Source organism: Mustelus asterias, chromosome 2, assembly GCF_964213995.1.
Source record: "Mustelus asterias chromosome 2, sMusAst1.hap1.1, whole genome shotgun sequence".
Classification (NCBI taxonomy): domain Eukaryota; kingdom Metazoa; phylum Chordata; class Chondrichthyes; order Carcharhiniformes; family Triakidae; genus Mustelus; species Mustelus asterias.
Genome location: NC_135802.1, coordinates 7,895,045 through 8,183,402, shown reverse-complemented (window position 1 = coordinate 8,183,402; position 288,358 = coordinate 7,895,045). Strand labels below are relative to the sequence as shown.

Below are 288,358 nucleotides of genomic sequence, written 5' to 3'. Positions count from 1 at the left end.
GATAGCACTGCACACTGTTTGGTTTTTCTTGGGTATCGGGATGATGGTCATCTTGATATAGATAGGGGCCTCAGATTGTAAAGGGAGGTTGAAGATGTCTGTGCATAACCCTGCCAGCTGATCCACGCAGGATCCGAGTGCTTGTCCGAGACCCCATTCAGGCCAGTCACTTTCTGTGGGTTGACCTTCAAGAAAGCTGCTCTGACATCTGTAATGGTGACCCCAGATACAGGTTCATCCAGGGCGTCCAGGTGGAGGGCATGCTCTCGCTGACCTCTTGCTCAAAATGGGCGTAGAATGTGTTGAGCTCATCAGGAAGGGGTGCATGAACATAGAACATAGAACAGTACAGCACAGAACAGGCCCTTTGGCCCACAATGTTGTGCTGAGCTTTATCTGAAACCAAGATCAAACTATCCCACTCCCTTTCATCCTGGTGTGCTCCATGTGCCTATCCAATAACCGCTTAAATGTTCCTAAAGTGTCTGACTCCACTATCACTGCAGGCAGTCCATTCCACACCCCAACCACTCTCTGCGTAAAGAACCTACCTCTGATATCCTTCCTATATCTCCCACCACGAACCCTATAGTTATGCCCCCTTGTAATAGCTCCATCCACCAGAGGAAATAGTCTTTGAACGTTCACTCTATCTATCCCCTTCATCACTTTATAAACCTCTATTAAGTCTCCCCTCAGCCTCCTCCGCTCCAGAGAGAACAGCCCTAGCTCCCGCAACCTTTCCTCATAAGACCTACCCTCCAAACCAGGCAGCATCCTGGTAAATCTCCTGCATTCTTTCCAGTGCTTCCACATCCTTCTTATAGTGAGGTGACCCAGAACTGCACACAATATTCCAAATGCAGTCTCACCAAGGTCCTGTACAGTTGCAGCATAACCCCACGGCTCTTAAACTCCAACCCCCTGTTAATAAAAGCTAACACACTATAGGCCTTCTTCACAGCTCTCTCCACTTGACTGGCAACCTTTAGAGATCTGTGGATATGGACCCCAAGATCTCTCTGTTCCTCCACAGTCTTTAGAACCCTACCTTTGACCCTGTAATCCACATTTAAAGTAGTCCTACCAAAATGAATCACCTCACATTTATCAGGGTTAAACTCCATTTGCCATTTTTCAGCCCAGCTTTGCATCCTATCTATGTCTCTTTGCAGCCAACAACAGCCCTCCACCTCATCCACTACTCCACCAATCTTGGTGTCATCAGCAAATTTACTGATCCACCCTTCAGCCCCCTCCTCTAAGTCATTAATAAAAATCACAGAGCAGAGGACCAAGCACTGATCCCTGTGGCACTCTGCTCGCAAGTTCCGTGCAAGCATTAAGTTCATCTGTCTTGCCTGTGATGCTCCTTGCATTGAAGTAGATGCACTCCAGACCTCCAGGCCCACTGAGTTCGTCCTCCCCCAGATTGCTCTTCCTCTTAAGTAGCCTTGTCTTGGCCCCATGCTCGTCCTTTGTCTCTGTTTGCTGACCTATTGTTCTGATTTCCCCCCCCCCCCGCCACATTAGTTTAAACCCACCCGAACCACACTAGCAAACCTCCCAGCCAGGATATTGGTGCCCCTCCACAGTTCAGATGTAACCTGTCCTCCTTGTTACCGGTCCCATCCTCCCTGGAAGACTTCCCAGTGAATCTGAAACCCTACCTCCTGCACCAGTTCTTTAGCCACATGTTCAGCTGCACAATCTCCCTGTTCTTAGCCTCACTAGTACGTGGCACGGGGAGTAGTCCAGAGATCGCTACCCTCGAGGTCCTGTTTTTTAGCCTTCTACCTAGCTCCCTAAATTGCTCTGACAGGACCTCCCTGCTCTTTCTGCCTACGTCATTTGTACCAATGTGGACAATGGTGTCTATCTGATTACCCTCCCCTTTCAGGATGCTTTCTACCCGCTCAGACATCCAGGACCTGGCACCAGGGAGGCAGACTACCATTCTGGAGTCTTGTTCATGCCCACAGACCTGCCTGTCTGTGCCTCTAACTATTGAGTCCCCCACTACTATTGCTCTCCTATTCTCCCCCTTTCCCTTCTGAACCACAGAGCCTGACTCTGTGCCAGAGACCTGGTCGCTGTGGCTTACCCCGGAAAGTAATCTCCCTCCCCCCCCCCCCCCCCCCCCCCCGCCCCCTCCCCACAGTATCCAAAATGGTATACTTATTTTGGAGGGGAACAACCACAGGGGATCCCTGCACTGACTGCTTCCTCCCCTCCCCTCTCCTGACTGTCAGCCAGCGAGCTTCATTTTTAGGTGTTACCACTTCCCGATAACTGCTATCTATCACCCCCTCTGCCTTCCGAATGATCCGAAGTTCATCCAGTTGCAGCTCCAATTCCCTAAGGCAGTCTGTGAGGAGCTGGAGCTGGGTGCACCTCCCACAGGTGAAGTCAGCAGGGTTACTAATGGTGTCCCTTACCTCCCACATCCTGCAAGAGGAGCATTGAACTGCCATAACTGCCATCCTCTCCAAACTCACGAGTTAGAAAAAGGAAAAAAAAGCTTACCCGTTCTCAGTCCTTTTTTTTAGGTTAGAGGAGGGAGGGTGGGAGACATTACACGTGCAGTGTCTCGGGTTTCCTTGCCGTTCAAATTTATTGGGTAAAACAAAATTACCCAGGTCTCCCCACGGCCGACTTCCTGTTTTCTGCTGCTCTGAAACAAAAGCTCCGAAAAAGTAAGTTAATCAAAAACTCAGCTTATCTTCCAGCTCTCATCTCCAAAATCGCTCCCCTCTCTGCCTGCTCTGCTGGAAGAATATCTCCCATAGGAGATCATCCACCAACATTGCACAAGTCTCTTTGATGGATTCTCCTGCTTCCGTTTTTGCTTGTAAACTGGGAGCAGGAGCTCAACCTTGTGGTCTGATTTGCCAAAGTTTGGGTGGGTGATAGAGCGGTAATCATGTTTGATATTTGTGTAGCAGTGGTCTTGGATGTTTTGGCCTCCGACAGGAGACATGTTGGTGATAAATTGGTAAGACACTTGAGCTTGGCAGGAAGGCCTTGGGATGTTCATCCCGAGGCTCATTGCAGTGGTATATATTTCAACCAGTGCAGTTTTCACATCCTATAATACAGTTGAACTGAAACCTCAACAGTAAATATACTGTTCCAAATCAAAAACCCCAACAAACATGCACCTCTTTGTAGGCTTGGCACAGAAAGCAAGTATGCTCATGTGATGCTGGACCCTGCAGCCTTCCAACACTTGCTGTGGATTGCTGCTTCGGAAGTTGTTCCACAAATGCTGAGGCCTTCCCTGTCCTGGAACTTCCAGCACAGCTGGAGAAACAGATACTGCTCGTCTCTAGCAGGACCTCACAGCAGCATTTTCACTCGAGGGACACAACACTGCTTTCCGTCTGCAGTCCCAACAGTGTCTAACAAACTAAAACCTGTCAATTTTCCCTGTTTAAAACAAACTGTCCCAAGGGACCAGCTGACCTGTTTGCAAATCGGGCAGCAATCCCAAATGGGTCAGAACTCCAGGACACCGCATTCGGTCCAAATTAAAAACAAACATTGCTTCAACCTAAAAGATACTGGTACAGACAGTACGGCAACAATAACAAAAGGCCAGGCCTACTTAAACTACACTATGCAATTACAATGCACTTCATAAACATAAGAACATAAGAAATAGGAACATAAGAACATAAGAAATAGGAGCAGGAGTAGGCCATCCGGCCCTTCGAGCCTGCCCCGCCATTCAACAAGATCATGGCTGATCTGAAGCAAATCAGTTCCACTTACCCGCCTGCTCCCCATATCCCCTAATACCCTTATCGATCAGAAAACTATCTACCCGTGATTTAAACATATTCAACGAGGAAGCCTCCACCACTTCAATGGGCAGAGAATTCCAGAGATTCACTACCCTCTGAGAGAAGAAGTTCCCCCTCAACTCTGTTCTGAACCGGCCCCCCCCTTATTTTGAGGCTGTGCCCTCTAGTTCTGGTTTCCCTTCTAAGTGGAAAGAATCTCTCCACCTCTACCCTATCCAGCCCCTTCATTATCTTATATGTCTCTATAAGATCACCCCTCATCCTTCTAAACTCCAACGAGTACAGACCCAATCTGTTTAATCTCTCCTCATAAGCTACACCCCTCATCTCCGGTATCAACCTGGTGAACCTTCTCTGCACTCCCTCCAAGGCCAATATATCCTTTCGCAAATAAGGGGACCAAAACTGCACACAGTACTCCAGTTGCGGTCTCACCAGTGCCTTGTACAGTTGCAGCAAGACCTCCCTGCTTTTATATTCTATCCCCCTCGCGATAAAGGCCAACATTCCATTCGCCTTCTTGATCACCTGCTGCACCTGCAGACTGAGTTTTTGCGATTCGTGCACAAGGACCCCCAGGTCCCTCTGCACAGTCGCATGATGTAATTTTTCTCCATTTAAATAATATTCCAATTTACTATTTCTTCCAAAGTGGATAACCTCACATTTGCTAACGTTATTGTTAGCGCGAGTGAACAGATACCACACCACTCGCACCCAGAGCCAAGATCGATAACAGCACAGTTTATTATAGTTTTTTACGTCGACGGAGGTACAATCAGGACACAGACAAGACAGTCCCGCAAAGTACTCTGCCTGCCTGCCAAAACGGAGTATAGTTATAGTAACGATCTGTTTTGATATGTAAATGGTTTGTGAGTGGTTTCCTGATATAATCATCCTGTTTCAATAGGTTTGTGGGTGTGGAGTTTGATGTGAAAATGGTTTTCTTTTATAGTTATCCCGTTAATGGGTTTTCTGGTCTAGAGTTTTAATATGTAAAGTTTGGTTTAAGAGTGTGATAATTGCTTTATGTCTCTGAATTCCTTTGGACAATGGGTGTTTGATGGGATGTCAGGAAGTTTTCCAGGTCTCAAGATATTTTCTGAATAGCATATTGATGCGAGTTCCTGAGTCTTTGTCAACCTGGTTTCTGTGTTTAAAAGATGCCTGCTTGCCTTACTCACACCTTTCTGGCTGAATGCTGTCCTGTTTTGCTTCATTTATCGAGTTATAGTTTAAGAAATATTCTAATCCTAATGCCCACAAAATTTATGCCCGCCTACAGTCCCCCTGTCGGTCAAAAGTGAATTTTTGTTGTTTATTTCCTTTTCACTTTTCTAACTGATCTTTCTCCCCTTTATTATATTTTGTGTCCGGTGCTTCCTGCCTCCGTACGCTGCAGTCGTACAGTTTAGGGGAGTCCCAGAGTTTGTCAAATCATGTGTAGGCGGGAGTAATCATCCCGCTTGGCTACCTACCCCATCATACCAATTGTTCTAACTAAGTTATGTGCTTTCATTCTCTTCCGCTGGCGGTAGGTATAACATGTAGCCAATCCCCAGGAAAGGGCTAAGATGAGTTGGATGACCACCAGTGTGTGCGATGTAATTCGGACCCAGGGGTGGATCTTTACATTTAGACCCCAGTCCCACACCTTCTGTACCCATGTTTGACTTCGTAACGCCGTCTCGGTATCTTGTTCCAAGGTTTTGATGTGTGACTGTAACCGGTGGTATAATCGGACGGAGTGTCCTACTTTAAGTCGGAGCTCCCTTAGGACTTCGGTCAGGTGTGGGATGGGGGCTTGCTCGGGTTCTTGGTAGTCTCTTAGGTTGTCTTTTAGGGGGTCTGTGGCATTAAAGGCTATGGTCTGCCTATTTCGAATATTGGTGATGTGAGCTTGACCTATAGTGACTGGCTTGCGAGGGGTAAAACAGAAGTTGGGGTCGGGGATTGGGCATGTTAATCCGTTATATGTGAATGATGTACGTGTGGTGGCTACACAGTATCTACCCCGCCCCCCGTATCCTGCCCGGGCGAAATGTGGGTCTACGGGTATAATCTCTAAGGTGCAGTCCTGTGTTCGGTTAAACCCACATTCTGCTGCCTCTCCTTGTCTCAGTGGGTGAGGACAGATGGTGACCTCTCCCCTCTGCTTGCACCCTGCGAGAGAAACACTGGACATTATGCCATGTTTGGAGATGGCCATGTTTTCGGTTATGTGGTAGCGGAGGGAAGCATTGCCCCTAACAACACCAATATTTTCAATTCGGAAGATGGGGAATGGTCCAGCGTCCTGTGTGACCGTTGGAATTAGCAGAACCATTCCTATCCCGGTGCCCTCACTAACCTCGCAGTCGGGGATTACTGGATATACTCGTGTCATCCCCTTCAGGGTCCGGTCATCCAGCACCCCCTTCTGATCTGCGAGTTGCGCTAGTTGGGCGCTGTCGATCCAATCAGGCACTTCCCCCCTGTGTACCTGGTCCAAATTGTGTCGTATTTGTGCCACCATCCACTGACCATATGCATGGCATAACTGTCCCTGTTGTACCCGGGCAGTGTCTTCCCTTTCCCTGTCTATGAGGCGATTGATAGTTCGGGCATGTGCTTCTAACACTGCAATCCCATCTAGTTGGATATGGGCGCCCGCTTCCCCTAAGAATGCTTGTTCCGCCTGCTGGTCTAATGACCGCTGTAATATGTTTTTCATTACCCCTTTCAGCTGTTCAATTTTACTGTTGAGGCCCTGGATGTCAATGGAGTTAATCATTGTGTCTCCTGTATTCAGCCCTGTGAGCATATCATTGATAATACCCCGTTTGCTTCGGTATGTGTTGGTGTTTATGTTTCCCCTGTAGTGTGTGGCCCCCATTGCGTCAATGGCCCGTTTTATGGTCTCTCTCTCTAACATCTGATACAAGTTCTGTACCTGTTCTGAGCAATGCCTGGGTACCTGGATTCCTGAAATGTCGATCAGGACAGGTACCACCTCATGTTTTACGTTGTCGTACACAATTTCCCCCTCGTTCCACAACACCAGTCCTCCCTCCGGTCCCCTGCTTTGCAAGGGACAGGGTAAGATTTCGGGCCTTGTGGTCGTGGGGGCCCGCGTTGGAAGCGGTGCAAAACATACATACAATGAGACTGCGGGAGCCTCAACAAGTCCGTAATAGCCGCAAATGTCCATGTTTGAATTCAAAGTGTCCTGTGGTCGGGCCTCTTGTGGGTTGTCAGGGAGGGCGCAGAGAGTCCCAAAAACGCACTGGTCTCTGTTCTGGAGGTCCCGCTGTTGAATGCATGTTCGGAGTCCTTCTAAAGTGCAAGTGAAGCAGATCTCGTTGATACCCGGGTAAACTTGTAGCCATGCGTTAAGATAAGTTCTACTGTTCATAGGGTCCGGTCCAGCTGGCACACATAGTGCCTCGGATGTGTTGAAGGCTATCCCGTGGAATCGCGGGTAGATGGGGTGTTCTTCGGGTGCCACACTCGTCAGGAAGGTCGCCGTGAGGATCATCCTCCAAGTGGTCCACATGGTTCTGGAGAGGGGTTGGGGGAGGATATATAAAACCTGGTGGCCGCCAGTCGTTAGGTTCATATTAGGTGATGAACTTGTCTTACTTATCTTATTCTTATTTCTATCTACATATATACATTCATGCCTCGGTTGGCATATAGTTCCTTTAGTGTTGGAAAATAAAGGTTGTTATTTCGATTTCCGCTGTAAGGACAAAGATGGTTAAGGGCCAATACGTGGAGTGGACGGAGCATCCTCTGTCCTTTCAGTCAGTCTGCTCTGTCCTCTTTCCCCGTGGTGATAGGATTTTAATTGCGACCAATGTTTCCATCGGCCTTTTCCTTTCACATCGACACACGCACATGTATCGCTGGTAAGGATAACCTCGTGGGGTCCCATCCATTTCGGTGCAAACCCGGGTCGGTCTGGGGCAATCCGAATCAAAACCCTATCCCCTACTCGAGGGAGGGTGGGGGTATGACTGACATTTTCCTTTTTAGCCTGGTCTCTAATGGCTTGCTGGTCCCTGGCTGTGTGGTGCAGGTCTCGGAGTTGTGAATCTAAGTGTTGCACATATCGTTTGAGCTTGTCCCGGAGGGGTGTCATTTCTTCCCCTCCCACGGCGATGTTTTCGGGGAGTCGCATTGCTCTCCCGGTCATTAGTTCGAACGGGGTGAGCCCTATGGTTCGACCTATGGTTCGACCTGGGGTGGCCCGTAGGCGCATCAGGATACAGGGAAGGACATCTACCCACCCCTGACCTGTTTCTGCGATAGTTTTTGCTATCGTGTTCTTGAGGGTGCGATTCATTCTCTACCATTCCAGCACTCTGGGGGTGGTATGGTATATGGAACCGCTGTCGGATCCCTAAGGTTTTACATGCGTGTTTCATTACCTTGCCTGTGAAGTGTGTCCCCTGGTCGGAGTCCAGTTGTAACGGGACTCCCCATCTGGGTATTATCTCATATGCTAAGATGTGGGCTACAGTGGTTGCCCCGCAATCCCGGGTTGGGAAGGCTTCTACCCATCGGGTGAACTGGTCAATGAGGACCAGGCAGTACTTCTTCCCACGACTGGTGGGTAGAGGGCCGATGAAGTCAATTTGGAGGTTTTCCCAAGGTCCCTTTGGCCTGGGTTGGTTTGCTAGTTTAACCTTCAGGGGCCGGCCAGGGTTATGCTGTGCGCATATGATGCATCTTTGGCAGTGCTTAGCTACATCCCGCCCCATCCCTGGCCACCACCAATCTCCTGATAAACGAGCTAGGGTCCCATCCCGTCCGGAGTGGTTTGGTTCGTGGTGGAGTCGAAGTAGTTCCGCCTGTATGAATGAGGGGGCGACTACTTGATGTCCTTTCCTCCATATACCATCTTCGTCTAAGGACGCCCCGGTCTGTTTCCACCGCGCCACCTCGTCTGGGTCAGCGCTACCCTGTAGTTTATGAACATCCATCTCTTCCATGGGGGAAGAGGTGATGGCAGCTATCTGTGGGAGGGCTTCCCCTGCTGCAGCTTTAGCAGCGGCATCTGCTAGTTGGTTCCCCTTCTGCTCTACAGTCCTTGTCTTTTGATGGGCTTTTATTTTAATTACGGCTGCTTCTGAGGGTAGTCTGGATGCTGTGGCCAGGTCTCGAATTATATTTTCATGTTTTATGTGTCCCCCCGCTGCGGTAATGAATCCGCGCCTATTCCATGCTATCATATAGTCGTGAACCACCCCGAACGCATATTGACTGTCCGTGTATATGTTTACCCTTTTGTCCCTTCCTGCGCTAAGGGCCTTTGTTAATGCTATAAGCTCGGCCACTTGAGCAGAGGTCTCCCCCCCCCCCCCCCCCCCATGGTGCCCTTTGCTATTAGTGTTCCTTCCTGATCTACCACTGCCCATCCTGTGCGGTACTGTCCCTCCACCTGCCTTCGGGACCCGTCTACGTATAGTATTATATCGGGGTTCTCCAGTGGCTGATCACTAATCCCATCCTCTGTATCCATGTCTGGGTTAATCGGACAGTGATGTGGACTGCCGTCTGGAAGGAACCCCTCTGCTGGGTTTCTTCCGGTATCTCGTACGATTTTAATAGATTGGTCCTGAGGAAGGAGCACTGCCTCCCAAGTTGCCCTTCGAGCATCTGAAACAGTTCGGAGTCGACCTGTTGTTTAATAATTCTACTATTGTATGTTTTGTGTGCAGGATGATCTGTCCTAACATAGTAATGGGTTCGCACACCCTGACTGCCCATGCGGCACAGTCCAGGGCTGCCACACATTTGTGTAGTCCTTTGGCTATCGGGGACTGCCGCACCGAATAATATGCTACAGGTCTCATGGTGCCCCCACTTTCTTGAGTCACAACGGAGCTATAGAATCCGTCCTCCGCATTATAAAAAAGATGGAACGGTTTCGCTATGTTGGGCAGGCATAAGGCTGGGGCCGCTAATAATTCTGATTTCAGGTGGGAGTATGCTGTTTCTTGTTCGGGTCCCCATTCAATGATTTCTGCCCCCGGCCTCCCCCCTTTTACCAATCGCTGGATAGGTTCTGCTATGGATGCAAACTGATCGATGAAATTCCGACAGTAATTAAAGAGTCCCATTACCCTACGCACCCCCCTAACTGTGTTCGGACGGGTCATGTTGGCAATTGCTGTTTTTCGGTCCGTGGGAAGGGTTTTCTTTCCCTGACTTATGTAATGCCCCAGATATCGGACCTCTGGTTTTGCGAGTTGTGCTTTGGTTGGGTTAACCTTAAATCCTGCTGTTTGTAAGCCCCGCAGGATTACTGACAGGGCTCCCAAATGCCCCGTCGGGTTAGTGGAGGCGATCAAGATGTCATCCACATATTGGAGAAAAGCGCTCTCGTAGGGGGATAAGTTACAATTTTCGAGGGCTTTGCTCATAACCCGGTGGAATATGTTGGGGCTATTGTGGAATCCCTGGGGGAGACGGGTCCAGGTGTACTGTCTACCTCCACAGGTGAAGGCAAACTTCTCCTGGGAGTCTGGGTGGAGTGGAATTGACCAGAATCCGTTTGCTATGTCTAGCACGGAGAAGATACAATATTCAGGTCGCAGTCCGTTAAATATAGTGGCCGGGCTCGCAACGATAGGGTGTTGCTTTGGGGTGACCTTATTCAGGGCGGTATAGTCGATGGTTAGTCGGTAGTTCCCGTCTGCCTTACGGACGGGCCACATCGGGGAATTTGTGTGGGACACGGTGGGTCTCAGGATGCCCCGTTTAACCAAAGCCTGGACGATTGTTTCGGTTGCCTGTAACGCCTCGGGTTTTATGGGATATTGTTTATGAGGGGCATGGGCTGGTCCTTGTATTTGTAAAGGAAGGATTGTGACGAGACCGCAGTCTTGCTTGCCTGTAGCCCAGACCCGGGGTAGTGCTTGACATAAGAGTCCCACTAGTCCCTCCTTCTTCCAGTCTCGGGCCGTCGGAGCCGGAGCCCCCATGCCTATGGCTGCTACGTTCTTATTAGGGACCCAGTATCCTTGGATCCCGCTCTTGTGTTCTTTCCTTGCCGTCCACAGCAGGCACTTATTGAAAGCGTCCACCACTGCTCCTAACTCTCCCAGGAGGTCTATTCCCAAAATTGTCCCTTCTTCATTTGGGCCCACCCAGAAGTGTACGGGGAGTATGATCCCCTCTACCTCAAGTAACACTGCTTCGCTCTGATATGCTATAGTCCTATCCCCCCCCCCTATTCCTACTACTACTATGGAACGGTGGGTGGTGGGTAGTGCCATGTTGGTGAGGGATATCGAAGCCCCCGTATCTATTAATATTTTGCATCGCCGGCCCCCTAACGATGCATTCACCCAGATACGGGGGTCCGTTCCCGGGGCGGGGGCCGATGCCACTCATGCAGATTTTTGTGCCGCCAAGGTTTGTATAATGTCCAGCAGCTGCTGGTGGCTGAGGTGCGCTGGGTCCGAAACCACCTCATTCTCCCTTATATCTGGGGCGCTTGCCGGGGTTTTCTCCAGTCTCTTCGGGGGCGCTCCCTTTCTCCTTGGGATCCTTCTGTCTTTGCAGGTAGATTCGGTGTGTCCGATTCTGCCGCACTTATTACATGTATTAGGAGGGTGCGGGATTATAGCTCGGCATTCCCTTTTGAAATGGCCTAATTCCCCGCACCTGTAGCAATTTCCTCCTTCAGTTCCTACCGCTGATATCCCTGCTCTGGCGCCCTGTGTTTTCCTTTGCTGGTTGTCTACAGTGACAGCCCAGTTTTCTAATTCATCGAAGGTGTTAAAGTTTACCAATCCTGTCTTTAGGATAGCTTGGTGTGCTGGGCTCAGCCCATCCCTATATAACTGGAGGAATTCCGGGTTCTGTCTATCTGCATCTGGCATTCCTCCGTGGGCTACAAAGGCATCGAATTTTCGTCGCCCGTATTCCTGAGCCCCTTCCTCCTTTTTCTGCGTTACTCCTACTATTACACTCCAACTCACGGGGACCTCCCCCATGGTCAGGATGATATCGTTTTTAAAGCCTGTCAGAGCCTGTTCCTGCTCCCGGCGGCTCCCGTCTAGGTCTGCACACCAAGTCCCATTCTGGTGTTCTGCCCGGAGCCGAGCCCAGTGATTCTCGGGCATCTTGGCTCTTACTAACCCTGCTATATCTCGGTTGTGTAAGTTGTGGCACAGTTGCATCTCTCATCTTTTGCCAAAAAATTGCGTTACTGTGCCTGGGCTGCAGGGTTGGGAGCTTTTCTAGTAATTTCATAGTGTCCCCTGGCGAGAGTGACACAAGTCATTTTAATTTGGGCCTGCCTTCCTCGCCCGTCTCTCCCTTGTCCCCCTGGGATACATTCGATCTTAAGAGGTGCTGCTTTGGCGTTTGGGGGATCGGTGGTTACCGGGGGACTCCCCCCTGTTGGGCACCGAGGACTTGTCTCGTCTATTAAGCACTCCCAATCGGGACATTCCTCGTATGGGGCTTCACGGGAGAAGTCGGTCAGTGCCGGCAACACGGGGTTAATAGCCATCACAGCAGCATGCTTTTTCTGTTCAGCCTTTTCTTGTTTATCCTGAACGTATTTATGGACTCGCCCTGCTAGGGTGAGGTGTGCCTTCAGTATGAGGATCCAAGCCTTATCATCCTTGTTCCTCTTTTCCGTTGCCCACCATTCCCGTTGGCTCTCAAGGGGGTCTTGGGGTTTCCACCCTGTTTTAATCATGCTTTTAATTAGGTTCTTGTTTTTATCTGCTAGATAGCGGGTGAGGGACCCTTCCGGCCCCCATTCAAAAATGGTCTCAATGCTATCCATGTCGAATCTCTTAGCTAAGATCAGTGGTGTACTAATCCTGGTTTGGTGCTTCCCACAGATACTTGTGTAGGTATCCCTGGGGTTCCTGGTTTGGTGTTTCCACTGTCAGTACCTTTAAACCTTCAGCAGTAACACGCAGAGCCCGTCCTGCATGTAACGGGGAGATCACCGCTCACAGAGACAGGGGGGGGGGGCTCTGACCACGACTACAGGGGCCGGGGGCCACTCTTTCCTGACTAAATCCTACCGCTAAATCAATCCACAGAGGCTCGCCGTTTCCCTATCTCCCCGGGAATCACCCTGACCTGGGTGCGGACAAGCGTGGGATTGACCGCAGGTAGGAGTTCCCCCGGCGTGTAGCCGTTCTTTCGTGCTACCAGAGGTCTCCTGCTTGTAGTGCCCGAAGCACTCACAGAGGCTCCAGACTTAGTAGCGCCCGGACATGTAGCAGACTCCTCGCGGATCTGTTTCCAGTGGCCCAGACTTTCGCGCCTGCAGAGGTCCTACCCGACTTGCAGCGCCCGGACTTAAACCGAACTTCGTGAGTCCGCGTTCATTGGCCCTAACCCTGGACGTCCTCCCGGCCTCCCGGCCACTTAACCCTTGTCTTCCTTAGGTACCTTTTGGGTCAGCTAATGTCTGGTCGGGTCCGCTGTCAGGGATACACGGAATGCAACAGTACACAATCAATTACAATTCGCGACCCCGCTCACCCGCCCAAAGAAGAACCTACCCCGCTGTGCAGCTCTCGATCGGGCTCTGTTCACAAGTTCAGATCGCGGCAGCCGTGGAACACCGCTGGCACTGGGAATTCCCGCGGACTTTAAATGAGTAAAGATACTCACCCAGTGTTTGAGAGGCGATGTTCCAGCGGCGGTCACTATCCCGGACGAGCCCCCAATTGTTAGCGCGAGTGAACAGATACCACACCACTCACACCCAGAGCCAAGATCGATAACAGCACAGTTTATTATAGTTTTTTACGTCGACGGAGGTACAATCAGGACACAGACAAGACAGTCCCGCAAAGTACTCTGCCTGCCTGCCAAAACGGAGTATAGTTATAGTAACGATCTGTTTTGATATGTAAATGGTTTGTGAGTGGTTTCCTGATATAATCATCCTGTTTCAATAGGTTTGTGGGTGTGGAGTTTGATGTGTAAATGGTTTTCTTTTATAGTTATCCTGTTAATGGGTTTTCTGGTCTAGAGTTTTAATATGTAAAGTTTGGTTTAAGAGTGTGATAATTGCTTTATGTCTCTGAATTCCTTTGGACAATGGGTGTTTGATGGGATGTCAGGAAGTTTTCCAGGTCTCGAGATATTTTCTGAATAGCATATTGATGCGAGTTCCTGAGTCTTTGTCAACCTGGTTTCTGTGTTTAAAAGATGCCTGCTTGCCTTACTCACACCTTTCTGGCTGAATGCTGTCCTGTTTTGCTTCATTTATCGAGTTATAGTTTAAGAAATATTCTAATCCTAATACCCACAAAATTTATGCCCGCCTACAGTTATATTCCATCTGCCAGATCCTCGCCCACTCGTTCAGCCTATCCAAATCTCTCTGCAGACTTTCCACGTCCTCCACGCAATTCGCTTTCCCACTCACCTTCGTGTCATCAGCAAACTTGAATACCCTACATTCAGTCCCCTCCTCCAGATCATCTATGTAAATGGTAAACAATTGAGGCCCCAGCACCGATCCCTGCGGCACGCCACTGGTCACCAACTGCCAACCAGAAAAGCACCCATCTATCCCAACTCTCTGCTTCCTGTTAGATAGCCAATCCCCAATCCACGCCAACACCTTACCCCTAACTCCGTGTACCCCAATCTTCTGCAGCAACCTTTTGTGAGGCACCTTATCGAATGCCTTCTAGAAATCTAAAAACACCACATCGACCGGTTCCCCTCTGTCAACCGCACTAGTGACATCTTCATAAAAGTCCAGTAGATTCGTCAAACACTACTTTCCCTTCATGAATCCATGCTGCGTCTGCTTGATCGAACCATTCTTATTCAGGTGCTCTGTTATTTCCTCTTTAATAATGGACTCTAGCATCTTCCCAACTACGGATGTTAAGCTAACCGGCCTGTAGTTACCTGCCTTTTGTCTACTTCCTTTTTTAAACAGCAGCATAACAGTAGCTGTTTTCCAGTCAGCCGGCACTACCCCAGAGTCCAGCGAATTTTGATAAATTACTACTAACGCATCTGCTATTACCTCAGCCATTTCTTTCAGTACCCTGGGATGCATTCCATCCGGGCCCGGGGACTTGTCTACCTTCAGTCCTATTAGTCTACCAAGCACCACCTCCTTAGTAACAGTAATTGTATTAAGGACCTCCCCTCCCACCAACTCTCGATCTCTAATATTCGGCAAACTATTTGTGTCTTCCACCGTGAAGACCGACACAAAGAACTTATTTAAAGTCTCAGCCATTTCCTCGTTTTCCACTATTAAATCCCCCCCTCATCTTCCAAGGGTCCAACATTCACTCTAGCCATTCTATTCCTTTTTATATACTTGTAAAAACTTTTACTATCATTTTTTATATTTTGAGCTAGTTTAGTTTCATAATCTATCTTTCCTTTCTTAATCGCTTTCTTAGTCGTTCTTTGTTTTTCTTTAAAGCTTTCCCAATCCACTAATTCTCCACTATTTTTGGCCAGTCTGTACGCATCTGATTTTATTTTAATACTCTCCTTTATTTCCTTCGTTATCCACGTCCGGTTATCCTTTTTCTTACAGTCCTTCTTTATCACCGGAATATATTTTTGCTGAGTACTTAAAGAAATCTCCTTAAAAATCCTCCACTGTTCCTCAGCTGTCCTACCTACCAGTCTGCTCGCCCAGTCTACATTAGCCAATTCCACCCTCATCCTATCGTACTCCCCTCTGTTCAAGCAGAGGACACTGGTTTGGGACCCTACTTTCTCACCCTCCATCTGTATCAGAAATTCCACCATATTATGATCACTCATCCCAAGAGGATCCTTCACAAGAAGATCCTTAATCCTACCTGTCTCATTGCACAGAACCAGATCCAAGATAGCTCGCTCTCTCGTAGGTTCTCTAACATACTGTTCAATGAAACAATCCCGACAGCATTCCAAGAACTCTTCCTCAAGCCCTCCACGTCCAATTTGAGTCGACCAATCAATATGTAGGTTAAAATCCCCCATTATTATTGCCGTTCCACTTTTGCACGCATCCATTATTTGTTTGTTTATAGCCCTCCCCACCTCTAAGTTATTATTTGGGGGCCTATAGACCACGCCTACCAGTGTCTTTCTCCCCCTACTATTCCTTATCTCCACCCACAACGATTCCACGTTTTGCTCCTTAGAGCCTATGTCGTCTCTCACTACCGTCCTGATATTATCCTTTATTAACAAAGCTACCCCACCTCCTTTTTCTACCTGTCTATCCTTCCTAAATGCCTGATAACCCTGTATATTCAGTTCCCAGTCCCGGTCACCCTGAAACCATGTTTCTGTGATGGACACTAGATCATATCCATTTGTATGGATTTGTGCCATCAACTCATTTACTTTGTTGCGAATGCTTCGTGCATTCAGGCAGTGTGTCTTTATGCCAGCCTTTATCTGGACCTGGTTTGTTGAAGCGCTACTAACATCTCCCAAGCCCCCTCCTCCTTTAGCTAGATGTTTATTCGCTATACTCCTGGCATTAGAGTAGACACCTCTCAATCCTATGGTCTGACCTCTCCCCTTCTCTGTTCCCAGTCCACCTGCCCTCTTGCACTGCCGATAACCCTTCTCTGTTTGCGAGCTACCTTCCTCACTCTGTCACGTCGCTTTGATCCCCTCCCCCCAACCTATCTAGTTTAAACTCTCCCCAGTAGCCTTAGCCAACCTTCCTGCCAGGATATCGGTCCCCCTGGGATTCAAGTGCCACCTGTTTTTAGTATACAGGTCACAACTGCCCCTAAAGAGGTCCCAATGGTCCAGGAACCTGAATCCCTGCCCCCTGCACCATTCCCTCACCCAAACATTCATCCTCCACCTCACTCCATTCCTTTCCTCACCTTGCCGTGGCACAGGCAGCAATCCCGAGATTACTACCTTTGCTTTCCTCCCTTCTCAGCTGTCTCCCTAATTCCCTATACTCTTTTTTTCATGTTCCCTTGCCCCTTCCTACCCACATCAGCGGTACCAATATGTACCGCTACCTCCGGCTCCTCTCCCTCCCACCTCAGGATTTCTGGGACTCGCCCAGTGACATCCTGGATCCCAGCCCCAGGGAGGCAGACCACCATGCGAGACTCCTGCCTGCCTCCGCAAAATCGCCTGTCCGTCCCCCTGACTGTCGAGTCCCCGATTAATACCGCCTTCCTCCTCCTTTCCTTAGCCCTCCGAGTTACAGGGCCGGACTCCACCCCGGAGACACGGCCACTGTCCCCCGCAACAGTACTCAGACGGGAGTACTTGTTATGAAGGGGCACTTCCACTGGGTGCTCTCAATCACCTGTGTTTTACCCTTCCTGGCTGTCACCCACTTGGCCTCCTCCCGTGGCCCTGGTGTGACCACCTGATGATGGCTCTTGTCTATCACCTCCTCATTCTCCCTCACCTGCCTAAGATCATCACGCTGCAGTTCCAGCTCCCTAACACGGTCCCTCGGGAACCGCAGCTCGACACACCCCTCACAGATGTGGATGTCCGGGAGGCCAGGTGCCTCCAGGACCTCCCACATACTGCACTGCGAGCAACACACTGGCTTAACACTCATATTTCACCCTTCCAAGGTACACAGAGAAAAGTAAATTATAAATAAAAAAATAAGAAACTCACCCCTGCTCGCCCTTTCTGCCTAAGCCCGATGAGCCAATGCCTCTCAGTTCTCACTCAGCTCCCTCTCACTCCGCTGCCCGCTCCTAACGCTGCCTGTTAGATAGTGGGGACTGCCTTTTAAACCTCCCATGCACTAAAAAAAACTGAAAAGACCCTTCCCCGCGGCCACTGCTGGTTTCGTGCCAAAATTTAAAAATAATTAAATAAATAACACTCGCGAAAAAGTCCTTTAAATTAAATCTTACCCCAAAAATCCTGTCACCAGTCACACCTCTGCCTTTCTCCAAAGCAACAAAGGCACTATTGTCACACCAAGAAAAAATGAGGGATCAATATTTGGGGGAGGTGATGGCCTTGTGGTAATCCAGAAATTGGATGAGTTTCTGGATTAATAATCCAATGTTCTGGGAACCCGGGTTTGAATCCCACCGTGGTGGAATTTGAATTCAATTTTAAAAAATCAAATTAAAACTGTCAATTATTGGAAAAACCCATTTGGTTCACAAATATCCTTTAGGGAAGGAAATCTGCCGCCCTTATCTGATCTGGCCTACATGTGACTCCAGAGCCACACAGCAATGCGGTTGACTCTCAACTGCCCTCACTAAGGGCAACTAGGGATGGGCAATAAACATTGGCCAGCCAGCGATATTCGGGTCCCATGAATGGATAAATTCAAAGATGCCATTATTCAAAGCTTTATTAGTTTCACTAGTACTCTCAACAGATACATGTTCATAAAATAACAGTAATATAGTTCATTTCAGCCCTTGCCTTGTACCGTCGAACATTACTTCTCCTTTCACCAAATGCATGACAAAGCATCAGCAATCATTCTCTCCATCACAACTTTCAAATGTCTGCAATAATAGACTGCATGGAAACGGTCTTTTTATTAAATTTCTCAACATCAATAGATTGTGATTAGTGCACGGTGGTGTTAGATGAATTTACTGGCAATACAACTGTTGCAACGCCAGCATGAGACGCAAGGTCTCTTTCTCAATAGATGAATATTTCTTATCATTTAGCTTTCTGGAAAAATACCCAAAAGGCTATCCTAATCTCTCAACATGGTCTTGTTGTAATAAATCACCAACAACATCACTTGCATCAATGGCCACCTGGGCAATGGTTAATAAAGCTCTCCGGCTGTCAAATGCCTGCTGGCACTCTGAGACTTGTGCCAGCCACTCAAATTTGCTGCACTGCAAGTCGGGTCAGTGGAGAAACCACACTGCTAAAATCTGGCACAAATATCCTTTTTATAAACAATCTGATCCCTACAATTATTGGGAACTCCCCAATCTTTTCTTACTCTGGCCATCTGTCCATGCCCAATTGTATGGCTGAGGAACATGACTTGTCCTTTTCCAAACTCAGTCTTGACCAAGCCTGCCCCCTGAATTTAATGGAACAATTCCCCTCAGTGCTATAGAACATAGAACAGTACAGCACAGAACAGGCCCTTCGGCCCACGATGTTGTGCCGAGCTTTATCTGAAACCAAGATCAAGCTATCCCACTCCCTATCATCCTGGTGTGCTCCACGTGCCTATCCAATAACCGCTTAAATGTTCCTAAAGTGTCTGACTCCACTATCACTGCAGGCAGTCCATTCCACACCCCAATCACTCTCTGCGTAAAGAACCTACCTCTGATATCCATCCTGTATCTCCCACCATGAACCCTATAGTTATGCCCCCTTGTAATAGCTCCATCCACCCGAGGAAATAGTCTTTGAACGTTCACTCTATCTATCCCCTTCATCATTTTATACACCTCTATTAAGTCTCCCCTCAGCCTCCTCCGCTCCAGAGAGAACAGTCCTAGCTCCCTCAACCTTTCCTCATATGACCTACCCTCCAAACCAGGCAGCATCCTGGTAAATCTCCTCTGCACTCTTTCCAGTGCTTCCACATCCTTCTTATAGTGAGGTGACCAGAACTGCACACAATATTCCAAATGTGGTCTCACCAAGGTCCTGTACAGTTGCAGCATAACCCCACGGCTCTTAAACTCCAACCCCCTGTTAATAAAAGCTAACACACTATAGACCTTCTTCACAGCTCTATCCACTTGACTGGCAACCTTTAGAGATCTGTGGATATGGACCCCAAGATCTCTGTTCCTCCACAGTCTTCAGAACCCTACCTTTGACCCTGTAATCCACATTTAAATTTGTCCTACCAAAATGAATCACCTCACATTTATCAGGGTTAAACTCCATTTGCCATTTTTCAGCCCAGCTTTGCATCCTATCTATGTCTCTTTGCAGCCTACAACAGCCCTCCACCTCATCCACTACTCCACCAATCTTGGTGTCATCAGCAAATTTACTGATCCACCCTTCAGCCCCCTCCTCTAAGTCATTAATAAAAATCACAAAGAGCAGAGGACCAAGCACTGATCCCTGCGGCACACCGCTAGCAACCTGCCTCCAATCCGAAAATTTTCCATCGACCACCACCCTCTGTCTTCGGTCAGACAGCCAGTTACCTATCCAATCGGCCAACTTTCCCTCTATCCCACACCTCCTCACTTTCATCATAAGCCGACCATTGGGGACCTTATCAAACGCCTTACTAAAATCCATGTATATGACATCAACTGCCCTACCTTCATCAACACACTTAGTTACCTCCTCAAAAAATTCTATCAAATTTGTGAGGCACGACTTGCCCTTCACGAATCCGTGCTGACTATCCCGGATTAATCCGCATCTTTCTAAATGGTCGTAAATCCCATCCCTAAGGACCCTTTCCATCAATTTACCAACCGCCGAAGTAAGACTAACCGGTCTATAATTACCAGGGTCATTTCTATTCCCTTTCTTAAACAGAGGAACAACATTCGCCATTCTCCAGTCCTCTGGCACCATCCCCGTGGACAGCGAGGACCCAAAGATCAAAGCCAAAGGCTCTGCAATCTCATCCCTTGCCTCCCACAGAATCCTAGGATACATTTCATCAGGCCCAGGGGACTTATCGACCTTCAGTTTATTCAAAACTGCCAAGACATCCTCCCTCCGAACATCTATTTCCTCCAGCCTATTAGCCTGTAACACCTTCTCTTCCTCAAAAACATGGCCCCTCTCCTTGGTGAACACTGAAGAAAAGTATTCATTCATCACCTCGCCTATCTCTACTGACTCCATACACAAGTTCCCACTACTGTCCTTGACCGGTCCTAACCTCACCCTGGTCATTCTTTTATTCCTCACATAAGAGTAAAAAGCTTTGGGGTTTTCCTTGATCCGACCCGCCAAGGACTTCTCATGTCCCCTCCTAGCTCTCCTAAGCCCCTTTTTCAGCTCATTCATTGCTAACTTGTAACCCTCAATCGAGCCATCTGAACCTTGTTTCCTCATCCCTACATAAGCTTCCCTCTTCCTTTTCACAAGACATTCCACCTCTTTCGTGAACCATGGTTCCCTCACTCGGCCATTTCCTCCCTGCCTGACAGGAACATACCTATCAAGGACATCCAGTATTTGTTCCTTGAAAAAGTTCCACTTTTCATTAGTTCCTTTCTCTGACAGTTTCTGTTCCCAACTTATGCCCCCTAATTCTTGCCTAATCGCATCATAATTACCCCTCCCCCAATTGTAAACCTTGCCCTGCCGTACGGCCCTATCCCTCTCCATTGCAATAACAAAAGACACCGAATTGTGGTCACTATCTCCAAAGTGCTCTCCCACAACCAAATCTAACACTTGGCCCGGTTCATTTCCCAGTACCAAATCCAATGTGGCCTCACCTCTAGTCGGCCCATCCACATATTGTGTCAGGAAACCCTCCCGCACACACTGCACAAAAACTGCCCCATCCAAACTATTTGACCTACAAAGGTTCATATGTTCCATATGTTCTTCCCACATCAGACTAACAATCATAACTGTGCATCCCACAATCAGATAATCCTGAAATGACCTTTGTTGGTAAGTGATCAGGGCATTTTTCATTCCAAATGGTGTAACTTTGAGCTGGTACAAATCACTTAGTACCTCAAGCTGAAATTTCCTTTTCCCTTTTGGGGAAAAGGCACCTCCCATTATCCTGTTTTGACCAAGTCAAATTGGGAGATAAAGGTCGTTTTTTCTAGCTTTTTTTAATGCAATCCTCCAACTGAGGAATAGGATAAGAAGCCAAGTTTCCTCGGTCCCACACGAGTGTTGGCGACTATCACTGGGTGAGTTCCACTCGGTGTAATTCACATCAATTGTCATTTTTAAGCATGCTTGCAATCTCCTCAACTTTACGGTTAAGCCTATAAGGTGTTTGATTGGAACATCATTTTCTACAAATAACTAGTTCCCAGCTTATTCCCACATCTGTCTGGTTTTAACTCTTCAGGTTTTGATTTCCCTCAAAGTAACACAAATTTATCCCAATTTCCTCACTTATCCAATTTAATTTGAATGTCAAATTCCGGAATCTGGATTCGGCTCTTCAATGAGTCGTAACCACTAAGATCCATCTTCTGCTTTTATCAAAATACCTTGTAAGCATATTCACATAACTGTTCTATCTGGCACAAATAATTCACCAGTTTTGGGCCTGATTTTCCCATGACTTGCTAATTTTTTGGCCGGTTGGGAGATGCACAAGCTAGTTATTTCGCAGGATCCCTGCAACTGTTCATGGCCCATGCACATCTCCCAACTGAAACAGGTGCTGCTGGGACCATGCTGAAAACTGACCTACTGCTGATTTGCATACTTTGGCATGCCATTATCAGGATTGAGACAGCAATCTCCACCCAAATTAGTGTCCCACCTCTTTGTGATGTCACTGGCACGAATCTGGTTTAAAAAGGTCTTAACCTGGCATGGCAGCATTGAACTGGCATGAGGAGCTAAGTGCTTCGAGCAGAGTGCAGTGGATGTTGCAGGCAAGCCCTGGAGATGCTTGGTTGGCTTCCTCCTGGCTGTCATTGGGTGCTGGCCCATGGAGCAGTATCTGGGGTGGGGTGTATTTTCTCAGTTCTGGGTGAGGGGCCCTGAGGGTAGCATTGTGGCTCTGCAGGGGAGGCTCCCTGAAGGAGTCCTGCTCAGCCTACCCCTTCAAGGCACTGAAGGGGCATTGTCTTGCCATGGGGGTGTGGTCAGGCATTGCACTGTGCTGGGTTTCTGGGGGGTGCAGCAGGTCAGATGCCCTGTATGCCCAGGCAGAACAATACGTAAACTTCGATGTGGGCTGTGCACAGCAGGAGGCCCAGGCTTTAGCTTCACTGCCACTACTGGGATTCCCAATGTCCAGGGAGAAGTGGATGGGACATGCAAAGAACAAAGAACAAAAAACAGTACACAGGAAACAGGCCCTTTGGCTGCTCCAAGCCTGTGCCGCTCCTTGGTCCAACTAGACCATTCGTTTGTATCCCTCCATTCCCAGGCTGCTCATGTGACTATCCAGGTGAGTCTTAAACGATGACAGCGTGCCTGCCTCCACCACCCTACTTGGCAGCGCATTCCAGGCCCCCACCACCCTCTGTAAAAAAATGTTCCTCTGATGTCTGAGTTATACCTTGCCCCTCTCAGCTTGAGCCCATGACCCCTCGTGATCGTCACCTCCGACCTGGGAAAAAGCTTCCCACTGTTCACCCTATCTATACCCTTCATAATCTTGTACACCTCTATTAGATCTCCCCTCATTCTCCGTCTTTCCAGGGAGAACAACCCCAGTCTACCCAATCTCTCCTCATAGCTAAGACCCTCCATACCAGGCAACATCCTGGTAAACCTTCTCTGCACCCTCTCTCACGCCTCCACGTCCTTCTGGTAGTGCGGTGACCAGAACTGGACGCAGTACTCCAAATGTGGCCTAACCAGCGTTCTATACAGCTGCATCATCAGACTCCAGCTTTTATACTCTATACCTTGTCCTATAAAGGCAAGCATACCATATGCCTTCTTCACCACCACCTCCACCTGTGTTGCCACCTTCAAGGATTTGTGGACTTGCACATCTAGGTCCCTCTGTGTTTCTATACTCCTGATGACTCTGCCATTTATTGTATAACTCCTCCCTACATTATTTCTTCCAAAATGCATCACTTCGCATTTATCCGGATTAAACTCCATCTGCCACCTCTCCGCCCAATTTTCCAGCCTATCTATATCCTGCTGTATTGCCCGACAATGCTCTTCGCTATCCGCAATTCCAGCCATCTTCGTGTCATCCGCAAACTTGCTGATTTACACCAGTTACACCTTCTTCCAAATATATCACAAATAGCAGAGGTCCCAGTACAAAGCCCTGCGGAACACCACTGGTCACAGACCTCCAGCCGGAAAAAGACCCTGCGACCACTACCCTCTGTCTCCTATGGCCAAGCCAGTTCTCCACCCATCTAGCCACTTCTCCTTGTATCCCATGAGCCTTAACCTCCTTAACCAACCTGCCATGTGGGACTTTGTCAAATGCCTTACTGAAATCCATATAGACGACATCCACGGCCCTTCCTTCATTAACCGTTTTTGTCACTTCCTCAAAAAACTCCTCCCAATTTGTAAGGCACGACCTCCCTCTTACAAAACCATGCTGTCTGTCACTAATGAGATTGTTCTGTTCTAAATGCACATACATCCTGTCTCGAAGAATCCTCTCCAACTTCCCTACCACGGACGTCAAGCTCACCGGCCTATAATTTCCTGGGTTATCCCTGCTACCCTTAAACAACGGGACCACATTCGCTATCCTCCAATCCTCAGGGACCTCACCCGTGTCCAAAGAAGCGACAAAGATTTCCGTCAGAGGCCCAGCAATTTCATCTCTCGTCTCCCTGAGCAGTCGAGGATAGATGCCATCAGGCCCTGGGGCTTTGTCAGTTTTAATGTTCCCTAAAAAACCTAACCCTTCCTCTCTTGTAATGGAGATTTTCTCTAACGGGTCAACACCTCCCTCCGAGACACTCCCGGTTAACACGCCCCTCTCCTTCATGAATACCGATGCAAAGTATCCATTTAGGATCTCCCCTATTCCCTTGGGTTCTAAGCATAATTTCCCTCCTTTGTCCCTGAGAGGTTCGATTTTCTCCCTGACAACTCTTTTGTTCCTAACGTATGAATAGAATGCCTTGGGATTCTCCTTAATCCTGCCTGCCAAGAACATCTCATGACCTCTTTTTGCCCTTCTAACTCTCCGTTTGAGCTCTTTCCTACTCTCTCTGTATTCCTCCAGAGCTCCATCTGTTTTCAGTTGCCTGGACTTAACGTACGCCTCCCTTTTCATTTTAATCAGATCCTCAATTTCCCTGGTTATCCACAGCTCTCGAATCCTACCTTTCCTATCTTTCCTTTTTACAGGCACATGCCTATCCTGCAGCCTTATCAATAGTTCCTTAAAAGACTCCCACATGCCAGACGCGGACTTACCCTCGAACATCCTCTCCCAATCAACATCCACCAATTCCTGCCTAATCCGGCTATAGTTGGCCTTCCCCCAATTTAGCACCCTGCCCGTAGGACAGCACTCATCCTTGTCCATTACTATCCTAAAGTTCAGAGTTGTGGTCACTATTTGCCACATGTTCCCCTACTGAAACTTTGACGACCTGACCGGGCTCATTTCCCAGAACTAGGTCCAGTATAGCCCCCTCTCTAGTCGGGCTATCTACATACTGTTCCAAAGAACCTTCCAGTACGCATTTTACAAATTCCTCTCCGTCCGGACCCCCAGCTCTAAGCACTTTGCAGTCTGTGCCAGGGAAATTAAAGTCCCCCACTACAACAACCCTATTTTTTCTGCACCTATCCAGAATCTCCTGACATATCCTTTCCTCCACTTCCTGTGGGCTGTTGGGTGGTCTGTAGTACACCCCCAGCATAGTGACTGCACCCTTCCTGCTTCTGAGTTCCACCCACAGCGACTCAGTACATGACCCCTCTAAGTTGTCTACCCTCTGCACCGCGGTAATATGCTCCTTAACTAATATCGCTACTCCCCCACCTTTTTTAGCCCCTCCTCTGTCTCGCCTAAAACACTTATACCCCGGAATATTCAGCTGCCAGTCCTGTCCTTCTGTTAACCAAGATTCCGTCACCGCAACCACATCCAAATTCCGCATAAGCATTCAGGCCCTAAGTTCGTCTGTTTTACCCGTTACGCTCCTCGCATTGAAGCAGATGCACTCCAGACCTCCAGGCCCACTCAGGTCATCCTCCTCCAGAATGCTCCTCTTCTTAGCTAGCCTTGCCCTGACCCCCAGCTCAACCCCAGCCTCAGTATTTACTGACCGACTGTTTTGTTCCCCACCCCCCTGCCACACTAGTTTAAATCCTGCCGAAACACTCTAGCAAAACTCCCAGCCAGGATATTTGCTCCCTTCCAGTTGAGGTGTAACCCATCCTTTCTGTACAGTTGCCATCCTGACTTGAAGATTTCCCAGTTATCTATGAATTTAAAACCCTCCCTCTTGCACCAGTCCTTTAGCCACGCGTTCAACTGTAGAATCTCCCTGTTCCGAGCCTCACTTGCACTAGACACTGGGAGCAGTCTACCCTGGAGACCTTACTTTTTAGCATAGCACCCAACTCCCTAAATTTCTCTCGTATGACCCCCCTGCTCTTCCTACCTAGATCATTTTCACCAATGTGTATAACCACATCCGTTTGACTACCTTTTTTAAATATGCTTCCTACCCTCTCGGAGACATCCAGTACCCCGGCACCAGGGAGGCAGACTACCATCCTGGATTCTCGTTCACTCCCACAGAACCGCCTGTCCGTGCCTCTAACCATTGCGTCCCCCACAACTATCGCTCTCCTAAACCCCTTCTTTCCCTTCCGGACCCCTGAGCCTGTCTCCGTGGAGGCGATCTGGTCCTCGTGGCTTACCCCTGGAGGGTCATCCCCCTCCACAGAATCCAAAACAATATACCTATTTTGGAGGGGGACAACCACAGGGATCCCTCCACAGACTGCTCACTCCCTTCCCTTCTCCCATCTGTTGCCCATCCCTTTGTTTTATGGGAGACTGCCACTGGGGTACTTTCTGGCACATCACCCTTCTGACTATCACCCCCTCCTAACTGTGACCCACGTGTCTTCCTTCCGAGACCCTGGTGTCACTACCTGACTATAACTTTTATCTATTAATCTCTCATTTTCCCTAACTAAACTGAGTTCATCAAGCTTCAGCTCCAGCTCCCTTACACGACCCTTCAGGAGTTGCAGTTCCACACATCTGGCACAGATATGGACTTCCGGGAGGCAAGTTGTCTCCAGGAACTCCCACATCCCACACTGAATGCAGTATACTGGCCTCCCACTCATACCAGCCATGTCCTTTTTAGTTTTTGGGAGATAAAACATAAAACGGGGTGTAACAGAAGAAAAACAAACAACCTTCCTCGCCTTCGCCGAAGCCCTGTGAGCCAAAGCCCTTACCGCTCACACTCTGCTCCCTGATCACTCCACTGCCCGCTCCAGACGCTGCCCACTCAAAAGCGGCCTGCTTTTAAACCCTCCAAAAAACCTCCCCAGGCTGCTCCTGGGCCTACTTCGTGTTTTGAAAATAACCTCCGATTTTTAAGCCAAATTTAACTGAAAAACAAATAAATAAAATGCAGACACAATCTCTCTTGCCCTCAGCCTGCTCCTGTGGAACAATGAGGCTGAAACCTCCAAGGTAAGCCCTTTTTAAACCTTCCCCAGGCTGCTCCTGGGCCTACTTCCTGTTTTGCCTTGCCTTGTGGGCCCACAGAACACTGCCTAATGGGCCTTGTGGGCCCACAGAACACTGCAGGAGTCCTTTTGGACTCAAAGGTGCATAAAATGATGAACTGGGATTGTGCCCCTGGTGCCACAAATCTGACTCCTACCTGAATGCATGCTGCCACCCTGGCCCACAGAGCAGTAAGCGTTGGGGACAACTTTGTGGCAATAAGTGGGGGTACCAGGGAAGGGGCACTTGCACAAAGGGTCTGGTGGATGTTGGGGAAGGTAGGGCAGGCACTCTAACATATGGCTGAATCTCAAGGCACAACAGTCCTTTGGACTCTAAATAGCTTTGCAGTCACAGCATGGTTGCTGACAACCCTTCCACAACTCCTTGGGTTTGCTGATGCCTCTCCACCAGCCTTGGGATGAATGAACCCCGAGGCTCGGCATCTGGCTTGGGGAAAGCTGAATCCTGGCCTCTGGCAGACCTAGTGTCTGAGCTCTGGGATGTGCCTGCCTCCACCTGATGTGCACCACTGTCTGACGTGCGCAAGAGTTTGTGACCCAGAAGCCTCAACACTAAAGGTATCCTTGGTGGTGGGTTGTGTGGTACATGCCAGTGCTGCTCCTTGGAGGATTTTTCAGAGCCTCCCTCTGAGGTTTTGGGAGATAAAACAAAAAAGGGGGTGTAACAGAAGAAAAACAAACAACCTTCCTCGCCTTCGCCGAAGCCCTGTGAGCCGAAGCCCTTCAGCTCTCGCTCTCTGTCCCCTGCTCACTCCGCTGCCCGCTCAAAGGTGCGGCCTACTTTTAAACCCTCCAAAACCTTCCCAGGCTGCTGCTGGGCCTATTTCCTGTTTTGAGAAGAAAACCTCCGATTTTTTTTCACAAATTTAACTGAAAAATAATTAAATAAGTGCACAAACAAGCTCCCTTACACTCAGCCTGCTCCTGTGGAACAATGACTAAATAGACTTCTACCCGCTGCAGCACCCCAATCACTTTTTTGTAAGCAGAGTCAGCATCTGCATTACTCCAACTGGTGTAAGGTGTCAATCCCATTTTTTAACATTTTGTCATAGGATTCATCATGAATTTGTGCGCACAAATTTGTGACAAGTAGGAAATAAATCCTTATTCGGTGAGAATGGACCCAAAAAATTATACTGTCCTATTGTCAATAGTCTCCAATCCAACCACCATGGGCCTTGTCTCATTAGTTCATTTTGTTCACTTTCATGTGGTTTACTTGTTACGAATTTATCGATTAAGATCTGTCAAAATTTGGAATGTATTGTATAGCATCATCCCAAGCATGATATATTATTGACTTGGCCATCATTTCGTTCCAATTTGAGGCCCACCGCCTTATGATTTTGGTACAAAGCCCAAGAATTCAAATCACCTACTGTCCATGTTTTTGGATGTTTATTAATCAAATCCCACATTATATAATGGACTTGCTTGTTAGTTTCTGCAGAATTAATGGCACCTTTTACAGAGGAGTAATGAACATGTGCTTTATTTTTTGTTTTGGCAGTTACATGTCCAGGCAAATGTGAAATTGAAACGGGTTTCTCAGCATCATTAGTTTTCTTCTCAATGTGTTTAATTAATGAATGCAAATTACTTTCAGCTTCTTCGGATTGTCGTCCAGTGACTTTAGGCAATTTAGTTAGCAAATCAGTGTTAAGCTCCTTTGGAGCCTCGGGTTTAAGGCCTGGTTGAAAGTACGGATAGTCATCCTCACATTGCATCCAGTGCCCTGGATAAGGCGGGTCTTGTTTCCAAGTTGTACAAGTTCTGCCCAAGTGTTGCTTTGCAACAGTTGGTACGTTATTTTTGACATCTTTATAAATGACTGGAAATGGCAATTTTCTGGAATGAACATCAAAATCTCTTAATTCATGCCATTTCCGTGCTTCCTCCGTAACATCGCTATGTTGTGTATCTTGATTAGGTTTAAATTTTGGTGGGATTTGAGGATCTAGTAGTGAACCTGGCTTATTGTCATCAGGACCTCCTGCACATGGGTCAACATTCTCATCCCCCAAACCAGCTAGAATAGATGTCCAACTGTTGTCCTCATCACACATTTTTAATTTGGGGGAGTATCAGGTATGAATGAAGCTTCAGAGACAGTAGCGCTTTCAACTGCATCAATGACACAGGATTCCTCAATATCTGAAACATCTGAATATTGAGAACAGAGAATCAATGTCTGATCTTCAAAATCAAGTTCTTTTTTCACCTTTTTAGATGTTGATGGCTTTTCTGAAGATGAAGACTATCCTTTAATACTTAATGTCCTTTTCCTCTTCAGTGCTAATTTGTCTGTTGATGAAGTGGAGTCTGTCAATGTTTCATAAGTGGTTAGTGATGCAATTGTTGCAACACCGCATTCAGCACAATGAACAGACTTGGTGAGGACCTGCGGGACAGAATTGTCATTTGTATTTTTGCATGAAAGCACAAAATGTTGACAATTTTGACATTTCCATATATCCAAGGATTTGTTAAATGAATAATTGTACATCTAGCTTTTAATTCAGCAGTATGCTTGGTACTATTACCTTGTGGGTATTGTACAGTGTAGGGATGTGTATTTTGAGGTAGAGATAATTGGTGTTGGACTGATTAGTATCAAGTCGTTACATTTTTTTGTCACATCTGAATGGAACACCTGATAGTGTTTTAAATTGTTCAATCCATTTGTGTTAGAACTAACTCCATTGTTATAATATCACATATTTAATGGAGTTACCCAAGAGTCTTTCCCTTTAATATTGTACTCCTTCATCCCATTTGACCTGCCAAAATGGACCACTACACATTTATCTGGGTTGAAGTCCATCTGCCACTTCTCCGCCCAGTGTTGCATCCTATCTATGTCCCTCTGTAACTTCTGACATCCCTCCAGACTAAACACAACCCCACCAACCTTCGTGTCGTCGGCAAACTTACCAACCCATCCCTCCACTTCCTCATCCAGGTCATTTATGAAAATGACAAACAGCAAGGGTCCCAGAACAGATCCCTGGGGCACACCACTGGTGACTGACCTCCATTTAGAAAAAGACCCATCTATGCCCACTCTCTGCCTCCTTTGGGCAAGCCAGTTCTGGATCCACAGGGCAGCAGCCCCTTGGATCCCATGCCCTCACTTTTTCTAGAAGCCTTGCATGGGGGCCCTTATCGAACGCCTTGCTAAAATCCATATAAACCACATCTACCGCTTTCCCTTCGTCAATGCGTTTAGTCACATTTTCGAAGAACTCCACCAGGCTCGTAAGGCACAATCTGCCTTTGACAAAGCCATGCTGAGAGTTCTTGAGCATACTAAACCTCTCTAAATGCTCATAAATCTTGTCACTCAGGATCTTCTCCATCAGCTTAGCAACCACTGAGGTTAGACTCACTGGTCGGTAATTTCCTGGGCTATCCCTATTTTCCCGAAAATAGGAACCACATCCGCAATCCTCCAATTCTCCGGCACCTCTCCCGTCTCCATTGACGACGCAAAGATCATCGCCAGAGGCTCTGCAATCTCTTCCCTCGCCTCCCACAGTAACCTGGGGTACATCCTGTCCGGACCCAGCGACTTATCTATCTTGATGCCATTCAAAGATTCCACCACAACCTCTTGTTGTTAAAGTCCACATACTCAATCTTTTCAGTCCACTGCAAGCCCACAGTACATCCACCCAAGTCCTTCTCCTCTGAAAACCGAGGCAAAATACTCATTCAGCACCTCTGCCATTTCTACTGGTTCCATACAGATTTTCCCGCCTTCACCTTTTATAGGCCCTATTCCTTCACGTCTCATCCTTTTACTCTTCACATATTTATAGAACGCCTTAGGGTTTTGCTTAATCCTAGATAATGAAGTGATGGTCTCTGGTGAATAATTAAAAAATGATCAGCCCTCATTGGTTGTGTTCTTCTGCGGTTGACTGCCATTGTCCTGTGCTGCCCCCTCATTCCAAATCAGTCAACTGCATCTGTTCCATTTATACCCGTCACTCATTTTCTCTGCTGTTTCCCCTCCTACATTTGGTGCCAATAGCTCTGTCTTTTTAAACACTTCAAGATGAGTGTCATTGGCTAGGACAGCATTTATTTCCCATCCTGAATTGCCTTTGAGAAGGTGGTGGTGAGCTGCCTTCCTGAACCGCTCCAGTCCATGTGATGTAGGTACACCCAGAGTGCTGTTAGGGAGGGAGTTCCAGGATTCTGACCCAGTGACAGTGAAAGAACGATAGTGTTTCCAAGTCGGGATGCTGAGTGCCTTGCAGGGAAACCTTCGGGTGGTCCCAGGTACCTGCTGCCCTTGTGCCTCTAGGTGATAGAGCTCATGGGTTTGGAAGTTGCTGTTGAAGCCTTGATCCATTGGTTGTGGGATTGCTTAGCTCCTTTGCAATGCTGCTTTCGCTGTTTGACATGCTCTGTTTAAAAGGCATGATCTTTATCTTTTGAACTGGTGCTTGGTGTTAAGAAATCTAAATTAATGAAACGCCTTTTAATACAACGAAACCTTACAGGGTGCTTCACAGGAGCATAAAACAAAGTGAACCAAACCACATTCAGATATTAGGCCAGATGATCAAGGGTTTGGTCAATAGGTGGGTTTTAAGGAGTGTCTTAAATGAGGAAAATGAGGTAGTGTCAGGTGTAAGGAGGGGATTCCTGGCCTTCGGGCCTTGGTAACTGAAGGCACAGACACCAATGGTGAAGCAATTAAAATCCAAGATGCTCAGGCCAGAATTAGAGGAGCTCCGATATCGGAGGCTGGTATTGGAAGAGGATTAGTGATTGGAAAGACCGATGCTATTGAGGGATTTGAAAACAAGGATGAGAATTTTCATGTTTAGTCCAGGATGCAAGTCAGTAAGCACCGGGCTGATAGGAACACAATTGTCAGTGTGAATGAGTTCAGGAGAATCACTGCATGCTTGGGTTTGTTCCAACTGTCAAACAGTTTCTTGAGTGCTCTCGCCAGTGGGGAGAAGTCACAACACAAGCCCAAATGCAACTGAAGCAAAGAAAATCAACTTTTATACAGTTACTTGCCCATTTCAACCAGACAATCCAATCCTAAGGGTTATTGATTACATACATTATCCCTTGATCCAATTGAAGTGGCTATTGGTCACAGTGGGGGTGTCTGAATCAGTGGTTATCTCTGGCATCTTGATCTTACTATCTACACATCCTTCCCCAGACTTATCATCCAAGTCCTTCTCTTTGAATACTGACACACAATAATCACTTAATACCTTGCCAATTTCCCCTGGCTCCATGCATAGAAGCTCTCTCCTGTCCTTGAGTGGGCCAACCCTCTCCCTGGCTACCCCCTTGCTCTTCATGTATGTATAAAAAGCCTTGATTTTCCTTAATCCTGTTGGCCAATGACTTGACTGCTTTGAGCCCTCCTTACTCCTTGCTTAAGTTTTTCTACTTTCCTTGTATTGCACACTTGCTTCGTGTGTTCCCAGCCTTGACAAATGCTTCCTTTTTTATTTTTAACTTGGATATCTCCTTATCCAAGGTTCCTGAAACTTGCCATACTTATCCTTCATCCTTACAGGAATGTGCTGGTCCTGAATTCCTATCAAATTACACTTGAAAGCCTCCTACATGCCAGACGTGGATTTGCCCTCAACCATCTGCCCCCAATCTAAATTCTTCAGTTCCTCCCTAATATTGTTGGAATTAGTTTTTCCCCCAATTTAGCATTTTTCCCTGAGGACTACACTTGTCTTTATCCATCAGTAAGGTAATGAATTGTGGTCACTGTTCCTGAACTATTTCCCCCTACTGAAACATCAACTGCCTGGCCAGGCTCATTCCCTAAATACCAGGTCCAGTATGGCCCCTTCCCTAGTTGGACTATTGAGTCCCCTATAACTATTGCTCCTCATGCCCACATCCCACCATAGCCTCCCCGCTTCCTTCTCCAGCTGGCCCAGAAACGAGTCCAGGATGCGCTTGTTCTCCAGCAGCAGGTTGTTAAAAGTGCCAGTTTGCAGACCCCCACCCCCAAAATGGAACAGATTCCGCCCACACCAGGTGGTCAGACCATGGCACCTGCTGCATGGGAGCCGACGGGATGCTGGACACATATGCCCTCAATGTAAAAGCGGTTGAGTCTGGACACTACGCCTCCAGGCATGACAAAGAACAGTACAGCACAGGAACAGGCCCTTCGGCCCTCCAAGCCTGCGCTGCTCGTGCCCAACTAGACCATTCGTTTGTATCCCTCTATTCCCAGTCTGTTCATGTGGCTATGCAGATAAGTCTTAAACGATCCCAGCGTGTCCACCTCAATCACCTTGCCTGGCAGTGCATTCCAGGCCCCCACCACCCTCTGTGTAAAATACGTCCCCCTGACATCGGTGTTGAACCTTGCCCCCCTCACCTTGAACCCGTGACCCCTTGTGTTTGTCACCTCCGACCTGGGAAAAAGCTTCCCACTGTTCACTCTATCTAAGCCCTTCATAATTTTATACACCTCTATTAGGTCACCCCTCATCCTCTGCCTTTCCAGGGAGAACAACCCCAGTTTACCCAATCTCTCCTCATAGCTAAGACCCTCCATACCAGGCAACATCCTGGTAAACCTTTTCTGTACTCTCTCCAAAGCCTCCATATCTTTCTGGTAGTGTGGCGACCAGAACTGGACGCAGTATTCCAAATGTGGCCTAACCAACGTTCTATACAGCTGCAACATCATATGCCAAGTTTCATATTCTCTGTCCTGTCCAATAAAGGCAAGCATGCCATATGCTACCTTCACCACCCTCTCCACCTGTGCTGCCACCTTTAAGGATCTGTGGACTTGTACACCCAGGTCCCTCTGTGTGTCTATACTCCTGATGGTTCTGCCATTTATTGTATAGCTCCCCTTACATTAGAGCTACCGAAATGCATCACTTTGCATTTATCTGGATTAAATTCCATCTGCCATTTCTCTGCATGACCTCCCTCGTACAAAACCATGCTGTCTATCGCTAATGAGATTATTCAGTTCTAAATGCGCATATATCCTATCTCTAAGAATCTTCTCCAACAATTTCCCTATCACGTACGTCAAGCTCACTGGCCTATAATTACCCGGGCTATCCTTGCTACCCTTCTTAAATAACGGGACCACATTTGCTGTCGTCCAATCCTCTGGGACCTCACCTGTGTCCAGTGAAGAGACAAAGATTTATTTATGTTAGATGCCCAGCAATTTCATCTCTTGCCTCCGAGGAGTCTAGGATAGATGCCATCTGGCCCTGGGGATTTGTCTGTCTTAATGTTTCCTAAAAAACTTAACACTTCTTCCCTTGTAATTGAGGTTTTTTCTAACGGGTCAACACGTCTCTCTGAGACACTACCAGTCAACATGTCCCTCTCCTTTGTGAATACTGATGCAAAGTATTCGTTTAGGATCATAAGAACATAAGAAATAGGAGCAGGAGTAGGCCATCTAGCCCCTCGAGCCTGCCCCGCCATTCAATAAGATCATGGCTGATCTGACGTGGATCAGTACCACTTACCCGCCTGATCCCCATAACCCTTAATTCCCTTACCGATCAGGAATCCATCCATCCGTGCTTTAAACATATTCAGTGAGGTAGCCTCCACCACCTCAGTGGGCAGAGAATTCCAGAGATTCACCACCCTCTGGGAGAAGAAGTTCCTCCTCAACTCTGTCTTAAACCGACCACCCTTTTTTGAGGCTGTGTCCTCTAGTTTTAACTTCCTTTCTAAGTGGAAAGAATCTCTCCGCCTCCACCCTATCCAGCCCCCGCATTATCTTATAAGTCTCCATAAGATCCCCCCTCATCCTTCTAAACTCCAACGAGTACAAACCCAATCTCCTCAGCCTCTCCTCATAATCCAAACCCCTCATCTCCGGTATCAACCTGGTGAACCTTCTCTGCACTCCCTCCAATGCCAATATATCCTTCCTCATATAAGGGGACCAATACTGCACACAGTATTCCAGCTGCGGCCTCACCAATGCCCTGTACAGGTGCATCAAGACATCCCTGCTTTTATATTCTATCCCCCTCGCGATATAGGCCAACATCCCATTTGCCTTCTTGATCACCTGTTGTACCTGCAGACTGGGCTTTTGCGTCTCATGCACAAGGACCCCCAGGTCCCTTTGCACGGTAGCATGTTTTAATTTGTTTCCATTGAGATAGTAATCCCATTTGTTATTTCCTCCAGTGTATAACCTCGCATTTCTCAACGTTATACTCCATTTGCCATATCCTCGCCCACTCACTCAGCCTGTCCAAATCTCTCTGCAGATCTTCTCCGTCCTCCACACGATTCACTTTTCCACTTATCTTTGTGTCGTCTGCAAACTTCGTTACCCTACACTCCGTCCCCTCCTCCAGATCATCTATATAAATGGTAAATAGTTGCGGCCCGAGTATCGATCCCTGCGGCACGCCACTAGTTACCTTCCTCCAACTGGAAAAACACCCATTTATTCCGACTCTTTGCTTCCTGTCGGATAGCCAGTCCCCAATCCACTTTAACACACTACCCCCAACTCCGTGTGCCCGAATCTTCTTCAGCAGCCTTTTATGGGGCACCTTATCAAACGCCTTTTGGAAATCCAAAAACACCGCATCCACCGGTTCTCCATCAACCGCCCTAGTCACATCTTCATAAAAATCCAACATGTTCGTCAAGCACGACTTTCCCCTCATGAATCCATGCTGCGTCTGATTGATCGAACCATTTCTATCCAGATGCCCTGCTATCTTCTCTTTAATAATGGATTCCAGCATTTTCCCTACTACAGACGTTAAGCTGACCGGCCTATAGTTACCCGCCTTTTGTCTCCTTCCTTTTTTAAACAGCGGCGTAACATTAGCTGTTTTCCAATCAACCGGCACTACCCCAGAATGCAACGAGTTTTGATAAATAATCACTAACGCATCCACTATTACCTCTGACATTTCTTTCAATACCCTGGGATGCATTCCATCCGGACCCGGGGACTTGTCCACCTTCAGTCCCATTAGTCTACCCAGCACTGCCTCTCTGGTAACATTAATTGTATTAAGTATTTCTCCTGCTGCCAACCCTCTATCGTTAATATTTGGCAAACTATTTGTGTCCTCCACCGTGAAGACCGACACAAAAAACTTAAAGACTCAGCCATATCCTCATTTCCCACTTAACTCCCCCCTCTCGTCCTCCAAGGGTCCAACATTCACTCTAGCCACTCTATTCCTTTTTATATATTTATAAAAACTTTTACTATCATTTTTTATATTAATTGCTAGCCTAGCTTCATAGTCTATCCTTCCTTTCTTTATCGCTTTCTTAGTCTCTCTTTGTTGTTTCTTAAATTTTTCCCAATCACTTGTTTCTCCACTATTTTTGGCCACTCTGTACGCAGCTGTTTTTATTTTAATACTCTCCTTTATTTCCTTCGTTATCCACGGCTGGTTCTCCCTTTTCTTACAATCCTTGTTTTTTGCTGGAATATATTTTTGCTGAGAACTGAAAAGGATCTCCTTAAAAATCCTCCACTGTTCCTCAGCTATCCTACCTGCCAGCCTGCTCTCCCAGTCGACCTTAGCCAATTCATCCCTCATCCTATCATATTTCCCTCTGTTCAAACAGAGGACACTGGTTTGGGACCAAACTTTCTCCTCTTCCATCTGAATCAGAAATTCGACCATATTGTGGTCACTAGACCCAAGAGGGTCCTTCACAATAAGATCCCTAATTCTACCTACCTCGTTACACAATACCAGATCCAAAATAGCTCGTTCCCTCGTCGGTTCCGTAACATGCTGTTCAAGGAAACTATCCCGACAGCATTCTAAGAACTCTTCCTCCATTCCACCCTTACCGACTTGAGTCTGCCAGTCAATGTGCATGTTGAAGTCCCCCATGATTATTGCCGTTCCGTTTTTACACGCATCCCTTATCTGCTTGTTTACAGCCCTCCCTACCTCAACATTATTATTTGGGGGCCTATATACCACACCTACTAGTGTCTTTCTCCCTCTACTATTCCTCATCTCTACCCATAATGATTCCACGTTTTGTTCCTCAGAGCCTATGTCATCCCTCAGTACTACCCTGATATTATCTCTTATTAATAGCGCGACCCCACCACCTTTTCCTTCCTGTCTATTCTTCCTAAACGCCTGATACCCCTGGATATTCATCTCCCAGTCCTGGTCACCTTTCAGCCACGTTTCTGTAATGGCCACTAGATCGTACCCACTTGTGCTGATTTGCACCATCAACTCATTTACCTTGTTCCGAATGCTTCGTGCATTCAGGCAAAGTGTCCTTATTCCAGCTTTTATCTGGACCCGCTTTGATGAGTCGCGAACACCCTCTCCCTCTACTCCCTTATCTAAATTACCGCCTTCATTCACTTGCACCCTCTCCTCTACCATTAATTTTGTAATTCCCCTTACCCCTGCATCCCCCCCCCCCCATCAATTAGTTCCTTGATCCTAGTCAACTCTTCTAGCTCCCCTCCCCCCAACCTATCTAGTTTAAATTCTCCCCAGTAGCCTTAGCCAACCTACCGGCCAGGATATTGGTCCCCCTGTGATTCAAGTTCCACCCGTTTTTTGTATACAGATCACCCCTGCCCCTAAAGAGGTCCCAATGGTCCAGGAACCTGAATCCCTGCCCCCTGCACCAGTCCCTCAGCCACACATTCATCTTCCACCTCACTCCATTCCTGCCCTCACCTTCCCGTGGCACAGGCAGTAATCCTGAGATTACTACCTTTGCTTTTCTCTTTCTCAGCTGTCTCCCTAATTCCCTGTACTCCCTTTTCATGACCCCTTCTCCCTTCCTACCCACATCAGCGGTACCAATATGTACCGCTACCTCGGGCTCCTCTCCCTCCCACCTCAGGATTTCCGGGACGCGACTAGCAACATCCTGGATCCTGGCCCCAGGGAGGCAGACCACCATGCGAGACTCCCGCCTACCTCCGCAGAAACGCTTGTCTGTCCCCTTCACCATCGAGTCCCCGATTAATACCGCCTTCCTCCTCTTTTCCTTAGCCCTCTGAGTTACAGGGCTGGACTCCACTCCGGAGACACGGCCACTGCTGCTTCCCCCAGGCGGGCTGTCCCCCCCCCCCCAGCAGTACTCAAGCAGGAGTACTTGTTGTGCAGGGGCAAATCCACCGGGGTGCTCTCAACCACCCTAGCCTTGCCCTTCCTGGCCGTCACCCACTTGGCCTCCTCCCGTGGCCCTGGTGTGACCACCTGATAGCTCTTGCCTATCACCTCATTCTCCCTCATCAGCCTAAGATCCTCGAGCTGCAGTTCCAGCTCCCTAACACGGTCCCTCAGGAACCGCAGCTCGACACACCCCTCACAGATGTGGATGTCCGGGAGGCCAGATGCCTCCAGGACCTCCCACATCCTACACTGGGAACAACACACTGGTTTCACACTCATACTGGACACTTTATGTCAAGTAAGACAGTGAAAAGTTAATAAGAATGTAAGGAAACAAAAACTCACCCCTGCTCGTCCAAGCCCTGTGAGCCCAAAGCCCTGACAGCTCACTCAACTTCCCACTCACTCTGCTGCCCGCTGTATACTTTGGTGCGCTTTTAAACCCTCCAAAAACTTCCCCAGGCCTCTCCTGGGCCGACTTCCGGTTTTGAAAAAAACCTCCGATTTTAAACCCAAAATTAACTGAAAAAATAAATAAATTAAAATCAGAAAACCAACTCTCTTGCCCTCAGCCTGCTCCTGGGAACAATGGTGTTGGGGATCCCAGTAATATTAAAAGATAAGGTTGGGTTGAGACGTTTTGAAGCCGAAAATATAGGGATCATTAAAGGGGGGATGTGGATGGGATACCGGGGGACTCTACCGTATGTGGTTGAGAAAGGAGGGAAGCTCATCGGCACCAGTCTGGAGAAATGTGAACAGAGACAAAATGGTTGTGTGTCCATATCCGGTGTATGAAAATGAACATTCCCTGTGTGGATTCAGAACAACCACTAACCTAAATTGTACACTGGAAATTTGAAATTTGGAAAGGGATGTCACCCGGGTGGCTCTCAGGGGGGAGGGAGAATATTGTATTACAACCTCGCTAGAAAACTACCAGTATGGGGCAGCCATTTGTAACATCCACAACACCTACCTTTTGCATTAAACCACAGATTCCCGCTAGGATAGGATTAATTGAGATGGTCGACATACACAGAAGAGAGAAAACACTAAAACGCCAGCGAGAAATTGAGACAAAGTTTGAGAGAGTATTTTGAAAATTTGATACTGGGATAACACTTCTCCCCGACAAACCTCCAATTCGGACACAATTGATCACAGCACACAAGACCTTTGTCAAAGTGGTGCAACGAACAGGGGACATAGAAAAGAACATCAGTGAGAACATCAGTGAAATTAGAGTCTCTGCATGGTGGGAGGACCTCTGGGATTGAGGTTCAAATGTCCAAACCCACCAATGGGTCCGCATTCTGTCACACCTGGCCGTAATAGGAATCCTACTTATGGCAGTGTACCTAACCATCCTCACATTGAAATTCGCCCGATGGAAGAAGGAATTTGTGCAAAACTTGGACTCGGCAAGGGCCATCAGACATCGGGAAAGGCTCTACAATCAAGAGCCTTGATGCACTCCCATCTATATTTAATATGTATTGTCACTTGTCATTTTGTACTGTTTATTGCTTTGTTTTGTATATACCCGATTTGTATTGTATTGTTAAAATTATTTTACTTCATTTAAATTTGTTGGTACTATTGTGGGTTAGGGATGATACACTCAACCCCAGATTCTGGGTACTTGCTTGTTGAGATGGTTTGGTAAGAATTGAGTGGTCCGGTTTGCTGATGCTTATTGGATCAAGAGGAGGGAATGTGGTGATATAAACAGGGCCTAGTTTTAAGGCTGATAAAATTGGATACCATAAATTGAAGAATTGGGCACATTAAAGTCAAACAGTCAAACCTCGGGCAGGCCAATTGTACAAATACAAACATGTCTGGGCCTGACCCATCAAAGGTCGTTGCACTCTACTGATACTTAGCAGGAGATCATTGCACCTCATTGAAATGCACCGGCCTATTGTTAGAAGCCCAGATTGGGCCAGACTTTAGAACATAGAACAGTACAGCACAGAACAGGCCCTTCGGCCCACCATGTTGTGCCGAGCTTTATCTGAAACCAAGATCAAGCCATCGCACTCCCTATCATCCTGGTGTGCTCCATGTGCCTATCCAAAAGCCGCTTAAATGTTCCTAAAGTGTCTGACTCCACTCTCACTGCAGGCAGTCCATTCCACACCCCAACCACTCTCTGCGTAAAGAACCTACCTCTGATATCCTTCCTATATCTCCCACCATGAACCCTATAGTTATGCCCCCTTGTAATAGCTCCATCCACCCGAGGAAATAGTCTTTGTGCGCAATCATGTGCATATGAATCTAAACAAGCTGCCCTGGTCCATACAGTCTATAGCCAGTAGCAAGTGGTTTTTGTGCTCTCCAAAGTGACAGGAAAGCCTGGCAAATGTTTTCCATATTCTCCAATTAGTAACATCAGAATATAGAGCTCGGTGTTAAAGGTGGGGTACACCAGTTCAGGCCCGGTAGTGAACAAAAACACAGATTTTAATTTGAGACAGACTCAGTTGATCAACTCTCCTAGACAATAGACACAGGGAAAGGACTGGGAGGCAAAAAAAACCAAACAGGGATAGGCACATTGTTGAAACCGCCACCGTGCAAGGATTTTGAGATGGCGCACAGATCAACTGACTGTTTATTTTTTAATTAATGAGTTAATGAGCAAACGTTGCAGAGTTTAGGGCAATACAGAATATTCTTTTCTCCCCAAGTGGAACCATTTAGTTTCCAGTGAGTGAACTGAGATTACAAGTTGCTGGGAATGCTTAACTCACATGTGCCCTGCTAACGGAAGAAGTTCCCTCTGAGATCTTCATTTGCCCATTGTGTTAAATTCGTTCACACATTCAGTCAATTGCCTGGCGGCAACAAGGCCTGCCAAGGTGTATCCGGGCGAGGATGCGGTAGTGAAAGGTGTGCAACAGCAGCCCGTACAGGAAACGCCTCCGCATGGTGGAAAAGGGCACGGAGGGCATTTCCGCGAGGTGGCACACGCAGTGGGGCACCTGACCCGGGGGGGGGGTCTAGGCTTCGGGCCAATGTGGAATTCCGTCCGAGCAGGGGAACGCTCGGGCAGGATCCCACCGCACGCCTGCGCCGCCTCTAGACCGTGTGCGCATTCGGGGCCGAGCACGACCGTCCTAAGGTCTTGGATGGCTTTGGCCGCGTGCCGGACGGTCACCCCCGTGCGCTCAGCCAGCACGTGGGGGCTCATCCAGCCCGCTCCTCCGCCATCCAGCACGTCCCCGATCCTGGTCACCCCGGCGTCCATGGCCCTCCTCTCCGCCAGCCACCTGAAGTTGTAAGGCTGGAGGTGCGGATTCCTGAGCAGCGGCTCTCGCACGAGAGCCGCTACTCCTGACGGGGGAGAGCTGCGTCGCGAGGTGACCGTGTTCCAGACCGTGAGCAGGTCCTGGTAAGAGACGGGCAATGTCTGCAAGGACGTTGGGATATGCAGGAGCTGCACGTCATAATTCTGACTGCAACTTGGGGAAGAAATACGTCGCCATTGCACACCATTGTGGAGGAGGCTTGACGTAAAGGTATCGCTGCAGGGTCTGGAGGCGGAAGGTCGCTAGCTGTGTGCGGAGACACACCAGACCTTGTCTGCCCTCCTCAATCGGGAGATGCAGAACCTCGGCAGCGACCCAGTGCAGTCGGTTATCCCAGAAAAACCGCACGAGGGCTTTCTGCATATCGGTGACAAAGCCAGGGGGAGGGGTCAAAGTGACCAGCCGTTACATGATGAGAACTCACGCCCTGTAGGACAGCACTCGGAGCAGTCCTGTCCAGTGACCCAGGTGGGCGGAGACTTTGGCCTCGAGCTCCTGCCGGTTCGCCGGCCAGGATTCCTCGGTTGGGCGGAGATGGACCCCCAGGTAGAGGAGGTTGGTCCTGCTCCAGGTGAAAGGCCTGAGCTCCTCCGGAAGGGGGTCCGTCTCCCATAGACCGACCAGGAGTCCGGAGGACGTGGCGGAGTACACCGCCTGGCATTCTCGCATCCTCCGCAGGTCAGCCGGGTCCGAGAACAGGAGCACGTCGTCGGCATAAGCCGACAGGACCACCCCTATGTCCGGGCCGCGCAGAGTCAAACCCGACAACCTCCTCCACAAGAGGCGCAGGAATGGCTCCACGCATATAGAAGAAAGTTGGCCGGACAAGGGGCAGCCCTGCCGTACTCCTCTCCCAAAGCGAAGGGGTGCCGTCAGGGACCCGTTAACCTTAATCAGACACTCTGCGGCAGAGTACAGTAATCGGATCCGGGCGACAAACTGCGTCCCGAACCCGAATGCCCGCAGAGTCCCGAGCAAATACTCGTGCTCCACCCTGTTGAACGCCTTCTTCTGATCTAAGGACAAGAAGGCGCTCGACAGACCAGCCCTCTGGGAATGGTGGATCAGGTCCCGGACCAGATGGAGGTTATCGTGAATCGATCGGCCCGGGACCGTGTAGGACTGGTCGGGGTGGATCATGTGGTCCAGCACGGACCCAAGGCGTGAAGCCAATGCCCTGGCAAAGATTTTATAATCCGTGCTGAGGGAGACCGGGCACCAGTTTAAGGCACCGGAGATCCCCCTTCTTTGGCAGCAGGGCAATGACGGCCCTGCGCCACAAAAGGGGCATCTCCCCAGTGGCATTGCTCTCCTCCAGGACCCCCGCGTAGTCGCCCCCCAGGACGTCCCAGAACGCCCTGAAGAACTCTACCGTCAGCCCGTCCAGCCCCGGGGCCTTGCCCCGACCGAGGCCATTGAGGGCGCCGGTCAGCTCGGCCACGGTGATGGGGGCCTCGAGCTTGCCGACGCCCTCCAGGCTGACTTGCGGAAGGTCCTCCCACAGAAGTCTGCGGGCATCCTCGCTGGACGGATCCGGAGAGAAGAGGGAGGTGTAATAATCCCGGGCGATGGCCCGGATGCCCTCCGGATCCGAGACGGGGGAACCGTCGTCGGCCAGCAGCGTAAGGAGCTGCTGACGGTTAGCCCGCCCTCTTTCCAGCGAGTAGAAGAAGGGGGAGCCGCGGTCCAGGTCCACCTGGAACTGGAGCCACGACCTCACGTACGCGCCGCGGGACCCGACCAGTTGCAGGTCCCGCAGCGCGCCCTTCTTCTCCCTGTACTCTAGCCGCAGGGCCGGGTCCGCGTCGGGCTGACTGAGACGTGTCTCCAGGTCGAAGAGCTCCTTCTCCAACTCCTCGAGCCTGGATTTCCGCCTCCTCGTCGACCCCCTCGCGTACTCCTGACAGAAGGTCCGGACGTGAGTCTTGCCCACGTCCCACCATAGCCTCAAGGAGGGGAAGCCTCCCCGCTTCCTTCTCCAGCCGGCCCAGAATCGACGGAACGAGTCCAGGAAGCGCTCGTCCTCCAGCAGCGTGTTGTTGAAGTGCCAGTACGCGGACCCCCCCCGGACGCGAGACGGAGCAAACTCCGCCCACACCAGGTGGTGGTCCGTGCACGGCACCTGCCGTATGGAGGCCGACGGCACGCTGGACACGTGCGCCCTCGAAATGTAAAGGCGGTCGATTCTGGACGCTCCGCCTCCAGGCTTCACAAAACTGAAAGCTCTGGAGCCAGGATGGAGATGTCTCCAGGCGTCCAAGTCGTGGGTCCCGAGCAGGTCCCGCAACTTCACCATCGCCGGGGTGCGCTGCCAGAAGCCGGCGCGGTCCCGTGCCTCGAGGGTGCAGTTGAAATCCCCCCCGAGGATGATGCATTCGCCCCCAGCGATGGTGTCGAGGTGAGCGGACACTTTCTCGTAGAAAGTCGTTTGCTGCGGTCCGGCGCCCGGGGCGTAGACGTTCAGCAAGTGAATGACCACGCCCCCCACACGGACCGTCAAGTGCAGCAACCGGCCTGGCACCGGCTCCTTGACCCCCAAGATCTCCGGCTGAAAAGTCGGGGCCAACAAGATAGCCACCCCGCTAGAAGCGAGAGTGAGGTGGCTCATGTAGACCACCCCTCGCCACTCCAGGAGCCATCGGGCTTCGTCTCCCGGAATGGTACGGGTTTCTTGCAGGAAGCACACCGCATACTTCCCGTCGCGGAGGACCGAGAAGTTCTGGAACCTGCGGAGTGGCTCGCTGCTGCCGTTGACGTTGAGGCTGGCTATAATTACCTTCATGTCAGTAGCATTGTGCCACCGTCACCACTTATCTAAGTGCGTGGGGGGCGCTGGCGCAAGACGCGCCAGTCCGCTCCCCCTCGAGCCCGTCGAGGAACCCCCGCACCCGACGCCGCTCTCTTTCAGTCAGGTCCGACGCGGCCTGGGAGCAGGCCCGCGTGGACCGGACGAGCAGCGCCAGGTCCGACCAACGGTCGAGGGCCAGTCGGACGCTGTCAGGGCGACCAGAATGGTCTTTGATAAAGGCCCTGAGTTCCCCAAGGGGGATGAGGGGCGACTCGGTGTGGGGCACGAGGGAGTCCCCCGCCTCGCTACAGGTGGACCCTGAAACGATCCCCGTGCCCACCACCGAGCAGCTTACCTCCTCGGGGCCGTTGCCCTTCGACTCCGAGTCCCCCGCCGCAGGGCGTGCGGCAGGCGGCACGGAGCCACCGACTAGTCCTGACTCCCCCCCGATCCCACCCCCAGGATCGGCGGAGGAGGGGTTCCCCTCGGGCTCTCGACCCTGGGTTTGTGGGTCCGTGGGCGGCGGCGTCTCCGTCCCCCCCCCCGCCCCGAACGCCTGGACACCCCCCAAGCCCGGAGAACCCTCCGGATTCATGTTGGGGGTGCCCAGCATCAAAGGCTGGGACAGAGAGGGGGAGATAAATTCCTCGCCACCGCCGCCCAGGGACCCGAAAATTGGGGTGCTGCTCCAGTCCCCCGGCAAGCTGTAAAAGAAGGACGGGTCGAATTCGACCGGGCTGAACGGAGCCGCGAGGGCCCCGCTCACACCCGGCCTCGGGGAGACCCGTCCGGGGGACTGCAGCAGCACGTGTTTTAATTTAAGTTTCTTCTTGTCCCCGGTCTGGGGACAAGGTGTGAAATCAGGTGGGGGCGTGGCCGGCGATGACATGAACGGGGGGCGGGGCCCACAAACTTCGAAACCCACGACTCCCGAGGGGCAGCGCCTCTTCTTGTTGTTGCGCCCGTGGGTGGGAGACGCTGCCCGCACCCCGCCCCTCTTAACCTTGCCACGCCCCTTTATTCTCCCCATTACGTCCCCTGATGGTGTCTGTGCCGGCTCGGGGTCGCGTACCCCCCCACACCCGGACCCGGGAGCGCGCGCACCCGCGACGCCGGGCCCAGCACAGGACGCTGAGGCGCCCACGGGCCCGGGAGATGGTTTGGGAGGGGGGCCGGAGGTGGATGTGTTCCCCGAGCCGGCAGCCGGTGTGACTGGGGTGGAGGGGGTCGGGGTCACATTCCCCCCCTTTTTCTTTCCTTTCCTCGGGGTCTTCTGGCCTCGCGGAGGCTCCACTCCCCCCCCCGCCGGCAGCCAAGGTGGCGGCTGCTGCCGGCGTGGTCTCCCCTTGCGGGGGGCCAGGTGGTGCTTGCTTGGGGGGAGAGGGGGCTGCGGCGCCAGCTGCGGCCGCCTTGGATTGGGGGTCGGCGGCCGCCTTGGAGACGGGGCAGTTCTTTTTAATATGCCCCGCCTCCTTGCAGGCATGGCACCGCACGCCGTCCGCGGACCAGAAGACCCGGTAAGTAGCCCCATCGAAGGGGACATTAAAGCCCCCTTCCAGGCACTCCTCCCGGGCCAGACGGACATAAACCTGGCGCCGGAAGGAGTACACGTGCCGGAGGGCCTGGTCACGAAGACCGAGCGGGACTGGCGCCACCTCGGACCTGACCTCCCCCAGTAGATGGAGGTGGGGGAGGAGGAGCTCCACGGGGATGAAGGGCGGGACGTTCGAGATGACCACTCGATGGGCGGTGGCCTCCAGGGGGTCCACCGCCAAGAACGTCCCGCCCACCGTGAGCCCCTTTTCCAGGGCGAGGTGGACCGCCCGCTCGGCCTTCAGAAAGAATACGGCCTTGCCGTACATCTTTGAGGCTGCGACAATGGCTGAGGGGCCGACAACCCCAGCCATTGCCCGAACGCACGCCTCGATGGTCATGTCGGGGTGGGCGTAGCACTTTACCCCGAGTTGTTTCGTGATTAATTTGAATGGTGGCAGGGCCTTGGGAGCAGCGGGGGCTCTGGCCGCCGTCACACCCGCATAGGTGGGCCTGGAGGGCCCTGCCACCGGCGACGGTGTCGTGGTCGCCATGATGTTAATGGTGCTACGCCCACCCCGAGACTGCTGAGATGCACGGCAGGGCGTATTGAGACTTAAAATGTCCGTTGGGTGGGGGGGTGCAGTGAGGGTTGGGTGAGGGGCCTCCCTGTCCTTTACGTGAGGCACAGAGAGGGGGGGGGGGTAGAGAGGGAAGGGAGTATGGATGTGGGGGCGGGGGGGGGTGTCTCTGCCCTGGTAGTGGGGGACAGAGAGGGAACGAGGGGTGGGTGAGGGTTCAGGCACTCTCTCCTCAGATATCAGAGGGGGAGAGAGAGGGGGACAGAGGGGCAGGTGGGAGGACGAAGGACAGGGCACCGAGGAGGGCTGGTGCCCCAGTCAGGAGGAAGGAGGGGGGGGGGGGGTGCCGGTGTTGGGGCAGCAGCAGAGGGTGGGCGGGGGGGACTTCTCCTCTTCAGCCCTGTTGGGCCAGCAATAAAGTCCAAGTTGTTTTCACCCCTCACCTCTGTAAAACGATGTTCCTGTATTCTTTCCCCCCCCTCCCTTTGAGGCACAGACCTCGGATGAATGGGGACACCAGCCCCACAACTCAGTCCTTTGATGTAATTTCCTCCCCTTTGGGTGTTGTCCTTCCTCCTGTAGATGAAGGCTGGAACCTGAGCCTCCAGGCACAAGGCCTCTGGTCTTCTTTGGGCCTTTCTTTCTCTTTCTCTCCCTCTCCTCTCCCAAGAAGAGAGCACGTGCCAGTGGCTGGAGGTTTTGGGGCAATGGCTCTTCCTTCCTCCTTCAGGTTGAACACTCCACAAAAGCAAAAGTCCCGTCACCAAGTCACTTTCTTTCTTTCTTCACACGATCCATCTGTACACAGCCAGCTCTCCAGTTGCTCCCTGCTGAATGCAGGCTGGGAGTCTGACACACCTGCTTTAAATAGGGAGCGTGAGGCTCCCTGATTTAACCATCAATTAGGACCCATCGGGTATTTCTTTTTGGGTTCCAACCAAATAAACAAAATCAAGTTAATTCAGGGACAACTCAAAGGGGCAGCTCCCCAAAAGGAGGGGGAACTGCCCGAAATAAAAGACAAAGCACAAAGGAAACTTAAAACATCAAATCAAAATGTGATTATCGGGGTTTATCGTACACCCCAGCCCCTGTGGTGCCCAGCAGGCATGGAAGAGGACTCATCATCCCAACAAAATAAACAAACTCAAATTAAATGAGGGAGGACTCATCAGGTATTTCTTTCGATACCAATCAAGTAAACGAACTCAAATTAACTTAGGGACAAAGTAAAAGGGGCGGCTCCCCAAAAGGAAGGGGGGAACAGCCCGAACCAAAATCAAAGTCGAAAGGAAACTTAAAACGTCAAACCAAAAGGTGATTATCGGGGTCGATAATACACCCCAGCCCCTGCGGCGCCCAGCGGTCGCGGAAGGCGTCAACCGCGCCCGTGGACACCGCATGCTCCCTCTCCAGAGACACCTGGCCGCGAATGTAGCCGCGGTAGAGGGGCAGACAGTCGGGATGGACGGCCCCGTCGATCGCCCGCTGCCTGAACCTATTGATGGCGCGTCTCGCCAGGCCCAGGAGCAGGTTCACGAGGAGGTCGGCATCCCGACCCGCCCCTCTCCGCACCAGGTGCCCGTAGATCAGGAGCGTGGGACTGAAGTGCAAACAAAACATCAGTAAAAGGTGTTTGAGGAAACCAAAAAGGGTGTGCAGCCTAAAACACAGAACGTAGACATGGTCCACGGACTCCACGAGGCCACAGAAAGGGCAGTCTCGGGAGACCGTGTACCGGAAAAACCTACGGTTGCACGGCACTGCTGCGTGCAGCACCCTCCACCCCAGGTCCCCGAGATAATTGGGGGAGATCCCTCCGTAGAGGGACCTCCACTGGGGACCTCCGCCGCCCGGCGGCAACAAGGCCCGCCAAGGTGTATCCGGGCGACGGGCGAGGACGCGGTAGTGAAAGGTGTGCAGCAGCAGCCCGTACAGGAAACGCCTCCGCGCGGTGGAAAAGGGCACGGAGGGCATTTCCGCGAGGCGGCACACGCAGTGGGGCACCTGACCCGGGGGGGGAGGTCTAGGCTTTGGGCCAATGTGAAATTCCGTCCGAGCAGGGGAACGCTCGGGCGGGATCCCACCGCACGCCTGCGCCGCCTCTAGACCGCGTACGCACTCGGGGCTGAGCACGACCGTCCTAAGGTCTTGGATGGCTTTGGCCGCGCGCCGGATGGTCACCCCCGCGCGCTCAGCCAGCACGTCGGGGCTCATCCAGCCCGCTCCTCCGCCATCCAGCACGTCCCCGATCCTGGTCACCCCGGCGTGCACGGCCCTCCTCTCCGCCAGCCACCTGAAGTCGTAAGGCTGGAGGTGCGGATTCCTGAGCAGCGGCTCTCGCACGAGAGCCGCTACTCCTGACGGGGGAGAGCTGCGTCGCGAGGCGACCGTGTTCCAGACCGTGAGCAGGTCCTGGTAAAAGACGGGCAACTCCCGCAGAGAGGTGGGAACACGCCCCAGGTTGATGTGCAGGAGCTGCACGTCGTAATTGAGGCCGTGCAAGTGGCGGAAAAAATACGTCGCCATCGTGGAGGAGGCTCGACGTAAAGGTATCGCTGCAGGGTCTGGAGGCGGAAGGTCGCTAGCTGCGTGCGGAGGCACACCAGACCTTGTCCGCCCTCCTCAATCGGGAGATGCAGCACCTCGACAGCGACCCAATGCAGTCGGTTGTCCCAGAAAAACCGCACGAGGGCTTTCTGCATATCGGTGACAAAGCCAGGGGGAGGGGTCAAAGTGACCAGCCGGTACCACAGCATGGAGGCGACCAGCTGGTTTATGACGAGAACTCGCGCCCTGTAGGACAGCACTCGGAGCAGTCCTGTCCAGCGACCCAGGTGGGCGGAGACTTTGGCCTCCAACTCCCGCCAGTTCACCGGCCAGGATTCCTCGGCTGGGCAGAGATGGACCCCCAGGTAGAGGAGGTTGGTCCTGCTCCAGGTGAAAGGCCTGAGCTCCTCCGGAAGGGGGTCCGTCTCCCACGGACCGACCAGGAGTCCGGAGCACTTGGCCCAGTTGATCCTGGCATTCCCGCATCCTCCGCAGGTCAGCCGGGTCCGTGAACACGAGGAGCACGTCGTCGGCGTAAGCAGACAGGACCACCCCTACGTCCGGGCCGCGCAGAGTCAAACCTGACAACCTCCTCCGCAAGAGGCGCAGGAACGGCTCCACGCATACAGAATAAAGTTGGCCGGACAAGGGGCAGCCCTGCCGTACTCCTCTCCCAAAGCGAAGGGGTGCCGTCAGGGACCCGTTAACCTTAATCAGACACTCTGCGGCAGAGTAGAGTAATCGGATCCGGGCGACAAACTGCGTCCCGAACCCGAATGCCCGCAGAGTCCCGAGCAAATACTCGTGCTCCACCCTGTCGAACGCCTTCTCCTGATCTAAGGACAAGAAGGCGCTCGACAGACCAGCCCTCTGGGAATGGTGGATCAGGTCCCGGACCAGATGGAGGTTATCGTGAATCGATCAGCCCGGGACCGTGTAGGACTGGTCGGGGTGGATCATGTGGTCCAGCACGGACCCAAGGCGTGAAGCCAAAGCCCTGGCAAAGATTTTATAATCCGTGCTGAGGAGGGAGACCGGGCGCCAGTTTTTAAGGCACCGGAGATCCCCCTTCTTTGGCAGCAGGGCAATGACGGCCCTGCGCCACGAAAGGGGCATCTCCCCGGTGGCGTCGCTCTCCTCCAGGACCCCCGCGTAGTCGCCCCCCAGGACGTCCCAGAACGCGCTGAAGAACTCTACCGTCAGCCCGTCTTGCCCCGACCGAGGCCATTGAGGGCGCCGGTCAGCTCGGCCACGGCGATGGGGGCCTCGAGCCTGCCGACGCCCTCCGGGCTGACTTGCGGAAGGTCCTCCCACAGAAGTCTGCGGGCATCCTCGCTGGACGGATCCGGAGAGAAGAGGGAGGTGTAATAATCCCGGGCGATGGCCCGGATGCCCTCCGGATCCGAGACGGGGGAACCGTCGTCGGCCAGCAGCGTAAGGAGCTGCTGACGGTTAGCCCGCCCTTTTTCCAGCGAGTAGAAGAAGGGGGAGCCGCGGTCCAGGTCCACCTGGAACTGGAGCCACGACCTCACGTACGCGCCGCGGGACCCGACCAGTTGCAGGTCCCGCAGCGCGCCCTTCTTCTCCCTGTACTCTAGCCGCAGGGCCGGGTCCGCGTCGGGCTGACTGAGACGTGCCTCCAGGTCGAAAAGCTCCTTCTCCAACTCCTCGAGCCTGGATTTCCGCCTCCTCGTCGACCCCCTCGCGTACTCCTGACAGAAGGTCCGGACGTGAGACTTGCCCACGTCCCACCATAGCCTCAAGGAGGGGAAGCCTCCCCGCTTCCTTCTCCAGCCGGCCCAGAATCGACGGAACGAGTCCAGGAAGCGCTCGTCCTCCAGCAGCGTGTTGTTGAAGTGCCAGTACGCGGACGTGAGACGGAGCAAACTCCGCCCACACCAGGTGGTGGTCCGTGCACGGCACCTGCCGTATGGAGGCCGACGGCACGCCGGACACGTGCGCCCTCGAAATGTAAAGGCGGTCGATTCTGGACGCTCCGCCTCCAGGCTTCACGAAACTGAAAGCTCTGGAGCCAGGATGGAGATGTCTCCAGGCGTCCACCAAGTCGTGGGTCCCGAGCAGGTCCTGCAACTTCATCATCGCCGGGGTGCGCTGCCAGAAGCCGGCGCGGTCCCGTGCCTCGAGGGTGCAGTTGAAATCCCCCCCGAGGATGATGCATTCGCCCCCAGCGATGGTGTCGAGGTGAGCGGACACTTTCTCGTAGAAAGTCGTTTGCTGCGGTCCGGCGCCCGGGGCGTAGACGTTCAGCAAGTGAATGACCACGCCCCCCACACGGACCGTCAAGTGCAGCAACCGGCCTGGCACCGGCTCCTTGACCCCCAAGATCTCCGGCTGAAAAGTCGGGGCCAACAAGATAGCCACCCCGCTAGAAGCGAGAGTGAGGTGGCTCATGTAGACCCCCCCTCGCCACTCCAGGAGCCATCGGGCTTCGTCTCCCGGAATGGTACGGGTTTCTTGCAGGAAGCACACCGCATACTTCCCGTCGCGGAGGACCGAGAAGTTCTGGAACCTGCGGAGTGGCTCGCTGCTGCCGTTGACGTTGAGGCTGGCTATAATTACCTTCATGTCAGTAGCATTGTGCCACCGTCACCACTTATCTAAGTGCGTGGGGGGGCGCTGGCGCAAGACGCGCCAGTCCGCTCCCCCTCGAGCCCGTCGAGGAACTCCCGTACCCGACGCCGCTCTCTTTCAGTCAGGTCTGACGTGGCCTGGGAGCAGGCCCGCGTGGACCGGACGAGCAGCGCCAGGTCCGACCAACGGTCGAGGGCCAGTCGGACGCTGTCAGGGCGACCAGAATGGTCCTCGATGAAAGCCCTGAGTTCCCCAGAGGGGATGAGGGGCGACTCGGTGTGGGGCACGAGGGAGTCCCCCGCCTCGCTACAGGTGGACCCTGAAACGATCCCCGTGCCCACCACCGAGCAGCTTACCTCCTCGGGGCCGTCGCCCTTCGACTCCGAGTCCCCCGCCGCAGGGCGTGCGGCGGGCGGCACGGAGCCGCCGACTAGTCCTGACTCCCCCCCGATCCCACCCCCAGGATCGGCGGAGGAGGGGTTCCCCTCGGGCTCTCGACCCTGGGTTTGTGGGTCCGTGGGCGGCGGTGGCTCCGTCCCCCTCCCTGCCCCGAACGCCTGGACACCCCCCAAGCCCGGAGAGCCCTCCGGATTCATGTTGGGGGTGCCCAGCATCAAAGGCTGGGACAGAGAGGGGGAGATAAATTCCTCGCCACCGCCGCCCAGGGACCCGAAAATTGGGGTGCTGCTCCAGTCCCCCGGCAAGCTGTAAAAGAAGGACGGGTCGAATTCGACCGGGCTGAACGGAGCCGCGAGGGCCCCGCTCACACCCGGCCTCGGGGAGACCCGTCCGGGGGACTGCAGCAGCACGTGTTTTATTTTAAGTTTCTTCTTGCCCCCGGTCTGGGGACAAGGTGTAAAATCAGGTGGGGGCGTGGCCGGCGATGACATGAACGGGGGGCGGGGCCCACAAACTTCAAACCCCACGACTCCCGAGGGGCAGCGCCTCTTCTTGTTGTTGTGCCCGTGGGTGGGAGACGCTGCCCGCACCCCGCCCCTCTTAACCTTGCCACGCCCCTTTATCCTCCCCATCACGTCCCCCGATGGTGTCTGTGCCGGCTCGGGGTCGCGTACCCCCCCACACCCGGACCCGGGAGCACGCGCACCCGCGATGCCGGGCCCAGCACAGGACGCTGAGGCGCCCACGGGCCCGGGAGATGGTTTGGGAGGGGGGCCAGAGGTGGATGTGTTCCCCGAGCCGGCAGCCGGTGTGACTGGGGTGGAGGGGGTCGGGGTCACGTTCCCCCCCCCTTTTTCTTCCCTTTCCTTGGGGTCTTCTGGCCTCGCGGAGGCTCCACTCCCTCCCTGCCGGCAGCCAAGGTGGCGGCTGCTGCCGGCGTGGTCTCCCCTTGCGGGGGGCCAGGTGGTGCTTGCTTGGGGGGAGAGGGGGCTGCGGCGCCAGCTGCGGCCGCCTTGGATTGGGGGTCGGCGGCCGCCTTGGAGACGGGGCAGTTCTTTTTAATATGCCCCGCCTCCTTGCAGGCATGGCACCGCACGCCGTCCGCGGACCAGAAGACCCGGTAAGTAGCCCCATCGAAGGGGACATTAAAGCCCCCTTCCAGGCACTCCTCCCGGGCCAGGCGGACATATACCTGGCGCCGGAAGGAGTACACGTGCCGGAGGGCCTGGTCACGAAGACCGAGCGGGACTGGCGCCACCTCGGACCTGACCTCCCCCAGTAGATGGAGGTGGGGGAGGAGGAGCTCCACGGGGATGAAGGGCGGGACGTTCGAGATGACCACTCGATGGGCGGTGGCCTCCAGGGGGTCCACCGCCAAGAACATCCCGCCCACCGTGAGCCCCTTTTCCAGGGCGAGGTGGACCGCCCGCTCGGCCTTCAGAAAGAATACGGCCTTGCCGTACATCTTAGAGGCTGCGACAATGGCTGAGGGGCCGACAACCCCAGCCATTGCCCGAACGCACGCCTCGATGGTCATGTCGGGGTGGGCGTAGCACTTTACCCCGAGTTGTTTCGTGATTAATTTGAATGGTGGCAGGGCCTTGGGAGCAGCGGGGGCTCTGGCCGCCGTCACACCCGCATAGGTGGGCCTGGAGGGCCCTGCCACCGGCGACGGTGTCGTGGTCGCCATGATGTTAATGGTGCTACGCCCACCCCGAGACTGGCCAGATGCACGGCAGGGCGTATTTGTTTTGATTTGTCCGTGGGGTGAGGGGTGCAGGGAGGGTTGAGTAAGGGGCCTCCCTGTCCTTCACGTGAGGCACAGAGAGGGGGGGTAGAGAGGGAAGGGTGTATGGGGGGTGGGTGTCTCTGCCCTAGGATTGGGGGACAGAGAGGGAACGAGGGAGGGAGGGAGGGGTGGGGTGAGGGTTCAGGCACTCTCTCCCCGGATATCAGAGGGGGAGAGAGAGGGGGATGGAGGAGCAGGAGGGAGGATGAGAGACAGGGCACTAAGGTGGGCTAGTGCCCCAGGTGAGGAGTGGAGGAGGGGGAGGGTGCCGGTGTTGGGGGCAGCAGCAGTGGGTGGGGGGGACTTTTAATCTTCAGCCCTATTGGGCCTGACAATGAAAAGTCCAGGAGTGTCTTCACCCCCCACCCCTGTAAAAGATGTTCCTGTGTTCTTCCCCCTCCTCCTTTTCAGGCACAGACCTTCGATGGTTAGGGGCACCAGCCCAACAACTCAGTCCTTTGATGTTGATCTATTTTTCTTTTTGTTGAGTGTTGTCCTCCCTCCTGCAGATGGAAGTCTTTGTCTCTCCCTTTCTCCCTCTCCTCAAGGAGAGAGCACCTTCAGTGGCTGGGTGGGCAGGCGGGGCGATGGCTGTTCCCTCCTTCCCCCTTCTGGTGAATCCGCCACAAAAGCAAAAAGACCCTTCCACCCAGCTTCTCTTTTCCTTCCTTCCTGTCAGCAGCAAGAACCTCTTCTGGACACAGCCAGCTCTCCAGTTGCTCCCTGCTGAATGCAGGCTGGGAGTCTGACACACCTGCTTTAAATAGGGAGCGTGAGGCTCCCTGATTTAACCATCAATTAGGACCCATCGGGTATTTCTTTTTGGGTTCCAACCAAATAAACAAAATCAAGTTAATTCAGGGACAACTCAAAGGGGCAGCTCCCCAAAAGGAGGGGGAACTGCCCGAAATAAAAGACAAAGCACAAAGGAAACTGAAAACATCAAATCAAAATGTGATTATCTGGGTTTATCGTACACCCCAGCCCCTGTGGTGCCCAGCAGGCATGGAAGAGGACTCATCATCCCAACAAAATAAACAAACTCAAATTAAATGAGGGAGGACTCATCAGGTATTTCTTTCGATACCAATCAAGTAAACGAACTCAAATTAACTTAGGGACAAAGTAAAAGGGGCGGCTCCCCAAAAGGAAGGGGGGAACAGCCCGAACCAAAATCAAAGTCGAAAGGAAACTTAAAACGTCAAACCAAAAGGTGATTATCGGGGTCGATAATACACCCCAGCCCCTGCGGCGCCCAGCGGTCGCGGAAGGCGTCAACCGCGCCCGTGGACACCGCATGCTCCCTCTCCAGAGACACCTGGCCGCGAATGTAGCCGCGGTAGAGGGGCAGACAGTCGGGATGGACGGCCCCGTCGATCGCCCGCTGCCTGGACCTATTGATGGCGCGTCTCGCCAGGCCCAGGAGCAGGTTCACGAGGAGGTCGGCATCCCGACCCGCCCCTCTCCGCACCAGGTGCCCGTAGATCAGGAGCGTGGGACTGAAGTGCAAACAAAACATCAGTAAAAGGTGTTTGAGGAAACCAAAAAGGGTGTGCAGCCTAAAACACAGAACGTAGACATGGTCCACGGACTCCACGAGGCCACAAAGGGCAGTCTCGGGAGCCCGTGTACCGGAAAAACCTACGGTTGCACGGCACTGCTGCGTGCAGCACCCTCCACCCCAGGTCCCCGAGATAATTGGGGGAGATCCCTCCGTAGAGGGACCTCCACTGGGGACCTCCGCCGCCCGGCGGCAACAAGGCCCGCCAAGGTGTATCCGGGCGACGGGCGAGGACGCGGTAGTGAAAGGTGTGCAGCAGCAGCCCGTACAGGAAACGCCTCCGCGCGGTGAAAAAGGGCACGGAGGGCATTTCCGCGAGGCGGCACACGCAGTGGGGCACCTGACCCGGGGGGGGGGGAGGTCTAGGCTTCGGGCCAATGTGAAATTCCGTCCGAGCAGGGGAACGCTCGGGCGGGATCCCACCGCACGCCTGCGCCGCCTCTAGACCGCGTGCGCACTCGGGGCCGAGCATGACCGTCCTAAGGTCTTGGATGGCTTTGGCCGCGCGCCGGACGGTCACCCCCGCGCGCTCAGCCAGCACGTCGGGGCTCATCCAGCCCGCTCCTCCGCCATCCAGCACGTCCCCGATCCTGGTCACCCCGGCGTCCACGGCCCTCCTCTCCGCCAGCCACCTGAAGTCGTAAGGCTGGAGGTGCGGATTCCTGAACAGCGGCTCTCGCACGAGAGCCGCTACTCCTGACGGGGGAGAGCTGCGTCGCGAGGCGACAGTGTTCCAGACCGTGAGCAGGTCCTGGTAAAAGACGGGCAACTCCTGCAGAGAGGTGGGAACACGCCCCAGGTTGATGTGCAGGAGCTGCACGTCGTAATTGAGGCCGTGCAAGTGGCGGAAAAAATACGTCGCCATCGTGGAGGAGGCTCAACGTAAAGGTATCGCTGCAGGGTCTGGAGGCGGAAGGTCGCTAGCTGCGTGCGGAGGCACACCAGACCTTGTCCGCCCTCCTCAATCGGGAGATGCAGAACCTCGGCAGCGACCCAGTGCAGTCGGTTGTCCCAGAAAAACCGCACGAGGGCTTTCTGCATATCGGTGACAAAGCCAGGGGGAGGGGTCAAAGTGACCAGCCGGTACCACAGCATGGAGGCGACCAGCTGGTTTATGACGAGAACTCGCGCCCTGTAGGACAGCACTCGGAGCAGTCCTGTCCAGCGCCCCAGGCGGGTGGAGACTTTGGCCTCCAACTCCCACCAGTTCGCCGGCCAGGATTCCTCGGCTGGGCAGAGATGGACCCCCAGGTAGAGGAGGTTGGTCCTGCTCCAGGTGAAAGGCCTGAGCTCCTCCGGAAGGGGGTCCGTCTCCCACGGACCGACCAGGAGTCCGGAGCACTTCGCCCAGTTGATCCTGGCGGAGGACGCGGCGGAGTACACCGCCTGGCATTCTCGCATTCTCCGCAGGTCAGCCGGGTCCGTGAACACGAGGAGCACGTCGTCGGCGTAAGCAGACAGGACCACCTCTAAGTCTGGGCCGCGCAGAGTCAAACCCGACAACCTCCTCCGCAAGAGGCGCAGGAATGGCTCCACGCACACGGAATAAAGTTGGCCGGACAAGGGGCAGCCCTGCCGTACTCCTCTCCCAAAGCGAAGGGGTGCCGTCAGGGACCCGTTAACCTTAATCAGACACTCTGCGGCAGAGTAGAGTAATCGGATCCGGGCGACAAACTGCGTCCCGAACCCGAATGCCCGCAGAGTCCCGAGCAAATACTCGTGCTCCACCCTGTCGAACGCCTTCTCCTGATCTAAGGACAAGAAGGCGCTCGACAGACCAGCCCTCTGGGAATGGTGGATCAGGTCCCGGACCAGATGGAGGTTATCGTGAATCGATCGGCCCAGGACCGTGTAGGACTGGTCGGGGTGGATCATGTGGTCCAGCACGGACCCAAGGCGTGAAGCCGTAGCCCTGGCAAAGATTTTATAATCCGTGCTGAGGGAGGGAGACCGGGCGCCAGTTTTTAAGGCACCGGAGATCCCCCTTCTTTGGCAGCAGGGCAATAACGGCCCTGCGCCACGAAAGGGGCATCTCCCCGGTGGCGTTGCTCTCCTCCAGGACCCCCGCGTAGTCGCCCCCCAGGACGTCCCAGAACGCCCTGAAGAACTCTACCGTCAGCCCGTCCAGCCCCGGGGCCTTGCCCCGACCGAGGCCATTGAGGGCGCCGGTCAGCTCGGCCACGGTGATGGGGGCCTCGAGCCTGCCGACGCCCTCCGGGCTGACTTGCGGAACGTCCTCCCACAGAAGTCTGCGGGCATCCTCGCTGGACGGATCCGGAGAGAAGAGGGAGGTGTAATAATCCCGGGCGATGGCCCGGATGCCCTCCGGATCCGAGACGGGGAACCGTCGTCGGCCAGCAGCGTAAGGAGCTGCTGACGGTTAGCCCGCCCTCTTTCCAGCGAGTAGAAGAAGGGGGAGCCGCGGTCCAGGTCCACCTGGAACTGGAGCCGCGACCTCACGTACGCGCCGCGGGTCCCGACCAGTTGCAGGTCCCGCAGCGCGCCCTTCTTCTCCCTGTACTCTAGCCGCAGGGCCGGGTCCGCGTCGGGCTGACTGAGACGTGCCTCCAGGTCGAAAAGCTCCTTCTCCAACTCCTCGAGCCTGGATTTCCGCCTCCTCGTCGACCCCCTCGCGTACCCCTGACAGAAGGTCCGGACGTGAGTCTTGCCCACGTCCCACCATAGCCTCAAGGAGGGGAAGCCTCCCCGCTTCCTTCTCCAGCCGGCCCAGAATCGACGGAACGAGTCCAGGAAGCGCTCGTCCTCCAGCAGCGTGTTGTTGAAGTGCCAGTACGCGGACCCCCCCCCCCCCGGACGTGAGACAGAGCAAACTCCGCCCACACCAGGTGGTGGTCCGTGCACGGCACCTGCCGTATGGAGGCCGACGGCACGCCGGACACGTGCGCCCTCGAAATGTAAAGGCGGTCGATTCTGGACGCTCCGCCTCCAGGCTTCACAAAACTGAAAGCTCTGGAGCCAGGATGGAGATGTCTCCAGGCGTCCACCAAGTCGTGGGTCCCAAGCAGGTCCCGCAACTTCATCATCGCCGGGGTGTGCTGCCAGAAGCCGGCGCGGTCCCGTGCCTCGAGGGTGCAGTTGAAATCCCCCCCGAGGATGATGCATTCGCCCCCAGCGATGGTGTCGAGGTGAGCGGACACTTTCTCGTAGAAAGTCGTTTGCTGCGGTCCGGCGCCCGGGGCGTAGACGTTCAGCAAGTGAATGACCACGCCCCCCACACGGACCGTCAAGTGCAGCAACCGGCCTGGCACCGGCTCCTTGACCCCCAAGATCTCCGGCTGAAAAGTCGGGGCCAACAAGATAGCCACCCCGCTAGAAGCGAGACCCCCCCTCGCCACTCCAGGAGCCATCGGGCTTCGTCTCCCGGAATGGTACGGGTTTCTTGCAGGAAGCACACCGCATACTTCCCGTCGCGGAGGACCGAGAAGTTCTGGAACCTGCGGAGTGGCTCGCTGCTGCCGTTGACGTTGAGGCTGGCTATAATTACCTTCATGTCAGTAGCATTGTGCCACCGTCACCACTTATCTAAGTGCGTGGGGGGCGCTGGCGCAAGACGCGCCAGTCCGCTCCCCCTCGAGCCCGTCGAGGAACTCCCATACCCGACGCCGCTCTCTTTCAGTCAGGTCCGACGCGGCCTGGGAGCAGGCCCGCGTGGACCGGACGAGCAGCGCCAGGTCCGACCATCGGTCGAGGGCCAGTCGGACGCTGTCAGGGCGACCAGAATGGTCCTCGATGAAAGCCCTGAGTTCCCCAAAGGGGATGAGGGGCGACTCGGTGTGGGGCACGAGGGAGTCCCCCGCCTCGCTACAGGTGGACCCTGAAACGATCCCCGTGCCCACCACCGAGCAGCTTACCTCCTCGGGGCCGTCGCCCTTCGACTCCGAGTCCCCCGCCGCAGGGCGTGCGGCAGGCGGCACGGAGCCGCCGACTAGTCCTGACTCCCCCCCGATCCCACCCCCAGGATCGGCGGAGGAGGGGTTCCCCTCGGGCTCTCGACCCTGGGTTTGTGGGTCCGTGGGCGGCGGCGTCTCCGTCCCCCCCCCCGCCCCGAACGCCTGGACACCCCCCAAGCCCGGAGAGCCCTCCAGATTCATGTTGGGGGTGTCCAGCATCAAAGGCTGGGACAGAGAGGGGGAGATAAATTCCTCGCCACCGCCGCCCAGGGACCCGAAAATTGGGGTGCTGCTCCAGTCCCCCGGCAAGCTGTAAAAGAAGGACGGGTCGAATTCGACCGGGCTGAACGGAGCCGCGAGGGCCCCGCTCACACCCGGCCTCGGGGAGACCCGTCCGGGGGACTGCAGCAGCACGTGTTTTATTTTCTGTTTCTTCTTCTTGCCCCCGGTCTGGGGACAAGGTGTAAAATCAGGCGGGGGCGTGGCCGGCGATGACATGAACGGGGGGCGGGGCCCACAAACTTCAAACCCCACGACTCCCGAGGGGCAGCGCCTCTTCTTGTTGTTGTGCCCGTGGGTGGGAGACGCTGCCCGCACCCCGCCCCTCTTAACCTTGCCACGCCCCTTTATCCTCCCCATTACGTCCCCCGATGGTGTCTGTGCCGGCTCGGGGTCGCGTACCCCCCCACACCCGGACCCGGGAGCACGCGCACCCGCGACGCCGGGCCCAGCACAGGACGCTGAGGCGCCCACGGGCCCGGGAGATGGTTTGGGAGGGGGGCTGGAGGTGGATGTGTTCCCCGAGCCGGCAGCCGGTGTGACGGGGGTGGAGGGGGTCGGGGTCACATTCCCCCCCTTTTTCTTCCCTTTCCCCTGGGTCTTCTGGCCTCGCGGAGGCTCCACTCCCTCCCTGCCGGCAGCCAAGGTGGCGGCTGCTGCCGGCGTGGCCTCCCCTTGCGGGGGGCCAGGTGGTGCTTGCTTGGGGGGAGAGGGGGCTGCGGCGCCAGCTGCGGCCGCCTTGGATTGGGGGTCGGCGGCCGCCTTGGAGACGGGGCAGTTTTTAATATGCCCCGCCTCCTTGCAGGCATGGCACCGCACGCCGTCCGCGGACCAGAAGACCCGGTAAGTAGTCCCATCGAAGGGGACATTAAAGCCCCCTTCCAGGCACTCCTCCCGGGCCAGGCGGACATATACCTGGCGCCGGAAGGAGTACACGTGCCGGAGGGCCTGGTCCCGAAGACCGAGCGGGACCGGCGCCACCTCGGACCTGACCTCCCCCAGTAGATGGAGGTGGGGGAGGAGGAGCTCCACGGGGATGAAGGGCGGGACGTTCGAGATGACCACTCGATGGGCGGTGGCCTCCAGGGGGTCCACCGCCAAGAACGTCCCGCCCACCGTGAGCCCCTTTTCCAGGGCGAGGTGGACCGCCCGCTCGGCCTTCAGAAAGAATACGGCCTTGCCGTACATCTTAGAGGCTGCGACAGTGGCTGAGGGGCCGACAACCCCAGCCATTGCCCGAACGCACGCCTCGATGGTCATGTCGGGGTGGGCGTAGCACTTTACCCCAAGCTGTTTTGTTATCAGTCTGAACGGTGGCAGGGCCTTGGGTGCCGTGGGGGCCCTGGCCGCCGTCACGCCCGCATAGGTGGGCCTAGACGGCCCTGCCACCGGCGACGGTGTTGTGGTCGCCATGATTTAATAACGGGTGCTACGCCCACCCCGAGACTGGCCAGATGTACGGCAGGGCGTATTTAGACTTAAAATGTCCGTGGGGTGAGGGGGTGGAGGGAGGGATGGGTGAGGGGCCTCTCTGGCCTATGTGGGGCACAGAGAGGGGGGGGGGGTAGAGAGGGAAGGGAGTATGGGTGTGGGGGCGGGGGGGGGGGGTGTCTCTGCCCTGGTAGTGGGGGACAGAGAGGGAACAAGGGGCGGGTACGGGGCCTCTCTTGGCCTTTTCAGTTTAGGTGCAGAGAGGGAAGGGAGGGGGAGGGTGTCTCTGCCCAAGGACTGGGGGACAGAGAGGGAATGAGGGAGGGAGGGGTGGGTGGGTGAGGGTCCAGGCACTCTCTCCCCGGTTATCAGAGAGGGAGAGAGAGGGGGACGAAGGAGCAGGAGGGAGGACGAGGGACAGGGCACCGAGGAGGGCTGGTGCCCCAGTCAGGAGGAGGCGTTCCGGTGTTGGGGGGGGGGGGGCCTTCTCTTCTTCAGCCCTCCTGGGCCAAACAGTAAAACGTCCGGGGTGACTTCACCCCCCACCCTTGTAGATGGGAACGATCTGTATCTTTTCTTCCCCCCTCCTTTTCAGGAGCAGACCTTTTGATGCTCGAGGGCACCAGCCCCGCAACTCAGTCCTTTGGTGTGATATTCTGTCCTGTTGTTCTGTGTTGTCCTCCCTCCTGCAGATGGAAAAAGAAACACCTCGCTTTCTCTCTCTCTCTCCTCTCCCAGGGAGGGAGCACCTTTCAGTGGCTGGCTGGCTGGGTGGGCAGGCAGGTTGATGATTCTTCCTTCTGGTACAATCCCTCTCACAAGGTGAAGGGACCCTTCACCCAGCTTCTTTCTCTCCTTCACAGCAGTAATCCTCTTCTGGACACAGCCAGCTCTCCAGTTGCTCCCTGCTGAATGCAGGCTGGGAGTCTGACACACCTGCTTTAAATAGGGAGCGTGAGGCTCCCTGATTTAACCATCAATTAGGACCCATCGGGTATTTCTTTTTGGGTTCCAACCAAATAAACAAAATCAAGTTAATTCAGGGACAACTCAAAGGGGCAGCTCCCCAAAAGGAGGGGGAACTGCCCGAAATAAAAGACAAAGCACAAAGGAAACTGAAAACATCAAATCAAAATGTGATTATCGGGGTTTATCGTACACCCCAGCCCCTGTGGTGCCCAGCAGGCATGGAAGAGGACTCATCATCCCAACAAAATAAACAAACTCAAATTAAATGAGGGAGGACTCATCAGGTATTTCTTTCGATACCAATCAAGTAAACGAACTCAAATTAACTTAGGGACAAAGTAAAAGGGGCAGCTCCCCAAAAGGAAGGGGGGAACAGCCCGAATCAAAGTTGAAAGGAAACTTAATGTAGGACTCATCAGGTAGTTCATACTCTGGCAAGCCAACCTCATTAGCCTGGCTGAAGTCATCACACCAGGGCACACCATTGGCCATTAAGGGGAAAATGAAACTAGCTGCTTATTTAATTGATTTCCAGCACCTGCTATGTAGCCTTGCAGGCTACAACCCTTCAGTGAATTCCCGATGCCCTCTGGGTGAAATGGTTTTCCTCACGTCACTCTATGACCTCTAACCATTCTCATAACAATCACCTTAAATCTGTGCTTCTTGATAATTGACCCCTCAGCGAGGGGAAACCAGTATTTCCTGTCTGTTTTGTCTCAGCTCCTCCGTTTTATACACCTGAATTAGGTCATCCCTCTGCCTCCTCTGTTCCAAGCTAAACAACCATAGTCTGCCCAATCTTTACTGATAGCTGCAAGTTTCAAACCCTGGCAACATTCTTGTAAATCTCCTCTGCACTCTCTCCAGAGCAACTGTCTTTTCCATAATGCTGTGGCCTAACCAGCATTTTATACAGTTCAAGCATGGATATCCAATACCTCATCTCTGGCATCCTATATGCTTTCTTGACTAGCTTGTCCAAATGTCGTGCCCCTGGATGTGCACTCCCAAGGTGTCTCACTTCCTCAGCGCCTCTCAATATCTTCCCCGCTTGAATATTTCTTTATATTCTTTGTCCTCCTCTAATGCATTAACTCACACTTTTCCAGATGGAATTCCATTTGTCCCACTCTGTCCAACCAAACCATTATCATTCTGGAATTGACAGCTATCCTTTTCACTATCAAGTACAGTGCTAATTTTTGTGTCATATGCAAACTTCCCAATCATGTCACCCATATTTAATTCTAAATTCATTAATATACACAAGAGGCAAGGGCCTCAAACACTGAGCCCTGTGGAACACCATTGGAAACCGTCTTCCATTCGCTGAAACTTCTGTCACTGAACCAGCCTGCCACCTTTCCCTGGTGTATCCCCTTAGGTCTCTCTTCTGATCAATCTACCATGTGGGACTTGGTCAAACGCCTCACTGAAATCCATGTACACAACATCCACTCCATAAGCCTCATCAATTCTTCTTGTTGCTTCCTCAATATTAAATTAAGACACTATCTTCCTTGATTTGATTAATTATTGTCACATAATATAGTGAAAAGTATTGTTTCTTGTGCGCTATACAGACAAAACATACCATTCATGGAGTGCAGAATGTAGTCTTAGTCATAGCTAGGGTGTAGAGAAAGATCAACTTAATGCGAGGTAAGTCCATTCAAAAGTCTGACAGCAGCAGGGAAGAAGCTGTTCTTGAGTCGGTTGGTACGTGACCTCAGACTTTTATACCTTTTTCCCAAAGGAAGAAGGTGGAAGAGAGAATGTCCAGGGTGCATGGGGTCTTTAATTATGCTGGCTGCTTTGCCGAGGCAGCGGGTAGTGTAGACAGATTCAATGGATGGGAGGCTGGTCTGCGTGATGGACTGGGTTACGTTCATGACCTTTTGTCATGGGGCGGCACGGTAGCACAGTGGTTAGCACTGCGGCTTCATAGCTCCAGGGACCTGGGTTCGATTCCTGGCTCGGGTCACTGTCTGTGTGGAGTTTGCACATTCTCCTTGTGTGTGCGTGGGTTTCCTCCCACAGTCCAAAGATGTGCGATTAAGTTGATTGGCCATACTAAAATTCCCCCTTAGTGTCCTGAGATACGTAGGTTAGAGGGATTAGCGGGTAAAATATGTAGTGATGTGGGGGTAGGGCCTGGGTGGGATTGTGGTCGGTGCAGACTCGATGGGCCGAATGGCCTCTTTCTGCACTGTAGGGTTTCTATGATTTTATAGTTCCTTGCGGTCTTGGGCAGAGCAGGACCCATACCAAGCTGTGATACAACCAGAAAGAATGCTTTTTATGGTGCATCTGTAAAAGTTGGTGAGAGTTGTAGCTGACATGCCAAATTTCCTTAGTCTACTGAGAAAGTAGAGGCATTGGTGGGCTTTCTTAACTATAGTGTCAGCATGGGGGGACCAGGACAAGTTGTCGGAGATCTGGACACCTAAAAACTGAAGCTCTCAACCCTTTCTACTTCATCCGATTGATGTAGACAGGGGCATGTTCTCCTTTACGCTTCCTGAAGTCGATGACAATCTCCTTCATTTTGTTGACATTGAGGGAGAGATTATTGTTGCTGCACCAGCTCACCACATTCTCTATCTCATTCCTGTATTCTGTTTCGTCATTGTTTGAGATCCGACTCACTACGGTGTTGTCAGCAAACTTGAAAATTGAATTGGAGGGGAATTTGGCCGCACATGTTGCCTATCCTTACTGATTGTCACCTGAGAGTTAGGAAGTTCAAGATCCAGTCGCAGAAGGGGGGTGCCGAGACCCAGGCCACAGAGTTTGGAGATGGGTTTTGTTGGAATAATGGTGTTGAAGGCTGAGCTGTAGTCAATAAATAGGAGTCTGACATAGGTGTGCTTGTTATTCCCATGCCTGTGACAGCCTCTCAGAATTGTTTCCAATAATATTCCCACCACTAAAGTCAGACTGACCAGCCTAGTTTTCTAGCCTATCCCATGCACCCTTTTAAAAATAATGGTACAATGCATGCAGACCTCCAATCCTCTGGTGCCTCACCTGTATCTAGTCAGGATTGGAAAATGATCCTCACAGCATCTGCCATTTCCTCCCTGGCTTCTTTCAACAGCCTGGGCTACAATCCATCTGGTCCTGGTGATTTATCCACCTTCAAGCATTGTAGTCCCTCCAGTACCTCTCACTATGCTTATTGTATCTAATATTGCTTCTTTAACAATGTTTTGAATCATCATCCCTCCCCTTGATGAAGACAGAGTACTCATCGAGAACCCTGCCACATCTTCTGAATTATCCACAAGTTACCATGTACGTCTAATAGGCCGTACCTTTTCCTGTAGTTATTGTTGTGTTATTCATGTATTGAAATTGTATTCTTTGATTTTACCTGACGAGCCTTTTTGTATCCTCTTTCATTTCACCCAGTGTGTGTTTGAGCTTCTGTGTCTATGTGATAAACTCGGAGAGGGACTGAACTGGTACCACAGCACTGTGGCAATAAGTTGCTTCATGACAAAATCCCAGCCCCCCTGTAGGACACTGCACAGAGCAGTCCTGTCCAGTGCCCAAGATCAGTGGTGACTTTGGCCTCCAGCTCTTATCAATTTGCTGGGGTCCCCAAGCTGAACTAGGATAGACTCTCAAGTAGATGAGATTGGTGGCATTGAGCTTGGGTAGATGAAGCAAATCAAGGGGTAAACATAGAAGATAGGAGCAGGAGGAGGCCATTTGGCCCTTCGAGCTTGCTCCGCTATTCATTACTATGATGGCTGATTATCCAACTCACTAGCCTAATCCTGCTTTTTTCCCCATAACCTTTGATCCCATTTGCCCCAACTGCTATATCCAGCTGCCTCTTGAATACATTCAATGTTTTGGCATCAACTACTTCCGGTGGTAATGAATTCCACAGGCTCACCACACTTTGGCTGCAGAAATGTCTCTCCTCCGTCCTAAATGGTCTACCCCGAATCCTCAGACCATGACCCCTGGTTCTGGACACTCGCACCATCGGGAATATCCTCCCTGCATCTACCCTGTCTAGTCCTGTTAGAATTTTATAAGTCTCTGAGATCCCCCCTCATTCGTCTGAACTCCAGCAAAAACAATCCTAACCTAGTCAATCACTCTTTGAAAAAAAAAAGCTGTAACGAATTTAGTCAAGAAGAAAAGCCTACAAAAGGTTCAGGGAGCTAGGTAATGTTAGAAATCTAGAAGAGTATACGACTAGTAGGAAGGAACTAAAGAAGGAAATTAGAAGAGCCAGGAGGGGTCATGAGAAGGCCTTGGCAGACAGGATAAAGGAAAACCCCAAGGCATTCTACAAGTATGTTAAGAGCAAGAAGATAAGATGTGAAGGAGCAGGACCTATCAAATGTGATGGAGGGAAAGTCAGTATAGAACCGGTAGAAATAGGAGAGGTACTCAATGAATACTTTGCTTCAGTATTCACAGTGGAAAAGGATCTTGGTAGTTGCAGTGCAGACTTGCAGTGGACTGAGAAGATTGAGCATGTGGACATTAGGAAAGAGGATGTGTTAGAGCTTTTGAAAAGCATCAAGTTAGATAAATCGCCGGGACTGGATGGGATGTACCCCAGGCTACTGTGGGAAGTGAGGGAAGAGATTGCTGAGCCTCTGGCGATGATCTTTGCATCATCAATGGAGACGGGAGAGATTTCGGGGGATTGTGGATGTGGTTCCGTTATTCAAGAAAGGGAGAAGAGAGAGCCCAGGAAATTATAGACCAGTGAGTCTAACCTCAGTGGTTGGTAAGTTGATGAAGATCCTGAGAGGCAGGATTTATGAACATCTGGAGGGGAATAGTATGATCAGAAATAGCCAGCATGGCTTTGTCCAAGGCAGATCATGCCTTACGAGCCTAATTGAATTTTTTGAAGATGTAACTAGACACATAGACGAGGGAAGAGCAGTAGATGTAGTTTATATAGATTTCAGCAAGGCGTTTGATGATGCAAGGCTCATTGAGAAAGTGAAGGGGCATGGGATACAAGGGGACATTGCTTTGTGGATTCAGAACTGGCTTGCCCACAGAAGGCAAAGACTGGGTCTTTTTCAGCATGGAGGTCGGTCACCAGTGGAGTGCCCCAGGGATCTGTTCTGGGACCCTTGCTCTTTGATTTTTATAAATGACCTGGATGAGAATATAAAGACTGACAAATCCCCAGGGCCTGAGAGAATATAAAGACTGACAAATCCCCAGGGCCTGATGGAATCTATCCAAGGCTGCTCAGGGAGACGAGAGGTGAAATAGTTGGGCCTCTGACGCAAATCTTTGTCTCGTCACTGGACACAGGTGAGGTCCCAGAGGATTGGAGGATAGCCAATGTGGTCCCGTTATTTAAGAAGGGTAGGAAGGATAACCCGGGTAATTATAGGCCGGTGAGCTTGACGTCCGTGGTGGGGAAGTTGTTGGAGAAGATTCTTAAAGATAGGATGTATGCGCATTTAGAAAGGAATAAACTCATTAACGATAGTCAACATGGTTTTGTGAGAGGGAGGTCATGCCTCACGAACCTGGTGGTGTTTTTTGAAGAAGTGACCAAAATGGTTGACGAAGGAAGGGCCGTGGATGTTGTCTATATGGACTTTAGTAAAGCGTTTGACAAAGTCCCTCATGGTAGGCTAGTGAAAAAGGTTGGATCCCATGGGATAAAGGGGGAGGGGCTAGATGGGTGGAGAATTGGCTTGGTCATAGAAGACAGAGGGTGGTAGTGGAAGGGTCTTTTTCCGGCTGGAGGCCTGTGACTAGTGGTGTACCGCAGGGCTCTGTATTGGGACCTCTGCTGTTTGTGATTTATATAAATGATCTGGAAGAAGGAGTAACTGGGGTGATCAGTAAGTTTGCGGACGACACAAAACTGGCAGGACTTGCAGATAGTGAGGAACATTGTCAGAGGCTACAGAAGGATATAGATAGGCTGGAAATTTGGGCAAGGAAATGGCAGATGGAGTTCAATCCTGATAAATGCGAAGTGATGCATTTTGGTGGGAATAATGTAGGGAGGAGCTACACGATAAATGGAAGAACCATAAAGGGTGTAGAGACGCAGAGGGACCTGGGTGTGCAAGTCCACAGATCTTTGAAGGTGACGTCACAGGTGGAGAAGGTGGTGAAGAAGGCATATGGCATGCTTGCCTTTATAGGACGGGGCATAGAGTATAAAAGTTGGGGTCTGATGTTGCAGATGTATAGAACGTTGGTTCGGCCGCATTTGGAATACTGCGTCCAGTTCTGGTCGCCACACTACCAGAAGGACGTGGAGGCTTTGGAGAGAGTACAGAGGAGGTTTACCAGGATGTTGCCTGGTATGGAGGGGCTTGGTTATGAGGAGAGATTGGGGAAACTGGGGTTGTTCTCCTTGGAAAGACGGAGGATGAGGGGAGACTTAATAGAGGTGTATAAAATTATGAAAGGCATAGATAGGGTGAACGGTGGGAAGCTTTTCCCCGGGTCGGTGGTGACGTTCACGAGGGGTCATAGGTTCAAGGTGAAGGGGGGGAGGTTTAACACAGATATCAGAAGGACATATTTCACACAGAGGGTCGTGGGGGCCTGGAATGTGTTGCCGGGCAAGGTGGTGGAGGCGGACACACTGGGAACGTTTAAGACTTATCTAGACAGCTATATGAACGGAGTGGGAATGGAGGGATACAAAAGAGTGATCTAGTTTGGACCAGGGAGCGGCGCGGGCTAATTGTTCCTGGTTTCTCGTTTCAAGGCTTCATTCTACGATCATCTTGCTGGTGCCAGTACAGAGTGATACTGCGGATAGTTGGGAACCTGTCTCGGGGGCAGGGGATTCATATGGTGTTCGTGGAAGTGGAAATGACTAGGGTTGGGAAGCATTTTCCGATCGGGGCCATTGTGATCTCCTGGACTCGTTTCGATCGCCTCAGGGGGTCGGAGAGGAATTTCCCAGATTTTTTTTTCCCCATATTGGCCCTGGGGTTTTTCACTCTGGGTTTTCGCCTCTCCCTGGAGATCACATGGTCTGGAATGGGGGGGTGGGGGTAAGTTAATAGGTTGTAATGAACAAAGCATCGTAGCTGTGAGGGACAGCTCGGTGGATAGGATATTGGTATGTAGATAGGCTGGAAAATTGGGTGGGGATCCTGGATTCAGGATTCAATCCTGGACTGGGGAGCGGCGCGGGCTTGGAGGGCCGAAGGGCCTGTTCCTGTGCTGTATTGTTCTTTGTTCTTTGTTCTTTGTTCTTTGATGAGGAAGTGGAAGGATGGGTCGGCAAGTTTGCTGATGACACAAAGGTTAGTGGTGTTGTGGATAATGTAGAGGGATGTCAGCAGTTGCAACGAGACATAGATAAGATGCAAGACTGGGCGGAGAAGTGGCAGATGGACTTCAACCCAGATAAGTGTGTGGTGGTTCATTTTGGCAGGTCGAATAGGATGAAAGAATAATATTAAGGGTAAGACGCTTGGCAGTGTGGAAGATCAGAAGGATCTTGGGGTCCAGGTTCATAGGACACTCAAAGCAGCGTCACAGGTAGAGGCTGTAATTAAGAGGGCGTATGGAATACTGGCCTCCTTTAATAGAGGAATTGAGTTTAGAAATCGGGAGATAATGCTGCAGCTGTATAGGACCCTGGTCAGACCCCACCTGGAGTACTGTGCCCAGTTCTGGTCACCTCATTACAGAAAGGATGTGGAAGCCATAGAAAGGGTGCAGAGGAGATTTACAAGGATGTTGCCTGGATTAGGTGGCATGCCTTATGAGGATAGGTTGAGGGAGCTTGGTCTTTTCTCCTTGGGGAGGTGAAGGATGAGGGGTGACCTGATAGAGGTGTATAAGATGTTGAGAGGTATTGATAGAGTGGATTCTCAGAGGCTTTTACCCAGGGCTGGAATGGTTGCCACAAGAGGTCACAGGTTTAGGGTGCTGGGGAGTAGGTACAGAGGAGATGTTAGGGGTAAGTTTTTCACTTAGAGGGTGGTGGGTGCGTGGAATCGGCTGCCAGTAGTGGTGATGGAGGCAGATTCGATAGGGTCTTTTAAGAGACTTTTGGATAAGTTCATGGAAGTTAGTAAGATAGAGGGTTATCGGTAAGCCTAGTAGGTCGGGACATGTTCGGCGCAACTTGTGGGCCGAAGGGCCTGTTTGTGCTGTAGCTTTTCTATGTCCTAATCACTGCTCAATCAGTCCTACATTCCCTGGAATCAGCCAGCTAAACCTTCGTTGCAGTCCCTCGAGAGCAAGAACATCCTATTCTAGATGTGGCCTCACCAAGGCCCTGTATAATTGCAACAACACATCCCTGTTCTTGTACTCAACCTCTCGCAATGAAGGCCAACATGGCTTTGTGAGGGGGAGGTCGTGTCTAACTTGATCGGGTTTTTCGAGGGAGTGACAAAGATGATTGAGGATGTTGTCTACATGGACTTCAGTAAGGCCCCTCATGGCAGACTGGTGCAGAAGGTGAAGTCGCATGGGATCAGAGGTGAGCTGGCAAGGTCATAGAAGACGGGGTAGCAGTGGAAGGGTGCGTTTCTGAATGGAGAGCTGTGACAAGTGGCGTTCCTCAGAGATCAGTGCTGGGACCATTGCTGTTTATAATATATATAAATAAATGATTTAGAGGAAAATGTAACTGTTGTTCACAAACTTACTCCTCAAACCAAAGGTTGGTGGATTTGCAGATAGCGATGAGGACCATCAGAGGATGCAGCAAGATATAGATCAGTTGGAGATTTGGGCGGAGAGGTGGCAGATGGAGTTTAATCCGGACAAATGTGAGGTAATGCATTTTGGAAGGTCTAATACAGATAGGAAATATACAGTCAATGGTAGAACCCTTTAGAGTATTGATAGGCAGAGGGATCTAGGTACACAGGTCACAGTGGCAACGCAGGTGGAGAAGGTAGTCAAGAAGGCATACGGCATGCTTGCCTTCATCGCCCGGAGATTGAGTTTAAAAATTGGCAAGTCATATTGCAGCTTTATAGAACCTTAGTGAGGCCGCACTTGGAATATAGTGTTCAATTGTGGTCGCCACACTACCAGAAGGATGTGGAGGCTTTGGAGAGCGGACAGAAAAGATTTACCAGGACATTGCCTGGTATGGAGGGCATTAGCTATGAGGAGAGGTTGGAGAAACTTGGTTCGTTCTCACTGGAACAACGGAGGTTGAGGGGCATGGACAGAGTGGATAGTCAGAAGCTTTTTCCCAGGGTAGAAAAGTCAATTACTCGGGGGCACAGGTTTAAGGTGCGAGGGGCAAGGTTTAAAGGAGATGTACGAGACATGTTTTACACAGAGGGTGGTGAGTGCCTGGAACTTGTTGCCGGGGGAGGTAGTGGAAGCAGATACGATGGTGACTTTTAAGGGGCGTCTTGACAAATACATGAATAGGATGGGAATAGAGGGATATGGTTCCTGGAAGGGTAGGGGGTTTAGTTCAGTCGGGCAGCATGGTCGGTGCAAGCTTGGAGGGCCGAAGGGCCTGTTTCTGTGCTGTAATTTTCTTTGTTCATACCATTTGCTGCCTTTACCGCCTGCTGCACCTGCATGCTTACCTTCAGCGACTGGTGCACAAGGACACCCAGGTCCCGCTGCACACTCCCCTCTCCCAATTTACAACATTCCGGTCATAATCTGCCACCTTGTTTTTGCTTCCAAAGTGAATGACCTTACACTTATCCAAATTATTCTGCATCTGTCATTGATTTGCCCACTCCAGATCATTCTGAAGGATCTTTGCATCTTAAGTCCTTGTTAATGGATTCGAGAATTTTCCCCACTATCGATGTTAGGCTTACTGGTCTATAATTCCGTTTTTTCCCTCCAATCTGCAGGGACGATTCCAGAGTCTCTAGAATTCTGGAAGATGACCACCAATGCATCCTCTATTTCTAGAGCCATATCCTTGAGTACTCTGGGATGTCGATTATTAGGTCCTGGGGATTTATCTGCCTTCAATCCCATCAATTTTCCCAGCACCATTTCTTTACTAATATTGATCTCCCTCAGTTCTTCCCTCTCACTAAATCTTCCATTCTCCAATATTTCTAGTATCTCATTTATGTCTCTTTTGTGAAGACAGAACCAAAGTATATATTCGGCTGTTCAGCCATTTCTTTGTTCCCTATTATACATTCCCCCGTTTGTCTGTAGGGGACCTACATTTGTCTTCAACCTCTTTCTCTTCGCGTATCTATACAAACTCTTGAAGACTGATACTATGTTCCCTGCAAGCTTACTTTCATAATGTATTTTCCCCTTAATCAATTCCTTGGTCCTTTGGTGAATTCGAAACTGTTCCCAATCCTCAGACCTATTATTTTCCTTGGCCAATCTGTATGCTTCTTCCTTGAATTGGATATTATCTCTAATTTCTGTTGTAAACCATGGATTGGCCCTCTTACCCAATGAACAATTGCTGCAGTTCCCCCATGCGTTCCTTGAATGTCTGCCATTGTCTATCCACTGTCATCCCTTTAAGTAACTCTCCCCAATCTATCAAGGCCAACTGATGCCTCATGTCTTCATAGTTTCCTTTATTAAGATTCAGCACCCTAGTCTCCGAATCAACTACTTCACACTCCATCTTGCTAAAAAATCCTATCATGTTATGGTCGCTCATCCCCAAGGGGGTCTTGTGCAGCTACATTGGCAATGATTCCCTTCTCATTACACAGTACTCAGTCTAAGTTGGCCTGCTCTCTAGTTGGTTCCTCCACATATTGGTCAAGAAAACCATCTCATATACACTCCAGGAATTCCTCCTCTACGGCATTGTGGCTAATTTGATTTGCCCAACAGATTAAAATCACCCATGATCAACAATATTCCCTGATTACATGCCTCGTGTTTAATGCCATTCCCAACTTCACCACTGCAGTTTGGGGGTCTGTATATGACATCCACTATCAGTTATTGCCCCTTGCTATTTCTCAACTCTACCCATAGACTCCACGTTGTCAGAGCCAATATCCTTTCTCACTATTGTGTTAATTTCCTCTTTAACCAGCAGTGCCACTCCACCTTTTCCTTTATGCCATTCCTTCCTAAATATTGAATACCCTGGGACATTCAATTCCCACCCCTGGTCACCCTGCAGCCACGTCTCCGTAATCCCAATTATATCATACCTGTTTACATCTATCTGCGTGATTAGTTCCTTTACTTTATTGCAAATGCTCTGCACATTCAGGTACAGAACCTTTCAACTTGTCTTAACATTGTTTGTCTCGCTCCCAGTATTTTTCTCTATAGCACTGTTTGAATTTTGTCCTTGGTTTCTCTGCCTATCTCTTTTCTTATTCCCCTTTCTACCTTTTGTCTTTGCTCCCTCCTTTTCTGACTCCTTACATTGGTTCCCATCCCCCTGGCAAATTAGTTTAAACCCTCCCAACCGCTCTAGCAAACACTTCCCCCTAGGACATCAGTCCCAGTCCTGCCCAGGTGTAACCTGTCCAATTTATACAAGTCCCACCTCCCCCAGAACCGGTTCCAATGCCCCAGGAATCTGAAACCCTCCCCCTGACACCATCTCTTCAGCCACATATTTATCCGATATATCCTGTCATTTCTACTCTGACTAGCACATGGCACCGGTAGTAATCCTGAGATCACTACCTTTGAGGTCCGATTTCTTACCTTTCTTCCTAGCTCCCTGTATTCTGGGAGGACCTCATCCCTTTTTTACCTATGTCATTTGTACCGATGTGTACCATGACCACTGGCTGTTCACCCTCCCTCTCCAGAATGTCCTGTACCCGCTCCGAGACATCCTTGACCCTGGCACCAGGGAGGCAACATACCATCCTGGAGTCTCGTTTGTGGCCACAGAAATAAGAACGTAAGAACTTATCTATCCTCCACTTAAAAACATTCAATGAGGTAGCCTCAACTGCTTCACTGGGCAGGGAATTCCACAGATTCACAACTCTTTGGGTGAAGAAATTACTCCTCAACTCGGTCCTAAATCTGCTCCTCTTTATTTTGAGGCTATGCCCCCGAGTTCTAGTTTCACCCACCAGTGGAAACAACTTCCCTGCTTCTATCTTGTCTATTCCCTTCATAATATGTTTCTATAAGATCCCCCCCTCATTCCTCTGAATTCCAATGAGTATAGCCCCAGTCTCTCCTCACAAGCCAAATCCCTCAAATGCCTGTTTATTCTTGCAATTGAATCCCCTATAACTATTGCACTGGCACACTTTTTACCCTCCCCTCTGCAGCAGAACCAACCGTGGTGCAATGAGTTTGGCTGTTGCTGCTTTCCCTAGAGAGGTCATTCCCCTCAACAGTATCCAAAACCGTATACCTGTTTTGCAGGGGAATGGCCAGAGGAGATTCCTGCACTACCTGCCTATCTCTCTCACTCTGTCTGGTGGTCACCCATTCCCTTCCTGCCTGTGGAGTCTGAGCCTGCGGTGTGACCACCTCTCTATGTGCTATCCACGATGCTCTCTGACTCGCAGATACTCCACAGCGTCTCCAGCCACCGCTCCAGCTCTGAAACTCGAGCTTCCAGGAGCTGTAGCTGGAGACACCCTGCACACATGCTGACCCAGGGGACTGGAACTGTCCCCAGCCTCCCACATGGCGCAAGAGGAGCAAACGACAGCTCGTAGCTCTCCTGTCAAAACTTTAATTTAAAGGAGTAAGACATGACAGATGTTTTTTTTCAGATTTTATCCAATTTTCTAGGACTCTTTCCTGCTCCTTGTCACTACCGGATATAACCTTTTCAAACTATAAACCACAGAAATTACAAGGAAACACTATTGTAGTGTACAACAACAACTACAATGCCAAGAATAAAAAGAAAAGAAAAAAAACTACTTGCCAGTCACTTACCTGCTGGCTGTGACTGCACGGTTCGATTTCCTTCTACCTCTCTCTTGCCCTCGACTCTCCCTCACAAGTCCGCATCTCTCTTTCTCCCAAAGATGTGCACCTCCCCAGCACCGCATTCCCACTCAGCTCCAAATTCCCGATGCCCTCACTCGGGCTGAAACTCACTCCGGCTGCAGTCTCTCTCCTACTGGTGTGCGCAGGCTCACCGGTCGTGCGCAGGCTCACCGGTCGTGCACTTGCTAAAACCACTGCCTTGTATACAGCTGAGGCGAGCTGGGATGACTCTCTCTCACCAGTTTAAAATTCCTAAGTGTTCACACCTATTGCAGCCCTAATCAGGCTTCAATTGATTGACAGATGACTGCCACTTAGCTAACTGGGCCAGTTGCTTATTGCACTTTAAACTACTGTATTTTAAAGAGAAAAAAAGAGAAGCACTTTCCAATAGTTACCCACTCAGCTCCAAATTCCTGATACCTTCACTCTGGCTGGTAGAGTCAAGGTAGGAGAGCAGAATGACAGAGGAAACGAGGATCAGAGAACGGCAGGAAAGGACAGGGGGGGGAAAACAGAACCTACAAATAACCCAACAGTCAAGATTAGATGTTACAAAGATTAAAAATATAAAACTCATGGATGTTGGGCCATATATTTATTTTGAATGCTACACACACACACAGCCTTCACAGAGAGATGTAACCAAAAGAGAAAATGCTGGAAAATCTCAGTCGGTCTGGCAGCATCTGTAAGGAGAGAAAAGAGCTGACGTTTTGAGTCCAGGGACTTTGTCAAAGGGTCGACACAGTAATTTGCTTTTATGAGGATGAGACAGATTTGGATCCTGAGCGGTCTATTACATTGAAGAAAAGTGAAGGAATAAAAAACTGCCCCCCCCCCAAAGCAGGAGACTCAGACCCTCAGCAGCAAGATGATGCAGTTTTTTGTCCCAGGAGAACTGTAGGAGCATTCTCTGGATTCTTGTGACAAACTCGGGAAGAGGGATCAAAGTGATCAGCTGGTACCACAACATGGAAGTTTATGATCAGAACTCAACCCCTGTACAAAATCAAACAAGACTGTAGTCAATCTTGTTACAAACAGGTATTTTTTATACTTTCATGGGATGTGGGTGTCACTGGCAGGGCCAGCATTTATTATCCATCCTTGAGGACATGTGGCTCTGGAGTCACATATACGACCACTCTTGCACCAAACAGGAATAAATAACTTCTGGAGTTCACCCATTCGTCCTTTAAATGCCTGCCATTGGCTGTCCACTGTCTTTCCTTTCAGTAATGTTTCCCAGTCCATCATGGCCAATTCATGCCTCATACCATCATAGTTACCTTTACTGAGATTCAGGACCCTGGTCTCAGAATCAACTATGTCACTATCCACCTTGATAAAGAATTCTATCATATTATGGTCACTTGTTCTCTCTTTCTCCCCCACCCCCCCAAACTAGATTGCCAACTAATCCACCCAGTCAAGATGGCCTGTTTCCTTGTTGATCCCTCAACATATTGGCTTGATGCAGGGTCCAAACTTGAAGCAGGAGTAGGCCATTCAGCCCTTCAAGCTTACTCTGTCATTCATTTTGATCATGGTTGATCACTGAATTCAATATCCCTTAATCCCAAGAGCTATATTTAATTTATTCTTGAAATTGGACATTTTGGCCTCAACTACATTCTGTGGTAGTGAATTCCACACATTAACCATCCTCTGGAGAAATTTCTCCTCACCTTAGTTCTAAAAGGTTTGCCCCTTCTCAAACTATGACCCCTAGTGCTGGACTCCCCCATCATTGGGAACATTCTTTCTGAATCTACCCTGTCTAACCCTGTTAGAATTTTATTAGTTTCTATGAGATCCCCTCTCACTCTTCTAAACTCCAGTGAATATGAATATAATCCTAACTGATTTAATCTCTCCTCATATGACAGACCTGCCACCCCAGGAATCAGCCTGGTAAACCTTCGCTGCATTCCCTCTATAGCAAGGACACTAAAACTGCACTCAATACTCCAGGTGTGGCCCCTATACCCTATACAATTGCAGCAAAACATCCCTATTCCTATATTCAAATCCTCTTGCTATGAATTTTGCCGCCTTTACTGCCTGCTGTACCGGGGACACCAAGGGATGGAGCAGCAGTATAAAATGAAGGGTACCATTCTTAGCAGTGTAGAGGATCAGAAGGACCTTGGGGTCCGGGTCCATAGGACTCTTAAATCGGCCTCGCAGGTGGAGGATGCGGTCAAGAAGGCGTATGGCGTACTAGCCTTCATTAATCGAGGGATTGAGTTTAGGAGTCGGGAGATAATGCTGCAGCTTTATAGGACCCTGGTTAGACCCCACTTGGAGTACTGCGCGCAGTTCTGGTCACCTCATTACAGGAAAGATGTTGAAGCCATTGAAAGGGTGCAGAGGAGATTTACAAGGATGTTGCCTGGATTGGGGGGCATGCCTTATGAGGATAGGTTGAGGGAGCTTGGTCTCTTCTCCCTGGAGAGACGAAGGATGAGAGGTGACCTGATAGAGGTTTACAAGATGTTGAGGGGTCTGGATAGGGTGGACTCTCAGAGGCTATTTCCAAGGGCTGAAATGGTTGCTACGAGAGGACACAGGTTTAAGGTGCTGGGGGGTAGGTACAGGGGGGATGTCAGGGGTAAGTTTTTCACTCAGAGGGTGGTGGGTGAGTGGAATCGGCTGACGTCGGTGGTGGTGGAGGCAAACTCGTTGGGGTCTTTTAAGAGACTTCTGGATGAGTACATGGGATTTAATGGGATTGAGGGCTATAGATAGGCCTAGAGGTGGGGATGTGATCGGCGCAACTTGTGGGCCGAAGGGCCTGTTTGTGCTGTGACTTTCTATGAAAAAAAGGTCTTGCTGAGTATCCACCTCTCTAAATTTACACCCATTCAAGTAATAATCTGTCTCCCTATTATTGCTACCCAAGTGGATAACCTCGCATTGATGCACATTATACTGCATCTACCCAATATCTGCCCCTGGGGCAGATCCTGCCTGCAGTTTCCCTGCCTGTCTGCAGCGGGCGCTCTTTCCGCCTGGTCTGGAAGAGACGGGTTGCGCGCGCAGCCAGCTGAGCACAGGGCGGGAGATTCGGGTCCTGGAAGCGTCGCTCCGCTCCTGCTTTCCTCCCGGGGAAGAACAAGCCGCCGACCAACCATCATGTCTCCCCCCGCCGGCGAGGATGTGCCTTCCGAGAGAGTTGATGAACAGAAATATCAGCGACTGTTCTGATCGGCCTCCACAATAGCTCGCCTTTGGAACCCGCGCAGCGGCTCCTCCACCGACCGGGACCGCGCAGCCGCACTGAGGCTTCTCCAGTCCGGGGCCGCATTGAAGCTCGTACCGCAGCCGCACTGAGGCTCCTCAGTGCCGAGCAGCCGCAGTTCCCGGGCCCGGCTGGTTACCATGGAGACGGAGTGACAGCTGCTTCCCATTGAACTCAGTGAGTTTTCCTTCATTTTCTAAATACTTACAATTCCATGGAGCACATCTCCACCTGGATTCTCATTTTATATCTAATTTCGAGCCTTTAATCAATTTCCTGTTTTTAAGTCTTATTTATTAGTCACAAGTAGGCTTACATTAACACTGCAATGAAGTTACTGTGAAAATCCCCTAGTCACCACACTCCACCGCCTGTTCGGATACACGGAAGGAGAATTTAGCATGGCCAATGCACCTAACCAGCACGTCTTTGGACTGTGGGAGGAAACCGGAGCACCCGGAGGAAACCCACGCAGACACGGGGAGAACGTGCAGACAGTGACCCAAGCCGGGAATCGAACCCTGGTCTCTGGCGCTGTGAGGCAGCAGTGTTAACCATTGTGCCACCAAGTCTAGCCTCACTTGTTTTAAATAGGACCAGTGTTTCTTATTCTAATATTCAAAAACAAGTTCACCTTTTTAAAGAAATATTGCAATGTATTTTAAAATGATGCCAAGTGGTTTAAGACCGTGTCTATTTTGTGATGTTGTATCCCTGGCTGAGGCGGTGGCACAGTGGTTAGTGCTGCTGCCTCACAGCACCAGGGACCTAGGTTCGATTCCGGCCTCAGGTCACTGTCAGTGTGAAGTTTGCACATTCTCCCTATGTCTGTGTGGGATTCCTCCGGGTGCTCCAGTTTCTTCCTGTTATGGTTCAGGTCAGAAACTCGAGTGTTTTATGGAGCTCACCTGAATCTTAAGTTTTGCCTCTTGAATTTGGCTAGGATAAACATGATATGTTTCACTTCGGGTATGATTCAAATGACCCACGAAGGATCTCTGATCAAACAAAGTTTATTTAAGAATACAGTTCACATGTATGGAAAGAAAATTAGCAATACCTTTTATCAATTACAAACAAAACAACCACAATAATATATAACCCTCAACAAATATATCTAAAATGTTCCAATCATACAAAACCCTTAGTCTTGCAAGTTCGAGTAGTCCTCTTGACACACCCAAAACAATGAGGTCAGAACAACTTCCCAGAACCCCAGGCAGACTCTGGTCAAGCCACCAGCAGCAGATTTCCCCCCTTCAAAAAGGCAAGACCCTGCTTTCAGATGACCAGCACAACTTCCAAAAACTGGGGAGAGAGACTTTCTTTCAGCTTGCTGTCCCTTCTAAAACTAAAATCTGCCACTCCAAACTGAAAATGAAAGTGCTTCTGTCACCTGAGCTGCAATCATCCTCCTGACAATGCAGAGTCATAAACATCCCAGTAAAAATAAACAACCCCCCATATAAGCAGCAATAAAAGGACAGCCGGTGCTAATGACATCAGCTAAGGCTGTGAGCTGAGAAAACATTGAAGCTGTGAGAGCTGCAGAGATCATGATTTAAATAAAAATTTCTTAAAGGTACACTAATGTCACTAACTCAATCTGAAAGACGTGATGGTTAGGTGAATTGGCCATGCTAAATTCTCCCTCAGTGTACCCGAACAGGCACCGGAGTGTGGAGACTAGGGGATTTTCACAGTAACTTCATTGCAGTGTTAATGTAAGCCTACTTCTGACACAAACTTAAATTGCCCATACCTAATTGCCCTTCAGAAGGTGGTGAAGAGCTTCTTTCTTGAACTGCTGCGGTCTGTGTGGTGTAGGTACATCCACAGTGCTGTTAGTGAGGGTGTTCCATGACCGATCCAGCGACAGTGAAGGAAAGGCAGATATATTTCCAAGTCAGGTTGGTGGAGTGACTTGAAGGGGAACCTCCAGGTGGTGGTGTTCTGCTGCCCTTGTCCTCCTTGCTGGTTGGTAGAGGTTACGAGTTTGGAAAGTGCTGTGGAAGGAGCCTGGGTGAGGTTCTGCAGTGCATCTTGTAGATGGTTCATATGGCTGCCACTGTGTCAGTGATGGGTACCCACTCGCTCATTGTGGCTGAGTTGTAAAATAATTATTTTAATTAGCTTCTGATAAATGCCGTTTAATCTTCTGAATTTCCCAATAATTTCATATTCAATTGGTTCTTTGTTTTCTCTTCCCCCATAGAAACAAACAGAAGATTGAGAGAAGCCAGTGCAGACAGCTGCTGGGAAATGGATCGATATAATGAGTTAAAACTTGTGCTGAAGGAGTGGGAGACTTCGTTCTTTCAGGAACACAGACGGAAGCCAACTAAGGTAGGCACCTGAGCTCAAACTCCAGCATCCTTGCTTTGAAAACCTACCAGAAATTGATTGAACTGGCAGCTCCTATACAAAGAACAAAGAAAATTACAGCACAGGAACAGGCCCTTCGGCCCTCTAAGCCTGCACTGACCGTGCTGCCTGACTGAACTAAAACCCCCTACCCTCCTGGGGACCATATCATAGAACATAGAAAGCCACAGCACAAACAGGCCCTTCGGCCCACAAGTTGCGCCGATCACATCCCCACCTCTAGGCCTATCTATAGCCCTCAATCCCATTAAATCCCATGTACTCATCCAGAAGTCTCTTAAAAGACCCCAACGAGTTTGCCTCCACCACCACCGACGTCAGCCGATTCCACTCACCCACCACCCTCTGAGTGAAAAACTTACCCCTGACATCTCCTCTGTACCTACCCCCCAGCACCTTAAACCTGTGTCCTCTCGTAGCAACCATTTCAGCCCTTGGAAATAGCCTCTGAGAGTCTACCCTATCCAGACCTCTCAACATCTTGTAAACCTCTATCAGGTCACCTCTCATCCTTCGTCTCTCCAGGGAGAAGAGACCAAGCTCCCTCAACCTATCCTCATAAGGCATGCCCCCCAATCCAGGCAACATCCTTGTAAATCTCCTCTGCACCCTTTCAATGGCTTCAACATCTTTCCTGTAATGAGGTGACCAGAACTGCGCGCAGTACTCCAAGTGGGGTCTAACCAGGGTCCTATAAAGCTGCAGCATTATCTCCCGACTCCTAAACTCAATCCCTCGATTAATGAAGGCCAGTACGCCGTACGCCTTCTTGACCGCATCCTCCACCTGCGAGGCCGATTTAAGAGTCCTATGGACCCGGACCCCAAGGTCCTTCTGATCCTCTACACTGCTAAGAATGGTACCCTTCATATTATACTGCTGCTTCATCCCATTGGATCTGCCAAAATGGATCACCACACACTTATCCGGGTTGAAGTCCATCTGCCACTTCTCCGCCCAGTCTTGCATTCTATTCCCATATCCTATTTGTGTATTTGTCACGACGCCCCTTAAAAGTCACTACCATATCCGCTTCCACTACCTCACCCGGCAACGAGTTCCAGGCACCCACTACTCTCTGTGTAAAACATCTGCCTCGTACATCTCCTTTAAACCTTGCCCCTCGCACCTTAAACCTGTGCCCCCTAGTAATTGACTCTTCCATCCTGGGAAAAAGCTTCTGACTATCCACTCTGTCCATGCCTCTCATAATCTTGGAGACTTCTATCAGGTCGCCCCTCAACCTCCATCGTTCCAGTGAGAAAAAACCAAGCTTCCCCAACCTCTCCTCATAGCTAATGCCCTCCATACCAGGCAACATCCTGGTAAATCTTTTCTGTACCCTCTCCAAAGCCTCCACATCCTTCTGGTAGTGTGGTGACCACAATTGAACACTATATTCCAAGTGCGGCCTAACTAAGCTTCTATAAAGCTGCAGCATGACTTGCCAATTTTTAAACTCAATGCCCCGGCCGATGAAGGCAAGCATGCCGTATGCCTTCTTGACTACCTTCACCACCTGCATTGCCACTTTCAGTGACCTGTGTACCTGTACACCCAGATCCCTCTGCCTATCAATACTCTTAAGGGCTCTGCCATTTACTGTATATTTCCTATCTGTAATAGACCTTCCAAAATGCATTACCTCACATTTGTCCGGATTAAACTCCATCTGCCATCTCTCTGCCCAAGTCTCCAACTGATCTATATCCTGCTGTATCCTCTGATGGTCCTCATCACTATCCGCAAATCCACTAACCTTTGTCGTCCGTAAACTTACTAATCAAACCAGTTACATTTTCCTCCATATTTATTTATTTATATATATTATATATATATATCTAGCCCCTCGAGCCTGCCCCGCCATTCAATAAGATCATGGCTGATCTGACGTGGATCAGTACCACTTACCCGCCTGATCCCCATAACCCTTAATTCCCTTACCGATCAGGAATCCATCCATCCGCGCTTTAAACATATTCAGCGAGGTAGCCTCCACCACCTCAGTGGGCAGAGAATTCCAGAGATTCACCACCCTCTGGGAGAAGAAGTTCCTCCTCAACTCTGTCTTAAACCGACCCCCCTTTATTTTGAGGCTGTGTCCTCTAGTTTTAACTTCCTTACTAAGTGGAAAGAATCTCTCCGCCTCCACCCTATCCAGCCCCCGCATTATCTTATAAGTCTCCATAAGATCTCCCCTCATCCTTCTAAACTCCAACGAGTACAAACCCAATCTCCTCAGCCTCTCCTCATAATCCAAACCCCTCATCTCCGGTATCAACCTGGTGAACCTTCTCTGCACTCCCTCCAGTGCCAATATATCCTTCCTCAATCCACAACATCCACCGCCCTACCCTCATCAATCATAAAAAGCCTTGGGATTTTCCTTAATCCTGCTGGCCAATGCTTTTTCATGACCCCTTTTAGCCCTCCTTACTCCTTGCTTAAGTTTCTTTCTACTTTTCTTGTATTCCACACTTGCTTCGTGTGTTCCCAGCCTCTTAGTTTTGATAAATGCTTCCTTTTTCTCTTTGACTAGGTTTACAATATCTCTCGTTATCCAAAGTTCCCAAAGCTTGCCATACTTATCCTTCATCCTTACAGGAATGTACCAGTCCTGAATCCCCATCAACTTGCACTTGAAAGCCTCCCACATGCCAAATGTTGATTTGCCCTCAAACATCTGCCCCCAATCTACATTCTTCAGTTCCTGCCTAATATTGTCGTAATTAGCCTTGCCCCAATTTAGCACTTTAACTTGTAGTCACAGACTACACAACCTTCAGTAAGCATTGGTCCTGGGCAAGCTACCATCAAAATAAACCAGCTGCTGATGAAACCCTTGGGGACATTCAAAAAGAATTTGACTTTTCACATCCTCGCAACATGTGAAAAAATGACCAGACAAAAGGTAGGACTTTTCATAGTACATTTATTGAGTAACTGTATTTAAGAGAATTGACATAGTTTTACAGATCATTCACAATATTTCAAAACTTGCACTCAGTATGATTGGTGCTTGTTTGTGCAGAGGGAAAGCAATAAATGATATTGCAGAATGATGGATCTGGCTAACATGACCATAGCTTCCTAGAAACATAGAAAGTAGAAGCAGGAGGGGGCCATTTGACTCTTCGAGCTTGCTCTGCCATTCATTTCGATCATGGCTGATCATTGAATTCAATGTCCTGATTCCCCCCCCCCCCCTCATATCCCTGATCCTTTTAGCCCCAAACAGCTGTATCTAATTTCTTCTTGAAATCAGACAACGTTTTGGCGTCAACTACATTGTGATAGTGAATTCCACACATTCACCACCCTCTGGGCGAAGACATTTCTCCTGACTTCAGCTCTTATCCTCAAACTATGACCCCGAGTTCTGGTCCCCACACCATTGGGAACATTCTTTCTGAATCTACCCTGTCTACCACACCTGGACGGCATGGTGGCACAGTGATGAGCGCTGCTGCCTCAGCGCCAGGGACCCGGGTTTAATTCCAGCCTCGGGTGACTGTGTGGAGTTTGCATGTTCTCCCCGTTTCTCTGTGGGTTTCCTCCAGGTGCTCCGGTTTCCTCCCACAGTCTAAAGATGTGTAAGTTAGATTGATTGGCCATGCCAAATTGCCCCTTAATGTCAGGGGGATTAGCAGGGTAAATATGTGGGGTTACGGGGATAGGGCCTGGGTGGGATTGTGGTCGGTGCAGACTCGATGGCCAAGTGGCAGTGTAGGGATTCTATCATTCTATAACACTGTTAGAATTTTATAAGTTTCTATGAGATCAAATATTCTAAATTATAGTCGTGTGTGTGAAATGAGTTGCTACTGTACAGAAAAACTAACTATTAATTTTCCCCTCAATCAGGTGGATGTGGCTAGTGCTTCGGAGGAGACACAAAGTAAGTAATGAACGAAAGGAATATGCTGGTTCCTCATTGCAGAGGATTGTTTTTGCGGGGGAGAGAATGATTGAAAACGTTTTTACTCTGGGGACATGGGAACATGCACACAACACATCGAGCGAAAATTACATTTGCAACATTTCTCCTTACAGGTTTTTCTGATTTCCTCTAGTTCTAGGTCATTCTGACCTCTTAGTTTTTGTCATTGAAAGCACAAATCTTTATTAATGCATTGTGTTGCTACATGAACAATAAAAATGTAAACTTGACTCTCTAGTTATTGGGTCACGAGGAAGTGAGTTGAGAAAATTGGATGGGAGATGTTTATACACTTTGGAGGAAATAATAACAAATTGGATTACTATCTCAATGGAAACAAATTAAAACATGCTACCGTGCAAAGGGACCTGGGGGTCCTTGTGCATGAGACGCAAAAGCCCAGTCTGCAGGTACAACAGGTGATCAAGAAGGCAAATGGGATGTTGGCCTATATTGCGAGGGGGATAGAATATAAAAGCAGGGATGTCTTGATGCACCTGTACAGGGCATTGGTGAGGCCGCAGCTGGAATACTGTGTGCAGTATTGGTCCCCTTATATGAGGAAGGATATATTGGCATTGGAGGGAGTGCAGAGAAGGTTCACCAGGTTGATACCGGAGATGAGGGGTTTGGATTATGAGGAGAGGCTGAGGAGATTGGGTTTGTACTCGTTGGAGTTTAGAAGGATGAGGGGGGATCTTATGGAGACTTATAAGATAATGTGGGGGCTGGATAGGGTGGAGGCGGAGAGATTCTTTCCACTTAGTAAGGAAGTTAAAACTAGAGGACACAGCCTCAAAATAAAGGGGGGTCGGTTTAAGACAGAGTTGAGGAGGAACTTCTTCTCCCAGAGGGTGGTGAATCTCTGGAATTCTCTGCCCACTGAAGTGGTGGAGGCTACCTCGCTGATATGTTTAAAGCGCGGATGGATGGATTCCTGATCGGTAAGGGAATTAAGGGTTATGGGGATCAGGCGGGTAAGTGGTACTGATCCATGTCAGATCAGCCATGATCTTATTGAATGGCGGGGCAGGCTCGAGGGGCGAGATGGCCTACTCCTGCTCCTATTTCTTATGTTCTTATGTTAGGAGGGAGGTTGTAAGGCAAAGACAGAATTGCAGAGAGAAAGCTAAAGTGTTTTAAAGAGCCACTGATGATGCTGGAGCGCAGGAGGCAGAGAGAGAAAAGTAGACAGAGTTGGACTGAAGGGTGTTCACGTGGGGCTAGAGTACATCAGTGAGGGAGAGAAGGAGGAGATTATAGGAGTTGAAGCTTCAAACAAGGATCTTGAGTTTGACTGCGAAATGGGAAGCCATTAAAGCTCGGCATGGATAGGAGTGAAGGGAATGCGGGTCTTAGTGTAGCTGAAGATAGGTTAGATGAGTTGGAGTTTGAATGGTAGAAGCAGTGAAGTTGACAAAGGAGAATATCGGAGAAGTTGAACCATGGGGTGATAACCCTGCGAATAGTGGTTTCAATACTGGGAATAGAGAGGAAGGGAGAGCGATACGAGTGGATGGAGGAGGAAATGTCCTGAACCCTGGCACTGGGAAGCTAACACAGCCGTCCGGATTCACACTCTTGCTGCAGGGAACTTGCATCTATCAAGGTCAAGAAATTGACCCCAGATTTCCTGCTGAGTGTAGCTTATGCATATCACAAGTTCATTCACCAACTTGATGGTCTTTTAATAAGTCCTAACACAATACTTTGGGTTCTTGCAAAATTTGTCTCCATTTTCTCATATTATTTGAGATTAGCTTATTTGTTCCTTTTTTAATAATTGTAGTGAACATTTAATGAGGATTTAAACATCCGGTTTCTCTTTCTCAACTGGACAATGGGTCAGTGACTGGAACTATCCAGCCTGCTCCATCCTATGTAGATGGTACCTGTCTGCTTGGATTATAATATGTTGTAAACTAACTCCATTGTGTAATAGATTAAACCATTTTTATATCCCAGGGCAGACTGATAATTAATACTTTCTGAATTCTCAGAATTGTATAGGGAGTACAGAGCTATCAAGCAAAATCGGGAGGGACATCATGCAGAGAACAATCAAAGTGCACATTTAGATTCTGGGAGGAAACCCTTGCTGAACGTGAGCCAAGAGGAGGAGAAGGTGAGTCTACATTTCTGAATTGTCAGTTTTCTCTGGCTCTCTTTCTATAATTTGTCCTCTGTTTAGAATGGAATTGATTACAGTGCTGATCAAGATCTCTTCACTCTATCTGGTCACTTGGAGACAGAGTAGCAGCATGGGCTGAGACATCTGAACAAGACATCTTTTATTCATTTGTGGGATGTGGATGTTGCTGGCTAGTCCAGCATTTATTGCACTGGCTGATCGTGCCTAACAATTGTAGTTTTCTATGATTTCTAATTTTAGGCTTATGTGTCTATCTGAACATCTGAATTAGAAGCAGGAGTTTGGCCACTTCATTCAATAAGGTCATGGCTGATCTGAGTGTAACTTCAATTCCACATTCACACCTACCCCTGGTAACATTTAAAGGATGTGACGCAACCCATTTAACATTTAGTCCCCTTGATTATCAAAAATCAAACCAGCTCTGCCTTAAAAAATTCAAAGACTCACTTCCTCAAAAGGTGGTGGAAGCAGAGTTCCAGAAACTCATGGCGCTCAGAAATTTTTTTCCTAATCTCTGTCCTAAATTGGTGATCTCAGTACGAGATTCTCTCACAAGGAAACATCCTTTCCACATCGACCCTGTCACAATCCCTCAGGATCTTGTATGTTTCAATCAGATTGCCTCTCATTGTTTTAAACTTCAGCAGATACAAACCTAGCTTGTCTGATCTTTACTGCTGACTCGACACTGCCAATCCCCGGTATTATTTTGGTCAACCTCCTTGAATCTTTCCAACGTGTTTACATCCTTTAATAAGACACTGTCTCTGCACACAGTACTGCAGATGTGATTGCACTGGAGGGGATGCAGAGGAGATTCACCGGGATGCTGCCTGGGATGGAACATTTAAGTTATGAGGAGAGGTTGGATAGGCTTGGGTTGTTTTCGTTGGAGCAGAGAAGACTGAGGGGGCGACCTGATCGAGGTGTTGAAGATTATGAGGGGCATGGACAGTTTGAATGAGGAGCAGCTGTTCCCCTTAGTTGAAGAGTCAGTCACAAGATTCAAGATGAGGGGCAGGAGGTTTGGGGGGGGGGGGTATGAGGAAAATCTTTTTTACTCCGAATGTGGTGACAGTTTGGAATGCGCTGCCTGGGAGGGTGGTGGAGGTGGGTTGCCTCACATCCTGTAGAAAGTACTTGGATGAGCACTTGGTACATCATAACCTTCGAGGAGATGGGCCACATGCTGGTAAATGGGATTAGGTGGGAGTTCAGGTGTTTCTCACATGTCAGTGCAGACTCGATGGGCTGAAGGGCCTTTTCTGCACTGAGAGATTCTGTGGTTCTGTGAAAAGTTTTAAAATGGAGCCAGGCCATTCGAGAATACAGGCAGAAAGCATTTTGCACAAAGGGTAAGGGAATTCTAACCGGTCAGAACTAAATGGATATTGAATAAGTCAGCATGAGATTTAGTCCATTGCACGGTGACTTCACTTTACCTGATGCATCTATCAGATTTTAATAATAGTTCCCAGTTAAGATATGATTTATAACTGGGTATTACAGTAATAACCTGAAAATGTTCTGTGATTGGTTGGCTGATTGAGCCTTCCAATGCCTGTTGATGTATATTTTTGCAACTGGTTATTGGTCGTATTAGTGTCTGAAGAGGGACTCCAGCTTAGAAAAGAATATAATCAGCTGATTTCTGTTTCCAGACCCCTGGATGTGACGTTTGGGGATCACATCTTAATCGTCAGAACACCAATGTTCCGAAGCTCACGTTGAAGGAGCACAGTGCCCTCAAAGCATCGGCCCAGTACTATGGAATGAAATTGAAGGAGAAACTGGGAACGTCGGGAAAGGCAAGTATTAAACTTGGTCTCGCCCTCCATCGCCACCCAGCTTGAAGGTGTTGATTTATAGTTTGGGTATGATTCTGAAGTCCCAGTCTCCCAGACTTGCCTTATTGGTAATTACGTGAGTAAATAGCTTACTTCCATCATTTAGCTCGAGTAAATAGCTTACTTCCATCAAGTCCAAACCCAGCCTTGTGTTAATGTCTACACTTGCACACTTCTGTTGAGGATTGCTGGGCAGCTACTGGGGGCATCTCATCATGTCCCACAGCCTGCTTGACCAAGGAGAGTACCTATTTCAGTCACTGATATTGTCACGTATATTGGGATACAGTGAAAAATGTTTCTTGTGAACTATACAGACAAAGCATACCGTTCATAGAGTACATAGAGAAAAAGGAAAGGATGGGGTTGCAGAATAGTGTTAAAGTTATAAAGTTTATTTATTAGTTTTAAAGTTACCGATAGGGTGAAGAGAAAGATCAGCTTAATACGTGATAGGGCCATTCTGGTCTGATGGCAGCAGGGAAGAAGTTGTTCTCAAGTCAGTTGGTACTTGTTTTCAGACTTTATCTTTTTCCTGCTGGACGAAGGTGGAAGAGAGTAGGTCCGGGGTGTGTGGGGTCCTTGATTATGCTGGCTGCTTTTCCGAGGCAGCGGGAAGTGTAGACAGAGAATGGATGGGAGACTGGTTTGAGTGATGGACTGGGCTTCGTTCACAACCCTTTGTAGTTTTCTTGTGGTCTTGGACAGAGCAGGAGCCATACCAAGCTGTGATATATCCAGAAAGGATGCTTTCTATGGTGCATCTGTAAAAGTTGGTGAGAGTCGTAGCTGACATGCCAAATTTCTTTAGCCTCCTGAGAAAGTAGAGGCATTGATGGGTTAACTGTAGCGTCAGCGAGGAGGGACCAGGACAGATTATTCTCTGTCGAACAGGTTGGTGACAGATGCTGTGTACCTGGCAGCATGGCTGATAGCAGATCCTCTAAGTAAAGAATTAAAGAGAAAGTTACATCTATACAAGGAGGGTGATTGGAATGTGGAATTTGTCTCAAACCGAAGCAGAATCCATAAATTCTTTTAAAGGGGAATTAAATAGTTGCTTAAAAAGGAGGAACATCAGGCGGTTAGGGAGGGAAGAAAAGTTGTATTTGAATTGGGTGACCTCATGAAAGAAAAACGTTTCTACCTTGTAACTTCTATGTTTAACTATGCTGAGTACAGGAGCTGCAACACCAGTGAGTTTTACTTTAAAAGATACTTAATAGTCTTAACAGCGTGATTTTAAATGTCTTGAATTTATAAAAGACTACCACAAACAGTATACATTTCTTTTTGAAAGGAAAGGCCAATTTCTCTCCGTAAGTCATTAACTCCAAGAAAGCCACGGGTATCCAAAGAGTTCAAGAATAAGGGAGTCGATCAAGTTATTGGAACCAATCCTGTCACCCCCAAAGTTTCTGAAGATCGGCTGTCTGCAACCAAAGACACTCTCAATGGGGCTGACCCACTGGAATTTCTGCACCCAATTGTCAAGGGTTTTTCTCCATCAAAGGTGCTCCGAGCCCAGGCATGGACTCCCCGATCTGTAAATAAATTACAACAATTGCAGCAGAGTGTGGGAAGAAGAATATCCTCCATTGATCTTGGCTGGTTAGACAGGTGCCAGGACAGAACACAACCAGATGTGGAGTTGCACATTTCGGGCAGAAGTTCACCCCTAGCCATTGGGACAAATGCTGATTGTAGGAAACTTTCACCTGAAGTGAACACTGTGTCTTTCAGTGACTCTACATTACAAGCCAATGACAAACCTTTCTGCTCGAAGCCTCTGCGCCGAAGTGGTGCCTTTCCAACAGTCAATAAAATGTCTTGTTCCGTGACTCGGACCTCTACCTCAGCTGATGATACGCTGCTGTTGTGTAGTGACAGCTCTTTAAAAGCTGGAGATAAAGAGCCATCAGTTCCCACTAGTTATGTAACCAATTCTGAAAAGCCTGCAGAATCAGAGAATGACTGTTTCCAGGATGGGAAAATACAAAATGTAACCAAAAGTAGATTGGAGTGCCAATTAAACACCAATTTATTGACCTCAGAAGAGAGCAGTTCCAATGTCCAAGATTCTTCACAGCAGACTTGTGACACAGCAGAGTTTAATGGGATAAAGGCCAATGGTGAACACTTTATTGAAGTGCTGAATCCTGGGAAAGGTTCACAAGATAGCAAGGCAAGCAGCAAAAAGAGACGGAGAAAATCGGCAGCAGACACGAAGAGTGTTGAAGCTTGCGAAGGCCTCGAAGGCAACGCTAAAAAACGAAGAAAAGCAACAAGATCTTCAGGCACTACCTCAGATCAGAAACGGAAGAAGAAAACGCTCAAAGCTGATTTCAAAACTGTGGGAGATGAAAGTAATCTGGCCATAACCGGAGACAAGAGAAAACCAAATCCTGAGGTGCCAAGGGAGAACCTCTATGGAGATGTGGAAGAAGACCGCTTCAGATCAGAGACTCAAAAGAGCAGTGCAGTAAGGTATGTATAAACACTGATGCCAGATATGTGAGAAAGATGTACTCAGCTTTGCTTTCTAATTATTTAAAAACTTTATTGAGCAGAACAAAATCCTACATTGGTTGTAGATTTGTTATCTCTATTACTAGGCCAAGCACTGAGATGGAACCACTTGTCCTGTTCCAGTTGGGGGAAATGTGATGATGTATTAGGATGGAGAATGCTCTTTGAATGTGATCTTCCAAGCTGCCTCTTCAATGCTTTTTCAATTTGCTCATGTAGGCTTTGTGAATTATGTTTCTTAAATCTTAATCTTCCTACTTTCACAATACATGAGCCGCTCGAGATCGTAATCAATTACACGGTTAGGACTCTTGACTCAAACGTCAACTTTGTTAATGCAACCAACCAACACCAGAAGTGACTGAAGCAGTAGGTTAGGGGGGGAGGTTATAATGAATCCAGCATTCACAATGTGTCAACAATGGCATTTTGTGTCAGGTTTGTAACAGAGGTTAGTTATCAGTGCAGACGTTACTCATTCAGTTTGTATTATTTATACATGATACCAAAACATTAGTTAATAACATGTCATTAGTGCTTAGAGTAAAAGGAGTTTGGTCGAGAGGTTTACAGTGTAGTCAGATTGGGCACTGGCTGCTTGACCAGTCTTCTCTGATATGGTTTGTATTTGTTCATCTGTTTTAGAATCGCGCCACCTAAAAAGGATGGAAATTTTGTGAGGATCAATCTAAAGAAGAAATCACATGTCAAAGGGGGGGTGTTAAGAGGAGCATATCTTCGCAAACAGGTACTGGATACAAGTCGAGTTTTGCTGCAGAATCTGATTGTGTTATTTTGTTTGATGAATATTGAAGTAGCAACTTTGAGGTGATGACGTTTGTTACTGATCTGGAAATCCAGAAACAATGCAAATTATAAGTACATAGGAATTAGGAGCAGGAGTAGGCCATTTGGCCCCTTGAACCTGCTCCACCATTCAATAAGATCATGGCTGACCTTTTTGTGGACTCAGCTCCACTTACCCGCCCGCTCACCATAACCCTTAATTCCTTTACTGTTCAAACATTTATCTATCTTTGCCTTAAAAACATTCAACGAGGCAGCCTCAACTGCTTCACTGGGCAGGGAATTCCACAGGTTCACAACGCTTTGGGGAAATTATGTTCCAAATCTTTGATGTTCCTTACCAGACTGTAACATATACAGGTTTGCAACTAGTGAAAGAAGCTTGTAAAATGGGCCAGAACTTTGTTGCAATAATAAGTGATGTTATCTATCGGGGGGGAAAAATTAACACTACTTTTAGTTATGTGAATATTACCTGAGATTTAGTCAATCACATCACTGCAATGGGGAAGGAGCCATTACTTGGTGACATAATAAGAAACATCTGTTTTGTCAGAAAAGTATCAGTGCCAAGCAAGTAGTGTTTTTTTTTATTTCAAAAATATACTTTAATGAATCATTTTTACCTCACAGTACAGTGCTTATTTACAAAAAACATTACATTCATTACATTTCATTGCTTAAAACTATGTACATGCATCATCCGAGTTTACTGTGTGCCGTTATTTTTCAGGTTGGCACACAGTTACGCAGGCCGAGGGTATTCTGCAGTTACCCGGCCCTCGGTCTGCCTCGGTTGAGACGCTTTACACGGTGGCCTTTCCCCATTGTGCCTTTGCGGCGGCTGCTCCAAGCTTGAGCGCGTCCCTGAGCACGTAGTCCTGGACCTTGGAATGTGCCAGTCTGCAACACTCGGTCGAGGACAATTCTTTCAGCTGGAAGATCAGCAAGTTTCGGGCGGACCAAAGCGCGTCCTTCACCGAGTTGATGACCCTCCAGCAGCAGTTGATATTTGTCTCGGTGTGCGTTCCCGGAAACAGCCCGTTGAGCACAGAGTCCTGTGTCACCGAGCTGCTCGGGACGAACCGCGACAAATACCACTGCATCTCACTCCAGACCTTCTTTGCAAAGGCACATTCCACAAGGAGGTGTGCGACCGTCTCATCACCCCCGCAGCCGCTTCGAGGGCAGCATGCGGTGAGGTTGAGCCCTCGGGCGTGCATAAAGGATCTGACGGGGAGTGCCCTTCTCACCACCAGCCAAGCCAGGTCTTGGTGCTTGTTTGTGAGTTCTGGTGATGAGGCATTCTGCCAGATGACAAGCAAGTAGTGTTTTGTGATAGTTCACTAATGTACATTTTTCTGATGTTGTGGATTTCCAAAGGCTTGGAAGCAGAAATTACAGATGAAAGGCGAACGTTTTGGTGGTGGTGGCGGTCGATTTAATAGGAGCGGAGACACGTGTTTCCGCTGTGGAGCAACAGGTCATTGGGCCAAGAACTGCAAGGGTCGAGGTGAGCGTACCTGGAGCCATAAAATACTTCTGTTTGAGATTGGCCATAAAAAGAAACTGGTATTATTTCCAGTGATGAGGGAGGCCACAGTTGGTAGCCTCACCAGCGGGTGGGAACTCAAGCTGGCAGCAGATGTTTTGTTTGAGTGAGTTGATACGGCCTCTCCTACACCCACTTGGGCTCTCCTGATGACATGATTGGACCCAGTCTGCACATGTCCTTCTGGTTAGTCTTCCCAGGTAGCTCAAAACAGCAGCTTATAGAGAGATGATTTTACACACTTACTCCAATTTCTGCCAAATAGGGACAGTTAAAATAGGGACCAGGTTACTGGATCAAGGTCGCCTGTGAATAAACATTATTGATTGTCCCTACATTCAGGTGCTGGTTAATATTTCATCTCCAGTTATTGCCAAAAGGTCGATTGCTGTGATTGATGTAGTGCAGGTTCGATGGATGACGGGGTGGATGCTGCGAGGAGGTTCCCTCTTACAGGTGCAACTCGAACTGGGGGAACACAATTTAAAAATAAAGGGTCTTCCATTTAAGACAGATGAGAAATTTATTTTCCCTCGAGGCTTGAGTCTGTGGATCTCCTTCCCCAGAAGCTGGCTCATTGAATATTTTTAAGGCTAAATTAGATAAATACTTGATTGGCGAGGGAATCAAAGAGTATAGGGGCTAGGAAGGAAAAAGGAATTGAGACCACAATCTGATCAGCCATGAACATCTTAAATGGCAGAGTAAGGGGCTAAATAACCTATCACTCCTCCTGTTCGAACCTCCTAATGTGAATTAACTATCAATCTGTGCACTGTGTTTTTCTGTGCTTGTTGGAGATGGGTTGAGAGTGGTTCCAGCAGACACAAGCTTAGCCAATGGAAAATGGTGACTCTATAAACCTAAGCTGAAATCAAATTAGCTAAAACAGAAAATTCTGGAAAAACTCAACAGATCTGGCAGCATCTGTGGAGGGAGAAACAGTTAATATTTTGAGTCCATGTGACTCGTTCAGAAATATTTAATCTCGGATCTCCAATTGCTTGCTTGTACCTAGTGGACATATTATGTGATCTGTAAACCTTATTTGATGGAAATTTACCTGGATTTAATGTATTTTGTTGATTAGGGATAGGGAGGTGAGAGTAAGGAGGCTATTTAACGACTAGACGATTAATAATAAAAGCAAAATGAGAGGAGCGAAAAGGGTGTATGAAAAGAGACTGGCAACTAACTTAAAAGGGAATTCCAAAGTCTTCTATAGGCAGAAATAAATAGTAAAACGTGTGGTGAAGGGAGGAGTAGGGCCGTTTAGAGATCAAAAAGGGGATTTATACTTGGAGGCCAACTTCAGTGATAGGGAAACTTCAAGAAACTATAATTTGGGACAGAATTAATTATCTTATGCGCAAATGTGGGTTAATTATGAAGACCCAACTTGGGTTTCTTGAGGGAAAATCACGTTAACTAACTTGCTGGAGATGTTCGAAGAGGTAACAGGGTTGATGAGGAACTGCTGTTGATGTGTACATGTCTTTCCAAAAGACATTTGATAGAAGATTGCACAACAGACAGAGAAGTTATAGCTCGTGGAATAAAAGGGTCAATAGCAATGTGGATACAACATTGGCTGAGTGACAGCACTGTAACATTGTTTATCATTCCTTCCCTCAGGACATAACACTGGGTTTAAAGCAGTATCTGAGGAGAAAGTGGAAACATCTGAGATGACGGATAACGACACTACTCCATTGCCCACTCTGGAGGAGGTGGCGAGGTTGACGTCCATGTGTGGCAGTGTGAGGGGTAAGAGGGTGTGATGAGGGAATGCTGACATTAAATGAAAACAATTGTAAAGGAAGTGGTTAGAGCAAAAGAATGTTTTTGAAAAGCATTCTAACATTGCATTTTGTATATGGATTGGGGGAAAGGACTCCTGAAGATGGGCCAAATAGCCTGTCTGTGATTCTAATTCTGTGATAACACATCTAAAAAGTCCATCGTTAATTCACCTAATTGGCCACTTGCAGTTTGGACCAAAATAAGACATGCTGTGATCGGAGTGACATCTGCATGTGGAAAGGCCAGGGTAAACCTTAGTAATATTCTCCAAGGTCCATGGATGGACTGACTCCCCTGAAAGGACGTGGGATTTTTGCCAGCAGAGAGTACTATGGAACTATTCACAGCAGCACTATGGAAGTGTCTCAGTTCCCCACAATACCAGTTTGCCCATGTTTGGGCCTGTTTCTCCTCTGCGCCTGTAACTTAGGCTGTGCGTTAGTTGTAATTTACCCCAATGTTCTTGTATTATGATATTGGAAAGGAAAACGTTTTTTTATTCATTCGTGGGACATGGGTGTCACTGGTTGCCCAGCATTTATTACCCACCCCTAGTTGCCCAAGGGCAGTTGAGAGTCAACCACATTGCTGTGGCTCTGGAGTCACATGTAGGTCAGACTGGGTAAGGACGGCAGATTTCTTTCCCCCCTTAATTCCAGATTTTAAAAAAATATTGAATTCAAATTTCCCCAGAACATTCGCTGAGTTTCTGGATTAATAGTTTAGCGATAATACCACAAGGCCAACTGGATGGGTGTAAACTGTGAGCCAATCTCCTGCCAGACAGACGCAGTTAAACTTGACCCTGTTTTTTTATGTTTATAATTACTATTTAAGGCTGCTGACTGTGAAGTTGATCCTTAGTCAGTGATCCAGAAATGTAATGTTTTTTAATTTTTTGTTCTGTCTATAACCAGGAGAATGTTCTTGGCTATCCCATGTTTACTGCAGGTATCTCAGTTCCAGGTAATGCAGGGGATCCGGTTGAACCAATGCCTGCTGCTGAAGTCCTACTGAACACTGTTCGCCCCACATTTGAGCAGCCAACAGCCCCACCACCTGTGGAACCTCTGTACAGGCTTGGAGAGGATGGAAAGGTCATAGGTATGGCATAGAAACATAGAAGATAGGAGCAGGAGGAGGCCATTTGGCCCTTCGAGCCTGCTCCGCCATTCATGGCTGATCATTCAATTCAATAGCCTAATCCTGCTTTCTCCCCATAACCTTTGATCCCATTCACCCCAAGTGCTATATCCAGCTGCCTCTTGAATACATTCAATGTTTTGGCATCAACTACTTCCTGTAGTAATGAATTCCACAGGCTCACCACTCTTTGGGTGAAGAAATGTCTCCTCACCTCCGTCCTCAATGGTCTACCCCGAATCCTCAGAATGTGACCCCTGGTTCTGGACTCCCCCACCATTGGGAACATCCTCCCTGTCTAGTCCTGTTAGAATTTTATAAGTGACATCTAACAGAGTTTCAGTAAACCCTCTCCACTCCTGTCTGTGTCAGCTTCCCTCACCAGAAAGTGCATATGAAGCTTGTATTAACAAGAAGGATTATATGTATTTTCAGATAACAAGAGGAGGAGGAGGCCATTCGACACTCGAGGCTGCTGTGCCAGTCAGTGAGATCGTGGCTGATGTGATTATGCCCTCAACTCCATTTTCTAGCCTGTTCCCCATGACTCCCTTGTTGACCAAACGTCTGTCTAATTCAGCTTTGAATTTATTCGATGACCCAGCCTCCACTGTTCAGTAGGGTTCCCTCAATCAGACAATCCCTCCATCACCGGGATTAGTCTGGTGATCAGACAATTCCAGTATTGCAGGGATTAGTCTGGTGATCTGAACATCCATTGCACTTCCTCTATGACAATATATCCTTCCTTGGATAAGGAGAACAAAACTGCACACAATCATCCAGTCTCACCAAGACTCTGGACAAGTGCGGCAAGACCTCTTGCTCTTGTACTCGAACCCCCTTGCGATGAAGACCTAATTGCTTGCTGCAGCTGCACTCTAGCTTTTAGTGACTCATGAACAAGGACACTCTACTTCCCTTGACCTGTTATCTTCTCTAATTATTTTCTTGTAAATGAATGCTGCATTGTGAAACATTTCCAGCTCTGTTAAGATCAGATTGCGCACAATACCAGCTGTTTTCTGTTAGTTTACTCAGCATTAGAAACAGGCGACCTGGATAATGCCTGTTGATTCCCAGTCTGTTCTTTCCTCTGAACAGTTTAATGTACACATTGTTTTTAATCATCTTGTGGAAAAAAGCATTTGAAGCAAAAATATTAAATCCCATTCTTTATATCTGAGAACATTCAGTTAACTTCGTGACAACTTGAGTGAACATTTTTATGCTAAAAAAACTTGATTTGAAAAATCAAAATTGCTGAACAAGTATTAGGGATCAAAACAATGAGAAATAGTTCAAGATGAAGTGCACTTAGCCTTTTTCTCTTAGTCAAGATCTCCACCAGTGGGCACTCGTTCACACCAAGCCACAGAACAGAATAAATAATGCCTCATGTACAACAAGGCTCTTATTCATGGAAAAATATATAAATATTTGCTTATGGGCATTGCTGGCAAGGCCAGCATCTATCTATGTTCTGGCTCTAATTGCCTTTGAGAATACAATCCATGTGGTATAGGTACACCCAACCTGATTTTAGGGAAGGAGTTCTAGGATTTGACTGCGTGACAGTGAAAGAATGATGATATAGTTCCAAGTCAGGCTGGTGTGAGACATTTTTAATATTCTTTCATGGAATGTGGACATCACTGGCTCGGCATGCGTTGCCCATTCTCAGTTGCCCTTGAGAAGATGGTGGTGAGCTGTCCACTTAAACCGCTGCAGTCCTTGAGGTGTAGGTGCAGCTACAGTGCTGTTAGGAAGGGATTTCTTGGATTTTGACCCAGTGACAATGAAGGAATGGCGGGCGATATATTTCCAAGTCAGGATGGTCTTGAAGTGGTGCTGTTCCCATGCATCTGCTGTTCTTGTCCTTCCAGGTGGTAGAGGTTGCAGGTTTGGAAAGTACTGTCAAAGGAGGTTTGGTGAGTTGCTGCATTGCATCTTATAGATAGTGTACACTGCTGATACTGTGTGTCAGTGGTGGTGGTGGAGGGAGTGAATGGGAGTGTCAGTCAAGTGGGCTGTTTTGTCTTGGATGGTGTTGAGCTTAAGTGCACTTGGAGCTGCACTCATCCAGGCAAATGGAGAGTATTCTGTCACACTTGTGCCCTTTAGATGGTAGACAGGCTTAGGGGAGTCAGGAGGTGAGTTACTTGCTGAAGGATTCTCAGCCTTTGACCTATTCTGGTAGCCACAGTATTTATATGGCTAGTTCAGTTCATCTTCTGGTCAATGGTAACCCCTGGGATGTTGATAATTAGGGATTCAGTGATGGTAATGCCATTGAATGTCAAGGGGACATAGTTGGATTCTCTCATGTTGCAGATGGTTATTGCCTGCCACTTGTGTGGTGCAAATGTTACTTGCCACTTGTCCGCCCAGCCTGGATATTATCCAGGTCTTGCTGCATTTGAAAATGGGCTGCTTCAGTATCTGAGGAGTTGTGTGTGGTGCTGAACATTGGCGACCTTATGATGTAAGGAAGGTCGTTGATGAAACAACTGAAGTTGGTTGAGTCTAGGACACTACCCCGAGGAACTCCTGCAGTGAGGTGCTGGAGCTGAGATGATTGAGTCCAACAACCACAACCATCTTTGCCAGGTATGATTCCAACCAGTTGGGAGTTTTTCCCCATCATTTCCATTGACTCCAGTTTTTGCTGGGGCTCATTGGTGCCACGCTTGGCATTTCTAATTTCTATAGCATCTTTCAGGATGTCCCAAAGAGTTATCGCTGCTATAATGTAAGAAATGTAGCAGCCAACTTAAACACACAGTCACACGAACAGCAGTGTGACAATGATCAGAAAATCTGTTAATTTGTGATATAGATTGAGGGATGAAATATTATCCAGGGTCCCAGTGATAAGTCGCATGCACTACCTTGAATAGTGCACAGGTTCTTGTGTATCAACTTGTGAGAACATACGATGCCTCAGTTTAATGTCTCATCTGAAATACTGTAATCCCAACCACAGTGCAGCACTCCGACTGTGCTGGGTGAGTTGGCCTGGATTTCTGTGCTCCTGTTTCTGGAGTGGAGCTTGACCGTTCAACTTTCTGACAGTGGTAACTAAGCTATGGATGACATGGAAGCAAACGCTTGGATTGCATTTCATTTTATTAACTGTATTTTTTTCTCTCTCTGTCAGCTACTCCAGCAGAGGTCCATGAAGGCCTGTCAGAGCTCGGGTACCGTTCATTCAGACCGGGACAGGAACTAACTGTGATGAGGATTTTATCAGGTATGTGAGGGAAAGAACAGTTCAGCTGAGACCACGGTGCAGTGCAACTCGTAGTAATAGGAGGTGTGACCCTATCCAATTTCCTTAATTACTTCATCCCATGCTGCAGAGAAGGAGCTAATTCCCTTTTGTAATTTGTACTGAATCTATTTCCAGATCCTTTCAGGCAGTATACTTGAACTTCTGTAAAATAACATCTCCTCCTTTATTTCTTTTGACAATTATTTTAAATCTGTTTGTCTCTATCTGCTCGATATAGTTTTGAATACTTTAATTAAATCCTCCCCTGTTCAACCCTAATTTGATTGAAATTACTTGTACACTTTACACTTTGCTTACGTTGCCTTTATGGTGGGTACTGTCAACTCTCCCTTAATATCAGGCGAACGTTTATACTGTGTAATCACATCAGTGTTGAGATGTTGGTGCCATTTGGGAGGGTTACTCCTGGCTCCAGGGATATGCTTAGGGTTTTGCAAACTGTAACTGTTTGATTTTCAGATTGTGTTTTTGTTTAATTTCTCATATCTGTGATGAATAAATTCTGCTGGTGTTTGCAGTGATTATCATTGAAATAATAAAATTGTTTTTGTTGTGTAATGTTATGAAATTGATGATTGTTTACCTTGATTTCCATTTCAGGCCTTGCTTTTTTCTAAGTGTGTGATACCGGGGGGAGCAGGGTGTTAGGGCTGGTTGGTGAATTGGGGGAAGTGCTGTTCCTTTGAATGGGTGTTGGAATCAATCTCTGCTCCCAAAGAGAGACCTGTGCTCTGATCAGAATTCCCCCTCAGATCTCATCTATTTGGTAGCAGTGGAGGTCAATTAGACATCCTGATACTACTCTGGGCTAGCAGCAGCCCTTTGGGTAGGTCCGCAGTGTGGCAGGGTGGATGAGGAGGAGAGGTGAACAGGAGATGGGTGAGTACAGCCAGCAGCATCCTGCAGTTTTGCTGTGGAGCAGGAAAGGAGGAGGTCTTACTCGTGGCTTCACATTAAAACAACAGAGGTTTTATTTTCACCACCTCCCTTTGGAGCTGGTTACACCACATTAGACATGTGGAGAATGTGGGAGATGGGCCAGTGCCTGGTGGGAAGTTACGGCCAGTGCTAGAGAATCGGAAAAGAATCCCTGAGTCTCTGAATAGAGAATGGGAGGGAGGTTGCAAGGTCAGAGAGTATTGGGATTTGGGAGAATTGGTACGGTGATAGAGTGCTGGAAGCTTGGAGATGGCTGAGTGCATACAGGGAAGGGGCAAAGTGGGAACCAGGAAAAACATGTCTCAAGCATTTGGAAGTAATAGGTTTGTTGGGATCAGTGGGTAATTAGGAATGGAAATCTGTGATTAGTGAGCTCAGGACTATTGATTAGGGTTTAGCCATCAGCACAGTGCAACCACCATGAGGGTGCTTGAGTTCGGGTTATGGAATGATGCTGGAGAGGGTTGCTAGGATGCAGGGTTATGGAATGATGCTGGTGAGAGGGTTGCTAGGATACAGGGTTATGGAATGATGCTGGAGAGAGTTGCTAGGATACAGGGTTATGGAATGATGCTGGAGAGGGTTGCTAGGATACAGGGTTATGGAATGATGCTGGTGAGAGGGTTGCTAGGATACAGGGTTATGGAATGATGCTGGAGAGAGTTGCTAGGATACAGGGTTATGGAATGATGCTGGGGAGAGGGTTGCTAGGATACAGGGTTATGGAATGATGCTGGAGAGGGTTGCTAGGATGCAGGGTTATGGAATGATGGGGAGAGGGTTGCTAGGATACAGGGTTATGGAATGATGGGGAGAGGGTTGCTAGGATACAGGGTTATGGAATGATGCTGGAGAGGGTTGCTAGGATGCAGGGTTATGGAATGATGGGGAGAGGGTTGCTAGGATACAGGGTTATGGAATGATGGGGAGAGGGTTGCTAGGATACAGGGTTATGGAATGATGCTGGAGAGAGTTGCTAGGATACAGGGTTATGGAATGATGCTGTGGATACGGAGGGTTGGAGAGGGGCAGGATGTGGAACTGTTTTGGGGTGGCTGGAATTTCTCTTTGAGATGGGCTGAATGGGAATGAAGGCTGTGAACATAATTCCCTGCCCATGGAAGTTTTAAAAGAACACTGAACTGGGAGTCTGCTTACGCTGTAATTGTTGACACTGCCTGCCAACCCCCACTGGCCGCGAAAGTTCTGTAAGCAGAGGCAGCAAAGGTTTAGGCTCAGAATGTGAAGCTGCAATAGGTGGAAAGGAAGGAGAGAGTGAGTTCATCAGTGCAAAGATCGTAATCTGTCCTTGATTCCTGTTTTCATGAATACTTTGCAATTTAAAATGCATCATCTGCCCTGCTTCAGCAAGTATAAAGCAACCTCAACTTGAGCAATTAATTAAACGTCAAAGTCATTGTTGAATATATTTCCAGAGGTTCCTGATCTTCTCTCACGGTGTCTGTTCTGTTCTCTTCCCCAAACTAGGGCTTTCTACTCTGGTCGTGCTCTCTACAGGAATGGGGAAATCATTTTGCTACCAGTTACCTGCGTACCTGTATGCCAAGAGGTCAAAGTGCATCACCTTGGTGATTTCACCCCTTGTCTCGTTGATGGATGACCAGGTGAAGTTTCCAGTTTCTGATTTTCCAGTTCCTGTTAGTTTTCAAGCAGAGGGTCACATTCTCAAATCTAGAAAAAACACAGCACCTCTTAATAAAGAGAATCAGGCGAGACTCCGGTTCTGTGCAATCCTGTTAAATAGACACAATGAAGGAATCCCCTTTCAATTGCTTCCCAATCATAGATTTAAACTGTTAGCATTCTGTGTGAGGCGTTGGTGCCATCATTTATCCCTGAATTAAAATTACTAAGTCGATACAAAGTGCTGCAAATGCTGGAAATCTGAAATATAAACGGTAAGTACTCAGCAGATCGGGCAGCGTCTGTCAGAACTCTGTTACCAGGAGTGAAAAGTCTGGTCATTTGCCACATTGCTGTTTGTGGGATCTTGCTGAACACAAATTGGCTGCCACGTTTACTACATTACAACAATAACTACATCACTGAATCCCTGCCATCAACATCCTAGAGGTTACCATTGACCATGAACTGGACCAGCTGTATAAATATTGTGACTACAAAAACAGATCAGAGACTAGGAGTTCTGTGATGCACCAGTCAGCTCCTGACTCCCCAAAGCCTGCCCAACATCGACAAGACAGGAGTCGAGCGTGTAATGGAATACCCGCCACTTGCCTGGATGAGCGCAGCTCCAACAACACTCGAAGCTCACCATCATCAAGAAACCCACTTTATCGGCACCCCATCCAACTCCTTAACCATTCACTCCCTGCACCATTGCTGTACAGTGGCAGCAGTGTGTTCCATCTACAAGATGCAACGCAGCAACTCACCGAGGCTCCTTCGACAGCGCTTTCCAAACCTGTGAGCTTTATCATCTAGAAGGATTAGAGCAGCATATACCTGGGAACACCACCACTTGGAGCAGCTCACCTTCAAGTTACTCACCCACTGTCCTGACGTGGAAATATATCACCATTCCTTCACCGTCACTGGGTCAAAATCCTGGAACTCCCGCCCTAACACCACTGTGGGTGTACCTAGATTTTGAATATTTTCATTAAATTGCCTCTCGACCTTCTCTTCTCCCAGCTTAGTCCAAGTTCCTGAAGTTCCTCGTCCCTCAAACCATTCTCTTGAATCTTTTCTACACTCTCTCCAATGTCTTCACGTACTGTCCTGAATTAGACTCAATGCTCTGTTTGAGCCTCATTAGTGTTTTAGAAAGGTTTAACATGCTTTTGCTGTTGCTGTTGATGCTGTTGCTTTTGTATTCTATGCCCTTATAAAGCCCAGGATGCCATAAGCTTTGTTGACCATACACTCATCCTGTCCTGTCATCTTCAATGATCTGTGCACATCTGCCCTGCCCCAGGTCCCTCTGCTCCTGCACCCCTTTATAGTTGTACCCAGGTATCAGTTATTGTCGAGAAATCACTTGACTTTGCATCTTTATTTTTTACATTTCCCACAGGTGTCGGGACTTCCTGCCAAACTGAAGGCTGTTTGTATCCATTCCAGTATGACCAAGGCACAGAGAGAAGCAGCTATTGCAAAGGTTAGGTGGTGTTTTCATGAATGTTCTTTGAGCTGTATATAGAAAGATGCCACACAGAAGGAAGCCTTTCAGTTCATTGTGCCTGCCCTGGCTTTTTGAAAGAGCTCTCGTAGAATCTACAGTGCCGAAGGAGGCCACTTGACCCATCGAGCCTGCACCGGTAACAATCCCATCCAGGTCCCATCCCCGTAACCCCATATAGTTACAATCCTAGTCCCCTGACACAAAGGGGCAATTTAGCATGGCCAATCAACCTAACCCTCACATTTTTGAACTGTGGGAGGAAACTGGAGCACCTGGAGGAAACCCATGCAGACACGGGGAGAATGTGCAGACTCCGTACAGACAGTGACCCGAGGCCTGAATTGAACCTGGGTCCCTGATACTGAGAGGCAGCAGTGCTAAACCACTTACTGTGCCACTTGAGACACAAGTATAGATAGAGTATGCTGGAATACTCTGGGAATTTATCTGGATGAGTGCAACTCTTAACACGCAAGAAGTTAGAAAACATTTTGGACGAATCAGTCGCACTGATTGGGGTAGCAATCCACAGGATGCACAGCAGCAACATGAGGAAGCTTTCACAATAGATGGTTAGTGGTGTAGAGCTGTACGAGTGGATTGCTGCCATGTAGAGGAGGCTTTACGTTTCCTGAGTGCTCGGTGTTGACACGGGGTGATACAATGCGGAAGTCCACACTTGGAGCACGAAAAGCATCTTCAGAGACATTAAATAAATTAACACAAACTGAATGGCAGTGAGAATCGTTTTTAAATTGAACTGCAAGTCATTTTGGATTTCCTCCAATTCATGTGTTCCCCTTTGAATCCACAGGTAAAAGAGGGTAAGGTCCATGTGCTGTTGCTCTCCCCAGAGGCGCTGGTAGGTGGTGGCCGGGCTGGAATGAGCTGCCTCCCACCTGCACGTGAGCTTCCCCCAGTGGCTTTTGCTTGTATCGATGAGGCACACTGCGTCTCTGAATGGTCTCACAACTTCAGACCGTGCTACCTCCGTCTGTGCAAGGTAAGGGAGAGGGACAGCTCAGTGATGGTGTTACAGACTGATGCAGTGCAGCTCTGATCAGAATCCGCTTGAGGGAAATAATCAGATTTCAAATTTAATATCTAATTATTTTTTCAGTTTCCTGCCACCCCCCCCAGAAAATGTGGAGTGGAGACCCTTGTCCTGGTCCAGTTGGACCATAACTGTGCGAGTGTTAATTGATGAACGTTACATTCTTGGCCTACCCAATTTTCACCCTGATGCATTTCCCTGAAGGACTCACTAGCTACTGATAAGTAGCAGAAACTCTGGATGATTCTCAGCCAGTCCTGCCCGTAATGAGCTCCTGACTGCCTCCCTGATGTTGCAATGGGCCAGCATGACACAAACCCAAATTGAACCTGGCAATTTTCGGAATGATACACTCCAGCAACTCCACATCGCCAACTCTCTTGTACGATAAGTAATCCAAACACCTAACGAATGGTGCCCATTATCTCAATGGGATTGCAATACAGAATTGAGCTGCTGTTACTGTTGCAGGTGTATGACCTTTAGGAGTTCTGATGAAATCTCATTGATCCGAAGCATTCACACTTTTATCTTCACAGATTCTGATTGACCTGCAGAATATTTCTATCAATTCCTGTTTTTATCACTGGATTATTTTAGCCTCTGGTAGACTACATACCATGGATTAATTGGTTAAATTAGGAAAGCAGATTGGATTAAGCATGACTGCATACCCTTGAGTTTGGATGGGTAATCTGATCAAGATTTTTAATGTGATAAAGGACTTGATCATACAGATAAAGAGAAACCATTTCCTCTGCTCACTTAATTGGAGGATGGGCAGTGCCTGTGGAGCTGGATCCTGTCACCGGGCAGTGCCTGTGGAGCCGGATCCTGTCACCGGGCAGTGCCTGTGGAGCTGGATCCTGTCACCGGGCAGTGCCTGTGGAACTGGATCCTGTCACTGGGCAGTGCCTGTGGAACTGGATCCTGTCACTGGGCAGTGCCTGTGGAGCTGGACCCTGTCACCGGGCAGTGCCTGTGGAGCTGGATCCTGTCACCGGGCAGTGCCTGTGGAGCTGGATCCTGTCACCGGGCAGTGCCTGTGGAGCTGGATCCTGTCACTGGGCAGTGCCCGTGGAGCTGGATCCTGTCACTGGGCAGTGCCTGTGGAACTGGATCCTGTCACTGGGCAGTGCCTGTGGAGCTGGACCCTGTCACCGGGCAGTGCCTGTGGAGCTGGATCCTGTCACCGGGCAGTGCCTGTGGAGCTGGACCCTGTCACCGGGCAGTGCCTGTGGAGCTGGATCCTGTCACTGGGCAGTGCCTGTGGAGCTGGATCCTGTCACCGGGCAGTGCCTGTGGAGCTGGATCCTGTCACCGGGCAGTGCCTGTGGAGCTGGATCCTGTCACTGGGCAGTGCCCGTGGAGCTGGATCCTGTCACCGGGCAGTGCCTGTGGAGCTGGATCCTGTCACTGGGCAGTGCCTGTGGAGCTGGATCCTGTCACCGGGCAGTGCCTGTGGAGCTGGATCCTGTCACTGGGCAGTGCCCGTGGAGCTGGATCCTGTCACTGGGCAGAAGTAACCTTCAAGATGTGCGAGAAAGTTATGAGTATGAAAAAAATGAAGTATGCTAAAGTCACTCACTGAAGAATATTGCCTGCTGATGTCAGTTCGTTAGCAAGTTGATTAAATTATTTCAGGTCTTCCACCAGTGGATTAACACATTCAGTTTAACTTGTGAATATGGATGTGATTGCACTGCAGAGGAGATTCACCAGGATGTTGCCTGAGATGGCACATTTAAGTTATGAAGAGAGGTTGGATAGGCTTGTATTGTCTTCTCTGGAGGAGAGAAGACTGAGGGATGGCCTAATCGAGGTGTATAAGATTATGAGGGGCGTGGATAGGGAGCAGCTGTTCCCCTTAGTTGAAGGGTCAGCTATGAGGGGACACAAATTAAAAGTGAGGGGTGGGAAGTTTAGGGGGGATTTGAGGAAAACCTTTTTACCCAGAGGGTGGTGGCGGTCTGGAATGTGCTGCCCGGGAGGATGTTGGAGGCGGGATGCCTCTCATCCTTTAAAAAGTACCTGGATGAGTACTTGACACGCCATAACATTCAAGGCTATGGGCCAAGTGCCGACAAGTGGGATTAGGTGGGCAGGTCACAGCATTTCATGCAACGTAACAGACTCGATGGGCCGAAGGGTGTCTTCTGTACTGTAGTATTCTGTGATCAGTAAGACTATAGAGCAATTTGTCTCTCTTTAATATTCTTGTTCTTCAGTAGATTGTGTTTGATCTGCAGGTCCTGAAGGAACGTTTGGGAGTGAAATGCCTGCTGGGATTAACGGCCACCGCCACACGAGTCACAGCCCAGAACGTTGCACATCACCTCGGCATCCAGGAGGCGGAAGGAATAGCTGTACGTTCTGCAGACGTACCAGCCAATTTGTTCCTGAGTGTGTCTACAGACCGAGATAGAGACCAGGTAAAGGCCTGATCAGATTGTTAATAATACACCATAAGAGGGAGTGAGAGAAAACGATCTGGTTCTTGCTGGTGACTGCACGTAAATTTGTAATTATGTGTGGTTGAGAACACAGGCCCCGTCATATAATAAAAGCTGGTCTTGTAGACCGGGGAGAACGTCCATCCCTAATTGCCCTGGAGGAGGCGGTGGTGAGCTGCCATCCTGAACTGCTGTAGTTGCGGTATTGTTAGTTTATAGTGAGTATTCCAGGATTTTAACCCAGCAACAGTGAAGGGACAGGAATTCAACCTGGAAAAGTGAGAGGTAATGCACTTGGGGAGGGCTGACAAGGTAGAGGGTTACACTGTGAATGGTAGGATCCTGCAAAGTACTGAAGATCAGAGGGACCTTGGCGTGCAGATCCACAGATCCCTGAAGGTTGCAGGGCAGGTAGATAAGGTGGTTAAAAAGGCAGATGGGATACTTTCCTTTATTAGCCAAGGCATAGAATACAAGAGCAGGAAGGTCATGGGGAACTGTGAAAAATGCTTCTTCGGCTATAGCTGGAGTACTGTGTGGCGTTCTGGTCATCACATTATAGGAAGGATGTGATTACACTGGAGGGAGAGCAGAGGAGATTCACCAGATGCTGCCTGGGCTACAGGGTCTGAGCTATGAGGAAAGATTGGATAGGCTGAGGCTGTTTTCCTTGGAGCAGCGAAGGTTGAGAGGGGAGCTGATAGAGGTGGATATAATTATGAGGGGCATAGAATGGCTAGGAAGGCACTTTTTCCATTAGTACAGGGGTCAATAACCAAGGGGCATGGATTTAAGGTAAGAGGTAGAAAGCTGAGAAGGGAGTTGAGTCGAGACTTTTTTTTACTGAGGGTTCTGGGAGTCTGGAACTCGCTGCCTCAGAGTGGTTGAGTCAAACTCTCAACGTTTAAGAACTATTTAGATATTCACGGCTACGGCTCTGTGCCCAGCACTGGAAATGGGATCATTATAGTCAGATCTTTGTTGACCAGCATGGACACAATGGGCCAAACGACCTCTTTCTGCGTTGTTAACATCCGTGAATCTTAAAAGGATAATTTGTGGCTTGGAGGGGAACTTGCAGCCAGTGTGTTTGTTCCCATGCGTCTGCTGACCTTGTCCTTCTAGATGGTAGATACTCCCCTCTGAGAAGCTGTCTGTCAGAACAGCGTGTAGTTTTTTAATTATGTACTGGTTTTCAATAAATTCCGCATTCTTGCCCCAGGCTCTTGTAACTTTGATCCGAGGTGAGCGATTTGCCTCCTTGGATTCCGTTATAGTCTACTGCACCAGGAGAGAGGAGACGTCTAGAATCGCAGCCTTGCTTCGGACGTGTCTTCAGGGAGTTACACTAAAGGAGCCACCGCCAGAACTGAAAGAGGAGGATACAGCAGAAGAAATCCTCGCTAAAAGAAAGAAAGCTTTGGGTAAGCAGGGGATACGGCGGGAAAATGGCATAAAACCTCGATTTTGAAATGATGTTTGAAATGAATTGTTTGGGGCAGAAATTGAAATGCTCTACACCTGATATTTGGGCATAATATGACGGAAGCACATTGGTTTAGTTTGGGACAAGCTGTGCCCAGTCTGCATAGCCGTGGTCCCACCACTAAGTTTGTGAGGTTTCCTTGAATGTACACCAAAAGCAGGAATTAGGCCCTTTAAATGTGTACATTAGGGACGTAGTAGTTGTTGAAATACTCGATTGACAAATTTGTTAGCAACATAAAAGGACAATGTTGATCTCTGTGTCAGGGGACTGGGTTATTGACTCAGTCTGGAAAGGAGTGAAAATGAGGGGAATATTTACAGGTATCTAAAATGCCAACTGGAATCAATTCACCTGGAGCACTATTCCACATTAAATCTGGACTGTAGGATAAGGAAACGCTGGTATTAACTCATCGATAAGTTCAACATTTATGAAAGGAAAGGCTAAAGAACCAGAGGACACCAATTTAAGGTGAATGGCAAAAGAATCAACTGTATGTAAACTCGAGAAAAACCCTTTTCTTACGATGAGTGTTCCTGACCTGGAATGCACTGCCTGAGACTGAAGTCAGATTCAATTGAAAATTTTGAAACTGAATAGCATTAGCACCTGAAAATGTTCAGGGCTGTGGAGAAGGGGTAGGGGAGTGGGATTGGTTGAGTTGCTGTGGAGAGATGGACTGAATGACCTCCTGTGCTGCAACCATTCTGAGTGATAAGTAACTCGGATACTGGTATTGTGGCAGGAGCAGAGTCTCCCTACAGTACAGAAACCGTACAGTACAGAAAGAGGCCAGTCGGCCCATCGAGTCTGCACCGACCACAATCCCACCCAGGCCCTACACCCATATCCCTACAGATTTACCCACGAATCCCTCTAACCCACGCATCTCAGGACACTAAGGGCAATTTTTTTTTTTAGCATGGCCAATCAACCTAACCCGCACATCTTTGGACTGTGGGAGGAAACCGGAGCACCCGGAGGAAACCCACGCAGACACGAGGAGAACGTGCAAACTCCACACAGACAGTGACCCAAGCCGGGAATCGAACCCAGGTCCCTGGAGCTGTGAAGCAGCAGTGCTAGCTACCGTGCCATAGTTAACTATTGCTGCAAAGTGAGAAGTGTTGCTAAAGCATCTCGTTTTGCACTCAGCAAGACAAACACACGAATTCCACATTTCAAACAATTTATACTACAGAAGGGTGTTAATTGGTTGGCAAGTTGATTCTGGCTGAGGTGTTGCTAAAATTGGTTGACAAAATACAATCAATTTAACATAATCAGTCGAGCTCATAATGTGGCTCATTTATGCTCATTAGAAGCAACATACATTCATACACAGGAACCCATTCTCTGAAAACAAAAGTAATATATTCATCCTTTTTCAAATTGCTGGAGAGCTTGGGAAGCCTATAGTTCTGCATTGCTTTCTCCATGGCAACGCTTTGGCCAGTCATAGTCAACTTGTCAACCAATCAGCATTCTTTTCTCCTGTAGTATAACTTTTTGTAATCATTTGAAATTTGTCATTCTTGTATTTGTCCTGATGAGTACAAGTTGAAAAACTTCAACATGCCTCTCTCTTCAGCAATACTCGAGACAGTTTAGAGTTCTATTGGGTGGGAGGAGGTCGGATCAGCTTGGTGGACTTTGTTGTTATGAATGCAAGTCCATTGTAAAGTTAATTACAAAGATCAAGCAATTGCAATCATTCCTTTAGTCGTGATGCCATTTGTAACACTGTCTGCCACTCTTCTTGAGATCAGTTGAATCAGTACAAACTGGTTGGTTGGTGTGGTTCAGTGCCAGCGGCAGGCAGTGTATTCAACAACAGTGAAATTAATTTTTCTTTAGAAGTTGCCTATGTTGACGTGAGTAAAGTATAAATGCAAGGTGATGCATTTTGGTAGATTAAGTCCTGTCCTGGTTCAATCAGTTAATGGTAGGGCATTGGGGAGAATTACAGAACAAAGAGATCTAGGGGTACATATTCATAGCTCCTTGAAAGTGGAGTCACAGGTGGACGGAGTGGTGAAGAAGGCATTCAGCATGCTTGGTTTCATCGGTCAGAACATTGAATACAGGAATTGGGACGTCTTGTTGAAGTTGTACAAGACATTGGTAAGGCCACACTTAGAATACTGTGTACAGTTCTGGCCAGCTTATTATAGGAAGAATATTATTAAAGTAGAAAGAGTGCAGAAAATATTTACTAGGATGCTGCTGGGACTTGATGGTTTGAGTTCTAAGGAGAGGCTGGATAGACTGGGACTTTTTTCTCTGGAGCGTAGAAGGCTGAGGGGTGATCTTATAGAGATCTATAAAATAATCATAGAATCCCTACAGTACAGAAAGAGGCCATTCGGCCCATCGAGTCTGCACCGACCACAATCCCACCTAGGCCCTACCCCCATATCCCTACATATTTTACCCACTGATCCCTCTAACCTACACATCTCAGGACACTAAGGGGCAATTTTAGCATGGCCAATCAACCTAACCCGCGCATCTTTGGACTGTGGGAGGAAACCGGAGCACCCGGAGGAAACCCACGCAGACACGAGGAGAATGTGCAAACTCCACACAGACAGTGACCCAAGCCGGGAATCGAACCCAGGTCCCTGGAGCTGTGAAGTAGCGGTGCTAACCACTGTGCTACCGTGGGCACAGATCAGCTAGATAGTCAATATCTTTTCCCAAAGGTAGGGGAGTCTAGAACTTGAGGGCATTGGTTTAAGGTGAGAGGGGAGAGATACAAAAGTGTCCAGAGGAACAATTTTTTCAGAGGGTGGTGAGTGTTTGGAACAAGTTGCCAGAGGCAGTAGTAGAGGTGGGTACAATTCTGTCTTTTAAAAAGCATTTAGACAGTTACATGGGTAAGATGGGTATAGAGGGATATGGGCTAAATGCGGGCAATTTGGAGCAGTTTAGGGGTTTAAAAAAAGGGTGGCATGGACGAGTTGGGCCGAAGGGCCTGTTTCCATGCTGTAAACCTCTATAACTCTGTTTGCAAGAGACAAAAACAGAAAATGCTGGAAAATCTCAGCAGGTCTGATGGCATCTCAACAGGTCTCACTGCCAGGGACCCAGGTTCAATTCTAGCCTCAAGTCACTGCCTGTGTGGATTTTGCACATTCTCCCCGTGTCTGTGTGGGTTTCCTCCAGTGCAGCGGTTTCCTCCCACAGTCCAAAGATGTGCGGGTTAGGTTGATTGGCCATGCTAAATTGACCCCAGTGTCAGGGGGTTTAGCAGGGTAAATACGTGGGGTTACGGGAATGGGGCTGGGATTTTGGTTGGTACAGACTCGATGGGCCGAATGGCCTCTTTCTGCATTAAGGATTCTGTGTGGAGAGAGAATAGAGTCAAAGTTTAGAGTCTGGAAGACCCTTTGTCAGAGCTCAACTCTGGGGCATCCAGACTCAACGTTAGCCCTATTCTTTCTCCACAGATGCTGTCAGACCTGCTGAGATTTTCCAGCATTTTCTGTTTTTGTTTCCGATTCCAGCACCCGCAGTATTTTGCTTTTAGCATTGTTTGTAAGGGATTTGTTTTGGTTGGGGAGAAAATTCTAAACAGACATTTTGCTTTAATATTTCTTAAACAAAACAGCTAGAAAGAAGCTGAGGCGGCCTTTAAAGTGGATTGCTGATTGCTACCATGCTGGAATGTCAGCTAGTGAGCGAAGGAGAATTCAGAACAACTTCATGAGTGGTCAGCTGCGTATTGTGGTGGCAACGGTGGCATTTGGCATGGGATTGGATAAGTCGGACGTCCGAGGAATCGTGCATTATAATATGCCAAAGGGCTTTGAGAACTATGTGCAAGAGATTGGCCGTGCTGGAAGAGACGGGAAACCTGCCCATTGCCATCTCTTCCTCCACCCAGAGGTGAGGATCATTCTTTACTTTTCTAAGATTTTATCCTCTGCCTTCGTACAGTTGACCGAATGGCAGCCTCCCCTGTACTGTATCACTCAATTTGTACAGCAATATTAACAGTGAATTCAGTGGCTATTGTGCTGTAGATTCTACTGTTAAAATAAATGCAACATACTGCAGATGCTGGAAATCTGAAATAAAAACAGAAAATGCTGGTCACTGCTTCAAGTAAGGGGTGGTATGGTGGCACAGTGGTTAGCACTGCTGCTTCACAGAGCCTTGGACCCGGGTTCACTTCTGGCCTTGGGTGACTGCGTGGAAACATTTTCTCCACATGTCTGGGTTTCCTCCCAGTGCTCTTGAGGAAATCATTCATAGAAATCATAGAAACCCTACAGTACAGAAAGAGGCCATTCGGCCCATCGAGTCTGCACCGACCACAATCCCACCCAGGCCCTACCCCCATATCCCTATATATTTATCCACTAATCCCTCTAACCTACGCATCCCAGAACACTAAGGGGCAATTTTAGCATGGCCAATCGACCTAACCCGCACATCTTTGGACTGTGGGAGGAAACCGGAGCACCCGGAGGAAACCCACGCAGACACGAGGAGAATGTGCAAACTCCACACAGACAGTGACCCAAGCCGGGAATCAAACCCAGGTCCCTGGAGCTGTGAAGCAGCAGTGCCAACCACTGTGCTACCGTGCTGCCCATTCATTGATTGCTCTAAAAGTCCATCTGGTTCACCAATCTCCTTTTAGGGAAGGAAATCTGCAATCCATGCCCACTCTGACCCACATGTGACAGTAATGTGGCTGACTCAGAGATGGCCTAGCAAGCCATTCAGTTCAGGGCTCATTAGGGATGGGCAACAAATGCTTGCCAGTGATGCCCACATCCCATGACACCGTTTTAAAAAATTAGATATGCTTTTTTATTCTTCCTGCCAAAATGGACAAGTTCCACCTTTTTCCCACATTATACTCCATTTGCTAGATCTTTTCCCATTTAACCTATCCATATCTCTTTGTAGCCTCCTTATTTCCACTTCACAACTTACTTTCCTACATATCTTTGTGTGATTAGCAAATTTAGCAACCATACCTTTGGTCACTACATCCAAGACATTTATTTAAATTGTATAAGGTTGAGGCCCCAGCACCGATCCCTGTGGCACACCATCTTGTCAACCAGAAAATGACCCATTTAAGCCTACTCAGTTTCCTATTGACAAAAGTCTTCTACGAAATTAAGTACAGTACATCAACTAGTTCCCCTTTATCCACAGCACATTCTTCAAAACTCCAATAAATTAGTTAAATATGATTTCCCTTTCACAAAACCATGTTGACTCTGCCTGATGACCTTGAATTTATATCTGCTATAACTTCAATAATAGCTTCTAACATTTTCCCTATAACAGATGTTAAACTAACTGGCCTGTTGTTTCCTATTTTCTATCCTTTTTGAATAAAGGAATTACATTAGGTATTTTCCAATCTAATGAAACTTTCCCAAATCTAGGGAATTGTGGAAAATTAAAATCAACACATCCACTATCGCATTAGCCTCTTTTAAGAGCCTAGGATTTTATCCGTCAGGGCCCGGGGACTTATCAACCCACAGCTCCAACAATTTGCTCAGTACTCCTTCCCTGGTGATGAGTTCCTCCTTCCCTTCCATTTTCAGATTTACAGCTATTTCCAGGATGGTACTTGTTTCCTCAACAGTGAAGATCGATGCAAAATACCTTTTCAATTCATCTGCCATCTCCTTATTTTCCATTATTAATTCCCCAGTCTCACTTTTGTTCACTTTTCTTTTTAAGATATCTACAGAAATTTCCATTATCTGCCTTTATATTTCTAGCTAGCTTTCTCATACTCTAATAGTCATTTTTGCTGTTTTATATATTCTGTCCAACCTTCTGACCCACTCATCTTTATGCAATTTAATGTTTTTTCTTTAAGTTTTCTTTAACTGTTTCAGTTATCCATGGATCGGGTTCCTTCCCTTGGAATTTTTTTTTTGTAGGAATATATCGTGTATTCTAAAATATTCCCATAAATGTCTGTCACTATGGGAATTTCACAGTAACTTCATTGCAGTGTTACTTGTGACTAATAAAGTTTAACTTTACTTTCACTACATCTCTATTGACCTATCCTTTAAGCTAATTTGCCAGTTCACTTTGGCTAGCTGTTTCTCTGCCCTCAATTGTCCTAATTTAAGTTTAAAATGCTAATCTTCAACCCATTCTTCTTTCCCTCAAACCAAATCATATTATGATTGCTGTACCTATGAGGTTATCAGTTAGTCCTAGTTTGGTTGTCAACAGCTGGTCTACTATAGCTGTTTTCAGTTGGCTCTAGAATCCAAAAGAGAGAATGCTGGAAAGTCTCAGCGGGTCTGGCAGCATCTGTAAGGAGAGAAAGAGCTGACGTTTCGAGTCCAGACGACCCTTTGTCAAAGCTCTAGAATGTGCTGTTCTAAGAAACAATCCTGATATTCTATGAATTTCTCACCTAGGCTACCTTTGCCCATCTGACTTTTCCAGTCTTTCTGACAAGCTCCCAGTAATTCTTCCTTTTATACTGTGTCCTACCATGTGATGAGATCCTGTCCACCCAAGTGACTTTTCTTTATCATTTCTCATCTCAAACAAAATCACTTCTACATCCTAGTTTCCTGAACTTGGGCACCTTCCTGCCTTTCATAAATGTATGTACCCTTCAATATTTAGGTCCCAGTCTATGGCATCCTGCAGTCATGCTCTATAATGACTATCAGATTGCACTTGTTTCTATTTGTGCCAACAGTTCACCTGTTTTGTTTTGAATGCTGTATGCATTCAGATGCAAAGCTTTTAGATTTGTCCTGTTATTACTTTTGTAACCTCTAGCCTTATCTGCTGATTTACCTTTAGTCTGTCAGTTCCTGGTTTTATCATTTCCCATATTAATATCTTCCCCTCGTCTTGTCAATTCATGTAGCTTACACTTCCCAAATTTGATCCCCTGCCCCCAAACTTTTCTTAAAATACAAAATTCATCTGCGATATAAATTTGTTAACTCCAAGAAAAAATGTGCATCAAGCTTAATTGATGTTTTCTAATGTCCTTATCATCAATTTACTTCAACAAACAGAATTTCATGACAATACTCCGACAGAAGTACGCTGACAATTCTCGAGCCACTTTTAACTCTGTTTACGAGTCCAGCATTGTTTGATCTTCAAGTGCAGTCCTTCCTGTCACAGGTTGAATAAGTGTTGTGCCAATAATCATTGGAGCTAGTCTTCACATGCCATGTTAAATAAATGTTAAAATGTTGCACCAATAATCATTGGAGCTGGTGGGTAGCCTTGTGCCAGGATAAGTAATTGTGCCAATAATCATTGGAGCTGGTGGGTAGCCTTGTGCCAGGATAAGTAATTGTGCCAATAATCATTGGAGCCTGGCAGCTGGGGGTCGGTCTTCACGTGCCCCGATCTGGTGTTGATATGCCCATGTTCCTGGCACGCAGGGCAATGTTGGCGATGCAGCTGATGGCACCGGCAGATACCTTGTGGCAGATGCCAGCCTGGGCAATGTAGTCTGAGGCCAGGGTGCGGAGTGTGTCGGGGCCGAAGGTGTTGAAGTGACCGGGCAGCACGGTGCTGACCAGCCCCTGGTCCAGCAGCTGGAGCAGCTTGCTGCAGCTCTGCCTGTAGTGCTGGATGTTGGAGTGAGGGAGCCAGTCAATCAGGGCTCCCTGGTACAGCGTGTCCCCGCTGAAGAGCAGGCCCTGCTCCGGCTCATGGAGGCAGATGCTGCCGGGGGAGTGGCCGGGGGTGTGCAGCACGGTGAGCCGCCGGTCCCCCAGCTCGATCACATCGCCGTCCTCCAGCAGGCGGCCGGCCCGCACGGCCCTCACCCGGTAGCGGCGGGCGCTCCAGCCGGGCTCGGGGGGCCTGCGGCTCAGCTCCCGCTCGCTCAGCCAGGTCACCGTCGCCACGTTGTCTCCCCGGGCCAGGGCCGCCGCCTCGGCCCGGTGCACCGCCACGCTGGCGGCCGGGAAGTGGCGCAGGCCGCCCGAGTGGTCGAAGTGGATGTGGGTGGCGAGGGCCAGCAGCGGGCGGGAGCCGCTCAGGCCGGCCCGCCGCAGGTAGGCGGGCAGGCTGCTGAGGCCTAGGCCCGCGTCCACCACCACATCCCGCTCCGAGCCCTGCACCAGCCACACGTTGGCCCGGTTCCCCGACTCGTAGAACCGCTCCCGGATCAGGTAGAGGCCGTCGGCCAGGCGCTGGCGGCAGAACCACTCCTCATCCCGGGGCCGCTCATCGCCAGCCTCCCCGTCCGCCATCCGCCCCCGGCCGCTTCCCAACCCTCCCGGACTGCCCGGGAGACTGCAGACACTCCATCAACAACTCTGCACAAGATTCATCTGGGTGATCCCTGCCTCTCACCCTTTGAAATTATTAAAATATATTCCACACTGGCAGCAAAACTGGGTTGTTCAGTGGTAGGAATTGGTGGTTAGTGAAGAGGCTGGAATAAGATCAAAAGATGTTGGCAACAACTATAAATTGTACTGACAGTTTTTACTCCTATATTCCAACCCTTTGCAACAAATGTGAACACAATTTCCCTTCCCTCGCTGTATCGGTATGTTAACTTTCTGTAATTCATGTACAAGAACACCCAGGTCCCTCTGAGTGCAAACATGTTACAGCCTCTCATATTCGTAATATTTATTTCCTATGAAAGTGGATAAATTCACATCGCCATATTTTCCATCTGCCATGCTCTTGCCAATTCACCCAACCTGTCTTGAAGCTTCTTTGTGTCCTCCTCACAGATTACCTTGATGCGCGTTAATAAGCACATGGAATCAAGGCTTCGGTATTGAAGGCTTTAATAAAGTAACAAGGGAACTACTAACACGAATACACCAGTTCAGACTGAAGGGGTCCTGCCGGAGCAGGGAGCCTTATACCCTGCCACCGGAGGCGGGACCCCACTGGAATGTGCCACGATAACTCTCATAACAGGTAAACACCCTAACCCAACAACATAGTACAACCCCCACAGTAATAACACCCTAGCCCAACAGTAACATGGTAACAAACCCCAGTGGTGAACCAACGATGGTTCACCACATTCACCCCTCCTTTAAGAACAAAAGGTGGCGGGGTGGACGAAAAACAGGTCATATAACAGACAATAACAGAAAAGTCACAGGATTCACAAGTCCAGACGGTCTGGAGGACCGCACCGACGCTGCGATCTCCTCAACACCGGTTGCGAAACCGGAGCAGGTGCCGATCTCTTCAACACCGGTTGCGAAAACGGAGCAGGTGCTTGTGGTGGCGCTCTTAAAGTAACGTCTGGCTGTCCCCTCAAGGACTCCCGGGCCGGCCGGCCCTGGTGAGGCGATGGTGCAGGGGATCCTGGAACGTTTGGTGGTAGTGGTGGTGGTGATGATGATGGTGGCGCCGATCTCCGAGTCTCAGGCAAGCTGTACATGGGAGTAAAAGTGTTATGCACTGGTCCCGGTGCTGACCGCGCCACGTCTGGGGAAGTAATGAGGAGTAGTGGATTTGTGACTGGGGGAATAGGAGCGACGGGTTGCTACGTCCCCTGCGGGCGCCAGGTCTCTAATGGAGACAGTGTCCTCTCGCCCGTCAGGATATGCCACATAGGCATACTGAGGGTTGGTGTGGAGGAGTTGGACCGGTTCGACCAAGGGGTCGGACTTGCGAGCCCTCACATGGCGCCGCAGAAGGACGGGTCCTGGGTACGTCAACCAGGCTGGCAATGAGGTCCCCGAGGACGACTTCCGAGGGAATGAGAACATCCTCTCGTGGGGAGTAGCATTGGTTGCCGTACACAGGAGGGAGCGGATAGCATGGAGCGCATTTGGAAGGACCTCCTGCCAACGGGAGACTGGAAGGCCCCTGGATTTCAGTGCCAGTAGGACAGCCTTCCAGACTGTAGCATTCTCCCTTTCCACCTGTCCGTTACCCCTAGGGTTGTAGCTCGTGGTTCTACTAGAGGCAATCCCGAATGAGAGCAGGAATTGCCTCAAGTCGTTGCTCATGAACGACGAGCCCCTGTCGCTATGAATGTAGCAGGGGTACCCGAACAGGGTAAAAAGTTCACTGAAAACCTTGATGACGGTGGCAGTTGACGTGTCCGCACAGGGGAAAACAAATGGAAACCGGGAATACTCGTCTATTATATTGAGAAAATAGACATTCCGGTCCGTTGAGGGAAGGGGGCCCTTAAAATCCACACTTAGCCTCTCAAAAGGGCGAGTGGCCTTGACCAATTGTGCCCGGTCTGGTCGATAAAAGTGTGGTTTGCATTCTGCGCAAATCCGACAGCTTCTAGTTACTGACCTGACATCCTCCACTGAGTAGGGCAGGTTGCGGGCTTTGATGAAGTGGTAGAGTCTGGTGACTCCAGGATGACACAGATCATTGTGGAGAGCCTTCAAGCGGTCCTCCTGCATGATGGCGCATGTTCCGCGCGAGAGGGCATCCGAGGGCTCATTGAGCTTCCCTGGACGATACATAATATCGTAATTATAGGTGGAGAGCTCAATTCTCCACCGCAAGATCTTATCGTTCTTGATCTTGCCCCTCTGCGTGTTACTGAACATAAACGCCACGGATCGTTGATCCGTGATCAGGGTGAACCGCTTACCTGCCAGGTAATGGCGCCAGTGTCTGACTGCCTCCACAATGGCCTGAGCCTCCTTTTCCACCGCTGAGTGCCGAATTTCTGGGCCTTGAAGGGTGCGGGAAAAGAACGCGACGGGCCTGCCTGCCTGGTTTAGTGTGGCGGCTAGGGCGAAGTCAGATGCATCACTCTCCACCCGGAAAGGGATGGATTCATCCACCGCGTGCATCGTGGCTTTCGAGATGTCGCTCTTCAAAACCTTGAAGGCCAATTGGGCCTCCGGCGTAAGTGGGAAGGTCGTGGACTTAATGAGCGGACGAGCTTTGTCCACGTAGTTGGGGACCCACTGTGCATAATATGAAAAGAACCCGAGGCATCTCCTCAGTGCCTTCGTGCTAGCGGGCAAGGGAAGTTCAGTGAGTGGGCGCATACGGTCTGGATCAGGGCCAATGACCCCGTTTTCCACCACGTATCCGAGGATGGCTAACCTACGCGTACGGAATACGCACTTCTCCCTGTTATAGGTCAGATTCAGGCGAGATGCAGTGCGCAGAAAGTGTTGGAGATTCGTGTCGTGGTCCTGCTGGTCATGGCCGCAGATGGTGACATTATCCAGGTACGGGAAGGTAGCCCGCAACCCGTTCTGGTCCACCATTCGGTCCATAGCACGCTGGAAGACCGAGACCCCATTGGTGACACCAAATGGAACCCTGAGGAATTGGTATAGACGACCATCCGCCTCAAAAGCCGTATATTGTCGGTCCTCTGGGCGGATGGGGAGTTGATGGTAGGCGGACTTAAGGTCTATGGTAGAAAACACTCGGTACTGCGCAATCTGATTGACCATATCAGAAATGCGCGGGAGAGGATACGCATCCAGCTGCGTGTATCTATTAATGGTCTGACTATAGTCGATGACCATCCGAGGTTTGTTCCCGCTTTTGACTACCACGACCTGCGCTCTCCACGGACTAGCACTGGCCTGTATGATCCCTTCCTTGAGGAGCCGCTGAACCTCAGATCTAATAAAGATCCGGTCCTCAGCGCTGTAACGCCTACTTTTAGTAGCGATGGGCTTGCAGCCAGGTACCAGATTTTTAAAAAGGGATGGTGTCGTGATCTTCAGGGTGGATAAATTGCACGCGGGGCGCTTTGGGCAATTTGGAGGCTGCGGCTGATTCCCTACTGCCAGTGAAGGGAGTGGCCCACCGTACTGTAGGATCACACTCTTCATGTGGACCATAAAGTTTAGTCCGAGGAGAATTGGCGCGCAAAGGTGAGGTAGCACAAGGAGCCTGTATTGCTCGTAAACTGTGCCCTGTACCTCAAGAGTTACCATACATCGTCCTTGGATCGGTACAGACCGGGACTGTGATGCCATGGAAATTGTCTGTTTGGCAGGGAGAACCCGGAGTCCACACCTTTTAGCAGTTTCAGGGTGTATGAAACTTTCGGTGCTCCCACTGTCAAACAGACAATTCACAGTTCTGCCACTAACCTTTACCTCCATCATAGAATGTTCCAGTCTGTAATGCCTGGTCTGATCCAGAGAGATCGACGCCACCGTTGGCCCCTGGGCGTCACTGCATGCTGCCGATGTGGATGCTGAGGACCCCTGCTGGTCGCTGCTGCATGCTGCCGATGTGGATGCTGAGGACCCCTGCTGGTCGCTCCTAGTCGTCGTGGACCATGATGGCCGCCCCCATGGATCGCACGTGGGCGAGGGCGCCAAGCGCAGCGACTCCTGGTGGTCTTCCTCCTCCTCTGTCTGCCACGATGGCGCCGTCCTGAGATCGCACGTGGTCGGACCTCGTGGGTACTGCGACGCCGAAAGAGATGGTCTCCGTTCTGGAGGGTTACAAGCTGCACTGCCGTTTTTAGGTTTGGACCTGCAGACTTTGCCGTAGTGGCCTTTTTTACCGCACTGGCTGCAGATTGCCGTTCTTGCCGGACACTGTTGCCGTGGATGCTTGGCCCCTCCACAAAAATAGCATCGCTGGCCACCTGGAGCTGCCGCCGTCGTCGAATCGGTCTGGGAGCGCGGGTTCGCGGGGCGAGGAGGGAGCAGAGCTTGCTCCAACCACGTTGACTGCACGTGGTCCTCGGGGTACAGCGCCAAGCTCTTCGACGCCGCCTCCAACCTCACGGCCATCCCCATTGCCTGGGTCAAGTTGAGTTTCCCCTTTTCTAGCAATTTAAGCCTGATGTACGAGGACCCTACCCCTGCTACGAACGCGTCTCGGGCGAGGTCGTACATATACTGCTCGGCGGAGACGTCCTTACAGTCGCAACCCCTGGCAAGCTGCAGGAGCTCATTGGCATAATCCTCTATGGTTTCGCCCGACTGCCAACGTCGTGTAGCGAGGAGGTAACGAGCATGTATCTCGTTGGGTGGCATAATGTACCTATTCTTTAGGAGCTCGACGGCACCCTGGTAAGTGGGAGCTGCACGAATGGCTAGGTAAATCGTGTCGCTTACCCTCGCGTGGAGGACCTGGAGTCTATCACTGTCCGTAGTGATAGCTACCGAGGCTGCCAGGTAGTCCTCAAAGCACTTCCACCAATGGTCGAATGTGTTAGCTGCACCGACCGCACGTGGGTCCAGTGTCAGACGATCCGGTTTTAGGATCTGTTCCATACTCTGTTTTTTTTTCTTCTTGTTGCACAGTTGTGAGTTTTCTGTTTACTTTATTAAATTGATGCGCGTCAATAAGCACATGGAATCAAGGCTTCGGTATTGAAGGCTTTAATAAAGTAACAAGGGAACTACTAACACGAATACACCAGTTCAGACTGAAGGGGTCCTGCCGGAGCAGGGGGTCTTATACCCTGCCACCGGAGGCGGGACCCCACTGGAATGTGCCACGATAACTCTCATAACAGGTAAACACCCTAACCCAACAACATAGTACAACCCCCACAGTAATAACACCCTAGCCCAACAGTAACATGGTAACAAACCCCAGTGGTGAACCAACGATGGTTCACCACATACCTATAATTTTGTATCAACAAATTTGTGTCAGGAGAGACATACACAGGCTTAAAGTTTCACATCGGTGACCTTTCCTGAGTATTTATGTTTTTGTTTTGTGTAAACAATGGACTGTTTGCTGCTCAAAAAAGGTGATAAAGTTTATTTATTAGTCACAAGTAGGCTTACATTAACATTGCAATGAGGTTACTGTGAAATTCCCCAAGTCACCACAGCCCGGCCGGCACCTGTTCAGGTCAATGCGCCTAACCAGCACGTCTTTCGGACTGTGGGAGGAAACCGGAGCATCCGGAGGAAACCCACGCAAGGGGGAACGTGCAAACTCCACACAGTGACCCAAGCCAGGAATCGAACCCAGGTTCCTGGCACTGTGAAGCAGAAGTGTTAACCACTGTGCCACCATGCCACCCATAGACCTGCGGGATGGTTATTTCAGGGAACTGATGTGAGGATAGGGGCTGGGAGTGTGGTGGAGGTGCGTCCAGGACAATGTGCAAGCAAAATTGGCAACTCTAATCACATGTTTGTGTAAGTAAAATGGTATGTAAGTATTAATGTTCTGATCAGGTGAGGAGGGGTCAAATGCCATCCCTCTGTCTCCTCGATTGATCACAACAAGTATTTTGGCTTGAAAAATAGATACTTGCCAATTCAGTGAGTACTTAACTGTTCGTGCTGTGATCATAAAATAACCAATGGGACAAGTTTTTCTTGTTGGCAATGAAAGAGGTTAGCTTTGTTGAACTTAAACCGATCTAAATAAAATAATAAAACACCGATTTTCTCACACACAGATTACAGAATGGGGAAGGACAAGTTAGCCAAAAAAGTTAAGAGTATTCAGCCTGTAGTTTGGCTTCAGGCTGAATTCAATGCTTCCTGATTTAACCATGTAGACAACTTAAGAACATAAGAACATAAGAAATAGGAGCAGGAGTAGGTCATCTAGCCCCTCGAGCCTGCCCCGCCATTCAATAAGATCATGGCTGATCTGACGTGGATCAGTACCACTTACCCGCCTGATCCCCATAACCCTTAATTCCCTTACCGATCAGGAATCCATCCATCCGCGCTTTAAACATATTCAGCGAGGTAGCCTCCACCACCTCAGTGGGCAGAGAATTCCAGAGATTCACCACCCTCTGGGAGAAGAAGTTCCTCCTCAACTCTGTCTTAAACCGACCCCCCTTTATTTTGAGGCTGTGTCCTCTAGTTTTAACTTCCTTACTAAGTGGAAAGAATCTCTCCGCCTCCACCCTATCCAGCCCCCGCATTATCTTATAAGTCTCCATAAGATCCCCCCTCATCCTTCTAAACTCCAACGAGTACAAACCCAATCTCCTCAGCCTCTCCTCATAATCCAAACCCCTCATCTCCGGTATCAACCTGGTGAACCTTCTCTGCACTCCCTCCAATGCCAATATATCCTTCCTAAAGTTGGTTGTTCCTTGGGATGTGGAGATACTGGTGTTGGACTGGGATAAGCACAGTAAGAAGTCTCACAACACCAGGTTAAAGTCCAACAGGTTTATTTGGCAGCACAAGCTTTCGGAGTCTCAAGCTCCATCAGGTGAGTGAGGACTTGTGTTCACAAACAGGGCATATAAAGACGCAAACTCAATTTACAAGATAATGGTTGGAATGCGAGTCTTTACAGGTAATCAAGTCTTAAAGGTACAGACAATGTGAGTGGAGAGAGGGCCAAGCACAGGTTAAAGGTGTGTATTGTCTCCAGCCAGGACAGTTAGAGATTTTGCAAGCCCAGGCCAGTCGTAGGGGTTACAGATAGTGTGACATGAACCCAAGATCTGGTTGAGGCCATCCTTGTGTACGGAACTTGGCTATCAGTTTCTGCTCAGCGATTCTGCATTGTCGTGTGTCGTGAAGGTCGCCTTGGAGATCCAAAGATCAGAGGCTGAATGCCCATGACTGCTGAAGTGTTCCCCGACTGGAAGGGAACACTCCTGCCTGGTGATTGTCGAGCGGTGTTCTTTCATTCGTTGTTGTAGAGTCTGCATAGTTTCCCCAATGTACCATGCCTCGGGACATTCTTTCCTGCAGCGTATCAGGTAGACAATGTTGGCCGAGTCGCAAGAGTATGTACCGTGTACCTGGTGGATGGTGTTCTCATGTGAGATGATGGCATCCATGTCGATGATCCGGCACGTCCTGCAGAGGTTGCTGTGGCAAGGTTGTGTGGTGTCGTGGTCACTTCTCCTGAAGGCTGGGTAGTTTGCTGCGAACAATGGTCTGTTTGAGGTTGCGCAGTTGTTTGAAGGCAAGTAGTGGGGGTGTGGGGATGGCCTTGGCGAGATGTTCATCTTCATCGATGACATGTTGAAGGCTCCGGAGTAGATGTCGTAGCTTCTCTGCTCTGCGGAAGTACTGGATGACGAAGGGTACTCTGTCCACTGTGTCCCGTGTTTGTCTTCTGAGGAGGTCGGAGCGGTTTTTTGCTGTGGCGCGTCGGAACTGTTGATCGATGAGTCTTATGAGGGTGTCTTTCAGCATCTGTAGGTGTCTGTTGCGATCCTCCTCATCCGAGCAGATCCTGTGTATACGGAGGGCTTGTCCGTAGGGGATGGCTTCTTTAACGTGTTTAGGGTGGAAGCTGGAGAAGTGGAGCATCGTGAGGTTATCCGTGGGCTTGCGGTACAGTGAAGTGCTGAGGTGACTGTCCTTGATGGAGATGCGTGTGTCCAAGAATGTAACCGATTCCAGAGAGTAGTCCATGGTGAGTCTGATGGTGGGGTGGAACTTTGTCATCATATAGTTGTTTCAATGATTGTTCGCCATGAGTCGAAAGGAAGGAAATGTCATCGATGTATCTAGTGTATAGCATCGGTTGAAGGTCCTGTGCAGTGAAGAGGTCTTACCGAGGCATGGTACATTGGGGAGACCATGCAGACGCTACGACAACAAATGAATGAACACCGCTCGACAATCACCAGGCAGGAATGTTCAGCAATCACGGGCATTCAGCCTCTGATCTTCGGGTAAGTGTTCTCCAAGGCGGCCTACACGACAACGCAGAGTCACTGAGCAGAGACTGATAGCCAAGTTCCGCACACTTGAGGATGGCCTCAACCGGGATCTTGGGTTCATGTCACACTATCTGTAACCCCCATGACTTGTCTGGGCTTGCAAAATCTCACTATCTCTTTAACCTGTGCTTAAACCTCTCTCCAGGTGTAACTGGTGTAATCAGCAAGTTTGCGGATGACACAAAGATGGCTGGAATTGCGGATAGCGAAGAGCATTGTCGGGCAATACAGCAGGATATAGATAGGCTGGAAAATTGGGCGGAGAGGTGGCAGATGGAATTTAATCCGGATAAATGCGAAGTGATGCATTTTGGAAGAAATAATGTAGGGAGGAGTTATGCAATAAATGGCAGAGTCATCAGGAGTATAGAAACACAGAGGGACCTAGGTGTGCAAGTCCACAAATCCTTGAAGGTGGCAACACAGGTGGAGAAGGTGGTGAAGAAGGCATATGGTATGCTTGCCTTTATAGGACGGGGTATAGAGTATAAAAGCTGGAGTCTGATGATGCAGCTGTATAGAACGCTGGTTAGGCCGCATTTGGAGTACTGCGTCCAGTTCTGGTCGCCGCACTACCTGAAGGACGTGGAGGCATTGGAGAGAGTGCAGAGAAGGTTTACCAGGATGTTGCCTGGTATGGAGGGTCTTAGCTATGAGGAGAGATTGGATAGACTGGGGTTGTTCTCCTTGGAAAGACGGAGAATGAGGGGAGATCTAATAGAGGTATACAAGATTATGAAGGGTATAGATAGGGTGAACAGTGGGAAGCTTTTTCCCAGGTCGGAGGTGACGATCACGAGGGGTCACGGGCTCAAGCTGAGAGGGGCGAAGTATAACTCAGACATCAGAGGGACGTTTTTTACACAAAGGGTGGTGGGGGCCTGGAATGCGCTGCCAAGTAGGGTGGTGGAGGCAGGCACGCTGACATCGTTTAAGACTTACCTGGATAGTCACATGAGCAGCCTGGGAATGGAGGGATACAAACGATTGGTCTAGTTGGACCAAGGAGCGGCACAGGCTTGCAGGGCCGAAGGGCCTGTTTCCTGTGCTGTACTGTTCTTTGTTCTTTGTTCACTCACATTGTCTATACCTTTAAGACTTGATTACCTGTAAAGACTCGCATTCCAATCATTATCCTGTAAATTGAGTTTGTGTCTTTATATGCCCTGTTTGTGAACACAAGTCCTCACTCACCTAATGAAGGAGCTTGAGACTCCGAAAGCTAGTGCTGCCAAATAAACCTGTTGGACTTTAACCTGGTGTTGTGAGACTTCTTACTGTGTTCCTCGGGATACAGTAATGCTTGGTTGGATTTGTTAAAGGACATCTCTGTCTGCATCAGGGTGTCCCTCGATCAGTCAGTAAACAGGGCTCAAAGCTTACCCAGGTGTGTTGGAGAAAGGGGGTGACAGAAGGGACCGCACTTCGGTCTTCTCCCTAAGCTGCTTGTTCTCCATCTGCTGAGAAAACATGCTTAAAACGTATGAGTGGTTGGCTTCTTATGTGACTTTCTTTGTCCAGCTGCCATTGGTATTAATAAAAATACATTGTGTATTCCAAAGGTGACTTGATTAGCTCATGTCTGGAATAGCCAGGGTCCCATTGTCCCAGCAATTAGTCTTAATGGCCTGTCTCCAACTGTTGAATCCTTGGGTAATTGTCACGGATGCCTTGCTAATGAGACAGGAGATGAGTCACACACCCATGAACTCATACTATTTGATAGGTTTTTCGAATATACTGACTCCATCCAATGAATTGAAATGTCAAATTGAAAACTTTGACGAGGGTCATCTCGACACTTCAGCCCTTTTCTCTCCTTACAGATGCTACCAGACCTGCTGAGATTTTCCAGCATTTTTCCCTTTTGGTTTCCGATTCCAACATCCACAGTAATTTGCTTTTGTCCATCTGACTCACTAATGTCCTTTAGGGAAGGAAATCTGCCGTCCTTACCTGGTCTGGCCTACGTGTGACTCCACATAGAACAGTACAGCACAGAACAGGCCCTTCGGCCCACGATGTTGTGCCGATCTTTATCTGAAACCAAGATCAAGCTATCCCACTCCCTATCATCCTGGTGTGCTCCATGTGCCTATCCAATAACCGCTTAAATGTTCCTAAAGTGTCTGACTCCACTATCACTGCAGGCAGTCCATTCCACACCCCAACCACTCTCTGCGTAAAGAACCTACTTCCGATATCCTTCCTGTATCTCCCACCACGAACCCTATAGTTATGCCCCCTTGTAATAGCTCCATCCACCTGAGGAAATAGTCTTTGAACGTTCACTCTATCTATCCCCTTCATCATTTTATAAACCTCTATTAAGTCTCCCCTCAGCCTCCTCCGCTCCAGAGAGAACAGCCCTAGCTCCCTCAACCTTTCCTCATAAGACCTACCCTCCAAACCAGGCAGCATCCTGGTAAATCTCCTCTGCATTCTTTCCAGCACTTCCACATCCTTCTTATAGTGAGGTGACCAGAACTGCACACAATATTCCAAATGTGGTCTCACCAAGGTCCTGTACAGTTGCAGCATAACCCCACGGCTCTTAAACTCCAACCCCCTGTTAATAAAAGCTAACACACTATAGGCCTTCTTCACAGCTCTATCCACTTGAGTGGCAACCTTTAGAGATCTGTGGATATGGACCCCAAGATCTCTCTCTTCCTCCACAGTCTTCAGAACCCTACCTTTGACCCTGTAATCCACATTTAAATTAGTCCTACCAAAATGAATCACCTCACATTTATCAGGGTTAAACTCCATTTGCCATTTTTCAGCCCAGCTTTGCATCTTATCTATGTCTCTTTGCAGCCTACAACAGCCCTCCACCTCATCCACTACTCCACCAATCTTGGTGTCATCAGCAAATTTACTGATCCACCCTTCAACCCCCTCCTCTAAGTCATTAATAAAAATCCAGAGCCACAACAATGTGGTTGACTCTCAACTGGCCTTTCAAATGTCCTAGTTCAAGGGCAACTAGGGATGGGCAATAAATGCTGGGCAGTCAGCGATGCCCATGTCCCACAAATGAATCAAAAAATATATATAGTAATGCAAATTGGTGTTGGCCATCTTGGGCTGTGAACTCAAGTCACTTCAATGTCTGTTTCTAAAAGTTCAATTCAGACTTCCAGCTGGGATTAATTATTATTTGGTATAAAGCACATCTTCCTGACGGTTTATATATAAAGAATTGAAAAGGTTTGGATGTTCTCATCCTTTGCACGCTTTTCTCTTTTGCACACCAGGTATTTAGCTAATGAGCTGATCTGTTTAATTCTGGGATTTTTCTGCTCAGGGTGGAGATATGAATGAGCTGCGACGGCACATCTACGCTGACACTGTGGACTATTACACAATCAAGAAACTGGTACAGAAAGTATTTCCGCCCTGCAAATGCCGTGAAATTCATCAGAAGCAGCAGGCCATCATTAGTGTAAGTCAAAACTTGCTTTGCAAGAAGTAGGTGATCTCTTTTTTTCTTTCATTTTGATCACGACCCGGCCCTGATGTGTTTCCCAGACCGATGTAAAGCCACATGTACGTTTTTATCTCCAACTTCAAAACCTGGGATATTTTGGGTGTTTATCAGTTTTTATTTTTGTAACATTTGGGAAAAGTTTAGAGCCATGAAAGATATAACAAATCAGTTTTTAAAAAAAGTTTTAAAAATATTTTAATCACCATTGAACACCAAGAAATCAAACAGGCGATCAACATGACATGGTTAGTAATGGAGCAGCCCCCTTGATTTTTGTGGTCCATGGATGCCACCTTTATGGGATCAGTGGCAATTCCAAAACGCTCTCAACCCAAGTTTGAGTGTTACTGAAAAGAGAGAAATGTTGCTGAAGCTTTTCATCTTGCACTCATTAGGGCAAATGCAAGAATGTCAAATTTCCAAGTTCCAGTAAGTTTCCAAAATCACTAAATGCTATTTTAGGTGTAAAATGTTGTAAATGATATTAATGAATGGGCCGCGTGCTGCAGAATATTGACTGCTGGACCTGTGTAAAATATTAGGCCGCCACCATAGCATCCTGAAGCGCCCCTAACTTTGCAGTCCACTGTGATTATTTTACACGGTGACCGCATTGGAGCCCTTCAGTGGCGTTGCTAATGCAGCATGCGCGCACCTAGAAACAAGAAGGTATGAAAGATATCAATGGGAAACTTCAGGGCTTCCCTCCCCCCCCCCCCCCCCTCTCAAATTTGGGAGGAAATATTTCACAATTTTACCACCCAAATAAACTGATCAGTGAAAATTGGAGGAACACTGATTTCACTGGTTGCTAGGCAGATAGACCAAGAGATCCGAGCCTACATTCAACACTTGCTCTTTGTCTTTTAAAAAGCATTTAGACAGTTACATGGCAAGATAGGTATAGATGGATATGGGCCTATCGCGGACAATTGGGACTACCTTAATAGTTAAAAACTGGGCAGCATAGACAAGTTGGGCCGAAGGGCCTGTTTCCATGCTGTAAACCTCTGACTGTGCTGTTTTAGCACATTTGATTTTATGCTGCCAATATAGACGGTAAGATTGCTGCTTGTTTTCTCTCAATGGCAGTGTGGGGCCATCACAGATGATGAGATGGTGGCAATCCCTGACCCGTCTGAGGAACTGCCCCCGGAGGAGGTTCAGCCCCTCAATGGATTTGATGGGAGTTCTTCGCGGATCTGCCACAGGCATGAGAGGGCAGTGCCTATCCAGAAAATCATAGAAATGTTAGATCTCCGAGAGGAAGGTAAGTGGCAGCGCCAACTCTCCCGAGTTGGATGTGTCTCTCAAAAAATTATTCAATAGTTTTATATTTAATAGAGAAAATGAAAGAGCTAGATTTTGCACTGGTGTTCCCACGAGTGAATGGATCGAGAATGGGAAGCCACTGATTTAAATTCATTGACAAAAGAAACAAAAAGCAAAATGTGAGAAGACTTTTCCACACAGCGAATGGTTAAGGTCTGGAATGCACTGCTTGAGAATGTGGTTCATCAAAGCATTCAAAGGGGGGCTGTTGAACTATTATTGAAAAAGAATAATGTGCTGGACTAGAAGGAGAATGGTACAAGTGAATTGCTCATTCAGAGAGCCGGTGCAGACATGATAGAATCCTACAGTGTAGAAGGAGACCATTCAGCCCATTGAGTGCACCGACCACAATCCCACTCAGGCCCTATCCCCATAACCCCATGCATTTACCCTACCCAGTCCCCCTGACACTAAGGGGCAATTTAGCATGGCCAATCCACCTAACGTGCACATCTTTGGACTGTGGGAGGAAACCGGAGCACCCAGAGGAAACCCACGCAGATACAGGGAGAATGTGCAAACTCCACACAGTCACCCAAGGCCGGAATTGAACCTGGGTTTCTGGCGCTATGAGGCAGCAGTGCTAACCAATGTACCGCTGTCCTGAGTAAGCACGGGCTGAATGGCCTCCTACATTGTAATAGTCTATGATTCTGAGATTCTTTGCGTTGCCTACATTCCTGAAGTGACAAAGTTACATAGAAACATAGAAATTAGGAGTATGGAAAATAGGCCCATCAAGTCTGCTCTGGCATTCAACATGATCATGGCTGATTCTCTATCTCAATGCCTTATCCCAGCACTCTCCCCAGACGCCTTTAGAATCTAGAAATCTATCTTCCTTTTCCTTAAATATATTCAGTGATTTGGCCTCGGCAGCTTTCTGTGATAGAGAATTCCACAGGTTCACCACCCTCTGAGTGAAGAAATTTCTCCTGATCTCAGTCCTAAATGGCCAACCCAGTATCCTGAGACTGAGAGTCCCTTGTTCTAGATCCCCCCTAGCCAGAGGAATCCACAATCCTGCATCCAGTCTGTCCAGCCCTGTTAGAAATGTATGTGTTTCAATTAGATCCCCTCTCATTCTTCTGAATTCCAGTGAGAGCAGGCCCAGCCAATCCAACCTCTCCTCATACGACAATCCTGCCATTCCAGGAATCAGTCTGATGAACCTTCATTGCACTCCCTCTATGGCAAGTTTATTTCTGAGGTATGGAGACCAAAACTGCACGTAATACTCCAGGTGTGGTCTCACCAAGACTCTATACAGCTGCAGTAAGCTATCCTTGCTCCAATACTCAAGTCCTCTTGCAATGAATACCATTTGCCTTCCTAACTGCTTAGTGCACCTGCATGCTTACTTTGTGACTGGTGCACTAGGACACTGTGGTCCTTTTGTATGTCAACAATTCCCAATCTACCACCTTGTAAATAATACTCTGCCATTCTGTTTCCTCTTCCAAGGTGGATACTTCACATTTATCCACATTATACTGCATCTGCCATGTTTTTGCCCACTCAACCTTGTCTAAATCACCTTGAAGCATCTTAACATCCTCCTCACCACTCTCATTCCCACAAAGTTTCATGTCACCAGCAAACTTGGAAATATTACTTTTGATTCCCTCATCCAAATCATTGATATATATTGTGAAGAGCTGGGGCCCAAGCACTGATCCCTGCGAGACCCCACTAGTCACTGCCTGCCACTTTGGAAAAAGACCCAATGATTCATACTCTGTTTCCAGCCTGCTAACCAATTCTCAATCCATTGCCAGTTATTCCCAGTCAAGAGGAGTTACAAGAGGAAAATGGTGTTTATGGGATGTTGGTTGTCTTCTGCTGATTCTAACAAGTTGTTGACTCCTGCGGCCTTCTGTTGAACTTTAGGAATTGAAACTCTGTTGTGTTATCTGGAGCTGCACCCTCAGCACTGGGTGGAATTGATGCACCCAACCTTCTCAACCTGCCATCTCCAGTGTTACAGCGGACCCATGCAACTAAGAACCATAGCGAGAAGGTAAATGTGTTCCTGCTGTAGTGGGATGAAAATTATTGGAGGCAATGACCTCTGCGGTGTAAACCCGACCAGAAAGACTCCCATTGAGACTTAAGTGGTGTCCCTTGAAAAAGGAAGAAGTGGGACTATGGGCGGATTCACTGTCCTCCTCGTGGCAGGAGGCAGTGCACTGTTGGCTGTAAGGCCCTGCCACTGACTGCACCCCACGCTGCCGGGAAACCTGCGGTGGGGATGCACTGTCATCGGGAATGGAAGATCCCCCTGGGGTGAACAGCTGGAAAGTTCCAGCCTATGTCCCAATTAAAAGCAAGTTATGACACAAAACACACAATCCTGGAGCATTTCAACATTGAGAAGTCATTGTGTCAGGTGTGGTGAGCATGGCGGGTTACAATTGGATTTGTATAAACGCGACCTCCGTGCCATGTAAGGGTTGGAGAATGTTACTTGGAGCAATTACTGATACAGAATAGGATAGAGCAAGATGTCATTGATCAGGTTTTACTGTGCTCTAGTTCATGTCATAACCAAATGGTATTCTCATATCAAAACTTCGCTAATTCAACAATCATTTTTTTTGTGTTTTTTGAGTGTAGGAAATCTTCCCAACACTTACATTACTGGCTTCTGTTTCCTCGCTGCATCTGATCCTTTGTGGCCTCTTGCTGCTTCTCCCTGTCCCCTTAGCTAGCACTTCACCCAAAGAGTGAATTCTGTGCCATTCTCAGACTCTTTCTTTCTTTGAAGCTGGAGGAACTATTTTTCCGATAATGGGCAACAACTTTCCATGGTCTCCACTCCAAGAAAGTTAGTTGAGAAAGCCCACCAACGCCTCTACTTTCTCAGAAGACTAAGGAAATTTGGCATGTCAGCTACGACTCTCCAACTTTTACAGATGCACCATAGAAAGCATTCTTTCTGGTTGTATTGCAACTTGGTATGGCTCCTGCTCTGCCCAAGACCGCAGGGAACTACAAAAGGTCGTGAATGTAGCCCAATCCATCACGCAAACCAACCTCCCATCCATTGACTCTGTCTACACTTCCCGCTGCCTTGGCAAAGCAGCCAGCATTATTAAGGACCCCACATATTCCGGACATTCTCTCTTCCACCTTCTTCCTTCGGGAAAAAGTCTGAGGTCACATACCAACTGACTCAAGAACAGCTTCTCCCCTGCTGCTGTCAAGACTTTTGAATGGACTTACCTGGCATTAAGTTAATCTTCCTCTACATCCTAACTATGACTGTAACACTACATTCTGCACTCTCTCCTTTCCTTCTCCATGAACGGTATGCTTTGTCTGTCGAACACGCAAGAAACAATACTTTTCAGTATGTTAATACATGTGACAATAAATCAAATCAAAGCTGTAACTCTGATTCCTGACCATCTGCAACTGGTGACATTGGACACACCACCCTCCCCCCCCCCCCCCCTCCCCGCCACAATGTCAAGCCACAGAGTTGGAGAGTTGGGGTTGTTTAAGTACAGTAGGTTGGTTTGGTGAACTCTGCCTGCAGCTTCCTCATCTTCCATGAGGAAACCCTGGGGGACCGGAATGTCTTCCTGGGGGATCTGGTGACTGATTACAAGTTCAAGGGAAAATTTGCAAACAGTTTCATCCCAAAGACAAAAGATAGTCAAAATCTGGTAATCCGTCTCCTAGGAATCGATTCCCGCTCGCTAAGGCATTCGGGACCAGCTTTTGGAAGGCACAGCTTCTGTTGGTTGTAACAAGGATTCTCAAGGTAGCCCTGATACATCTTGCATAGAGAAAGGAACAGCAGATGGAAGTTTCATTTACCCTCTGTTTACGCCAGCTGTCATTTGATTTATTATTGTCACATGTATTAGCAGACAGTGAAAGGTATTGTTTATTGCGCGCTATACAGGCAAAGCATACCGTTCATGGAGAAGGAAAGGAGAGAGTGCAGAATGTAGTGTTACAGTCATAGCTAAGGTGTAGAGAGTAAAAGATAGAATTAGAGGGTATGCTGGGCACTGCTCACAAGAAGCTCCGGCGCCATCTTGAATGGTCCTAGTCCAGGTCCCACTCCAAATTCCTCCACTTGCCCCACTCACCTGCCCTTTCACTCCCCAGCAATTTCATCAAGTAACTCTTATTTATCCAGTTAATTGGCATGTTGAAACTCTGAAATCCAGGAGGCCAGAGGTGTTTAATCTCCACCTTTGCTTTGTTTGAAGGTGCCCTCCTGTGGCTGTGGCCCTTGCCAAAGAGCGCCTGTGTGGTGTGAATCACACCCATTCCAGTTCAGTAGAGTTCGATGTGGTGGAATTGGCAGATTCAATGGGATGGGAGCTGCTTCCGGTCAGACGAGAACTGCGGCAACTACAGTGGATAACATCTCATTCCGAGCAAGGTAAGTGTCAAGGGAAAGGGAGTTTGGGTCAGGTGAGAATTGAGGGTAATCCTGATATTTCTATCCTCTATTTCTTGTATTCAGAGTAAAAAATATCTGCTCAAATTCTCCACACCAACTTTTATTCTGAATTAGTCATTCGTCCCTACACAGCACTTCTGTCTGTTTTCCCTCCTTTGACAATGTTTTCCATCAACTCCATTGAGTGCTTTACCATGGAAACTGTGGTAGTATTATAATCACGATGTGTACTCTGCAATTACAGAATTTCCCCACAACAATCACTCTACTATTCACAGGGCCTCCCCATACGGCCCGGTCCCCGCTCCTTGCCCCCGGCCCTGGCTCGGCAGCTCCATTTTTCATTGAGTCATTGAAGTATTTTCTTCTGCATCACCGTGTGCTCGTTGTTTTGGGCTGTCCCTTATCGACTAGCTGTCAGGAAGCCATTCCTATCCCGGTGTTCGAGCAGATACAACCAGCTGGCTTGAGCAGCACAACCTTCCAGCATTTCATGAAATGTACTCTTGGATATTTTACAGATTTGCATAGAAACATAGAAGATAGGAGCAGGAGGAGGCCATTCGGCCCTTTGAGCCTGCTCCGCCATTCATCACGATCATGGCTGATCATCCAACTCAATAGCCTAATCCTGCTTTCTCCCCATAACCTTTGATCCCATTCGCCCCAAGTGCTATATCCAGCCGCCTCTTGAATACATTCAATGTTTTGGCATCAGCTACTTCCTGTGGTAATGAATTCCACAGGCTCACCACTCTTCAGGTGAAGGAATGTCTTCTCATCTCCGTCCTAAATGGTCTACACCAAATTTGGGGTATAGCACTTTGTCAATGCTTCAGCACAGTAGCTGCTGCTTGTGCTGCTACTGTGGAGAGGAACAGTGGGCGGCACAGTGGTGAGCACTGCTGCCTCACAGCGCCAGGGACCCAGGTTCGATTCCCAGCTTGGGTCACTGTCTGTGCCGAGTCTGCACGTTCTCCCCGTGTCTGCGTGGGTTTCCTCCGAGTGCTCCTGTTTACTCCCAGTCTGAAAGACGTGCTGGTTAGGTGCATTGGTGGTCCTAAATTCTTCCTCCGTGTACCCGAACAGGCACCGGAGTGTGGTGGCATGGGGATTTTCACAGTAAGTAACTTCATTGCAGTGTTAATGTAAGCCTTACTTGTGACACTAATAAATAAACTTAAACTTAGTTAATGTTTCAACTCGTGGGCCTTTCACTATAGTTGTTGCCCTCCGTTGTCTAAAGCTCATTGTGTCAGGAGCTTGCTCAGTCAGCTTGGATTTCTGGTTGTATTCACTCAGCTTTCTTGTGTTTTCGCTCTTTCTGTAATGCGGTAGGACTTCAAGGCACAGGGAAAAGTGGAGTGCTCGTGGAGTTCAGTGACCTGTCCTTCCACTTCCGATCCTATGGAGACCTCGACCATGAGGAACTGGATGCAGTCTGTAAGTTCCTGCACCAGCGAGTACAGACCCTGGAGAAGACTGCACTGCATCGCCTCAGAGCTTGCTTCAAGTCATTTCACAGGTGGGCATCGTCTGTCCAGAAAAAAACAGGTTTTGGTCGTCAAGGAGATGAGTGTGATTAAGGCACAGGAGGAGGCTAATCGGCCCATTGAATCTGTGCCTGCAATTCAATCTGTCCCATTTCTCCTGCTCTATTGCAAGTTTAGTTCCTTCAATTTCCTTTTAAAATTACTCAACATCTCTGCTTCCATCGTTACCTTGGCAGTGTGATCCAGGTCACCACCTTAAAGAAAATTTGTCCTCCTATTCACCCCCTCCACCTCTTTCCCAAATCTCAAGTCCACGTCCCTTAGTCCTTGAATGATCAGCTAATGGGAACAGCATTTCTATGTGCACCTTATCTGAACCTGTCATAATCTCATTGTCAAATCTCACCTCAATCTCCTTTGTTCTGGAACAACCTTTGTAGCTTGTAGCTGAAACCCTGGAACCATTCTGGTGAATCTGCTTTGCACCCTGTCGAGGACCCTCGCATCCTTCCTAAAGTGATAATTGTCACCGTGAGGTAGTTTGAGGTCGTCAAATAAATTGGTTTTATTCTAATGATATGGCTAGTGACATGTGCTAAATACAGTCATTAAGCAAGTGGCCGGCAATGTGTACTGAAGGTGAAAACAAACCGAGATCCATTATCCTAAAGTAAATAGTTAACCTGGCTCCTCACCAGCTGTGATGTGGAGATGCTGGCGTTGGACTGGGGTAAACACAGTAAGAAGTTTAACAACACCAGGTTAAAGTCCAACAGGTTTATTTGGTAGCAAAAGCCACACAAGCTTTCGGAGCTCCAAGCCCCTTCTTCAGGTGAGTCACCAGCTCCTCACCAGCTGACATAGAATTATAGAATCCCTGCAGTGCAGAAGTAGGCCAAGCGGCCCATCAAACCTGCACCGACAATAATCCCACCAGGCCCTATCCCCAAACCTCTCATATTTACCCTGCTTGTCCCCCTGACATTAAGGGGCAATTTAGCATGGCTAATCAACCTAACATGCACATCTTTGGACTGTGGGAGGAAACCGGAGCACCCGGAGGAAACCCACGCAGACACGGGGAGAACGTGCAGACTCTGCACAGACAATGACCCGAGGGTGGAATTGAACTCGGGTCCCTGGCGCTGTGAGGCAGCAGTGCTAACCACCTTGCTACCATGCCACCATTACATACAAATAACTCTTAAAGTTGGAGTGGGTACTCTGTTAAAGTTAAATGTATGACATTCTTTCAACTGATGCAAATAAAGAGATTGTATCTCTCACTCTCTCTTCCAGTGTGGCTTTTAAAAACTGCAGCATGTGTGCAGATGCTGTTTCCGTGGAGAAGAGCTCGTGCTTAAAACAGTTGCTGAAGGACTATTTTGACCAAAAGAACGACCAGAGTCAAAGCACAAATTGCCAAGAACAAGAGGAGGATGAGCTGAACAGAGTGAAGGTTTGGCCAGGCTTGTGGCCTTTGTTTACCCAGCTCCTTTTTATACATCGAGCAGCACCTACAATGCATCTCTGACTGTGTTAGGAGCTGGCTCTCGGTCTCCAACTAAAATGAGTTAGGGTTAAGAACCTTGTGATGAAGATATTGGCATAAGCAGCATTTCAAATCGCAGCGAATGTTCTGACAGCTAACTGGTAGGCGATGGGCTTGAGATTTACAGTGGGAGTTTCAGCAAAGGCTGTTTAAATGGGTCCCTACGGATTACAGCAAACTGACCTCATGATCAGAGTTAGTCGTGTCCTGATAAAAGCAGGGAATTATACTCAGTGGAGGATAGCCACATAACACAGTGTGCATAACATCAACCCCAGCCACTTCTGTGATGTGATTCCCCAGGTGTGACTGACGGGAGTTGCCCAATCATCTCCACTGTGACCAAGACTTTTTATTTTAAAGTTTATTTATTAGTGTCACAAGCAGGCTTACATTAACACTGCAGTGAAGTTACTGTGAAAATCCCCGAGTCGCCACACTCCAGCGCCTGTTCGGGTACACTGAGGGAGAATTTAGCATGGCCAATGCGCCTAACCAGCACGTCTTTCGGACTGTGGGAGGAAACCGGAGCACCCGGAGGAAACCCACGCAGACACGGGGAGAACGTGCAAACTCCACACAGACAGTGACCCAAGCTGGGAACCGAACCCGAGTTCCTAGCGCTGAGGCAGCAGTGCTAACCACTGTGCCACCATGTCACCCGAGTACTAGTACTGTCACTGTGTGTGGTGTGCCCCTTTTTATAAAAAAAATAAAACATCTCGAGAGGAAGGGAAGGTATTTGTACAACGTCACCCAATGATGCCTCTCTGTTTCAGATGAAGGACTGGGAGAGTGCGGTCCGAGCTGACATCTGTCAGTTCTTATGTATTCGCCATGATGAAAAATTCTCAGGCAGAGCCATCGCAAGAATATTTCATGGTATCGGTAAGACGCTGGAATTAATCTTTTGTATATTAAAACTTTTATTTCCATCGTTTCAATTCTCAGTCCCAGTGAAATTTGTACTGCCACTTATACCGAATGTGTCTGAAAAAGTAAAGGGAAGGGAGAGGAAATTGGCTAGAAAGAATAAGTTGTGATTAAATAAGATGAGTCCTCGGCCCAACCATTTTCAGCTGCTCATCAATGACCTTCCCTCCTTCGTAAGGTCAGAAATGGGGATGTGTACAGCAATGTTCCGCTCCATTCACAATTTCTCGGATGCTGAAGCAGTCCATGTCCAAAAGCAGCAGGTTTTATATCCAGGTTTGGGCTGATAAGTGACGAGTAATATTCAGGCCACACAAATGCCAGGCAAAGAGCATCTCAGGCAAGAGAGAATCTCGCCTTATTCCCTTGACATTCAATGGCGTTGCCATTGCTGAATCCCCCCCACTGTCAACTTCTTAAGGGTTACCATTAACCAGAAACTGAAATGGACTAGCCACATAAATACCGTGGCTACAGGAGCAGGTCAGATGCTGAGAATTCTGTGCTGAGTAACTCACCCACTGACTCCCCAAAGCCTGTCCATCATCTACACGGAAAAACTCAAGTATGATTGAATGCTCCACTTGCTAAGGTGAATGAAGGCCCAACAACACTCCAGCTCAGCACCATCCAGAACAAAGCATCCCACTTGAATGGCAAACCTGTGACCTCCACCATAGAGGGGGATGGGAAGTTGGGCGTGATGGAAGAGTGGACTGGGGTGTCACGGAGGGAGCAGTCCCTGCAGAGTACTGACAGGGACCGGGGGGGGGTGGAGTAATGGGGCTTGAGGGGAAGATGTGTTTCGTGGTAGCATCGTGCTGCAGTTGGCGGAAGATGTTCCTATGAATGTGGAGGGTGGTGGGGTGAAAAGTGAGGAGAAGGGAGATCCTATCATGGCTCTAGGAGGGAGGGGAATGGGTGAGGGCAAAGGTGCGGGAAATAGGTCGAACCTGGTTGAGTGCCCTGTCAACCAGAGCGGGGGAAACCTTGGTTAAGTATAAAAGCAAACATGTCAGAACTGCCACTTTCAAAGGTGACATTCTCGGGACAGATGGAGATGGAGGAACTGGAGAAAGAGATGGGAGTTCTTACAGGGAGCGGTGTGTGAGGAGCTGTAGACGAGCTAACTGTGGGTTAGTAATGAATATTGGTGGTCAGTCTATCACAGGAAATGGAGACAGAGAGGTCAAGGAAGGGAAGTGCCGGAGATGGACCAGGGGAAGGTGATAGAGGGATGGAATCATAGAAATCCTACATTACAGAAAGGCCATTCGGCCCATCGAGTCTGCACCGACCACAATCCCACCCATGCCCTACCCCCATATCCCTACATATTTATCCACTAATCCCTCTAACCTATGCATCTCAGGACACTAAGGGGCAATTTTAGCATGGCCAATCAACCTAACCTGCACATCTTTGGACTGTGGGAGGAAACTCACGCAGACATGAGGAGAATGTGCAAACTCCACACAGACAGTGACCCCAAGCTAGGAATCGAACCCAGGTCCCTGGAGCTGTGAAGCAGCAGTGCTAACCACTGTGCAACCGTGCCGCCCACTGGAAAACTGGAAGCAAAATTGATAAATCTTTCCAGGTCCTGATGAAAACGTGAGGCGGCAACGATATAGTCATCGATGTACTTAGAAACATAGAAAAACTACAGCACAATACAGGCCCTTCAACCCACAAAGTTGTGCCGAACATGTCCCTACCTTAGCGATTACTAGGCTTACCGATAACCCTCTATCTTACTAAGTTCCATGTATTTATTTAAAAAGTCTCTTAAAAGACCCTATCGAATCCGCCTCCACCACCACTACCGGCAGCCCATTCCATGCACCCACCACCCTCTGAGTGAAAAACTTACCCCTGACATCTTCTCTGTACCTACTCCCCAGCACCTTAAACCTGTGTCCTCTTGTGGCAACCATTTCAGCCCTAGGAAACAGCCTCTGACTGTCCACTCGATCAATACCTCTCAACATCTTATACACCTCTATCAGGCCACCCCTCATCCTTCGTCTCTCCAAGGAGAAAAGGCCGAGCTCACTCAACCTATCCTCATAAGGCATGCCCCCCAACCCAGGCAACATCCTTGTAAATCTCCTCTGCACCCTTTCTATGGCTTCCACATCCTTCCTGTAATGAGGCGACCAGAAGAGTTAGGGGAGGTAGCCGGAGTAGGACTGGATCAACGAATGTTCCACATACTCCATAAAGAGACGAGCATAACTAGGACCCACATGGGTAACTATAGCCACACCTTTTATTTGGCGAAAGTGAGATAAGTTAAAGGAGAAATTGTTGAGTGAGAACAAGTTCAGTGAGAGAGGGGAGTGATTTGATTTGATTTATTATTGTCACATGTATTCGTATACAATGAAAAGTATTGTTTCTTGTGTGCTATACAGACAAAGCATACTGTTCATAGAGAAGGAAACAAGAGAGTGCAGAATGTAGTGTTACAGTCATAGCTAGGGTGTAGGGAAAGATCAACTTAGTGAAAGGTAGGTCCATTCAAAAGTCTGACAGCAGCAGGGAAGAAGCTGTCCTTTAGTCGATTGTTACGTGTCCTCAGACTTTTGTATCTTTTTCCTGACGGAAGAAGGTGGAAGAAAGTATGTCCGGGCTGCGTGCGGTCCTTAATTATGCACGCTGCTTTGCCGAGGCAGTGGGAAGTGTAGACAGAGTCAATGGATGGGAGGCTGGTTTGCGTGATGGACTGGGCTACATTCACGACCTTTTGTAGTTCCTTGCAGTCTTGGGCAGAGCAGGAGCCATACCAAGCTGTGATACAACCAGGAAGAATGCTTTCTATGGTGCATCTGTAAAAGCTGATGAGTGTCGTAGCTGACATGCCAAATTTCCTTAGCCTTCTGAGAAAGTAGAGGCGTTGGTGGGCTTTCTTAACTATAGTGTCGGCATGGGGGGACCAGGACAGGTTGTTGGTGATCTGGACACTTAAAAAGTTGAGTGGTGGCGGATGAAGATTGTTCGGGTCTTGAACAGAAACGGAGAGCATTCAGACCGTCCTGGTGGAGAATGGAGCTGTACAGGAATTGGAGATCCATATTGAAGAGGAGACCGTTGGGGCCAGGGAACTGGAAACTTGTTGATATGACGTCGGGCATCAGAGGCATTACGGATGTAGGTGGGAAGAGATAGAGGATGGAGTCAAGATAGAAACCCATGAGTTCAGTGGGGCAGGAACAGGCTGACACAATGGGCCTACCAGGACAGTCCTGTTTGTGGATTTTGGGAAGAAGGTAGAAGCGGGCTGTCCAAGGTTGGGAGACTGAGGTTGGAGGCTGATGAGGTCAGTGACAGTCCTGGAAACAATGACTTGATGTTCGGTGTTGGGGTCGTGGTTTAGGGGGAGGTTGGAGGAAGCGTTTGCGAGTTGGCGCTCACCCTCTGCAAGGTCAAGGTCAGAAAGCCTGACAACAATGGCACCATCCTTGTCAGCAGGTTTGATCATAAGGCCAAGGTTGGACCTAAGAGAACGGAGTGCAGCAAGTTTAGAGAGAGACGGGTTAGAGTGGGTGAGAGGGGCAGAGAAATTGAGACAACCAATGTCGCGCCGACAGTTCTCAAAAGATCAAGAGGGGGTTGGAGGCTGGAGGGAGAAGACTGGAGGTGGATTAAAGGATCCATTGAACGGGGGAATGATTCCTGCCCAAAGAAGTGAGCAGAGAGATGGAGGCAACGGAAGAAGAGTTCAAAGAACAATACAGCACAGGAACAGGCCCTTCGGCCCTCCAAGCCCGTGCCGCTCCCTGGTCCAAACTAGACCATTCTTTTGTATCCCTCCATTCCCACTCCGTTCTTATGGCTATCTAGATAAGTCTTAAACATTCCCAGTGTGTCCGCCTCCACCACCTTGCCTGGCAGCGCATTCCAGGCCCCCACCACCCTCTGTGTAAAATATGTCCTTCTGATATCTGTGTTAAACCTCCCCCCCTTCACCTTGAACCTATGACCCCTCGTGAACGTCACCACCGACCTGGGAAAAAGCTTCCCACCGTTCACCCTATCTATGCCTTTCATAATTTTATACACCTCTATTAAGTCTCCCCTCATCCTCCGTCTTTCCAGGGAGAACAGCCCCAGTTTACCCAATTTCTCCTCATAACTAAGCCCCTCCATACCAGGCAACATCCTGGTAAACCTCCTCTGTACTCTCTCCAAAGCCTCCACGTCCTTCTGGTAGTGTGGCGACCAGAACTGGACGCAGTATTCCAAATGCGGCCGAACCAACGTTCTATACATCTGTAACATCAGACCCCAACTTTTATACTCTATGCCCCGTCCTATAAAGGCAAGCATGCCATATGCCTTATTCACTACCTTCTCCACCTGTGACGTCACCTTCAAGGATCTGTGGATTTGCACACCCAGGTCCCTCTGCGTATCTACAACCTTTATGGTTCTGCCATTTATCGTATAGCTCCTCCCTACATTATTTCTACCAAAATGCATCACTTTGCATTTATTCGCCATAAATAAAGTTCGCCATCATGTCAAGCCCAACAATCATTTGAGGTGAGGGTGTAAAGGGATGAAGCTAAATCCAGCCCTCAGAGAGGAAGGTCGGAGTGAATACACGGCAAGGAATGGGGTGAGAGGGACGGTGAAGTGTGAATGGTCCAGGGTGGATGGTAAGTTGTTGAAGCTTGTGTTTCCTTAACACCTGAAAGGAAGAGAAATAGCTTCTTTTCTGATGAGACAAAGAATAAAATGAAACTGGGGGCATGGACAGCTTTGAGGAAGGTGATTTGGTGCGGCTGGAGTGTGTACGTTTGGTGGTACATGGCACTGAGTGTGGATCTCGGAATGCAGCAAGGACAGCACTTAAGGATGTGTATGCCCTGGAAATACCTGTAATCCTGGGTAGATTCAAAACACGAGGGGCGGAACTTCAGTTGGAATCCAAATGGGGTAAGTCGGAGACACTGGATAAGAGCAAATTACTGCTGATGCTGGAATCTGAAACCAAAAGAGAAAATGCTACAAAATCTCAGCAGGTCTGGCAGCATCCAAGGAGAGAAAAGAGCTGACGTTTTGAGTCCAGATGACCCTTTGTCAAAGCCCCTGGACTCGAAACGTCAGCTCTTTTCTCTCCATACAGATGCTGCCAGACCTGCTGAGATTTTTCCAGCATTTTCTCTCGGTTGAAGTCGGAGACAGTCGCTGAGGAATGCAGTGTGGTTGTGGAAGCGGGTTTTGATAAACACCTTGTCAAACACCAAGAGGAAAATGAAAAAGAATGAAGGTGAACATGGCAAAAGAGAGAAACGGGTATCCCGTCAGAGGGAAGAGCAGTACTTCGAGGAAGAGGCATTCCTGGAAGAGAAGCATTGAGTATCCAATCTGGGGCAGAATGCCGCAAAGACACTCAGTCCTCTGAGTGGAGAAATGACTCCGTTTCATGATGCTGAATGGCCAACTCTTTATTCTGAGACTGTGACCCACGGCATCAGTTATGGGAAGCCTGGATAATTTTGTTTTCATTGCTAGTTATTCTGATAGCATTAAAAGTTGATCTCAAAGTAGGATTGGAGTCGTGGTGTTTTCCTTCTTTGACGAGAACTAATGGAGCAGTTGGGTTTTCAGTTACACTCCGGTAGCCTTCATTGTCATTTTCTGCTGTTAACCCATAAATGACTAGATTTAATTCATTCATTTTCACATCCTTGTGATGATGGGGATCTCTGGGTTTAATACGATAGGCACTTTAGCTCAGCTATTCCCTTAGGGTACAATCAGTTACCTTAGCACCGATCCTGCATTGCCATCCCATTATTGCCATCTCCTTCCAAGTGTCCTGTTTACACTGTGTGGGCACGTGTGTGTGGTGTGCGCGTGCGTCCCCTGCCAGGGGTTTTTTATGTAAAATTCGGAGCTGAACTTTGCTTCATCGGTTTTCAATTTCTTATCTGATAATCAGCCGTTCAATATTTTCTGTAAGTGGAGTAATGCCCTCCTGACCCTTTCCTCACCCAGACAGCCCGTGTTATCCAGCTAAGGTTTATGGACGGGACCGGCGATTCTGGCGGAAATATCTCCACTTTGACTTCAATGAGACAATGCGGATGGCAACGGAGGAAATTATCAGAATGAAATAGTGAGTTTTGGCAGCGGGAGACCTGGGGTGCAATGTGTGACTCTCGTGATACCATTAGTGTTATAGTTGTCTCTAAACAAGGATGAAGTCAACATCTTTGATGAAGGCACCAATCTTTTAGCATTGCATTGGGTCTGACATGGTTTCGATATCATGGGCTCACCTCTGACTCTCTGCAAACTGTGATGTCCAGGTGCGATTTGGGGCTTCCTCAGGTGTGGGACATTGACTCAGCTGGATTTCAGAACTGTCACTGTTTTTGTCTTTGGAAGCATGAGAATGTTACTCGGAAGCAGTGATAACTTAACTTCTGAGTAGCAAGACAAAGGATCCTCTTGAAGTAGAACTTGTGAATAAATCCTTGTTCCCTGTACTGAAAAGCCAGCATCTGCTGAGCAAATCCTGCGTACAGTGATAGGGTTAAAAACCTGAACCATGTCACATTGATAACGGTGTAGAGGGGACCCGAAAGCATGCTGGGATCTTTCACAAACATTGAATCGTAAAGCACTTTGTCATCCCGTGTGAGCTGCCTTAGTAACTGTTTCTGATCAATAATTCCTACTGTGCAGGAACCACGAAACAAATATAGACCAATCAAACTAAAATACTGATTCACAGCAAGATCACCATCACCTGTGAAGGTGGGTAAACTAAACCACCCGGGCTGGACATTGTAATCAGTAACATTCTCCTAAGGTGCTGCTTTCACTTTCGAGCTATTAGTGGTCATACTGTATTTATAAATGTTTTTAATTTCTTTAACTTTTGTATTCACCCCCACCGTCTTTTTTATAAATCTGTGAAACATTAAGATATTTGGCAATTTTTAGTCTTTAAATCAGGTTTTCTATGTTTATAATGAGGGCCTGATGTCATTTTTCATACTGCCTTTTTTCTGAATGATATTTATGAGGGTAAATTAATAACGGTCATTGGAAACCAGGAGAGATTTAGCAATTCTTCCAATTGTGGTTTGTAATTCAATTAGCTCCTTTGAACCAGCCTTCTCTTCTCTTGTGACTCCACAGAGGTTATTGAACTGGTTATTGAACTGGTTATTGAACGAGGCTCTCTGTATCTGGGGGAGTTTCCCAGAAGTATCACAATGTTCACCGCTCATTATTGTGTCCACAGACTGACTTGTACATTTGTATTAAATTAGAAATTGTTTTAGAGCTCTAAATCTTTGAAGTAATTGTTTTGTACTTTTTAAGTTTTTAATTACAAATAAAGATTTGCTTTGAGAAAGATTGACCACATTCTCTCCACATCTTGTATCCTTCTATTATTGCAGGACATCAGTATTGTGGTAGGGGAGGGGAAAGCAATGCAGCAAATGAATCATGCAACACCAAATGTTTTGACTCATTAGGGTAAGTTGTTCCAACATTTCGAGCTACCTCAGGAACCATCTCGAACAGGCTTCAATCACACCAGTGTCTGGCTCAATCATTATATCACTGTGGGGAGGAGCTGTACGAGGTGGGGGCTGGATATGGAGTTGACTGAATTAACATTGCTGAGTTAACCGTGTGTTGTCGGTGCTTCAGATGATTTTAAGTAAGAAGTCTCACAAATTCTTAAAGTCCAACAGGTTTATTTGGAATCACGAGCTTTCAGAGCACTGCTCCTTCACTTGATAAAGGTGCCCTGAAAGCTCGTGATTCCAGATAAACCTGTTGGACTTTAACATGGTGTTGTGAGACTTCTTACTGTGCCCACCCCAGTCCAACACCGGCATCTCCGCATCATCAGATGATTTTGTCTAGACAGATGCCACTGGTAATGCGATTGCCGTTTCTTCAACTGAGCTAAATTGGTGTGGTTGAAAGAAAAAACTTGCAATGGTGTCATTCACGGCAGCCTCAGCATGTCCAATAATGCTTTCCAGCTGTGTAAGCACTTCGGAAATGCAGTCAATGTTGTAATATAAAAATTTGGGAACCAATTTGCACACAGCAAGCTCCCACAGTGAGATAATGACCATATAGTGTGTTTTACTGATGTTGAGGGTAAAATGTTGACAAGGGAGGACTCCTCTGATGTTCCTTAAATAGTATTTTGGGATTTTTTACATTTGGTATTTCAGGTAGGGCCTCGATCATTGCGAAACAGGCTTGATGTTGTCTACTCCTGGTCCCATTTCTTAACATCTCTCCTGAGGGAGTGTGGCGCTGGGGGAGCCAGCCTGAATTCTCTGTCCAAGTCACTGAAGTAAGACTTAAACCCACAATTTTATGGCTCGGAGATTTGTGACCATTACTGTCTGTATGGTTGAAATATTCATGACTCAAATAGCATAGCTCCACCTGATCCATCAAATCACAAGCTGCTTGGGGGCTCAGCGACTTGGCAGCAACAGGGGAAGGAGAGGGAAGCCAACCCGGGGCTGCAAGCTCTACTCATCCCTCACGGCAGCATGCCCCCACTGCGGAAGAACTTGTGGATCCAGGATTGGGCTCTTCAGTCATCTGAAGACTCGTCAAACCTGACAGACATTGTGCTCAATTTTAAGGGACTGTTGGTCCATTCATCCCTTTGAACAGACGATGGGACGGTGCTGATATGAATTTTTAAATGATTTTCTTTTATTGAACAGAAGTTAAATGAAAAGAAAAAGCAAAGCGAACTTGGAGGCTGGCTTCTAAGCAAGCCAGTCCCGGTACTGAATTTTTAACAGGATCTTGATGCTGAACTGAAAACACACACAAAATCCACAATATAGCTCAACCTTTGTCTCGTTATTGTAAGTATCCTTCGCACGCTGTCTCTATCTAGGAAAACAAGTCTTGCAGCTGTTATGAAAAAACTTTTTTTTGTCTGCATTGTGCACCCTTTAGGAATGCAGTCAATTTTTTTAGCTAACCCAGCATGCCTTCTGAGTTTTAGAAGGTAGTTAAGTGTTAGTTAATCCCCTACAGTCTAGCATTTAAATGTAATTGCATAGGCAGAAATATCTTAAAATGAAGTCTTTGCATAGATTGAAGCAAACAGGGCTAAGCATACGTGGGATTTCTCAGGGACCACCGACAACAATAGTCCAAATATCAGTAGTTAACTTGTGTAAGCCTTTTGGAGATCCTGATGCAGAACTTACAACCCCATAACTTCAGAGTACACATTTCAATTTAAACTGATCTGATCGTGATACATTTATTGAAAATTAATGGATTCACCAATTACTTTTGAGCGGTATGTTGCACCCCTGATTTTAATTGCTACACTATTGTGACTATGCCTTCAGCATAGCAACACGGTGGCACAGTGGCTAACACTGCTGTCTCCGTGCCAGGTTCAATTCCGGCCTTGGGTGACTGTGTGGATTCTCCCCGTGTCTGCGTGAGTTTCCTCCGGGTGCTCTAGTTTCTTCCCACTGTGGGTTAGATGGATTAGCCATGGGAAATTGCACCGTAATGTTCAAAGATATGCTGATTTAAGTGGTGTGGGGTTACAGGGATAGGATGGGCCTGGGTAAGATGCTCTTTTGGAGAGTTGATGTAGACTTGATGGGCTGAATGGCCGCCTCCTGTACTGGTGGAGGAGAAGAGTGTTACCTAACCATTCTATAAAACTCTGATTTTGCTTGGAACCTACCTCTTTAACCAAGTTTGTTTTTTCTTCCCTAATATCTCCTTTTGTGATTGGGTTTCTGATTTTGCTCGTGATGCTCCCGTGAAAAGCCTGGGGGTGTTTTTATTATGTTAAAGGCACCATATAAGTTATAAATAAAAACTATTGAAAGTTCTGGTTGTGACCTGTCATTAACTAGCAAAAGAGAAATGGGGCTAAATGTAGTTAGGGTGTGGAAGGCTCTGCCTGAGTCCATGGTGCAATCAAAGTGTTCAAGAGGGAAATTAGACTGTTGGCTCAAAAGGAAGAATGTGCAGGGTTACAGGGAGAAGATGGGAGAATGGCACTGTGAATTTTCATTCAGAAAGCTGGTGGCTGGAGGTTTCCAGCTCTGCCGGCCAAATCGATGGACATTTGGCCAGCCTGCCACATTTACCAGCCCCGCTGCCGGCCAGAACATTCCATTAGTTGGGCCGAGTGGCCATCGCCTGCACCATAACAAACCTGTGATTCTGAGAACTGGATTTGATTGCAATGTTTTGTTTCACTTTCTTTAGCTTGGGCTATCGTAAACATTTTTACCTCTTGTAAACAGTTGCTCTCTCAGGTGAGGGAAGTTATTTTCCCAATTCTGTACCCAGATCAGATATACTCAGGCACCTCTTTCCCCCTCCCTCTCCCAAAGACACTGAATTATGTGGGACATGTTAGTGGAACTTGTATCTTCACTCGGGAAGGGCAGTTCTGTAACGAGCAAGGAAAGGATTTGCATTGATGTGGCTTTCACATCCTCTTGTCACTTGTAACACAGCAATTAATCTTGCCACAGCAAAGTATAATTGGCAATTAATCAGTTAATCTGATGGAGAATATTGGTGGAGGGATAAATATTGGCCAAGATGTAGAAGTCGACTTCTCTTTGAACAGTGGCACCTTTTAATATCTACAGTACCTCAGCCAGTGGCAGATGAGGACAGCCTGATTTAAACACTGTGAAAGATAACATTTGTTATAATGCCTGGATCCTTTGGAACTGGGACAGCCTGGTAGAAGCCTCCAGGAGTGCTTGGATCTTACTACCTCCTGACTCTGAAGTGTGCTACCAGTGAGCCACTGTCAGAGATCCTGGGTACCAGCAACCTTCAGCACTCTTAGTCGACTTGGGTACAAATAGCGATAGACGCCATCCATAATCCGATGTGAGGCCTTTAATGACTTGTGCACGAGGAGAAACCAGCTTACAGTTGTCCTGCAAGGGTTTCTGAAGTCACAAACAAACAACTTCTAGTCAATTACAGCAAATCAGAAACGAGCAGTTTTTCTAATCCTCCTTTTGTATACATAGTCGCCAATTAAATCCTGGCTTCCCGCCCTTTCTCATTTGATGAAAAACTGACTTCTGCTAATCCTTCATTTGCATAGCATATCCCCATGTCTTTGGTATTTGTTATGGAAAAATCTGGCCTTGCTCACCCTCTGGTGAGGGCCAAAAAGCAGAATGTTATGGGGACTGCGCAGATGAAGATTAGCCCGTTCATGCTGAAATAGCAGACACTGACCCCTTTTGAAGGTCTGTAAGCTTTTCCGTACTACTGTGCAGAAAAGGCATAAAACTTTAACTTCTGCACAATTTAACTCCCACACATGAAACTTCAATCTGAACATTTTAACTTCCACACCACAGCTGGGCAGATGTGTGTTTTCCTGATTGGGTAGAGCTCTGTGAAATACTAAAACAGCGTGGTGGATTGTATTCTAACGAGCCTACTCCAGGGAGAGGCAATCACATTCAGCACACATGGTTAAAAGAACCAGCGTGTCTTCATTTTTGATTTTTAAAAAAAATAACAGTTCAAATATTTAAAGTAACTCTTGCAATCTATTAGCAAAAACCGAGGTCCCCCCTCCCCCAATGATCTATGATTTCAAAGCAAGGGAATAATATCTCCAGCAAGGTCTCCATGGCTTGCAGTCGAGGCTAGTATTTCAGGGCAAGCAACACATGGCAGTTCCCAGCCAGTCGTGAAGCCATGTTGCACTCACTCCATCAGCTGCTACCCTAGAAGTGACGATAAAATGAAAGTTTATTTTTCAATCAATCTGTCACCTTTTTGACCCAGATACATACATGCAAATGGAATCTTGGCATTTATAGCTAAAGGAATAGAATATAAAAGTAGTGAAGTGTTTGCTGCTACTGTACACAAGTATTAGTGAGACCACACTTCGAATTTTGTGCACGGTTTTGGTCCCCTTGAGGAAGGATGCGGTTGCATTAGAGGCAGTTCAGAGGAAGTTCACTGGATTGATTCCAGAGATGAGGGGTTTGTCTTGTGAAGAGAGATTGGGACAGTTTAGGCCTATACTCTAGAGTTTAGAAGAATGAGGAGAGATCTAATTGAGATGCCTAAGATGATAAGGGGGATTGACTGGGACTTTTTTCCCTGGAGCATAGGAGGCTTAGGGGTGATCTTATAAAGGTCTATAAAATAATGAGGGACACAGATCAGCTAGTTAGTCAATATCTTTTCCCAAAGGTAGGGGAGTCTAAAACTAGAGGGCATAGGTTTAAGGTGAGAGGGGAGAGATGCAAAAGGATCCAGAGGGGCAATTTTTTCACACAGAGGGTGGTGAGTGTCTGGAACAAGCTGCCAGAGGCAGTAGTAGAGGCGGGTACAATTTTGTCTTTCACATGGGTATAGAGGAATATGGGCAATTCAGACTATCTTAGTGGTTTTAAAAAAAGGCTGCATGGACAAGTTGGGCCGAAGGGCCTGTTTCCATGCTGCAAACCTCTATGACTCTATGACAAAGTGGACGTGGAGCAGATGTTTCCTCTTGTAGGGCAATAGAAATCATAAAAATCATAGAAACCCTACAGCAAAGAAAGGCCATTCAGTCCATCGAGTCTGCACCGACCACAATCCCACCCAGGCCCTACCCCCATATCCCTACACATTTACCCGCTAATCCCTCTAACCCACGCATCTCAGGACACTAAGGGCAATTTTAGCATAGCCAATCAACCTAACCCGCACATCTTTGGACTGCGGGAGGAAACTGGAGCACCCGGAGGAAACCCACGCAGACACAAGGGGAATGTGCAAACTCCACACAGACAGTGACCCAAGCCGGGAATCAAACCCAGGTCCCTGGAGCTGTGAAGCAGCAGTGCCAACCACTGTGCCACCGTGCTGCCCATATTGGAAAACAAGGACAAGAATTTTAAAATCAATGTGTCAATGAGTCCAGGAGTGACGGGTGCAACTAGACTTGGTAGGAGTTAGGACAGAGGCAGCATAGTTTGTGATCACCTCAAGTTTACACATGTAAATGTGGGTGGGCAGGATAGTGGAATATGTGGGCAGGAAAACGTGCAATAGTCAGATTTAGAGGTAGCAAAAGTACAGATGAGGGTTTCAGTCGCAGCTGAGCCGAGGCAGTGATGGAGCCAGGCAATGCTACAGAGGTGGAAATAGACGATCATAGAATCCCTATCGTACAGAAAGAGGCCTTTTTGGCCCATTAAGCCTGCGCCGATGACACACCCACCCAGGCCGTTTTCCCGTAACCCCATGCATTAACCCTGCTAATCCCCCTGACACGAAAGGGCAATTTAGCATGGCCAATCAACTTAACCTGCACATCTTTGGAGTGTGGGAGGAAACCCACGCAGACACGGGTGAATGCGCACACTCCACACAAACCTGAGGCCGGAATTGAACCCGGGTTCCTGGCGTTGTGAGGCAGCAGTGCTAACCACTGTGCCACCGCGCCGCCCCCTAGAAACAGAGCAGATGTTTCATCAGTAGCTGTGCTTGGGGGTCAAATGTGACACAAAGTTGTGAGCGGTCTGGTTCAAGCTCGTGCATTTACCTGAGAGAAGGGTGGAGTTGGTGGAGGGGACCGAAGACAATGGTTCCAGTATTTCCAATATTCAGTTGGAGGGAATTTTTGCTCAAACTGTGCTTTTCAGAAATATCCCACCACCCTTTTGACAAGTGTTCACTGGCATCGCCCCGAAACTGCCCAATTCTTAATTTTAAAGTTTACACTCTTTGGTCTGGACTTCCCCAGAGGAAATAGTTTCCCTCCACTTATAGATACAAACTTTTGATCATAAATACCTCAATTGAATGATCCCTTCATCGTCTATATTTAAGGTCAATACAGTCCTATTCAATTGAGCCCTTGTAACAGCAGCATTATGATGAATCTACGCTGCATTCCCTGGAACACAATCTTTCCAGATTGCTTTATGCTGCTACAACATTACTTCTCACCATTTGTATTCCAGCCTCCTTGAGATAATGGCCAACATCCTATTAGTCTTTTTATTTTTTGAACAAATAATCTAGAACAAAAGGTCAGAGTTTTAGGATTACAGGTAGCAGATTTAAAATAGAAATGAGGGCGGTCAGTCTGGAATTCACTACCGCAGAGCACGGTGTGTGCTGGGACTTTGAGTAAATTTATGAAAGAGTTGGACAGATTTTCATTAGCGAGTGTTTGGAGGGCTATGGTGAACGGGCAGGGAAGTGACGTTGAGACTGAGATGAGATCAGCCACGATTGTATTAAATGGTCACAGTAAGAAGTCTCACAACACCAGGTTAAAGTCCAACAGGTTTATTTGGAATCACGAGCTTCCGGAGCGCTGCCCCTTCATCAGGTGAGTGCTCCAAAAGCTCGTGATTCCAAATTTACCTGTTGGACTTTAACCTGATGTTGAGACTCCTTATTGTGCCCACTCCAGTCCAACGCTGGCATCTCCACATCACGTATTAAATGGTGGAGCAAGCTTGAAGGACTGAATTGCCTACTCCTGCTCCTGGTTATGTAAACATGCCGCTAGCCTTACTCGTTTGCCAGCTTCCTGTTTAGGTATCAAGTGGTTAAAAAGTTACATCCTAGGATACACATTTCCTGTCCACAATCCTTACTTCAGATTGTCGTGATATTTTGGCCATGCTGATACCAACAATTTCTATTCAATTTTTCCATGTCCACTGGGTATGTTTTAGTCGCAGCCTCTGGTTACCAGGTGGCAGTGTGGAGTGATTTTCAGAAATCTCCCAATTCTGACCATCCTGAATATTAAAACCAGTTTCCTTCAAGAAGCATCTCGATGAGCATTCGCGATTACGGAGCAATTCTGGAAAATGGAATTAGAATAGATAGGTGCTGGCACAGATATGATGGGCTGAAGGGCCTCTTTAGTGCTATAAAACTCAAAAGGGTGAGATTTTCCGGTTGCCCTCACCCCAAAACCAGACCTTTGCATAGTCTGGCCCCCGTTTCCCTCCCCCGCCCACTACCATTCCTGTGGTGGGCGGAACGGGGAAATTTCCCCTCTAAGAATCTAAAATCTACTTTTCACTTCTTTACCTGGGCCGAGAACTGCATTGCCTTTGGCCGCAGCTTGTTCACTTGAGTTTCTGCTTCCTCTGCACGCTCCTCTGCATTTTGCAGCTCATACCGCACCTTGCGGAACTTGGAGAGGTTAACGTTGGCCTGTTCCTCCTGCAGCCAGGGAAACATACAGCTCACATCGTAATCTAGTCATGTCTGTGATCTGATAACCAGACCTCTGCTTGACACACTCACAAATTACACCTCGCTGAACATAGCTTTGTTTCACTTCATTCCCTCTGAACACAAGGACGCTCTGTGCTTACTGAATATATATATATATATATCCAGTCTACACACGCTGGAGGCTGGACTAACAGTGCGGAGGCTGGACTAACAGTGCGGAGGCTGGACTAACAGTGCGGAGGCTGGACTAACAGTGCGCACACTGATATTTTCCTGGTTTATCATATTAAAGATCTTTTTCTCGATATAAAATTTGTCAGTAGCAATTCTGAGTGTTTGATGTTGCTAGCAGAAGCAGATGATAGGAAAATGTCAACCTTAGTACCCTCCTGATAGGTAACTCACGACCGATTCATTGCTCTGTCAACTTGGAAACCACAGTAAGAGTTTTAACAACACCAGGTTCAAGTCCAACAGGTTTATTTGGTAGTAAATGCCATTAGCTTTTGGAGCGCTGCTCCTTCGTCAGATGATCCACTCCATCTGATGAAGGAGCAGCGCTCCGAAAGCTAATGGCATTTGCTACCAAATAAACCTGTTGGACTTTAACCTGGTGTTGTTAAAACTCTTACTGTGTTTACCCCAGTCCAACGCCGGCATCTCCACATCATAACTTGGAAATCGGCAGACCAGATTTTTAACATCTGAGCCTGATTCTGACATGCATCACTCAATGCCTAATAAACCCTCGCGTAACAGTGGAGAAAGGATCACTGCCTGATGACCCCCTTGACTATTGAAGTAAAAGGCCAGTATCGTCTGGTAACCATCGGCCTCCAGTAAAGGTTAATCACTGCCCAGTAACCCCCGTGAGTGTCAGAGTAAAGGTTACTCTCTCAGTTACCCTGTGAGTACTTGAGTTGCGATTACTCACTGCCCACGAGTACCTGCATTGAGATAGGAGAGGCAAAGGCCTAGTGGTATTATCGCTAGACTATCCATTCAGCTCATGTTCTGGGGACCCGGGTTCGAATCCTGCCACGGCAAATGGTGAAATTTGAACTCAAAAAAATCTGGAGTTGAAAATCTACTGATGACCATGAAACCATTGTCAATTATCGGAAAACCCATCTGGTTCACTAATGTCCTTTAGGGAAGGAAATCTGCCGTCCTTACCTGGTCTGGCCTACATGTGACTCCAGATCCACAGCAATGTGGTTGATTCTTAACTGCCCTTGGGTAACTAGGGAATGGCAATTGATGCTGGCCAGCCAGCGATGCCCATGTTGCATGAATGAATAAAAAAAATTACTCTGCCCGCTCAGCCCCAAGTTGAGATTACTCACTGCTTGCTCAGTTTGCTGTTTGTAGTTCTTTATCCTCAGATCCATTTGATCAATGATTTCCTGCAGCCTTTTCAAATTCTTTTGATCTTCTTCAGACTGTTGAAAAATATAATTAAATGATTTTTGTGAAAAATTAAAATCTCTTGGAAGAATAACCTCTTGAGTTTCATTGTGGGGGTACATTGTCTGACTGGGCAGAAAGAGTCTCTCAATCAAGTCCCCAGTCATTGCATCGCAATATACAAAGAGTTACACTGTGAGTGGGATTTCCCAGCCTTCCCCGCTCCCAGGGGCAGGAACCTGAGGTCCTGCCAAAGGCAAAGTTAGCAGCAGAGCCGTACAAAACTCCGGAGATGTTGGCAGAAGCAGAGGATCCCGCCATTGGCAAGCCGCCTCCATTGTGGGAAACGGGGTGGGGGGAGCTGGAAAATCCCAGCTTGTCAGTTCAGATGCCAAAGAAAGGAGTCTGACATCTTTCTTTTTAAACATTCCGTGTTATCAAATTTTCTGGACAGGTGACAAAAGTAAACCAGCAGAGTGAAAGAAGAGGCTGACAGCTAAGATAAAAGCGATTAAAAATCCACCATAGGCATCTTAATAGTAAAAGGAGGACAAATTTGGGATGAGAAAAGGGATTTATACATGGGACTGAATTATTGAGTGAATACTTTGCATCTGCCTTTACCAAGGAAGAAGATACTGCCAAAGTCATCGGAGGTAGTTGAGACGCTGGATAGGCCAGGACTTGTTAAAAAGCTTGCCTGTACATAAAGCTGATAAGTCACCAGAACCAGATGGGATACATCAAAAGATGCTGAGATAAGTAACGGGGGAAATTGTCGAGGCTGGAAATCTTCCAATCCTCCTTTGCTGCAGGAGTGGTATCATAGGACTGAGAATTCTAAGTATTAAGTTTAAATTTATTTATTAGTGTCACAAGTTGGCTTACATTAACACGGCAATGAAGTTACTGTGAAAATCCCCTAGTCGCCACACTCCGGCGTCTGTTCAGGTACACTGAGGGAGAATTTAGCATGGCCAATGCACCTAATCAGCACGTCTTTCGAACTGTGGGAGGAAGCCCAAGTAGACATGGGGGAAAATGTGCAAACTCCACGCAGACAGTGACCCAAGCTGGGAATCAAACCCAGATCCCTGGCGCTGAGAGGCAGCAGTGCTAATCACTGTGCCACCGTGCCGCCCATACACCCTTGTTCAGAAAAAGGTGCAGGGATGAACCCAGCAACAGCAGAGCATTCGGTTTATAACCCGGGACAAAGTGATCAGTAACTGTTTTAAAGATGTAATCTTTCATGCAGTGTAGGTGTTGCTGACAAGTTCAGCATTTGTTGCCCATCCCTAATTGTCCTTGAAGTGGGTGGCTTGTGTGGATCTGGAGTTACCTGTAGGCCAGACCAGGTAAGGATGGCAGATTTCATAGAACCCCTACAGTGCAGGAGGCCATTCTGCCCATCGAGTCTGCACCGACCACAATCCCACCCAGGTCCTATCCCTGTAAGTCCGGGTATTTACCGTGCTAATTAGCATAGCCAATCCACCTAACCTGCACATGTTTGGACTGTGGGAGGAAACCGGAGCACCTGGAGGAAACCCACACAGACACGGGGAGAATGTGCAAACTCCACACGGACAGTCACCCAAGACCGGAATTGAACCTGAGTCCCTGGTGCTGTAAGGCAGCAGCGCTAGCCACCGTGCCACCCAAACTTCATGGGGTCCGGAATGGATGTTGAGGACTGTCGGGGCAACTCCCTCCTGACTGTATACCACTGTGTTGCCACCTCTGCTAGGTCTATCCTGCCAGTGGGACAGGAAATATAAGGATGGTAATGGTGGTGTCCAGGGTGTTATCTGTAAGGTATGATTCCGTGAAACTGACTGTCAGGCTGTTGCTTGACTAGTTATGAGACAGCGCTCCCAATTTTGACACTATCCCCAGATGTTAGGAGGACTTTGCAGGGTCGACACGGGATGTTTGTTTTGCCATTGCCTTTTCCGGTGCCTAGGTCGATGCCAGGTGGTCCGTCCGGTTTCATTTCTTTGTTGAGACTTTGTAGTGATTGAAGTGACTGAGTGGTTGGCTGGGCCATTTCAGAGGCCAGTTGAGAGTCAATCACATTGCTGTGGCTCTGGAGTCACATGTAGACCAGGTAAGGACGGCACGTTTCATTCCGCAAAGGACATTAGTGAACCAGATGGGTTTTTACAACAATCAACAATAGTTTCGTGTCATCAATAGACTCTTAATTCCAGAATTCTATTGAATTCAAATTTCACCATCTGGTGTGGTGGGATTCGAATCTAGGTTCCGGGACCTGGATTACTAGCCCAGTGAAAAGGCTCTGCTGTGTGGGCCTAGTACGTACAAACATTCACTCAGTTTTATGTGAGAAGATGGCTTGCCAACATTTGCTTAAGGACAATTAATGCTGGCATCACCAATAATCATAGAATACGACAGCGCGGAAAAGCCCTTCAGCCCATCGAGTCTGCACCAACACATTAGAACCTGAACTCCCACCTAATCCCATCTGCCAGCACTTGGCCCATGACCCTGAATGTTATGATGTGCCAAGTGCGCATCCGGATACTTTTTAATGGATGTGAGGCAACCCGCCTCTACCACCCTCCCTGGCAGCACATTCCAGATCGTCACCATCCTCCGGGTATAAAAGGTTTTCCTCTCATCCCCCCAAACCTCCGGCCCCACTTGAACCTATGACCCCTCATGACTGATCCTTCAACTAAGGGGAATAGCTGCTTCTTATCCACTTTGTTCATGTCTCTCATAATCTTGTATACCTCGATCAGGTCACCCTCCGTCTTCTCTGCTCCAACAAAAACAGTGCTCTAGCTGTGGCCTCACCAAAGTTCTATACAACTCCAACATGACTTCCCTGCTTTAGTAGCCTATATCTCGATTGATAAAGGCAAGTGTCCCATATGCCCTTTGCACCATCCTATTAACATGCCCTTCCGCCTTCAGAGATCTGTGGACAAACACACCACAGAACCTGCTAGTGTCCTACCATTCATTGAATGCTTCCTGTCAAATTACTCCTTCCAAAGTGTATCGCCTCACACTTTTCACACTAAAATCCATCTGCCATTTATCTGCCCTTTTGACCGTTCCATCTGTATCTTCTTGTAGCCCAAAACAGTCCATCTCAACTCGGCCAATCATTATGTTATCCGCAAAGTTGTTCACTGGTTGTTCAGATCTAGTGAGTGAATTAATTTTTTAAAATATATTTCCATCCATACTGGCCTGGAGTCACATTGAATATCTTTTCTCCGATAGTAGACTCCATTGCTAACACCACAGAAAGAATCTGGGCACAGATAGAGAGAGGCAGCTGGGACCTGCAGAGTGGGGAGGTACAAGCAGGGTCTGCAGAGAGGGACAGGTTGTTGAGAGGGGTGGGGGGGATGGGGGGGGAGAGGTCGGTGGTCTGTGGCATTAGCTACGCCATTGAGCAGGTCGTATTTTCCTCACAGCAGTTTGTGATGTGTCTTGGGTTGCCTGTCTCGCTCTGAACAGCAGAATTGTACCACGGTGAAGATAGAGTCTGTTACCTGGAAGCTGAGCTCTTTAACACAACGCTCCTGCTTCCATATTCCTCTCTGTAACTCCGCGTTTTTCTTCTTCTCAGTGGAAATGTCCTCCTCCAACCCCCGAATCTGCAGTTTGAAAAATCATTCCCACATTTTATTTCAGGTTGCTCACTTGAACTGGCAGCTCAATAACAAATAGAAATCTCTGGCCTTTCAGCCGTGAGAAATCATAGAAACCCTACAGTGCAGAAGGAGGCCATTCGGCCCATCAAGTCTGCACCGACCACAATCCCACCCAGGCCCTACCCCCACATATTTACCCGCTAATCCCTCTAATCTACGCATCCCAGGACTCTAAGGGGCAATTTTTAACCTGGCCAATCAACCTAACCCGCACATCTTTGGACTGTGGGAGGAAACCGGAGCACCCGGAGGAAACCCACGCAGACACGAGGAGAATGTGCAAACTCCACACAGACAGTGACCCGAGCCAGGAATCGAACCCGGGACCCTGGAGCTGTGAAGCAGCAGTGCTAACCATTGTACTGCTGCTTCACAGCTCCAGGGTCCCGGGTTCGATTCCTGGCTCGGGTCACTGTCTGTGTGGAGGTGTGAGGTTTTCCAAGTGTGAATGTGTGGAAGCTGCTGGGGAGGTTTTGGGGGAGTGGAGGGCTTACATGCACCATGTTAGTATTTAATATACTGAGGACCAGGCTGCGTTTGGGGCAGTTTACTTGTGCCAACATTGTGTGTGGCTTTAGTAGCACCAAACTGTTGATGTGCCATCCTGGTGTCTCACTCGTGAAATAAGTGCACTATTGCTTGTATAATTTGAGGTAATAAGCACAGTTTTCAGTGGACTCTGCACAGTGGGCACCGGTTTTCCATGTGTGCTACACAATGAGAACTCACGGACATAAGAAAAAGGAGCGGGAGTAAGCATTCAGCCCCTCAAGCCTATTCCACCATTCATTAAGATCAAGGCTGATCTGATTGTGGCCTTAACCTCACATTCCTGCCTATCCCCAATAATCCTCAACTCCCTTGTGGATCAAAAATCTGTCTAATTTGGCCCTGTATGTACTTAGTGACCCAGCCTCCACTGCTGTCTCGGGGAGAGAATCCCAAACACACTCAGGGAGAGGAAATTCCTCCTCATCTCCTCAATCTCTCTTCCACCTTCTTCGGTCGGGAAAAAGATACAAAAGTCTGAGGTCACGTACCAACCGACTCAAGAACAGCTTCTTCTCTGCTGCCATCAGACTTTTGAATGGACCTCCCTTATATTAAGCTAATCTTTCTCTACACCCTAGCTATAACTGTAACAGTACACTCTGCATTCTCTCCTTTCCTTCTCTGTGAATGGTATGCTTTGTCTGTATAGCGTGCAAGAAACGATACTTTTCATTGTATACTAATGTGACAATAATAAAATCAAATTCTTGAATGTGTCTGGGCACTAAGGCCTCACACTATGTATTTTTATAAAATAGGTATAGCTATCCTCATGGCTAATTTCTATCCCTCTTTTACTGTGTGAGTGTTATTACCCTCCTCCCATGTTTGTGTGGTTTTTTTTTAGCTCATTCATGGGATGTGGGCATCGCTGGCTGGGCTAGTTGCCCATCCTGAATTGTCTTTGGATTGTGTTAGTTATTCCGCTCTGAATGTCTCACCCGTGTCTCCATCTTGTGTAGCTGCTTCTTGCTGCTTTTCAGTGCCCCAATCTCAGCCTCATCCAGCTGTTCCTGCAGCGCTTTGACCGTCAGCTCCAGGTTCTTCTTGGCATGTTCCAGGTTCGAGGTGACTTCCTGTTCTTTGTTCAGCTTCTCAGTCAGTGCCGTAACCTGAACAATGAGAAACACTTGCATTGAGCACTCCCTAAGCAGTACGGTGGCACAGTGGTTAGCACTGCTGCCTCACAACGCCAGGAACCCGCTTGGGTCACTGTCTGTGTGGAGTCTGCACGTTCTCCCCGTGTCTGCGTGGGTTTCCTCCAGTTTCTCCCCCACAGTCCGAAAGATGCGCTGGTTGGGTGTGTTGGCCATGCTAAATTCTCCCTCCGTGTACCCAAACAGGCGGCGGGAGTGTGGTGATGAGGGGATTTTCACAGTATCTTCGTTGCAGTGTTAATGTAAGCCTACTTGTGACACGAATAAATAAACTTAGTAACTCTGAACTGGCCATCTTCCTCACACAGAATGCTGGCTGAGGGTGGGGAGGTGGTGGGGGGGGGGTGCTAACAGGTGAGAGAGGAGAATGGTGGGAGTGAGACACTATGTGTGGTGTACATGAAGCAATTATTACTGCTGAAATATTTCACTTGGCAGTAATATTACTGGACATGTTTCCATGTGTATTAAACTATCGAGACAAACCAGAGAGAAGCAGAGGTTTGTTTGCCCAAACCAGAGCACTTCTGTGAGCCTCAAGGATCCCAACATCTCTCCAAGTTCAGCGAGAACATTTCCCTGAACCGTGGGTCATACAACTGGAATCTTCTTTTGATTTAGTTTTTGTTTGTTAGATGTAGTGTAGATCAGCATTTGTTAGCCATCCCTAATTGCTCTCGAGAAGGTGGTAGTGAGTTGCCTTCTTGAACCGCTGCAGACCATGTGGTGTAGGTGCACCCACAGTGCTGTTAGGGAGGGAGTTCTAGAATTTTGACGCAGCGACAGTGAAGGAACGGCAATATATTTCCAAGTCAGGATGGTGAGTGATTCAGAAGGGAACTTGCAGGTGGTGGTGTTCCCAGGTATCTGCTGCCTTTGTCTTTCTAGAGGGTAGCAATTGTAGGTTTGGAAGATACTTTTGCAGGAGGCTGGGTGAGTTGTTGCAGTGCATCATGTAATTGGTACATACTGCTGCTACTGTGTATCAACGGTGGAGGGAGTGAATGCTGAAGGTGGTGGGTGGGGTGCTAATCATATTTGTCCTGGATGGTATTGAGCTTCTTGAGTGTTGTTGGAGCTGCACTCATCCAGGCAAGTGGGGAGTTTTCCAATCACACTCCTGACTTGTGCCTTGTAGATGGTGGACAGGCTTTGGGGAGTCAGGAGGTGAGCTACTTGCCGCAGGATTCCTAGCCTTTGACCTGCTCTGGTAACCACAGCTAGTAGCTAGTCTGTTCAGTTTCTGGTCAATGGTAGCCCCCCCAGGATGTTGATAATGGGGGATTCAGTGATGGTAATGCCATTGAATGTTATGGGGTGATGGTCATTGTTTGGCACTCATGTGGCACAGACAATACCTGCTACTGACTGGCCCAATTTTTATCAAACTAAGGTTCAGACTGGAGAGTAAAGTTGTGCAATTGGATGATTTGGGATAAAGGAATATCGTAGTTACCTCATTCTTGGCTTTCCTACAGTTTTCTGCTTCTGTCCTGAATTCCTGCACCAATTTCTCAACTTGTTGATTCAGTAGCTCAATGTCATGTTCGTACTTTTTCTTCTGGTTGAGAAGGTTTATGTTCTGGATGTGGAAAGGAAAGAATTTGAATTTACATCACAACCTCAGAACATCCCCAAGTGCTTTCCAGCCAATCAGGTGAAGTGTAGTCACTGTTGTAATGTAGAAAAACGGGGCCCCTCATTAGTGCACAGCAGGATCCCACAACAACAATGAGGTACATAATCCGTTCTGGTGATGTTTGTTAAGGGTCAGGGTAGTAGGGAGTTCTGCTCTGCTCTTCTGTGAATGACATCATGGAGTATTTTACATATGTGAGAGAACATTTGGAGGGCTTGGTTTATTGTCTTGTGCATAAGACAGTGCAGCACTCCCTCAGTTCTGCACCGGTGCGTCAGCCTGCATTGTTGCACTCAGGTACTGGAGTGGGACTTGAACCCACAACCTATTGACTCAGGGACAAAGAGTGTGGCCCATAGAGTTTAACAGCATAGGAAGAGGCCCTTCGGCCCATCATGTCTGCACTGGCCATCAAGAAATTTCTATTTTAATCCCATTTTCCAGCACTTGGTCCGTAGCCTTGTATGCTACGGTGTTTCAAGTGTTCATCTAAATGCTTCTTAAATGTTGTGAGGGTTCCCGCCTCTACCACCCTTTCAGGCAGTGAGTTCCAGATTCCCATCACCCTCTGGGTGAAAAAGATTTTCCTCAAATCCCCTCTAAATCTCCTGCCCCCTCTCTCAAACCTGTGCCCACTGGTTACTGATCCTGGACTAAGGGGAAAAGTTTCTTCCTATCCACCCTATCTATATCCCTCATAATTTTGTACTCCTCAATCAGGTCCCCCTCAGCCTTCTCTGCTCTAAGGAAAACAACCCCAGCCCGACCCGCCTCTCTTCCTAGCTGAAACACTCCAGCCCGGGCAACATCCTGGTGAATCTCCTCTGCACTCTCTCCAGTTCAATCACAGCCCGTATGGGTGACCCAGAACATGCAGGGGGGATGGCATGATGGACAGTGAAGAAGGTCATCTCGGATTGCGATGGGATCTTGATCAATTGGGCCAGTGGGCTGACGAATGGCAGATGGCGTTTAATTTAGATAAATGCGAGGTGATGCATTTTGGTAGATTGAACCAGGGCAGGACTTACTCAGTTAATGGTTGGGCGTTGGAAAGAGTTATAGAACAAAGAGATCTAGGGGTACATGTTCATAGCTCCTTGAACGTGGAGTCACAGGTGGACAGAGTGGTGAGGAAGGCATTCGGCATGCTTGGTTTCATTGGTCAGAACATTGAATACAGGAGTTGGGACGTCTTGTTGAAGTTGAACAAGACGTTGGTACGGCCACACTTGGAATATTGTGTACAGTTCTGGTCACCCTATTATAAAAAAGATATTATTAAACTAGAAAGAGTGCAGAAAAGATTTACTAGGATGCTACCGGGACTTGATGGTTTGAGTTATAAGGAGAGGCTGGATAGACTGGGACTTTTTTCTCTGGTGCGTGGAAAGCTGAGGGGTGATCTTATAGAGGTCTATAAGATCCTGGATCCCGTGAGATTTAACTTTATGCAACAACCTACCATGCAGTACCTTGTCAAAGGCCTTGCTAAAGTCCATGTAGACAACATCAATTGCACTGCCCTCAACTACCTTCTTGGTTATCCCTTCAAAAAACTCAATCAAATTTGTGAGACATGATTTTCCACTCACAAAGCCATGCTGACTGTCCCTAATCAGTCCTTGCGTCTCTAAATGCCTGTAGATCCTGTCTCTCAAAATACCTTCCAACAACTTACCCACCACAGATGTGAGGCTCACTGGCCTGTAGTTCCCAGGCTTTTCCCTGCAGCCCTTTTTAAACAAAGGCACAACATTTGCCACTCTCCAATCTTCAGGCACCTCACCCGTGACTATCGATGATTCATATATCTCAGCTAGGGAACCCGCAATTTCCTCCCTAACCTCCCACAATGTCCTGGGATATACTTCATCAGGTCCCGGGGATTTATTTACCTTGATGTGCTTTAAGACTTCCAGCACCTCCTTCTCTGTAATAAGTACACTCCTCAAGACATCACTATTTATTTCCCCAAGTTCCCTAACATCCGTGCTTTTCTCAATAGTAAATACTGATGAGAAATATTACATAGAACATAGAATAGTACAGCACAGTACAGGCCCTTCGGCCCACAATGTTGTGCCGAACCTTTTCCGAAACCAAGATCAAGCGATCCCACTCCCTATCGTTCTGGTGTGCTCCATGTGCCTATCCAATAACCGCTTGAAAGTTCCTAAAGTGTCTGACTCCACTATCACAGCAGGCAGTCCATTCCACACCCCAACCACTCTCTGAGTAAAGAACCTACCTCGTACATCCCTCCTATATCTCCCACCACGAACCTTATAGTCATGCCCCCTAGTAACAGCTACATCCACCCGAGGAAATAGTCTCTGAACGTCCACTCTATCTATCCCCCTCATCATCTTATAAACCTCTATTAAGTCGCCTCTCAACCTCCTCCGCTCTAAAGAGAAAAGCCCTAGCTCCCTCAACCTTTCCTCATAAGACCTACCCTCCAAACCAGGCAGCATCCTGGTAAATCTCCTTTGCACTCTTTCCAGCGCTTCCACATCCTTCTTATAGTGAGATGACCAGAACTGCACACAATATTGCAAATGTGGTCTCACCAAGGTCCTGTACAGTTGCAGCATAACCCCACGGCTCTTAAACTCAAACCCCCTGTTAATAAACGCTAACACACTATACTGTTCACTCTATTCATTTTAGGATCTCACCCATCTCATGTGGATCCACATATAGATGACCTTGTTGATCCTTAAGAGGCCCTACTCTCTCCCTTGTTACTCTTTTGCCCTTTATGTATTTGTAGAAGCTCTTTGGATTCTCCTTTGCCTTATCTGCCAAAACAATCTCGTGTCCCCTTTTTCATATCCTCCTGATTTCTCTCTTAACTCTACTCCTACACCCGCTATTCCCCCCTATATTGGCTTTGCCAATAGACCATGCAGACGCTACGACAATGGATGAATGGACACCACTCAACAATCACCAGGCAGGAGTGTTCCCTTCCTGTCGGGGAACACTTCAGCAGTCACGGGCATTCAGCCTCTGATCTTCGGGTAAGCGTTCTCCAAGGCGGCCTTCACGACACGACAACGCAGAATCGCTGAGCAGAAACTGATAGCCAAGTTCCGCACACATGAGGACGGCCTCAACCAGGATCTTGGGTTCATGTCACACTATCTGTAACCCCCACGACTTGCCTTGGCTTGCAAAATCTCACTAACTGTCCTGGCTGGAGACAATTCACATCTCTTTAACCTGTGCTTAACCCTCTCTCCACTCACATTGTCTGTATCTGTAAAGACTTGATTACCTGTTAAGATTCACATTCCAACCATTATCTTGTAATTGAGTTTGTGTCGATATATGCCCTGTTTGTGAAACAAATCCTGCACTCGCTTGATGAAGGAGCAGTGCTCCGATAGCTCCTGCTACCAAATAAACCTGTTGGACTTTAACCTGGTGTTGTGAGATTACTTACTGTGCATAGATCAGCTAGATGGTCAATATCTTTTCCCAAAGGTAGGGGAGTCTAAAACTAGAGGGCATAGGTTTAAGGTGAGAGGGGAGATACAAAGGTGTCCAGAGAGGCAGTTTTTTAACATACATAAGAACTAGGAGCAGGAGTAGGCCATCTAGCCCCTCGAGCCTGCCCCGCCATTCAATAAGATCATGGCTGATCTTTTTGTGGACTCAGCTCCACTTACCTGCCCGCTCACCATAACCCTTAATTCCTTTACTGTTCAAAAATGTATCTATCCTTGCCTTAAAACATTCAATGAGGTAGCCTCAACTGCTTCACTGGGCAGAGAATTCCACAGATTCACAACTCTTTGTGTGAAGAAGTTCCTCCTCAGCTCAGTCCTAAATCTGCTTCCCCTTATTTTGAGGCTATGCCCCCTAGTTCTAGTTTCACCCGCCAGTGGAAACAACTTCCCTGCTTCTATCTTATCTATTCCCTTCATAATTTTATATGTTTCTATAAGATCTCCCCTCATTCTTCTGAATTCCAATGAGTATAGGCCCAGTCTACTCAGTCTCTCCTCATAAGCCAACCCTCTCAACTCCGGAATCAACCTAGTGAATCTCCTCTGCACCCCCTCCAGTGCCAGTATATCCTTTCTCAAGTAAGGAATCCAAAACTGTACACAGTACTCCAGGTGTGGCCTCACCAGCACCTTATACAGCTGCAACATAATCTCGCTGTTTTTAAACTCCATCCCTCGAGCAATGAAGGACAAAATTTCATTTGCCTTCTTAGTTACCTGTATTTGATTCTTAAATACAGGGTGGTGAGTGTCTGGAACAAGCTGCCAGAGGTAGTAGTAGAAGTGGGTACAATTTTGACTTTTAAAAAGCATTTAGACAGTTACATGGGTAAGATGAGTATAGAGGGATATGGGCCAAATGCAGGCAATTGGGACTAGTTTAGGGGTTTTAAAAAAAAGGCGGCATGGACAAGTTGGGCCGAAGGGACTGTTTCCATACTGGAAACCTCTACGACTATAAATGTGCTCCTGCAGAGGATGGATGAGGTAGTTCCTAGGGGAGGGTAAAGAAATGGTCAAAACAGAAAGTTCTAGATGTTCTGAGTAAAAGCACCGAGAGGTTTAAAGAGTCTGATGCTCTGGGAATCATAGAATCCCAACAGTACAAAAGGAGGCCATTCGGCCCATCAAGTCCTTAAAAGAAGGCAACCCTGCGCATTTACCCTGCTAATCCCCCTGACACTAAGGGGCAATTTAGCATAGCCAATCAACCTAACCGCACATCTTTGGACTGTGGAAGGAAACTGGAGCACCCGGAGGAAACCCACGCAGACACGGGGAGAACGTGCAAGCTCCACACAGACAGTGACCCAAGCCGGGAATCGAACCAGGATCCCTGGCGCTGTGAGGCAGCAGTGCTAACCACTGTGCCACCGTGCCACCTGCTAGAAAGACACAATGGGTCGTTCAGTGAGAGCTGAAACTAAATGGAAAAGCAACTCCAGTTTCTAATGCTTTCGTTTAGTCACTGGATAACATTCTACAGCAATGTAATTGTCTTGGGGAACAGCGGGGACATTTGGAAGGATTAGCGAGTAAGTGAGGAGGCAGTGAGGGGCATACGGAGTGAGAAGGTTGTGAGGGACACGGAGTGAGGAGGCAGTGAGAGGCATGGAGTGAGTGAGGAGACGGACACGGAGTGAGTGAGGAGGGAGTGAGGGGCAAGAAGTGAGTGAGGAGGCAGTGAGAGACACATGGAGTGAGGAGGGAATGAGGGGCACAGGGAGTGAGTGAGAAGGTAGTGAGGGACACGGAGTGAGTGAGGAGGGGGTGAGTGAGGAGGCAGTGAGGGACACGGAATGAGTGAGGAGGGAGTGGGGGACACGGAGTGAGTGAGGAGGGAGTGGGGGACACAGAGGGAGTGAGGAGGGAGTGAGTGAGGAGACAGTGTGGGACACAGAGTGAGTGAGGAGGGAGTGGGGGACATAGGGAGTGAGTGAGGAGGGAGTGAGGGGCTCGGAGCTCGTCATGAACCCCTGTTTGAACTGAATCTTGGAAAGGTGGTTCTGTGGCAAACAAGTCCTGGAATGGGACTTGAACCCAAAGGCAGGAGAGCTCCCTACTGATCCACAACTCCACTGTTTGTCGGAGCTGAGGAAGAGATTTCCAATTCACCTGAAGGAAACCGTGTTCAAAGAGAGCACAAGTCGGGATAGAGCTACAACACTCCAGCCCTCATACCCCGATTCACATCCTCTCCCAGGATTCTACCTCTCTGGGACAAAGAACAGAGAACAATTCAGCACAGGAACAGGCCCTTTGGCCCACCAAGCCTGTGCCGACATGCGGTTTCTATCCCTCTGCCTCCCGTTCATGTGTCTTATCAAGATACATCTTGAACGTTGCTAGTGTGCCTGCTTCCACTACAGTGGCTCAGTGGTTAGCACTGCTGCCTCACAACGCCAGGGACCCGGTTCAATTCCCAGCTCGGGTCACAATCTGTATGGAGTCTGCACGTTCTCCCCGTGTCTGCGTGGGTTTCCTCCGGGTGCTCCGGTTTCCTCCCACTGACCAAAGATGTGTGGGTTAGGTGGATTGGCCGTGCTAAATTGACCCTTAAAGTCAGAGGGATTATGAGTGTAAATATGTGGGGTTATGGGGATAGGACCTGGGTGGAATTGTTGTCAGTGCAGACTTGATGGGCTGAATGGCCTCCTTCTGCACTGTAGGGATTCTATGATTCCGCTCTGGCAGTGCGTTCCAGGCATCCATCACCCTCTGTGGGAAAAACCTGCCCCGCACATCTCCCTTAAACCGATCACCTCTCACCTTAAACCTGTGCCCTCTTGTAGTCAATCCTTCCCCCCTGGGAAAAAGCCTCTGACAGCTTTGGCAAAGGGTCACCTGGGTTCGAAACGTCAGCTCTTTTCTCTCCTTGCTGCCAGACCTGCTGAGATTTTCCAGCATTTTCTCTTTTTGGTCTCTGACTACCCTGTCTGTGCCTCTCACCATTTTCTACATCTCTACCAGGATCTGGGGGATTGACAAAGTTGCCATTCAATCTTTAACTGCTCCAGTGTGGCTCACTAACACAGGCGGACTGCGCAAGTTACAGACCTGGACATCTAACGCTTGGCATTTTGAACCCGGGGATACCTGAGAGAGAATCGTCTCCGTTCTGTCCCTGCCCTCCTGCAGTTCCTTCCCCGCTGCTCTACAATTCCGTTCGGAGGTCTCCAGTGTCTGTCGGAGTGTCTCGAGCTCAGAGTTCAGCATCGCTCCACGCCGATTGGACACGTTTAGCTCCTCCTTCAGTCCCTCGTTCTGCTGGGCCGTGGAGTCCACCTGGGACTGCAACTCCTGGAAAAGAGCGATTAACACCGGCACGGACAGGGTTAATCTGCGGAATTCACTGAGTGAGCTGGGACACTTCCCCACCCCACACCTTGAGCTGGGACACTTCCCCACCCGCCCCCCCCCCCCCCCCACCCCGGTGCCAGGTTCGAGTGAAATACTCTAATTATCTTGTGAAAAACTCCTTGTTCTGGTTTCATTCTGCAGCCTCAGTCATTCCTGTCGTCATTTCCAGAGAGCTGAATAAAATATAATGAATTATAAATCTTTAATGATACAACGCAGGAGTCCATTCAGTCCATTGTGCCTGTCGCTGCTCTCTGAAAGAACTCACCATTAATCCCACACATTAATGCTATACTTTACACTACGGACACAGGCCATTCAGCCCATTAGGCCCCATACTCCTCATGAGCTTCCTCCCACCTCCCCCACTGCCTCTCTCCTTTAGTGAGTCAGCAACCACTAGAGGAACAGTAACGCATCGAGACTGAGGGGGGGCTGGGCAGACAGAGTGAGTGAGGGAGAAATGAGGGACACACGGAGTGAGTGAGGAGGGAGTGAGAGGCACAGGGAGTGAGTGAGGAGTGAGTGAGGGACACAGGGAGTGAGTGAAGAGACAATGAGGGACACGGAGTGAGTGAAGAGACAGTGAGGGACACGGAGTGAGTGAAGAGACAGGGACACGGAGTGAGTGAGGAGACAGTGAGGGACACGGAGTGAGTGAGGAGACAGTGAGGGGCACAGGGAGTGAGTGAGGAGGGAGTGAGGGGCACGGAGTGAGTGAGGAGGGAGTGAGGCACAGGGAGTGAGTGAGGAGGGAGTGAGGGGCACGGAGCGAGTGAGGAGGGAGTGAGGCACAGGGAGTGAGTGAGGAGGGAGTGAGGGGCACGGAGCGAGTGAGGAGGGAGTGGGGGACACACGGAGTGAGCGAAGAGACAATGAGGGACACAGGGAGTGAGTGAGGAGGGAGTGAGAGGCACAGGGAGTGAGTGAAGAGACAATGAGGGACACAGGGAGTGAGTGAGGAGGGAGTGAGAGGCACAGGGAGTGAGTGAAGAGACAATGAGGGACACAGGGAGTGAGGGTGAGGAGTTTGGAGGATTGTTTAACCAGGCAGGAACTCACTTTAGTTTTGGAGGTTAGGTTGCGGGTGGCTCTCTGAGATTCTCCAGCCCGGCGAATCGCTTCGCTCATTTGCTGCTCCATCTCATTCAGATCAGTCTCCATTTTCATCTGGATCCGCACAGCTTCAATTTTACTCTTGATTTCCCTCTCCAGGTCACTCTGCAGGATGTCCAGTGAACGCTGCTGGCCACATCTGAAAGGGCAGCATTGAATTAGTGTGGAGAGGCACAGAGTGTGGGACTGGGTGAATGTGGGAATCACATCCCGCTGGATACTCCCGGGGAGTGGGGAATTGGGGCAGCGTGAACCAACCTTACACCCAGCCCCACAGGTTTCCTTATGTACGACCATATGAATTGGGAATAAGGCACTGATTCCAGGTTTGAAGGGGCTGCCGTATGAGGAGCGGTTGAGTAGCTTGGGGCTTGTACTCACTGGAGTGCAGAGGAATGAGGGGGGATTTGATTGAGGGATATAAAATACCCAACGGGATTGATAAAGTAATTGTTAACCAAATGTTCCCCCTTCTAGAACAGTCTAGGACAAGAGGTCATTGTTGTAGAGTAAGAGGGGGGAGACAGAGATAAGGAGAAGCTGCTTCTCACAGAGGGTTGTGAATCTATGGAACTCACTGTCTGAGTGCAGTGGATGCAGAATCAGTGGATTCAAGAAAGAGAGAGATAAATATTTGATCAAAGGCGGGATAAAGGGCTATGGGGAAAAGGCAGGGAAGTGGAGTTAGGATGAGATGGAGATCAGCCATGATCCTATAGAATGGCTCGAAGGGCTGGATTACCCACTGTCACTCCTAACTCCTAACTCCCATTCGGCCCTTCGAGCCTAGTCTGCCATCCAGTAAGATTCTGGTTGATCTGATTGTGGCCTCAACTCCACATTCCACTGATAATTCTGACTCCCTCGTTTGTCAAGAATCTGTCTCCCTCTGCCTTAAAAATATTAATTGACCCTGCCTCCTCGCTCTCCACCCTACACAGGTCTCACCCGACCTTCCGACTCAGGCCGGGTGAGGCGTGTGTAGGGCAGCGCGATCCTGAGGCCTTCAGTCCAGGGCCCAGGGTCAGAGGCAAGGAGGCCACGCCCCTTTTATACAGCACTAACTGCCGTAAAGCAGGAACGGTTAAAGATCCGGCCACTTTAGGACACCATGGAGAGGGTAGGTTTGTAAAGTGGGATTGGGATTGTGGAGAGTGCTGTCTGGAGGTTGGGGTGTCTGAGGGGGGAAGATCGTTTGGGTGGAGGTCAGTCGGTCAGGGAGGGGGCAGGGTGGTCAGTGCGGGGGGGTCAGTTAGTCCATGGGTGGGGGTTGGATGGTCAGTGGGAAGGGGCGGTGTCAGTTATGTGGGGAGGGGGTTGGGGGGTTCGTGGGAGAGGGCAGCCAGGAGGGGACTGAGAGGGGTTGAAGTGGTTCGGGGTGCTCAGTGAGGGTAGTCATGGGAGGCCCTGTGGAAGTGGCTGGGGGGGACGGGGGTGGGGGAAGTCCCATGGGACTGGGGCGTCGGGGGGGGGGGCAGTCCTATGGGGCTGTGGGGACGGTGGGGGGGCAGTCCTATGGGACTGAGGGGCGGTCGGGGGGCAGTCCCATGGGGCTGGGGGAGGTTCGGGGGGGCAGTCCCATGGGGCTGGGGGAGGGGTTGGGGGGACAGTCCCATGGGACTGGGGGGGGTGGGTCAAGGGGCAGTCCCATGGGGCTAGGGGGAGTGGTGTCGGGCAGGGGCATCGGGGGGGCAGTCCCATGGGGCTGTGGGGGCGGTCGGGGGGGCAGTCCTATGGGGCTGGTGGAGGGGTTGGGGGGGCAGTCCCATGAGGCTGGGGGGGGGGGGGGGGGTCGGGTCGGGGTGGGCAGTCCCTTGGGGCTGGGGAGGGGGTGGTGGGGGGAGTCATTGCTATAATTACCCTGCAGTTAAAATTCCTCTAACTTTTCCTGGGAATCTATTCTGGTAAGAATGTCAGAGGGATCCGAGGTTAGCGATTTAAATTGTAATTTTGGATGGATTCCAGTGCAGGGAAATTTCCCAATGGAAATTTAAACTTCCCAGACATTCCTGCAATCCCTTACCTGGAAACCTCCAGGGGGGTGGGGGTGGGGGGGTGGTTGGGGAATGGAGCAGTTTCCCAGCACACCTTTGGGGTGTCCCCAGATACACTGCCCGGAAACCTGGAAGTTACCAAGTGTTATAAAGCACCTTGGGATATTTTAATAAGTTATAGGCACAATATAAACATAAGTTGTTGTTGTTCTTAGACTTCCCTAATGCCCTAATGGTTACATTTTTTAGCATCTTGTTAGGTCAGTAACTCACCCCAGACAACGGCCTGTGGCAGTGGCTGTATTCGTCATGACATGAATCCAGACTGAATCATAGAATCCCAACAGCACAGAAGGAGGCTATTTGGCCCATTGAGTCTGCACCGACCACAATCCCACCCAGGCCCTACCCCCACACATTTACCCTGCTAACCTACACATCCCGGGACACTAAGGGGCAATTTAGCATGACCAGTTAACCTAACCCACACATCTTTCGGACTGTGGGAGGAAACCGGAGCACCCGGAGGAAACCCACGCAGACACGGGGAGAACGTGCAAACTCCACGCAGACAGTGACCCAAGGCGGGAATCGAACCTGGGTCTCTTGGGCTGTGAGGCAGCAGTGCTAACCACTGTGCCACCCCAAGAGATAAATATTTGAGCAAAGCCAAGCACACTGTTTCATCCATATCGCATTGACATTGGCAGTGTGCAAGTTACCCCCCACTACCCCCCAGTGACCAGCCAACAATGTACAGGTTCACCCCCCCACACTGACCAGCCAACAGTGCCCAGGTTCCCCGGCTCGGTGTCCAGGTTCCCCGGCTCGGTGCCCAGGTTCCCCGGCTCAGTGCCCAGGTTCACCGGCTCAGAGTCCAGGTTCCCCGGCTCGGTGCCCAGGTTCCCCGGCTCAGAGCCCAGGTTCCCCGGATCGGTGTCCAGGTTCCCGGTTCGGTGTCCAGGTTCCCGGCTCAGTGCCCAGGTTCCCCAGCTCAGTGTCCAGGTTCCCCAGCTCGGTGCCCAGGTTCCCCGGCTCGGTGTCCAGGTTCCCCGGCTCGGTGTCCAGGTTCCCCAGCTCGGTGCCCAGGTTCCCCGGCTCGGTGCCCAGGTTCCCCGGCTCAGAGCCCAGGTTCCCCGGCTCAGAGCCCAGGTTCCCCGGCTCAGAGCCCAGGTTCCCCGGCTCAGTGCCCAGGTTCCCCGGCTCGGTGCCCAGGTTCCCCGGTTCGGTGCCCAGGTTCCCCGGCTCAGAGCCCAGGTTCCCCGGCTCAGAGCCCAGGTTCCCCGGCTCAGTGCCCAGGTTCCCCGGCTCGGTGCCCAGGTTCCCCGGTTCGGTGCCCAGGTTCCCCGGCTCAGAGCCCAGGTTCTCCGGCTCAGAGCCCAGGTTCCCCGGCTCGGTGCCCAGGTTCCCCGGCTCAGTGTCCAGGTTCCCCGGCTCAGTGCCCAGGTTCCCCGGCTCGGTGCCCAGGTTCCCCAGCTCGGTGCCCAGGTTCCCCGGCTCGGTGCCCAGGTTCCCCAGCTCAGAGCCCAGGTTCCCGGCTCAGTGCCCAGGTTCTCCGGCTCAGAGCCCAGGTTCCCCGGCTCGGTGCCCAGGTTCCCCAGCTCAGAGCCCAGGTTCCCCGGCTCGGTGCCCAGGTTCCCCGGCTCAGAGCCCAGGTTCCCCAGCTCGGTGCCCAGGTTCCCCGGCTCGGTGCCCAGGTTCCCCAGCTCAGAGCCCAGGTTCTCCGGCTCGGTGCCCAGGTTCCCCGGATCGGTGCCCAGGTTCCCCGGCTCGGTGCCCAGGTTCCCCGGCTCGGTGCCCAGGTTCCCCGGCTCGGTGCCCAGGTTCCCCAGCTCAGAGCCCAGGTTCCCCAGCTCGGTGCCCAGGTTCTCCGGCTCGGTGCCCAGGTTCCCCGGCTCGGTGCCCAGGTTCCCCGGCTCGGTGCCCAGGTTCCCCGGCTCGGTGCCCAGGTTCCCCAGCTCAGTGCCCAGGTTCCCCGGCTCGGTGCCCAGGTTTCCCGGCTCAGTGTCCAGGTTCTCCGGCTCGGTGCCCAGGTTCCCCGGCTCGGTGCCCAGGTTCCCCGGCTCGGTGCCCAGGTTCCCCGGCTCGGTGCCCAGGTTCCCCGGCTCGGTGCCCAGGTTCCCCGGCTCAGAGCCCAGGTTCCCCGGCTCGGTGCCCAGGTTTCCCGGCTCGGTGTCCAGGTTCCCCGGCTCAGTGCCCAGGTTCTCCGGCTCGGTGCCCAGGTTTCCCGGCTCAGTGCCCAGGTTCCCCGGATCGGTGCCCAGGTTCCCCGGCTCAGTGCCCAGGTTCCCCGGCTCGGTGCCCAGGTTTCCCGGCTCAGTGTCCAGGTTCCCCGGCTCGGTGCCCAGGTTTCCCGGCTCGGTGCCCAGGTTCCCCGGCTCGGTGCCCAGGTTCCCCGGCTCGGTGCCCAGGTTCCCCGGCTCGGTGCCCAGGTTCCCGGCTCAGAGCCCAGGTTCCCCGGCTCGGTGCCCAGGTTCTCCGGCTCAGAGCCCAGGTTCTCCGGCTCGGTGCCCAGGTTCTCCGGCTCAGAGCCCAGGTTCCCCGGCTCGGTGCCCAGGTTCCCCGGCTCAGAGCCCAGGTTTCCCGGCTCGGTGCCCAGGTTCTCCGGCTCAGTGCCCAGGTTCTCCGGCTCGGTGCCCAGGTTCTCCGGCTCGGTGTCCAGGTTCCCCGGCTCAGTGCCCAGGTTCTCCGGCTCAGAGCCCAGGTTCTCCGGCTCAGTGCCCAGGTTCTCCGGCTCAGTGCCCAGGTTCCCCGGCTCAGTGCCCAGGTTCTCCGGCTCAGAGCCCAGGTTCTCCGGCTCAGTGCCCAGGTTCTCCGGCTCAGAGCCCAGGTTCTCCGGCTCAGAGTCCAGGTTCCCCGGCTCAGTGCCCAGGTTCTCCGGCTCAGAGCCCAGGTTCTCCGGCTCAGTGCTGTTACCTCAGGACGATCATCTCTTCATCTTTTTCCTTCAGTTTTCTCTCATTCTCACTCTGTAACTGGGTCAGGTCCAGCTGGAGACGGCTGTTCTTGTTCTCTGCACTTTTCAGCTCACTCTAACGTGTAATAAAAGAGAAGGTTACTGGTATTGGGTGTGAATGGGGAGATTCTGGAGAACATTGTGACCTGGAGAGGCCACAGGGAGTGATCGACACGGCGGAAGGAGCACGAGGCCTTGCCTCTCTGAACTGCTGCAACTCTTTCAGGCTATTCAATCGATTTAATTTATTTATATTTCCGGAAGAGATTGATCTCCCTCCCCATCACCCTATCACTGCTCGTTCCCTTCTGCCTTCAAACATGGGAACAGGAGGAGGCCATTCAGTCCTTCCAACCTGTTCCACCATTCATCATGGCTAATCTGTATTCCATTGACTCCCGGGCTCTGTCAGTTATTAAACAGTTCCTATCTCTGATTTGCATTGCATGAATTACTTACTAATATTTATGGAATATTAAATTCAAAACCAACAAAAATACAACAGTCGGTCATGGCAAGCCCTCTGATAGGGGTGAACCTCAGTTAACCCCATGACCTTTCATCCAATGGGTCAGGAAGGCACGGCTTAAAGAGAGTGAGCTTTAAACTCTGAGTCCTTGGATTTGAAAGCAGCAGGAGGATGAACTGTATCGCTACATTCTGTATATAGTTTATTTGTTTATAAGTGTTGATCCGGGTGATCCGGTTTCCTCCCACATCCCAAAGATGTGCGGGTTAGGTTGATTGGCCATGATTAAAATTGCCCCTTAGTGTCCTGAGATGTGTAGGTTAGAGGGGTTAGTGGGTAAAATGTGTAGGGATGTGGGGGTAGGGCCTGGGTGGGATTGTGGTCGGTGCAGACTCGATGGGCCGAATGGTCTCTTTCTGTACTGTAGGGTTTCTATGATTCTATGATTTCTATGATTTATTAACTGGTGGTCACCTGGGGTCTCTGTTATTACAGTTACCATGGTAATTGGAAATTTTTATTAGATTCCCAAAGAGAGACATTCTGGCTTTATAACGGTTCTGAAACAATGGTTGGACTCACAGTGTCAGAGAAGCATCAGCAAGATACTCTGCAGGGACTCACCAAAGCTCTGACAGCACCTTCCAAACCCATGACCTCCACCAGCCAGTACCAGGACAGCAGATACCTGGGAACACCATCATCCTGGACAAGAGCAGCAGATACCTGGGAACACCATCATCCTGGACAAGAGCAGCAGATACCTGGGAACACCACCACCTGGCGATTCCCCTCCAAGTCACTCACCATCCTGACAATATATCGCTGTTCCTTCACCGTCGCTGGGTCAAAATCCTGGAACTCCCTCCCTAACAGCACTGTGGGTGTGCCTACACCACAGGGACAGCAGCAGGTTCAAGGAGGTAGCTCACTGCAACCTCCTCAAGGGGCAATTTGGGATGGGCAATAAATGCTGGCCCAGCCAGCGACGCCCACATCCCATAAATGAATAAAAAATGTCATCAAACTCAATGGCTTCCATTTCAGTGGCTGGGGCTTTTGGTTTAGTGAAGCAATCTGTTCAGTTTCCATAAAGTTCCATGGGTGAGTCCAATTTGGAAGCCCCAGTGATTGACTGACATTATTGCAGATCATAGGACCCGAGGTTGATTCTCGGCTTGGGTCACTGTCTGTGTGGAGTCTTTCCATCTCTGTCCCTGAAGTCTCAGAGTCAGAGCCTCAGGAGCGCCGCACGCGCCCGGTCAGCTCAGTCACTGCTGTGGCCAGCTCACCCAGCAAGGGTAAATACAATACCTGAAGATCTTCCACTGCGGTCTCCAGCTGAGACAGTTCCTCTTGAAGCCGTTTCTTAACCTTGTCTGTCTCATGGCTGTTTTGGGTGGCTTCATTCAGCTGATCTGTTAGGGAAGCGATGTCCTCTATTTTGAAAGAGAGAATGAAGAAACACAAAACTGATATATCAATAAATCAATCAAATATCACACATGTCAGGAAATCCTGATAATACGTAGAATCGAGGAAATCCAGCCTTTGGGAATGTGTTCCGTGGGTTTTATGCTTTTTAAAGCCTATTTAAAATGGAGACTATGTGGTGGTAGAGACAGTTTGGCTAGGTTGATGGAACTGGTGCTTTTGATATGTTGATAAGCTTGGCGACACTGCAAACAGATCTTTACCTAAGGCAACTTGGTAACAATGGAGACCAGAATGTCACGGGGTTTGAGTAAGAGATTAGAGGTTCAGAGGAGGAGATGAGGTGTGAACTTTCCAATTACTTTCTGAAAGATGGACTCACAAAATGAATGAAATTGAGGTGATTTCTGAGGAGGTTTGTTCAGATAAGGGATGATGAAAGGAGAATATCAGGGGCCACTTCAATCTGTGCAGGGTGGCTGTTTAGAGAGTTCAGTCCACAGCAGGTTAAACCCTGTGTGAACCCTCCGCAAGCAACCATAGAATTACATAGAATCCCTACAGTGCAGAAAGAGGCCATTCAGCCCATCCAGTCTACACCAACAACAATCCCACCCAAGCTCTATCACCATTACACCATGTATTTTCCCTGCTAATCCCCCTGACATGAGAAAGATATAAATATTGGGCAGCACTTCTTCATAGAAAGGGGCATAGATCAGCTCGATAGTCAACATCTTTTCCCAAAGGTAGGGGAGTCTAAAACTAGAGGGCATAGGTTTAAGGTGAGAGGGGAGAGATACAAAAGTGTCCAGAGGGGCAATGTTTTCACACGGAGGGTGGTGAGTGTCTGGAACAAGCTGCCAGAGGTAGCAGTAGAGGCGGGTACAATGTTGTCTTTTAAAAAGCATTTAGACAGTTACATGGGTACGATGGGTATAGAGGGATATGGGCCAAATGTGGGTAATTGGGACTAGCTTCGGGGTTTTAAAAAAAAGGGCAGCATGGACAAGTTGGGCCGAAGGGCCTGTTTCCATGCTGTAAACCTCTGACTCTAAAGGGGAGTGGAATACTGCAACTCTCTCCCAAAAGACTGGAGGTACGATTTTACCAGCTGTTCATGCCACGCTCCTGCCGCAACAAGATCGCAGAATTTGGCGCCCAGCCAATCTCCATTCACTGCAGCGGGATGGGAACAGCCATAACATTCTGGCCCGGGGGTCCATTGGAAAGAAATGAATAGTTACTGTCAGGGGAAGGGTAGTAAAGATTACAGAGTAGGTTTCACATACGGATCTGTCTGTGGGATGGACTGGAGGAGGCAGGGAGCTGAATGTTCTCCTGTTCCTATCTCCCCCAAATGGTGGCACAGTGGTTAGCACCGCTACCTCACAGCGCCAAGAACCCAGGTTCGATTCCCAGCTTGGTTCACTGTCTGTGGGGAGTCTGCACATTCTCCCCGTGTCTGTATGGGTTTCCTCCGGGTGCTCCGGTTTCCTCCCACAGTCTGAAAGACGTTCTGGTAAGGGTGCATTGGCCGTGCTAAATTCTCCCTCAGTGTACCCGAACAGGTGCCGGAGTGTGGCGACGCGGGGATTTTCACAGTAACTTCATTGCAGTGTTAATGTAAGCCTACTTATGACACTAATAAATAAATAAATAAATAAAGTGGGTGAAGGCCTGAACCAACGATCAGTCTGTGCCGGTTCCTTTTTATAATAGCTGGGATTCTGATGGTGCTTTCTGACATGTCTCCTTTTTAAAGGCTCTGGTCTCTGCTGCCAGTGAGTGGGGCTGCCTCTTACCCAATAGACGTTTGTTCTCCCTTTTCAGCCCCTCGTTCAAATCCACTGACTCGTCGAAGGAGGTTTTGAGTTTCAGTAGCTGTGTGCTTATCCCCCTGCTCTCTCCCTGAGCCACTTCCAGCTCTTCCTGTGCCCGACCCAGTTTTGCTTTCCACTCGGATAGGATCTTATCGAAGTTCTGCTGCTTCCTCTCGAGGGTGACGGAGGCCGCGTGTGACCTCTCGACCTCCGCGTTCAGGTCCTGTACCTCGGCCTGGAGTCGGTTCTTCACTTTTTCCACGGAGGCACACTTGCTGCTCACTGCCTCAGCCTTCTCCTCCGCCTCTTGAAGCTGCGACACCAGCTTCTTCCTGAGGGAGGAACACGCAACAACATGAAGGGGATAGGCCCAGAAAGAAAATGGACACGGTTCACTCCTGACCTGTGCTGGATAGCACTGAGCTCAGGATGGACTCCTGTCACTGTGTCGTCCTGTTGTGGGTCAATTGAATGATAGGGTTCAAGCCCAGTGCACTCCCAGTGCAGTACTGAGGGAGTGCTGAACTGCCAAAGGTGTCACCTTTTTTGATTCATTTGGGGTACATGGGCGTCGCTGGCTGGCCAGCATTTATTGCCCATCCCTAGTTGCCCTTGTTCAGAGGGCAGTTGAGAGTCAACCACATTGCTGTGGCTCTGGAGTCACATGTAGGCCAGATCGGGTAAGGACGGCAGATTTCCTTCCCTAAAGGACATTAGTGAACCAGATGTTTTTTCAACAACCGACAATGGTTTCATGGTCATCAGTAAATTCTTAATTCCAGATATTTTTTATTCAATTCAAATTTTACCATCTGCCGTGGCGGGATTCGAATGAGACATTAAACTAAGGCCTCGTTTGCCTTTCAAGCGTTTGTCAAGGATCTCATAGCTCAATAATGAAGTTTAATGTGGGAAAATGTAAATAGAACAAAGAACAAAGAAAATTACAGCACAGGAACAGGCCCTTTGGCCCTCCAAACCTGCACCGACCATGCTGCCCGACTGAACTAAAACCCCCTACCCTTCCGAGGACCATATCCCTCCATTCCCATCCTATTCAAGTGCTTGTCAAGACGCCCCTTAAAAGTCACAATCGTATCCGCTTCCACTATCTCCCCCGGCAACAAGTTCCAGGCACCCACCACCCTTAGAGTAAAAAATCTGCCTCGTACATCTCCTTTAAATCTTGCGCCTCGCACCTTAAACCTATGCCCCCTAGTAATTGACTCTTCCATCCTGGGAAAAAGCTTCTGACTATCCACTCTGTCCATGCCCCTCATAATCTTGTAGACTTCTATCAGGTCTCCCCTCAACCTCCGTCGTTTCAGTGAGAACAAACCAAGTTTCTCCAACCTCTCCTCATAGCTAATGCTCTCCATACCTGGTAAATCTTTTCTGTACCCTCTCCAAAGCCTCAACATCCTTCTGGTAGTGTGGTGACCAGAATTGAACACTATATTCCAAGTGCGGCCTAACCAAGGTTCTATAAAGCTGCAACATGACTTGCCAATTTTTAAACTCAATACCCCGGCCGATGAAGGCAAGCATGCTGTATGCCTTCTTGACTACCTTCTCCACCTACATTGCCACTTTCAGTGACCTGTGTACCTGTACACCCAGATCCCTTTGCCTATCAATACCCTTAAGGATTCTGCCATTTACTACATATTTCCTATCTGTATTAGACCTTCCAAAATGCATTACCTCACATTTGTCTGGATTAAACTCCATCTGCCATCTCTCCGCCCAAGTCTCCAACCGACCTATATCCTACTGTATCCTCTGATGGTCCTCATCGCTATCCGCAAATCCACCAACCTTTGTGTCATCCGCAAACTTACTAATCAGACCAGTTACATTTTCCTCCAAATCATTTATATATATTACAAACAGCAACGGTCCCAGCACTGATCCCTGAGGAACACCACTTGTCACAGCCCTCCATTCAGAAACGCACCCTTCCACTGCTACCCTCTGTCTTCTTTGACCGAGCCAGTTTTGTTTCCACCTTGCCAGCTCACCTCTGATCCCATGTGACTTCACCTTCTGCACCAGTCTGCCATGAGGGGCCTTGTCACTTTAGCGGGAAGGATAGGATAGCAGCATGTTATTAAATTGGGAGAGATGGCAGAACTCTGAGCTACAGAGGGATCTCGGGTGTCCTGGTGCACCAATCACAGAATGTTAGTATGCAGGTACAGCAGGTGATTAGAAAGGCAAAAAGAATGTTGCTTATTGCAAGGGGCATGGAATATAAATATAGGGATTCTTTACTTCAGTTGTACAGGGCATTGATGAGGCCACATCTGGAGTACAGTGTTCAGCTTTGGTCCCTTTATTTGAGAAAGGCTATAATTGCATTAGAAACAGTTCAGAGAAGGTTCACTTGATTCATTCCTGAGTTGAAGTCTTATGAGGAAATGTTGGACTTGTTGGGCCTATACCTACTGGAGTTTACAAGAATGTTTGTGAGTATATATGTCAGTCAGTTAAATATAACTAACAAATTGAACAACTTAACTATTAATATTTGAACAATATTTAAAAATGGAAAGGAAACAACTGTCACTGTTTCAGTTTCAAATATGCAACATTCCTCTTACAGACTTAAAGTCCACTTTAACTATGGTTAGCAATCACAAATATACTTGCTATAATGAGTGTAGACAGCCTTGGAGTTTTCAGAGAGATACAAAGCTTTCAGAAGCCTGTAAAATTCTCCTAACTTCAACCAGAACAGCCAAACTCATTTCTGCAAAAGCCTTTTCTCTCTGCACATAAACCACATCATCACATGACCCTGTCAATCACTCTAATCTGAAATCCCAGGGGAACTTAAGTAAACAAAAGTCCATCACCTCTACTTAAGATAACCACTTGCAAGGCTAAAATAAGTAATTATCCTGCTCACCCATCATCTGAGTTGCATTCCCACCAGACATACAGACTGCCTGTAGCATATAGCTGATTTTTTAAACATTTCCCTTAAACACAAAATATATATATATCCATATCAACTGCATTACTATCGTCACAGAAGATATTCCAATGTGTAGATAGGTGTGCAAGTTTATATGTCTGTATATGTATGTTTGTGTGTACATATGCCTGTCTATGTATATCTGTGTGTGTGGATGTTTGCATGTACATATGTTTGTATGTGTACTGTAGGCCCGATGTCCAAAATCCAGCACTCTTGAGACCGAAACCCTGCAGATTTGGATTGGAGTATTAAGTTGTCACACAGTGCAGCATTGAGACATGGTCTGTAAGTGATAGATCATCATCGCTGGAAGCTCAGCAGAATCCCAACCCTGCTCCTGTGATCTCCTCACTGGGATTTAGTGAAAACACGTACAGGTCCACCCCAGTTTTGGATGGAAGGAGTGAAGCGAGACAACTGAGATAACAGGATCTGTCTCTAACCACACAAGGGGTTGAATTTTATACTAGGGGTAGGGTCCCCTTGCCCTCACCCCTCTCCCCTCCACCCCTCTCTCCAGGATAAAGATTAGAGGCAAAACAATACCCTTCCCTCAGCTTGGCCAGCTCGTCCCACAGACATTTAACAGCCGAGAGACCAGTAATTGGACAGAAGGCAGGCCAATCTTTGGTGAGGTCCCACCCCTTGAGAGTTGCTGGTCAATCAACTGGCTGGCTGCTCTCTTGTCCCTGCAGCACCACTGGGAGCAGTGGCCACAGCTGGTATTGCAGGCAGTGCCAGGAGTTAAGAGATCCCGGCCGGGAATGTGGTTATAAAAACTTAAAAATAAAAAAAAAAAAACTAAATAAAAAATAAAAAAACTTAAAAAAAAAAATAAAAACAAAAAAAAATAAATTTTAAAATAAACATCCAATGGGCACAGAAGGCCTGAAAAGGAGGCACCCCCCAACCCTTGCCCAACGTGGTGAGCTGGGCACTTGGCACTTTAGAATCTCAAATGATCCATGCTGCTTGAAACTTGAGTGAGTTTGAGAACAAGGATCACTAATGTACCTTCACCTTCCCAGGTGTAGTGGTAATGTCAGTGCATTAGAGATGCAGTGGACCAGAGACAGTATCCAGTCCAAGGAAGAAGCTTACAGATTGGCCAAGAAAAATAATAGGTCTGAGGATTGGGAGCAGTTTTGAATTCTGCAAAGAAAGACTAAGGGATTGATTAAGAAGGGGAAAATACAGTGCAAAAGTAAGCCTGCAGAGAACATAAAGACTCTCACTAAGAGTTTCTATAGCTACTTAAAGAGAAAGAGGTTGGTGAAGACAAACGCAGGTCCCCCACAGACAGAAACGGGAGAATGTATAATAGGGGACAAAGAAATGGCTGAGCAACTGAATACACACTTTGGTTCTGTCTTCACAGAAGAGGGCACAAATCAGATACCAGAAATAGAACATAGAACATAGAAAGCCACAGCACAAACAGGCCCTTCGGCCCACAAGTTGCGCCGATCACATCCCCACCTCTAGGCCTATCTATAGCCCTCAATCCCATTAAATCCCATGTACTCATCCAGAAGTCTCTTAAAAGACCCCAACGAGTTTGCCTCCACCACCACCGACGTCAGCCGATTCCACTCACCCACCACCCTCTGAGTGAAAAACTTACCCCTGACATCCCCCCTGTACCTACCCCCCAGCACCTTAAACCTGTGTCCTCTCGTAGCAACCATTTCAGCCCTTGGAAATAGCCTCTGAGAGTCCACCCTATCCAGACCCCTCAACATCTTGTAAACCTCTATCAGGTCACCTCTCATCCTTCGTCTCTCCAGGGAGAAGAGACCAAGCTCCCTCAACCTATCCTCATAAGGCATGCCCCCCAATCCAGGCAACATCCTTGTAAATCTCCTCTGCACCCTTTCAATGGCTTCAACATCTTTCCTGTAATGAGGTGACCAGAACTGCGCGCAGTACTCCAAGTGGGGTCTAACCAGGGTCCTATAAAGCTGCAGCATTATCTCCCGACTCCTAAACTCATGTTGGAGAATGCAAGATTTAGTGAGAAGGAAGAATTGAGGGAGATCAATATTAGTAAAAAATGGTGCTGGGAAAATTGATGGGATTGAAGGCGGATAAATTCCCAGGGCCTGATAATTGACATCCCAGAGTACTTAAGGAAGTAGCTCTAGAAATAGTGGATGCATTGGTGGTCATCTTCCAGGATTCTATAGACTCTGGAACAGTCCCTGCAGATTGGAGGGTAGCGAATGTCACTCCAATATTCAAAAAGGGAGGTAGAGAGAAAACAGGGAATTGTAGACCAGTAAGCCTCACATTGGAAGTGGGGAAAATTCTTGAATCCATTATCAAGGACTTTATAGCAGAAGATTTAGAAAGCAGTGGCAGGATCAGACAGTCAGCATGGATTTATGAAGGGGAAATCATGCTTGGCAAATCTGTTGGAATTCTTTGAAGATGTGACTAGTAGAGTTGACAAGGGGGAGCCAGTCGATGTGGACTTTCAGAAAGCATTTGACAAAACCCCGCACAAGAGATTATTATGCAAGATTAAAGCGCATGGGATTGGAGGAAGTTGAGATGGATAGAAAACTGATTGGCAGAGAGGAAACAAAGAGTTGGAATTAATGAGTCCTTTTCAAATTGGCAGGCAGTAACTAGTGGGGTGCCACAGGGATTGGTGCTGGGACCCCAGCTATTCACAATATATATTAATGAGTTGGATGAGGGAACAAAATGTAACATCTCAAAGTTTGCAGATGGTACCAAGTTGAGTGGGAGGGTGAACTGACGAGGATAATAAAAAATAAGAACATAAGAACTGGGAGCAGGAGTAGGCCATCTGGCCCCTCGAGCCTGCTCCGCCATTCAATAAGATCATGGCTGATCTTTTCGTGGACTCAGCTCCACTTACCCGCCCGCTCACCATACCCTTAATTCCTTTACTGTTCAAACATCTATCTATCCTTGCCTTAAAAACATTCAATGAGGTAGCCTCAACTGCTTCACTGGGCAGGGAATTCCACAGATTCACAACCCTTTGTGTGAAGAAGTTCCTCCTCAACTCAGTCCTAAATCTGCTCCCCCTTATTTTGAGGCTATGCCCCCTAGTTCTAATTTCACCTGTCAGTGGAAACAACTTCCCTGCTTCTATCTTATCTATTCCCTTCATAATCTTATATGCTTCTATAAGATCTCCCCTCATTCTTCTGAATTCCAATGAGTATAGCCCCAGTCTACTCAGTCTCTCCTCATAAGCCGGAATCTCTCAACTCCGGAATCAACCTAGTAAATCTCCTCTGCACCCTCTCCAGTGCCAGTATATCCTTTCTCAAGTAAGACCAAAACTTTACACAGTACTCCAGGTGTGGCCTCACCAGCACCTTATACAGCTGCAACATAACCTCGCTGTTTTTAAACTCCATCCCTCTAGCAATGAAGGACAAAATTCCATTTGCCTTCCTAATTACCTGCTGCACCTGCAAACCATTGAGATTCCTGCACAAGGACACCCAGGTCCCTCTGCACAGCAGCATGCTGCAATTTTTTACTATTTAAATAATTGCCCATTTTGCTGTTATTCCTACCAAAATGGATGCCCTCACATTTACCGACATTGAAATCCATCTGCCAGACCCTCGCCCACTCACTTAGACTATCTATATCCCTTTGCAGACTTTCAGCGTCCTCTGCACACTTTGCTCTTCCACCCATCTTAGTGTCATTTGCGAATTTTGACACACTACACTTGGTCCCCAACTCCAAATCATCTATGTAAATCGTAAACAATTGCGGTCCCAACACTGATCCCTGAGGCACACCACTAGTCACTGATCGCCAACCAGAAAAACACCCATTTACCCCAACTCTTTGCTTTCTGTTAGTTAACCAATCCTCTATCCATGCTAATACATTACCCGTATCACTGTGCACCTTTATGTTATGCAGCAGTCTTTGGTGCGGCACCTTGTCAAATGCCTTCTGAAAATCTGGACACACCACATCCACAGGTTCCCCATTGTCCACTGCACATGTAATGTTCTCAAAGAATTCCACCAAATTAGTCAAACATGACCTGCCCTTCATGACCCATGCTGTGTCTTACCAATGGGACAATTTATATCCAGATGTCTCGCTATTTCTTCCTTGATGATAGATTCAAGCATTTTCCCTACTACAGAAATTAAGCTAACCGGCCTAGAGTTACCCACCTTTTGTCTACCTCCTTTTTTAAACAGTGGCGTCACATTTGCTGTTTTCCAATCTGCGGGAACCATCCCAGAGTCCAGCGAATTTTGGTAAATTACCACTAGTGCATTTGCTATTTCCCCCGCCATCTCTTTTAGTACCCTGGGATGCATTCCATCAGGACCAGGAGACTTGTCTACCTTTAGCCCCATTAGCTTGCCCAACACTACCTCTTTCGTGATAATGATAGTTTCTAGGTCCTCACCTGCCATAGACTTTCTGTCATCAATTTTTGGCATGTTATTTGTGTCTTCCACTGTGAAGACCGACACAAAACACCTGTTCAATGCCTCAGTCATTTCCTCATTTCCAGTTATTACATCCCCCTTCTCATCCTCTAAAGGACTTTAGCCACTCTTTTTTGTTTCATATATTTGTAGAAACTTTTGCTATCTGTTTTTATATTCTGAGCTAGTTTACTCTCATAATCCACCTTACTTTTCTTATAGCTTTTTTCATGGCTTTCTGTTGACCTTTAAAGATTTCCCAATCCTCTAGTTTCCCACTAATCTTTGCCACTTTGTATGCATTTTCTTTCAATTTGATCCCTCCTTTATTCCCTTAGATATCCATGGCTGATTATCTCTTTTTCTACAGTCCTTCCTTATCACTGGTAGATACTTTTGCCGAGCACTGTGAAAGATCGCTTTGAAAGTCCTCCACTGTTCCTCAGGTGTCCCACCATAAAGTTTTTGCTCCCAGTCTACCTTAGATGCAGAGATCCTTCAGCATGATCTGGACAGGTTGGGTGAGTGTGCAAATCAATGGCAGATGCAGTATAATTTGGATAAATGTGAGGTTATTCACTTTGGAAGCAAGAACAAGAAGGCGGATTACTACCTGAATGACTGTAAATTGGGAGAGGGGAGTGTGCAGCGGGACCTGGGTGTCCTTGTACACCAGGCGCTGAAGGTAAGCATGCAGGTGCAGCAGGCGGTAAAGAAGGCAAGTGGTATGTTGGCCTTCATTGCGAGAGGTTTCGAGTGCAGGAGCAGGAATGTGTTGTTGCAATTATACAGGGCCTTGGTGAGGTCACACCTAGAGTATTGTGTGCAGTTTTGGTCTCCTTTTCTGAGGAAGAATGTTCTTGCTCTCGAGGGAGTGCAGCGAAGGTTTACCAGGCTGATTCCGGGGATGGCAGGACTGATGTATGAGGAGGGATTGACTAGGTTAGGATTGTTTTCGCTGGAGTTCAGATGAATGAGAGGGGATCTCACGGGGATCTCACGGGAGACTGCTGAGTAAAATAAGGGCCCATGGTATTCGAGGCAAGGTACTAACATGGATTGACGATTGGCTGTCAGACAGAAGGCAGAGAGTTGGGATAAAAGGTTCTTTCTCAGAATGGCAACCGGTGACAAGTGGTGTCCCGCAGGGTTCAGTGTTGGGGCCACAGCTGTTCTCTTTATATATTAACGATCTAGATGACGGGACTGGGAGCATTCTGGCCAAGTTTGCCGATGATACAAAGATAGGTGGAGGGGCAGGTAGTATTGAGGAGGTGGGGAGGCTGCAGAAAGATTTAGACAGTTTAGGAGAGTGGTCCAAGAAGTGGCTGATGAAATTCAACGTGGGCAAGTGCGAGGTCGTACACTTTGGAAAAAAGAATAGAGGCATGGACTATTTTCTAAACGGTGACAAAATTCATAATGCTAAAGTGCAAAGGGACTTGGGAGTCCTAGTCCAGGATTCTCTAAAGGTAAACTTGCAGGTTGAGTCCGTAATTAAGAAAGCAAATGTAATGCTGTCATTTATCTCAAGAGGCTTGGAATACAAAAGCAGGGATGTACTTCTGAGGCTTTATAAAGCACTGGTTAGGCCCCATTTGGAGTACTGTGAGCAATTTTGGGCCCCACACCTCAGGAAGGACATACTGGCACTGGAGCGGGTCCAGCGGAGATTCACACGGATGATCCCAGGAATGGTAGGCCTGACATACGATGAACGTCTGAGGATCGTGGGATTATATTCATTGGAGTTTAGGAGGTTGAGGGGAGATCTGATAGAAACTTACAAGATAATGAACGGCTTAGATAGGATGGACGTAGGGAAGTTGTTTCCATTAACAGGGGAGACTAGGACGCGGGGGCACAGCCTTAGAATAAAAGGGAGTCACTTTAGAACAGAGATGAGGAGAAATTTCTTCAGCCAGAGAGTGGTGGGTCTGTGGAATTCATTGCCACAGAGGGCTGTGGAGGCCGAGACGTTGAGCGTCTTCAAGACAGAAATTGATAAATTCTTGATTTCTCGAGGAATTAAGGGCTATGGGGAGAGAGCGGGTAAATGGAGTTGAAATCAACCATGATTGAATGGTGGAGTGGACTCGATGGGCCGAATGGCCTTACTTCCGCTCCTATGTCTTATGGTCTTATGGTCTTATCTCATAGAGACTGATAAAAAAGTAGTTGATGCCAAAACAAGAGAGAGAAGAGAAAGTTAATGGGTGGATTTTCCGGCCGCGCTTGCCCGGAAACTGGAAAATCCCGCTCAAGGTCAACGGACCTTTCCATGATCCGCCCCTCACCTGCTACGATTCCCATGGCAGATGGGACAGGAAAATTCGTCCCAATGTTTCATTCATTGATGTTGCCAGTCTGATGAAAGGTCACCGGCCGGTAAAAGTTAACTAGATTTCTCTCTTATTTAGAAACATAGAAGCTAGAAGCATGAGTAGGCCATTCTGCCCTTCAAGCCTGCTCCGCCATTCATTTCGATCATGGCAGATCATCAAATTCAATATCCTGATCCCCCCTTCCCCCCATATCCCTTGATCCCTTTAGCCCCAAGAGCTATATCTAATTTCTTCTTGAAATCTGACAATGTTTTGGCCTCAACTACTTTCTGTGGTAGTGAATTCCACACATTCGCCACCCTCTGGGTGAAGAAATTTCTCCTCACCTCAGTTCTAAAAGGTTTATCCCTTATCCTCAAACTATGACCCCTAGTTCTAGACTCACCCACCATTGGGAACATTCTTTCTGAATCTACCCTGTCTAACCCTGTTAGAATTTTATAAGTTTCTGTGAGATCCTCTCTCACTCTTCTAAACTCCAGTGAATATAATCCTAACCGACTTAATCTCTCCTCACATGACAGACCTGCCATCCCAGGAATCAGCCTTCTCTGTGCTCCCTCCATAGCAAGGACATCCTTCCTCAGATAAGGAGATCAAAACTGTACACAATGCTCCAGGTGTGGCCTCACCAACACCCTATACAATTGCAGCAAAACATCGCTATCTATACTCAAATCCTCTCACTATGAAGGCCAACATACCATTTGCCTTCTTTACTGCCTGCTGTACCTGTGTACTTACTTTCAGCATCTTCACAGATGCTGCCAGACCAGCTGATCATTTCCAGCGTTTTCTACTCTGCACCTGCCATGGGTTAAAATCAAACATGGTACCTGGCTTCCTCCAATTCTCCCAGCTTCTGAATGCCCTCTGTCTCATATTTTGTTTTCCACAGTAAGGCATCGGCGTTGGCTTTGCAGGCGGACTTCTGAAGGTTGGACCTTTCCTCCTGTTGCTCCTCGAGCTGTCCCCGGAGGACCTCGCAGTCATTGCGTGATTCCTGCAGGCTGTGAGATAACCCCACCCTGAGCTGTGGACAGGAGAGTCAAACACTATCAGATACAACAACAAGCTGCATTCACACAGAGACATGGCAAACATCAAGGAGATATTCAGATGGGTGAATAATTATCTCTGTCATCTCCTCCAGCCCTAAAACTCAAAGCACAAATGTGAGGTAATGCATTTTGGAAGGTCTAATACAGATAGGAGATATACAGTAAATGGCAGCACCCTTAAGAGTATTGATAGGCAAAGGGATCTGGGTGTACAGGTACACAGGTCACTGAAAGTGGCAATGCAGGTGGAGAAGGTAGTCAAGAAGGCATACGGCATGCTTGCCTTCATCGGCCGGGGCATGGAGTTTAAAAATTGGCAAGCTTTATAGAAGCTTAGTTAGGCCGCACTTGGAATATAGTGTTCAATTCTGGTCGCCACACTACCAGAAGGATGTGGAGGCTTTGGAGAGGGTACAGAAAAGATTACCAGGATGTTGCCTGGTATGGAGGGCATTGGCTATAACGAGAGGTTGGAGAAACTTGGTTTGTTCTCACTAGAACGACAGGAGGTTGAGGAACGACCTGATAAAAGTCTACAAGATTATGAGAGGCACGGACAGAGTGGATAGTCAGAAGCTTTTTCCCAGGATAGAAGAGTCAATTACTCGGGGGCAGAGGTTTAAGGTGCGAGGGGCAAGGTTTAAAGGAGATGTACGAGGCAGATTTTTTACACAGAGAGTAGTGGGTGCCAGGAACTCGTTGCCGGGGGAGTTAGTGGAAGCGGATACGGTAGTGACCTTTAAGGGGCCTCTTGACAAATATATGAATTGGATGGGAATAGAGGGATATGATCCCCAGAAGGGTAGGGGGTTTTAGTTCAGTTGGGCAGCATGGTCGGTGCAGGCTTGGAGGGCCAAAGGGCCTGTTCCTGTGCTGTAATTTTCTTTGTTCTTTGTTCTTTGTTCACATGCAGTGGAAGATAAAATAACGTAGGGATTGGGAAACCGAGGTACATCTTAGTAATAGAGATTGATTTGAACAACTTCAACAACAACTTGCATTTATATGGTGCCTTTAACGCGGCAGAATGACCCACCAGGCTTCACAGGTGGGAAGACAAATAAAATTTGACATATTTGGAGATAACATTTGACCAAAAATTTGATTTAAAAAAAGGTCCTACAATAAAAGTTGGAAAGGAGAGTGTGAGGTAGAGATATAGCCAAGTGTAAAGAGGGATCTCAGAGTAATGGGTGTTGACACCTGAAGGCACAGCTGCCAATATTGGGGGTGAAGTAAGTGGGAGAAAGCAAGAGGCTAGAATTAGAGGAGTAGAGATATCGTGGAAGAGTTTTAGTGCTGGAGGAGGTGACAGAGATAGGGAGCTGGAGGAGGTGACAGAGATAGGGAGCTGGAGGAGGTGACAGAGATAGGGAGCTGGAGGAGGTGACAGGGATAGGGAGCTGGAGAAGGTGACAGGGATAGGGAGCTGGAGGAGGTGACAGGGATAGGGAGCTGGAGGAGGTGACAGGGATAGGGAGCTGGAGGAGGTGACAGAGATAGGGAGCTGGAGGAGGTGACAGAGATAGGGAGCTGGAGGAGGTGACAGGGATAGGGAGCTGGAGGAGGTGACAGGGATAGGGAGCTGGAGGAGGTGACAGCGATAGGGAGCTGGAGGAGGTGACAGAGATAGGGAGCTGGAGGAGGTGACAGGGATAGGGAGCTGGAGGAGGTGACAGAGATAGGGAGCTGGAGGTGACAGGGATAGGGAGCTGGAGGAGGTGACAGGGATAGGGAGCTGGAGGAGGTGACAGCGATAGGGAGTTGGAGGAGGTGACAGCGATAGGGAGTTGGAGGAGGTGACAGGATAGGGAGTTGGAGGAGGTGACAGGGATAGGGAGCTGGAAGAAGTGACAGCGATAGGGAGCTGGAGGAGGTGACAGGGATAGGGAGGGTTGGAGGAGGTTACAGGGATAGGGAGCTGGAGGAGGTGACAGGGATAGGGAGCTGGAGGAAGTTACAGGGATAGGGAGGGTTGGATGAGGTGACAGGGATAGGGAGGGTTGGAGGAGATGACAGGGATAGGGAGGGTTGGATGAGGTGACAGTGATAGGGAGCTGGAGGAGGTGACAGGGATAGGGAGCTGGAGGAGGTGACAGGGATAGGGAGCTGGAGGAGGTGACAGGGATAGGGAGCTGGAGGAGGTGACAGGGATAGGGAGCTGGAGGAAGTTACAGGGATAGGGAGGGTTGGATGAGGTGACAGGGATAGGGAGCTGGAGGAAGTTACAGGGATAGGGAGGGTTGGATGAGGTGACAGGGATAGGGAGCTGGAGGAAGTTACAGGGATAGGGAGCTGGAGGAGGTGACAGGGATAGGGAGCTGGAGGAGGTGACAGGGATAGGGAGCTGGAGGAGGTTACAGGGATAGGGAGGACACAGAAGGATCTCAGCCCAGGTATGAGTGGGTTTCTCTCTGGGGTGTTGGTGGACAGGGAAGCAGAGCAGGTGAGTGCGCTCTGGGGGCGACAGGTAGACGGGACTCGGTGCGAGTTAGGCCTGAAGGCAGCAGAGCTTTGGATGAGCCCTCTCCCCTGGGAGCTCGACTCATCTTTGTGCCTCTTGAGGCACCCTCCGGACAGGTTCACGTCTGGGTGAACCTGCTGTAAACCTCGGCAACACAACGTCACGGTGGCACGATTTGAAAATACGGTGAGGGGGGGAAACTCTGGCAGAGATCCTGATAATTATATCAAAAATCAATGCAAATGTATTAAAATGAGGTTCTTGCCCTTTGTGGGCGGGAACCTTGTGATGTCACTGCCGAGGGGGCGGGGAAAACCACGGAATGCGATCTCCCTGGAGAGAATCGCTTTTCCTGATTGGCTCTGGATTTTTAGCCCACGTTGCTGGTCTCTCCCCCGTGGATTTTAATACAAAACATAGAATGATGTATCATAGAATCCCTACAGTGCAGAAGGAGGCCATTCAGCCCACTGAGTCTGCACCGACCACAATCCCACCCAGGCCCTATTCCCGTATCCCCACGCATTTACACTGCTCGTCTCCCTGACACTAGGATCAATTGAGCACGGCCAATCCACCCAACACGCACATCTTTCTGACTGTGGGCGGAAACTGGAGCACCCGGAGGAAACCCACGCAGACACGGGGAGAAAGTGCAAACTCCACACAGACAGTGACTCCAGGCGGGAATCGAACCCGGGTCCCTGGCGGGTCCCTGGAGCGTGAGGCAGCAGTGCTAACCACTGTGCCACCCTTTTCCTTTTAATTCTGTAAATTAAGGAGAGCAGTAATTAATTATTTGTATGCTGAAATGTTGATAAGTGTGCAATCCTTTTATAGATTTATACTCTATTGTTATTTAGTGAGTGTCCGTAACTCATGAACAATGTTTTATTTGTATCACCATCACAATTCAGCAGCTGGCACCATGATGGTTTTTCAATATCAAATATTGCCTATCAGGAAAGAGAATACCTGAGAAAGTGGGATGTGGTAATGTTCCAGAGGGTGGGGAAATTGGAGAGGATCAAAAAGGAATTGGATTGCCAAGTCAGGAACTCAAAGTTACTGGACTACAGGATAGGATAGGCAATGGGACTCACCGGATTGCTCTACAAGAGCTAGCATGGATTCAAGGGGGCGAATGGCCTCCTTCTGTGCTGCAATGACTCTGTAACTCTAATGTGAATCTCAGAGAAGGAAATGAACTAAAGTAAAAAGGTGGAGAGGTTTGTAAATAACAGTATCTGTGAGATGGATCAGTCTCAGTACGGTTTCATTCACACTCAGCTGTTGGTATGTACAGCCTGCAGCGGGTCTGTGAAGAATGTTCTCTTATCACTTTCACCACATGGACTGCAGCAATTCAGGAAGGCAGCTCACCAGCACCTTCTGAGGGACAATTAGGGACAGGCAAGAAACATTAGCCTTTCCTGTGAAATCCACATCTGGGAAATGGATGAAAGAAAAATTGGAAACTTTCACTTCTCTAGAAGGGTCATATGGACTCGAAATGTTAACTCTTTCTCTCTCCACAGGTGCTGCCAGATCTACTGAGTTTATCCAGAATTTTCTGTTTTTATTATTGGAAATTGTTGCTCGGGGCTGCTTGAGAGTCAGGTCCCAGAGAGGCTGAATGCAGACACGAACCTTCGAGTCCTCCTCCAGATGGTTCTTCAGTTCCCCAATCTGTTGGTTCAAAGCCACTTTCATCCGTGTGAACTGTGCGATTAAGGTGTCCCGTTCCTCTAACTGCTGTGACAGGTCTCCTGAAACAGAGATGTTCTCAGAGTAAAAACCCCAACGTGTCACAGCAGTAACTGACAGCGCAAACAAACCACTGTCTTTTCGTTCTGCCTCACAATATCTTCTCTTCCCCCAGATATAAAAGAGGTGAAGATAGAAAATTCTAGCAATTACTTTCAATTTGGTTTTACTTTCCACCTTGTGATTGAACCTGGCTGGATCGGACAGACATTTTACATTGTGGCTAACAAGAATGCTCCCCTTTAAATATGCAAATTGTGTTCTGATGATGTCAGCTGCGGGCGGAGATTCCTGCCTCATTCCTGGATATAGGAATGAGTTTAACCTCTCCGGGAGACTCAAGGTCCGAGTACTGGTGGTACAAGGACAAGTGGGTCACAGAGTTAATGTTGTGGGCAAGAAAGGCAGGAGGAATGTGAAGAACATTCTTCTAGCTGTGATGAAGATACCCCGTCGGAAATGGATCATTCGTCGTGTACCCATCATCTTCCCAGGAGGAGTAGAAGCAGAGATGATGTCAAATGGAAATTGGATTGACCATTGAGCGATATAAACCAGATAGGAATGGGGGAAGAGACGGACTGGGTTTTTTGTGTGTTTATGGGATGTGGGGGTCACTGGTTGGGCCAACATTGCTCATCCCCAAGGACCTTCAACCCCATTGCTGTGGCTCTGGAGTCACATGTAGGCCAGACCAGGTAAAGACAGCAGATTTCCTTCCCTAAAGGACATTAGTGATCCAGATGGGTTTTTCTGGAAATCAACAATGGTTTCATGGTCGTCAGTAAATTCTTAGGTACAGATTTTATTTTAAATCCCAGATTTTTTATTGAATTTAAAATTTCACAATCTGCCGTGGCAGGATTCGAACCTGAGTTTTATTATTCTTGTTCTTCAATCATTCATGGGACATGGGCGTCGCTGTCTGGCCAGCATTTATTGCCCATCCCTAGTTGCCCGAGGGCAGTTGAGAGTCAACCACATTGCTGTGGCTCAGGAATCACATGTAGGCCAGACCGGGTAAGGACGGCAGATTTCCCTCCCTAAGGACATTAGTGAACCAGATGGTTTTTCTGACAATCGACGATGGTTTCATGGCCATCAGTAGATTCCTAATTCCAGATTTTTTTTATTGAATTCAAATTTCACCTCCTGCCGTGGCGGCATTCGAACCCAGGTCCCCAGAATATTACCCTGCTTGTCTGCAATACTAGCCCATATGACACTGCCTTCCCTTGGATTGATGTGCAGACAGTAGGCATATTGTTGATGGGCTGAATGGCCTCCTCTTCCTGTGCCTTGTCACCTCTGCTCATTCCCTGTCGGTCTGCCCTGCTCCCACCCACCCTCTCCGAGATTAAACCAGAGCCTGTGTGTCCTCACCCTGCTCCGACTTTGCCTTCATGGCGTGTGTCCTGAGGTCTTTCAGCTCCCTCTGCAGCTCCGCCATTTTCAGCTTCGCATCACTGGCTTCAGCTTCGTGTAGGTGACAGCGTCTCTCAGAGTCAGCCTGAATGACAGAGAAATCCAGCTGAAAGCACCTCATGTTCCTGCAGCAAAGTCCCTGTCACAGTGGCAGCATCCTCACTGGAGCCTCTGGTCCAATCAGCATTGACTGTTCAGGTTTAAATTGGACAGGTAACCGTGGGGCCGGGGTGGGGACCAGGGGCCGAGAACCCAGCTCTGGGTCTGTGCCATTGGGAAAAGCAGTAAAAGGTGATTTCCACGTTTATTGGTCGCCTCTACATTGGAGAGACTAAACTCAGACTGCGGGGGGGCAGGGGGGGGGGGGCGGGTGACCACTTTGTGGAACACCTGCGCTCAGCCTGGAAGCATGACCCTAACCTTCCTGCTGTGTGCCATTTTAACTCAGCACCTTGCCCACATGTCCCTCCTTGGCCTTTTGCAATGCTTCAGAGAAGCCCAACACAAGCTGGAGGAACAGCTTCCAATGAGGCACTTTACAGCCCTCTGGACTCAACATCGAGTTCAACAACTTTAGACAATGACCTTTCTCCTCCTCCTTCACCCTTATTTTATCCAAAACATTTTTTTGTCCTAATGCAAACCCCCCTCCCCCTCCCCCACTGGGCCATCTGTCACTTGTTCTCCAGTTTTGCTTTCACTGAGGCACTTACCTTCATTCTCCCATTAAACACTCTGATATCTTTATATCGCTATTAACCCCTTCATAATGCCATTAACACTTCCTCTGTCTTGTGCCCTAAACATTTCATTGCTATCTCTCCCACCTATCACTGACCTTCTTCTCTTGTTCTACTCTCTCTTATATAGGATACAATCCTAACACACGCTTCCTCTCTTCACTCTGAAGAGTCCATAAGACCATAAGACATAGGAGCAGAATTAGGCCACTCGGCCCATCAAGTCTGCTTCGTCATTCAATCATGGCTGATATTTCTCTCATCCCCGTTCTCCTGCCTTTTCCCCATAACTCCTGATCCCCTTATTGATCAAGAACCTATCTATCTCTGTCTTAAAGACACTCAATGACCTGGCCTCCACAGCCTTCTGTGGCAAAGAGTTCTCCAGATTCACCACTCTGTGGCTGAAGAAATTCCTCCTCACCTCTGTTTTAAAGGATCGTCCCTTTAGCCTGAGGGCCGACAGACTTGAAACATTAACTCTGTTTCTCTCCCCCAGATGTTGCCAGACCTGCTGAGTTTTTCCAGCTTTTTGGGTTTTTATTTCAGATTTCCAGCATCTGCAGTATTTTTGCTTTTCTTTCCCTGGACCTGCCTGATCTCTAAAGCTGCAATCTATAACCACCCTGCCCACTGTGAGTTCAACAGCATTATATCCCCTTCCCGTTTTACACCCATTCATCTGCCTAAGAGTCAGGAGTTTAAAGTTTATTTATTAGTGTCACAAGTTGGCTTACATTAACACTGCAATGAAGTTTCTGTGAAAATCCCCTAGTTGCTACACTCCGGCGCCTGTTCGGGTACACTGAGGGAGAATTTAGCACGGCCAATGCACCCTAACCAGCACGTCTTTAGACTATGGGAGGAAACCGGGGCATCCGGAGAAAACCCACGCAGACACGGGGAGAACGTGCAGACTTCACACAGACAGTGACCCAAGCCGGGAATCGAACCTGGGTCCCTGGCGCTGAGAGGCAGCAGTGCTAACCACTGTGCCACCGTGCCGCACCTGAAACCACGGAAGATTAAACTAGAAACATAGAAACTAGAGCAGGAGTAGGCCATTCGGCCCTTCAAGCCTGCATTTATTTTGATCATGGCTGATCATCAAATTCAATATCCTGATTCCCCCCATAATCCCTTTAGCCCCAAGAGCTAGATCTAATTTCTTCTTGAAATCAGACAATAGTGAATTCCACACATTCACCACCCTCTGGGTGAAGAAATTTCTCCTCACCTCAGTTCTAAATGATTTACCCCCTTATCCTCAAACTATGACCCCTAGTTCTGGACTCCCCCACCATCGAGAACAAATGGGAGAGTGCATTCCCAAACAAAGTTAACCTCCCAGTAAATGTACCTTTGCCCTGGCAAGTTGGTCGATGTTTGAAGTCATCACATCCATGTTGATCTTTAGAGCTTGTTTCTCTTTCTCCAGACTCTGCTGGGCGTGCTGTAGCTTGTCCACCTGTTCCTCCAGATCGCCCACCGCATCCGCCTGCTTCCTCCGGAGTTCTCCCGCCATCTTCTCCTGACAGAGGCGGCTTTCCTCTAGCTCCCGCTGCAGGCGTTGGCACTCGGCTTCCTGCCTCTTGTTGAGTTCTGTCTGGGCGCTGGTCGCCCCTCCTGCCAGCTGAAGCTGCTCGGTCAGTTCCTGAAGCCGCAGCTCCAGCTCTGCTCGCTGCCGTTCACTTCTCCCTCGGGCTCCCTGCTCACCCTCCAACTCCTCTGTCAGCTCCTGGTTGTGAGACTGGGCAAAAGACCAAATAAATAAAGCAGCAACAGATTACACTGTGACACCAATGTGTGTGTGTGTGTGTGTATGTGTGTGTGTGCACGTGTACGCATGGGTATGTGCACGTGTGTGTACGTACATGTATGTGCGTGCATGAGTGCACGCATGTGTGTGTGCAGGCGCGTACGCATATGTGATTGTGTGCATTTGCGTATGTGTGTGTGTGTATACGCATGTGTGTAAGTAAAGATGTCTTGCTGCAATTACATGAGGCTTTGGTGATACCACCCCAGGAATCCACTGTGTACAGTTTTGGTCTCCTTTCCTAAGAAGGATTTACTTGCCACAAAAGCAGATTAATCTGGTCATTATCCCGTAGCTGTGAGTGGGATCTTGCTGTGCATAACTTGGCTGCCGTGTTCCCAACGTTACAACAGTGACTACACAGCACACTGTTTCATTGGTTGTAAAGTGTTTTGACATGTCTGGTGGCCATTAACTGTGCTATAGAAATCTAAATCTTTCTTTATCATTTACCATGGAAACAGTCAGGAATAACTGGGTCTCTTGCTCTTTCTGTCCAAAAAAATGTTCCGTTGTAATTTATTGCTGAAAAATACAACCTTCACTTTGTTCAAATGAATCCTTAGGATGTGATCAGTTATTGCCAACAGCTCATTGCCCTGAGGTGAGTTAGTCAAAACTGATGGATTGGCGTCACGTGGAGGGTTCAACACCTACCAAACGGCATCAGTAAATGAGTTGGATTTTTACGGCAATCATAATAATTTTACTGATACCAGATATTAACTTCCAGCTTTATTTTTTAATAATAAATTCACATTCTCAAGCTGCTATGGTGGGATTAACTGTCTGTAATTTAGCCATCACCCTATCCCTGACTCCTGAGTAGAATGAATGTTGTCTCTAACCAGGAATGTGTGACTGGAACGGGAGTAATTTGTCTCCTCTGGCAGTGTGAATAATTCAGAACCAGCTGTAAGGTCATTGACAACAATAATCAATCTTTAACTCAGCCACTTGCTGTGGTCTGGAAGGCGCTGCCTGCAGGGACGGTGGAAACAGATTCAATAAAAACTTTCAAAATCACGCAGTTGGATAAATGTTTGAAAAGGAGACATTTGCGAGGCTCGGGGGAGAATTCAGGGGAAGATAATGAAATGGAGGGGATGAGTGAGCGTTGCAAATACCTGCAATTCTTTTATCCTCTTCTGCAGCTTTGAAATTAAACTCTGTTCCTCGCTGAGACTTGTTTGAAGCTCACCCATCTCAAACTCTCTCCTGGGAAACAGCAGAGAAAACCATGAAACAGCAATGTGACTGACACCTGGATAGTCACTGCTGAACGCACAAAAGCCTGCTTTTTGTTAAAGTGTAAAGTGGATACAGGGGGGTGAGCGAGACAAGGGTGTTTACACATGGCAAGATCAGGGCAGTGTGCACGAAAAAAATCCCCCCACGCAGCCCCACTCCCTCCATTCCCCATCACCCCAAACGCAGCCCCACTCCCTCGATTATCCAGCACCCAAACACAGCCCCACTCAATTATCCAGCACCCAAACGCAGCCCCACTCCCTCGATTATCCAGCACCCAAACGCAGCCCCACTCAATTATCCAGCACCCAAACGCAGCCCCACTCCCTCGATTATCCAGCACCCAAACGCAGCCCCACTTCCTCAATTATCCAGCACCCAAACACAGCCCCACTCCCTCAATTATCCAGCACCCAAACGCAGCCCCACTCCCTCCATTCCCCATCACCCAAAACACAGCCCCACTCCCTCAATTATCCAGCACCCAAACGCAGCCCCACTCCCTCCATTCCCCATCACCCAAAACACAGTCCCATTCCCTCGATTATCCAGCACCCAAACGCAACCCCATTCCCTCCATTCTCCATCCCCAAACGCAGCCCCACTCCCTCCATTCCCCATCACCCAAAACACAGTCCCATTCCCTCCATTCTCCATCCCCAAACGCAACCCCATTCCCTCCATTCTCCATCCCCAAACGCAGCCCCACTCCCTCCATTCTCCATCACCCAAACTCAGGCCAGCTACTACAGAGATCTCCCTGCATTTACCTCCTTAGCTTTTCCTCCATTTGCACCTTCTCACTCTCCAGGTCTGTCAATGTTCCGAGCGTCTGTTTCAGATCTTCCTCCAACTTCTTCCTGTTTCGATCCACTTCCATTCGGATCTTCTTCTCCTCCTCCAACATTACTTCCATCTTCAGGGAAAAAAGTCATAAATGCAGACAGTAAATAGTTGAGGCCCCAGCACTGACCCCTGTGGCACTCCACTAGTTTACAGTTTACCATCCTGGGAATGAACGACTGAGGGCGGCGCGGTGACACAGTGGTTAGCACTGCTGCCTCACAGAGCCAGGGACCCGGGCGGCACGGTGACACAGTGGTTAGCACTGCTGCCTCACAGAGCCAGGGACCTGGGTTTCATTCTGGCCTTGGGTAACTGTGTGGAGTCTGCACATTATCCCCGTATCTGCGTGGGTTTCCTCCGGGTGCTCCAGTTTCCTCCCACAGTCCAATGATGTACGGGTTAGGTGAATTGGCCATGCTAAATTGACCCTTAATGTCAGGGGGACTGGCTAAGGTAAACGCATGGGGCTATGGGGATAGGGCTGGGTGTGATTGTGGTCGGTGCAGACTCAATGGGCCGAATGGCCTCCTTCTGCACTGTAGGATTCTATGATTCTATGAAAAAAGAATTGATGTAGAAATTTGAGGAATACTCTGCCCGTATTTCAATTCTGACGATGCAGCTTCTCTGCAGGTGTCAAATTGTTAGAGGATTCCAATTCTGCTTGTCCACAATTCATATTTCAATTCTACTTACCTGAAGGAACTTGCAACTCCAGAATGACATCGCCACTATCATTGCCTATTTCCACTTCTGTAACATTGCCCGACCTCAGCCTGTCTGCCTCACAAATTTGATAGAATTTTTTGAGGAGGTAACTAAGTGTGTAGATGAAGGTAGTGCAGTTGATGCCATATACATGGATTTTAGTAAGGCGTTTGATAAAGTCGGCTTATGAAGAAAGTAAGGATGTGTGGGATAGAGGGAAGTTTGGCCGATTGGATAGGTAACTGGCTATCTAACAGAATGTGGAGATGCCGGCGTTGGACTGGGGTAAGCACAGTAAGAAGTCTCACAACACCAGGTTATGGTGTTAACTTGGTGTTGTGAGACTTCTTACTGTATCTAACAGAAGAGAGAGGGTGGTGGTGGATGGAAAATTTTCGCACTGGAAACCGGTTACCAGCGGAGTGCCACAGGGATCAGTGCTTGGTCCTCTGCTATTTGTAATTTTTATAAATGACTTGGAGGAGGGGGCTGAAGGGTGGATCAGTAAATTTGCTGATGACACCAAGATTGGTGGAGTAGTGGATGAGGTGGAGGGCTGTTGTAGGCTGCAAAGAGATATAGATAGGATGCAGAGCTGGGCTGAAAAATGGCAAATGGAGTTTAACCCTGACAAGTGCGAGGTGATTCATTTTGGTAGGACTAATTTAAATGTGGATTACAGGGTCAAAGGTAGGGTTCTGAAGAATGTGGAGGAACAGAGAGATCTTGGGGTTCATATCCATAGATCTCTGAAGGTTGCCACTCAAGTGGATAGAGCCGTGAAGAAGGCCTATAGTGTGTTAGCATTTATTAACAGGGGGTTTGAGTTTAAGAGCCGTGGGGTTATGCTGCAACTGTACAGGACCTTGGTGAGACCACATTTGGAATATTGTGTGCAGTTCTGGTCACCTCACTACAAGAAGGATGTGGAGACACTGGAAAGAGTGCAAAGGAGATTTACCAGGATGCTGCCTGGTTTGGAGGGTAGGTCTTATGAGGAAAGGTTGAGGGAACTTGGGCTTTTCTCTTTGGAGCGGAGGAGACTTGATAGAGGTTTATAAGATGATGAGGGGGATAGATAGAGTGAACGTTCAAAGACTATTTCCTCAGGTGAATGGAGCGGTAACTGGGGGTATAACTATAGGGTTCATGGTGGGAGATATAGGAAGGATGTCCGAGGTAGGTTCTTTACGCAGAGAGTGGTTGGGCTATGGAATGGACTGCCTGCAGGGATAGTGGAGTCAGAAACTTTAGGAACATTTAAGAAGCTATTGGATAGGCACATGGAGTACTTCGGGATGATAGGGAGGAAATAGCTTGATCTGGGTTTCAGACAAAGCTCGGCACAACATCGTGGGCCGAAGGGCCTGTTCTGTGCTGTACTGTTCTATGTTCTATGAACCCTCATTCATGCCTTTGTTACCTCCAGATCCAACCATTCCAGTGCACTCTGACTGCTCTCCCACTTCCTAACCACATACACAGGAAGACAACAAACCACCCTTCACCTCACTACCTAACCATCAACATCCCTATCAGGAAACCCCCAGGAATCTTCACCCCACTGCCCCCCGCCCCCCCCCCCCTCCCCCCCACACACACACACACACACACAATCCCCTACTCAGCAACAGGCACATAAAACATCCCCAGGCAGGAAACCCAAAAAACTCTCCAACACACACACCACCTTGACATCCACCCCAAGCCCTGGAAACACAACAAAGGTCCCCAACTTAACAGCCTCTCCCCCTAACCTACACCACCTCAACAACCACCTCAACAACCACCTCAACAACTACCTAAGATACAGCGGAACCCACGCACCCACTACCCTCTTCCCCTCGAAGTCCCAACCAACACCTTCCCCCCTCAACCTTTTCCCCCCCCCAATACACATATAAACCCCGCCCCCCCCATTCACTGCCCCACACAGGAAAAAACTAAATGAGTAATAATAAAAAAAGGAAAAAGCCCAGGAAACAAGAAGACAACAAACCACAAAAGGGCAAAACATCACAGGGGCAACAAGGCTTGGACGTGAGCCAATAGAAAAGAGGCAGAGCACGAAGAAAAGGGGACATGTTCTCCATAATCCTGAGGTTGTCTAAACGTCTGCTGCCTGTATCGTAACTCACAGCGAATCCTGCTCACCTATCACCGTGTTGGCTCACTGCCCTACACTGGCTCCAGATTCAGCAACATCCTGAAGGATACTGTGAAAGGTCTGACACTGGGAAGTTCCGAAGAACAAAGGGACCTTCGTGTGTTTGTCCACAAATCTCTGAAGGCGGAAAGGCAGGTTAATAGGATGGTGAAAAAGGCATTTGGCACACTCGCCTTTACCAATCAGGGTATAGATTACAAAAGCAGAGAGGTCATGATGGAGTTATATAGATTGAAAGGGTGCAGAGGAGCTTTACAAGGATGTTGCCTGGATTGAGTGGCATGCCTTATGAGGATAGGCTGAGGGAGCTCGGTCTTTTCTCCTTGGAGAGACGTAGGATGAGAGGAGACCTAATAGAGGTGTATAAGATGTTGAGAGGCATAGATCGGGTGGATTCTCAGAGGCTTTTTCCCAGGGTGGAAATGGCTGCTATGAGAGGACACAGGTTTAAGGTGCTGGGGGGTAGGTACAGGGGAAATGTTAGGGGGAAGTTTTTCACACAGAGGGTGGTGGGCAGTGGAATCGGCTGCCGTCAGTGGTGGTGGAGGCAAACTCAATAGGGTCTTTTAAGAGACTCCTGGATAAGTACATGGGTAGGATTAGAGAACCGTGGATAACCAGGGAAATTGAGGGACTGGTCAAAAGGAAAAGAGAGGCGTATGTTAGGTCCAAGCAGCTAAAAACGGAGGGAGCTCTGGAGGAGTACAATGAAAGTAGGAAAATACTCAAACGGGGAATTAGAAGAGCAAAAAGGGGTCACGAAATGTTCTTGGCAGACAGGATTAAGGAGAATCCCAAGGCATTTTATTCATACGTTAGGAACAAAAGGGTTGTTAGGGAAAAAATCGGACCTCTCAGGGACAAAAGTGGGGACTTATGCTTGGAGCCCAAAGAAGTAGGGGAGATCCTAAATGAATACTTTGCGTCGGTATTCACAAAGGAGAGGGATGTGTTGACTGGGAGTGTCTCGGAGGGGAGTGTTGAACCGTTGGAGAAAATCTCCATTACAAAGGAGGAAGTGTTAGGTTTTTTAGGGAATATAAAGACTGACAAATCCCCAGGGCCTGATGGAATCTATCCAAGGCTGCTCACTGAGACGAGAGGTGAAATCGTTGGGCCTCTGACGCAAATCTTTGTCTCGTCACTGGAGACATGTGAGGTCCCAGAGGATTGGAGGATAGCCAATGTGGTCCCGTTATTTAAGAAGGGTAGGAAGGATAACCCGGGTAATTATAGGCCGGTGAGCTTGACGTCCATGGTGGGGAAGTTGTTGGAGAAGATTCTTAGAGATAGGATGTATGCGCATTTAGAAAGGAATAAACTCATTAACGATAGTCAACATGGTTTTGTGAGAGGGAGGTCATGCCTCACTAACCTGGTGGTGTTTTTTGAAGAAGTGACCAAAATGGTTGACGAAGGAAGGGCCGTGGATGTTGTCTATATGGACTTTAGTAAAGCGTTTGACAAAGTCCCTCATGGTAGGCTAGTGAAAAAGGTTGGATCCCATGGGATAAAGGGGGAGGTGGCTAGATGGGTGGAGAACTGGCTTGGTCATAGAAGACAGAGGGTGGTAGTGGAAGGGTCTTTTTCCGGCTGGAGGCCTGTGACTAGTGGTGTACCGCAGGGCTCTGTATTGGGACCTCTGCTGTTTGTGATTTATATAAATGATCTGGAAGAAGGAGTAACTGGAGTGATCAGTAAGTTTGCGGACGACACAAAACTGGCAGGACTTGCAGATAGTGAGGAACATTGTCAGAGGCTACAGAAGGATATAGATAGGCTGGAAATTTGGGCAAGGAAATGGCAGATGGAGTTCAATCCTGATAAATGCGACGTGATGCATTTTGGTGGGAATAATGTAGGGAGGAGCTACACGATAAATGGAAGAACCATAAAGGGTGTAGAGACGCAGAGGGTGTGCAAGTCCACAGATCTTTGAAGGTGACGTCACAGGTGGAGAAGGTGGTGAAGAAGGCATATGGCATGCTTGCCTTTATAGGACGGGGCATAGAGTATAAGAGTTGGGGTCTGATGTTGCAGATGTATAGAACGTTGGTTCGGCCGCATTTGGAATACTGCGTCCAGTTCTGGTCGCCACACTACCAGAAGGACGTGGAGGCTTTGGAGAGAGTACAGAGGAGGTTTACCAGGATGTTGCCTGGTATGGAGGGGCTTGGTTATGAGGAGAGATTGGGGAAACTGGGGTTGTTCTCCTTGGAAAGACGGAGGATGAGGGGAGACTTAATAGAGGTGTATAAAATTATGAAAGGCATAGATAGGGTGAACGGTGGGAAGCTTTTCCCCGGGTCGGTGGTGACGTTCACGAGGGGTCATAGGTTCAAGGTGAAGGGGGGGAGGTTTAACACAGATATCAGAAGGACATATTTCACACAGAGGGTCGTGGGGGCCTGGAATGTGTTGCCGGGCAAGGTGGTGGAGGCAGACACACTGGGAACGTTTAAGACTTATCTAGACAGCTATATGAACGGAGTGGGAATGGAGGGATACAAAAGAGTGGTCTAGTTTGGACCAGGGAGCGGCGCGGGCTAATTGTTCCTTGTTTCTCGTTTCAAGGCTTCATTCTATGATCATCTTGCTGGTGCCAGTACAGAGCGAGACTGCGGATAGTTGGGAACCTGTCTCGGGGGCAGGGAATTCATATGGTGTTCGTGGAAGTGGAAATGACTAGGGTTGGGAAGCATTTTCCGATCAGGGCCATTGTGATCTCCTGGACTCGTTTCGATCGCCTCAGGGGGTCGGAGAGGAATTTCCCAGATTTTTTTTTCCCCATATTGGCCCTGGGGTTTTTCACTCTGGGTTTTCGCCTCTCCCTGGAGATCACATGGTCTGGAATGGGGGGGTGGGGGTGAGTTAATAGGTTGTAATGAACAAAGCATCGTAGCTGTGAGGGAGAGCTCGGTGGATAGGATATTAGGATGTAGATAGGCTGGAAAATTGGGCGGGGATCCTGGATTCAGGATTCAATCCTGGACCGGGGAGCGGCGCGGGCTTGGAGGGCCGAAGGGCCTGTTCCTGTGCTGTATTGTTCTTTGTTTGTTCTTTGACTTAATAGGATGGAGGGTTATAGGCAGGCCTAAAAGGTAGGGATATGTTCGGCACAACTTGTGGGGCCGAAGGGCCTGTTTTGTGCTGTAGTTTTTCTATGTTACTATGTTTCTAACTTTGGTGAGGCCACAGCTGGAGCACTGTGTGCTGTTCTGGTCACCACATTATAGGAAGGATGTGATTGCACTGGAGGGGGTGCAGAGGAGATTCACCAGGATGTTGCCTGGGGTGGAACATTTAAATTATAAAGAGAGGTTGGATAGGCTTGGGTTGTTATCTCTGGAGCAGAGAGGACTGAGGGGCGACCTGATTGAGGTGTTCAATATTATGAAGAGCATGGACAGGGTGGATAGGGGGCAGCTGTTCCCCTTGGTTGAAGGGTCAGTTACGAGGGGACACAAGTTAAAAGTGAGGGGTGTGAGGTTTAGGGGGGATTTGAGGAAAAACGATTTTACCCAAAATGTGGTGACGGTCTGGGATGCGCTGCCTGGGAGGGTGGTGGAGCCGGGATGCCTCACATCCTTTAAAAAGGACCTGGATGAGCACTTGGCATGCCATAACATTCAGGGCTATGGGCCAAGTGCTGGCAAGTGGGATTAGGTGGGCTGGTCAGGGCATTTCATGCGTTGGTGCAGATTCGATGGGCCGAAGGGCCTCTTCTGCACTGTAGGATTCTATGATTCTGATTTTAACATTTTCCTCTCCCATGCTACCAACCCCTCCATGGCCTCTCCCTCCTGTATTTGTGTAATCTCCTCCAGCCCCACAACCTTCCCGCCAGCTCTCCACTCCTCCAACTCTGCCCTTTGAGCCTCCCCTGATTTTGACCAGTCCACGATTGGTGGTTATATCTTCAGCTGCTACCTCACCCCTCTCTTCTCGAGCTCTGGGACTTTCTCCCTGCACCTTCCCGACTCCCTATCTCACTGTCCTCTTTACTTTTTTGACCAAGCTTTTGATCATGGACAGGCATGGTGGCACAGTGGTTAGCACTGCCGCCTCACAGCGCCAGGGACCCGGGTTCGCTTCCAACCTCAGGCCACTGTCTGTGTGGAGTCTGCACATTCTCCCCGTGTCTGCGTGGGTTTCCTCTGGGTGATCCGGTTTCCTCCCACAGTCCAAATATGTGCGGGTTAAGTAGATTGGCCATGCAGAATTGACCCTTAATGTCCAAATATGTGTCAGTCAGATGGATTAGCCATGGTAAATGCGTGGGGTTACAGGGTTATGGGAATAGGGCCTGGGTAAGATACTCTGTCAGAGAGTCGGTATAGACTCGATGGGCCAAATGGTCTCTTCTGCATTGTAAGGATTCTATGATCATCTTCCCCCTACCTCCTTATGAGACTCAGTGACACTTAATGCTCCTGTGGACTGCCTTGGAGAATGTTATGTTAAAGTTGTTATAGAAAACAGCCTGTTATTATCCATTATCTTGTGTATATTTCAATTCCTATCTCCAGTTATTCCCAGTGGATTTCCCCATTCCAGGAACTTAATACCAAGAGAATTCAGCTGTCCCGCAGTCTCACTCTACGTAGACCAGGGAGATCTCAGCTTCAATGTGGTTATAATAACAGTCGGTGTTCCGCACTGAGTCTCCACTGTTCTAACCACTACTGCACCCTGCCCTGGGACTCAAAACAGTGTATAAAGGATTGCCTTCCCCACCCAATAACTAACGCTCACTGTCTAGGTACGAGTTCAAGGAATGGCCTCAGGTATGGGAAACAGAGTGTTGGGTGTAGGTCTCATTAACGTATTCATAATCTTAGGTAATTCATCAGTAAGTATTTATAAACTGCTGGAAACTATATACAAAGGTACAGTAAAGGTTCAAAACAGGAGATGTCTCCATGCTTGCATCTACACACGTCTCTGTGCAACACGAGATTGAACCCCAGGTGTGGGTCATGTATTCTCCTATTTCACTGTGTTGTTGGTACTGTGCTGAGTCCCATGTTAACCCTTCAGGTGCCAGACCCTCATTCCACACAGAGGGCAGTCAGCAATTGTGGAATTGTGCCCAGCATGACTTTCAAAAGATAACTTGGAGGAGAAACCCAGTGAGGTCACCTCAGCATTCTGATTTCAAAATCTCATCTTTCTTCTCAAATCCCTGCATGGCCTTCGCCTGCCCTGACCTCATAACCTCATAACCTGTTGGACTTTAACCTGGTGTTGTCAGACTTCTTACTCATAACCTCCTCCACCCTGTGAACCCTCCACAAGTCCTGCAGTTTCTCCTCCTAAGTAACCCTCGATTTTAATCGCTCCACCAGAGGCTACCTTGTTTTCAGCTTTGACCTTAAGTTCTGGAATTCTCTCTCTAAACATTTCCACTTCTCTCTCCTGTAGGCTGCTCCTTGACAGTGACCTCTACTGGTCACCAGTTCTGATATCTCAGTTCTGAAACGGTGGCACAGTGGTTAGCACTGCTGCCTCACAGCGCCAGGGACTAGGGTTCGATTCCCGGCTTGGGAAGTGTCTGCGTGGGTTTCCTCCGGGTGCTCCGGTTTCCTCCCACAGTCCAAAGTTGTGCGGGTTATGTGGATTGACCATGCTAAATTGTCCCTTAGTGTCAGGGGAACTAGCTAGGGTAAATGTATGGGGTTATGGGAATAGGGCTCTGGGTGGGATTATGCTCGGTGCAGACTTGATGGGCCGAATGGCCTCCTTCTGCACTGTAGGATTCTATGAGTCTGATTTTGGTCCTAAGAAATGGTTTGCTATGTTATTACAATGTTTAAAGGTGCTATCAAAATTCAAGATGTGGAGATGCCGGCGTTGGACTGGGGTGGGCACAGTGATAACTCTCACAACACCAGGTTAAAGTCCAATTATTTGGTAGCACGAGCTTTCGGAACGCTGCTCCGAACAGGCCTCAGGTTTGTTTTCCCCCTCTGAATATTGATGACCCCTCCCTGCCCTTTCCCCTTTAACCCCATTATTGCACTCACATCTTCCACCTGCTGCTCAGATTTGGCCTTGGCTCTGGTTAGACTGTTAACCTTCTCCTCCTCCATTTGCAGATCCTCCATGATGTTTGCGTGGGCTTCCTGTAGAGAACCCTTCTCTGTCCTCAGCTTTGCAATCAGTGTGTTCATCTCTGCTGTTTCCTCCGTCAGGTTCCTCACCTACAAACAAAGATAAAGTGGTGGGACGTTACCCAAACATTCGACTGAGGATCATAGCACAAGAGGAGGCCATTCAGCCCATCGAGCCAGTGGCAGCTCTTTGAAAGAGTTCCCCGATTAGGCCCATTCCCCTACACTTGCACAGTTAGATATCCAATTTCCTTCTGAAAGTTCTGTTGAATCTGCATCCGGAGCTTAACAACTCCCTGAGTAGGAAAACCCTCAATCTCCCTCCAATTCTTTTGCCAAGAAGGATGTAGAGACCTTGGAGGGAGTGCAGAAAAAGTTTACCAGGATGCTGCCTGGTATGGAGGGTATTAGCTATGAGGAGAGATTGAATAAACTGGGATTGTTCTCCCTGGAAAGACGGAGGCTGCGGGGTGACCTGATAGAAGTTTATAAAATTATGAGAGGTATGGATAGGGCGAACAGTTGGAAATTTTTTCCCAGAGCAGAAATGCAGGTACAGAATTCCCTAAAAGTGACGTCACAGGTGGATAGGGTCGTAAAGAGTGCCTTTGGTACATTGGCCTTTATAAATCGGAGTATCGAGTATAAAAGTTGGAGTGTTATGGTAAGGTTATATAAGGCATTGGTGAGGCCGAATTTGGAGTATTGTGTACAGTTTTGGTCACCTAGTTACAGGAAGGATGTAAATAAGGTTGAAAGAGTGCAGAGAAGGTTCACAAGGATGTTGCCGGGACTTGAGAAGCTGAGTTACAGAGAGAGATTGAATAGGTTGGGACTTTATTCCCTGGAGCGTAGAAGATTGAGGGGAGATTTGATAGAGGTGTATAAGATTTTGATGGGTATAGATAGAGTGAATGCAAGCAGGCTTTTTCCGCTGAGGCTGGGGGAGAAAAAAACCAGAGGGCATGGGTTAAGGGTGAAAGGAGAAAAGTTTAAAGGGAATATTAGGGGGGGCTTCTTCTCGCAGAGAGTGGTGGGAGTGTGGAATGAGCTGCCGGATAAAGTGGTAAATGCGGGGTCACTTTTAACATTTAAGAAAAACTTGGACGGGTTCATGGATGAGAGGGGTGTGGAGGGATATGGTCCAAGTGCAGGTCAGTGGGACTAGGCAAAAAATGGTTCGGCACAGACAAGAAGGGCCAAAAGGCCTGTTTCTGAGCTGTAATTTTCTATGGTTCTATGGTTCTAAATGACAATTACAAGGGGGCAAAAGTTCAAGGTAAGAGGGGAGAGGTTCAGTGGAGATGTGCGGGAGAAGTTTTTTACACAGAGGGTGGTGGGGCTGGAATGCGCTGCCAAGTGAGGTGGTTGAGGCAGATACATTAGTGACATTTAAAACTTATCTGGATAAACACACGAACAGACGGGGAATAGAGGGATACTGGCGGTTGGTCTAGATAAGACAATGTGATCGGTGCAGGTTTGGAGGGCTGAAGGGTCTGTTCCTGTGCTGCACTGTTCTTTGTTCTTTGTAATTACCCGAAAGATGAACGACACTGATCTGAACCAGTCACACTGGCAAAGAACACAGAAATCGGGATTTAACTCAAAAAGTTTGGAATATATTATGTAGCAGAACATGAAAATATGTAATGTAATTTTCTTACTCACTCATGGGATGTGGGTGTCGCTGGCTAGGCCAGCAATCACTGCCCATCTCTAATTGCCCCTTGAGAAGGTGGTGTGAGCTGCCTTCTTGAACCCGCTGCAGTCCATGTGGTGTAGGTACACCCACAGTGCTGTTAGGGAGGGAGTTCCTGACATGATTAACTCTCGAGAGGGGATATGCGAGGAGCAATGGGCATCGGGTCAAGTGGCTTCTATTTAAAATTGCCATTGTTGCTGACGTGAGCAGAGATACCGGCAGTGGTTTTGTTACTGGATCAGTTATCTCGGGGCTTGGACTAATAATTACGGTAAAATGTCAATTCAAGTCCCATCACTTTGAAAATTTAAATTCAGTTTATTTAAAGAACTGGCATTTGTAAAATCTATTAAGTTTGCATAAAGTTGGGGAAGTGATGGCCTAGCGGTATTATCCCTAGACTATTAATCCAGAAACTCAGCTAATGTTCTGGGGACCTGGGTTCGAATCCCACCACGGCAGATGGTGGAATTTGAATTCAATAAAAATATCTGGAATTAAGAATCTGCTGTTGACCATGAAACCATTACCGATTGTCGGAAAAACCCATCTAGTTCACTAATGTCCTTCAGGGAAGGAAATCTGCCGTCCTTACCCGGTCTGGCCTACATATGACTCCAGAGCCACAGCAATGTGGTTGACTCTCAACTGCCCTCTGAACAAGGGCAACTAGGGATGGGCAATAAATGCTGGCCCAGCGACGCCCATGTCTCACAAATGAATAAAAATAAATAAAAGTCCAAATGGTTTGTTAATATTCAAACTATGGCATCCGCATGAGCTGGGCTTACAGGTGACTCCAGTCCCACACTCACCTGATTGAGTCTTATACACCCTTTAATGTGGTCTATTTAGCAGGGTCAGGGGAACAAGAGATGAGATGATAAACACCAACCTTCCTAAGAACTAACTCTTTACAATCGGTGTATCCATGAAGACAACAGATGCAGTCTTCTGTGAGTCCACATGGCTGACAAGAGCCCCATCCATTGGCATTGCCAACTGGAGATCTGGGCATTAGTTTCTCATGGGCAATACCTTGTTCTCGACAACACGTTTCTCCTTCCCCATATTGTTCAGCGTGCCCTCCACGGTGTCAATATTGGCCTTCATCTCCGCGCATTCCTCCTCCAGTCTACGCTTCCTGTTGGTCAACTCTTGGCTCAACTCCATCTGACTCTCCAGACCCTCCAGGAGCTCCTGGATTTTGGATTCCAGATGTCGCTTTGTTTTCACCAGCAGATCACACCTCTCCTCCGCATCAGCCAGGTTTTCCTGATCCTGGAAACATTTTATTTAAAGGGGTGAAAGTAGAAATGTCAGCGGGGATATATTCTGCACAAAAACAAGCATCAGAGTCCTGAATCTCACCACTTACTTTCCTACGTACCTGTGTGTCATCAGGAGCAAACTTAACAACAATACCATAGGTCACTTCATCCAAAACATTCATATAAATTGTAAAAAGCTGAGGACCCAGCACTGATCCCTGTGGCACACCACTCATTACATCCTGACAACTGGAAAAAGACCCATTTATAGCTACCCTCTGCTGTAGTGAGCTAATCTTCAGGCCATGTTAATACGGTCGCCCCTACAGCATGAGCGTTTATTTCACACAATTAAGACAGTGCAACTCTGAGGAGCACAAACATTCATAGAATCATAGACTCCTACAGTGCAGAAGGAGGCCATTCAGCCCATCGAGTCTGCACCGACCACAATCTCACCCAGGCCCTATCACCATAACCCCATGTATTTATCCTGCTAACCCCCCTGACACTAAGGGGAAATTTGTCATGGCCAATCAACCGAAGCTGCACATCTTTGGAGTGTGCAAGGAAACCCACGCAGACACGGGGAGAACGTGCAAACCCCACACAGACAGTGACCCGAGGCTGGAATCGAACCCGGGTCCCTGGCACTGTGAGACAGCAGTGCTAACCACTGTGCCACCGTGCCGTCCGATTGATGCGGAAAGGTTAAGTGACGGTGACAAGCTCACGGTCTGCAGTTGCTGAAGTAGATCATCCTTTTCCTGGATAAGGTCGTGATGCTGATCCTCAACCTCCTTCCTCATAAACTCGGATTTCTCCAGCGATTCCTTCAGCTGCTGAAGCTGCCTCTCAGCGTCTGCACACTTCAGCAAGGGCTTAATTTTGTAGAACAGTTTCATCCAACTCCATTTCTTCACACACTGAAAGGTCCGGAAGTTTCTCTGAATTATCTGGACAGCATCCCTGAACAAAACAAATACACCAGAGGAGAAACATCGTTGTTAAGGGACGAACACGTGTTTCCAAGTACATCTTACCCAGCGCCAACATCATGCAGTTCCAGACTCCTGGGTCAATCGAGGATGAGATAGAGGTTTGTTAGGGAATTGTCTTAAAGTTTGGGAAGGATATTCAGAGCATTGTAGGGAAGTTCGGGAAGGATATTAAAGGATATGGAGTTGAGGTATTGATTAGTCATGATCTGGGGGCTGGATGGTCTAATCCTGTTCATATGTGTTATCACAGCAGGGGGATTTGTTAAAGTAACACCATCTAAGACTGCGGGAAAATGAACTGAGTTGATGCAATTTGATGGTAATGTATTCCATTTTTTTCCTGTCACAAACAACATGTTCCGATACGTCCATTGAGATGTTACATTTTTGCTTAAATTAACATAAGAACATAAGAAATGGGAGCAGGAGTAGGCCATCTAGCCCCTCGAGCCTGCCCCGCCATTCAATAAGATCATGGCTGATCTGACGTGGATCAGTACCACTTACCCGCCTTCAAGCATTCTTTATACCTTTTGAACTGAATGCCACGAAGCATTTACCCAGTTTCAGAGGAAAGTTTAAATGTAGAGCATCTTTGCAGTAGTGTCAGGTATTCAGACGGTGTGAGCAGCCCTTAGCTGCTTTGTCTCATCTTTGCCTTCTCTAAGGGAATGTCCAAATCCTTGTGGTTACCATTTAATTTTGATGATCTCGGCAGGGCACAGTGGTTAGCACTGCTGCCTCACAGCGCAGGACCCAGGGTTCAATTCTGGCCTCAGGTCACTGTCTGTGTGGAGTTTGTACGTTCGCCCCATGTCTGTGTGGGTTTCCTCCAGGTGCTCTGGTTTCCTCCCACAGTCCAAAGATATGCGGGTTAGGTTGATTGGCCGTGCTAAATTGACCTTCATGTCAGGGGTACATATGTGGGGTTATGGGAATATGGCCTGGGTGGAATTGTGGAATGGCTAGTCTGCTAGGACAAAAGACCCTTCAACTTCCTTTGGAATTCTTAATAGTTGAAACATTACCAACTCCAAGGGCTGAATGGCCTCCTTCTGTACTGTAGGTGTTCTATGGTTTGATGATCTCAGACATTCTGCATGGAAGTGATTGAACATTGCATTTTGCCCAATTATCACACATGTAATAGAGCTAGGATCTCATACCATATTTTTATGAAATATATATCTTCATGGCGACTTGCTAAAATTTTAAAAGCTGGACAAAGACCTTAAAATGACTGAAGCCATGTCTGGCTGTACTTTCAAGCAATAAGAGCAGTACCTTGTGCCTCATTATCGCTAAAGATAAGGTAATGACTCCTGTGGCTGCAGAGATCAAATTCAATGGAAATTATAAAAGGCCATCTACATTTCTGAAGCCAGGCCTACCCAATGGAATAACTAGTCTGCTAGGACAAAGGACCTTCAATTTCCTTTGGAATTCTCAATAGTTGAAACATTACCAATCCCAAGAATCCAGACAAAGGAATATACATCCTTTGCCAAAGCGGGGAAATGGGAGTGAAATACCCCATCCTAGCTGGGAGAACCAGTTACATGTCTTGCTGTATGGTCAGTCAGTCTGGCATCTTTCCATCTACCAAACAGCTGCACAGAAAAAGGGTCCTAATAATGTGAATGCCTCGTCCTATCTATAGTGTTTGCATTGGAATCTTTAAACTTCTACACCATTTCCTACAAGAATAATTCATCTCTACGAGCCTATCTCATCATACAAGTCATCTCCACTGGTAAAGTGAATTATCCAGCATCAGTTTTCGACCTGCCAACCTCTGTGAAGGAATACACCATCAGGTTCTAAACTCTGAACTCGCGTGAAAATAATAAATCTTTTCTCTGTGACCTTTGCCCTGTAAAGCTCTTTCTCTCCTTATCCCACCGTTATATGAGTGAAAAGGAGGCCATGTTGCTACCTTCCCGTCACAACTGAGTGTGTGCAAATAAATTAACCCTTTAAATTCACCCTGCCTCGGGTTTGCTGTGAAGTTGAGGGGCTGGGAAATACACCACCATTTACAACAAGGGGGTAATCAAAAATCCAAAACACCTTTCTGTTTGTGGATAAATCAGGACTGTTTAAATTAAACCCCCTCCTGTCCGTAACACACACGTAAGTAAGGATTTCAGAACTATTTTCTTGAAGGTTGGAATTTTTGGTTGACTGTTTTACAATCACAAAGAGAATGAAGGAAAATTTCGAGAGCTGAATCAAATATAGCTAATGAGATTGTAGATGAATAACGCTATTTGGAGGACAACAGCCATTTGTGTTTCATACAGAGTACAAGATCAAAGAGGGTCTTAAAGTCAGGATAGGGAATGGTGAGTTCACAGCTACGCTATAATGCTCTGTTGTGAATTCTCCATTCTAGAAAGAATATTAAACTGACACTGAATCTTCAGATATACAAGGGGAATCACAGGCCAGAAGTGAAATTTGTGAGAGTGGGAATATTTCCAGTGGAGTAGAGAAGATTGAATAAATGCCTGGAATGGAGGGCATTAGCTGTGAGGAGAGGTTGGAGAAACTTGGTTTGTTCTCACTGGAACGACGGAGGTTGAGGGGAGACCTGATAGAAGTCTACAAGATCATGAGAGGCATGGACAGAGTGGATAGTCAGAAGCTTTTTCCCAGGGTGGAAGAGTCAATTACTAGGGGGCACAGGTTTAAGGTGCGAGGGGCAAGGTTTAAAGGAGATGTATGAGGCAAGTATTTTACACAGAGGGTGGTGGGTGCCTGGAACTCGCTGCCGGGGGAGGTAGTGGAAGCAGATACGATAGTGAGTTTCAAGGGGCGTCTGGACAAATACAGAATAGGATGGGAATGGAGGGATATGGTCCCCGGAAGGGTAGGGGGTTTTAGTTCAGTCAGGCAGCATGGTCGGTGCAGGCTTGGAGGGCCGAAGGGCCTGTTCCTGTGCTGTAATTTTCTTTGTTCTTAAAGGTTTTTAAAACCATGAAGGTCTTTGATAAGTTGAATAGGAAATGCTATTATCTTTGAAGAATTAACGATAAAGATTCAACAACAAAAAATTGTCTCCATTCCTGTTCAGGCCATGGTTAAGATGCAAATGAGTAACAGAATAAAGCCCTCAATTCATTCAGCGGCTGTATAATGGATTGGACGGTCAGTTTCATTTCCCAGATTTTTGTCCGTCTGATCTTTTTGGATCAAACCAACAAATTCAATTCAGGATCCAGGGATTCTGTCAGCACCGAGTAGCCCATTGATGTTGGAGTCTGGAAGCCAATACCCTCCCGTGATCCCAACACTCCCATTGGATCCCACAGGGCTGCTCACAGCCCACAGATTCAATTGGTGGAAGAGATCCAATCAGATTACTCTCATCCTCACCTTATTATAACCAACTTCCTAAATCCCGAGCGTGCCAACAGGCCGCGACATTTAGCTTGCATCAGCGTCAGAACCTTGGCTAATCGCTTGTCTCTCATTTCTTCCAGAAGTCCCAGCAGACCAGCTCTGAAAAACACCTGTCGGACAGGGAATTACTCTCACTCACAAAGCGTTAATCTGTTTATTTATCTTCATCCCTCCACTCTCTTTCCCAATGTCTCTCTGCATCTCTCTCTCTCCCACCCACCCCCCACCTCTCTCACTGTCTCTCTCACATCCATTCTCACACTCAGAGTTAATCTGCTTATTTACCTTCGCCCCTCCTCTCTTTCTCACTGTCTCTCTCACGCTCATTCTCACACACACACACTCATTCCCACACACACACACTCATTCCCACACACACACACTCATTCCCACACACACACTCATTCCCACACACACACTCATTCCCACACACACACTCATTCCCACACACACACACTCATTCTCACACATACACACTTACTGACATAACTCCCCTTCTTTATCTATTCAGGGAATCCGCTGTAAAACTGGGCTTTCATCGAGAAGGAAAATCTAAATGGAGAATATTGTCTGGCAGTGGCGAATATATTTCAAACACGGCTTCACTTTTCATGTTATGTGTAAATTATTCAGGTGCAATTCACACTCACTCACACAACAGGGCTTCATGGACAAGGGATCGAGGAATAGAGGTGGGGAAGAGGCCCAGAGTGGAGCCTAAACACCAGCATTGAATCGTTGGGTCAGAGGGCCTATTTCAGTGTGGTGTAGAATCGGGTTTGATACTTCGCATTTTTGAGGTGTGAGCATTGCTGGCCAGACCAACATTTGTTCCCCGTCCCTAACTGCCCCTGGGAAGGTGGTGGTGAGCTGCTTTCTTGAACTGCTGCTGTCCATGTGGTGTAGGTGGACCCACGGTGCAAACTCAATGGGCCAAATGGCCTCCTTCTGCACTCTATGATCTGTGACTCCAGACCCACAGCAATGTGGATGACTCTAACCAGCCACTCCGATAAGAATAGTGAGGGATGGGCAACAAATGTTGGCCTTAAAATCTAGGGGAGGGGTTTTCCAGCCCTTCCCACCGGCAGGATCTTCCAGTCCTGCTGAAAGTGACCCATCTCCCACAGTGGATTGCCCTGTGGTGGGACAGGTGAGAAAAATGCCTTAGACATCAGCGGCACTGGAAGATCCCATCAATGGCCAATGTCCTACAGAAGGATATAGATAGGCTGGAAATTTGGGCAAGGAAATGGCAGATGGTGTTCAATCCTGATAAATGCGAAGTGATGCATTTTGGTGGGAATAATGTAGGGAGGAGCTACACGATAAATGGAAGAACCATAAAGGGTGTAGAGACGCAGAGGGACCTGGGTGTGCAAGTCCACAGATCTTTGAAGGTGACGTCACAGGTGGAGAAGGTGGTGAAGAAGGCATATGGCATGCTTGCCTTTATAGGACGGGGCATAGAGTATAAAAGTTGGGGTCTGATGTTGCAGATGTATAGAACGTTGGTTCGGCCGCATTTGGAATACTGCGTCCAGTTCTGGTCGCCACACTACCAGAAGGACGTGGAGGCTTTGGAGAGAGTACAGAGGAGGTTTACCAGGATGTTGCCTGGTATGGAGGGGCTTGGTTATGAGGAGAGATTGGGGAAACTGGGGTTGTTCTCCTTGGAAAGACGGAGGATGAGGGGAGACTTAATAGAGGTGTATAAAATTATGAAAGGCATAGATAGGGTGAACGGTGGGAAGCTTTTCCCCGGGTCGGTGGTGACGTTCACGAGGGGTCATAGGTTCAAGGTGAAGGGGGGGAGGTTTAACACAGATATCAGAAGGACATATTTCACACAGAGGGTCGTGGGGGCCTGGAATGTGTTGCCGGGCAAGGTGGTGGAGGCGGACACACTGGGAACGTTTAAGACTTATCTAGACAGCTATATGAACGGAGTGGGAATGGAGGGATACAAAAGAGTGGTCTAGTTTGGACCAGGGAGCGGCGCGGGCTAATTGTTCCTTGTTTCTCGTTTCATGGCTTCATTCTATGATCATCTTGCTGGTGCCAGTACAGAGCGAGACTGCGGATAGTTGGGAACCTGTCTCGCGGGCAGGGAATTCATATGGTGTTCGTGGAAGTGGAAATGACTAGGGTTGGGAAGCATTTTCCGATCAGGGCCATTGTGATCTCCTGGACTCGTTTCGATCGCCTCAGGGGGTCGGAGAGGAATTTCCCAGATTTTTTTTCCCCATATTGGCCCTGGGGTTTTTCACTCTGGGTTTTCGCCTCTCCCTGGAGATCACATGGTCTGGAATGGGGGGGTGGGGGTGAGTTAATAGGTTGTGATGAACAAAGCATCGTAGCTGTGAGGGACAGCTCGGTGGATAGGATATTGGTATGTAGATAGGCTGGAAAATTGGGCGGGGATCCTGGATTCAGGATTCAATCCTGGACCGGGGAGCGGCGCGGGCTTGGAGGGCCGAAGGGCCTGTTCCTGTGCTGTATTGTTCTTTGTTCTTTGTTCTTTGTCCCTGCTGCTGGAAAAGACACTGCGGAGCGGGGGGGCGTCTGGAAAATCCCACCCTCGTTAGCTACCTGGGGTTGGGTCACCAATCACTGTTAGCTTCGGGAAGGGTCAGGGGTCAGGCTCAGAGTTCAATGTGTTTTATAAACTCTTTCTCAGGAGTTTGGGAAGATGAGCTGGGCTGATGACGTGCGAGGGGACACCAGGCTGGGAAGCTACAGGTCCAGTTGACCAATGGAACTTTCCCTCTCCTGTGTGTGTGTGTGGGTGGTTTTCAGAACCTTCCACAGGCTGTCAGGACTGTGATCCCCAGCTCCATCCTTCATCTAGACTCCCGACACTCACCTTTGTGTGTCCAAAGCGATACTGACTGCGATCGATGGCCAGAGATGCAAGCAGTGCCTCTGAGGCTGTTCTGCTGTCCACGTACGTAACCTTTGGGAGGACATTTGGATTCAAGATCCAGTATCTGTAACAATCACATTTACTTATTGTTAAAGGAATTTCCAGAGGTTTGGATGTTAGTGTACAGCAAGCTCGGGGTTATGGTGCCAGATTAGTCACCCCAATGTCAAGAGTTCAGATCCCACCATCAGATGTTTGGTGGCTGGCATCACAAGGATGGGTGACAGAAGCTATTGGATTGTCATAAGGACCTAAGTTGCTCATTAATGTCCTTCAGAGGAGAGATGAGGACATCATTGCCTCCTCTAGCCTATGTGTGACTCCAGTCTAATACCCATGTGGTTCTGTCTTAACCCCCTCTGAAGTGACCCTCACCACCTCCTCAAGGGAAGCCTTGCCAATGTCTCAGAATAAAGAGAACAAAGAACAAAGAAAATTACAGCACAGGAACAGGCCCTTCTGCTCTCCAAGCCTGCACCAACCATGCTGTCCGACTGAACTAAAACCCCCTACCCTTCCGGGGACCATATCCCTCTATTCCCATCCTATTCATGTACTTATCAAGATGCCCCTTAAAAGTCACTGCCGTATCTGCTTCCACTACCTCCCCCGGCAGCGAGTTCCAAGCACCCACTACTCTCTGTGTAAAAGATCTGTCTCCTGACAACATATTGGAAAGGAAGTGTTCCAGTTCCACTGTTGGACCCTTGGTGTAGCTTGTCCAGGATGCTGACTCAAATCCTCAACCAGGCATCATCCAGGTGTAGGCTTTCTAGAATGGTAAATTTTCCATAAGGTTTTCTCAATTTTGGGGCAAGGGTGAGTTAGTGACTGCCAGTGTGAGCGTGGCAGAAATCACTGGATTATAAGCACTGGGGGTTGGAATAAGTGGGATCTGGACACTCTCATTCAGGGACAACACTTCCAGGCCTCAGGGTTGTGACTTGTGAAATTGGGCAGTTTTGTTAGAGGTTGGAACCATTAAAGTAATTATCGAACAGAATGTTGCTCTCTATCTCAAGGTGCCAGGATAGAAAGGAGAGAGTTCTGGCTGGATCGCACGGTGAATAATGTTCCGACTGTCCCTCAGGAAGGAGAGATTGTCCTTGGAGAGAGAGCAGCAGGGATTTATCAATATGGTACTTGGGCTAATTGGGTGAAATGCTGAGGGTGGGTTCCATAGTCTGGGGGTTTGTATTGGAAACATGGGGGTCGGGGGGGGGAATTTTCTCCACAATCCATCACTCGTTTCGCAGTGACTGTACCCCTTGCCGCTGTGGAGCCGGGGAGCCAGTGTGCCGTCAACAGGACCTGGAGATCCCGCCGGCTGGGAAGTTCCGGGCATAGCATCTGAGAGATTTGCAGCACAGAAGGAGACCATTCAGCCAGTCACGCCTGTGCTAGCTCATTGTTGTCGTTCTTTGTCCTTCATCTCAGGGTTTGTAATCCTGTAACTTTCCCATCCTCAAACACCTGTACAACTTCCTTTTCAGATTATTTACTGAATCAGCTTCCACCACCTGTTCATGTGGAACATTCCAGATTCACTGCAGGAACTCACCCAGGCTCCTTAGACTGCACCTTCCAAACCCTCCACCACTACCATCGAGAAGGACAAGGGCAGCAGATACCTGGGAGCACCACCCCCTGGAGGTTCCCCTCCAAGTCACTCACCATCCTGACTTGGAAGCATATCACCGAACCTTCACTGTCACTGGGTCACTGTCACTCTCCCTAACAGCACTGTGGGTGTACCTACACTACATGGACTGCAGCGGTTTAAGGCGGCTCACCGCCACCTTCTCAAGGGAAGTTACAGATGGGTAATAAATGCTGGCCTAGCCAGTGACACCCACATCCTGTCAATGTATTAAAAATAATTCTGACTCCCCTCGAAAAATAAATTCTCCACATTTCTCCTCTAGATCCTTGTTTATGATTTTAAGTCTTTGACAGTGGTTAGCACTGCTGCCTCACAGCGCCAGGGACCCGAATTCAATTCCAACCTCGGGTCACTGTCTGTGTGGGGTTTGCACGTTCTCCCCGTGTCTGGGTGGGTTTCCTCTGGGTGCTCCGGTTTCCTCCCACAGTCCAAAGATGTCTCCAGCAGGGAAGCTAGTGTAAAGTTTAAGGATCATATGAAAGTCTTTTACCTCTGCTTGAAGTCAGTGTAGAAGATGCGACTGGGGAAACCTATCCGGCAAATTCGGATTCCTTCCAACACTCCGTTACACCTCAACTGGTGGAGAACGAGGTGAGGATCGATCACACCTGCCAAATGAACACAGTTCATAGAAATCATAGAAACCCTACAGTGCAGAAAGAGGCCACTCGGCCCATCGAGTCTGCACCGACCACAATCCCACCCAAGCCCTACCTCCATATCCCTACACATTTACCCACTAATCCCTCTAACCCACGCATCTCAGGACACTAAGGGCAATTTTTAGCATGGCGAATCAACCTAACACGCACATCTTTGGACTGTGGGAGGAAACTGGAGCACCCGGAGGAAACCCATGCAGACACGAGGAGAATGTGCAAACTCCACACAGACAGTGACCCAAGCCGGGAATCGAACCCAGGTCCCTGGAGCTGTGAAGCAGCAGTGCTAACCACTGTGCTACCGTGTCGCCCAGCTCAATGAAAGCCCAGCCACTGCCCCTGGTGAAGTGATCTCCAACACTCACCTCCACACACAACCCTCTCTACCCCCAGAATTACCACCACCCAACCGGCAGCTAGTTACACTGTACTAGCAACCCTCGCCAGACTACACACAGGAGAGTGGACGGCCAGTGTTGGGAGGGAGGGAGGGAAGAGAAGGAATGAGGGAATGAAGACAGGAAGGAAGACAGTAAGAAAATAAATAGGTTTGCATTTCCATAGCAGCTTTCAAAGCCACAAGATATCCCAAAGTGTTTCACAGCTAGTAGCATTTTCGAAGTGTGGTCATTGTCAGGAAATGCAATTTCTTGGTTTGTACACAGCAAGATCCCACAAACAACACTGAGAAAAATGACCAAAAGTTTTTTGAGATAAACATTGGCCAAGACACCAGGAGAACTCCGGCCCCCCCCCAACCACCCCCCCCCTCCCCCCCCCCCCCCCCCCACCCAGCCCCCCATACTTCTTTTTTAAAACACTACCAGGGCATCTTTATATCCAGCCGAGAGGATGGTGGGGACAGGGTAGGTGCAGGATGGGTGTTTCCTCTGGCTGTGAGGAGGGGGAGGGGGGGGGTGGGATCAAGTATCAGGGAACAAAGCCTCAGGATATGGGGCAAGCCGCTTAGGGCTGAGATGAGTAGCAATTTCTTCACTCAGCGGGTGGCGAATCTTTGGAATTCTCCATCCTCGATAGCTGCGCGGTCCAGTCTCTGAGCATGTTTAAACAGAGGCCCATACATTTCTAGATACTGTGATGTTAGTATCCCTTTAAGAAAGGTTTTTTTAAACTCATGCTCACAGCCTTAGGTGATATCATTGGTGGGAAAAAAAAACCGTGCCGGTCAGGTGACAAGGGTAATGTTTGGTTTCGCTTTGGCTGCAGAGTTAGAAGCATCGCTGAAAGAGGTCTCTCTCTGTTTTTATTTTGAATGTTTTACCAGTTAGCTGAAAGCACATCCTGTTTGCCATCCGGCAGTAAAGAAATCTGTGTTTTGGGGAGCAGATGACTACAAGCTGCTCTGAGTTTTCAAGATCATTTAAAATCAGCATTCAACCCAGGGAACTGGACTCCAGTATTAAGTGAGCTTTAGCCTGTGCAGCGATAAACCTGTTTAAAGGGTTTTGTTTATTGGATTTTGGTTTTGATTGGAACACATTGGAGATATTCATTAAGAGCTTTACATTATCGTGGTCGTCTTGTTTCTTATTTGTAATTGATCAAAGTTCTTGCTAATTTTTTTACTGTACATGTTAACTGTATTCATAAATAAACTTTGTTTGATAAAAGCTCCCTAGTGGGTCACTTGAATCAAACCTGAAGTGAAATATCTCCTGTTTATCCAAATTTAAGATGTAAAACTTGTGGTTCAGGCGGGCTCCATAAAACACTTTGGAATTTCTGACCTGAATTATAACAATACCAACGACACCAAGAGATAAAGGAATAGTGCAGGAAGATGGCGGTGAGGTTGGAGATCAGGAATGACCATTAGTTAAAGCAAAGTAACGTTTATTTATTAGTCACAAGTAAGACTACATTAACACTGCAATGAAGTAACTGTGAAATTCCCCTAGTCACCGCACATCGACACCTATTCGGCTCAGTGCACCTAATAGTGGAGCAAGCTCGGGGGCCGAATGGCCTACACCTGCCCCTATATTCATAGAAGGCCTCAGTTTAATGTCTCTTGTGAAAGACAGGAACCTCTGACTGTGCTGCACTCTCTCACCACTGCACTGGAGTGTCAGTCTAAACATTGTGCTCGGGTTTCTGGACTGGGAATTGAACACAGCCTCATGACTGAGACAAGATTGCTACAACTCCTGAGTTAGGGATCACTTTGCCCACTTTGCAATGGATATAGGTCCTGCTCTCAATAATATCCAGAAATGTTCCTACACCCAGTTCTCGGCTCTGAACACCAGGGGAATGGTGCAAAGGGGGAAACTGACCAAAATAAACATGAAGAAAGAAACTCGACATGAAATGACTCATTTATTTCAGAAATAAATCCCTCCTGTAGAGCAAGGTCTGTAAATAAACAGTGAGAGGTTTCTGTTCATTGAACTGTACCTGGGGTCTTGGTCTCATTGGGAATTAAACAGCGGACAAAGTGAGGCTGGGTCAAACGCAGGTTCGACATCAACTTATTGAGGTTTTCCTGTGAAGTGAAGAACAGATTTGAAGATTTGATAGTTACAGGAAATTTCACATCTCACTGCACATCCCAAACTGGAGGAGGTAGATCAGAGCATTCAACAGGTAGATGTGAAAGATCAGAGCGAGGAGGGGCGGAGCGAGGAGGGGCGGAGCGAGGGGAGGCGGAGCGAGGGGGCGGAGCAAGGGGGCGGAGCAAGGGGCGGAGCAAGGGGCGGAGCGAGGGGGCGGAGCGAGGGGGCGGAGCGAGGAGGGTCAGAGCGAGGGGAGGCGGAGTGAGGGGGTGGAGCGAGGGGGGGGCAAAGCAAGGGGGCGGAGCAAGGGGGTGCGGAGTGAGGGGGGCGGAGCGAGGGGGCGGAGCGAGGAGGGGCGGAGCAAGGAGGGGCGGAGCGAGGGGAGGCGGAGCGAGAGGGCGGAGCAAGGGAGGGTGGAGCGAGGAGGGGCGGAGCGAGGGGAGGTGGGGCGGGGGGGCGGAGTGAGGGGGGGCGGAGCGAGGGGGGGCGGAGTGAGGGGGGGCGGAGTGAGGGGCGGGCGGAGTGAGGGGCGGGCGGAGTGAGGGGGGGGCGGAGCGAGGGGAGGTGGAGCGAAGGGGGGCAGAGCGAGGGGAGCGGAGCGAGGGGGTGTGGGGCGAGGAGGGCCGGAGCGAGGGGAGGCAGGACGAGGGGGGGGCAGGACAAGGGGGGTGGAGCGAGGGGGGCCGGAGAGAGGGGGGCAGAGGGAGGAGGGTCAAAGTGATGAGGGGCAGAGGGAGGAGGGTCAGAGGGACGAGGGGCAGAGCGACGAGGGGCAAAGGGAGGAGGGTCAGAGGGACGAGGGGCAAAGGGAGGAGGGATAGAGGGAGGAGGGGCAGAGGGAGGAGGGGCAGAGCGAGGAGGGACAGAGCGAGGAGGGACAGAGGGAGGAGAGGTGGAGGGAGGAGGGTCAGAGGGAGGAGGGTCAGAGGGAGGAGGGGCAGAGGGAGGAGGGTCAGAGGGAGGAGGGACGGAGGGTCAGAGGGAGGAGGGTCAGAGGGAGGAGGGGTGGAGGGAGGAGGGACAGAGGGAGGAGGGCAGAGGGAGGAGGGGCAGGGGGAGGAGGGGCAGAGGGGGGAGGGGCAGAGGGAGGAAAGGCAGAGGGAGGAGGGGCAGAGGGGGGAGGGGCAGAGGGAGGAGGGGCGGAGGGTGGAGGGACAGAGGGAGGAGGGCGGAGGGAGGAGGGGCAGAGGGAGGAGGGTCAGAGCGAGGAGGGGCGGAGGGTCAGAGGGAGGAGGGTCGGAGGGAGGAGGGTGGAGGGAGGAGGGACAGAGGGAGGAGGGGCAGAGGGAGGAGGGGCAGAGGGAGGAGGGGCAGAGGGAGGAGGGGCAGAGGGGGGAGGGCAGAGGGAGGAAGGGCAGAGGGGGGAGGGGCAGAGGGGGGAGGGGCAGAGGGAGGAGGGGCAGAGGGAGGAGGGAGGAGGGACAGAGGGAGGAGGGGCAGAGGGAGGAAGGGCAGAGGGAGGAGGGTCAGAGCGAGGAGGGTCAGAGGGAGGAGGGTCAGAGGGAGGAGGGGCGGAGGGAGGAGGGTCAGAGGGAGGAGGGGCGGAGGGAGGAGGGTCAGAGGGAGGAGGGGCGGAGGGTCAGAGGGAGGAGGGTCAGAGGGGGGAGGGGTGGAGGGAGGAGGGGCAGAGGGAGGAGGGGCAGAGGGAGGAGGGGCAGAGGGAGGAGGGGCAGAGGGAGGAGGAGCAGAGGGAGGAGGGGCAGAGGGAGGAGGGGCAGAGGGAGGAGGGGCAGAGGGAGGAGGGGCAGAGGGAGGAGGAGCAGAGGGAGGAGGGGCGGAGTGAGGAGGGGCAGAGGGAGAGGGATGAAGTTGGTGTGATTTTCTCCTGGCTGTGTTTAGTTGTAGTTCTTACTTTGTGAAGCTGAGAGACTGTTCGGAATGCAGCAGCTTTCCTCCTCCTGACCTTCTCTCCTGGTTTGCTCTGTTTGTATTCTGGAAAATTACAGACAGGAATTCTCACCGTTAACGCTCGTCAAATTCTACCTGTCAGACATTCCGTTCATTCATTCAATAAATATTATTAAAAGCAGCAAAGTGTTCACCTCCATTCAGTATTTATAACTCATTAATAACCTGCCAATGACGCAGGCCCCACACTCCACACACACCGTCTGGATACAAAACCCAGGATTCGATTGGACTTACTGTGCTTCCAGTCGCCTGCAGTCAGACTTTGCAGGGAATTATCTATTCGAATGCTAAGATCATCGACAGTCTTCAGAATCTTTCTAATAAGAGTCCCGGAACCTATTCTCCCACACTTCCATGTATTCAGACAAATTGTTGGACAATGGGATTGGAATAATTGGGAGGTTTGTCTTTGACCGGTGCAGACGCTATGGGCCTTTTTCTGCACTGTGTACCTCTGTGAGTGCAGGTTACCCCTAGTGTCCCCAATTCTGCTAACTTTTCTCTATTTTCCTTACTCCTTTTCTGTCTGACGCTGACCTCTGCTGCTGTTCATCAGCAAATCTCTCCTTAAACACGACTCTGTTAACATTTCTGCACAATTATATTCGCTGTCACCTGGGCTGGAGTGTCTCAGCTATGAAGAGAGGCTGGTTAGGCTGGCGTTGTTCTCCTTAGAGCAGAGAAGGCTGATGGGGGACCTGATTGAGGTGTACACAATTCTGAGGGACATAATTGCTCCTTTGGGTCCCAAGATGTGTAGGTTAGGGATATTAGTGGTGTAAATGCACAGGGTTACGAGGATAATGTAGGAAGGATGGTTAAGATGCTCTGTCGGAGTGTCAGTGCAGGCTCGATGGGCCGAATGGCCTCCTTCTGCACAGTAGGGATTCTACGATTCAATGATAGATAGCGTGGATAGGAAGAAACTTTTCCCCTTAGCAGAGGGTTCAATAACCAGGGGGCACTGATTTAAGGGAAGGGGCAGGAGATTTAGAGGGGATTTGAGGAAAACCTTTTCACCCAGAGGGTGGTGGGAATCTGGAACTCGCCGCCTGAAAGGGTGGTAGAGGCGGGAACCCTCACAACATTTAAGAAGCATTTAGATGAGGACTTGAAATGACAGCATGCAAGGCGACAGACCAAGTGCTGGATAATGGGATTGGAATGGATAGGGGCTTGATGGCCAGCAGAGACAGGATGGGCTGAAGGGCCTCTCTCTGTGCTATAAAACTTTGTGACTCGATGACACTCACTCTTAATTTCTAATGTCTTGTGAGACACTTTACCAAATACGTTTATCAGCGTTTCTGACGAGAATATTGTTCGTATTCATAGGGTCATAGAGTCATACAAGCCCAACTTGTCCATGCCGCCCTTTTTTTTAAACCCCTAAACTAATCCCAATTTCCAATTTAAGGTTTTAAAAGTTTTAACTTTATTTATTAGTGTCACAAGTAGGCTTACATTAACACTGCAATGAAGTTACTGTGAAAGTCCCCTAGTTGCCACAGTCTGGCGCTTGTTCGGGTTACACTGAGGGAGAATTTAGCATGGCCAATACACCTAACCAGCACGTCTTTCAGACTGTGGGAGGAAACCGGAGCACCTGGAGGAAACCCACTCAGACACGGGGAGAAAGTGCAAACTCCACACAGACAGTGACCCAAGCCTGGAATTGAACCCCCTGGCGCTGTGAGGCAGCAGTGCTAACCACTCTGCCACCGTGCTGCCCTCATTAACCTACTCTTCCTACATTTATGAAAGCGCTCTCTCCTTCCCTTTTAAGTCCCGATGTAGATTTCATCCGCTGATGGGGTTGGGGAAGAGGAGAGATGGGGAGGGTTTTGTGTAGAACGTTAACACTGGCATGGAGCAGTAGCTCAGTTCCTGTGCTAGACGTTCTGTTCTGTATAACTATTCGTCAGAACAGGAATGTATTTCTTTGGGATTTAAACATCACGTATTTGAAGATCTCTTTGTGTTGGGCTGTCCACTGACATTTCTGCCCAGTTACTTTGCTCCCAATTTGCTGTTTTGCTGAAATGTCCTGCAGTCCAATCACTCAATGATGAGAGAGAGAGAGAGAGAGAGAGAGCGCTCGACCCACCTGTATACGCACTGACATAGTCCTGGTACAGCAGAGCCACTAGCTCATTGGACGATTGCTGGAATAGTTCCACTACAGTTTCATTCAAGGGGTCTTTGTTCTTGTCCAGCCAGCCAGTGAGATTGTAGGGCACCTACAGAAGAAAGAAGCCATTGGTGACAATCCATGTATTTAACATGACAATCTGGTTCTCAGAGAGCACCATGGACTCACATCTCTGTCAATCTAAGACACAAATAATGGAAGCCTCCTCTCTCCGCTGGTATTACAGGTTGTCCTCGCTCGGACTTGCCATGTGATTGGTTCCTGAAAGCCACGTTGTATGTCGAAATGTCGAAAGTCGGAACCGGAACCAGAGAAACAATGGTATAAATGAGGGAATGATTCCCGAACCCAGGCCGGGAACCACGCATGATTTCGGGAGCCTAACAACTCTTGCCCTGTCAACTCACTGAGATGACTGTTGATGTCTGCACGCTTTAGCACAAGTTATCATAGAATCCCTACAGTGCAGAAGGAGGCCATTCAGCCCATCGAGTCTGCACCGACCACAATCCCACCCAGGCCCTATCCCCATAACCTCATGTATTTACCCTTGCTAGTCTCCCTGACACTAAGGGGCAATTTAGCATGACCAATCCACCTAACCCACACATCTTTGGACTGTGGGAGGAAACCGGAGCACCCGGAGGAAATTCACACAGACACAGGGAGAACGTGCAGACTCCACACAGACAGTGACCCAAACCGGGAATCGAACCCGGGTCCCTGGCGCTGTGAGGCAGCAGTGCTAACCACTGTGCCACCGTGCCTCCCCAGTTAGTGTGAAGGATATCATGGAGCCATTTGATCACTGTCAGTTACCTGTTTAATCTTGAACTGCTGATAGTCTGAGCGTATATTAAATACAACACAATATCTAAATGCATTAAAGGCGTGAAAGTTATACCAAAACAACAGGATTCCCCGGATATGGCTGGAATTTCAGCAGCAGTTCCATTATTTAGCTGAGTGTAAAACTCCCCCGTTCTGTTTCTCACCTCTTTTGAAACAATGGCTGTGATTTTTACCGCCCATCGCTGGGCGGAGCGAGCCAGTAAAATGGCGGGAGCGCCGAGAGAGCAGGATCGCACCGAATTTCCCAGCTCCCGCGATCTTCCCAGCGAAGGATTTCTGGCACAGTTCGCCTCTCGCCCATTTCTGGGAGAAGCTGAGTAATTCATTTAAACTTATTTAAATGCTTATTTACATCTGTTTAGCGAGCCCAGCGCTCTACTGTTCGGGCTTACTTGCCTTTATGGCCTCTCCAGGGAGAGGTTCTCACCGGTAAGGAAAACACCTGCTCCCATGAACGGGGAACAGTCGCGCTGGCTTCGCCGGTAGAACCGGAGGACAGTGAGACCCCTGGGGAGGTTGAGGGCATGGGAGGGTGACCCTAGGGAATGCCAGCCTGGCACCTTGGCAATGCCCACCGGGCAGTGCTAGGGGCCGAGGCCTGAAGGGGGCGGAGCCAGAAGGGGGGCTGTGAGGGGCAGGGCTTTGAGGGAGCATGGCCTATGGAGGCGGGGCCAAGCTGGGCAGCCCAATCGGGCAGGGGGGGCCCACTGTGCACTCTGCCGGAGATCGGGAGCCTACACATGCGCAATAGCTCCCTCTGCCACCTGATCAGGCTGGATGTCAAGTTTAGACCTGCCCACTGCCTCTAGTAGCTAGAAACAGTCTAGTCCATTTTTTTCATACACTAATTGCTTAAGATCGGGAGTAAAAATTCACTCAAAAGACGGATCTGCAACTCTCCCATTTTCACGCTAGCTGGACACAGGACTGAGCTGATCGCCACTGGGAGTATCTTTGACTGAAGTCAGTTCTCATCTTGAATTGGTTCCCTCTTGAGAAACACTTTACATTCTGTGTTGTCCATGGAGAGAATCACGCAGGTTAATGTGTGAGTGTGTGAGCGCGTGTGTGTGTGTGTGTGTGAACGACTGAGTGAATGAGTGTGTGTGAGTGTGTGTGTGAGCATCTGAGTGAGTTTAAACATGAATGTGTGTGTGTCAGTATGATTGTGTGTGTAAGCAAGTGTGATGTTTGAGTGTGTGTACATGTACATGTGTGTGTGCTTGTGTGTATGCACATGTTTGTGTATGTTTGCATTTGTATGAAACTGTGCATGTGTACATACGTTTGTGAATGTGTGCACGTGTGTGTGTCTGCACATGTGTACATGCATTTGTGAGTATGTGCGTGCATGTATGCATGTGTGCATGCACATGTGTATATATGTATGTGTGCGTGCACATGTGTTTATATATGTATGTGTGCGTGCACATGTGTTTATATATGTATGTGTGCATAAGCATGTGTGCGTGCACATGTGTATATATGTATGTGTGCGTGCACATGTGTTTATATATGTATGTGTGCGTGCACATGTGTATATATGTATGTGTGCGTGCACATGTGTTTATATATGTATGTGTGCGTGCACATGTGTTTATATGTGTGAGTGTGTTACATGTGTATATATGTGTGAGTGTGTTACATGTGTATATATGTGTGAGTGTGTTACATGTGTATATATGTGTGAGTGTGTTACATGTGTCTATATGTGTGTGTGTGTTACATGTGTATATATGTGTGAGTGTGTTACATGTGTATATATGTGTGAGTGTGTTACATGTGTATATATGTGTGTGTGTGTTACATGTGTATATATGTGTGTGGTGCACATGTGTGCTACACCCCTACAATCACATTTTAGTTTGTCACACTCAGGCTGGGATTTTCCAGTCCCGCCCACCATAGAGCTGGACATTCCCACTTCCCATGAAGTTGTTGGTCAAATGATTCCCGCTGCAGGCGGGACTGGAGAATCCTGGCCTCGGTGCCGTTCAGACTCGGACTGATTCACTCGACACTGTGATGGGGAAATTCTCTGTGAGAATGGGGGGAGGGAGATTGAGGGACTGGGACCTCAAAGTTACTCACCACTCCAGCATAGTGCAAGATCTCAAAGTGCGATTCATATTTTCTCTTCTTGTCAGGCTTCGATTTTGCAAAGTTTAGTGACTTTCCCAGGAGATTGTCGAGAAGTTTTGCATTGAAGGTTGTGTCTGTGCTCTTGGGGAACATGCATTCCTCCTCCAGGATCGACAGGATTCCCAATGGCTGCAACAGTGAACCAGGAAAGGAAGCAAAGTAATAGATAGTCACCATGTACTGCTAGTGTCTGGATGCTGGGAGGGAGGAGAGAGGTGAGGAGAACAACCTCTGTGTTGGATAACAGTCATGATGTGGAGATGCCGGCGTTGGACTGGGGTAAGCACAGTAAGAAGTCTCACAACACCAGGTTAAAGTCCAACAGGTTTATTTGATAGCTTATGGTATTTGCTACCAAATAAACCTGTTGGACTTTAACCTGGTGTTGTGAGACTTCTCACTTGGATAACAGTGCCAAGCAGTCTCCAGCAGAGGGCAGTGTCTGGGACCTACAACATGTCTGAAGATGGAAAGCAGAGTCCAGGAGCCAGATAGTGCATGGCATCGAGCAGTGTGCAGGAGCCAGGCAGTACATGGCAATGGGCAGTGCCCAGGGATGGGCAGTGTGCAGGAGCCAGGCAGTACATGGCAATGGGCAGTGCCCAGGGATGGGCAGTGTGCAGGAGCCAGGCAGTGCATGGCATTGGGCAGTGACCGGGTGCCAGGCAGTCTCTGGCAATGGGCAACCTCTACCAGCTGGAAGGACAAGGGCAGAAGACATATGGAGTTCCCCTCAAAGCCACTCACCATCCTGATTGCCGGGAACTCCCTCCCTAACAGCACTGTGGTTGTTAGGGAGAGGGTTCCAGGAATTTGACCCAGAGATAAGTGAAGGAACCTCATGCTAACCTTCTGTGCTGTGTGTACGCACAGATCCCTCTGTACCCAGCATTCTGCAGTCTCTCCATTTAAACAACACTCTGCATTTCTATTCTTCCGACTGACACGGCTAACCTCACATTTACACACAAGTTGCCAAATTTTTGTCCACTGACTGAACCTATCTCTGTCCCTTGGTAGACTCTTTGGGCCTGATTTTACCATCAAGTTGCACCCGTTTTCGGGTGTGAAAACTTGGTAAAGTTGGGCGTGAGGTAAATAGTGTGATCCATGCCCACCTCTGTGCTGGTTCCCCCTTTACCAAGGCCCGAAAATGGCCATGATCGAGACCGCGCCCGAAACGGGTGCGATGACCATTTGCACGCCCAACCTTACCGGCACTTCCCCCTTTACCACCGTGTTTGCCCATCCAGAATCGGCGCGAAACAGACGTGATCCACAAAAGTCCGATTCGGGCGCTCCAGCTAGTGAGGAGATAAGTGCTGAGCGTCCGATGGCTCTCTGCTTGAGATTGGTGGGGGGGAGGGGAAAGGGTCGGCTGCCACTCTGCCTGTGATTAGTGAGTGGGAGGGGGGGGGAGCCCGCGATCAGTCTGATTGGCAGAGGGGGTGGGGGGATAAAGGGGTCAGCAATGTTGTGGGGGTGGGGCAATGTCTGTGGGAGGTCACGGGGAGGCATTATCCGGCCCAGGAGTGATGTGGCAAGGGAGCTGCATTCTATCATTTTTTTCTGCCCATGCGCAGTTGTAGGCGCCGATCGGAGCTGCAGGATTTCAGGTGCGCTAAGCCCCGCCCACAGGCTTGTGCAGCGCGATTCGGAATCGCTGATATTTTTTCAGGCAGAGTGCGTATGGGGGCGCCTGAGAACGGGTCTAAAAGTCGGATCTGAAACACTCCCAGTTTCAAGTCCGCCCAGCACTTAGAATCAAAATGGTAAAATAGGGCCTTATGAGCCCCCCTCACAACTTACTTTGCTACCTATCTTTGTACCATCAACAAATTTAGGAAACATGCATTCAGTCCCTTCATCCAAGACATTGAATATAAGTGATAAAATCCCAGCTCCGATCACTGCAGCCTCACTCCTTCCAGGAGGAACTTCCGTGTAGAATTGTGGATTTTGCATTGCCTTTCAACACTTGGCTTATTTGTTGGAAGAATGTTGGCGAAGTTTAACCAATGGCAGAATTTGTTGTCTTTTATTCATTCGTGGGACATGGGCATCGCTGGCTGGGCCAGCATTTATTGCCCATCTCTAGTTGCCTGAGGGCAGTTGAGAGTCAACCACATTGCGGTGGCTCTGGAGTCACATGTAGGCCAGACCAGGTAAGGACGGCGGATTTCCTTCCCTAAAGGACATTAGTGAAACAGATGGGTTTTTCCGACAATCGCCAATGGTTTCATGGTCATCGGCAGATTCTTAAATCCAGATTATTTGATTGAATTCAAATTTGATCTGCTGTAATGGGATTCGAACCCAGGTCCCCAGAGCATTACCCTGGGTCTCTGGATAAGCACAGTAAGAAGTCCAACAGGTGGACTTTAACCTGGTGTTGTGAGACTTCTTACTGTGTTTACCCCAGTCCAACGCCGGCATCTCCACATCTCTGGATAAGAACATAAGAACACAAGAACATAAGAACTAGGAGCAAGAGTAGGCCATCTGGCCCCTCGAGCCTGCTCCGCCATTCAATAAGATCATGGCTGATCTTTTCATGGACTCAGCTCCTTTCCCACCCGCTCACCATAACCCTTAATTCCTTTACTGTTCAAAAATTTATCTATCCTTGCCTTAAAAACAGTCAATGAGGTAGCCTCAACTGCTTCACTGGGCAGGGAATTCCACAGATTCACAACCCTTTGTGTGAAGAAGTTCCTCCTCAACTCAGTCCTAAGTCAGCTTCCCCTTATTTTGAGGCCATGCCCCCTAGTTCTAGTTTCACCCGCCAGTGGAAACAACTTCCCTGCTTCTATCTTATCTATTCCCTTCATAATCTTATATGTTTCTATAAGATCCCCCCCTCATTCTTCTGAATTCCAATGAGTATAGTCCCAGTCTATTCAGCCTCTCCTCATAAGTCAACCCTCTCAACTCCGGAATCAACCTAGTGAATCTCCTCTGCACCCCCTCCAGTGCCAGTATATCCTTTCTCAAGTAAGGAGACCAAAACTGTACACAGTACTCCAGGTGTGGCCTCACCAGCACCTTATACAGCTGCAACATAACCTCGCTGTTTTTAAACTCCATCCCTCTAGCAATAAAGGACAAAATTCCATTTGCTTCTTAATTACCTGCTGCACCTGCAAACCAACTCCTTGAGATTCCTGCACAAGGACACCCAGGTCCCTCTGCACAGCAGCATGCTGCAATTTTTTACCATTTAAGTAATAGTCCATTTTGCTGTTATTCCTACCAAAATGGATGACCTCACATTTACCAACATTGTTCTCCATCTGCCAGATACAGATCACAGGGAATCACAGGGCCAATAACCAGGCCACTGCAAATCCCAATGCAAGAGATAGGAACGGGAGATCCGGATGCGCTTTCCTCTGAATTATTGACTTCCATGACTTCCCACGTGAAACGTTTAAATCTGCACTGTTGTTATATTTTTCTGTATTCAATGGAAGGAAATAAACAATGGTTTAAACTTCTTCAGAATTATTCTTACTCCATCCAGATCTTGCAGACTGATTTTTTACTCCAATGTCAATCTAATTATTGTCCAATTGCAGCATTGATACAACTCTAGGGACCATCTCCAAATTGCCACATGACATTACACAGCACCCAGGGCCAACAGACCTTCTCAATGAGATCGATGCAGCCCTGCAAATCCAGGCCAAAGTCAACAAAGGTCCACTCGAGACCCTGCATCTTGTACTCTTCCTGCTCCAAGACGAACATGTGATGATTGAAGAATTGTTGCAGTTTCTCATTGGTGAAGTTTATGCACAGCTGCTCGAAGCTGTTGAGCTGGAAGAAGAGAATACATCACCGTCAGATCTTATTTTGTGTCATAGCTTTTACAGGGCACCTTATCAAATGTCTTTTGGAAATCCAAATACATGACTTCTACTGGTTCCTCTTTATCTACCCTGCTTAATGCACCCTCAAAGAACTCTAACAAATTTGTCAAACTCTACTTGCTTCTATGCCAAGAATAGAAAGGATTGTATGTTTGTGGGATGTGACTTGGCTTGGAACATTGTGGGAGGGATTTTACAGCCTTGCTCGGGCGAGACCAGAAATTCCCACCCGAGGCCAATGGAGATTTCCATCGTTGGAGCCTCGCCTGCACCGATTCCATGGCGGGTGAGGTGGGAGAGTTCTGGCCTATAAGACCATAAGACCATAAGACCATAAGACATAGGAGCGGAAGTAAGGCCATTCGGCCCATCGAGTCCACTCCACCATTCAATCATGGTTGATTTCAACTCCATTTACCCGCTCTCTCCCCATAGCCCTTAATTCCTCGAGAAATCAAGAATTTATCAATTTCTGTCTTGAAGACGCTCAACGTCTCGGCCTCCACAGCCCTCTGTGGCAATGAATTCCACAGACCCACCACTCTCTGGCTGAAGAAATTTCTCCTCATCTCTGTTCTAAAGTGACTCCCTTTTATTCTAAGGCTGTGCCCCCGCGTCCTAGTCTCCCCTGTTAATGGAAACAACTTCCCTACGTCCATCCTATCTAAGCCGTTCATTATCTTGTAAGTTTCTATCAGATCTCCCCTCAACCTCCTAAACTCCAATGAATATAATCCCACGATCCTCAGACGTTCATCGTATGTCAGGCCTACCATTCCTGGGATCATCCGTGTGAATCTCCGCTGGACCCGCTCCAGTGCCAGTATGTCCTTCCTGAGGTGTGGGGCCCAAAATTGCTCACAGTACTCCAAATGGGGCCTAACCAGTGCTTTATAAAGCCTCAGAAGTACATCCCTGCTTTTGTATTCCAAGCCTCTTGAGATAAATGACAACATTACATTTGCTTTCTTAATTACGGACTCAACCTGCAAGTTTACCTTTAGAGAATCCTGGACTAGGACTCCCAAGTCCCTTTGCACTTTAGCATTATGAATTTTGTCACCGTTTAGAAAATAGTCCATGCCTCTATTCTTTTTTCCAAAGTGTACGACCTCGCACTTGCCCACGTTGAATTTCATCAGCCACTTCTTGGACCACTCTCCTAAACTGTCTAAATCTTTCTGCAGCCTCCCCACCTCCTCAATACTACCTGCCCCTCCACCTATCTTTGTATCATCGGCAAACTTGGCCAGAATGCTCCCAGTCCCGTCATCTAGATCGTTAATATATAAAGAGAACAGCTGTGGCCCCAACACTGAACCCTGCGGGACACCACTTGTCACCGGTTGCCATTCTGAGAAAGAACCTTTTATCCCAACTCTCTGCCTTCTGTCTGACAGCCAATCGTCAATCCATGTTAGTACCTTGCCTCGAATACCATGGGCCCTTATTTTACTCAGCAGTCTCCCGTGAGGCACCTTGTCAAAGGCCTTTTGGAAGTCAAGATAGATAACATCCATTGGCTCTCCTTGGTCTAACCTATTTGTTATCTCTTCAAAGATAGTTAGCTGTTAAGGTTTATACTGTATCATGTTTAAAAATTGTAATTGGTAGAAGTTATACTAAGTTTTTATTTATATTTTAACTCTGTTCTTAAATATACTTTGTTTGGTAAAAGCTCCCTAGTGGGTCACTTGAATCATACCTGGAGTGAAACACATTATGCTCATCTTCATGCCAAAATTTAAAGTGAAAAACCTATGGTCCAGGCTGACTTTGTAAAACACCTTCGAGTTTCTGGACGTGGGTTTTAACACTATCTAGAATCCTGAATCCAGCCATCAGATCACCTCTCAAATCTTCCACCAGTGAGAACATGGCCAACAGAGGAAAGATGCAGATTCACAGACTGTTCATCCAGAGGGATAAAGTGGGAACACTTTTCCTGATCAACATTTGGGAACTTTCTCTGATTGTCACCTTCCCTGTGACACAAACTTCACCCAGTCAGGGGAAAGGAGAGAGAACCAACATTGACACCACAATAACAGCACGAGACTGACCTGAAAAATCTCAAAACCTGCAATGTCCAACAGTCCGATGAAGAGCTTGCTTAGCAGCTTGGTCTCCAGAGTCCTGTTTATCCGAATCACCAGCCATTTGAACATCCGTTCATACGTGGCTTTCGCCAAAGCTCCGACAGCATAAAGGACCTAGCGGAGGTTAGAAAGAAATCCCAGTCTTTAAAAGGGATACGGGATGAAAATCAACTTAGCAACAGGAAACAGACTGTGTCGACCAATGAGAAGGCCTCCACCTCAAGGTAAGGACCAATGGGAGAAAATATGATAATTATATATTGTAAACTGAACACTGGATGGCCAGTTGGTGAAACCAAACCAAGATATAGAGTGTTTTTATATTGAGAGAGCCGATTGATTTGTTCAGATTCACATCTCTCCCCACACAACCAGCTAGCCCCTATTTATATGTGCTCAAAGGCATTAATACCATCACTTGTTTCTCTGAACCCCAACAATGGCCCATACACTCTTGGTTCCCCGTGTCGCATTTGGGGATTACCCAAATGAAATCCCTCTCGGAGGTTCCCATGTAAGGGTTTACCCGGCAATTGCGCAGAGGTGCTAACTTCCTCTGGACAATTGCACTGGGCTGGGACCATCTAACAGTAGCAGATTAAATCGCCAACTTCAGATGGTTCTGCCAGTTTTACCCTGATAGTTACTCTGAAACATGGAAAACAGAAACAGGAGGAGGCCATTCAGCCCTTCAAGCCTGCTCCGCCATTCATTTTGATCATGGCTGATCATCGATATTCAATATCCTGATCCCCCCCTTCCCCCCATATCCCTTGATCCCTTTAGCCCCAAGAGCTAGATCTCATTTCTTCTTGAAATCACACAACGTTTTGGCCACAGCTACTTTCTGTGGGAGTGAATTCCAGAGAGAGTTGAAGGAAAAAAAGTCACTTCTAACTCCAGAGTAATTATCTACCCCCCCCCTCCCTCCACCCCAGGGGACCCACCCCACCCTATCCCAACGCTCCCCCTCCCCTGCACTCTGAACTCTCCACTCCAATCCCCCCTTCCGCCCCCCCCCCGCTCACCCCACCTCGATGTTCCCCCCCTCTGTCCCATCACCCCCTCCGCTTTGGCTCATCCCCCCTCTGCTCCACCCCACCCCCCTCCACTCCAACCCCCCCTTCGGCCCTGACACCGCCCCTCAACCCCAATGACCCCCCCCCTCTCCGCCCCGACCCCCCTGTTGCTGTTGTAGTGTTAACGGTTTCTGTGCTGGTTTGTGTTTCCGTGCTCCGGGGGCTGTTGAGGTTGGGTGAGCACCCACTGGGAGAGACGGTGGAGTAATGGTAATGTCACTCGGCACAAACTCTGGGAGTTTGGGTTCAGATCTCACCATGGCCAGCTGGTTAAATTCAACTCATGAAAGAGAATCTGGAATTAAAAGCTAGTCTCAGTGACGGTGACCATGGAATCCATCTACTGTAGGGAAGGAAATCTGCCGTCCTTACCTGTCTGGCCTACAGATCCATAGTAAGCTTTCCCAGGGTAGAAACATCGATTACTAGGGACATGCGTTTAAGGTAAAAGGAGGAAAGTTTAAAGGAGCTGTGAGAAGCAGGTTGTTTTTACACAGAGGGTGCGGTAAGTGCCTGGAATGCGCTGCCAGAGGAGGTGGTAGAATCAGATACAATAGCAACGTTTAAGAGGCATCTTGACAGATACATGAATAAAGGGAAAAGGACCGCGTAGAGGCAAAATGAGAAAGGTGCCAGATGGCGGCACAGGCTTGGTGGATCAAAGGGCCTGTTCCTGTGCTGTTCTTTGTTCTTTGTTCTAATGTGGTTGACTCTTAACTGCTCTCTGAAAGGCCGAGCAAGCCAGTCAGATCAAGGGCAATTAGGAATGGGCAGCAAATGCTGGTCTTGCCACATCCCCTGAATAGGTCAATATATCTGTGAGCATGTGGCCATGTTATGTGTGGCCAGTGGTGTTACAGTGAGTCTGTAGTTGCTATTCCTGCAGTCTGCCTCATTTGGCCGCAATGTAAGCAGCAGAGTGGGGTTACCCCCGCACGTACCTGACCAACACTCTGATCCTTGGTCACACACTCATTGCCGATCTTCACCTGGGGGTGCAGCAAGCTGGTGATGAGATCCGTGGAGCGGACTCCCAGTAGGTAGGCGGCTTTATCCGCACCTTTTGCAAAAAGTGGGGTGACGGTGAATATTTCTGCAAGATTTCTGGAGAATACTAATTATCTCAACAAATAAGGAAGCTTATTTAAAAATCAGTTTCATTGTAGCTTTATCCCTGATCCCAGAAATATAGGGCGTGCATCAGTTGTGACAAGCAGCTGGGTCACCCATGGAGAACCCTCTCTACACCACTCAACCTGTCTTGTTTAATTCATTCATGGGATCTGGGCGTCGCTGGCTACACCAGCATTTATTGCCCATCCCTCGCTGCCATTGAGAAGGTGGTGGTGAGCTGCCTTCCTGAATCGCTGCAGTCCTTGTGGTGTAGGTACACCCGCAGTGCTGTTAGGGAGGGAGTTCCAGGATTTTGACCCAGCGACAGTAAAGGAACGGCCAATATATTTCCAACTCAGGATGATGAGCGTTCCCAGGTATCTGCTGCTCTTGTCCTTCTAGATGGTAGTGGTCATGACTATTGCAGAGGCCTTGCTGAGTTTCTGCAGATGGTACACACTGCTGCTACTGTGCGTCTGGGGTAGAGGGAGTGAATGTTTGTGGACAGGGTGCCAATCATATGGCACCTTTGTCCTGGGTGGTGTCCACCTTCTTGAGTGTTGTTGGGGTTGCACCCATCCAGGCAAGTGAGGAGTATTCCATCACACTCCTGACTTGTGCCTTCTGGGTGGTGGACAGACGCTGACCTAGTGGTTTTATCACTAGACTATTAATCCAGAAACTCAGCAAATATTCTGGGGACCCGGGTTCGAATATGTTAAGTAAGTTTATTTATTAGTCACAAGTGGGCTTACATTAACACTGCAGTGAAGTTACTGTGAAAATCCCCTAGCAGATGGTGGAATTTGAATTCAATAAAAAAATCTGGAATTAAGAATCTACTGATGACCATGAAACCATTGTTGATTGTCAAAAAAGCCCATCTGATTAACTAATGTTCTTTAGGGAAGGAAATCTGCCATCCTTACTTGGTCTGGTCTACATGTGACTCCAGAGCCACAGCAATGTGGTTGCCTCTCAACTGCCCTCGGGCAACTAGGAATGGGCAATAAATACTGGAGAATGAATTTAAAAAAGGCTTTGGGGAGTCAGGAGGTGAGTTACTCGCCGCAGGATTCCTAGCATTTAGAATCATAGAATCATAGAAACCCTACAGTGCAGAAAGAGGCCATTCAGCCCATCGAGTCTGCACCGACCACAATCCCACTCAGGCCCTACCCCCATATCCCTACATATTTACCCGCTAATCCCTCTAACCTACGCATCTCAGGACACTAAGGGGCAATTTTAGCATGGCCAATCAACCTAACCCGCACATCTTTGGACTGTGGGAGGAAACCGGAGCTCCCGGAGGAAACCCATGCAGACACGAGGAGAATGTGCAAACTCCACACAGACAGTGACCCAAGCCGGGAATCAAACCCAGGTCCCTGGAGCTGTGAAGCAGCAGTGCTAACCACTGTGCCACCGTGCCGCTCTGCTCTTTCAGCCACAGCATTTAAATGGCTAGTCCAATTCAGTTTCTGGATAATGGTAACCCCCAGGATATTGATAGTGGGGGATTCAGCAATGGAAATACCATTACATGTCAAGGGACGATGTTTAGATCCTCTCTTGTTGGAGATGTTATTGCCTGGCATTTGTGTGACATGAATGTTATTTGCCACTTGTCAGCTCAAGCCTGGATATTATCCAGGTCTTGCTGCATTTGACCATGGGCTGCTTCAGTATCTGAGGAGTTGCGAATGGTGCTGAACATTGTGGAATCATCGGCGAACATCCCCACTTCTGACCTTATGATGGAGGGAAGGTCATTGATGAAGCAGCTGAAGATTGTTGGGCCTGGGACATTACCCTGAGGAACTCCTGCAGAGATGTCCTGGAGCTGAGATAACTGACCCTCCACAACCACAACCATCTTCCAGTGTACCAGGTATGACTCTAACCAGCAGCATAGCCTCCTGCAGCAGAAGATGATGGAGACTATCCTCAATGTGAAGACAGGACCTCATCATTCCAAAGACTGTGAGGTGGTCACTCCCACTGTTACTGTCATGGCGGGCAGGCAGGTGAGGCTGAGGTCAAGTATGTTTTTCCCTCTTGGTGGTTCCCACACCAGCTGCCTCAGTCCAGCAGCGATGTCCTTTAGGACGTGGCCAGCTGGATCAGTGATGCTACTCAGCCACTCTTGGTGATGAAGTCTCCCACCCAGAGTACATTTTGCATCCTTGCCACCCTCAGTGCTTCCTCCATGTGGTGAAGGAGTACAAGTTCATCAGCTGAGACGGGGGGGTCGAGGTAGATGGTAACCAGCAGGAGGTTTTTTTTGCCCATGTGTCACCTGATGTGGGAGCCAATGTTGAGGACTATTAGGGCAACTCCCTCCTGACTGTGCACCACTGTGCCACCCGCCACCTCTGCTGGGTCTCTCCTGCCGGTGGGACAAGATGTACCCAGGGATGGTGATGGTGATGGTGGAGTCTGGGACATTGTAAGGTATGCGTCCGTCAGTATGACGATGTCAGGCTGTTGCTTGACTAGTCTGTGAGACAACTCTCCCAATTTTGGCACAAACCTCCAGATGTTCATGAATAAGACATCGAAGGGTCGAGAGGGTGGTATTTGCCGTTTTGGTTTCCTAGGTCAATGCTGAGTGGCCCATTCAGCTTCATTCCTTTCAGACCTTTTCGTGGATTGATAAAACTGAACAGCTGGGTAGGCCATTTCAGAGTGAACCACATCGCTGTGGGTCTGGAGTCAATGGGTGAGGCGGTGGCCTAGTGGGATTATCACTAGACTATTAATCCAGAAACTCAGCTAATGTTCTGGGGACCTGGGTTTGAATCCTGCAGACAGTGGAATGTGTATTAGCCAGATAAACAGGGGAGTGGTTGAGAAACAGCTGCCCCCCTTCCCCCGCCACCCCTCCGCATTGTGCCCGTGTGCTGGGTGTTGAGGACATTTCATTCACTCACTTTCAGTTCCGTCTATTTCAGCTTGCTCCTCCCGCACCTTCTGCTTGAATTTCATGTTCCCGAAATGCATGATCACCCCCACCATTTTGTAACAGTTGTATTTCTCTTCCGTAGCAAAGCCCAGGATGTCCATGGCGTGCTAACAAAACAGAAGAATTTTAATTCAGCCATGGGCTTGGATTTTCCCATTCTCCTTTGTGTTGTGTGTTTCTCAAACTGGGTTCTCGAGGGGCCCAAAGAGACTTCCCGGATGCAGAGTGGAATGAGGATGAATGGCAGCCAGGGACTGGGACATAGTCCGGCCTACACCGCGCAGACTGGCCTGCTGCCTCTCAGAGGGCAGCACACTCAAATTTAAGAACTACATACAATTCAAATTTAAAGAAAACATCCAAATAAAAATGTCCCCAGGTATTCTGAGTACCCTGTACGATTATAATTTAAATAGGGTGCCCATGAATGCTAATCCATTTGAAAAAAGGTCATTGAAACACAAAGATTTGACATCCACTGAGCAAATTTATATTTTATTGAGGCCTCATCAACTTACACTCATTATTTAAACCCTTTGGCTGCACCCAAGCAGCCCACCACTGCTCCAGAGGGGTACCTTTGGCCCTTATTACTTAAAGTCTGCTCCCTCCAGTCCTCCCTCTAACTAAGTGCTTGTTTCTCTGCTCCTTCCCTCTCCCTCCTGTATCCTTCTCTCTGCGACACTTCTCACTTGAGTGAAACTGACTCACTCACACTGATCCTTTGACTGATCTGGTGACCGATCAAATCACTCCGAGAGAGTCCCACCTTGTGGAATTAATTTAACAAGATCCACAAGGTGGAGCTGATAGAGTATGAGCTCCTTGATTGAGGCAATTAATGCTTAAGTGCGGAGGTGTATAATGTGGAGTGTCCAGGTTACTGGCACTCAGGGTGTTTACTCTGTACTGGGATATACCTGTCTGAGTTTTACTAATTATTGCCAATAAATCTTGATTTGGTGAAGGGACACCGGCCTCATGGGAATTTCTTTCACCATTGTTGCTAGACAGGAACCAGTGTAAGAAGCATTGGAACAACCTGTACTTCAGGATGGGCAGCACGGCGGCACAGTGGGTTAGCACTGCTGCCTCACAGCGCCAGGGACCCGGGTTCAATTCCCGGCTTGGGTCACTGTGGAGTCTGTACGTTCTCTCCGTGTCTGTGTGGGTTTCCTCGGGGTGTTCTGGTTTCCTCCCACGGTCCAAAGATGTGCTGGTTGGGTGGATGGGTCATGCTAAATTGCCCCTTAGTGTCAGGGGGATTAGCAGGGTAAATGCATGGGGTCACGGGGATAGGGCTGGGTGGGACTGTGGTCAGTACAGACTCGATGGGCCGAATGGCCTCCTTCTGCACTGTAGGGATTCTATGATTCAAATATTACAATCACCACAGCCTGGCAACTCACAGAGCACACAGAAAGAATGGATTTGGTGACTGCCATCCTCTTGGGGTAAAGAAAGCTTCACCACAGTGACGTCTTCTTTATAATGGCTTTAATTACATAACACCATAAACTTCTAACAAATAACTTGTTGCATTCCTTGTCACTTGCTTGCACAGGTATGCAGGTCACATAATAAAGTTATAAAGATTTAACCAAAACAAAAATTAGTGCATGTGACAAGTAGGGTTAACAGGATTTAAACATCATAGAATTATCTAAACTCAGAATCTGCCTTTCCTTACACTCTGAATCAAACACCAACAATTACATTTCACTAATGTCCTTTAGGGAAGGAAGTCTGCTGTCCTTACCCGGTCTGGCCTACATGTGACTCCACACCCACAGCAATGTGGTTGACTCTCAACAGCCTCTGAAATGGCAGAGCGAGACACTCACTTCAAGGGTGACGAGGGATGGGCAATAAGTGCTGGCCCGGCCAGTGACACCCTCATCCCATGAATGAATAAAAAAACCATGCTTTTTGGATATAATCTTTCAATAGTTAATGAAATTCATTTCTTTAGCAATATCTTAACCAGCTGTATTTCTATTTTGCACTAAGATTTTTAGCCTTGTTGGTGTGAGAGGCAATCTTTCCTCTTGAAATCTGGATGCACATTAATCACACTTTATGTCATTGACAGGATGGGAGAAGCTTCACAGTTATTGACCTTCTCCAATCGCCCTCAGAAGATATTGTGGGCAACGTGAGGGCACTAAAAGTCAATGAGATTGTGTGGAGGTTCCCCTCACTGTTCCTCAAGACTACTAAGAACACAAGAACTAGGAGCAGGAGTAGGCCATCTGGCCCCTCGAGCCTGCTCCGCCATTCAATAAGATCATGGCTGATCTTTTTCTGGACTCAGCTCCACTTACCCGCCCGCTCACCATCACCCTTAATTCCTTTACTGTTCAAAATCTATCTATCCTTGCCTTAAAAACATTCAATGAGGTAGCCTCAACTGCTTCACTGGGCAGGGAATTCCACAGATTCACAACCCTTTGTGTGAAGAAGTTCCTTCTCAACTCAGTCCTAAATCTGCTTCCCCTTATTTTGAGACTATGCCCCTTAGTTCTGGTTTCACCCGCCAGTGGAAACAACTTCCCTGCTCCTATCTTATGTATTCCCTTCATAATCTTATATGTTTCTATTCGATCCCCCCTCATTCTTGCAAATTCCAATAAGTATAGTCCCAATCTACTCAGTCTACCCTCAGAAGCCAACACTCCCAACTCTGGAATCAACCTAGTGAATCTCCTCTGCACCCCCTCCAGTGCCAGTATATCCTTCCTCAAGTAAGGAGACCAAAACTGTACACAGTACTCCAGGTGTGGCCTCACCAGCACCTTATAAAGCTACAACATAACCTCCCTGGATATTAGAGTTATAAGATCCGTATATAGATATGTATAAATACAAAACTGATAAAATGATCCAAGATTCTTGGCCAGTATCAGTAATGTAAAACTCATACAATAGATTTTAACTGCCCCGGGCCCCTCTCAAATCAGGGTCACTTTAATAGACCATAAGACATAGGAGCAGAAGGAGGCCATTCAGCCCATCGAGTCTGCTCTGCCATTCAATGAGATCAAGGCTGATCTGATATAATCCTCAACTCCACTTTCCCGTCTTATCCCCATAACCCTTGATTCCCTTCCTGATTAAAAATCTGTCTATCTTAGCCTTGAACATACTCAATGACCCAGCCTCTACAGCCCTCTGCGTTAAAGAATTCCGCAGATTCACTTCCCTAATGGAGGAATGAAGAAATGAGGGATGTAAAATGTGAGAAAAGCGTACTTACATCAGTGGCCATTAACTCCGCACCATCGTCCACTTTGTCCACGGATATCACACCTTGTGAGCACCAATGATAGTCCTGGGGGTTGGTGGACACCATCAGGATGTCTGGAACAGTAAGAGTTTGATTCATCATTTGGTGATGATTAATATTCCTGGTTTGTTTTTGCCACTTTTGACCTGTGCTGTGATTCGTTCTCGCTCGAGTGAGTGACAGATCACCCGATGGTCAGAAACCCCGTCTTTAACGCAGTAAAACACCTGGGCACAGGCAGGCCACAGAATCGGACAGAAGTTAACATTGAGCCAAAGAAGAAGGAGACTGGATAAAAGCAAATTACTGCAGATGCTGGAATCTGAAACCAAAAGAGAAAACGCTGGAAAATCTCAGCAGGTCTGGCAGCATCTGTAGGGAGAGAAAAGAGCTGATGTTTCGAGTCCAGGTGACGCTTTGTCAAAGCTTTGACAGAGGGTCATCTGGACTCGAAACGTCAGCTCCTTTCTCTCCTTACAGATGCTGCCAGACCTGCTGAGATTTTCCAGCGTTTTCTCTCGAGAAGGAATCAGGCGTGATCAGAGAGGAAGGTTTTAGAGGGTGTCTTGAGGGAGAAGCAAGAGGCAGAGAGAATATTCCAGAGTGTCAGGCCTACACACTGAAGACACGACCAACTCTGGTGGAGTGCAGTAAGTGGGAGGCGCACCAGGGGCCTGAGCTGGAGGGAACACAGACTTGTCGATGTGTTATAGGGTTGGAGGAGGTGAAGGAGAGAGTGAGCAGATGGAGGGATTTGAACACAAGGCTGAGAGGTCTCTATATTTTACTAGAAGCGTGTGGTTGCAATGCCACAACGCTATTGACCCCTCACTTCTGATGTTGTTTACCTTGAAGTTCTTTTTTCCTGCCAGACAGGATCTGATAGTAAATGTGGTAACTCCGTTCCCCGGGCTGCTGGAATACTACACGGGACTTTTCCAGCAAGTCTGAGAACATGAAGAAATAACAATTAGCATCTTGGCTGAAAGACATTCCTATCCTTTAACACAATGGACCTGCTATTCCGATCCCTCGCAATTAATGCTGACGCAATCAATTTAAAGTTTATTTATTAGTCACAAGTAAGGCTTACATTAACACTGCAGTGAACTTACTGTGAAATTCTCCTAATCCATACGACCATAAGAGATAGGAGCAGAATTAGGCCACTCGGCCCATCGAGTCTGCTCCGCCATTCAATCATGGCTGATATTTTTCTCATCCCCATTCTCCTGCCTTTTCCCCATAGCCCCTGATCCTCTTATTAATCAAGAACCTATCTATCTCTGTCTTAAAAACACTCAATGACCCGGCCTCCACAGCCTTCCATGGCAAAGAGTTCCACTGAATCACCACTCTCTGGCTGAAGAAATTCCTCCACATCTCTGTTTTAAAGGTTCGTCCCTTTAGCCTGAGGTTGTGCCCTCTGGTTCTAGTTTTTCCTACTAGTGGAAACATCCTCTCCACGTCCACTCTATCCAGGCCTCGCAGTATCCTGTAAGTTGCAATAAGATCCCCCCTCATCCTTCTAAACTCCAACAGGTACAGACCCAGAGTCCTCAAAAGTTCCTCATACGACAAGTTCTTCTAGTTGCCACAGTCCGGCGCCTGTTCGGGTCAATCCACCTAACCAGCACGTCCTTCAGAATGTGGGAGGGAACCGGAGCACCCGGAGGAAAGTCACACAGATAGGGGGAAAACGTGCAAACCCCACACAGACAGTGACCCAAGCCGGGGTTGAACCCAGGTCCCTCGCATTTTGAAGCAGCAGTGCTAACCACTGTGCTACTGTGCCACCCCAATCAAACCAAATCAAATTCTCTCGCTCTACTTCTCCTCATTCCCTCCATTAATGCTCACACACTCTCTCTAACTCCCTATCTCTCTCTCTTTCTCTAACTCTCTTCATTCCCTCCACTAATGCTGACTCTCTCTATTTCTCTATCTATCTCTCTCATTCCCTCCATTAATGCTGACACACTCTCTCTCTCTTTCTCTCTCTCTCTTTCCCCTGATCCCACTGCTGGCCCTATCTCCTGTCTAACGTCAAGATGAGTTTTGTTCCCTGAATTTGTTGAGTGCTTTCATAATCCACCCACTACACCCCTTCTCTATAATGTCTTTGCAATCCTCACCTATGAAGAATTCACACAATGTACCTGCCATTTTCCCCCAAACCAACCCGATCATTAGCACTCAACCCATTTCCTTATGAGTCTGTCAAACCTTCCTGTTGTGAGAGTTCACCCTCATCAGCCTCTCACCTTTTCATCATGAGATTTTTCTATGAACTTGAATATTGCTGAGAAAAGAGGTTGTAAGATTGGTCTGATCAGCAACCCTGTAAATCGCGGCCAAGCCATTTCCTCACCAAATAAGCTTAATGCTGAAATAGGGACAGCAAAGGCAATCTTTGTGATAATAGCTATCCTATCATATCATTGCTTGCTGTATAATAACACATGAATGGGCCTAAGGCTGTCAGTATTGGCCCTGGAAAGTGCCCAGTCTGCCCCAGGTACCCTGGAAGGGTGAAGTTATCTCATCAATCTGAGCAACAGGTGAAGCCAGCTGTTTCATGCTGTATGCAGTCATAACACAAGTGATATTCACCATTAACAGGGTGTTGCCACCAAGCTCTGCCCATCACACAGTGAGTAATGTGGTGTGTGAATGTCAGCCTTCTCCTCCCTGGGCGCTGTGTTCAGCTGTGTGTCTCTGGCAAGTTCTGCTCGCCAGATGCAGCCATTGAGAGGCCTGCCGTGATTCACGTCAATGTGGCCTCACGCCAACACGAATGGACAATTTAATATGGGGGACCATCAGGTAGAAAGGCCTGAAAATGATATTTGAACATATTCACATGGGGATCCCGATGTTTAACGGTGGGAAACCCGTTACCTGGCAGGGGACAATCACAATGGGAAACCCTGGGTTTTGGGACTCTAGCCCGATTGTCCGCCCCTGCTGCCGATCCCACCCTCCGGAATTGGGAGCGGAAAATCCCGCCCATTGTCCCTCTTTCAGCTCGGCAAAATAAGTGACAGCCGTTTGCTGGTTCATTTCTCAGGACAATGCCTTGACCAATCAAAGTCAAGCTGCCTGGTTTAAATTTCAAACAATTCTTAGCAGTTAACTGTCAGCCACCATCCACTGGTGCATTCTCCATGGCAATACCTCTACCAATCAGAGTCCACTTGCCAACCAATCAGAACTCTCTTCTCGTACAATATAAAGTTGTTCTCTCCCCGACATTGAAATAGTTGCAAATTGTCCTGATGAGTGCAGGAATGAAAAGCTTTGGCATAAATCTATCTTTTTTCAGCAATGTCCGGGGTCTGGACCATCAAACAACTCATTCTATATGATTTCCACATAAGGTACAGTTTGCCTCTAGATGGACCCATCACATCAATCCCCACCTACTGAAAATGGCTCATTGTACATACATACATACATACATACATACATGTGTCTATGTCAGCAGATGACAGTTTGCCCGTGTGACCAAAATGGATCCTTATGTATTTGCCCTGAAACCAAGGGAGATTTTTGACAATAATTATTGCTGTTCAAAAATCAAAATACATCAGAATAAACTAAAGTGAACCGAGTGAGTATTCTGCCTTTTTAGCTTGTGCTCCAACACAGCCCAGACCAATGTGTTAGAAGTCTTCACAGCAAGGAGGAGGCCATTCAGCCCCTCAAGCCTGTTTGATCATCCAATTAGATCATGGCTGATCTGTATCTTAACTCAGAATCACAGAAGACTACAGTGCAGAAGCCCATTGAGTCAGCACCGATGCACGAAAGACAAAAAAAACACAAAGAAACATCCTCTTACTGAACAAAATCTACTCCACCTTCTTAATCAAACTGATTCCCAGCAATGAGCCTCTACGCAAAATCCCTGACAGTTGACATAGAGAGGTTCCTGCAACTGGCCTGATTCAAAGGAAGTGTCCAGCCTTCTATTTAATATCTATGAAATATCTTACTTCTCATCGCATTCTGAAAGTTAATCTTTGGGTCTAAATCAGCACGAAATCTCTCGGTCAGCTGCCTTAATCCCAGCCGGGGATTATCAGTAAACATGTTAATGTCAGGATTAATAAAGGAGTAATTCAAAGAATGGATAGGGCAGTATGGACAAGTTGGGCTGAAGGGCCTGTTTCTATGCTGTTAACCTCTACTCAGCTGTGACAAGCGCTGGGTTCAGAGAGAGTAACGTCCGACTGGGAATGCTTCCACTTACGAATCTGGAAGAGTTGTCATTCCGAACAGTCTTTGCATTTCCAAAGGCCTCCATTGCTGGATTAGCCTCAATGATCTGATCCTCGAGGGTCCCCTGTGAGATTCGGAAAGAGAAGATTTATTTTCCTTGTTATTTAAACATCTTCGAGTCAAATAATAATTGCAGCACAGAAAGAGGCCATTCAGCCCGTAGTGTCTGTGCTGGCTCTCTGCAAGATCATTTCAAAAATTAATTCATGGGATGTGGGCGTCGCTGGATGGGCCAGCATTTTTCCCATCCCTGAGGGCATTTGATAGTCAACCACATTGCTGTGGCTCTGGAGTCACATGTAGGCCAGACCAGGTAAAGATGGCAGATTTCCTTCCCTAAAGGACATTAGTGAACCAGATGGGTTTTTACAACAATCGACACTGGTTTCATGGTTAGACTTTTAATTCTAGATTTATTGAATTCAAAGTTAACCAACTGCAGGGCGGCACGGTAGCACAGTGGTTAGCACTGCTGCTTCACAGCTCCAGGGACCTGGGTTCGATTCCCGGCTTGGGTCACTGTCTGTGCATAGTTTGCACATTCTCCTCGTGTCTGCATGGGTTTCCTCCGGGTGCTCCGGTTTCCTCCCATAGTCCAAAGATGTGCGGGTTAAGTTGGTTGGCCATGCTAAAATTGCCCCTTAATGTCCTGAGATGTGTAGGTTAGAGGGATTAGCGGGTAAATATGTCGGGATATGGGGACAGGGCCTGGGTGGGATTGTGGTCGATGCAGACTCGATGGGCCAAATGGCCTCTTTCTGCACTGTAGGGTTTCTATGATTCTATGATTGGTGGGATTTGAACCCGAGTCCCCAGATCATTAGTATGTCTGGTCCTCTGGGTGCCTTGTCCAGTGAGATCACCACTACGCCATTTACCTCCCCCTCAGAGTCCACCTTGCTGCATCTGGAGGTTTTTCCTTATGTCACCTTTGCTTCTTGTGCCATTTATCTCACATCGGTGTCCACTCATTCTCCACCCTTCCACCAATGGGAATTATTTCTTTCTATTCTATCCACTCTGCCAGACCCCTTTATGATTTTAATCACATCCATCAAATATCCTGTCAACATTTTCTTCAATAAAGAACACCAGAGCTTCCAAAACATTTCCAAGTAACCTGGAGTATCTTGTTCATATTGAGTGCATCGGGCAGTGAGAGAGAGGTCAGTGGATTGGTTGGTGGCTGGTGATCCAGTGGGGATCTGAGAGGGATCCAGTGACGGTTGGTTGGAAGGTTTTTGGGGGGGGTGGGGGGAGCAGGCAGATCGTGTGGTTAGTTTACTGAGGAGCTTTCTCAGGAGGAAGCACTGTGGCTCCTCCAAGCCCACAAGCAGTGCTGTAAAGGCAATTACTTGATTGATTCGATCCCTGACACATCCTTTCAGCTGCTAAGTTTCCCTGAGCTGGGAAAAGCTGATTCCCTGAGGTTAACTGGCTGCTAAAGAAAAGGCAGGCAGCTCATTAAGTAAAGGATGTCAGCTACGACTCTCACCAACTTTTACAGATGCACCATAGAAAGCATTCTTTCTGGTTGTATCACAGCTTGGTATGGCTCCTGCTCTGCCCAAGACCGCAAGGATACAAAAGGCCATGAATGTAGCCCAATCCATCACACAAACCAGCCTCCCATCCATTGACTCTGTCTACACTTCTCGCTGCCTCGGCAAAGCAGCCCGCATAATTAAGGACCCCACGCATCCCGGGACATTCTCTCTTCCACCTTCTTCCGTCGGGAAAAAGATACAAAAGTCTGAGGTCACGTACCGACCGACTCAAGAACAGCTTCTTCCCTGCTGCTGTCAGACTTTTGAATGGACCTACCTCGCATTAAGTTGATCTTTCTCTACACCCTAGCTATGACTGCAACACTACATTCTGCACTCTCTCCTTTCCTTCTCTATGAACGGTATGCTTTGCCTGTATAGCGCACAAGAAACAATACTTTTCACTGCATGTTAATACATGTGACAATAATAAATCAAATCAAAACATTATGATATCTAAATGATCACACCACATCTGCGAGCGGATTGGTCATCCCACTTCCATTGAACTGGAAGTGGGCGGGTTCTTGCTGGGTCCGGTTCCTCGGACATATTTTTGCATCTTAACTTTGAACATGAACCCCGCTCATCTCTTTTAGGAGTTGAGATTAGATTCTCTCTCTCACTTCCAGTAAGATATTTGGAGTACTTACCACTTTGTCTAAGGCAGCCCCAGGAGCCTGCAAAACAGAAAGAAAATATTATTCTCAATTCTGGAGGAAATTCATTCATAAATGGATCAGCTGTTAATTTAATCACTCCCTATTTGTCTCAGTGAGGTAAGCAATGTTAGATAAACACTTAACTCATTTCACACAAACATTAATCTCTCAGGTCAGAGTTTTACAATCTTCCTGCAGGTACAAGGTGAGATTGCTCTCCTAGCACAGTGTCTTATTAGTGTCACAAGTAAGGCTTACATTAACACAGCAATGAAGTTACTGTGAAAATCCCCTAGTCGCCACACTCCGGCGCCTGTTCGGGTACACTGAGGGAGAATTTAGCACGGCCAATGCACCTAACCGGCAAGTCTTTCAGACTGTGGGAGGAAACCGGAGCACCCAGAGGAAACCCACGCAGACACGGGGGGAATGTGCAGACTCCGCACAGACAGTGATCCGACGCCAGAATCGAACCCAGGTCCCTGGTGTTCTGAGGCAGCAGTGCTAACCACTGTGCCACCCATGGTCCACATAAGAGTGTAATTTAGACCATGGACAGGAAAGTAACTCAGAGCGTGTACAGGAATGTAATTCAGAGCGTGTACAGGAGTGTATCAGTTTCTTACCGTCTTCTTTACTGATGTCTCTCCTTGAGCAGCAATGATGGCAAAATATTGGATCACTCTTTTTGTGTTCACTGTTTTCCCGGCACCCGACTCACCCCTGTGTAATAACACAGATTACAAAACACTGACAGAGAGAGACCCACCCCCACAGAGAGACCCTACCCCGGAGAGGCTCTACCCCAGAGAGACCCACCCCCACAGACAGACCCTATCCCAGAGAGACCCACCCCCACTGAGAGACCCTACCCCGGAGAGACTCTACCCCAGAGAGGCCCACCCCCACTGAGAGACCCTACCCCGGAGAGACTCTACCCCAGAGAGGCTCTACCCCAGAGAGGCTCTACCCCCACAAAGAGACTCTACCCCAGAGAGACCCATCCCTACAGAGAGACCCACCCCCACAGCGAGACCCTACTCCAGAGAGACCCAACCCAGAGAGACCCTCCCCTACACAGAATTCCTGCCCCACACACAGATCCTCCCCGACACATGGAGACCCTCCCCCTCAGAGAATAATTTGGTACCTCTCTGATTGGACACAAGGCCTCACTCTGATTGGACACAAGGCCTCACTCTGATTGGACACAAGGCCTCACTCTGATTGGACCCGAGGCCTCATCTGTTCCCAGGGACTATTCCAAACTGAAAATAACATCGAGGGCCGAAGGGCCTGTACTGCACTGTAATGTTCTATGTTCTATGTTTTATGACACTGAGAATAACGACTCACGGTTACGGATTTCTCAGGGTACTTACGTGATCAGCATGGACTGGTTCTCACGATCTGGAACCAAGCAGAACATTGATTCAGAAAACTTTCAAACCTTTCCATATAAACACCCGATAATGATGGTGCCGAGCTCTGCAGGATAGGTGTGGACAAAGACAAAAGACTCAGCAAGGGTGTGTGAGTGTGTGTTGGGGTGTGTGTTGGGGTGTGTGTTGGGGTGTGTGTGTGTGTTGGGGTGTGTGTGTGTGTTGGGGTGTGTGTTGGGGTGTGTGTTGGGTGCGTGTTGGGTGTGTGTTGGGGTGTGTGTTGGGGTGTGTGTTGGGGTGCATGTTGGGGTGTGTGTTGGGTGCGTGTTGGGGTGTGTGTTGGGTGCGTGTTGGGTGTGTGTTGGGGTGTGTGTTGGGGTGTGTGTTGAGGTGCGTGTTGGGGTGCGTGTTGGGGTGTGTGTGTGTGTTGGGGTGCATGTTGGGGTGCGTGTTGGGGTGTGTGTGTGTTTGTTGAGGTGTCTGGTGGGGTGCGTGTGTGTGTGAGTCTGTGTGTGTTGGGGTGTGTGTTGGGGTGTGTGATGGGGTGTGTGTTGGGGTGTGTGTTGGGGTGTGTGTGCGTGTTGGGGTGTGTGTTGGGGTGCGTGTTGGGGTGCGTGTTGGGGTGCGTGTTGGGGTGTGTGTTGGGGTGTGTGTTGGGGTGTGTGTGTGTGTTGGGGTGTGTGTGCGTGTTGGGGAGTGTGGTGGGGTGTGTGGTGGGGTGTGTGTTGGGGTGTTTGTGTGTGTGTCTGTGTGTGTTGTGGCACGTGTTGGGGTGCATGTTGTGGTGTATGTTGGGGTGCGTGTTGGGGTGTGTGTTGGGGTGTGTGTGCGTGTTGGGGTGTGTGTGTTGGGGTGTGTGGTGGGGTGTGTGTGTGTTGGGGTGTGTGTTGGGGTGTGTGGTGGGGTGTGTGTCTGTGTTGGGGTGCGTGTTGGGGTGTGTGTGTGTGTTGGGGTGTGTGTTGGGGTGTGTGTGTGTGTTGGGGTGTGTGTTGGGGTGTGTGTTGGGGTGTGTGTGTTGGGGTGTGTGTTGGGGTATGTGTGTGTGTTGGGGTGTGTGTTGGGGTGTGTGTTGGGGTGTGTGTGTGTTGGGGTGTGTGTGTGTTGGGGTGTGTGTTGGGGTGTGTGTTGGGGTGTGTGTTGGGGTGTGTGGTGGGGTGCGTGTTGGGGTGTGTGTTGGGGTGTGTGTTGGGGTGTGTGTTGGGGTGTGTGGTGGGGTGCGTGTGTCTGTGTTGAGGTGCATGGTGGGGTGTGTGGTGGGGTGCGTGTGTCTGTGTTGGGGTGTGTGTTGGGGTGTGTGTTGGGGTGTGTGTTGGGGTGTGTGTGTGTGTTGGGGTATGTGTTGGGGTGTGTGTTGGGGTGTGTGTGTGTGTTGGGGTATGTGTTGGGGTGTGTGTTGGGGTGTGTGTGTGTGTTGGGGTGTGTGTTGGGGTGTGTGTGTGTGTTGGGGTGTGTGTTGGGGTGTGTGTTGAGGTGTGTGTTGGGGTGTGTGTCTGTGTTGGGGTATGTGTTGGGGTGTGTGTTGGGGTGTGTGTGTGTGTTGGGGTGTGTGTTGGGGTGTGTGTGTGTGTTGGGGTGTGTGTTGGGGTGTGTGTTGGGGTGTGTGTTGGGGTGTGTGTGTGTTGGGGTGTGTGTTGGGGTGTGTGTTGGGGTGTGTGTTGGGGTGTGTGTTCGGGTGTGTGTGTGTTGGGGTGTGTGTTGGGGTGTGTGTTGGGGTGTGTGTTGGGGTGTGTGTTGGGGTGTGTGTTGGGGTGTGTGTTGGGGTATGTGTTGGGGTGTGTGGTGGGGTGCGTGTTGGGGTGTGTGTGTGTGTTGGGGTGTGTGTTGGGGTGTGTGTTGGGGTGTGTGTGTGTTGGGGTGTGTGTTCGGGTGTGTGTGTGTTGGGGTGTGTGTTGGGGTGTGTGTTGGGGTGTGTGTTGGGGTGTGTGTTGGGGTGTGTGGTGGGGTGCGTGTAGGGGTGCGTGTTGGGGTGCGTGTTGGGGTGCGTGTTGGGGTGCGTGTTGGGGTGCGTGTTGGGGTGTGTGGTGGGGTGCGTGTGTCTGTGTTGAGGTGCATGGTGGGGTGTGTGGTGGGGTGCGTGTGTGTGTGTGGGGGGGCGGGGTTGGTAAGCCCCTCTTGAGCCACAAGCCGTGCCTCCCTAAGACCTCTGGGAAACATGGAGCATGAGTTAACTTTAAAATGGCCGCCGTATTGCCCTTACACTGACTGATGACAAACAAATGGCAAATTCTGCTTTTTACACAGAGTTGGGACATCGCTCTCATCATTAACTGTGTTGCACTGTACTTACTGCTCAACATTTCGAAATAGGCACTATCGGCAATGGAGTAGATATGTGGGGGGGCATCTCTTCTCCGTTTCCGTTTATAGGCTGTCACCACTGTTGGTGTGTACACAGGAAGCCACTTGTAAGGGTTCACGGACACGCAAAATAGTCCCGAGTAAGTCTGCAAAGAAATCGGTGTCCCTGTTAATCCGGTTAACTCACCAGATCCCTCGCATTTACACTCACTGACCAACATCCTCGGGCAGAGAAGATACTTTTCCAGCCTTCCCTTCATATTAACCATTTGCCAAAGTAACAATAACATTCAGCATTAAACTGTGCAGATAAACAGCAGCGTTCAGAAAGAATTCCTCTGCTGAACTTTCAGTCCATCTCTTTACTTTCTCATCTTCAATCCTCCAGCAAGAGGCATTTGTAGTTTTAAATTTCAGCTGTAGTTTCTGAAGCAGGTGTTAAATAAATGGTGGCACAGTGGTTAGCACTTCTGCCTCACAGTGCCAGGGATCCGGGTTCGATTCCCGGCTTGGGTCACTGTCTGTGTGGAATCTGCACATTCTCCCCGTGTCTGTGTGGGTTTCCTCCGGGTGCTCCGGTTTCCTCCCACACTCCAAGGATGTGCAGGTTAGGTGAATTGGCCATGCTAAACTGCCCCTTAGTGTCAAGGGGATTAGCAGGGTAAATGTGTGGGGTGACGGGTTAGGGCCTGGGTGGGATTGTGGTCGGTACAGACTCGATGGGCCGAATGGCCTCCTTCCGTACTGTAGGGGTTCTATGAAAACAGAAACTGAACGGAAAAAGCAGACAGAAAAAGGAAAGCATGAAACTGAACCCCCTCCCCATCCCTTCCCCAGCTTCTCCCCTTTTCCCCATCACATCCCTCCCCAGCTTCCAAGGAAATAAAAATAAACTAACATTTAGAAACCAAAACTTCTGCACAAGCCTAACCTGGTTACAAGATATAAAAGGACGTAGATCAGTCCGAGCTGGGCAGGAGCAGTTAATGAGCCCAGTGGTGCAGGATAGGCTGGCTGAAGAATGAAGGATCCAGACCCAGAAGCTCAGCATAATTTTCCGCAGTAGTTTCTGTTATTGAAGATGCGAGTGACGCATCCACCCCAGCCAGATCGAGCTGAGCAGGTCCTGCAGAGGTGAAGACAGTGCCCATGGAACCTGGATTGGTTCAGCCTTGCTGTCAGCTGGACATCAGGCTAGCTCTTTAAAGGAGGAGCTGAAATCCCGTGTGAGGAAGACAGAGTTTGAAGGGCTTTGTGACTGAGTTTGATCACTGCAATCTGAGTGGACAGTTTAGTTAACTTACACTGATTCTGGACTTTAGAGTTTGAGCTATCTGAGGTAGCATTTCGTGTTTATTTTGTTTGACTCTTATACAGTAAATTATCTTCCATTTTAAACAATGAATCTTGTGACTTTATTCTTTCTGGATAATCAAGATTTTGTATTTTTTTCAGAACAAGTTGCTGGTCTTTCCAGAGATTGTCACAAGCTTTGTCAGGGAGGTGAGGCAGATTTATTTCCTTTCAGTTGAAAGTCCCCCATTCAATCTGAATTAGAATCTTCTCTTCCTAGTCCTTTAGCATTATTCCTTCTTCATCTCCTTTCCTTGGTTTGATGAACCCTCTGCTGACAGCCCACAGCCGTGTAACAGAGTCATTGAGATGCCTGAGCAATGTAATGGCTGCAGCTCTCCCTGTCTTTCTGCTACTTACATAGATGAGCCAGTTTGAGTATCTCTGTCTGAGGTTGTGGAGCACGGAAGCTTCATTCAGATGGGTCAGCATGGCAATGTCTTCAACCAACTCAAACTTAGGCGGGTTCATCTCCTGAGCGTCCACTTCCTTCACGGTTACTTTCTGAAAGGGAGATTTAAATTGATTTGCTTTGATTTGATTTATTATTGTCACATGTATTAGTACACAGTGAAAAGTATTGTTTCTTGCGCGCTATACAGACAAAGCATACCATTCATAGAGAAGGAAAGGAGAGGGTGCAGAATGTAGTGTTACAGCCATAGTTAGGGTGCAGAGAAAGATCAACTTAATGCCTTCTTCACCACTCTGTCCACCTGTGACTCCACTTTCAAGGAGCTATGAACATGTACCCCGAGATCTCTTTGTTCTGTAGCTCTCCCCAACGCCCTACCATTAACTGAGTAAGTCCTGCCCTGGTTTGATCGACCAAAACGCATCACCTCGCATTTATCTAAATTAAACTCCATCTGCCATTCATCACCAACTGGCCCAATTGATCAAGATCCCATTGCAATCCTAGATAACCTTCTTCACTGTCTACTATGCCACCAATCTTGGTGTCATCTGCAAACTTACTAACGATGCCTCCTAAATTACCACCCAAATCATTAATATAAATGACAAATAACAGTGGACCCAGCACCGATCCCTGAAGCACACCGCTGGTCACAGGTCTCCAGTTTGAAAAACAACCCTCTACAACCATCCTCTGGCTTCTATCAAGAAACCAATTTTGTATCCATTTGGCTACCTCATCCTGGATCCCGCGAGATTTAACCTTATGCAACAGCCTACCACGTGGTACCTTGTCAAAGGCCTTGCTAAGGTCCATCAACTGCACTGCCCTCATCTACCTTCTTGGTTTCCCCTACAAAAAACTCAATCAAATATGCGACACATGATTTTCCACTCACAAAGCCATGCTGACTGTCCCTAATCAGTCCTTGCGTCTCTAAATGCCTGTAGATCCTGTCTCTCAAAATACCTTCTGACAACTTACCCACTACAGGCGTTAGGCTCACCCCCCTGTAGTTCCCAGGCTTTTCCCTGCAGCCCTTTTTAAACAAAGGCACAACATTTGCCACCCTCCAATCTTCAGGCACCTCACCCGTGACTATCGATGATTCAAATATCTCGGCTAGGGGACCCGCAATATCCTCCCTCGCCTCCCACAATGTCCTGGGATACACTTCATCAGGTCCCAGGGATTTATCTACCTTGATGCGCTTTAAGATTTCCAGCACCTCCTTCTCTGTAATATGTACACTCCTCAAGACATCACTATTTCCCCAAGTTCCCTAACATCCATGCTTTTCTCAATGGTGAATACTGATGAGAAATATTAATTTAGGATCTCACCCATCTATTGTGGATTCACACATAGATGACCTTGTTGATCCTTAAGAGGCCCTACTCTCTCCCTAGTTACTCTTTTGCCCTTTATGTATTTGTAAAATCTCTTTGGATTCTCCTTTGCCTTATCTGCCAAAACAATCCCGTGTCCCCTTTTTGCCCTCCTGCTTTCTCTCTTAACTCTATTCCTACGCCCCCTATACTCTTCAAGGGATTCATTTGATCCCAGCTGCCTATGCATGTCGTATGTCTCCTTCTTCTTCTTGACCAGGGCCTCAATATCCTGAGTCATCCAGGGTTCCCTACTACTGCCAGCCTTGCCCTTCACTCTAAGAGGCATGTGCTTAGCCTGGTTAACACACTTTTGAAAGCCTCCCACTTACCAGTTGTCCCTTTGCCTTCCCACAGACTTCCCCAATTAACTGTTGAAAGTTGCTGCCTGATACCATCAAAATTGGCCTTGCCCCGATTTAGAATTTTAACTTTTGGGCCAGACCTATCACCCTCCATAGCTATCTTAAAACTAATAGAATTATGGTCACTGGTCCCAAAGTGATCCCTCACTAACACTTCTGTTACCTGCCCTTCCTTATTTCCCAAGAGGAGGTCAAGTTTTGCCCCCTCTCTAGTCGGGTCATCCACATACTGAATGAGAAATTCCTCCTGAATACACTCAACAAATTTCTCTCCATCCAACCCTCTAATACTATGGCTGTCCCAGTCAATGTTGGGAAAATTAAAATCTCCGACTATTACCACCCTATTTTTCTTGGAGCTATCTGTAATCTCCTTACATATTTGAGATTGGAGAGGTTGGGACTGTTCTCCTTGGAGAAAAGATGCTAAGAGGAGATTTGATAAAATCATGGGAGGGCTGGACAGAGAGAAACAATTCCAGCTCATAAAAGGATCAGGAAAGAGAGGGCGCAGATTTAAAACAATTTGCAAAAGAAGCAAATGTGATGTGAGAAAAAACTTTTTCACACAGCGAGAGGTTGGAGTCTGGAATGCACTGCCTGGAAGTGTGGTGGAGACAGGTTCAATCGAGGCTTTCAAGAGGGCTTTGGACGATTACTTGAATAGAAACAATGTGCAGGGGTTCGGGGGAAAAGGCAGGGGAATGGCACTGAGTCATGATGCCTGTTTGGAGAGCGAAATATGATGGGCCAAATGGCCTCTTCCTGCACTATTACAGTTTTCTGTGATATGAAGGCACAGCCACCAGTGGAAGGGTGCAGAAGGGTAATCAGAGATGGATAAATCCTAGATTGGGGAGTGCAGAGATTGCAGAGGATTATCGGACTGGAGGAAGTCACAGAGCTGGGGAGTATGGAGTCGGGGTGGCACAGTGGTTAGCATTGCTGCCTCACAGCGCCAGGGACCCGGGTTCGATTCCCAGCTTGGATTACTGTCTGTGTGGAGTTTGCACGTTCTCCCCGTGTCTGCGTGGGTTTCCTCCGGGTACTCTGGTTTCCTCCCACAGTCTGAAAGACGTGTTGGTTAAGTGCATTGGCCGTGCTAAATTCTCCCTCAGTGTACCCGAACAGGCGCTGGAGTGTGGCGACTCGGGGATTTTCACAGTAACTTCATTGCAGTGTTAATGTAAGCCTACGTGTGACACTAATAAATACCTTCAGAAAGCTGATGGAGGGATTTGACTGCAAGGATGATTATTTTAAACCAGACTAACGTAGGTCAGTGAGCACAGGAATGATGCGTATTCCTGGCTCGCTGCCACTAATGATTCAGAAAAGCAGAGTTTGATTTGTTTTATTCAGTGAGATGTGAGCTGGTAAAGTCAGCATTGATCGCTCATCCCTCGAGAGGCCTGAAGAAACTGTGTTGAAATGTGACATATAACCTGAGTGAAGCATTCCTCACATAGCCGTAAGAGGCAGTAAAACAAATTCTAACAGCACGATTCAATAAAACACACAGATTTCTCACGTACCTCTCCAGCGACTGTCTCTGCGATGAGTTTCCCATCGCTGCATTCCTTTATCTCAGCTTCAATGTAAACTTCCTTCTTGTCAGGGACCCAGACTTTCTTTTTACCTTTCAAATAATGAGATGTTTATGGAACACAACAGCACAGATCATTCTGTTTGGTTCCGGTTCTGCTGTTCCCCAAATGCAATGAATTGCACGAATCAATCGGCCCAGTGCCTGCTCACTTTACAGAGTAACTCGGAATGTGGCACGGAACTGGGAAATGGAAAAACGTGGCACTCAGGCTAAATTCAGCTCCAACCCCCAACAGGCAAGTGACAGCTGTGGCCCACCGACACGGGACCCCCAACCCAGGGAACCCCCCACCCCCCATTGACAAGTGACCCCGAACCCAGGGAACCCCCCACCCCCCCATTGACAAGTGACCCCTAACCCAGGGAACCCCCCCCCCCCCCCCCCACCATAGACAGGGAACCCCCCCATATGTTCACAGGGCCCTCAAGCCAGCGACTGCTTCCTGGTGGTCCTGGCATTGCTTACCAGGTGGGATTCAATCACCTTTTTTTGGGAAATAAATCCCGTATGGGAAACCCGCCGGCAAGCCCATTTCAAACAGATCGGCTTCCCGAAATGGCCACCCCTTGCCGACCAAGGGAGTGCCCCCAGCAACAAGGGGCAACATCCCCACCCCCCCCCCCCCACCCCTTCCCAGTAAATGTACAGGTCACCTCACCCCACACTATGCAGGCATGAGGGTGATCTGACCTCCCACAACCCCCACCCCTCCATCCAGTCAGAGGCCTCACCCTCATCAAGAACGATATTCTAATATGGGGTGACCAAAGGCCCTGCCCCCTCAGCCTTGCCCTTTGGCAGTGCCATCCTGGTACTGACATCCTGGCAGGGACACTATGGGGGTATAATGTCACAGCTAAGGTGTCTCTGTGACACTGTCAGTACCAGGCTGTCAGTGTCAGGATGGCAGAGGGCATAACCAGAGTGGCAATGGGCCTGGTATTATGCCTGAGAGCTACCTCCAGTGCAGGCATGCTATTCCTGCATGAGAGGTTGAGGAAGACCCACTATGAAAAAAAAGTCAGCCAAGTTCTTCAGAACCAAGAGAAAGCCTGTTTAAAAAAAACTGCCGTTAAGAAAGAGGAAACATTTCAGATTTAATCAACCATGAAGGGAAATAAAAACAAGAAAAGCTACAGCCTGCTGTGAAATAGCCTGGAACTGTCAATCAGGAGGCTAAGTAAAGGCACTGGAGCATGAAATTGAATGTAAACAAAGCATTGCAAAGCATTTAGACTTCCCAGTATGGCTAGAGGCTTCAACAACATTGCAGTGTAAATAAATGGGGCTAGACTGAGCAGCTGTGGTGAAAAGAGGAAGATTGTATCAACAATCAACGGTTTGATCCCCTCTGGAGCTGTCAATCAAAGCAGTTCAAAGGAGTTAGGCAGTACCTACGGCTCATTCAGGATACAAATGGGAATCCCCCTGGCGCAACTGACATCTCCTGTCAATCAGAGTCCTTCAAAGGGGTCTGGTCACACCTGATGCTTCTGTAATCAACCAAGGACAATCCCCTCTGTACAATAGAGTGCTGCTGTGATTGTGAAGGCTTCCAGGTGTTCAGGAGGCATGGATATTAATGAGACCAGGCCACTTCAAAGGTTTCCCGGCTTGGGTCACTGTCTGTGTGGAGTCTGCACTTTCTCCCCGTGTCTGCGTGGGTTTCCTCCGGGTGCTCCGGTTTCCTCCCACAATCTGAAAGACGTGCTGGTTAGGTGCATTGGCCGTGCTAAATTCTCCCTCAGTGTACCCGAACCGGTGCCGGAGTGTGGCAACTAGGGGATTTTCACAGTAACTTCATTGCAGTGTTAATGTAAGCCTTACTTGTGACACTAATTAAATAAACTTTTAAATATTTGTGGGGGACTTTCATCTTCATAAAGACGGGGGCAATAAAATTGGCTCGAATGGTTTAGATGAGTTTGTAGAATAAACTAAAGATATGAAGATAAATAGTGGGAAACATTTCAAAAAGAAAGACCCATCTTCTTGCTGAGTTTTGGATTTTTAATGAAACGTATCTTTGTTGAACATTTTGAATTGTTTGTTTAAATGTTTCCCACTGTTCATTTAGCGCCACATGTTTTAGTTTATTTACCCAGTTTCCTTCAGTCAATTCTCCCCTCATCCCTAGTAACTGGTTTTGATTAGGTGTAAGATTCTTACTTGTGATTGGAGTAGTCCAAAGATGTGCGGGTTAGGTTGATTGGCCAGGTTAAAAAAAAAATTGCCCCTTAAGAGTCCTGGGATGTGTAGGTTAGAGGGATTAGCGGGTAAAATATGTGGGGGTAGGGCCTGGGTGGGATTGTGGTCGGTGCAGACTTGATGGACCAAATGGCCTCCTTCTGCACTGTAGGGTTTCTATGAATTCTATGAATCACTTTCAAATTTAACAAGGAATCCCTGGTTTTATGATCACTATGTTCTAGTGGATCTTTTACTCCAACATTACTAATTAACCCTGCTTCATTACATAACAGCACATCTAAGATTGTTTTATCCCTCATTGATTCTGCTTCAAGAAACTGTCACAAAAACATTCAATAAACTTTTCTTCTACGCTTGCCAATTTGATTGTCCCAGACTAACTGAAAATTAAAGTCATCAACAATTATTACATTGTCTTTGTTGCAATGATTTCTCACATAACATTTTGCCCAACAGTATAAGTACTGTTAGAGCATTTGTAAACTACTCATTGAATCATATAGTACAGAAGAGGCCCCTGGTCCTGGCATGCAACACAACCTTCAGAGCTCCTTGCAGTGGCTACAAAGAACAGTATTTATTTCCAGTATGAATGAGAATGTGGGAAAATGGAGTCAAAGGCCGAGATCACCCATGGCAGAGCAAGCTCAATGGGCCAGGTGGCCTCTTCCTGCCCCTGTTTCCTGTGTGTTCTTGTGGCTCCACAAGCTCCAGGGTAACTAAAAAAACATGAGGCTTGGACATATCCCTTTTGCTTGCAGAGCATGGATCTCTGTGAATAAATACTTCTAACAGCAGAAAGCTTACGGGTCGACTGATTATTTTAAATGGTTGTTAGTGTAGCTATCAGCACACTAAGGATTATCCAGCAACTGCTGTCCAATTGCAGAATCACCTCAAACAGTAGAGGTTTTGTTTTATGTTTTGCAATTCATGGAATCATAGAATCCCTACAGTGCAGAAAGAGGCCATTCAGCCCATCGAGTCTGCACTGACTAGCAGTCCACCAATTGTAGACTGATTGACTGTGACCAGTGGTCTGTCGGCTATGACCCGAACAATACACAGTAGCCATGTTGAATAATGACTCCCCGCTGACAGCTACGCACTAACGTGTCCCAGACTATTCTCTCTTCCCATTGTGAGGATGGAAAATTTGATTCTGTTTCTCTGCAGCTTGTTAACAAGCTCTTCAGTGAGCTTAACGGCAAGCTAAGGTAAATGTCTTGCTGGCTCCTCTCCCAGACGCCACCCTTCCTTCAGAACTGCCAGTGCATTCCAGAGGCATTGGGTGGCTGACACGCCATCCAAGTGCATAATTTCCAATGTGTGTCTACACCCACCCTGGAGCCCAAAGGCAATGGAAAACCCAGCTTGTCTTTACCGCTAGTTACAGAATGATCAGGTGATGCCTGCACTGTAAGCAGATAAAGAACTTACTGTCAAACGGAACATTCCGGATTTTCTTCAGCTGTGCTGAGCTCTTCCTCAGGTACAGAGCTGCTTCACCAAAGATTGACAAGTCCTCTTTCTTATCCATTTCTCACAGGGGAGGTGTGTGGGGGGTGGTGTCACTCTGTGAAAGGAGAGAAAGAATATACAATGCGATCCCTCAGAGGCTTGCTTCACACTGTTTGTGAAAATATCCGTGGAACCGGAGAGTCAGCCATTGAAACTTGTGGAAAATGTAACATTCCAGCTTGTGTCTGGGGTTCATAGATTCATAGAATCCTGCAGTGCAGAAGGAGGCCATTTGGCCCATTGAGTCTGCACCAACCACAATCCCACCCAGGCCCTATCCCCATAACCCCATGCATTTACCCTAGCTGGTCCTCCTGACACTAAGGGGCGATTTAACACGGCCAATCCACCTAACCTGCACATCGTTGGACAGTGGGGGGAAACCGGAGCATCCGGAGGAAACTCACGCAGACACGGGGAGAACGTGCAAACTCCGCACAGTTAATTGTGCAATAGTATTGAATGGGTGACAGCGAATTGGTGCCTAACATTACCTTTCTCCGAAGTTTTATTTCCGTTGAAGCCAATATGGGCTGCTGATTCACCATCACCTAGTTCACCCACATACCAAATAGGAGGAGGTGTAGGCCATTCAGCCCCTTGAGCCTGGTCTGCCATTCAGCAAGATCATGGCTGATCTGTTTGCTTCATGTTCTACATCCCCGCTCACCCCAGATCCCCTTGCCTAATATGAACATATCTATCTCTCCCTTTAAAATACTCAGTGACTTCACTTCCACCACCTTGTGACCAGACCAATTCCTGTTACTACTGAACAGGAACACCCCAGAATGGAACCCTAGCTCGTAACAAACTCACAGGTCTGTCAATTAGTTTCTAGCAACAATAAAAAACATAAAAATTAATTATAATACAATACTCCTTTACTCCCCCCTTAGCTTCATAAATATACACAGATTTCAAGGATAACCCTCCACTCTGAAACAAAATGGCCATAGCCACTCAATCAATCTTTTGTGGATTTAGCTCAAATTCCCCCAAGTGTTTGTCACGTGAATGTTTCCAAATTCCACACTTGGAAAGCGAAACAATGCTTCCCATCATCTATTTTGATAAAGCTGATTTCCCAACTACCTATTCAAACAAAACTTCATCTCCACAGTTTTAATAAGGATCCACCTCCAGGTTTTCCAATTCTCTTTTCAGGATTCCTTTGCCTTGAATGCTTTTACACAAACTCCAGCCTTTAATTGTTTCACAATTATTTCAAATTATGTCTCAAGAACTGTAATGAGATATCATAAGCCTTAGAACGACTTCAGATAGCTTCTGGCTTCACACTAGCCAACTTCTTTTCAGTTGTCTGTCTTCACTGAACAGTATCCTTTTCTAGTTCCAGTTTCCTCTGTTTCTTTAACTTCAGGCTTTTTGGAAACTCTTCACCATTTCTCTACTTTCCTTAACTAGCAGTCCTTTAGATTTCTGGCACTGGCTTTTTGAACCATTGTATGGCTTTTCTTCTAGCAAAGCTAAGTGGTTGTTCCTTCTCTAGCTGCCTGTCACCAACTGCTATGAATTCAGTTAAAACACAACCACAGAAGACCTCGCTATCCTAAAGGTGCCCCTGGTTACCAAGCTTTTATTCACTTTTCATGCTGTAACCATCTCTAAGCAGAAAGATGCACAGTTTTAACTGAAACCATAACCCCCACACATGCAAACATGAATCTAACTATAAGTTTACCCTTTCTTACACAGAACCACTTACTTAAATCCACTTACATCTATACCTCATTTCTAATATTTAACAATACAAATATAGATCACTTAAAACTACCTTTTTTTCCCCCGACAGCCTTCTGAAGCAGAGATTTCTAAAGCTGGACAACCCTCAGGGAAAAGAAATCTCCTCATCTCTATCCGATAAGGGTGACCCCTAATTTTAAAATAGTGCCACTTAGTTCTGGACTCACCCAGAAAAGGAACCATCTGCTCAATGTCAACCTTGTCAATACTATTCTGGATCATATATACTGCAATCAAGTCACCCCTCAGTATTTTAAACTCCTTTGGAAACAAGCCCGCCCTGTCCAACCGTTCCTCTAAGACACCCTGCTCATTCCAGGTATCAATCTAGTAAACCTCCTCTGACCATTTCCAATGTATTTACATCCTTCATTAAGTAAACAGACCCAGACTGCACATTGTAATTGAAATGCAAATGGCATAGGACCATACAAAGTAAAAACCATTCCCTACATCAAATCATTGATATGCTTCCAGTTAGCTAACCAAACCTTTATCAATGCAAAGATGTTACCTCCCACACCACAAGTTCTTATTTTGTGTAGTAAACTTCAATGTGGCACTTTATCAAATCCCTTTGCAAAATCCAAGTACACCACATCTACAGGTCCTCCTTCATCCACCTTGCTTGTTACTTCTTCAAAAAACTGCCAATAGATCAGTTAAACATGGTTTTCCTTTCACAAATCCATGTTGACTTTGCCTGATTGCATTATTATGTTCTTAATATCCTGTATAGGGCAGCACGGTGGCACAGTGGTTAGCACTGCTGCCTCACAGCACCAGGGATCCGGGTTCAATTCCTGGTTTGGGTCACTATCTGTGCAGAGTCTGTATGTTCTCCCCATGTCTGCGTGGGTTTCCTCCGGGTACTCTGGTTTCCTCCCACAGTCCAAAAGACGTGCTGGTTAGGTACATTGGACATGCAAAATTCTCCCCCAGTATACCCAAACAGGCACCGGAGTGTGGCTACTAAGGGATTTTCACAGTAACTTCATTGCTGTGTTAATGTAAGCCTATTTGTGACACTAATAAATAAAATAGATGACACACTCTGTTACAGGGTATAACATGCACATATATTATATAACACACTGTTACTGAATGTAACACATATTTAACATACTGTTGGTAGATATACCATTTCTGGGCAAATACTGTTACCGTATAAAACACACCAGAATATAAAGTGTTATAATAGAATTTGTTAATAAAATAAAACACTGCCGTGCCTATTAATGAAAGCTCTGTGAGATAAATTAGAAAACTAGTTGCACAATAAAAATTAGATTAAAAAGAACCACAATCAATAACTTACTCTGTTGACAGACCCAACAAGTAAAACAATTATCAGGCATGTAACTGCGAGGTGATCCTCGCTATTAAACGCAGGCACATCAAAGGCTCCTACGCTATTGGTCCCTATTTGTAGATAGATCACGAAGCATTAGGAAGATTAAGAGAAAGGGAAACTTTCCAATGACTCACGGACCTTTCGGGGAATAGAAACAGAGGGAGACAATTGAATCATTGTTATTTTTAATGAAGATGTTAGCACAGAACAATCTGTCCAACTACAGGCTCAGAAGAAACAGGGCCAAGAACCAACATTCCAGTAGCTCAGTGGGTACCTGGACCTCTCTGAAACATGGGATATTGGCAAAATAGATGTTCAATATTGAAATGTAAAAGATTAATTCCGGAGGCGGGAGACTTCAAGAACATAATGGATTGGAAAAATTGGGGCTGTTTTCCTTCGGGAAGAGAGGGGAGATTTGACAGAGGTGCTCAAAATCAGGAGAAGTCTGGATCGAGTAGAAACTGTCCTCATTGGCAGAGAGCTAGGGGACATCGATTTAAGGTCATTGACACGTGACATGAGGAAAGATGTCATTACACAGGTTCGGGTCTGGAATGCACTGTCTAGCAGTGTGGTGGAGGGAGAGTTAATTGAGAAACTCAAGAAGCACCAAAAGACTAGCTCTTATACAGAGCGTGTATTGGCACGATGGAGCGAATGGCCTCCTTCTGTATTGTAACCTTTCTATGGTTACATGATGTTATTTTTCCGACCACGATAAAAACTTTCACTTCAAGATCTGTGCTGACAAAGGGTTAAACACATTCTCTATGAAACGAGCAAATTGCTGTGAGGATCTTTCTGGTGGATGCCCCCCACATCACCCCCCCCCCCCTCCCCGCCCCCTCCCCCAACAATCCCTGTGGAAGAGGGAGTCTCACAGTTAAAGTGAAAGTATCACTCTTCAGCCCGTTATATAAGAGGGAAACACAGCGAATAAACTGAGGAGATGAGTGAAATGAGTCAGTCTGGATTGCTAGAAGCAAAGTCACGTTGAACCAATGCTATTGAATTTTGAAGAGGTAATTGAAGGATTGGACAAGTGTGATGTGGTGGAGATGAAATATGTGAATGTTTGAGAATGTGGGGGTTAGAATCAGAGGCAAAGTGGATTGACAGATAGCGACAAAGCAGAAGGAGAGGTTAGGAATGAGGGGAAAAAACTCTGCAAGATCCTGGATGGCGTCATTATTCTTCACACTGGAACCAATGATGTAGATTCAGGAACTGGAAGAATTGTGTTAAAATCTGCAATTATAACAATTTGCGTGTAATAGCTAATAACACGGGCCGTGCTAAACAGAGGAAGACAGAGAGAAGCTTGAAGGCGGCCGGATCAATAGCAAATTCAATTTGATATAACAAAATGTGAGGTGGTTCATTTTGATAGGAAGATTAAGGGGGCTGCATATTCCCAGAAAGGCAAGAAATTAACTGGGATTGTGGAGTGAGCTGCCTTCTTGAAGCGCTGCAGTCCATGTGGTGCAGGTACACCCACAGTGCTGTTAGGGAGGAATGAAGGGTTATATGAGGAGCGGTTGAGGAGTCTGGGCTTATACTTGATGGAGTTTAGAAGGAAGAGGGGGGGGTCTAATTGAAACTCACAGAATACTGAGAGACCTGGATAGAGTGGACGTGGAGAGGATGTTTCCACTAGTGGGAGAGACTGGAACTCAAGGGCACAACCTCAGAATGAAGGGACGCTCCTTTAAAACTGAGATGAGGAGGGTTACTTCAGCCAGAGAGTGGTGAATTTGTGAAACTCATTGCGACAGAGCGCTGTGGAGGCCAGGTCATTGAGTATCTTTAAGACAGAGATAGATCGGTTCTTGACCAATGAGGGAATCAAGGGGTTATAGGGAGAAGGCAGGATGTGGATGAGAATCATATCAGCCATGATTGAATGATGCAGCAAACTCAATGGGCCGAATGGCCTAATTCTGCTTCTATATCTTATGGTCTTATGGTTTTATAAGGGAGTTCCAGGATTTTGACCCAGCGACAGTGAAGGAACGGTGAAATATTTTCAGCTCAGGATGGTGAGCGACTTGGAGGGGAACCTCCAGGTGGTGGTGTTTCTACTGCCCTTGTCCTTCTAGATGGTAGAGGTCACAGGTTTGGAAGCTGCTGTCTAAGGAATCTCGGTGAGTTGCTGCAGTGCATCTTGTAGATGGTACACACTGTATTAGGGTTAGGGTTAGGGTGTATCAGTGGTGGAAGGAGTGAATGTTTGAGGAAGGGGTGCTAATCAAGCGGGCTGCTTTGTTCTGGATGGTGTTGAGCTTCTTGAGTGTTGTTGGAGCTGCACCCATCCAGGCAAGTGGGGAGTATTCCATCACACTCCTGACTTGTTGGAGATGGTCATTACCTGGCACCTGCGCTACTTATCAGCACAAGTCTACATGTGATTCAGGTCTTGCTGCCTTCAGGCACAGACTGCTTCAATATCAAATGAATGCTGCCTATCATCAGAGAACATCCCCACTTCTGACCTTATGATGGAAGGAAGGTCATTGATGAAACAGCTGAAGATTGTTAGGTCTCGGACACTCCCCTGAGGAACTCCTGCAGTGATGTCCTGGAGCTGAGATGACTGATCTCTAACTACCATCATCTTCCTGGGAGCAGCATATAACTAAAAGCAGTAACACTCATTGATAAGGCCACAAAGATTGAAAATCTTTGCCCAGGTACCCAGTGGATTTCCATCATGGTATGGTGCCAGTAGGCCAAAGGAAACATTGATAAGGTATAAAGGTAAACTTGCCATAGTTTCAGAGGACCATAGGCTGCTCTCCCCTTTGAGGGAGATTGCTGACTGGTGATGATTTTAACTTGAGGATCATCGCACCTCAGGCAAGGGACAAGGTTGAGAAGGCGAGCCCAATCATCATCACTAGGGAAAAAGTACTGAGCAAACTATTGTGATTGAAGGCAGGCAAGTCCCCAGGGCCTGACGGCCTACATCCTGGAGTGGCACAGTGAACAGTGAAGAAGGTTATCTAGGATTGCAACAGAATCTTGTTCAATTGGGCCAGTGGGCCGATGAATGTCAGATGGAGCTTAATTTAGATAAATGTGATGCATTTTGGTAGATCGAGTCGGGGTAGGGCTTACTCAGTTAATGGTAGGGCATTGGGAGAGTTGCAGAACAAAGAGATCTTGGAGTACAGGTTCATAGCTCCTTGAAAGTGAAGTCACATGTGGACAGAGTGGTGGAGAAGGCATTCGGCATGCTTGGTTTCATTGGTCAGAACATTGAATATAGGAGTTGGGACGTCCTGTTGAAGTTGTACAAGACATTGGTAAGGCCACACTTGGAATACTGTGTGCAGTTTTGGTCATCCTATTATAGAAAGGTTATTATTAAACTAGAAAGAGTTCAGGAAGGATTTACTAGGATGCTACCGGGACTTGATGGATTGAGTTATAAGGAGAGGCTAGATAGACTGGGACTTTTTTCCCTGGAGAGTAGAAGGCTTGTTGGGCTGATCTTATAGAGGTCTATAAAATAATGAGGGGCATAGATAAGGTAGAAAGATAGTCAATATCTTTTCCCAAAGGTAGGGGAGTCTAAAACTAGAGGGCATAAGTTTAAGGTGAGAGAGGAGAGATACAAAAGGGTCCAGAAGGGCAATTTATGGGGCACCTGTGACTGTGTGGCCAAATTCCCCTCCAATTCGATTTTCAAGTTTGCTGATGACACCACCCTCGTGGGTTGGATCTCAAACAAATGACGAGAGAGTACAGGAATGAGAGAGAATCTGATGAACTGATGCGGCAACAATAATCTCTCCCTCAATGTCAACAGAACGAAGGAGATTGTCATCGATTTCAGGAAGTGTAAAGGAGAACATGCCCCTGTCTATATCAACGGCGACAAAGTAGAAAGGGTCGAGAGGTTTTAGGTGCCAGATCACCAACAACTTGTCCTGGTCCCCCCATGCCAACACTATAGTTACAAAAGCCCACCAACACCTCTACTTTCTCAGAAGACTAAGGAAATTTGGCATGACAGCTACAACTCTCACCAACTTTTACAGATGCACCATAGAAAGCATTCTTTCTGGTTGTATCACAGCTTGGTATGGCTCCTGCTCTGCTCAAGACCGCAAGGAACTACAAAAGATTGTGAATGTAGCCCAATCCATCATGCAAACCAGCCTCCCATCCATTGACTCTGTCTACACTTCCCACTGCCTCGGCAAAGCAGCCAGCATAATTAAGGACCCCACGCACATTTTCTCTTCCATCTTCTTCCGTCGGGAAAAAGATACAAAAGTCTGAGGTCACGTACCAACCGACTCAAGAACAGCTTCTTCCCTGCTGCTGTCAGACTTTTGAATGGACCTACCTTGCATTAAGTTGATCTTTCTCTACACCCTAGCTATAACTGCAACACTACATTCTGCACTCTCTCCTTTCCTTCTCTATGAACGGTATGCTTTGTCTGTATAGCACGCAAAAAACAATACTTTTCACTGTATGTTAATATATATGACAACAATAAATCAAATCAAATCAAATCAAAAAAATTTTCACACAGAGGGTGGTGAGTGTCTGGAACGAGTTGCCAGAGGTAGTAGTAGAGGCGGGTACAATTTTGTCTTTTAAAAAGCATTTAGATAGTTACATGGGTAAGATGGGTATAGAGGGATATGGGCCAAACGCAGGCAATTGGATTAGCTTACTGGTGAAAACTGGGCGGCATGGACAAGTTGGGCCGAAGGGCCTGTTTCCATGCTGTAAACTTCAATGACTCTAAATTACCAATTGTCTTGTATTTGTTTATAATTGTATAAGAGGATCTGGAAATAAGGCACGGATGTCATTCGAATACGACTGACCAATCCAGCATGAATGGCTGTGTCATGTCTGCTAACCTCCCCATTGATGGATCAATTCCCCCTCTGTAACTCCCTGACTCCCTCTGGTGGTACGTTGTCTGTACCTTTAAGACTTGATTACCTGTAAAGACTCGCATTCCGACCATTATTTTGTAAATTGAGTTTGTGTCTTTGTGCCCTGTTTGTGAACAGAACTCCCACTTACCTGACAAAGGAGCAGCGCTCCGAAAGCTAGTGGCTTTTGCTACCAAATAAACCTGTTGGACTTCAACCTGGTGTTGTGAGACTTCTTACTGTGTTTACCCCAGTCCAATGCCGGCATCTCCACATCATGGTAGCTTATAATACAGCAGTTTGATGTCTGCGCTGACATCATGTGAGGTGAACCCCATTGAGATCATGAATGGGCAAGGCAGGGGTTGTAGGGGTGGACGTGCGTTGCTGGAACTCTGCCACTGGGAGGGCAAACGGTGCCTCACCCTCCACACTCACACATTGCAACGTCAGGGAGATACTAACGGGCCATCTGCAGTGACTTGTACCAAGGAGTTCTCCTTCAGGAGAGGAAAGAGAAGCTTCCATTCACACAACACCTCTCATAGCCTGAGGTCCACAAGTGCTTTTCAGATAATTAAACATTTCTGTTTCAGGCCAATCACTAATACTCGATGTCCATTAATAATCAACTACACGGTGGGAATTAGGAATCAATGTCTAAGATAATTTAAAACGAATGTACAACGTCACTCAACATCCTCCAAGGCATCCACAGTGGCTGGGTTCATGAAACAGAACTTCCATCACTCTTCAGTTACAGTAAAGAGAATTCTATGCCAGACATTGGTTAAACCACATGTAAAGTGCCGCTGAGCTGCTTGGGAACCACATACTGCTAAAATCATCACCCTCATAGAACATTTGGGGGCGGCACGGTGGCACAGTGGTTAGCACTGCTGCCTCACAGCGTCAGGGACCCAGGTTCAATTCCCGGCTTGGGTCACTGTCTGGTCAGAGTCTGCATATTCTCCCCGAGTCTGTGTGGGTTTCCTCCGGTGCGCCTGTTCGGATACACCGAGGGAGAATTTAGCATGGCCAATGTACCCTAACCAGCCCGTGTTTCGGACTGTGGGAGGAAACCCACGCAGACACAGGGAGAACATGCAAACTCCACACAGACAGTGACCCAAGCTGGGAATTGAACCTGGGTCCCTGGCGCTGTGAGGCAGCAATGCTAACCATTGTGCCACCATGCTGCCCCAGTCGATGTGGTCAATTTACCATCACCCACTCTTTGCTACAACTATGGACCATTTTCACCCACTCCCATCACCTCATCTCTTCTCCAATCCTCTCAAAATATAATTATATTCTACGTGAATTGACCACAGAAACAGAACCCCGAAGGATAATGATATTTAACACGATGACAGCTGCTATCAATGATCCTTGGTTAAAGAGCAATTCACCAAAGATCCTTAGACTGCACCTTCCAAACCCACGACCACTTCCATCTAGAAGGACAAGGGCAGCAGATACATGGGAACACCACCATTTGCAAGTTCCCCTCCAAGCCACTCACCATCCTGACTTGGAAATATATCGCTGTTCCTTCACAGTCGCTGGGTCAAAATCCTGGAATTCCCTCTCTAACGGCATTGTGGGTCAACCCACAACCCATGGACTGCAGAGATTCAAGAAGGCAGCTCACCACCACCTTCTCAAGGGCAACTAGGGATGGCCAATAAATGCTGGCCAGCCAACGACGCCCATGTCCCACGAACGAATAAAATAAAAAGCTGCTGTATAGTGGTGTGGAGTAACCATACACCTGAACAAATTAATGCTGCAAGCTAGCTGCTTTTTAAAAAATACCTCCTTGTTTTTGGAAGCTCCCACCCAAATGAAAAAAAAGTGGGACACAGAAATTCTGGTCTGAACTGATCTTGTGGAACACCAGTAAAAACTGGGAAGTAAGAATACTGGCCGGTACTGGTCGGAACTGTTTGTTTCCTCTTGGGCAGAGTCCTGAGAAACATGCGTCTGAATCTTGCCCCACCCATTCACGTCAAATTTTAAGTAAAGGATCATTGAAAACAGGAATAATTTAAATATTTTGGGGGCCATGATGAGATGTTAAGGGGTTAACATCCCATGAATCTCCTATGATCTTGGCCATTTGTAAAAAAAAAGGTGTGTAAGCTGAGCTCAGCTTGCAAAAGTGCAAACGCAGCTGAAAGCTGCAAGATAAAGTGAAGTGGATTCTTAGCTTGAAAGCTGTGACTAATTCTTGTTGTTTGGAACAATTTGTACTGATACCAGCACATATTCCCTATTCTGAACTGTCACCCTGGCCTTGCAAGATAACAAACTCGCCTAATGCTGTCCTTGTCTGAAGGAGATAACATTCGCTTTATGGGCAAAGTAATGTCCCAAGATATATGGGAACGGTTGGTATCTCACACTCGAGCAATGGTGGACGTGCAGTTTCGATGGCAAACGGGGGTGGGTTTTCAACATATTTATGTTTTTTTTCACATACTGTCTTTGTATTTACTTTTGCTGTTGCTAAGCACATGATCTGTGTTATACTGTGTACATGACTGATTGCTGTAAAAAGAGTATAAAGGGAGGAACTTCCCCCTCTGTTCGGAGAGTATTGCTCGGTGAAGTTCAGCACACTGTGCTGATTTAGTAAAGCAATCCTCCAAAAACTTGTACTTGCTTGAAAATAAAGGACTGGGTTTTCTTATACAGATCAGTGTCTTGCTCTTGCATCAAGTACGTAAGGGTCTCTAAAAAACATCTCTGAAAAACGAACCTGACAATAAGACATGTTTTTGCCACCCCTCCAAGATGCCAAACCAAAAAATCCTCATGAATTGAACAAAAACAAGACTAAAGAACTAATTATGAACTTTGAGTACAGGAGCAAAGATGTCTTACTGAAGCTGTACAGGTGAGACCACACCTGGAGTATTGTGCACAGTTTTGGTCTCCTTACCTAAGAAAGGAAATGCGTGCTATAGAGGAGGTGCAGAGAAGGTTCATCAGACTGATTCCTAGGATGGCAGGATTGTTGTATGAGGAGAGATTGGGTCGACTGGGGATGTATTCACTGGAGTTGAGAAGAATGAGAGGGGATCATGGCAGTGCCCTCTGACAGTGCCCCCCGGCAGTGCCCCCTCGGCAGTGGCCCCCCAACCCCAACTAGTAGCCCCTGAATTTCCTTTAGGTATTCCGTTTGATCAGCCTTCCTGCCAAACATGCAGCCAGTTGAAAACTTACAACTCTTATTAACGTGACTTTAGAATCATAGAATCTTAGAATCCCTACAGTGCAGAAGGAGGCCATTCAGCCCATCGAGTCTGCACCAAACACAATCCCAACCAGGCCCTATCCCCATAACCCCATGCATTTACCCTAGCTAGTCCCCCTGACACTAAGGGGCAATTTAGCATGACCAATCCACCTAACCGCACATCTTTGAACTGAGGGAGGAAACCGGAGCAAACCCACACAGACACGGGGAGAATGTACAAACTCCACACAGACAGTGACCCAAGGCCGGGAATCGAACCCGGGTCCCTGGCGCTGTGAGGCAGCAGTGCTAACCACTGTGCCACCGTGCCGACTTTGACATGTATTCTAGAGATATTAGCATACCAGAATATTAGACAACAACTTGGCTTTATTTAGCGCCTTTAATGTAATAAGAGACAATCATTGCTACCTTCACTGGAGGACAGCGAAAGGATTCCATTGTAATCCAACATCAGAATTTGGAATATCACGTTCAGTTTAATCTACCCGGATCTGGGTTTGATATCACGGCTGCTTTAAGCAGCTGCATCACCATTGCTGGAATCCCAGTCATGTTGTTGCCCTGTGACTGGGGTTCTCAGTCCTCCAGGATATCCCTGGAATTTCCGGGAAAGTAGTAGTTTTTGCTACCAAATTGCTACCTTTGCTACCTTTTGCTACCAAATAAACCTGTTGGACTTTGACCTGGTGTTGTTAGACTTCTTACTGTAGTTCCAGGAAATGTAGGCTCTGCTACGGTTTGTTCAGGAGATAATTCCCCGGGATTGTGTGTGTTCTATCCACTTCTTTAAAAAATGCATCTGTGTATTGGTGATAAAATACGTAGTGATGAGGACAAAGGCTGTTTGACTAAAGGTGGAGAACTGTCCAATCTGAGAATAAAGAGGAGTTTACTTTCCAATGTGTGGGAATGGGTTTGAGGATTGAGTTATAAGGAGAGGCTGGATGGACTGGGATTTTTTTCCCTGGAGCATAGGAGGCTGAGGGGTGATCTTATAGAGGTCTATAAAATAATGAGGGGCACAGATCAGCTAGATAGTCAATATCTTTTCCCAAAGGTAGGGGAGTCTAAAACTAGAGGGCATAGGTTTAAAGTAAGAGGGGAGAGATACAAAAGGGTCCAGAGGAGCAATTTTTCACACAGAGGGCGGTGAGTGTCTGGAACAAGCTGCCAGAGGTAGTAGTAGATGCGGGTACAATTTTATCTTTTAAAAAGCGTTGAGGCAGTTACATGGGTAAGATGGGTATAGAGGGATATGGACCAAATGCGGGCAATCGGGACTAGCTTAGTGGTTTAAAAAAAGGGGCGGCATGGACATGTTGGGCCGAAGGGCCTGCTTCCATGCTGTGAACCTCTATGACGCTATGATTGGGGTCAAGTGAGTAATGGCAGGAGTGTGGGGGTAGGGATATACTGAAACCTCCAGGAAAACCTCCATCCGGAACGGAAGAGCTGCTCTCTGCCTGTTCCCAATTCTGAGATTCCAGAATTTGCTGATTCCTCCGAGAGGTTGGGTTTTATCCTTTGGCAACAGATATCTCAACAAGTGAACCCTAACCTTGTACTTATTCAAGATTTGTGACCATTGTTTGATGCTCCATGATAGGTCCCTGTGTAAAATCTGGCTGTGTCTTGGCTCCTGATAATAACAGTAGCTTCCCACAGCCATTTGGCTGACCCACCTTCTTCCACAGCTGTGGGAGGCTCCATTATGCTGCATTTCCCAGCTCCCTGGGACACTTACCCACGATAATTCCTCTCGCAAAAGGCCAACATACCATTTGCCTTCTTTACTGCCTGCTGTACCTGTGCGCTTACTTTCAGCAACTAATGCACGAGGACTCCAAGGTCTCGCTGAGTATCCACCTCTCAATTTACACCCATTCAAATAATAATCTGTCTTCCTATTATTGCTACCAAAGTGGATAACCTCACATTTACCCACATTATACTGCATCTGCCATGCAGATGCCCACACACTCAGCCTGTCCAAATCATGCTGAACCATCTCTGCATCCTCCTCACAGCTCACCCTCCCACCCAACTTTGTATCATCTGCAAACTTGGAGATAATACATTCAGTTCACTCTTCCTAGCACAGATCCATGCAGAACCTCAATAGTCACTGCCTGCCAATCAGAAAAAGACCCATTTATGCCAACTCTTTGCTTCCTGTCTGCTAACCAGCTTTCTATCCATCTCAAGACATTACCTGCAATCCCATGTGCTTTAACTCTACATAGTAGTCTGCTATGTGAAACCTTGATGAAAGACTTCCGAAAGTCTAAATAAACCACATCCACTGGTTCTCCTCAATCAACTCAACTGGTTACATCCTCAAAGAATTCCAATAGATTCGTCAAGCATGATTTCCCTTTTGTAAATCCATGCTGACTTTGTCTGATTATACCACTGCCTTCCAAATGCTGAGTTATGAAATCCTTGATAATAGACTCCAGAGAGGAAGGAGGAAGGGGGAGTGGGAAAGAGGGAGAAAGGTTGGGAGGGAGGGAGGAAGGGAGGGAGGGAGGGAGGAAGGAAGGAAGGAAGGGAGGGAGGACGGGAGGGAGGGAGGACGGGAGGCAGGGAGGAAGGGAGGGAGGGAGGGACGGAGGAAGGGAGGGAGAGAGGGAAGGGAGGAGGGAGGACGAGAGGGAGGGAGGGAGGGAGGGAGGGAGGGACGGACGGAGGAAGGGAGGGAGAAAGGGAAGGGAGGAGGGAGGAAGGGAGGGAGGATGGGAGGGAGGGAGGGAAGGAGGGAGGAAGGGAGGAGGGAGGACGGGAGGGAGGACGGGAGGGAGGAAGGAAGGGAGGGAGGGAGGGAGGGAGGGAGGGAGGGAGAGAGGGAGGGAGGAAGGAAGGAAGGGAGGGAGGGAGAGAGGGAGGGAGGAAGGAAGGGAGGGAGGAAGGAAGCTGGATGTCTCCGAGGGCCAGGCAGGTGGTATGGCAGCCAAGTCATGGCTACAAATCTCCATCTTCCCAGGGGACCGGTGATCCCTGACAAAGGCTCATGTGGTTAGTCTTTGGAATTGGACTCGGACCTGGCAGGCGCCCATTCTCCCACAGGCTCTCCAAGTATCAGAGACCTTGGCTCTCACTGCCTGCTCCTGCTGTGGGCACCTCAGCGAGATGACCCACCAGACTGTGATCCTGAGCTTACACTCCATCTCTGGCCCACCAGATGTGTGTGTCTGGGTTAGGGAAGGAACAAGTGAACGCTGTAACAGCTCTGTAGATCTGAGGCCCCCTCTGAACCGGCCTGGGGACTGGGACTGCCTTTTCAAAGAACGACGAGCAAAGAAAATTACAGCACAGGAACAGGCCCTTCGGCCCTCCAAGCCTGCACCGACCATGCTGCCCGACTGAACTAAAACCCCCTATCCTTCTGGGGACCATATCCCTCTATTCCCATCCTATTCATGTATTTGTCAAGACGCCCCTTAAAAGTCACTATCGTATCCACTTCCACTACCTCTCCTGGCAATGAGTTCCAGGTACCCACCACCCTCTGTGTAAAACATCTGCCTCGTACATCTCCTTTAAACCTTGCCCCTCGCACCTTAAACCTATGCCCCCCTAGTAATTGACTCTTCCACCCTGGGAAAAAGCTTCTGACTATCCACTCTGTCCATGCCTCTCATAACCTTGTAGACTTCTATCAGGTCGCCCCTCAACCTCCGTCGCTCCAGTGAAAACAAACCAAGTTTCTCCAACCTCTCCTCATAGCTAATGCCCTCCATACCAGGTAACATCCTGGTAAATCTTTTCTGTACCCTCTCCAAAGCCTCCACATCCTTCTGGTAGTGTGGCGACCAGAATTGAACACTATATTCCAAGTGCGGCCTAACTAAGTGTGGTAAACCACTGTTAGCTTATTGCCTGTGTGTGTGACATGCCTGGACACATCCCTGCCGGCCCTGCCCGGGCATCCTCCCCCCCTGGTCCAGGTATAAAGGTGACTGCTCCCCACCCTCTGCCTCAGTCTCTGGACCAGTTCATCGGCATGGGTGTGCCCCAAGTCTTTTGCTAATAAAAGCCTATTTGTTCTTGCATACAAACTAGTCTTTGCTTGATTGATGGCGCATCACTAAGGTTCTGTAAAGCTGCAACATAACTTGCCAATTTTTAACCTCAATGCCCCGGCTGATGAAGGTAAGTGGCTTCCTGCACTCTTGCTCCTGGAGAATCGGTGACTGCAGAAGAATCAAAACTTGAAATGTTAACTCTGTTTCTCTCTCCACGGATATTAGCAGAACTGCTGAGTTTGTCCAGCACGTTCTATATTCATTATGTATAAATGGAGCTCTGTGTAGACTTTGCCAATGATCATCACCTAAAATTACCTAAGTGAATGAAATTAGCAACTTAAATATCAGCACGCAGTTAAAGTCTATTTAATGCAGGCTCTGAAATGGGGCTGATATATCTGAATGGCTTTGGTGTGAGTATTACTGTGCAGTGACAGTGTGTTTGTTCTGTTTGGTTCTGGCCATTTCCTGGTGACCTTGAGCTGTGTGACCTCTCCAAAGCTTTCAACACCTTCAGAAGTCACAAACACAGTCGAGAAACATAGCGTTCAGGACAGCCGCTGAGGGCTGCTCTGTGTATGTTAGAGAGACAGCTGGCTGCTCGGAATAGCGGCTGGACACCGAGGCTCAGGGAAAGGGCCCTGTTTCTCCCGCAGTGATGACAGCTCAGCAGTTGGCAGCCCCGAGCATTCAGGGATGAGTGGTGGATGGGAATGTTCGGCCTGCTGGGAATGAGAAATATAATCAAATAAAGATTGAATAATGAAAGAGTGTGGAAGGGAGAGAGAGAGAGAGAGAGAGAGAGATGTGCTTTTCTCTGGAATAAGAACTGAATGTATGAAAGCCAGAGTCAGCTGTGCACTGGCTAATCCCACAATTGATCCAATTGAAAATGAAAGTTTTGGACTTGTGTCAGGGTTTAATGGTGGTTACTTCAAGTCTCTTAATCCGAAATCAGCACCACATTCCAGACCTTCTCGGGAGGGTGTGAGGGAAGCTACTAGGTGGATTGTTTTCCAAATGTCTTAATGTAGTTGTACCCTCTCCCTCTCCCACCCTCACACCAGTACTTCAATTAAATTCATTGACAGGATGTGAATACCTAACTAAGTGGCTTAACTAATTGCTGGGCCAATTCGAAGGGCAGTTAAGAGTCAACCACATTGCTGTGGGACTGGAGGCACATGTAGGCCAGACCAGCTCAGGATGGCAGATTTCCCTCCCGAAAGGGGCATTGGTGAACTGGTTGTTTTCTGGTCACTGTTACTGAGACTAGCTTTCTCATTTCTTATCTGAGGGACATACCTAAGGAGAGCCTCGGCAGCAGGAATGGAGTGGGAAGGAATTGGGAGACCGGGGAGAGGATAAATTGAGGCCCAGGCTTCGGGCCTATCACTTACCTGAGCAGCTGGAGTGAAACTGGACCTGTTTGAATTTGTAAAGCAATCAAACTGCGAGGAAACTTGAGTAGGAAAAATGTGAGACCAGTGAGTATTTAGGCTTTGATTCCCTTTCTCCAAAGTTAGGCAGTTAGTCAAAGGAGCTGGGAAATTAAAAATTACATTAAAAAAGAAAATACGTGTCAAATAAAACATTCAGTTACTTCAAGGAATGTGCAACGAGACCTGGGTGTCCTCGTACACCTGTTGCTGAAGGTAAGCGCGCAGGTACAGCAGGCGGTAAAGAAGGTGAATGGTACATTGGCCTTCATTGCGAGAGAATTTGAGGACAGGGATAGGGATGTTTTACTGCAGTTGTATAGGGCGTTGGTGAAGCCACACCTGGAGTATTGTGTGCAGTTTTGGTGTCCTTATCTGAGGAAGGATGTCCTTGCTATAGAGGGAGTGCAGCGAAGGTTTACCAGGCTGATTCCTGGGATGGCAGGTCTGTCATATGAGGAGAGATGAAGCCAGTTAGGATTATATTCACTGGAGTTGAGAAGAGTGAGAGGGGATCTCATAGAAACCTATAAAATTCTAACGTGACCTTACAGGGTAGATGCAGGAAGGATGTTCCTGATGGTGAGTGTGTCCAGAATCAGGGATCACACTCTGAGGATACATGGTAGACTGTTTAGGATGGAGATGAGGAGAAATTTCACCGCACAGAGAGTGGTCGGCCTGTGGAATTCACTACCACAGAAAGTAGTTGAGGCCAAAATGTTGAATGTTTTCAAGAAAGAGTTAAATGTAGCTCTTGGGATGAAGGGATTAAAGGATAAGGAGGGAAGGTGGACAGGCTATTGAGTTGGATGATCAGCCATGATCATAATGATCCTGCAGTCTCCTCCCTCACCTCCCACAACAGCCTGGGACACAATTCATCCAGACCTGGAGATTTATCCATTTTTAAGACTGCCAACACCTCCGGCACCTTGTCTTTCCCTATGTCAATTTGCTCAATAACCTCACAGTCTCTCTCCCTGAGTTCCATCCCATCATCCTCATTCTTTTGGTTGAAGTTGGATGTGAAATATTCATTCAACACTCTACCAATGTTCTCTGACTCCACCCACAGATTGCCCCCTTGGTCACCAATGGGCCCTACTCTTTCCCTGGTTATCCTCTTCCCATTGATATACTCATAGATTGAGATTTTCCCTTCTTTTACCAGAGGTTTCTCATATCCCCTCTTTGCTTTCCTAATTGTTTTCTTAAGCTCCACCCTGCACTTTCTGTACCCCACTAATGCTTCTGCTGATTTTCTCCCCTTGTACCTGCTCAAAGTTTCTCTTTTCCTTCTCAATGTATCCTGAATATCTCTGGTTATCCATGATTCTCTGGGCTTGTTGGTCCTTCCTATCACCCTACAGGGAACACACTGAGCTGGTACTTTCCCATTTTGCCTTCCACTGCTCTTCTGTACATTTCCCCACATGATATCTCCGGGCACTGAAAATGTGCCGGGCCTCCCACATAGAGCAGCAGGAGCACATCACAGCTTTGAGCTCCCGTGCCATTAAACCCTTTAAATTTGGAACTTTAGAAGACTTTTCAAAAAAATAAATAAATCAAGTTGGGTGGCACGGTAGCACAGTGGGTTAGCACTGTTGTTTTACAGCACCAGGGACCCGGGTTCAATTCTGGGTCACTGCCTGTGTGGAGTTTGCACGTTCTCCCCATGTCTGCGTGGGTTTCCTCCGGGTGTTCCAGTTTCCTCCCACATTCTGAAAGACTGGTTAGGTGCATTGACCCGAACAGGTGCCGAACTGTGGCGACTCGGGGAATTTCACAATAACTTCATTGCAGTGTTAATGTAAGCCTTACTTGTGACTAATAAACAAAACTTTAACTTGACTTTTTAAATCAAATAAGCCCCTACCCTTGCTTAAACAATGATGGACAATTTATATTCTGAAAACCACCAGGACCTACTCACCAATCAACTGCTTGACAAGTTGTTTCCAGACTGAATATCAGAGAGTGCATCCACGTGCTGTAGCTAATGTGTGTTCCTTTGTCATTATACAATCCCTTATTCTGGATTTTGAGTTTTGATAGGTTGGTTAATTCTGGTAAACAGAGCTAAGGTCCTGCTGTGTCAATGCCAGCAATGAATCATACCCTTTAAAACAGATCCTTATCATTCATTTTTCAAAGTCACCCTTTTAAAATTGGCTGCAAACTTAAACATGGATCACTGAGTGGCGTCTCTGCAAATAAGAGAAGGTGGAAGAAATAAAGAACTGACATTTATATAGCACCTTCACTACTTTAGTGTAATAATAAAGGTTAATGATAAATATGTAAATATATAGTCGACATCATCAGTGTTGTAACATCACATGACGACAGAACTGGCGAAGGATAGTTTAATGACGAGCTCCGTGCTAAGTTTGCACTGTGTCTCGTCAGCCTAATTATTTAGATACAGCACTTGGGACGAAGGGGATCAAAGAATATGGGGGAAGGCAGGATCACGCTACTGAGTTGAATGATCAGCCATGATCAGAATGAATGGTGATAGATCAGGTTTAAAGGGCTGAATGGCCTCCTCTTGCTCCTATTTTCAAATGTTCAACAAAAGGGTGGCACAGTGGTTAGCACTGCTGCCTCACAGCACCAAGGACCCGGGTTTGATTCCGGCCTTGGGTGACTGTCTGTGCGGAGTCTGCACGTCCTCTCCGTGTCTGCGTGGGTTTCCTCCGGGTGCTCCGGTTTCCAAGAACAAAGAAAATTACAGCACAGGAACAGGCCCTTCGGCCCTCCAAGCCTGCACCGACCATGCTGTCCGTCTGAACTAAAACCCCCTTTCTTTCCGGGGAAAATATCCTTCTATTCCCATCCTATTCATGTATTTGTCAAGACGCCCCTTAAAAGTCACTATCGCATCTGCTTCCACTACTTCCCCCGGCAATGAGTTCCAGGCACCCACTACCCTCTGTATAGAAAATCTGCCTCGTACATCTCCTTTAAACCTTGCGCCTCGCACCTTAAACCTGTGCCCCCTAGTAATTGACTCTTCCATCCTGGGAAAAAGCTTCTGACTATCGATTCTGTCCATGCGCCTCATAATCTTGTAGACTTCTATCAGATTGCCCCTCAACCTCCGTCACTCCAGTGAGAACAAGCCAAGTTTCTTCAACCTCTCCTCATAGCTAATGCCCTCCATACCAGGCAATATCCTGGTAAATCTTTTCTGTACCCTCGCCAAAGCCTCCACATCCTTCTGGTAATGTGGCGACCAGAATTGAACACTATATTCCAAGTGAGGCCTAACTAAGGTTCTATAAAGCTGCAACATGACTTGTCAATTTTTAAACTCAATTGCCCGGCTGATAAAGGCAAGCATGCAGTATGCCTTCTTGACTACCTTCTCCAGTTGCGTTGCCACTTTCAGTAACCTGTGTACCTGTACACCCAGATCCCTCTGCCTATCAATACTCTTAAGGGTTCTGCAATTTATTTTTATGCATTTATTTTTGTATCTCTCCCTTCTCACCTGGTTTTAGACTCCCCTACCTTTAGAACATAGAACATAGAACATAGAACATTACAGCGCAGAACAGGCCCTTCGGCCCACGATGTTGCACCGACCAGTTAAAAAAAAACTGTGACCCTCCAACCTAAACCAATTTCTTTTCGTCCATGAACCTATCTACGGATCTCTTAAACGCCCCCAAACTAGGCGCATTTACTACTGATGCTGGCAGGGCATTCCAATCCCTCACCACCCTCTGGGTAAAGAACCTACCCCTGACATCGGTTCTATAACTACCCCCCCTCAATTTAAAGCCATGCCCCCTCGTGCTGGATTTCTCCATCAGAGGAAAAAGGCTATCACTATCCACCCTATCTAAACCTCTAATCATCTTATATGTTTCAATAAGATCCCCTCTTAGCCGCCGCCTTTCCAGCGAAAACAATCCCAAATCCCTCAGCCTCTCCTCATAGGATCTCCCCTCCATACCAGGCAACATCCTGGTAAACCTCCTCTGCACCCTCTCCAAAGCCTCCACATCCTTCCTGTAATGTGGGGACCAGAACTGCACACAGTACTCCAAGTGCGGCCGCACCAGAGTTGTGTACAGTTGCAACATAACGCTACGACTCCTAAATTCAATCCCCCTACCAATAAACGCCAAGACACCATATGCCTTCTTAACAACCTTATCTACTTGATTCCCAACTTTCAGGGATCTATGCACACATACACCTAGATCCCTCTGCTCCTCCACACTATTCAAAGTCCTCCCGTTAGCCCTATACTCAACACATCTGTTATTCCTACCAAAGTGAATTACCTCACACTTCTCCGCATTAAACTCCATCCGCCACCTCTCGGCCCAACTTTGCAACCTGTCTAAGTCTTCCTGCAAACTACGACACCCTTCCTCACTGTCTACCACACCACCGACTTTGGTGTCATCAGCAAATTTGCTAATCCACCCAACTATACCCTCATCCAGATCATTAATAAATATTACAAACAGCAGTGGCCCCAAAACAGATCCCTGAGGTACACCACTTGTAACCGCACTCCATGATGAATATTTTGGGAAAAGAATTGAGTATCTGGCTGATCTATGCCCCTCATTGTTTCATAGACCTCTATAAGCTCACCTTTCAGCCTTCTACGCTCCAGAGAAAAAAGTCCCAGTTTATCCAGCCTCTCCTTATAACTCAAACCATCAAGTCCCTTTTGCATCCTAGTAAATCTTTTCTGCACTCTTTCTAGTTTAATAATATCCTTTCTATAATAGGGTGACCAGAACTGTACACAGTATTCCAAGTGTGGCCATACCAATGTCTTGTACAACTTCAACAAGGTGTCCCAACTCCTGTACTCAATATTCTGACCAATGAAACCAAGCATGCTGCTTGCCTTCTTCACTATTCTGTCCACCTGTGACTCCACTTTCAAGGAGCTATGAACCTGTACCCCTAGATCGCTTTGTTCTATAACTCTCCCCAACGCCCTAGCATTAACTGAGTAAGAACTGCCCTGGTTTGATCTACCAAAATGTATCACCTCTCATTTATCTAAATTAAACTCAATCTGCCATTCGTCAGCCCACTGGCCCAATTGATCAAGATCATGCTTCAATCCGAGATAACCTTCTTCACTGTCCGCTATACCACCAATCTTGGTGTCATCTCCAAATTTACTAACCATGCCTCCTAAGTTCTCATCCAAATCATTAATATAAATGACAAATAACAGTGGACCCAGCATTGATCCCTGAGGCACACCGCTGGTCACAGGCCTCTAGTTTGAAAAACTACCCTTTATAACCACAGCTTCTGTCATTAAGCCAATTTTGTATCCATTTAGCTCCCTCGCCCTGGATCCCGTGAGATTTAACCTTATGCAACAACCTGCCATGCGGTACCTTGTCAAAAGCCTTGCTAAAGTCCATGTAGACAACATCAACTGCACTGCCCTCATCTACCTTCTTGGTTATCCCTTCAAAAAACTCAATCAAATTTGTGACACATGATTTTCTACTCACAAAGCCATGTTGACTGTCCCTAATCAGTCCTTGCGTCTCTAAATGCCTGTAGATCCCGTCTCTCACAATACCTTCCAACAACTTACCCACTACAGCTGAGAGGATTTACTAGGATGCAAAAGGATGCAAAAAGGATGCAAAAGGAACTACACTGGCCTGTAGTTCCCAGGTTTTTCCCTGCAGCCCTTTTTAAACAAAGGCATATTTGCCACCTTCCAATCTTCAGGCACCTCACCTGAGGCTGTCAATGATTCAAATATCTTTGCTAGGGGACCCGCAATTTCCTCCCTAGCCTCCCACAACGTCCTGGGATATACTTCATCAGGACCCAGGGATTTATCTACCTTGGATCAAAGGAAATTACTGCAGATGCTGGAATCTGAAACCAAAAGAGAAAATGCTGGAAAATCTCAGCAGGTCTGGCAGCATCTGTAAGGAGAGAAAAGATCTGACGTTTTGAGTCCAGATGACCCTTTGGACAAAGTATTCCAAGTGTGGCCCATCCTGCTGAGATTTTCCGGCAGTTTCTCTTTTGCTTTATCCACCTTGATGTGCTTTAAGACTTCCAGCACCTCCTTCTCTGTAATATGTACACTCCTCAAGACATCACTATTTATTTCCCCAAGTTCCCTAACATCCATGCTTTTCTCAACAGTAAATACTGATGAGAAATATTCATTTAGGATCTCACCTATCTCTTGTGGATCCGCACATAGATGACCTTGTTGATCCTTAAGAGGCCCTACTCTCTCCCTTGTTACTCTTTTGCCTTTTATGTATTTGTAGAATCTCTTTGGATTCTCCTTTGCCTTATCTGCCAAAGCAATCTCATATCCCCTTTTTGCTCTCCTGATTTCTCTCTTAACTCTACTCCTACACCCCCTATACTCTTCAAGGGATCCACTTGATCCCAGCTGCCTATGCATGTCACGTGCCTCCTTCTTCTTCTTGACCAGGGCCTCAATATCCCGAGTCATCCAGGGTTCCCTACTTCTACTAGCCTTGCCCTTCACTCTAAGAGGAATGTGTTTACCCTGAACTCTGGTTAACACACTTTTGAAAGCCTCCCACTTACCAGACATCCCTTTGCCTTCCCACAGACTCCCCCAATTAACCTTTGAAAGTTCCTGTCTGATACCATCAAAATTGGCCTTGCCCAAATTTAGAATTTTAACTTTTGGGTCAGACCTATCATTCTCCATAGCTATCTTAAAACTAATAGAATTATGGTCACTGGTCCCAAAGTGATCCCTCACCAACACTTCTGTCACCTGCCCTTCCTTATTTCCCAAGAGGAGGTCAGGTTTTGCTCCCTCTCTAGTCGGACCATCCACATACTGAGTGAGGAATACCTCCTGAATACACTCAACAAATTTCTCTCCATCCAAGCCTCTAATACTATGGCTGTCCCAGTCAATGTTGGGAAAGTTAAAAGCCCCGACTATTACC

The 288,358-nt window shown here is 48.4% G+C and overlaps 3 protein-coding genes across 3 annotated transcripts; 1 reads left to right on the top strand and 2 right to left on the bottom strand.

Moving 5' to 3' along the window:
* The first annotated feature begins 77,889 nt into the window (after positions 1–77,889).
* Positions 77,890–145,863, top strand: recql4 (RecQ helicase-like 4). The gene is made up of 25 exons (XM_078230626.1): positions 77,890–78,269; positions 80,308–80,438; positions 84,342–84,375; positions 86,418–86,542; positions 88,234–88,380; positions 89,720–90,906; positions 91,594–91,696; positions 93,139–93,268; positions 94,943–95,074; positions 96,062–96,214; positions 99,414–99,506; positions 101,976–102,112; positions 103,546–103,629; positions 104,468–104,656; positions 106,957–107,139; positions 108,383–108,584; positions 112,263–112,540; positions 128,554–128,691; positions 129,829–130,006; positions 131,962–132,091; positions 134,298–134,473; positions 135,833–136,019; positions 137,287–137,446; positions 138,319–138,427; positions 144,482–145,863. The coding sequence occupies exons 2-25, from the start codon at positions 80,355–80,357 to the stop codon at positions 144,601–144,603; spliced, it is 4,461 nt and encodes a 1,486-aa protein (XP_078086752.1). The 5' UTR covers positions 77,890–78,269; positions 80,308–80,354; the 3' UTR covers positions 144,604–145,863.
* Positions 115,641–117,477, bottom strand: LOC144504923 (acyl-coenzyme A thioesterase MBLAC2-like). The gene has a single exon (XM_078230658.1). It carries the CDS (start codon positions 116,881–116,883, stop codon positions 116,017–116,019), a length of 867 nt encoding a protein of 288 aa, XP_078086784.1. The 5' UTR covers positions 116,884–117,477; the 3' UTR covers positions 115,641–116,016.
* Positions 145,864–150,130: 4,267 nt separating the features above from the next.
* LOC144504862 (uncharacterized) lies at positions 150,131–257,592 on the bottom strand. Its single transcript, XM_078230621.1, has 39 exons — positions 257,482–257,592; positions 255,758–255,914; positions 253,471–253,498; positions 252,715–252,811; positions 249,851–249,943; positions 249,065–249,128; positions 246,444–246,542; positions 245,566–245,669; positions 242,278–242,416; positions 239,170–239,288; positions 237,114–237,263; positions 234,827–234,997; positions 231,128–231,307; positions 228,140–228,272; positions 225,974–226,053; positions 224,024–224,111; positions 221,434–221,551; positions 219,221–219,344; positions 216,328–216,464; positions 212,683–212,917; positions 211,716–211,958; positions 208,886–209,062; positions 199,909–200,054; positions 199,015–199,105; positions 197,429–197,818; positions 195,287–195,413; positions 193,787–193,905; positions 189,448–189,644; positions 178,818–179,167; positions 176,893–177,017; positions 175,070–175,185; positions 170,106–170,298; positions 168,780–168,983; positions 161,983–162,108; positions 160,311–160,481; positions 158,656–158,760; positions 155,059–155,154; positions 153,563–153,697; positions 150,131–150,234 (listed from the first exon to the last, which is right to left on the bottom strand). The coding sequence occupies exons 1-39, from the start codon at positions 257,590–257,592 to the stop codon at positions 150,223–150,225; spliced, it is 5,550 nt and encodes a 1,849-aa protein (XP_078086747.1). The 3' UTR covers positions 150,131–150,222.
* Between the last annotated feature and the right edge of the window lie 30,766 nt (positions 257,593–288,358).

Coding starts and splice junctions, on each gene's coding strand:
- LOC144504923 (XM_078230658.1), bottom strand. CDS start 116,883: ATGGCGGACGGGGAGGCTGGCGATGAGCGGCCCCGGGATGAGGAGTGG.
- recql4 (XM_078230626.1), top strand. CDS start 80,355: ATGGATCGATATAATGAGTTAAAACTTGTGCTGAAGGAGTGGGAGACT. Junction 93,269..94,942: donor CAAGAACTGCAAGGGTCGAG/GTGAGCGTACCT, acceptor TCCTTCCCTCAG/GACATAACACTGGGTTTAAA. Junction 138,428..144,481: donor AAGAATATTTCATGGTATCG/GTAAGACGCTGG, acceptor TTCCTCACCCAG/ACAGCCCGTGTTATCCAGCT.
- LOC144504862 (XM_078230621.1), bottom strand. CDS start 257,592: ATGAACCCGCCTAAGTTTGAGTTGGTTGAAGACATTGCCATGCTGACC. Junction 249,944..252,714: donor AGACATCAGTAAAGAAGACG/GTAAGAAACTGA, acceptor CGAATCTCACAG/GGGACCCTCGAGGATCAGAT. Junction 179,168..189,447: donor GGAGAATTGGAGGAAGCCAG/GTACCATGTTTG, acceptor TTCCTCCCTCAG/GAAGAAGCTGGTGTCGCAGC.